Below are 288,358 nucleotides of genomic sequence, written 5' to 3' on the forward strand. Positions count from 1 at the left end.
TTTGTAGTAGAAGTGGTGTTCATTTGATGGCGTGCAGTTTTCCTGTGTTATAGCACTCATAACCCCTCAGTGTGTTCAGCGGAGACTGGCTGTCTGGCTAGCTGAGACCCAGAGGGACAAACTCCCCTTCCCCACTGCAACCCAAAAAACGCAGTAGTGGGGGTGACAAATAACCTTGTGTATCATTTGCTTAAAAAAACATGTTTTTTAATTAAAGCTGATGTTGAAATGTATTGTGTCTCTAAATTGGACTCACTTTTCCTTTGCTATAAGCACTTTTCCTTTGCTATATTGTTATAAACGTGTCACTTTATTTCTCATCATGCTTGTATGACAAACTATGACAAGCCTGCTTCAACCCAGGGATTCTCTGAGGCCTGAGCCAATGAGGCTTCGACAAGATGGACAGCGCTGCCGCACACGTACTCTTACACAGAACCTTATGAAGGAAAAGTATTTTCAGTGTCAGTTTGGACTTCCTTGTTTGGAGGATCCATTGCAAAAAATAGGTAACACTTAACTCAAGTTAACTAACTAACTACAGTGAAGTTAATATGCCCAGCTTTGTTAATGTATTTGTATATCATTATTTCAAATAAACAACTATATTAGTCAAGGCGAATTCATAATGGAATGAAAAAAACAGTGAATACACACTCACTTTATTAGGAACGCTATACGAATACTGGGTATGGCCTCTCTTTGCTCTCAAAACAGCCTTAATTCTTCATGGCATGGAATCCACAAGATGTTGAAAACATTCCTTTGAGATTCTGTTCCATGTTGACATGATTACATCATGCAATTTCTGCACATTCATGCTGTGAATCTCCTGTTCTACCACATCCAAAAGTGTTCGATTGGATTCAGCTCCAGTGACATGAAGTAGCCATTAGAACATGGGTATAATGTGGCCATGAAGGGATGCACATGGTCAGCAACACTAATCAAATAGGCTGTGGCATTCAAGCAATGACTGATTGGTATTAACAGGCCCAAAGTGTGCCAAGAAAACATTCCCCACACCGTTACACCACCACCAGCCTGGACTGTTGACGCAAGGCAGGTTGGATCCACGGATTCATGCAGTTGGCATCAGACTCTGACCCTACCAACTGTATGCATCAGCAGAAATTAATTAAGGCTACATTTTTCCAGTGTTTCAACAGTCCAGACCCAACGTGGTCTTCTTCTTTTGTAGCCTATCTGCATTCTGAGATGCTTTTCTGCTCACCACAAACCTCTATAAGGTGTTTATGTCTACACAACTGCAGCTCACTGGATGTTTTTTGTTTTTTGCACCATTCTGAGCGAATTCTAGACACTGTTATGCAAGAAAATCCTAGGAGATCAGCAGTTACAGAAATACTCAAACCAGTTCATCTGGCACCTATAATTAGGTCATGCTCGAAATCAGTGACACAGTGTCACATTTTTTTAAATCTTAGAGTAGTGCACTGTAAAAGTGTATTGGCAATTTTACATTACATTACATGACATTATATTATTGGCATTTGGCAGACGCTCTTATCCAGAGCGACGTACAGTTGATTAGACTAAGCAGGAGACAATCCTCCCCTGGAGCAATGCAGGGTTAAGGGCCTTGCTCAAGGGCCCAACAGCTGTGCGGATGTTAGTGTGGCTACACCGGGATTAGAACCACCGACCTTGTGTCTCCCAGTCATTTACCTTAACCACTACGCTACAGGCTGCCCCTGCCTATTAAAAGCAAATATATATCCCAAAGAGGCAATATACTTATTCTGCACTTTTCTAAAGCACAATTTATTTCCAACATGTCGAATTTGGGACCACATATCTTGTATCACTCCTTCAACATAGCTTGCACACAAACTGTCAGAATATAAGACAACATTTCTTAAAGTGTACAGTACTGTGCAAAAAATGCTGTAGAATAAGAATGCTTTCAAAAATAGAAATGTTAATAGTTTAACAAAATGCATGAACAGAAGAAGTGAATGAACAGAAGAAAAATCTAAATCAAATCAATATTTGGTGTGACCACCCTTTGCCTTCAAAACATCATCAGCATCAATTCTTCTAGGTATACTTGCACACAGTTTTTGAAGGAACTCGGCAGGTAGGTTGTTCCAAACATCTTGGCGAACTAACCACACATATTCTGTGGATTTATGCATCCTCAAATGCTTCTGTCTCTTCATGTATTCCCGTGGATGAGCGGAGTGGATGAGCTTTGTGAGCTTTTTTTTCTCTCATAAAATGAAATGCACTTCATACATGAATTGTGTTTTTTATAGTTGTTATGTTCTTCGCTTCTTCCTATCAGCACCCCCCACCCCCTTCATAGGCCAACTGTATTTTTCAGTTCTATTGATTCATTTTCTCAATATCATAACAGTTTTATGTCCAGCCTTCTGCCATCCCAGCTGTCCTGATACACAGAGAATCTACTATTTTTTGTGCAGCGTAGTACTCAATTGTGTTATGATGGTTTACAAGCATCTTAAAACTCAATTTTTAAAGGATTACTTATCTTTTTTTTTTTTACTTGGACCCATGTTGTCTGAACTATTCCACCATGCTGATTGGTAATGATAATCGATGTAAAAACCTTGTTTCCATGGCCCCATTACACCCACTTGCAAAGAAGAGTGGAGCAGTGATGAAAGCTTCACAAAGAAAGATGTGAAAAGTAGATGTGACAATTACAATAAAATCATTACATTACATTACAAAGCATTATAAAGTGTGGTGGCCCGATCAAGGATCAGTACACCACTGAAGGGGAGCGGGCTGTGCGACGGCGCCAGGAGCTGGGGAAAGTAATTCACGGGGAATATTTCCCGCGGATGTATTTAAGGGACCAGCACCTTGGAGAGAGCCGCGCCGGAAAGAATCAGCACCAAGGTTAGCACCACCGGAACGCGTGCGGAATGCACGCCACTAACCTTTCTAATTAACCAGGCACAGCTGCACCGAGTTGGAGGGGAGATCAACATCCTACAAAAGGGCGAACTCGGGAGCAGAGCGGGGCTCAGGGGCGAACGAGAGGAGACACGCAGAGCCAGTGCGAGTGAAAGTCACGTGAGCCCATCAATCCGGCTAGAAGCCAACTAACCTGTCCATTTAAATCCTAGACGCCTAGGCGGGGGAAGAGGACTTCCGAGGCTGGGACACCACGGAGAGTTAACGGCCCCACAGCGGACACAGACGGGTGAACCCCGCCACATGAAGTCCGCATTAGTTTGCCGTTTACCGTAGACTTATTTTCTAGTTTGCCTTTTTTTTTCCTTTTTGTGACCATATTCCCGTGTTTGAGAAGGGAATTTTTTTCGTTTGTTCTGGACACTAAGGAAGTGCCCTGAAGGCACGAGCACTGAAAAAAAACAAAAATAATTATAATAAATGAATTTTTTTTTCCACCAATTCTACTCTCTCTCTCTCTCTACCAGCGGGTTACCACAAAACAGTACGGTTCCGAGTCCCAGCGTGACCATACAGATACAGATTAGGAAAAAAGCTATATGAAATAAGAACAAATACAGTAACCTCAAAATTATTAAAGTAAATAAGGATTTCCCCTTAAACTCAGCCAAAGAAATTACACAGGCAAACAGCCCAGTTGGCCTGATTTAGAAACACCCGGCTTTATTACTGCTGGGAAAACAGTGACCCTGTGCAGTGCAGTGAGGGCCTGGGTTAGTACATGCAGGGCCTAGAGCAGGGGTCGGCAACCCTGGTCCTGGAGAGCCGCAGGGTGTGCTGGCTTTCGTCTCCACCTTAAAATAAGCAACCAATTCAGACCCAAGAAACCAGGTGAGGTGAGTTAACTGTGCAATCAACGGCTTTTATTGATCAATTAATGCCAAGTAACAACGAAAGCCAGCACACCCTGCGGCTCTCCAGGACCAGGGTTGCCGACCCCTGGCATAGAGCCTGAATGCCCTCATTAAAGCGAGCTGGGTTCCACCTCTCTGCCAAGCCACGGTCGCTGTGGTTACACGCAGGAAGGGGCAGAGAGGTGGAATTTTTCACCACACCTCCAGGGATAATTCAAGGAAAGTCTTCAGCCTTAAAATAATTTTCCGCCACAGAATGAGATTAAAGCACAAAAACGCTACTTGTCCTGGGAAACCCATCACCTCCTGAACCGAAGGTATTACAACGTGCCGTCACCCGATACAAAGATTAGCACAAAGCAGGCCAGTGTTGAGTGTATGTGCAACAAGGTACTTAATACTGCCTATTCTTCAAGGAGCCATCTTGAAACCATCACCGGACACTGACTCAGGGACTGCAGGAGGCTGTCATCTTGCCCTCTATCAGGTGACTCTGCTTTAACCCGGTGACTTGAATTGATCCTGTGCCTTGTGGTGCAAAGACCGCCATTATGACTTCAAGGCAGGCGGCTGAAGAAATAACAGGTGCCTTGTTCTTGAATGTTATGAACACCTTCACTCCAAAAAGTGTCCATTTCCTCCATCAAATGTACCCCTGAGTACTACTTAATTGAAGGCCTTCTTATGTATGCCATAACTTTGCAGAAACCTTTGGTTTTGTATAATCTATGAGTGACTGTTAAATAACTTTTCAATGGGCACTGCCTGTGTCCTCTACCAGATGATTTCTGCCACTAGCCCTCAAAACTGAACTAAGAAACTGAAAATAACATGAAAAAACAGGATAAGAGTTTACAGTAATAATTCAAAGGATTCAGGGCTTGCACCATGAGGCCAACTAGTCAAGGGAGCTGAACCAGGACATGGCAAGAACAGAAAAAGCAAACCGGGTGAAACAGGAACAGCAAAAATAAACTGGATGAAGGAACAGAAGGCTGGTGATAGCTAACCACCTGATGCCTGGCTGGCTGGTTGGCTCTTTAGGAAACAGATGGAAGCCCATATTACATTTCCAGTTGAACCAAAGTGCTAACGAAACATGAATTGTGCACCCTGGAGTCACCGGAATCTGTCTTTGTCATTGACTTACAAGTACATATGAGAAATTGTTAGGGGCTACTTTGCATTCTGTTTGGAAAACAAAATTATCAGTTCACCCAAACTATGAAATTGTGACATACATACAATTAATGTTGACAGTTGTTAAAATAGTTTAAACTTACCTTTATTACCTTTATTTGCTCATAAAATATATACAAATGTTGATGGAATCAGGGCCAAGGTTATTGATGTTACATTTTCAGAAGTTTGAAACTATCAAAAGATTTCACTCAGGCATTCTGTTGCCAGTACAGTAATTTACATATTTCCACTGAGCACAGAATGTGTGTTAGTTGATATCAGGGCCAACTTCAGTCTGGCTGATTAGGGGAGGAGATGCATATCTCACTGATTACTAACCAACAAAGTAGAATTTTTTAAAAAGGGAATGGCTGCATATTGCAGTGAATCTGGATCCCACCTCCTAGCCCTCAGCCTAACTCTAGATCCTGACCACCTAGATTCAGAAGATACAGATTTTCATGAGTCCACCCCCTCAGATAAGACAGATAAGAGAGAGCTACTGAAGCCCAGAACAACATCTGAAAAAAAATCATCATCAATAATTTACACAACCAATTTACAGAACCACAAAAAAAGACCTGTGCCATTCCAATATTTCAAAGTATGTAAATATAAAGTACATGCTAAAATCCCTGGATGTGTACTTCCATACACCCCGCTCCCAAAGATAGTCAACCTTCAAGAGGAACAAAAACCTATTTGTCATTTAGTTTTTCACAATTGTCTACACACATTTTCTGAAAGCTTCCCTCATGTTCTCAAAACTCTAAACAAAAACCAGAATGGCATTAACCATAATGGAGAAACTGCACAAATCTGACTATATAAAATATTTTTGTCAAAACCATATTACCTCTTACCAAATTACCTGAGAACCAATTGGACACTAATTTGCTCAATGAAAAACAATGGTGAATATCTTGACCTGTATCTGCATGATTTTATGCACTGCTGCCACACGATTGGCTGATTAGATAATCGCATGAATAATGTGCAGTTGTTCCTAATAAAGTGCTCAGTGAATGTATCTTTTACCTTTTTCAACGTTGCACATATAAACTATGGACAGTAGCTGATTGTTGAACATATTACTGTATATTATAAAATATGAAACAAACACCAATAAAATAGCAAAATGATTTGTATTTTTCAAAACTAATGTTTTGAAAAATGTTGAAAATCTGTCACAGTGTGGCTTTAGGAAAAGCCGAAGCAATGTGGATATAGTATTCATGGTCCGCTGACGACAAGAGAAATACCGGGAACAGCTCCAAGATCTCTTCATGGCATTCCTTGACCTGTCAAAAGCCTTTGACACAGTCCATCGAGAGCTTCTGTGGGGTTTCCTCCTGAAGCCTAAGTCTGCACCGGTGTCCGACAGGGATACTTGCCTGCACCTTTCCTTTTCAAAATGTTCCCAGCTGCTCCATAAGGAGATGGAAGGCCAGGGCGGAGTGATTGTGGACTTTAGATTAGATGAACACCTGTTTAATGTCCGAAGGCTTCATGCTGTTACTGTCCGGATCTTAGAACTGCAGTATGCCGACGAATTTGCACTTGTGGCTCACTCACCAGAAGCCCTGCAAATGGTGCTTGTAGCAGCAGTAAAGGCCTTGGACTCTCAGTCAGTATCTCCAAGACTGAGGACCTGTGCCAGTGGAGATCTTCTCCCTGTCTGCCACTCTCATCTTCACCATCGAGGACAAGCCCCCCGTAACTGTACCATCTTCCAAATACTTAGGAGGGTTCATCTCTGATGATTGCAGCATTCAAGATGAGATCCAGAACAGGATCAACCAGGCCTCCTCTTCCTTTGGCGAGCTTTTCTTTTATTGAGGGTCTTCCTCAATAGAAATCTCAGCCAGCACACCAAGGCCACAGTCTATCAGGCAATCTGTGTAGCCACTCTTCTGTATGGCTGTGAAACCTGGACCTTGTACCGTCGTTATATCCTCCCACTGGAAACCCTGCACATAAGATGAGCCCAGTGCATCCTTGGCATAACCTGGCATGACCGTCTTCCACATACTGAAATACTTGCAAAAACCAGCTGCAAGTATGGAGGCTGCAATCATGGAACAACAGTTGCGCTGGGTTGGCCGCACTATAGGGATGACTGAGAGCTGCCTGAATGCCTAGTCCTCCACGGGCAGCTCCCTCTGGGGGGCAGAAAGGAACGAGGACAACCTAGCGCTTAAGAAATGTGCAATTCCATTTTCACATTTCTTGGAACTTGGAACTTGCTGCCTTTGGCTGATCTGGCTGGTTACAGGTCGGCTTGCCATGCAGGGTTAAAACATTATGAAGAGTATAGGACTAAAGATTGCCAGAGGAGGTGGATTTGTTTGTCGTTCTTATTCACAGTCGAGAACATCCACTGTATGGATATATGCTTTTAGTTTTAAATATTCATTAGGTTTCTGGGGTCCGTTTGTCGCTCCTGATTGTGATCGGATCATGTGACTGTAATGTTACATCAGCAATGACATCACCTCATTAGTTAGACACATAATAGCTGGTCAGACCTGACCCAGCAGACAGGCCCCTATTAAACAGCCATTGGCAGCAGCTGTCAGTATCCTCATCCTTCCTGGCCTGGACTGTTTGCTAAGGGAGCACTGTATCACCAATGAAAAAACTGCTGGGGGGCTGCGAGTGTGTGCTATTGCTAGGGAGACAGTGATTTTAGCAGTTGAATGTGAAGGCTGGTGGAAACCAAGTTGGAAATATATAGCCTGGAATATGTGTAGAACAAGGCCATTCCTATCACATGCAGTCTGAACTGGGTCAGCTCATGGCCGTCCACCATCTGGAATGATCTAGGCCAGCAGCTCCTAACCTGGCAGAGAGTTACAGCCATAGGCCACGATCCAGGACACGGTGGGTTGCAAAGGCAGACCAAGAACAATACAGTACATTATCAAGTTTTTGAGTTTCCTACTGGCACAGAAACACGAACTGGCACAAGCCTATGCATCTGCAACTTTTCAGTCACCTACGTACACATTGTTTGTGTGCAAGATGACCTCAACATGCCAGTCCGGTTCTGACAAATGTTCAGTAACACAACATAATTATATTTGTAGGTACAGCCAAAATGGAGACAGACTCAAATCTGTTTTATGCAGATGCCATTTTGGGTGTAGAAAGCAGAAGGAGATGCTTATGGTTGTGTGTAAAACAACGCACTAATTGATGGGAGTCTTCAAATGTGATGGTGAGGGCAGGAGTGTCAACACTGCACTGACTGATTGGAAGCTCTCTGAGATCTTCTCTGAGACAGAGGAGGTGTAACAGTACCACAATAACATACCATGCTACAAGATACCATATTTTACAAGTTGCACCTTGTAATCCCTCTGTTCTATGTCATTGTTTATTTCATTTCAGTTATTTGCTTAAGTACTCTTTCCAGTGCAAAACCTTCATAAATCAAACTAAGCAGTCACACCTATGCCCATGCTTTATTTTAAGTTCCCAGATGTCAAAGAAGCATCAGTCAAGATGTGCCACTGTATCGGCATTTAAACTGCTCACAACAGCCCGTCTTATGTTTTTCTCATTTTCTTTGTTTTGTTTTGCTTTGGGGCAGCAGCACCGAATTTAGATCTCTATTTAGATTTGCCCCATAGACAATGCAGATGCAGCGTGCTCCTCTCACAGGGTGAAAAACGACCTGCGTGAATCACAGGGTTTAATCTCTGAGATGGTTAGGTGTACCAAGACGAAGGTGTGAAGATATTATTCAAACTTCAACTGACCACGGTCACGGGTTCTGAGATGATACAGCTTGAAGGCGTGTCGTTCTCTGACCTGCCAGATTCCAATCAGTTCCATTTATTTTTCTATAGTGCTTTTCACAGAAGACTGTCACAAAGACGCTTTACAGAATAGACACTTTACAGATCTCTCCAGGCCACCGAGGGACAGGGTCGTAGGTGGTGTATACCCAGCTAATGCGAATAACTGGAATAGATGGGTCGATCACAGCAGCAAAGGGAATTCATGTGATCCATGTATCCTAAATTATTTGTGTGTTGGAAACCAACCCATCTTTCCAAAACAGTAATCCATGGTTGATGATAAGCATGAGTGGATTTGCCCTGTGTTGTTTCTGACACAAGCAGCAGCTTTTAAAGACGATTTCATGCCCAAGAGAGGCCGATGTAGGCTATATTGTTCCCTCGCTGTTCCTACGGGAATCCCCGCACATATAATAATCTGCTCAATTAATTTCAAACCGTTTGGCTGCAATAAAGACAGGCTTTGTGAAAAGCGATATCACATTCATGCCTACACAGTGGTGGGGCTTAGAATAGCGTGTTTCTACTTGTCAGCTCTTTTCCTTCCTGCTTGTGAGTGATTGGATTTAACAATAACAAGAGATTTGATGAGAACATTCTTATCTTAACTAACCTGTAGAATCCCTACATATCTGAAACGGCCTGTTGCAGCCATTGCTCTTAAAATATCATAACCTAGTGTTCACGGTGTAACTGAAATAGAATTTCTACGGTGACCAGCATTGGTGACATGGCTCAGGCAGTAAGAGCAGTCGTCTGGCAGTCGGAGGGTTGCTGGTTCGATTCCGCGCCCGGCCTGTGTCGAAGTGTCCCTGAGCAAGACACCTAACCCCTAAATGCTCCTGACGAGCTGGTCGGTGCCTTGCATGGCAGCCAATCGCTGTTGGTGTGTGAGTGTGTGTATGAATGGGTGAATGAGAAGCATCAATTGTACAGCGCTTTGGATAAAGGCGCTATATAAATACCAACCATTTACCATTTGTAAATTGCTATTGAATTCTTTAATGTTCTTACACAACATTTTTTACAAATGCATTTGACATTGAACAGGTAATGATCTCTTACCTGATCTGACATTCTAATTAGCTCGCTTAAAAATGCAACTTGTTAGAAACTAGTTTGAATCAAGACTTAGAATCCATCTGTTGGAAACCAGTAGGCTTTGAGGTTATAAAAGTTCAATGTATAATAAAATCTATGGGTTTTGTGGACAGCAGTTATGACTGACATACTTATTCAACATTCATGACACAGTCTTAAGAGCTCTTTGAAGTGAGTGAGTAGATGAGAGCGAAAACCATTGCATTGGGGAATTTAAAAGGGGTTGATAATGTTTTTATTCATAGCTTGATTGTGCAACTGCTACAACTATCAGTGCTCTTCCCTTTGATGACCACGCAGCTCATGATTGCTGTTGTCCTTTCCATGGCTGATGCTATCATGGAGAGTATGCATTGAAACAAGGCAAAATGTTAACTTGCCGAACTGTGTTCAATTTTCCAGTACTCAGTTTATAGAACATGACAGAATATAGAATTAAATTACTTTAATTTTCCTCGGGGGAACATACAGGAAGGACGTTTTTTTCCAGAACTTCTTATTTTGAATACCTCAATGAATGCAAATCTGGGTGGTCCAATCTTGGGACATGGACCTCATCTAAAAACGTTAATTCGATATCCTTTTGCTGTTATCTTCACCAATATATTTAGAGCCACAGCCTGCTGTGCAAATGACTGCTAGAGCCCCTGGGTCTCCACAACATAACAAAATGACCTTTTTTCTGGAGGTGAAATGAGTGATCAATGGAACCCTCTGCCGAGCCCCAGGGAGTCTCCCCTGTGTCCATCAGGAGGAGGTATCTCTGACCGAAATCTGAAATTAGATTGTGGCTCCTCTTGATGCAGAGAGGGGATGGAGTGGTGTTGTCATTCCCTGCAGCCATCATATTTTCTTCACGTGCTTATTCGCTGAGGTGCATACCTCTGCTGTTGGGGTAAGTAAGTTGTGGATCTCATTTAGTCGTGTGTGCTGCTGTTTAGTCACCGTGCCGTCTCTGTAGACTAGTGCTACACAACTCCACTTCCTGCGGGCTGCAGGGTCTGCAGGTATTTGTTCCTCCCACGCACTTTGCCACCTGATTTCACTCATTATTTTGCCTGCTGGGTTCAGATAAGCTCATTCGTGAAACTGAATGCTGAAGCAAATGCCTGAGTAGCGCTGCTGTAGACTGTGGGTGTGAGAATAAACTGATGCTACAGCCTAGTGATTGATTAGCTAAATAATCTGCACAAGGCTGTACTTCGCTTTGCTGAGGGAAAGAAATACACAAATAGCTGTTAGACCGCCGACCTCCACGACTGGAGTTTGACCCCCCTGTTCAGTATTGGCTTCCACAAAGTCTTATAGCACATATATTCTGATTGCCAGTGGTTATACTTCCTATTCTCAAAAGCCATTGGCTTTTACAGCTGAGACCTGAGACGGAGCGTCGTGTTAAGACTGCCCCCTGGTGGAATTATACACACTTCATCTCTGAATATTTCTGCCAGATGGAGTTTCAGCCAGTTGTATTTATGTTGAGTGTGACTCCCATCTAGTGGATAAATTCACGTATGCATACTAAAGAAAATAAAAATGAGCCATCACCTTAGTCTTAAACAAATCCTTGGTCACAGATTTACTCACATGGTGAATTTTGTCAGATTCCACAAGGATACCTTGAACTTTTTCCAACTTTTCATACATGTAAGTCATGTATTCATACATGGGTTGAATGTATTGTGTTGGTGAAAGTGTCAGAATGTGAAAACGGGGGCTGTGAACTTTCTCAATGAAGCGAGTCTACGCTACAATTTGGAATCACACAAGAGATCAGTATGCAGAATATGACATTTTCACCTCAGATGCCTGGATTCTTGTAGGCCCAAACCAGATGCTACATTTAAGACAATTACTTATCACAAAGTTTGTGCAGGCTTTGGGGCGATGTTCATTACACTGGATATTTGATTAGCTGCTGTCATGGATTTCATTTCTGTGGAAGTTTATTTTTGTTTTAGTGTCCAAGTGTTTCTTTTCTTAAAAGATAATAATTCTTTAATAAAATGTGTGATCCTTTCTTGATGTATCTTGAAAGGGTGGGCTCAGAGACTTTTAGAGCAATCTCATGAACTAAGTCTGGCTGAAGTAAATTCAATCTAAGATCTTATAATACCAAATAATTTGTTTAAATTAATTGCATTTGTTACTCTTTTCATGGACAATACTGTGCAAAACTCTTAGGCACCCTATCTTTTTATCTTTTATCTTTTTATATAAATTTGCTCTTCGATTTTTTTTATCTTCTGCATTAGTGTGTCAGTAGAAAACAGCAAATTTGAGATTTCCAAACATTCTTTTAACAAAAAATCACATATTACAGCAAAATTGTTGCATTTTCTTAAATAAAGTAACATATTAATAATCCACTTTTTATTATAAAATACAAAATATTTGTATCAAATAAAAACAATTGATCACACAAAACAAAACTGTGCTTTCGTATCTGCAGGACAGTGTACTCAAGGGAATTGATGCAGTTTTAAAGCTGGAGGGTGGCCACAGCACATATTGATTTTCATTCACTGTTCACTGCTCTCTGTAGTAAATGTTTTGATATTTACAACTAAAACGTTTCTCTGTACTGTATATCCTTTTTGTTTTTGTTTTATATGGTGCTGCCATTGTTCATCTGACAATCCATCCAAAACCTTTCCCGTAAGAAGGAAATCCATTCCATGTTCACCACTGTCCTCTGTACCACTGGTCATCGTTTACTATATTACAGCGGAGAAAACCCTGTGCTATTTTGCTTGCATATTATCCTGTGAAAAGTTACATGGTGGGGTAATCATTTACAGTACTTGTACCATGGAGATTAAAACAAAGCGTATTAACTAGGCTACTTAAGTGATTCAAAGTTCACTTGAAGTTATATGCAATGACACATGTGCAATTCCAGGCCAGAATATTATGTGATATCCGTCAATGCAAACAATGTTTTGAGATTTTAATGAATATAAAGTAAACTCAAGCTACCATGCAGATCCTGAGAAACAGGATTTCTGCCCAACCCACAGGGAATCATGATAGCAAGGTACAGTAAGACACTAAATATATAATATGGCTAGAAATATATACTCGGCAATATATACGGAGCTGTCAGCAATTGTGTGGCAGCAGTGCAATGCATACAATCATGTAGATACGGGTCAGAATGGGGAATAAATCAGTGTGGCTTATAAGCCTGTCTGTGTCATTGTTCTGGGCTAGTTTGTTTTGTTTTCTCACCTGATTGCTTGTTCTCTGTGAGTACTAGCCTCTCTTTCCCAGTCCTCATTACTCACCTGTTCCTGTGCCCTTTTGTTTTTCTGTTTCCCGTCCTGCCTGCCAGCTCTGTGTTCAACTCCCTTTGTGTCCATGACTTTGTTTTTTAGTTTTTTTTGTCATTTTTGGATTGCCAGTTATGGAACTGTGCTTGGACATTGGAATTTTGTCTCTTGGATTACGTTCAGTACTCACTGCCTGCCTGTGCTTGGACTTTGCTTGTTGTTCCGACTCCGGACTTGTTTATCCCAGCTGTACCTGTTTGCCAGTTAACTTCATTTAGTCTGTTAGTCTTCTGCCATGACACCTTCCTGTCAGCTTCGACCAGTCTGGCCCTTCTCCTCTGACCTCATCAACAACACATTTTTCCCTGCATATGTTTTTAGTTTTTTGCACCATTATCAGCAAATTCTAGAGCCTTGTGTTCATGAATCACAGGAAATCAGCAGTTTCTGATCAAACCAACCTGTCTGGCACCAACAATCATTCCGTGGTCAAAGTCACTGCTCCACACTCATTACATTACATTACATCACAGGCATTTAGCCTACCATGAAGTGCAAATCAAACCCACTCCAGTCCAGTTGGTGGCGGTAATGCACCAATAAGCTGATTGCCAACTATTAAATCTCCCCTGATGCAGTGCAGAGTGGCACATTTTATTTAAAAGGTTAAATCGCTTTTACCGTATTTTATAATGATGTCCTGTGGCCGAGCCTACAACATTGTAATCATTACTGTCCGAATAGGTCCAAGTGTCTAGTAGCCGATAACCGGTCATAGTTTCTTTCTGTCAGGCCACAGTCTTGGGTTGCTGGAGGCACTGGTTCCTACTGGTGTGTAAGGGCACTGATTTTATTTATTGCTTTGTGTGTGTCGATACGGCTTGCAGTGTACAGTTGCACATTCACTCATTCATTTATGTAGTGACATAAGAGTCAGTGCATGTAGGTGGCGGTTCGGTGCACTCTCCCTCTCTTTGCTGCACTGCTTCTGAGTCTGGTCCCTGCTCCCTCTTCCCCTTCAGCTCTCTTCCCCTTCTCTCTGCCTTTCATCTGCCCAGGCCCGGTTGCCAGGTGCAACAAGGGGCAAGTTTTCAAAAACATTTTGCTGCAGTTTCTGTGTTGAACGATATGTTTCCTCAGGCTTTGAGGTATGTTTGGTCCTGTTTGGTATGATATGGATATGGTATGATATGTAATTGTGTGTTTGTAGAACGATTTAACCCCTTTAAGTATCATCCCTTTTCTTAACACAAGCTTGAAAATGACATACCCAAAATAAAATGGTTAATATCCTTGAACTCTTTTGACTATAGGTATAATTCTGGTGTCTTCTGAAAGGTAATCAGAACAAATCCCCTTTCAAATCTGATGACAATATCACCAAAAATTTGCATTCTCCATTGTTTTTTCTGAGCTATGTCTTGGCAGTTTCCAAAATGGACATTTGGAGACTCCAAAAGGACACATGGAAACTAAATAATATTATGATGTGTAAAATTGCTCATTAAAGTATACAACACTATTTTTCCTGAAGAACCTCTCCTCATGCTCTTCTCAGATAGCAACAGGTCGCGAAGATTGTAAAAAAAAATAGGTACAATAATCACAATAATAACATCTTGTATACTACTACTTCTATACTGTATTTTTTTGCTCACAGATGGGGATCACGCCTTTACTGTGCAACTGGATTACCGATACTGGTCAGAAAAGCTCATATGTAGGCTCTTTGTGTTCCAGAAAGCCTATAACAAAACATAGATAATAGCATTTGTGTGTAAAAAGATATGCAACGGCAAAACAATGATAATTGCTCCAGAGAAATTCTAAGTAAACAATAGACATTTTATTGATGAATTATCACGTTTCCCGAATTGCATTTATGCATTTGGTTCGCAGGACCCGTGCAATGAAAAGGACACTGAGTTGATCTAATTTTGTGTAGCATATGGATTTCCCGCATGCTTGTTTTGTCGCCCACAAGTTACAAAATAAGGAACTGTTGTTGCGAAAGCATCTTAAAATAGGTTCATTTGGATAGAGGCACAAGTTTTAACACTTTCAAGTGGTATATCCTTTTACCATAGTGATTGAAAATTGCACCATGAATAAAAAAAAAATTAAAAAAATGTACAAACCGGCCCAGCTCAGTGTGACTTAATGCTTGAGGGTTAATGCTTCGTTTGCTTATATGAAGTTGTCCCTTCTGCCATCTTTGATGAAATGCGCTAGCATAGCTTTTAGCAGTATACCAGAAATTCAATTAAACCTCTTTACCTCCCCATGCCCCTCCCCAGATTTGGGAAGGGGTGACACAATGTTCCACGGTAAATACAGCCCTGTGCCTTTAAGAAAACCGTATTTCGGTTTTGGTAGGCGGGTCAGGAAGACGACTAAAACTAGCGTTCATTATTTATGTGTCCTATTATTTAGAGGCCGGAGGTAACCGGCTGCTACTTTGTGATTCATTGACGTGTCGGATAACTTTTATTGCCTTATCTTTCTTTGTGTTTCAAACATTATGAACAGGACACAATTGAAAAGGTCGAAAATTCTCAGGATGGCCCTTGTCGGGTCTGACTCGGACGGGAAAACGGATACATTTCTACTGGAAGCCATAAAAATAACCTTGGTTGTGGCTCTGTATTGGTTTGTTTCAATTACCATGGTTTTCTTAAATAACCATTTGCTAGACAGCAATGATCTCGACGCTCCTTTATTTGTCACCGCCTTCCAGTGCCTTATCACTGTACTGCTTTGCTGGGGTATGAGCGTTTTGTCTAGGTCGTGTCCAGGTGCCATCGACTTTCCATCGGTAAAATTCGACCACAAGATCTCGAGAGAGGTATTGCCTCTGTCCGTAGTGTTCATCGGAATGATTGCCTTCAACAACCTGTGCTTGAAAAATTTGGGAGTCGCGTTCTACACTGTTGGGAGATCCCTCACCACAGTCTTCAACGTCATACTTTCCTATGTGATACTCAAGCAAACCACGTCATTTTACGCACTTTTGTGTTGTGGAGTCATTATTGGTGGGTTTCATCATTCCTATAATTTATAATGAATTGAAAGTGCTTTTAAAGTCTGACGGGATCCATTTGTGTAGGCTAGCCTACTGGTCGCTTAGGTAACCTTTTTAATAGTCAATAGCCAAGATTAAGGGCATAATTAACCTATTCAGTGTGTATTTGCAGTGGCTTTATGGACATGCTTTTTTAAATACAACGTGCATTTATAGAGAGAACATTGATATTTATGACATACTCAGTGTTGTCTTATGTGAGTGTATGTGAGCACTGCCGTTGTGATTTGAATGAGAAAAAGTAGTGTCAGACATTTTAAAGAAATTACGAAGTATACGTAAACCAGAAGATACAGTATTATCCAGTTTTGTGCAATGTTCATTTTAGATGGACGTGGTGTCACTTTTAAAATATAATGCGTCGCGATCTTACTGCTTTGGCAAAACAATTAACTTGGTGCGTGCGTGTATGATAGAAAATCAGTTTAAGTAGATAAAAGATGAGGTCCTCACTCACACAGACATTGGCTACTTTACGGTAGTCCACTTTCTTGTCATTGTCAAGAAAACGCACAGATGTTTTGGCTGCCCGCCTTCAGTCCACACACCGTGTTTAACTTTTGTTGTCAATGATTTACTGCATACTATCCGGTAGGTCTATCTGTTTATAGTATGGACCTGCCCTTTTTTGTGGGTATCACTTTTCACCAGTGTAAATGCAACTTTCAGAGTGTGGTGTCAACCAGGTAATCATTAAAATGAATCCGTGCTTCCACCTAAATCGAGTACTTGTTGTACTAAATTTGCCATTGTTAGTATCAGCAAGTACTAAAGGGTACTTGCTGATACTAACAATGGCAATATGATCACTCTGCCCAACCCAAAATCCTTACTTTCTGAAAATTACTGCAAAATTATTCAGGCAAAGACCCTGTGTACAGCTTTTGATTTTTAGAAAGGAGAGCTACACAAAGCAAAGTTGCTTGTCAATAACTTGAACTCTTGCTGTGTAACATTTGTAATCTCTGAATCTGGGATTATGGCATATGCATCCCATCTGAATCTGGCACAGTGACATGCTCTTATTTACCCTTCCAGTAGACCATAAAATAGATGTCCTCAATGATATCTGGATTCTCCAAGCTTATTTTTTCCTCTGTGACTGGGTTCAGACGGGACAGAATTATATACAGTGCCCTCCCTAATGTTTGGGACAAAGATGGTTTATTTCTTTGCCTCTGTACTCCACAATTTGAAATTTGTAACAAGTATTTTGATAAAGGGCATTTTTTTAATCCATTTTGGTTTCACTATGTATAAGTGACAGCAGTGTTTATACATATGCCCCCCATTTCAGGGCACCATAATGTTTGGGACACATCAATGTTATGTAAATCAAATTATGTAGTCATGCTTAGTATTTTGTTGCATATCCTTTGCGTTCCATGACTTTCTGATATCTGTGAGAAGGGCCAGACTGGTTGAAGCTGACAGTAACACAAATAACCATGAATTACTACAGTGGTATGCAGAAGAGCATCTCTGAACACACAGCATGCCAAACCTGTAAGTGGATAGGCTACAGCAGCAGAAGGCATTATGAGACTGCAAAACCAGAGTAAAACTGTTAGTGACATCGGCCGAAACTTAGGCTTACCAAAATCAACTATGAATCGACCTAGTTAAGAAGAAAGAGCACTGGTGAGCTTCCTAATCAGAAAAGGACTGGCAGGCCAAGGAAGACCTCCACAGCTGATGACTGAAGAATTCTCTCCAGAATAAAGAAAAATTCCCAAACACCTGTACGACAGATCATAAACGCTCTTCAGGAGTCAGGTGTGGATTTGTCAATGACCACTGTCTGCAGAAGACTTCATGAACAGAAATACAGAGGCTACACTGCAAGATGCAAACCACTGGTTAGCTGCAAAAACAGATTACACTTTGTAAGACATACTTCAAAGAGCAACCACAGTTCTGGAAAAAGGTCTTGTTGACAGATGAGATGAAGATACACTCATTGAGCACTTTATTAGGTATTTATTAGGTACTTGTTTTTTGGATTTATTGGTCTTCTGCTGCTGTAGCCTAGCCACTTAAATGTGACACTTTGTGTGTTCAGAAATGCTCTTCTGCATATCACTGCTATAATGTGTGGTTATTTGCATTACTATCAGCTTTGACCAGTCTGGCCCTTCTCCTCTGATCTCTCTCATTAACAAGTTTTTCCCCACAGAACTGCTGCTCACTGGATGTTCTTCTGTTTTCCACACCATTCTCTGCAAACTCTAGAGACAGTTGTGCATGAAAATCCCAGGAGATCAGTAGTTTCTGAGATACTCAACACACCCTGTCTGGCACCAACAATCATTCCAGTGTTGGTTTGGCAGTAAGGGGCACTCTGCCCTCTAGATCAAACGATAATCCAGTGCCCCGTCACTGTACTGGGGCACTGGATTATCGTTACTGTAAAAGAGCCCTCCTTCAGATGAGACATTATGCAAGGTCCTGACTCACTGTGGTCATCAATGATGATTACTTCTGGAAAGATCCCACTGCCTAGGCAAAACCTCCCCAAAAATCTCTATCACCTATCTGATTGCCTACATAATCCTTTGATTTCCATTGATTCTCCAGTCTTCATTGCAAACGATAATTTAGTTCTGTTTTGACAAACCTCATGAAATAAAGGTTAAAATAAGTTATTTGAGTAAAATGCACCAAAAGTCACCACTCTGTTTGAAGCATGTTTATGAGAGTTTAATGGTAGACTCAGACAGTCAAAGTCTAACTTCTTCAGAAAGAATGTTCCAAGGCTTGTAAACATGATCTAGTCACTGATTGTTCACATTATGCAACTTAAAGCCTTGTACATTCAGATATCCCAGTTTCTTTTCATGTCCTCATTAGAAAATGAAATGCGTTCTGTTTTTATCCAAACCCTATATCACTGCTTCTTATGTTCCACTGACGAATCTAACAATTCCTTCATTGCAAAACAAACTGGGTCAATAAAAAATGTACTGCAATACTGAAATTGACAAGAACTATCACTTTAAAAACTATTTCTGTTTATCTGCTTGTTTTTGCAGGGGGCTTCTGGCTGGGCGTAGACCAGGAAGGGGCAGGGGGGTCTCTTTCCTGGTCTGGAATTATGTACGGGGTACTGGCCAGCGTGTTTGTGTCTCTCAATGCCATCTACACTCAGAAGGTGCTGCCGGCAGTGAACCACAGCATATGGAAGCTATCCTACTACAACAACCTCAATGCCTGCTTCCTCTTCATCCCCCCGATCCTCGTATTCGGCGAAGTGCCCAAACTGTGGCATTTCAGCAGACTGTATGATCTCAGTTTCTGGGGCATGATGACAGCGGGCGGCGTGTTCGGCTTCGCCATCGGCTACGTCACGGGCCTCCAGATCAAATTCACCAGCCCGCTGACTCACAATGTCTCCGGCACGGCCAAAGCCTGCGCGCAGACCGTCCTGGCGGTCGTGTACAACGCCAGCGCCAAGAGTGGCCTGTGGTGGACGAGCAACACCATGGTGCTGGCCGGCTCTTTCGCCTACACCTGGGTCAAAGGGAGGGAAATGAACCTAGCTCCGGCGGAAACGCAGCCGAAAATGAAAAATGAGAAAAATGACTCCGGTGTGTAGAGCTGTCCTCTACGGAGCCCCCCGAGGCACCCGCGGTGTGAAAAAATAATGTCAATGAGGAAATCTGCAGTCTCGGTTTTACAACCTGTGTGCTCCGTTTCCTACTCTTTGCCCGTTGTGTGCACTGCTTTCGAGCGAGGTCGCTCAGGTTTATAAATCCGTTTGTAAATAAGGGGTTCGTTGCAGGAAAATCAGACGTGGCTGATTTTCTACATTTCTAATTTAGCTACAATTCACACTGGAGTTCACCGGGTAAACATTAAAATGATATGGTAGGATACAAGAACCCGTGGTAGCCTATATCATCATGACTATTGCCATGGCTAAGGAGCCATGTTAGGCATGAAGCAGAGAACCAACCAAACCACCTAGCCATGCCATGATATATGGCGCGTTCCATTTACCTCGGAAGTCGGAAGTCGGAGCTGGGAATGACGTCACACCCGAGTTGACCGCATTCCAGTAAACAACTCGGATAACCAAGATGGACGCCTCCAGTGCTATTGTTGCTATCGTTGTAGCCATTGTTAGCAATACCAGTTGAAAACACCACATTACATGGTATTCTATACATACAAACACCGTAGTAACATGTCCACAGATAGACGTTGGACAGTACTACGTATACCACTTATTTAATTACACAAAAACAAAACAGAAGTGCTAAATAATACATTACGAGAGATTTTATTAACCGTTGACGCACGGAGCAGCCATCTTGGATTTCTAACTCGGGGTTACTCGGTCCTTCCGACTTTCCCAGTCGGAAATCCCACCTCAGGGGGCGTTCCAGTTGAAATGTCCGACTGGGAACTCGGAAATTCCGACTTCCCAGTACAAATGGAACGCACCAATAGCCCAACCACGGGCTCAGGTGCCATATCACTTTTATGAAACGGTGTCTATATTCACTTAGTTGGCACTTGATTAGGTTGACCTGTACACCAGCTTATTGATGCATGTATCTAATCAGCCAATCATGTGGCAGCAATTCAATGCATAAAAACATGCAGACATGGTCAAAAGGTTCACTTCTTGTTCAGACCAATAGGGATCTAAGTGACTTTGACCATGGGATTTTTGGTGCCAGAGGGGGTGATTTGAGTATGTCAGAAACTGCTGATCTGGTATTTTCACACACAACAGTCTCTAGAGTTTACAGAGAATGGTCAGAATAACTAAAAACATCCAGTTTTGGCAGTTCTGGGGCGAAAATGGCTTGTTAATGAGAAAGATCAGTAGAGAATGGCCAGACTGGTTCAAGCTGACAGGAAGGCAACAGTAGCTCAAATAGCCACATGTTACAACCATGGTATGCAGAAGAGTATCTCTGAACACACAACATGTTGTGCCTTCAAGTGGATGGGCTGTAGATGTATATCTTATAATTACAATGAAAGACGACACACCAATTCCGTTTTAATAGATTGTACGTTGTGTCCTTCCACTGAATTCATTGCATTTAATTTCTTGTTTGGGCTTAACATTACTTTAACTACAAACTACAGTGTGTGAGCTGTTTAATTCAATGCTGGCTAGCTCCTATTACAAAACCATACACACAGATTACAAAACCAAACGTGCTGATTACAAAACCGAATATACAAATTTCCATGTTAGGATATTTTTTGCCACCTAGGGTGCCTGGTGGAGCTCCGTAGTCTTTCAATCAAACTGTTTTATTTTTTCAATACAATATGTGTGTAGAATAAGTGTGAGTGAATAGGCTCTTTACATTTGTTCCAACTAATCTCATATTTTTATGAATTCATGTGGACCAACCACAGACCAAGAGGCAAAGGAATGGTATGGACATTCTCAAATTAATAAAAACTGATTAAAATATAATTCAACATGTAGCTATTGCTAACTAGCTGTCTCTTGGCTATTTGGCTAACCCAGTGAGCATTCACTTGTTCTAGCCGGATTAGCTTGATGCCACTGTGTGTCACCAGTCAGTCTGTGGTTGTTCAGCATGTTCTCTCGTGCCAGACACATAACACAACAGAGTTAGCGTACTTTCTTAGAACTGAAAACTACCCCGGCTAGTTTTAAATAGACTAACTTGCCGTGCGGTAGTTCAGTGCGTTCTCTAAACTGCATTTGGAAAAATTAGTTTTGGAGGATTTCTGCAACCGAGTGTTGCAAATTCCTGACTGCTATACGGCTGTGCTAATTGGTGTGCTTGATGCTTCACTGAAGAGAAGCAGTTCTGTGAATTTGGATGTAAGCTACAAGTGGAAGATGGACATGACAGATGTCCAGCTTGTCTTGGTGTATTACACCTGAGAGACTGCCCTTAAAGTGAGAGAAACCGCAGGTGTGGCAGGCACATCTCCCGCTAAAGAGAGAAAGAGATTTTCCACAAGTTGCCTTGTGAACAGCTGAGGGCATACTTGCATTCCTTTGCTCCAGTATAGCCCTCTGCCCCCTCTCCCAACCCCTCCAGTGGGGCTCTCTGCCCCCTCTCCCAACCCCTCCAGTGGGGCTCTCTGCCCCCTCTCCCAACCCCTCCAGTGCAGCCCTCTGCCCCTCTCCCAACCCCTCCAGTACAGCTCTCTGCCCCCTGCCCCTCTCCCAACCCCTCCAGTGTGGTTGAGGAGGGGGATCCCTACAGCCATGACATGGACATGCTCTCCACCCACGCATCCACTCAGGATTTTTTTGTCACGCTGGAAACCACCCCTGGGAGAATTCCTGCGTCTGCAAGTGGTGGAAATTAGTTTGCAACGGTTTAGAACAGTTCTCAGCACAAACAGTCCAGACAAACCGCCCACTAGGAATACATTCCCTGGCCCACCCATGGCCAGACAGCCTTCTGTATGCGTTCTCACCAACTCCGTTGATCATAGCACACCTGCCTGATGGCCCAGTCACCACAGGGTCCTCCTGGTGTTCCCCAGATGGCCAGCAAAACTATGGTTTCCATCGGTCTCCTGGAAGGGGAGCCCTGGCAGCAGGATATCCCAGGACTGTTGCAGCTTTGGGTGTGGCCTCTGAGGGGCCCGATCCCTTGTTAAATAAATTTGCCCCAGCAGTCATTGAAATGTTAGGAACTGCTCGCGCCCCATCAATACGCCTGTCGTTAGAAGTTATTCACAGGCTGGTGCTCTGACAGGGCAGAAGGTCTGATATCTTGCCCTGTTGCTGTTCTATTAGACTTTCTCCAGTCCCTACTGGATTCGGGATGCTCAGCTTCTACCCTTAAGGTGTATGCACTTAGCATGTGCACATTGATGGCCAGACAATAGGGTCTCACCATCTTATATCCCAGCGTGGGGTCCGACGGTTATGTCCCCCAAGAATTGCTTGGACACCCTCCTGGGATCTGTCCTTGTTTCTGGAGGCTTTGTGTAAGCCCCCATGTGAACCTATAGGTGAAACATTAAATAGTTGTCGAAAGCAGAATTTCTCTTGGCAATATCCACGGCGAAGTGTGTGAGGGGCCTACATGCTCTCTCTGTTTTGTGTTTTGATTTATTTACCAAAAGCTCTGTCTCCTTTTTATATCAACCAGCCTGTAGTTTCCTGCATTCTGCCCTCAGAGTGCAGAGGAAGAGTGAGCAAATTGCAGAGAATCTGATCTGCCACCAGAGGTGTTGTTACTACATCTTGGGCAGTGTGGAGAGGCAATCCTCTGCATAACATTTGTGCAGCAGCAACTTGGTCATTGCTGTGCATTTTCCCTGGGTTTTATCAGGTCAGTGTTGCATCCCGCCACATGATAGGGTCTGCAGTTGTCCCATTGGCTGCTAATTACGAATGTAACCATGGTTCTGTGAGTATCTTGAAGACTGTCGCTACATCCCGTCACTCAGAATCTTTGGGCGAGAAGATTCCAAGAGGCTGAGCTTAACCTGACAGATGGTTTCATTCCGTGTGGGCACACCAGCCTGCGTGGTCATGTCACTGACGTGACTTTGTTGGTATCATTACTCAACCTGCACAGAGCAGAGTCCACAGAGTACGGATGATGTCCATACTTTTAGCCATACTGATGCTCTTCCAGGCGGCATGGATGGTGCAGTGGGTAGCACTGCCGCCTCACAGCAAGGAGGTCCTGGGTTCAAATCCCCGTCGGCCGGGGCCTCTCTGTGTGGAATTTGCATGTTCTCCCCGTGTCTGCGTGGGTTTCCTCCGGGTGCTCTGGTTTCCTCCCACAGTCCAAAGACAAGCAGGTTAGGCTGATTGGAGAGTCTAAATTGGCCATAGGTATGAGTGTGTGAGTGAATGGTGTGTGTGCCCTGCGATGGACTGGCGACCTGTCCAGGGTGTATTCCTGCCTTTCGCTCAATGTATGCTGGGATCGGCTCCAGCCCCCCTGCGACCCTGTATAGGATAAGCGGCTTAAGATAATGGATGGATGATGCTCTTCCAGGTACTCATTGAATCATAGTTACATTCTTAACTTCCGTTTTCGACAGTATTTTCTTATGCCTAATATACACAAAGGACAGTATAGTAAAAGACAACTCATTTGAAAGCTTTAATAGTGAGTGAAAACCACAGGTGAATACTTTTTGAATGGCATTGCAAACCAAATAATTGTCATTTAATCTATGTGTGTGTGTGTGAAAAGCGAATTACATACTGATAATTAATTTCATATATTTTGATATGTGAAAGGTTTTTTTAGTTTTAGAAATTGAAAATAAATCACTTTCTCCTACAAATGGTTAGTGGTCTCTGCTTTTAATTGGTCACAACACGGAATTCCTAATTGCCATGTAGGAAATGTATTTGAATCGTTGGATTACAAGTGGTCGGCGGCACGGATGTGCAGTGGGTAGCACTGCCGCCTCACAGCAAGGAGGTCCTGGGTTCGAATCCCCATCGGCCGGGGCCTCTCTGTGCGGAGTTTGCATGTTCTCCCCGTGTCTGCGTGGGTTTCCTCCGGGTACTCCGGTTTCCTCCCACAGTCCAAAGACATGCATGCTAGGCTGATTGGAGAGTCTAAATTTCCCGTAGGTATGAGTGTGTGAGTGAATGGTGTGTGTGCCCTGCGATGGACTGGCGACCCGTCCAGGGTGTCTTCCTGCCTTTCGCCCAATGTATGCTGGGATAGGCTCCAGCCCCCCTGCGACCCTGTTCAGGATAAGCGGGTTCAGATAATGGATGGATGGATGGATGGATTACAAGTTTCATCTGTCTTCGTGAAATAGGACAAAGTAAGATCCGTTATTTTAAATGCTGGTACAATATCTTGCCCTCCGCCAGTCTCAAGTCTTAAATTAACATTTAAAAACCTACGGGACCGAAACATTAATGTCATGGTCTCTGGTCCTTGCCTCGATTGAGACATAGTGAATATACAGTGGACTATTATTGCTGAATAGTTGGCTGAAGGAATGGTGTCATACAAAATGGTAGGCTAATAGTGATGATCCGCAAAGCAGCTGACATATGAAGTTACATAACTGCTTCTAACCCAGCTTGTACAGTGAGTATTGCATTAGTGACAGTTATTTTACTGGCTAATTCCATCACACCAACAGCATAACCTAAAACAAAATGCACGTATGCGCTTTTCCAGCTGATGCTGCATTGGTATGATGTCGCTATCGTCGTTTTTTGTAAGAATACCGTCTTCTTCGATGATGAGACAATTTGGCCATGTCCCATATGCTGAAAAGTATAGGAGATCGCTAATGTCAGTTTTAACAGTTTTGTTTGGTGTAGTCGAAAAATATTTTTCTCAGTATCATAGTGTTATTTGAAATTTGCAAACTGACCTGAGTCCAAAGGAGACTCAACAGTCTCAAATTGAGTTTGACAATCCCGATAATGCTCCAAAAAGGGACAGAGAACCCTCAGTACTTAAGTGACTTTGTGTCTCATGTTGAATGTAATGACCAGATACTAGCAAACATTGACTACTGTTGCAGAGTGTATAATGTACCACAATCTTTCAAGTTGGCTATGGATTCGACTCAATCGCAGATCTGGGTAAATGCTATGAATGCTATGTTCTGCCATTGTTCCTAGCTCAGGAATATTCTTTGACCCCCTTGCATATAGGCATGTGTGAGATCCCTCCTCATTCTCATCCTCTGTATCCAGCGATCCTACAGTCCCTACCGAGTCCGTTTATCATGAATAAACAGTAAAAATTAAAAGCAAGCAATCTTGCTGTAAAATTTGCAGAAAGGTCTCATGTTTAACTCACATGTGTAACATTCACAGTTCTGGTTTGCTTCTGTTCACCAAGATTCATTGTAAAAGGCTTTTTGACCAGGGGAGCCCAAATTGTTTCATACGACTGCATATTATTCTCTGGTTATTGTACCCTAAAAATGGCAGCAGCAACAATAGGCCTCCAACAGCTGTCGCTGACACCCTTGGCAGCTTAGCTCATTTACTTTCGTAAATTGAAATTAGTATCCTGGGACATTTTAACTTACATTGGTTAAGTGATATTTCTGACGAATGTAAGGAAATTTGTTCAGATCTTAATTTGACGTAGATAATCACTGAACCAGCTAGACCTAATGTGAAAGATTATTCTAAATCAACTCTTATTCACCTAATCCTATGTAACAAACCAGAATAAAATTGTGCGTGTGGTAGGTTTTAGTGATCACTGTCCCATCGCATGTGTCAGAAGCACTAAAAGGAGAAAACCCGTCCAAGTCTTTATGCACGATCTTTACCATAAAAAAAGATATGCTTTTGAAACTCCTGGTAATATGTTACTAGACAAGTCAAATGTCCGAAGGGAGTAGAGACGCATACCAGCAAAATAGCACGAGGTGCAGATTCAAAAGGAGTACCATGGAAGCAGCGTAGGAGGTGCAGTTTCAAAGTAGCAGTTATTCAGACGGTAGTCACATTTTCTTCTGGAGAATGGTTTTGGCTAACAAAGGAGAAAATGTTCATGGTTATTTTTAACATTTCTATCAAAATATTTAAAAAAGGACAGCTTGTGCACATTTTCTCAACTACAAATAGTAAAAAGAAATAAATGAAATAATAATAATAATAATAATAATAATAATAATAATAATAATAATAATGTCTTTTTAAAAGGTAACAAAAATATATGTAATTTTCTGGAACGCTTTAAAGTATTTATACACATTACGCCTACCCGTGGATGCGTGTAACGAGCACACCATTTCCGGCAACTGTACCGGCTGTAATTACTCGAAAGTAACGAAATTTGCTTTTTCTCTGCTTTTTTACCAATAGGCATAATCGACCTGGTCTGCCAAATAAATAAATAAATAAATAAATAAATAAATAAATAAATAAATAAACAAACAAACAAACAAACAGGTTGGAAGGTTTTAGAGGGCATTTCACCAGTCAGCGAAGCATATAAACGTCCGAAATGCATAAATGTACCTTTAGATGGCGCCAGGGCGCATTTTACTGATTATGCTGATGGTACGCCTACAAAGAAGGGACACTGTACACGCAGATATATTAGACAACATTTTACAAGACATTTTACGCTTTACATCATCTGTGTCTTATGATATGAAGAGTAACCATGAAGAGTAAACTAACTTCCATAAAACAATGATGGAGGGCCTCGGCTTATATTAGGGAGGGCAAAGTGCAGCTTCTTTTTTTTGCGCTGTGTGTGCACGTGAGTTCGCCAATACATTTCTCACAGAAAACGTCATTTGTCCACTTTGTCAGGTGATCAAACTTACAAAAACTAAGTGCTAGCGTGTTCTAAGCCTTTACTGGTTCCTGTACGAGGTTAGCATGATGTAGCTAGCATACGCGAAAAGCACAGCCATACAATTTGCTTTTTAACTGCACTTGGTCATTCGAACGATATAAATAAAAGCATTCGATTACGTTCAACGGCACCGAAAATTTCTGAATCGTCATTAATTTATCTTTAATTACAGTTCAGTTGCTATGTAAATTACGTTAGAAGGATACAACACGGTTATTTGCTACTTAAACGTAGACGCACGCTCGAGAGCGTTAACATGATCGGAGGCTTACTTGTCTATTGTCAAAATCCATTGAAACTATTCAAAAGTAACCAGGGACTTTGGACTTTAAGGCTGGACATACGGAGTATCCAGCGAAAATATTGACCTGGCTACAGTCACACTTTTGACAGTTCGAACTGCCACCAACTGCCATGTATGAGCACGTGAAGTAAACCAGTAAAAGCTATTGTTGCGTCACCATTTTCGAGCTCCATAAATGTAAACAATGGAATGGTCAGTTTACTGGCTGTTTTTCGGTGCCGTCGGGGTCCAGCATTTAACATTGATGGAATGCTGGTAAAATTAGCCCTTAAAAGCCACAAAAACAGTCATTTCATCACATTAAAATTCCACCTAAGCAGAATTATTGTCCACAACACGTTAATTTAAGGTTAAACTGAGATTTTAATCATAATATTCATGTTGATTTCCGGAAATACATTTTTCGGTTGTCCTCCCTACTTATATAAAACATTATGGCGCGAAGCACGAACAAACAGGAGCTATTCAACCCCATGACGTCATATTTTAATAACTTAGGCCTAGTAACCTTTTTTCCAATCAGACATGATTGGAAAAAAGTCAGACATGAATAAGCCTACATTAGCCTACGATAAATATGCTATTCTTGAAATGCATATTTAATACTCACTGAAGAAAACAATATTCTTATAAACCTTTTCCATTGGTAACGTATTAATACTCTGTGTGGTTTTAACAACTCTGATAAAAAAATTACACGTAATATATGAAAATTAGTTCCACAAAGATCGTGTATGCAACATTGGTGATTATGCGATTCCCTCAGTTGCGATTTCCCCGTGTCCTGTCCGTGAGTTTCCCTCGACAACAACACGCCACAGAAACGTGACGGGGCTTGGCCTACACGTGCTGAGTAACCAATAGTTACAGAGCTGGGCGTGTTTCTCATTATCTTTACGCGCGTCAATCCGCAGCCAATGGCTGCTGCGCTGGAGAGAGCGATTATGTCCTGTGGAGCGAGTTGATCACGGCAGTAAGGCAGAAACGGCGAGTGTTGAATGTGTGATTTCTCGCTGAAAAACATGGGAACATTTTCGACATAATTATTTAGACATATCGGTTTTCTAAGGCGCAAATAAAATCATGGTCGTGAATTCAATACATTGGTTTCGGAAAGGACTGAGGCTCCATGATAATCCGGCTTTACAAGAAGCGTTGAATGGAGCGGATACAGTGCGTTGTGTTTATATTTTAGATCCGTGGTTTGCTGGATCGGCCAACGTTGGAGTCAACAGATGGAGGTTTGTTATATATGTTAGGCCTACAGCTATACTACTGTACGTTTTACGAAGAGCCATCGGCGTTGTTACATAGTGGTATATTTAGCTAATGTCTAATGTTCACTACATCGAACTAACCAAACTAGCCAGCTAGCCTAGCGTTAGTTTTTTTTATGACTCGTTACTGACAACGTGACTGCAATGGTGTGGCTCTACTCAATTTTGCCTTCCCTTTAGTTGGTTAGGTCTGATTTTGGTGTCTCTTTCCTAAATTGATGCAAGAATGAAATATTTTCTCAAGCTAATCATACAGGCCGTTAATGGGTAACATATGTTAAGTTAGTTAGCCATGTCATCTTTTTCAGAACGACATCTAGCCAAGTTTACTGCAATCGGTCAGCACATTCGTCAAAATGTAGCTAGCTACAGTTGCTTTTCGTTTAGCTAGCATACGTTACTTCAATCGCCAGTATTTATTCATTAATCTCCAGTAATATATTTTAATTCGGTGCATTAGTTGGCAGCTAGTTGTAACTTTAAACGTGAATTCTATTTGACATTGTGCTCTTTTGTGTAGCTAAGCGAACTTTATATGACAACCTTAGCCAACTAGCGTAAGATTGCTAAATACAGCATAGCATGCGACTAGCTTGCAAGCTAACGAGCACACGCCCACCCAATAACTTCATATGCACCAAGCTGTACGTTAATGCTAGCTAGGCTATGTCCGGTACACTATTTTCCAGATTAACACGTCAATTTATTTCTAGTTGGTTAATTTCGCTTGTATGATCGACACGATTGTTTTTACTTTTGCAATACATGACTATGTTACTGATATACTTCTACCGACCGCTAATTTAGCCAGCTAGCTTGTATAAAGAGCAAAAACAAGTCACACGTGACATGGGACAACTTTATATAGCCAAGTTGGCTAGGCTAACGTTATTGTGGAAAATAATAAGAAAATAAGGTTAAACAGTTCTGACTGCAAACGGAGCGAGAGTAACGTTACATGATGGTAAATGTTTTAGCATATAAACCGTTAAAAGCAGCTATCGCACGTAACTGCGTCATGCTGATATGGACGGTCTCTAAGAGCAGTAACGTTATACAAGCTAATGTTGAACCTTGCATCATGCACTCACGTGCTGTCAAACGCTCATCTGTACGATCTGTAACTTGAACAAAGGCATTTGCTTGTCACGTTTGGGCACATTAAAATGTTTTTGAGCCCTAATTCCACTATTATAGACTATTGACATAACTGGAGCTAATATTCTTCATGTGGTCAGCATATTTGTCTTGCACTGTAAATTATAGTAACCAAAAGCCACCTGAAAGAGCCAACATTGCATGTGCCATCTTGCCTTTACTCCCAGTATGTGCATTATTAAAAGGTTTTCCAAAAGGAGAATTGTTACTGTGGCTGTATGTCGAAGTTGTATTACTAAGCATCATCTGTACTCTTTAGATTTCTATTGGAGTCCCTGGAAGACCTGGACACAAGCCTCAGGAAACTAAATTCAAGGCTTTTTGTCATACGGGGTCAACCGGCCGATGTGTTTCCTCGTCTGTTTAAGGTCAGTATCTGTGTAATATACTAAATAAACTGTCTTTCATGGCGTCTTGAGGCAGCAGTGTTTACAATGCAGTGTTTTCTACCATAGCCAGTTATGTGGTCTGCTGTTCTGTACATGCATGTGCTGTGAAATGCCTTCTAATGTGTTCAGAAGTGATGTCACTGCACTGTAGTCATCATTTTGGCATTTAAATGGTACGTATATTAGCTGAACACCTGTTCATGTATTAAAATTATTCTTGTGTGAAATGTTCTGCTGTGATTTGATGATGATTAACTCTGTGTGGCAAGTTGTTCTGTTCTCTTGGTTCTTTGCATCACTAATGCCTTGTATTAGGCTGTAGGGCATGAAATCGTTCCCAGAATGGTTGAAATTAATGTCTGTGAATGTATCGCTACGACGGCACATTGATAATTTGGAATGAAGGTGAAGGAGAGCAGTTCTCCTAGTGGGTACCTTGCGATTCTGCTGCTCTTAGCCTACCACTTTTCTGGAATTGCCTGATGCACTACGTACAAGCATAAGATCTGTGCTATGTTCCATATCCAAAGCTCATCATGAACTCCAATAAATTTGTCAAGCGACTATGCTACAAATGACCCGACATTCTACAGGCAGGCTAGAGCCAATCAAATGCCTGAATGAGATGATGAGCAGCTAGTTCATCATCATTAAATCCAGCCCAGGTTTTCTTTTCTGCCAGGTAATTAGCTGAATAATTAGTGCTACTGATTGGCCAGATTGTCTTCACACCTGGCTGGCAGGTAAAGAGAGGGTGGAACTTGAGGACTGATTTGATGACCCCTGAGCTAGAGGTTGCACATGCAACAGTATCAGCTGTTTGTGCTGCACGTAGATAATGTGATTAGTTCAATGGCGTTTCAGAGGAACCCGTTTGTGATACCAGCACATTCCTTCACTCATTCTTGCCGACTCCGTGTCACAGGCAATATCTGGCACAGAGGCAAGCTTGCGTGAAGATCTCTGATCTCCTTCATCACTAGAGCCCCCTTTCTGCAGTACAAGACTGCATTTATATCGCACATTTATCCCAACCGCTTTACAATTGATGCCTCTCATTCACATAGTCTTGCTCAGGACACTTTGACACACACGACCACGATTACCTCCTCAGCTGGTGTTGCCTCTATATTTCTGGATAAAAGATTCCTGTCATCACAGAAAATTCTGGAGCCAAAATGGCTGCTGAGAAGGTGGGGTAGGTTCCGGCTTGCACTGGGCTTGTCGCGGTGTTCTGCTTAACTGGTGGCAGACAGTGAACTGGCCTGTGCTGGTCTAGTTCTCCCCACACCATTGGTACTGTTATTTTGTAATTACATATAAACTGTTTGCGGAACTTCAACATTGACATTCATATTTTTATATTTGCATTTCATTGTGTGACGCTCTGGATAAAAATGCCTTTTAATGTAATGTAATGTAACATTACACATTATGTTTTATTCTCATAATACTCATTATATTATTAGTTCAAGAAGATGAGTAAAATGGTGTGCATTTCGCCAATTAACATGCGTTATTACGCAGAAGAAGTGAGTAATTTGTGAAATGGGCAGGTGTGGTGACAGGCTGGGACGGGAGGCTGCACGCTGTCGCACAGGCCGTCGCACGGGCCGTCGCACGGGCCGCGCTGAGCCGCGCTGAGCTGCTTCATATTAACGCCGTCTGCAAACACACTTGCAAAGTGGTGTCACGTGCTTCTCCCCCGGAGTCGCCTTGCGTCCGTCCGCCTTTGCGTCCGTCCGGTTTGAGACGCTCGCCTTCGTTTCATTGGTCGCACCCGGGATCAGGTGATTGATATCGGAGTTTGCCGCTGTCGTGCCGTGGCGCAAATGCTCTTCCAGTCCCCCTTGATTGTCGACATGATGTGAAAGTGTGATGCCTCTGATGGTCCATCCGGCTGTAAAGTTGTCAGTTTAGTAAGCTTTCATTTTGCTGGTGACCTTTAACCTGGACCGTTAATGAGATCTGTGGAATAAAATGAGTGGAAATCGAGGTGCTGGGAGCAGCTGATTTCCCTGTGATGTTGGAGAAAAGGCACACTGCAGCGTGTGAAAAGCCTCTTCTTGCTCACCTCTAATGTCTCTGTTTGCAAGTCTTTGAACATTTAAAGCAAGTCCTGATGAGCAAGCCCCTTCCTTTGCATGGTGTTGCTATACTCTCTACCCACGTGCATAATGGGCCATAGCCCCACCCAAGTCAATGATTTTGCATTGTCTTGCTATATGTCCACACTCCACACGTAACGTGAACCAATTTGGGTCATAAGATGCTGACCTGTTTCTAAACCTGGTTTGTTGGTGGACTGTCTTTCTGACAGTCATCTGTTCTTTCTGTTAATTGCAGTATAACAATAAAAATGTATCGATTAGACTGAGGCTCAAATCATTTTGGGCCTCACCCTGTGTGCTGTAGCTATTGGTCGGTTTATAGCTGGCATGCATTCTCGTTATTTTGGCAGTCAGTTTCGCGCGTTTCTCATTAGGAATGCCTAGATCCGGGGCTTGTGCTAGTTTTCAGTGTTGTAAACGCTTGTTTGAGCTGGCTTGTTTGAGCTTAGGAGCTTGTGCCTGCAGGATTGCTTTGATAAGTCAGTTAGTGGTGGTGCAGTTTGTCAGTCTAAAGCAGGGGTCGGCAACCCTGGTCCTGGAGAGCCGCAGGGTGTGCTGGCTTTTGTTGTTACTTGGCATTAATTGATCAATGAAAGCCGTTGATTGCAGTTAACTCACCTCACCTGATTTCTTGGGTCTGAATCGGTTGCTTATTTTAAGGTGGAGACGAAAGCCAGCACACCCTGCGGCTCTCCAGGACCAGGGTTGCCGACCCCTGGTCTAAAGTATGAGAATGAATTAAAATGCAATGATCTTAACTATTTCCTTACCCTTTTTACTGCTGTGCGACACAAACCCCAACACAGTGTAGCGTGCAGTCACTTAACATTCACCTGTTAAGTAACCACACGCCACTTGTAGTTATGGATTTATCTGCATTTGCCTCTAGTTCTTTGACCCCGGAATCTACTCCATATTCTCAGTAGCCATTTTGGCTCCAGAATTTTGAATTGATCTATGATGACCAGAATCTTTTATTTTGAAATGTGGAGGCAACATTAGCTCAGGGGCTAATCGTGTGTGTGGAAGTGTCCCTGAGCAAGACACCTAAAGGCCCGGACACACCAAACCGACGGTCGGGCGTCGGACGTCGGTGGCGCCCCGTCGGCCGAGTTTTTCCGGAGTGTCGGCGTGTTTTGGAGGGGGCTCCGACGCCGATTCAACATGTTGAATCGGCGTCGGAGCCCCTGGAGCCGTCGTTAACGACGCGTATCGACGCGAGACGATCTTTGTCGGCGCTCCGCGGCCGACCGTCGGTTTGGTGTGTCCGGGCCTTAACCCCCACATGCTCCTGACGAGCTGGTCGGTGCCTTGCATGGCAGCCAATCGTCGTTGGTGTGTGAGTGTGTGTGTATGAATGCAGGCATTTACCATTTATAATTTTTTACATTTAATTAATCCTGCGGTTTCTTTCATGCTCAACTTGTTTTCATTGCAGCACTCCAACTGTGGTTAGAATGTCACCCGTTTCCATGATAACAACGGTAGCCAATGGTGGAAGCGGGTTTGTGTAGAATGCTAATTGCTATAGAAACACTTCTGTGCCAAAATGTAATGGGCAAACTAACATTTTGCCCTTGGTTAAAGGCCATCAGTACCCTGTTCTTTCATCTTTAAATTGTGTTTTGGTTGGGCCAGTTTTTCTTGGAAAACTAATATTTTTTTGTGTGTTCAATTGGCCATTTGAATGGATTTGAATAGAAGTATTAATTTAAAGGGAAACTAAAGGCACTTCCTATCTGTTCCATTTTTCCTGTGACTTCCTGTACCCGGAAGGCATCTGACTCCGCTGTGTTTTTCCATCACATTGAGAGTGGGCATGGCCTCCCCAGCGATATAAAATGTCACAAACATTTTTTTTTTTTTTTTTTTTTTACTTCCCCCAATGCAGTTGACAGGTGTCAAAGTGAGATTCAAAGAGACTGCGCTTAATTTCAACGAGAAGTAAAAAAACAAAAAAAAACAAACAAGATGTCACAGCCTCCGTAGCTTTTGCACCAAATGTATTTCATTTTGTTTTCTATACGCGTCGTCTTGAATTGTAGCCAACTGAAACTTTTTTTTTTCTGGAACATCAAAAAAGTTTCTGTGCTCGGCAAAGAAAGTTCAGTGCGGTAAGGTTGTCTTCTGTAAAAAGTGTTTCGAATTACCTCCACTACAACAAGCTGTCGGTGGAAGTTACATTTCTCATGCCAACTGTGACAATGTTGCTATAATGTGGTCACTAAAGGTGTGGTTTTTCATCGTTGGCCTTTTAAAGATTCATTTGTATCATTGGTTATGTTGTGCCTGGGAGAGGGCGTGCTGTACATTTATGATGTTATCATTGTGGCCTTGTTATGGCACATGAAAAATGGGTTAGTCCATCTGTGTCTCTTGACGGCATATCAAAATGTGTGAATCGATATGTGTGAGACTTTGTGGAGAGCTTAGCCATGGGGCGTGGGTCAGCTGATGAACCTTTCACAGAAATTTGCTAAGGCACATCCATTTTGTGGCTGTGGGCTACTTTGTGCAGGAGATGCTGGAGAACTAGTTTCTGGCCAATGAACGAAAATAGTGCTGATTGGCTACATGGTTTTAGTCGCAAACTAAAATGCTTAAAGTGTGATTTGAATTTAAACAGGCGTATCTCATGCCAGATTGTAGATGGTCATGGACATGCTTGTCATTTTTGAAATTTTTTCTCAGTATCATACCAGATCAAATTTTATTTTTGGCATTTTAGCATTTCCTCTATAAAGCCTTTTTTTTTCTCTGTTTGCAGGAGTGGAACATCACCCGCCTGACCTTCGAGTACGACTCCGAGCCGTACGGCAAGGAGCGGGATGGCGCCATCATCAAAATGGCGCAGGAGTTTGGAGTGGAGACGCGGGTGAAGAACTCGCACACGCTCTACAGCCTGGACAGGTCAGGAACGCGCTTGCTCTTCTGCAGGATTGCTCTGCATTGCATGATGCACAACCACAATGAACATAGGGGCAGCCTGTAGCCTAGTGGCTAAAATACATGACTGGTACCAGCAAGGTTGCCGGTTCAATCCCCGGTGTAACCATAAGATCCGCACAGCTGTTGGGCCCTTGAGCACCATATTGCTCCAGCGGTGTTTGTCCCCTGTTTAGTGTAATTAACTGTAAGTTAATCAGCTGAATAACTTTTAGGGCCAAACTTAGCAATTTGTCCTGAAAGAGAACATTTTCAGCCAAGGAGAGAATATCAAAAACAAAATTAACTACCAAGAGCTTTGCCAAACTGCTCCAGAAATATCCTCCTCTCCTGACGTTTGGTTCCGTCTCAGTCCAGTCAGTTGTGACTCATGCATTCCATGCAGAGACCCATCAATGGTATTGAGGAAGGTGTCCAAAGACCAGCAAGCTGTTGTCATGATGTGTGTTTCTGCAAGCTTATCAAGGTCATCCACTCCGCTCCTGTCGGAGTAGTCGGACGTAACTGTGTCTTTCATCCATTCCTGCGTCTCACTGGGTCTGTGCTGTCTTCAGGAACAACAGGCCTCCGAAAGGAGCCGGTTGTTTGTCCAGCTGGGAATTAATTCCCTGGAATGTCCACCCACTCAGTACCCACATCCTTCATATGATCCAGTTTATCTTTTTCACATTGAAAAGCTCTGCAGTTCCAGCACTGCAGATGGTCATGAACTTGACCTGCGTATTGTTCTTGAACACTGCATTTTCAATTGCCATTCTATGCTTCCGGGTCATTACATTACGTTATTGGCATTTGGCAGACGCTCTTATCCAGAGCAACGTACAGTTGATTAGACTAAGCAGGAGACATGTGCTTGTGCGACCATGTTGAAAGATTTAGGACAGGGGTGCACAGCAAGGGCCGGTCCGCTTCAGCATTTCCTGCCAACTTCTGCTCTTAATTATTTCATTAGCCAAACAACGTCTTGATCAGACATGTCTTATATGCACCGGCTACAGCTGCAGACTGCAAATGTGTCCTGAAGGTTTTACTGTGCTCAAGTACAGGAGTGAACCAGCATCATTTACAGAGCTGTCAGAAAAATAAATTAAGGCAATTGGTTGGAACAAAAACCAGCTTGCAGACCCCTCCAGAACCGGAGTTGTGCACCCCTGATTTAGGACTACACTAATACATCGCAATTAGCTCCTAAATAATCTTTCCTGTAAGCATCTGTTTTCAGGGCCGAATACCTAATTACACACCGTTACACTCATCCAGAGTCCACTCCGTAAGTCTCCTGCCTTTGGGGCTGGGAGCCCCCTCTCCCCCTCTCCCCCTCTCTGTCCCTCAGACCTGTTAAAGTAGCGGTCCCCTCTGCTGCCTCTCCAGCCGGCCCTGCCCTCGACCGGGTGCTGCCACCTGGTGGTGGCTGGGAGGCAGTGCGGGCAGTCGGTCACACTGCAGAACATGTGCCGCTGGTGAGAGGCGGAATAGCTATGCAGATCAGTCACCATGGAGAACATGTGCTGAGCTGGATCACTGCCTGACACAGTCCAGCCCGCAGGAAACCAGCCGAAACTGGAGGAGTCGGGCTGGCAGGCATCGATATGGAGCCCCTTGTGGAATCCGCAGGGTTAGAGTCTTGTGGCTGCTGTGAATTCAAAAGCCTGACCCTGGTCGGTTTCTACTGTGTTATGGTTTGCTTCAGCACACAATTATTATGTGAAACGGCTTCTCCGTTGCAATGTGTGTGTGTTCTCCCTGCTGGGTTCTCATGTTCACACCGCTGTCAGGAACGCGTTAAGACCGCGACTGACCGTTTGTTAACATCTAGATATGACTGCAGAATGGACAGCTACATTACATAAAGTGGTCCTGCTTTTTGACTGCCATAACACGGTGGTAAAAATTGACATTTGTTTTGCGGAAAGCTGAAATAAAAGTCATAGGAAAAGTCATACCTGTGTAGGATTTGAGAAGAGCGCTTAAAGACCAGTTTTTACGGGTCTGGTTTAATTTTATTTTACTGATCTTATTTATTTCATTAGCTGGTGTATGAACCTTTTTAAATAAAGGTTGATTGATAGAGTAGGGTTTTTCTGTTGGCTCTCTCCCTTAAAAGGAAAGTTATTCGTCCAGGGTAGGAATATGTCGAATGCTGCAGGGCCACAGCTAGAGCGTACGGTCTGGTCCGTGTGCTACAGCTAGAGCGTACGGTCTGGTCCGTGTGCTACAGCTAGAGCGGACGGTCTGGTCCGTGTGCTACAGCTAGAGCGGACGGTCTGGTCCGTGTGCTACAGCTAGAGGGGACGGTCTGGTCCGTGTACTACAGCTAGAGCGGACGGTCTGGTCCGTGTGCTACAGCTAGAGCGGACGGTCTGGTCCGTGTGCTACAGCTAGAGCGGACGGTCTGGTCCGTGTGCTACAGCTAGAGCGTACGGTCTGGTCCGTGTGCTACAGCTAGAGCGGACGGTCTGGTCCGTGTGCTACAGCTAGAGCGGACGGTCTGGTCCGTGTGCTACAGCTAGAGGGGACGGTCTGGTCCGTGTGCTACAGCTAGAGGGGACGGTCTGGTCCGTGTGCTACAGCTAGAGGGGACGGTCTGGTCCGTGTGCTACAGCTAGAGCGGACGGTCTGGTCCGTGTGCTACAGCTAGAGGGGACGGTCTGGTCCGTGTGCTACAGCTAGAGGGGACGGTCTGGTCCGTGTGCTACAGCTAGAGCGGACGGTCTGGTCCGTGTGCTACAGCTAGAGGGGACGGTCTGGTCCGTGTGCTACAGCTAGAGCGTACGGTCTGGTCCGTGTGCTACAGCTAGAGCGGACGGTCTGGTCCGTGTGCTACAGCTAGAGCGGACGGTCTGGTCCGTGTGCTACAGCTAGAGCGGACGGTCTGGTCCGTGTGCTACAGCTAGAGCGGACGGTCTGGTCCGTGTGCTACAGCTAGAGCGGACGGTCTGGTCCGTGTGCTACAGCTAGAGCGGACGGTCTGGTCCGTGTGCTACAGCTAGAGCGGACGGTCTGGTCCGTGTGCTACAGCTAGAGCGGACGGTCTGGTCCGTGTGCTACAGCTAGAGGGGACGGTCTGGTCCGTGTGCTACAGCTAGAGCGGACGGTCTGGTCTCTGTATTTTTCCACACTGCACTCAATTTGAGAACCCAGAGAAGGGCAGTGGAGCGATGGGATCGCGGTGAGGAAGCGAGTCTTGGCCTGAACTGGACCCCCGGCCGCAGGGGGTATCTGATTCGGATTTGCGCCCGGTATGGGTTTGAGTAGGATGTTCTACGGGCTGCTCCACAGTCTCACCCAAACAGGCCCTTTTAAAAGACGGATGCTTGGCCTGGTAGATGGCAAGGTCTTGGGCCCTGTTTTTCACTCCGGGAGCAATGAGCTGTTTCTGCTGCCCGGCTGGTAATAACGTGGCTGTCCTTCCGGCGCCTTCTCTCCTGCGCAGGATAATCGAGCTGAACAACAACAGCCCCCCGCTGACCTTCAAGAGGTTCCAGGCCATCGTTAACCGCCTGGAGCTGCCCCGGAAGCCCCTGCCCGCGGTCACGCGCCAGCAGATGGACAGCTGCCCCGCCGACATCTCCCCCAACCACGACGAGCGCTACGGCGTGCCGTCCCTCCAGGAGCTGGGTGAGCGTCCGTCCCTCCCTCCCTCCGTCCTGCTATCTGTCCTGCCGTCCATCCCTCCGTCTGTGTGGGAAGGGCGGCGCGTGTTTTAAGAAGGTGTCTACACTGAATGAATATCTACAACTCTACATTAAACTAATGTTAAGAACTGCATCAGATTGCATGGCACAGAATGCTTCCGTATTGAAATGCATCGCCCCTGAATCATATCGCAGCCCATGTATCTAGATGTGTATCGGATCGTCTTATAAGGGAGAGATGCACACCCGTAGTTTTGAGCATTTTTAAACAGTAACTGACCGGCAGAATGAAGTGGTTGCACAAGCGCGCCGAGCGGTCATAAACGGGGTCGTAGCGCAGGTGAAAGGGGTCGTAGCGCAGGTGAAAGGGGTCGTAGCGCAGGTGAAAGGGGTCGTAGCGCAGGTGAAAGGGGTCGTAGCGCAGGTGAAAGGGGTCGTAGCGCAGGTCAAACGGGGTCGCAGGAACTGTAGCACTGCAGCAAACTGGAGTGCCTCCAACTCGGGCTGCGCGGTATGAGGAAAATATGCAATAACGTTGTTGAATATTTGTTGAATATTGAATATTTGATTCGACGATTCAATGATATGACTTGCGATAAACAAATATTGAGGTGTGCACAGTTCTAATGTCTATCTGTGAAGCCTGTTCACTGCTGTAGCGCATGACTTCGTAAATGTTAAGGCAAATAAATGATTGGGCCCCGTAATGAATTAAGAATCGAAGCATGAAGCGTGTATTCTCACTTCATATGGAGGGAAATACTGGCAGTGACTGTCAGTGCGTTTACATCCATACGAAGTGAACAGTGTTTTAAACATTCCCTTTAAAAAGTGCCACTGTCCAAATACTTACGGACCTTACTGCGCACACAGTGCATGTCATGGGGTTTTAGTATGATGGTCAGGGCGTGATGTTTTGTTGATGCAATATCTGCTTTGTCTCTGTATGTTATATCTGTGTCCCAGAACAAGCACAAAGTGCTTTTGGCACGGTCTGTAGCCATCTAGTCCCGTTAATAGGCTTAGACCAAAGCACCCCGTGTTTCCGAAGCCTTTTACATGTGCCGTTCACACCTGCCTAAGCCTGTTTCTCCGTGGCCTGGAGCTGGTTCTCTAATCTGGAATGCCCATTGCTCTTTGTGTACGCATAAATACCTCATCCGCACCTTTCCTGTTCCACAGGTTTTAAGACGCATGGGCTGAGCCCAGCCGTGTGGAAGGGGGGTGAGAGCGAGGCCCTGGGGAGGCTGAACAAGCACCTGGACCGCAAGGTGAGCGGTCCCTCTCTCTCTCTCTCTCTCTCTCTCTCTCTCTCTCTCTCTCTCTCTCTCTCTCTCTCTCTCTCTCTCTCTCTCTCTCTCTCTCTCTCTCTCTCTCTCTCTCTCTCTCTCTCTCTCTCTCTCTCTCTCTCTCTCTCTCTCTCTCTCTCTCTCTCTCTCCCCCCCCCCCCCCCCCACACACATATACATACACAAATACACACACGCGCACGCACACACAAATACACTCACGCACACACATATACATACACAAATACACACACGCACACCCACACACATATACATACACAAATACGCACACACGCACCCACACACACACACATATACACACACACACACGTCACTGATGCACCCAAACAAATGCCAGAGCTGTAAAGGCTCTTGCCTGTTAGATCTGAAACTCCCAACAGAGTCAATACTGTCTGACATGTAAAACCTGAATGAGTCAATTAGGTAGGCACAAAATCCTGGAACGGATCGGCCCTTGCTGTGCACCCCTTGGGTTCAGAATGTTTTTGTTTCCCTCTTTTCGTGCGACTGCAGACGTGGGTGGCTAATTTCGAGCGGCCTCGGATAAGCATGTCCTCCCTGATGGCCAGTCCCACCGGCCTGAGTCCCTACCTGCGTTTCGGCTGCCTGTCCTGTCGGGTCTTTTACTACAAGCTGCGTGAGCTCTACCACCAGGTACGCTCTCCTGTGTTATTACTGCGTAAGTCTAAAACATCATGTGCAAGGCTGTATCTGCCTGTGTTTTCAGCTATCATTCATGCGTGTTGCCAAAATAATTGATTTTGGTTTGAAAGTGGCATTGGAATTCAGTGGGCCCAGTGCCAATTAAGAGAGAAATATGTGTGGATGAAAACGGCAGCCTAAATCACAGACCTTAACAGACAGTTTTGTGAAACTCCTATTAATTTTTCCCATGGAGAAATAGTACTTTGATCTGGAAAAATCCATAGGCAAAGGTATCCAGGAGTGCCCTGCTGTTTTTCTGCCTGGAACTGACCTGATTATTTGACCAGTAAAAGCAGCTGGGTACAACCTCAGAAAAGACTTCCCAGGGCTAGGTTTGAGGACCTCCAGGTCACATTTTTCGGCATTTGCTGGAGCGGTCCCACCTCTTCAAATCCGTGAAGTCATTAAATTCCCATTGAGAAATACTCAACTGGGCACCACAATCCATTTGCGAAATCTTGCTTCCCCCTCCATTTTCAGTCCTGTGATGAATCTTACTGTAATTGGAAACGAGTCATCATGGTGGCATTAACGATGGCCTCTAACTGGTTCGCTCTCATATATCTGTAGCTTGGCACGGGAAGACCTATTAGGACCCTTCAGGACTTGCAGTCTTGGTTCGTTACGTCAGCACTTGGCCGAAAACTAAAACGAAGCGCATGTCTTGTGCTCCCCCCCTCCCCCCTAGGTCCGGAGGCACTGCACCCCCCCGCTCTCCCTGTTCGGACAGCTGCTCTGGCGGGAGTTCTTCTACACGGCCGCCACCAACAACCCCAACTTCGACCGCATGGAGGGCAACCCCATCTGCGTGCAGATCCCCTGGGACCGTAACCCCGAGGCGCTGGCCAAGTGGGCCGAGGGCCAGACCGGCTTCCCCTGGATCGACGCCATCATGACCCAGCTGCGGCAGGAGGGCTGGATCCACCACCTGGCCCGGCACGCCGTGGCCTGCTTCCTCACCCGCGGGGACCTGTGGCTCAGCTGGGAGAGCGGCATGAAGGTGGGGCGTCGGGCTGGGCGGGCTGGCCCAAAGTTTATATCACCAAAACAAAACTAGTCAAATACAGTATTTAGAATCTTTGGACAAAATACACTCAGTGAGCACTTGATTAGGTATTTATTAGACTTATTCTTTAGACTGAAGTCTTCTGCTGCTGTAGCCTATCCATTTAGAGGTTTGATGTGTTGTGTTCAGAGATGTTCTTCTGCATACCACTGTTGTAATGTGTGGTGATTTGATTACAGTCACTTTCCTTTGACCAGTCTGGCCCTTCTCCTCTGACCTCTCTCATTAACAACGCATTTCTGCTCGCAGAACTGCTGCTCACTGGATGTTTTTGTTTTCCGCACCGTTCTCTGCAAACTCTAGAGACTGTTGTGCGTGAGAATGTGAGGAGCAGTTTCTGAGATACTCAAACCGCCCTTTCTGCTACCAACAATCATTCTATGGCCAAAGGCACTTAGATCACATTTCTTCCAAATTCTCACATTTGGTCTGAAAAACAGCTGAACCACTTGACCACGTCTGCATGCTTTTATGCATTTAGTTGCTGCTACATGACTGGCTGATTAAATATTTGTATTAACGAGACGGTGTACAGGTCTACCTAATTAAGTGCTCACTGGGTGTACATCACGGTATATGCTTTTCTTATTTTTGCTCGATTAACTGTAAGATCAAAACGCAGCAATTCTCTAATCGCGGACGTTCCATAAAACCTGCTCTTCAAAGGGTTAAAAGATGCAGGACATTGCGTCAGTGGCCCGTCCCCATGGGAACGCTGCCAGCGTACCATGTGAGCGGGGTTCTGTTACTAGGGCAGGAGGTGGATTCTGCCGCTTTTAGGAACCCGCTGTAATCTCCCTACGCACACCGTGTGTTGTGCTGCTTGCTAATGTCTTATAGAAATGTGGTTCAGTCATTTTACGTTTTTATCATGTACTGTTTTTATTGCACTATTGTTGCTACTACTACTACTGCCAACATGGCTAATATGAATTATTTGTAGTGATAGTAATATTTCATTATTAAAAATGCATGCCGAGGATTATTTAATTTTTAAAGTATTTAGAAAGCTGCCGTCTGCTCTTTGCCATTGTTACTTGGCACTTGGCACTGATATATAAAAAAAAAAATATATATATATATGTATATATATATTAAATGATCTTGGAGTTGCCTGAAATGGAATCGGCTTGCAGCCGTATTTATTTATATTTTTGCACCTCTCTTTGACGTCAGACGAATGTTCCCCCATAGCTGCTGCTGTTTGTTTACACACAGTCTGATCCCCATTAGCAGCCTCTGCAGTGAACAAAGACGATGCAGGGTATAATTTAGTGGCCCCTGGGGCGTGATATTATGTTTTTTTAGCACCAGAAACGTGAACTTTTTTTTAAATTAAAGGGTGCATATGAGGTTATAAGTGCAGATTATTTAATGTAATTTGAGGATATTTACCTTCATACCAGGTGAGCCGTGTACGAATTGCACCCCCGTGTTTACTGTGGGCGGCCTGTAGCGTAGTGGCTAAGGTACATGACTATAGCGTAGTGGTTAAGGTACATGCCTGTAGTATAGCGGTTAAGGTACATGCCTGTAGCGTAGTGGTTAAGGTACATGACTGGAATCCGCGAGGTCGATGGTTCGATCCCCGGTGTAGCCACAACCCCAAATTGCTTATTTGAAAATGAAATGATAAAGTACAGACTGCCTTCTGTAATTTGAGTGATATTTTCATCCATATCGGGCGAACCATGTAGGAATTGCAGCCCTTTTTATTAATGTACCGTAAGTGCAGTCCGTAAGTATTTGGACAGGGAGACATTTGTTGAGCTGTGCTCCAGCTCATTGAATTAGAGATATGAAGTGCAGAGCTTTAGCTTTGATTTGAGGCAAACGGTGTATAAAGGCCAATAATTCCTACGCTGTATACCCAATATGGATGAAAACCCTCAAAGCTGAAAGTCTGAACTTTAGTACCGCACCAAGTCTTCACTTCAAAGCCAAATAGTGATTGTTTTATTCAAGCTTATTATTTATTTATTTATTTATTTATTTATTTATTTATTGCTAGAGTTCAGAGTGAAAATGAATACTTCTGGAATGTACTGCAGTTCCCCCATTTTGTGATGAACCTGCACCCATATCCCTGCCTCCATTTTGTGATGAACCTGCACCCATATCCCTGCCTCCATGTTGTGCTGAGCAGTGTCCCTGCCTCCATGTTGTGCTGAGCCCGTGTCCCTGCCTCCCCCAGGTGTTCGAGGAGCTGCTGCTGGACGCAGACTACAGCGTGAACGCGGGCAGCTGGATGTGGCTCTCCTGCAGCGCCTTCTTCCAGCAGTTCTTCCACTGCTACTGCCCCGTGGGCTTCGGCCGCCGCACCGACCCCAGCGGAGACTACATCAGGTGGGGAAGCGTGGCCCACGGCCCGCCCACGTTCAGGATGCGCCGACGTGCGCTCAGTTAGCCATTTATTAGGTCGGCGTGTACGTCTGATTCACGTCCAATGTTCTACTGACCCCAACAGGCCTGAAAATACTGAAATTACGGAAGTGAAGAAGGTCTTTTTGACCGGTTATTCCCCCTTAGGATACTTTTGATGCACTTACTCTATGCTGACTTATTCCCTCTATGGAAGGTGCTCTGAAAATGGATGTTTGTTATTAATATTATATTCACTCAGTAGACACTTTATTAGGTAGACCTTTGTTTGTTAACGCAAATATTTAATCAGCCAATTATGTGGCAGCAACTGAATGCATAAAAGCATGTAGACGTGGTCAAGAGGTTCAGCTGTGGTTCAGACCGATTGTCTGAATGGGGGAGGAATGTGATCTAAGTGACTTTGACCGTGGATTGATTGTTGGTGGCAGACAGGTTTGTTTGAGTATCTCAGAAACTGCTGTCTCCTGGGATCTCCTGGGATTTTCATGCACAACAGTCTCTAGAGTTTGCAGAGAATTGTGTGAAAAACTAAACAACATCCAGTGAGCAGCAGTACTGCAAGCAGAAGCATTGTTAATGAGAGACGTCAGAGGAGAAGGGCCAGACTGGTCAAAGCTGACAGGAAGGTGCCCGTAGCGTAAATAACCACACATTACAACAGTGGTATGCAGAAGGGCAGCTCTGAACAGTGGATAGGCTACAGCAGCACAAAACCAATATGTCAAAGAAAATTAAATGCCTAATAAAGTGCTCACTGAGTGTATATCGCAGCATCTGACGCCGGCAATCATTTGTTCATTTACCCACATTATGTATACAAGTGTCTGAATATTTTCTTGTGCCAACAAAACCTTGGTTGTTTCCCACCTGCAGGAGGTACATCCCAAAGCTGAAGGACTATCCCAACCGGTACATCTACGAGCCCTGGAACGCCCCGGAGATGGTGCAGAAGGCAGCCAATTGCGTGGTGGGCGTGGACTACCCCAAACCCATGATGAACCACGCCGAGGTCAGCCGGCTCAACATCGAGAGGATGAAACAGGTCTACCAGCAGCTCTCGCACTACAAGGGACTGAGTGAGTGTCGCCCGAGTCCCCAAAAACACACACTCGGGAGGGGCTGAGTGAGTGTCGCCCGCGTCCCCAAAAACACACACTCGGGAGGGGCTGAGTGAGTGTCGCCCGCATCCCCAAAAACACACACTCGGGGCCTTATGAGCAGGTCTTTGATTAATGCGGTTTGTTCAGTTCAGTCAGTACTCTCCTCACCCATTCTGACCCCTGTGTCTCAAGTGTTTTACATCTGAGTTTTGGACTCGATTGTGTACAGCTCACAAATGACCCAGTTAGCAAAACAGATATAGCCTGGCTACATCCCGGGTATACACCGCTTATGGCTGCATCCCTTGGCGGCCCAGATGGATCGAGCAATCCTGAAAACGACACGGAGATTCTGAGGCACCCGGGGCGTTATTGTGCTCAGCGATTCTACTGACGCCTGCCGAGTCCATCCCTCAGAGCGGGCAAGCCAATTATGCCACTCCACGTGAGCCGGCCAAACTCTGCTTTTGCAGGACCGGGAATTGAACCCCGGTCCTCGGTGTGCAACTGTAAGGAACTGATGCCATCAGGGTCCGTTACTTTAGCCGTGTGCCACCACAGCTCTCTCCTGACTTTTTACCACAAAAATGTTCACAGGGCGGGAACAGAAGTTGCCGACAGTTTTGTGATGGAGACAAAAGGCAAAGATGTTTGAGCGTTGCTTCAAGTAAAACCGGGTTTTCATAAGGTACAGTGGGTCATTTCGGACTCGTCACGGTCAAGAGAGAAATTGCAGCAACAAACACCCTCAAACCACAACACTGTTTATCCCTCCCCGTTCTCTGTGAACACACTGACGTTGAAACACTATTGGCTGTGGCAATGAGAACCATTTGAGCTTGAATTATTGTACAGCTATACTATGTTTTGGTCCAGTGTCGGTGTGTCAACTGTATATTTTTAAACCCGAATTTAAGGACTGTAAACACAGACGGAGGGTATGTCAACATGTCAGTGAGCCTTTTTTCAATGATAGGAAAGGGTTTACAGTGGTCTTGTAACAATGTTTTAACACAAACATCTGACCTGTTGTACCTTTAACATGGACCTCTACAATGACTTTCCTTTCCTTGCTTATATTGAATATTGTGACATTTTGTGACCTGTTTATTATACCTGTTGCCCAACCAAAACCATATAAAGCCTATTTGTGCCTTTGTGCTTGCTGAAGGGAGACTACCTGTGGTGTCCAAAGGCTTCATGTCAAATATTGAGATGGAGTCCTACTGTGTATATGTACACTGACCGCCATTTTGTTTGTGTTGCTTGGTCTTTAATCACATTGCTTTGATCCTCTTTAGGCATAGTTTGAGGAAAGTCTAGCTTTAGAGTCCTTATACCATAACATAATTAATTATTAATGTACACTGTAGTTACTGGATAACGTGGCTTGTAATAAGCTGTAGGCATGCAACGTAACATTTCAGAACATCGCTGGACAAAAAATTGTTGCAAAAGTTTGTTTTGATTGCAAACCTTTATTTTGCTTTATTTTACAGGTCATTTCTGGTATTGTGGTGGTGAAGTAATTAGGCATTCATGCTTAACAGATGGTTAGCCAGTTTCTCACCTGGCATGTCATTAGTCAGTCCTGGGTTATCTAATGTGGAGAGAACCGTTCCCTGTATTGAATGTTCAAAGTTTAAACGGTGCAGCATTCATGCTACAAAGGCCTTCATCAGGTATAGTTAGTGTACATATGAGTGTTATACTACAAAGAACTGTGCAGTTAAAATGCTTAATGGTGAGAATGATGTATGTTCTATTAAACCTGTTTGGGGGCATTGATTACATTGCAGGCTTTTCATAGTGGGTACACACAACATTGTTTGCCAAGCAACTGTTGGTTGTCTGAAAGAGACTTAAAGAGATTATTGTCATTGTCTTCTACGGCAATCTCGGCATTTAACCCAACCTGGTTACTTAGGAGCAGTGGGCAGCCATAGTACGTTGCCCGGGGACCAACTCCAGTCCTCGGCCAGTGCCCTGGTTAAGGGCGACAGCAGGGGCACACCGAGGGGCAGTTTGGATATGGTAAAGCAGGACATGCACCAAAGGCTGTTTGTTTACATTTATGTAAATCAGCGTTGTAATTGTCCGTGGTTAGCGGGATATGTAAGGCAACGCATCGCGATCAGCGTAGCTAATCCATGGAGTCTGAAGTACGTTTTGTCCCTTTTGTGAGTGTTCTGCTCAAGCCAGGGTGTTGTTGATGAGTTTTTATATTATGAAATGCGAAACGCGATCCACTTTTCCTCTCTGTGATGCTGCTTTCTGTGCAGTCGTAACGGCATCATTTCGTCTTCAAAGGCCAAACTGGAATAAGCCTGGGCTCTGAGTAGGCCTGTCGTGTCCCTGTCGTGTCCCTGTCGTGTCCCTGTCGTGTCCCTGTCGTGTCCCTGTCGTGTCCCTGTCGTGTCCCTGTCGTGTCCCTGTCGTGAGGATATTGGCCAGCTGGTTCTTCTCCCGTTTCAATGTCGCTACAGGGGAGGAGAAGATGAACCCCCCCGTGTATCCACCACGCCTCCGTAGCATGATCAGAAACACACCCACAGTCCCCGCTTCATCATTATTATTATTTTTTTCTTTTCCCTTCCTGCTCTCATGTCTATTTAATTCCCTTTGTAGCTGCAGAGGTCTCGGGTGTGTGAATACATCGCCATGACGACTCTCCCCTCCCCTCTGCCCCCCTCTCCTAGGTCTGCTGGCCTCGGTCCCCACCATTCAGGAGGAGGCGGAGCCACCGATGACGGACAGCTCCCACGGCCACAGCAGCGCCAGCGGTGAGAGTCCGCCCCCTGGCTGCAAGTTTTTTTAATATTTTTAAGGAAAATGAAAAAACGTATGCTGTAAATATCAAACTTGCCCAGTTAAATTCTGATGGGATGCCATTTTGGTGACTTCTGCATGTTTCATGAGGGAGTCTGGACTGCAGTGGTCCTGGAGGGCCTAGAACTGCTGGTTTTCCACTCTCCCACCAGTTGTTCAGTTAATTATTCTGGAGAAAATAATTAGAGTTCCAATCTGAGGCACGGATGATCACTGCTGTAGAGTCGTTCCACACCAAGTGAACCACCTTAAGGTTCCCACCTTACGTTCTCAGATTTAGCTAACTAACTAAACTAACACATTGTTTTGAAAACAGTGAAAAGATAGAATTTTTTTTTTCTTTCCTTGAATTTAATTTAATTATCCTACCTAAGTAGAATTCACAGAACAAATGTAGCAGTCTTTCATAATTCATAAAAAGTAACAAATACAGACAAATACAGTGCATCCGGAAAGTGTTCACAGCGCTTCACTTTTCCCACATTTTGTTATGTTACAGCCTTATTCCAAAATGGAATAAATTCTTTTTTTTTTCCTCAAAATTCTACACACAACACCCCATAATGACAACATGAAAGAAGTTTTTTTAAATTTTTTTCAAATTTATTAAAAATAAAAAACTTAAATCACATGTACATAAGTATTCACAGCCTTTGCTCAATACTTTGTTGATGCACCTTTGGCAGCAATTACAGCCTCAATTCTTTTTGAAGATGATGCCACAAGCTTGGCACACCTATCTTTGGGCAGTTTCGCCCATTCCTCTATGCAGCACCTCTCAAGCTCCATCAGGTTGGATGGGGAGCGTCAGTGCACAGCCATTTTCAGATCTCTCCAGAGATGTTCAATCAGATTCAAGTCTGGGCTCTGGCTGGGCCACTCAAGGACATTCACAGAGCTGTCCTGAAGCCACTCCTTTGATATCTTGGCTGTGTGCTTAGGGTCATTGTCCTGCTGAAAGATGAACCGTCGCCCCAGTCTGAGGTCAAGAGCGCTCTGGAGGTTTTCATCCAGGATGTCTCTACATTGCTGCATTCATCTTTCCCTCAATCCTGACTAGTCTCCCAGTTCCTGCCGCTGAAAAACATCCCCACAGCATGATGCTGCCACCACTATGCTTCACTGTAGGGATGGTATTGGCCAGGTGATGAGTGGTGCCTGGTTTCCTCCAAACATGACGCCTGGCATTCACGCCAAAGAGTTCAATCTTTGTCTCATCAGACCAGAGAATTTAGTTTCTCATGGTCTGAGAGTCCTTCAGGTGCCTTTTGGCAAACTCCAGGCGGGCTGCCATGTGCCTTTTACTAAGGAGTGGCTTCCGTCTGGCCACTCTACCATACAAGCCTGATTGGTGGATTGCTGCAGAGATGATTGTCCTTCTGGAAGGTTATCCTCTCTCCACAGAGGAACGCTGGAGCTCTGACAGAGTGACCATCGGGTTCTTGGTCACCTCCCTGACTAAGGCCTTTCAACCCCGATTGCTCAGTTTAGACGGGCGGCCAGCTCTGGGAAGAGTCCTGGTGGTTCCGAACTTCTTCCATTTATGGATGATGGAGGCCACTGTGCTCATTGGGACCTTCAAAGCAGCAGAAATTTTTCTGTACCCTTCCCCAGATTTGTGCCTCGAGACAATCCTGTCTCGGAGGTCTACAGACAATTCCTTTGACTTCATGCTTGGTTTGTGCTCCGACATGCACTGTCAACTGTGGGACCTTATATAGACAGGTGTGTGCCTTTCCAAATCATGTCCAATCAACTGAATTTACCACAGGTGGGCTCCAATTAAGCTGTAGAAACATCTCAAGGTTGATCAGTGGAAACAGGATGCACCTGAGCTCAATTTTGAGCTTCATGGCAAAGGCTGTGAATACTTATGTACATGTGATTTCTTAGTTTTTTATTTTTAATAAATTTGCAAAAATCTCAAAACTTTTTCACGTTGTCATTATGGGGTGTTGTGTGTAGAATTTTGAGGGAAAAAATGAATTTATTCCATTTTGGAATAAGGCCGTAACATAACAAAATGAGGGAAAAGTGAAGCGCTGTGAATACTTTCCGGATGCACTGTATATCTAGAATATCTGAGAATGAGGTGGGAGTTTTTTCTAAAATTGGCTCTTCTCGCATGGAATCATGTTGGCTTGCGTAGATGGGGTGTGGTGGATGATTGACTCCTGCCTCTGTAATCGGTGCCGTATTCCCTGGTGCTATGGGAGGACACCGGTTTTAAAATGGAATTTGGTGTCAAGGGATTATCAAATCTGGCCCCCGAGGGTCAGTAGTACCGCTGGTTTTCTCTTACGTGTGATAGGCCAATGGTGTCCAACAGTGTCGCCTGATTGGCCAGTGGTCACACTCACCTGATGCGTCGGGTTTAAATCAGTCGCTGATTGGAGGAATGACAACCAGCTGCACTACTGGCCACTTGGGCCAGACGTGTGTTCCTGGGCTATGCAGACCTTGGGCAGATCTCCACTTGTAAAAGATATTCTGTATCCCAGTGGGACCTAGTGGCGAAATAAAGTTCTAATAACAGTTGGAAAGTTGATGTACTCTTCAAGTTGTGTCCGTGTGATCGCTCTAGGACAAGGGTAGCTTGTCCCTCTGTTCGATCTGCACTTCATTGTACGGCGCTCTGGATTAAAGCGTTGGTTAAATGCCTTGAATGCAGTGTAATGTGTTTGTGATTCCTGTTCCAGGTTCGAGTTGGGAATGCCAGCGGAGGGAGGCCTCTCTGAGGAAGAGGGGGATGGCGCCTGAGCCACACGGTGCGGAGAAATGCAAGGGCTCTAAAATCCCCCGCACCGGTCCCATCCCGGCGACGGCCGGCAGTAATGCAGGTGCGCCCCCTCGCCGGCGTTCACACGCCAGTGCTTAATCCAGCATCGCCGGCGTTCTCACGCCAGTGCTTAATCCAGCATCGCCGGCGGTCACACGCCAGTGCTTAATCCAGCATCGCCGGCGTTCACACGCCAGTGCTTAATCCAGCATCGCCGGCGTTCACACGCCAGTGCTTAATCCAGCATCGCCGGCGTTCACACGCCAGTGTTTAATCCAGCATCGCCGGCGTTCACACGCCAGTGTTTAATCCAGCATCGCTGGCGTTCACACGCCAGTGCTTAATCCAGCATCGCCGGCGTTCTCACGCCAGTGCTTAATCCAGCATCGCTGGCGTTCACACGCCAGTGCTTAATCCAGCATCGCCGGCGTTCACACGCCAGTGCTTAATCCAGCATCGCCGGCGTTCACACGCCAGTGTTTAATCCAGCATCGCCGGCGTTCATACGCCAGTGCTTAATCCAGCATTGCTCACCAACCCACCCAGTCTGGCTCCATGTGCCCAGACTTTCCATTGTCATTTTATGTTAAATGGATGTTTCCGTGTTATTTTCTAACACTGGAAGGAAAAGAAACGTGCACTTATGGCTGTTTTCACTGGGAAGTACATAAAAGAACGTAAAAGGAACGGTTGTGTCTTGTGTTTGCGCAGTACTGTATTATGTCGTGTAAGAACTGGACTTGCACTGAGAGATTACATATTGACATTACAGATGGAGCACTGCAATTTTGCCCTCGTGCAAGGCGTTTGAGCCTAGATGCTTCAGTTCATACCCAGTTATAAACTGATTGCTTATCAAAGCATTGTTAATATCAAGCCTTGTTGCTCTTGATACGGGCATGCAAAATAATATTGTGTAGTGGTAATATCATGTCAGGTTTGGATTTGGTTTGTAGTTTTTTTGGATGTGGCTCTACCTTGTGTTTGGAAAACAAAAAATGTTCTCACTAGTTACACTGCTCTGCAGGGTAAAATGCGCTCATACGATAGACATTTTTATTGAAGACACCCTATAAATGCGTCTATAGAAGCTATCGGGAGTGGCCTTTGGAATACTTTACCACTGCTGACACATGACCCTGTTTTGGGCAGATGTGCAATAGGGCTGTTACATTTTAATTAAAACTTCATATGATATTACACTAATTGCCATGTTTGAACGTGAAAGAGAACATTTTTTTATTCCTTCTGCCACAAACAAGTCAATAGGATTGGGTAGATGTTTAGTAGGCAAAAAAAAGACTTCACCGTGAAATTAAACCTAATCAGTAGTCTACAGTCTGTGTGTGCACTCACCACCATTCCTCGTATCAATAACTATCAAGTTTACGATGCCGTCTCCATCGCTTTAGCATATTATATTCAGCAACGTTACACCGATAACAATAGCTATGCAGCGAAGCAATTCCTTTCGCTGTCATTAAATTAAAGAGGTTGTTTAAAACGCAAGTTGTGGATTGTGCAAATGGATTTTCTGTCCTTGGGTGCACTGTCAGACTAGCGCACTAGACTACTAGATGTGTTCCTTTTTGTTTTTAACGTGTCTATCTTATTTTTTCCTTTCCTTTTTCTTCTAGATGGTGATCAGTGAGGATGAGCTAAGAAACGGGTAACAGAAAAAAGAAAGAAGAGGAAACAGTCGAAGGCACCTGGCATAACCCTTCCCTCCGTACATCTGCAAGACAAGTGGAAAGGAAATACCATAGCAACCGTTTCGTTTTAAAAATGCAAAACTAAACAAACCAATCGACACGACGGCAAAAAAACGAAAGGCTAAACACCGGAAATAAACTGTTGAACACAGTGCTGTAGTAGGCTAAAATAGGCTTTGGCTTCAGTATTTGTTAACCTACAGTTTTTCTGGTTATTTGACGAATTTCCCCATTTCCTTGACACATTATTCGTCACATATTTTGTCGACTGCATGGAATTATCCATTTGGATGCCAGCATTCGGTGGCTTTCCAGATAGCTGCAACATAGGCTGGTGTAACATTTTGGAAACACGTAAGATTTTATTAATGAAATACACAGTGGGCAATGAAGTATTCTGTTTTTATCAAAAAGGTCAAATTTACCATTATACACGTGACCATACAATACACTCGTGCTGTGTGGAGCAAACGATATATAATTTGCGACTTATTTGTTCGACGTGTATTCTGTAGCACAGCTTTATGTACGCGTATGTAAAACCAAAAAAAAAAAAATGTAATTTTAATTTTTGGCTGTGCACTTTTGTTTTAAAGAAGATAACTTTAATTTGAGGTTTTAAAAGAAATGGGCCTATAGGGTGTTTTTTAATGGATTTTATTTAAATGAGGAAATTAGCAAAAATGTAGTTTTCAGAATAAAGGCAACCCAGGGGCAGTCGGGTGGAAAACTATGTGATTGTGCTAATTTGGCCTTCATAATGTGCAGCCAGTCACCAATCCTCGAGCTAAAACCACTATAAATGGCTTCTTTGAGGGGGAAGTCCAATCTGTAGAGTGGGAAACTAGAGCAGAATTTTCTGATGATTCTGACTGGCATTTAGGAGCTTATCATTGCTATTTCTCTTTCGGGGTAGCTCTAAAGAGATGGCGTCACCAAAACCTAAAAGATATTCCTGTTCCTCCTCTTAGTTTAAGGCTTAAGATAAGTTTGTGTTGAAAAATTGGGAATTCTCACATTTCCCAAATGAGCATTTGTGTCATACCTTTTCTGAAATATTTCTGATTTCTTGTTAATTCGGATGAAACTGGGTGATGAAATCTGCCTCAATTCGTTTTTCAATTTTCTGGCAAGTTGGTTGGTTATACCATGTTGCACACAAAAGCACATTCAAATGGTAAATTTCTTTGTGACCACAATGTCAACCATGTGCTGTGGAAGGAGGACATATTCAAGTGCTGGAGGGAGATTGAGAGCCGGTGCATCTGATCTGCTCATGCTTGTGAAAACCAGATTGGGGTAGATTCCATGAAAATTTCAGGAAATTAACTGAAAGTTCCCATGGATTTTTCCATTAACAAAGCACGTTTCATTTCATTTCTTGAATGGTTGTTGAATCGACTTCAAACTAGCGCAAATATCAAACTAGCGCAAATAATCGGCTATTTTGTGAAAGAACAGTGGTGTAGAAATGCAAACGGGAATATACTGTGGAAGAGAAAAGTGCAGAATTTGGCAGAGGTTTACTTTTGCTAATTGGTTTGCTTGTGGGTGGGCCAAACCTGTTCAGAACATACCACTGCGATCCACAAACTTGTCTTCCACGTTTAGTTTTATGTACGAAAAAGAAAAACCTTTAACCCTGTATGTGTGGGCAGTGTTGCAGTATATGAAGTCAGTTCAGTACCGCGAACTGCAAAATTTAATACAAACGTCTCTTTCAACACTACTTTTGTAGGAGCCGTATGAATGAGTGATGTGCTTTCTTTTCCTATTGGTATTTTGGTGTTTAGTGTTTGAGTGGATCGCTACAATGGCCGCAATCTCAATCCCTGAACTGACAATATTAAATTTGCGTCCCAAAAATGGCTAGCCTACGATGGTCCACACAGGAAAGTAATAGATCACCATTGCTTAAATAGATTATTTTTAAATGCATTGTTTATTATCCTGTGTAATGCTTAATATATCGGTTTTGCTCTATAGGAACTACAGTAGGACCTCAGAACTGAACGCGTCAGGAATGAACATCATTTAAAACACTGACATTTTCAGAACTCTGAAAGTGATGTCGAAATGCACAAATTTGAGGAAATTAAATATTTCCGTTGCATTCAACTTGTAAAATGGCCTAATCCGTACAGTGACATTGGCAAAGCAACAGGCTTTTGCACTCTTGTGGACTCCTGCGTTGGCTGTAGCCATCTGTGCAAAGTTCTTAAAAGATTTAAAATGATCCGGCTGCTTCTCGGTCCTTGCTGGCTGTGCTTTAGCAACAGCCATTCTGTTCACTCCCTCGTCTACTTTTGATATGACTTCAATTAATTATGTTCATAATTATGCGTTTTGCAGTTGTCATTTTGTATTGGTGTTCTACCTATCCCATGCCCTGTTCAGTTGACCAGACTTTTAGCTTTTTTGAGTTCATATCTCTTGAGGTTCTACTGTAACAAAAGTGCACAGCCAAAAAAAACAAAAACAAATAAAAAACAACTGTTCATAGCTTCCATATTCAATTAAAAGCAAGGCTTATTTTTTTTGTTGACAATGCACATTCCAAGCAAAAAAACTAAAACAAACAAACAAAAAAAACTTTCACTATAATTTAAGTGTTCTTAAGCTATGTTGAATAGTTATTTATTTTTTGTATTGTACAAAAGAGATTATTTTCATTATGACTCTAATGGTGTTGTGAGCTGCTCTTTTCAAAAGCCAAAAGTACATGAGGCTAGCTGTAACTTGAAGATTAAGGCGAACAGGTCATATAGAAGGCATATAGAGTACACACAACGGCTTGTGTGAGACTTTGGCCGAGATACGTTTTCTCAGTCACTACAATATCAGTAAGTAATAGTAATAACTGCTAATAGCAGGTTTTCCAGAATCTTCTAGTCTCTTCTGAAAGACTACTTTAGGCCTGAAGTGTGCATTTTCTTTTTTCTTTTTTTTGTTCAAATTTTTTTTTTTTTTCTCACGTGCTGTAGAAGGATTGGTACAGTTTGGAAAACGATCTCAATAATACTTTACACCAAGCAGGACTGGACTTGACCATGTTCTCTGGCTGTTCACTCTGAAACCTCCATATCGGCATGCAGAATTGAAAATGAAGGGCTTCATATTTTCGGTGACTGCCCATTGCTTTTCTGTCCTCTTAGACATTTTGCAATCAAAAAAACCAGAAGATCAGATGAGATTAATCTCTTCCAGTTGAATCTGTCCCTGCCCTGGATGAACAAACCTTGTCAGTTGGCCAGGTTTTAACATAAGGCCAGGTTACGTCCTATTGTAATGTTAGTTATTAACTTGCAGGCAAACGCCTGTGGTCGGATGGGTTGAACCTGGGTTGATCTCAATGGCCTCCGATTGCAGAGAATTGACAACAGCTCATTGAGTTGATATACATTTCATGTAATGTATAGTAAAATTTACATTAATATTGAGTGATAGTTTTGGTTGTTTGCCATCCATTTCTTATAGGAGCACATCACACTTTGACCTGGTGAATGCCACTTTGTAGCAGCAGGACCCACATTTAAGTATAGGTGCCTTATGAACAAGCAGCCCAACTGTATAGGTTTGTTCATCATTGAGGTCTTAGACCTTTCCAAGCAAAGCTTGGGCATATATACACGCATCTGTAATATTAAAATAGTATTGCATGAACGTCTTCAGAATTGTTTTCCGGAAACAATGCTGGCTACTATTACTGAGATTGCTCTTATTTAATACTTTAGAGTTTTATCAGTAGCTTTGGGATAGTGCGTGTGTGTGTGTGTGCGTGCGTGCATGAGTGAATGTGAGCCCATTTCGGTACGCCTGCTTCAAATTGCCATGGGGCTTTCCCGAAATGAGACGCGACAAATGAAAAGCAAATTGATTTCTAACAAAGTTTACAGCTAATTATCCAACTAAATAATTCACACTAAGGTCCCCGAAAGGATGCTTCCATGTATATCTGCTTTGTTTTCCAGACTTTGCAAGGTGTTGTACATGGCAGACATTTTGTGCACCATACTAGGAAGATGAGTGTGTTTCCCAACTTTTGCTTTTGAATTTTTTGGGAATTCAGCCTTTTTTTTGGTAATGTGGACAAAAATATAGAATTTACAGCATTGTGACCCTTTTCGATGCTGGTCTCCCGGCCTCAAGACTTCAGGTGTAGTAGTGATCATAGCATCTGGCAGTAAGTAGGAATATGGAATATGGACTGCTAAAAATATTGGACTCCAACAGTCGAGTGATTGGTATAATAAAATAATCAATTTTGTGTGAATGAATGAAGTCCCACCCAAAACTGTTTTCAATAGAAGTCGTTCAGGACTTCTGTACCAAACATTGACAGAGGCTTTGACTTTTTAAATTATTTTTTTTTCTTCTTCTCCATATTCATTTTATAAACTTGTGAAATGGATGTACTCTTGTGTTTTGTTTTTACGCAATTTGTAAAGTGTAAAATAGTGTTTTTTCCTAATTAAATGCAGCTTATGTAAGTAACCCTCATGTGGCTCTTGCGTCTGTGTTTGGAGCGTTTTGCTGTGTATTTGGGGACCACTGTAATTGGGTACATTTGTTGGGACTGCATGGTGGCTTCTGGGACGTAGATGGGGTTTTATAAGGAATGCTATTTGGAGGTTTTGAATCTCTCGTAAATGTAGTAGGTGAGATTTCCTGGTCAGTCATTGTGCCCACAAGAAGTTCTTTACCAAAAATATTAGTTTTGTATTACGATCCTCTTACATCTACTGTTGTAAAACCCTGTAGATGAAAAACAAAACCATGTACTGCCATAAGAACAAAGTCACTGATTATCGAGATGCAGAGATGTGTACGAGAACAGTGCCATCTGCTGTCGTTACATAATACTGAATTCTATCCAAGTTATTGACAATTTTGATCCAAGTTGAAAAATTCACAGCCCTGAATTTTATAAACCTAGGTATCCCTGTGTCTGCAGCCATTTAATTGGGTGATTTAATTTAAATGTGTTGCCATTTTCTTTAATGTACACTCACTGAACACTTTCAGGTAGACCTGTACACCAGCTTGTTAATGCAAATATTTAATCAGCTAATCATGTAGCCTAAATGCATTAAAGCATGCTCACATGGTCAAGAGGTTCAGTTGCTTTTCAGACCAAATGTCAGAATGGGGAAGAAATGTTATACAAGTCACTTTGACCGTGGAATGGGATTTTTGCGCACAACAGTCTCTAGAGTTTGCCGAGAATGGTGCGAAAAACAAAAAAGTCCAGTGAGCAGCAGTTCTGTGGGTAGAAAAGCTTTGTTAATGAGAGAGCGGTCAGGGGAGAAGGGCCAGACTGGTCAAAGCTGACAGGAAGGTGACCGTATCGCGAATAACCACACATTACAACAGTGGTATGCAGAAGAGTATCTCTGAACACGCGTGTCAAACCTCTTAAATGGATAGGCTACAGCAGCAGAAGACCAATGGCTAAGTCTAAAAAAAGAAGTCTAATAAATACCTAATAAAGTGTTCACTGAGTGTATAATAATAGCAAGCATTTCTACCACTAGAGGGCAACAATAATATTCACATCTCATTAAGCAGCAAAATGCACAAACAACTTTTAAGTTTAAAAAAATATAAAATAAGAATGGTTTTTCATCCATATTGAGGAATGAAATGAGATTCGCATTGAAATGTCTAATATACAGTCATAAACCAGTGGGAATGCTTTTGTTGTACTATTAGCTTTAGGTAGTTAGGTTTTTGGCTGTGTCAGGTCACTTGCCCCTTCACAATGTCCCATCCTGTTCTGGCCGTGATGAACAGCCCTTTTTGACTGTCTACTGCTTGTGCAGAACCCTGTGTATGGAGAATGCAACACTCAGGTAATCAGTTCCAGTCATCAGACCTGCGTGGGATGAACGTGCCGCGTGAGTGGGTACCATAACGGCAAGTGCTCCCTACTTCAATGCGATGCGGTGTCTTTTAATGGCCGCTATCATCGTCATCGCCGCGATCCCGTCGACGCGAGCCGTGCCAGAATGTCGAGGTCCGAATATAATCGCGCTCTGGTACGGCGTTTGTGGTAGTGATGTCACAGCGACTTTGAATTATAGTTCTTAATTTTCCTGAAGCAAACCCATCTGTGCTATGTAGTATTAGGTTGCATAATTGCGGTTAGGGCTATTCCAAGGGCCCTGACTGACAGGGGCTCAAATTGTGCTGTTTTGGTGGAGGGATCGGGTGGGCAAAATCCTGGGTGGATTTATTTTATTCATTAAATTAATGAAAATAGTTTGGGGGTGGTGGTGGTGGTGGTTGCCTGACACCTGCCCCTTTTGCTCCAAGTGCCTAATGTGCCCCTTTGATTCAATTTTAAAGTACTGTAAAGCACTGTGACAAATCATGGAAACACTATTTTGAACAGATTTTCATGATATAATAAAAAAATATTTAGCAAAAATGTCTCTGGGATAATAAATCTAGTAATATGTAGTAAATGCAATATCAACATAAAACAAAAATGAGCATTTGGGTAATATTCTATTCTCCTTCCAAAATAGCATGTTTTGGCTCATACTTGCATTGAACTGCTCAATCACGTACTGTATCTTAATATTGGAAACTTGATAAGGAGCTTAGACATTAATTTCTTTGTCCACTGTTTCTACATAAATTGACAACATTCAAGCAAAGAGAGGCTTTTTTGACTTGTGTATTTTATGCGATCATCAGTAATCAGAAATGATGTCATTGCCACTCGTGTCAAGAAGCATTTTGAATATTTATTTTTCAGTTTGAAAATGCTGTGAGAAACACCAACAGAAGAAAATGCAGCAGTAAGTTTTAAGAACAGGTAATTATTTAAGTGCATGTTGCTGTCCTTAATTTTCATTCATTTTGGAAAAATATAAGTATTTCAGACGATAGCTGGGTGTTGTCCTCTGTCTTTTGTGTTAAAATTGTATTTGTACTGTGTATCATAATTTATCTTTGCGCATTAGGAGTAGTGTGATTTAGAATCTTTGCATGTAAAATAAAGTTAAATACATTTTGCAAGGTTGCCAAAAAGAGCACACTCACCCAGCCCATTAACATGTACGTTAATATCCACAAATGTTTTCTAAAATTTGGTGACTAATGATCAAAGTCAAAATGTTGTGCACTTGTGCCAACCAGCCCCAACACGGGGTTGGTTGGCACAATGTCAAAATCCCATATCAATAGAAACCATTTTCAACATTTAATTCAAAAATACAAATACAATGGGATAATATAAATATAATATACAATATATTATATATATTATATTATATACAATATATAATGTGCAGTCCCTTCCAAAAGTATTGGGACAGCAAAGCCAATTCCTTTGTTTTTGCAATACAATGAATACACTTGGGGTTGAGATAAAAAGATGAATTTCAGCTTCCTGGTACTTACCCCTAAATGCATGAAGCCTGCAACCAATTGACATCACCAAATTGTTGCATTCTTCTTTTGTGAGGCTTTTCTAGACTTTTACTTCGGCTCAGTTGTTGTTTTTTCTCTCACATTATCAGTGTGCTAACCAGCCTGAGATTTGGGGTGCCAGCAAACCCAACTCACAATGTGTGAAAATATATTACCCAGCTAGCAACCACTCGTCACAGACTTTCAAATCTTAGCCTACATCAAATGTAGCTGATTACTTCCTCTTCTCACTAGAACAAAGGCATTACTGATGTTTCTAATACAGTTTTGTGATACGTTTACTGTCAATACGTTTTTTTATTCTACAAAACTGAAATGTTTACCTGACATGTTTAACATAATAGATTAGTACAGTTCAAGAAAGCAAACATTTCGATTTTACATTTTTGCGTCTGTGACCTTCAAAGTAACAGAAATTAGCTGTGTGCAGTTTTAAAAGCGATGTCTCTGAACGATACTAAATTATCCTGTCAACTGTAAGTCCTAAAAGCTAAATCAATAGGGGAAACCGGGGATGGTTGTCACATTTCTTACTCGCTTGTGACTCGCTCAATTTTAGCGCGTCATGTAAGAGTAATTTCAACACTAGTGCTACCCTTTAAGTCTTAAGTAATAGTATGTATACCTTTTATCATATTGCATTAATATAAGAAAAATGTAGAAACTCACAACCTGTCACTGGGGTTGGTTGTCACACGATATGGGTCTGGTTACGTGCAATTAAAAAACACTTTATAGAAATATTTAGGTCAGCGTGCTGAGTGGAATTGCGAATAGCCTACATGACGTAGCCTATGTATATTTCAACTGTATACTTTCCTGATTAAAAGCATATAGGCTATTTATCTTTTGATTTCCGCGACAAACCGTCATGCCATTTAAAATAACTCAACAGCGACTGGAAAAAAATATTTGCCGATTCGATTCGGCTACGGGGCCTGCGGTTGTCCAGAAATGACCAATGCAATACAATCTTTATTTCCCCACTGGATTTAGCTTCGTGACTGTACACGACTTTCGTTCTTAGAGCTGAGGCGCTTGTTCCTCGCCTGTCGCTATCCCCCTACGTAGGCGATTTTCTCTCTATTACTGTTTGGGTCGCATCACTGTATTACTACTTTGTCGGATGTAACGCATGGATGATTAGGGGGCAAGGAATGGCGGATAGAGATAAAGGAAAACCTCCATCAAAGACTCATTTCCTGGGCTTGCGGATTGTGTCTTCTCCCAGTTACCGGTAAGTATGTTTAGGGAATCAATGCGCGCGATGATATTTGTGTTTTCGAGGTTGCCCGGCCTGGGCGGAGTTGAAATTGAATCTGAATTGCATCTAGTAGGCTAACGCTCACTGCAGATAAGGACTGTTGCTCGTAATACCGGCTGGCTTGACTAAATCTTGACAGTCGTCCGCTTATTGAATTAATGCAAAGTTAATACATGGAGAAATTAAACTCACTGTTTGAAGACCAATGCCTTTTGTGTGTTGCTATGGTTTCACCCCGTTGGTGTGCACATTTTAGGGCGTAGTCTTACTATATCTTCAGGTGAAGAAACCTTTAGCCTACAACCCCATACAAGTATTTTGGGTGGAAGTTGCTTGGTTTTACACAAAAAATGTAGTTTTAAAAATTCAAATCCACTGTGTTCCTTCCGCTTCTATGTCGCCTTGATGTAGTCTACGGTCACCATGTCCTGTTTATTTATATATATGCTTTAGTTTAAAGTGTTTTAATTAAGCCTAGCATGCCCTAGGCTACATTGCTGGCTACACACTAACCGGTGTAATGAATATTGCCTCCTAATTACCTACTGCAAATCGATGTCTATGGTGTTATTGGAAATGTTTGTTTTTGCGCGGCGTTTTCGCACGTTTAGTTTTGAAATTGGGTTTAGTATTTCACTGTGTGTACTGTAGCCTACCACAATATTATTAATACAGAGCTGCTGTATTGCACCTTCTCAAGTAGCACCTTTAGGAAGATAGGTTGTGTGTGTGTATGTGTGTGTGTAGGCTACACAGGGCAAGCTTAAAGCTTATTATTGCAGTCTTGGAAGAATGCATGTAATGTCCTAAAAATGCGCATTCTAATTGTCCAGTGTCTGGAGCACTGCAATGTTGTAGGGACTAGGAACCATTTTGATTATTATTTAGTTATGTGTTGCAAAATTATTTATACAACAAGGTCCAGAACATAGTTTCATTCAGTAACACTGTGAGCAAGTAGCCTAATATTTATTTTAGAAGAAAAATCTTATCAGGACTTTCAAATGGACTGCAGTGTGAAAAAGGAGGTTCAGAGACTGGATTTTGGAACTTAAATAGCGCCCTTTTTCAGCCCTTGCACCAGTGCCAAGTTGAAGTGTACCCATATTTTATGGAGAAGACCAGTTCCCCTTGGGCATCCAGGCATCCATTATGCCAAGAAATGTCATTAACAAGTGTAAAATGGATGGGACTGCCTTTTTAGGAGGGGGTCAGATTGAGAATCGCAGGTCCTGTACCTCATATCTCATGAGTGCATAAAAATGGAACTTTAGCTCCAGGGGTAATAAAACAGAGATGGGCCAAATGTGATGTCATACCTCACTTATGGGCTGAAAACAAAATCCCACCAATAACATTCTTATCTTGTCGGTATCTTGCTAACAACCAATAGACCAACATTGATGGTGATTAGTGTATACTTTCTGGCTGGTACTTGATCATTTCTGTGCAGTGTATATCCTGGAAAATATCCACCAATCGCTGTTCACTTATTAACTATTGTCTTTTAAAACATATGAATTAGGTGCATAATATCACAGTATGAATTGAAATGATCTCCCTTGAAAATGGAGAAGCAAAGATGATTTCAGATGTGTCAAGCACTGTATATTAAATACTGATTAGATAAGTGCCATTCACACTCCTTTAAAGAAATCGAGTGCTGAAATGTTGGGTGGCAGGCAGCCATGATAAACATGATGGGAGTATAAACATTTATGTGTCCTTTGGGAAATTACACGGTTCATAAAACCATATCAAAATAAATAGTAATAGTAAGTAAAGTACAGAGCCGTATGGAAGTACTTTTGTCTGCTTTGTAAGAGCTAGGCCGACTTACATTGCCCACCATGACTGATTTGTAATTTGATAAGATTGTCTATGTATGGTCATCCATAACAACTGTATCACTCCTTCACAAGTGTATAAATGTTTATGTCACTAACTGCAAATAGGCCACTTGTTGTCTGACAACACTTATGCAACCAGTGACATAAATATAGATGGCAAATGACACACACCATATGGATATTTATGGTTCAATGCTGTGTTTATTAAGGTGTGATTAAGTTGTATAGCTCTCCTGAAAGAGCATTCCTAGAAATTGTTCCTGTAAATGTCTCTGTTTGGTTCTTTGAAAGGGACCTGGCTTGCCCGTGCGGAGGTGTAACTCCTGACTGGTGCACTGACTCTGAGTGAATCTTCTCCCACGTATAATCACCTCTGAGCCATTTTCCGCATTGGTGTATTTCTCTCACAAAGTCTCCTGCAGTAATGCAGAAATCTCCAGTATTTCAGACACCGGCAGTGACCTAGGCTTGGACATCTGCTGAGGTGCTTTTAAATACAAACTTTCTATCTAACTAGGGATGGGAGTTGGAAACTAGCAATGGCTATTATCTCGGTATGCAGAACATCAGCTACATGAACCTGGTGTACACTGGCAGTAATGATGCTGTGTCTCTTGGCATTGTCCCTACTCAAATAAACTTTAAATTCATTTTTCCAAGAGTCTTCATCTGACCTGTCTTGGTTAAGGATCTTTTTAAGGATTGTCCAATTCACATATTGGCTTAATTTCAGAATATTAATTTAGTTTGTATTTTTGTTTCTGATGGTCCATGGCATGCCTGCCTGAGGCACATTCATTCTGTGCAATTCTGTTTGGCTACATTAGTCCATCTGCACACATGCAGTATTTTAATTCTGCTCTTATTCCGATGCTGGTTACACCTACACATGATACCAGATACAAGCTATATATTTGCAGTCAGTTTGGCATAATAAAACACTCCATAGCTGTAAAGGTGTCTAATTATCTCCAATTAAATCAATCTGTGGGTAAACATCGAAGTAAGGTTAGCAGAATCTGACCAGCAAAGGTAGTCTACGGTTGCCTCCCAATACAGTAAAAACGTCTGGGGAATGGGAGAGGAGATGAGTGGAAGAAAGGAAGGTACATTTTTTGAAGTATTGGAAGGCACCCAGCATGAATCTGCGCCAACATCCCATCATGCCCTTCTGCCAATCCTCCGTCGCATCCTTGCTCGTTTTCGAATCTCAAGATAAATAGAGCGCAGGACAATTCTCAAGGCGATGGCACTGGGCTGTCGCTTTCCGAAAGGGAAGTAAATGCAGATGTTAGCCTACATGCAGATCAATCCCTGGGGATGGTTGGATTTCATGCACGGAGGGACCCTGCGGGGTTTATGGGCCGGCCACTGGCAGAGCCTTTGAGCCAGAGAAGGAGATGAAGAAGAAGAGGGAGGGGAAAAAGCCCTCACCTGCTTGGATCCAGCGAATCGGGTGTGGCAGGTCAGCCCTAGTTAGATTTTTTTCAAGTTCTTTGCCGATTTGAAGGAAGTCCTTGGTAAAATACAGCTATGACCAGCTTGAAATGACCAGTTTCCAGCTGTTTCAAAACATAGCTTGAGCTGAGCTGGTCAAACCATGTTGAATGATAGAACTAGCAAATGCATTTGTCTCGAGGTCTATCGCTAGGGACAATTTCAGCTAAGATGGGTTTAGTTTAGTTTATCATGTTTCACTTATAAAATCTTCAGCTGAGAGGGACTTGGTGTCTTGTTGGTGTCTTGTTTTCTTTCTGTGTTTGAAATGATGAATGATGCCAGTGACAAAAGAACAACATCTCAGTTGACGGCACTAAATGTCAAACGGACACTCTCCCCTCAGTCTTAAACCAGTAATGGTTCTTTGACCCTACAGAGCATCACAGACTCGCCAATGGCATACAGTATGTATCCTCAGCCTTACCGTAAACGAGTTAATGTCTGGAACGAACAGCTGTTCTCCCAGTTGCAAGTCGGTGGTTGCAGGGTCTGCTGGTTTGAGTTTTTCCTTAAAATCAGCAACCTATGTAGACCCGAAAAAGACCGACGAGGTGAGGTAACTGTGCAATCGACTGCATTACCTGATCGGTTAAACACCGGGCAACAACAAAAGTCCACTCTGGCTCTGCAGGACCTGGGCTGAGATGCCGTTAGAGCCTCCGGTCCAGGCTCAGAAAGGAGGCCATCCCCATGGAGCATGTTGGACTTGTATGCACTCTGTAAGAGTTACATTAACACTGGACATCTCACTGTGTGGATTTGCTAATTGGCACAATTCTTCAACCAGGAGGTTGAACTAATTGGTGAAATCTGCTGGCTGAGCTCACGGGTGGAGGAAACGCATGGCAGGAATTTTACTTTCTGACCCCTGGACTTTCCACATCTGTGTGTCACTAACACTCCCACTTGAATGAATAGAAGGTAGGGTATTTATATCTGCCATGATCTTGACTGGTCATGATCTTGCAAGGGCGTTTTTTCCATAAGCTTGCCCTTGTGTGGGTTTAGGAATGGTCTAGGGTCCTTTGTAAAACGTATAATGTCAAATGCCTGTAAAATGCAGTGCACTATACAAATACATTTGATTTGATGGCTTCATTCACAAGGAGGTACTGTGCCAAAGATGTGTGCTTAAGCATTTGTTTGTACGGTAAAAAAGAAATTGCCAGCAGTATCCTCACCACTGGTATCCGCTGACTGGCTCAGGAGGTAAGAGCGGTTGTCTGGCAATCAGAGGCTTGTTGGTTCGATCCCTCATTCTGGGGGTGTAGAAATGCCCCTGAACAACCTAACCCCAGTCACTCCCGATGAGCTGATTGGTGCCTTGCTTGGCAGCCTTTCACCTTTGGCGTGTGAGCGTGTGTATGAATGGGTGAATGAGAGGCATTAATTGTAAAGCAGTTTGGATAGAAAACACGATATAAATGCGGTCCTTTTACCATTAGTTTCTGGTCTTGATCTCACAAACAAATAAAATTACTTATATATTTTCACTGCAACTTACAAGACATTATGGCAGAAAAGACAAAAATGCTATGAATGAAATAAAATTCAGCAGTAAGGAGCTGGACGTATCAGTTCAACAATCTAAAAAAACAGTGGAGTTTGTTGCAGGTCTGTAGGACCTGTGATGTGACCTTGTTTGGATCAGCAATACAGCGATATGGGGGGCGGAGGGGGATCATGGGAACTGCAATGGATCATGGGAGGCTGTGATGTAACCCACAGTGTCAAGGCCATTGGTGACATGTAATATGCTGCCGTGCACACCAAGTGGCATTCCTAGGAGTGCTAGGACACTTTATCCTTGAACAAAGTGTGGGTCGGGAGGTGATGTCATTGGAATTTGATCAATTCTTTTCCCGGTAAGCATCCTCAGAGGACACATCTGAGAGAGCGCTGCATTGTGTTTTAACTGAAGAATATGGCTTGTGACATCTAGCACTGATGTCTAGAATCTGAATTCGCTGAACTCTTTTTAGTCAATCTATTATTGTAATTTGTGGCAAAGTTATGTTTTTCGAGATTAGCTGATTAGTCATTTTCAGTCGTTATTTTTTCATGTTCTGTCATGTAACCCAGAGAAAACAAAAAGTATAACTTTTGATGTATTATTCTCTCAGTTCATAATGTTGACTATCAATTAAATAATACAGAATAATATGCCAAAGCAGACTAGTTCTTGAGATAGGAGGCTGCAAAAAGTAACTTGATAATTGATCATTTGGTTCATCTGAGTGGGTAGAACTGCCGCCTCACAGCAAGGAGGTCCTGGGTTTGAATTCCCCGTCGGCCGGGGCCTCTCTGTGTGGAGTTTGCATGTTCTCCCCGTGTCTGCGTGGGTTTCCTCCGGGTACTCCGGTTTCCTCCCACAGTCCAAAGACATGCAGGTTAGGCTGATTGGAGAGTCTAAATTGCCCATAGGTATGAGTGTGTGAGTGAATGGTGTGTGTGCCCTGCAATGGACTGGCGACCTGTCCAGGGTGTATTCCTGCCTTTCGCCCAATGTATGCTGGGATAGGCTCCAGCTTCCCTGTGACCCTGTTCAGGATAAGCGGGTTCAGATAATGGATCGATGGTTGGATGGATAGATGGATAGATGGATGGATGGATGGATGGATGGATGGCTGACTGAATGAATGAATGAATGAATGGAGATGCTTTTGGGGGCTATGCCAGTCTGCATGGCTGCAGTAACTGCGATTGATCAGACCTTGTGGACCAGCCAGCCATGTCCTGCTACCTCTGGGTGCCTAGACCCCCTCCTCCTACCTAACCTTCCTAATTGTGTCTTCTGTCTGTTCTTGCCCCCAGTGATGGATAGCAGAAGGAGGGAGCATAAATGAAAATTGGCAAAGGGTATATTTTGCACGGACATTAGATTAGTATTATTTTTCTTATCAGGACATGTAGTGGAGGCAGACACACTGGGGGGGTTTCAAGACCAGGCTTGATTTGGTGCTAGATTCTATTTAGCTATTAGGTACACTAAGCAGTAGGTACACTTTAGTGTCTTTAGTGGAAACGGCCAGCATTGCTGGGCTGAATGGCCTGTTCACGTCGCTATGCTATGTTATGCTATACTATGCTATGCTATGCTATGTGGCTCCCCTGCCCAAGCTCTGGCAATTTCTTTTTTAATTAACATTCACATAACAAAGTATATAACAATTGTACAAGCAACAAAGGTAAGTGCCAGATCATACTTCAACAACTAAAATATATATAAAAATCACTCATTTTTTCTTATTTTTAATGTAACAAAAGGTTCCTGGTCTCTTGTAATATTTCCCCATCAGGGAAAAAAAAGACTTCTCTTTGTCCATCATATTGTCTGAAAAGTAAATGAAAAGGTCAACCTTTTTAGATTGCAGCCTGGCTCTTTGGCTCTCAGTATCAATGATCTAATACTATAAATGGGAGTCTGTCTCTTCATGATATTGCACTGCTGTGTTTCTGAGACTAACTTGCATGGTCTCCGGTTCTGAGTCGCTGTTGATAAGAGCATCTGCTGAGTGTAATCTAATCCAATCTAAATTCGCCACGGTCGTGTGTTAGAGGACAGCACACATCAAAGCAAATTGCTTACAAAATGTCTTTATTCTTCTGTAGCTGTGTTACGACCTTTGTCTTGACCGTTTACAGTTGTGCATCTTTGCTGAATGCACAAATATCTTTGTTCACTTGGCAATTTCCGCTTCCTGTTATTTTTTTAGGAAAGGCTGCCAGTTGTATTGTTCTAGGTAGACTAGCTCTGCAAACCTCACGATTAGTGACCTGGTGGATTAGCGATTGCTTAGTTGACTTGTGTATGACCGTCCTTGTGTTTGACTAGCGACTCTCACCTAGGCCCTTGTTTTGTTTGCTGAACGGATTTTGACCCTTGCTTAGTCCGTGATGACCGATTCCTGCCCAGCACTTTTGGTTTGTTTGATCCAGTGATTACTCATGCTTGAGCCTGTTCGCCCACCTTGACTTTGACATTGTGTTGTCCTTCTGCTCACCGTATAGAGCCCAGTAAGCTTTTGAAGACTAGCTGAGGTTTTTTTTATGTTCATTTATACAGACAGGTGTCACAAGGGAACCGAACGGAACCACTCGTAGATACAGAGATATAATAAACAGGCTTTAATCAGAGTACCACAGATAATGGTCAATGCACGGCAAACAGGGCAATATAGGCAAGGCAGTACGTGGTGACATGGTTTTGACTCATGCATGACCATCCTCGCCCACCTTGACTGTGCTTCACCCCTCTGCTCGCTGTGTTGTGACTCCGGTTATTTAATGTTCCATCTGGATTTGCAACCTTCCATCGGGACACCATTTGTTATTTTGTTTTGTTATTTTTACCATTTGTTATTTTTCCTTATTTTTCATTATTGGCATTTGGCAGACGCTCTTATCCAGAGCGACGTACAGTTGATTAGATTAAGCAGGAGACAATCTCCCCCTGGAGCAAAGCAGGGTTAAGGGCCTTGCTCAAGGGCCCAACAGCTGTGCCCAGACCTTGCGTGTCCCAGTCATTTACTTTAACCACTATGCTACAGGCCGCCCCTGAGATCCTGGGCGGAGATCAGATCTCCGTTGGAGAGTTGGCTACATGCCCACTTCGAGCCCGGTAAACCTTCGAAGACTAGCAAGGTTTATTGAGATTTGGGCTGGCTGACAGAACCTGAGTTACCCCTCGGCCTGCAGCCTGCAATTTACATCCCAGGCGTTATCGGCAAGGTTGCCATGGAGACTGCAGTTAAGAAGGAAGCATTCGAGTGACTGAGATTGACAGAAAAGGGGAAGATTGTGTTTTTTTATTGTGGAGAAGACTACAAATGAGAACTCGAAAGGCCTGGAGGAGGAAAAGAAATCTCCTTGGTTTCTGGTCTCGTACATCATTGTTCTAACCTTCGGTTATCATTATCTTTTATTTATTTATTTCGTTTTTGCTGTTGGTATTCCAGCTTCTCTCTGAGACGACCTTCCTCACCTCTCGTCTCCAAAAGAAATCCGCTCCCTTGGGCCGGCCGAGAAGCTTTGCGCCTGTAATTGCTTTAAACCCCAGTCCCAATTCCACTCTGCTTGTGCAATTACTGGTTGGTATTGATTTGTTAAGCTGGGAAAGTGGACTCAGGCTAGCATGCTAGCCTCATGAATATGCTTGTATCTTAAAGGTACAATAGGTAATTTTGGACTTCTAACGGTCAAGAGAGGAATTGCAGCAACAAACACGCTCAAACCACAACACTGTTTATCCCTCCCCCTTCTCTGTTAACCCGCTGATGTTGAAACGCCATTGGCTGTGGCAATTAGAACCAATTTTCAACCAATGAGCTTGAATTATTGTGCAGCTGTACAATGCTTTGGTACAGAGTACCAGCCTGTCAACTGTTTATTTTGAACACTATAAACACAGGCGGAGGGTGAGTCAACATGTCAGTGAGCCTTTTTCAATGATCGGAAGGAATGGTCTTCTAGCAGTGTTTTAACACAAACATCTTGCCTATTGTACCTTTAAGCAAGTATTGCAGGGTGTATTCCCGGCTTCTGCCCAGGTGACAGTGTTACTATGTTTTCCACCCTTTTGCCATGCATTCTTTACACAGTGGCTGTTCCTGTTCCTTGTATGCTATGGAGTTGGCTGATGTATGTACAAATGCACTCACACTACAATTCGCATTGCTCATTTTCAAAGTGCTTTCTGCAGACTCTACAGACTAAACAGATGTTCAGCTCCGGCTTTCTTCAAAGCAGCATTGTCCTTCCCCCCCGGCCCTTAATGCATATTCCTAAAATGCGTCCTATTGGAATTCTTTGGCGTCATTGATCGTTCATTGTTAAGAATACAGGGCTGAGTATCTGGTTGTTTTACAGAATCTGTGAGGTAACCTCGTGACTTTGCAGCGTATTAACACGCAGAATGCTACATCTTTCACTGCTCACTGTTTCACTGTGTGTGTGTGTGTGTGTGCGTGTGCGTGTGTGTGTGCAGAATTAGGCTTTGTAGGACACACACTGTCGGGGTCACTAGAAGAGTCTAACAATCTTATTTGCCAGTTTGCATTGGCAAATTCATCTTCATTGTTGTTAATTGGCCTCACAGCAAGGAGGTCCTGGGTTCGAATCCCCGTCGGCCGGGGCCTCTCTGTGCGGAGTTTGCATGTTCTCCCTGTGTCTGCGTGGGTTTCCTCCGGGTACTCCGGTTTCCTCCCACAGTCCAAAGACATGCATGTTAGGCTGATTGGAGAGTCTAAATTGCCCGTAGGTATGAGTGTGTGAGTGAATGGTGTGTGTGCCCTGCGATGGACTGGCGACCTGTCCAGGGTGTATTCCTGCCTTTCGCCCAATGTATGCTGGGTTAGGCTCCAGCCCCCCTGCGACCCTGTTCAGGATAAGCGGGTTCAGATAATGGATGGATGGATGGATGGATGTTGTTAATTGTCATGTCATGTATTTCATGTGTCCTTTTTAAAGGGTAGCATTGTTTGATTTGACAACATGTATTTAAGGGAACATTTGTATTATCTGACATTATGTCCTTAAGTAAGTATTGATGGTCATATGACAGTGTAAAATTGTGTTTCGTTGTTATCTCAAGGAAATGATAGCTTTTTCCTGTCCTTTGCATTCAGAAGTTTAACCCTTGAGGAGCAGGAATGCTTTTTCAAAATTGTTCAAAAACTCCTTTGCTTTCAGTTGTCTGTTACAGAACTGTAGTTATTGTTTCATCATTCAATTGTTCACTTAAAATTCTAATGGCATACGTGTGAATGCAGGATGGAGTGTCTGCTCAGAGCATATCTGTGCAGCTGGAACCCATATGAATTAGGCATTCTGCTCATGCCTCCTCTGAGTAAATGCTTTCAGGTTGGAGCCTTCCCAGAGGCTGTTAAATGACCTCACGTTCACGCATGGCAGAAAACACCAATTAGGCTTAGACTAGGGTAAAAGGTCCAAACTATCATGCTTTTAAATAGGATGGCTTTTCAGCCAAGACATAAGATATTTCGGGAGGGAGGGTGGGCGTGTGTGTGTGTGTGTGTGTGTGAGTGTGTGTGTGAGTGTGAGTGTGAGTGTGAGTGTGAGTGTGAGTGTGAGCGTGAGCGTGAGCGTGAGCGTGAGCGTGAGCGTGTGCGTGTCTGCGTGTGCGTATCTGTGAGTGTGTGTGAGTGTGTGTGTGTGTGTGTGTGTGAGTTTGTGAGTGTGAGTGTGAGTGTGAGTGTGAGTGTGTGTGTGTGTGTGTGTGTGTGTGTGTGTGGGCATTTCAAAAAGTCATTTCTTGTCGCTTTTCCTGTCTTGATCCCTGTTAATTTTTTTATTTTTTATTTCCTTGTCATGATGTCATCACTTTAAAGCAGTAGTGCAAAATTGTTGATTTGGCACTTGGCAATTTTCCTGAGTGTGATGGTCCTGTATATACAGTGGGCTCCTGGTACTAATGATAAATCTTGACAACAATTCACAAGGTGGTGGGGGTGTTATGGCCTGGGCATGTATGGCTGCAGAAGGTACTGGCTTGCTTATCTTCATTGGTGATATAACTGCTGATGATAGTAGCAAAATGAATTCTGAAGTGTATAGACACAACCTATCTGCTCAAGTTCAGGCCAATGCCTCAAAACACGGTTCATTCTACAGCAAGACAATGATCCCAAGAATACTGCTAAAGCAAGAGTTTTTTTAAAGCTAAAAAATTGCCAATTCTTCATTGGCCAAGTCAATCACCAAATCTGAAACCAATTGAGCATGCCTTTCATATGCTGAAGAGAAAACTTAAGGGGACTAGCCCCCAAAAACAAGCATAAGCATAAAAGACAGACCTAACAGAGCATCACAAAAGAGTCACCCAGCAACTGATGATGTCCATGAATCGCAGACTACAAGTGAAGGTTATGCAATAAAATACTAAACATGACTACTTTCATTTATATAACATTGCTGTGTCCCACACATTATGGAGCCCTGAAATGGGGGGGACTATGAAAAAACACTGCTGTAATTTCTACATAGTGAAACCAAAATGTATACGCAAATGCCCTTTATTAAAATCTGAATGTGCACTTTAGCCACATGTGATTTTGTTTTATTACAAATCTGAAATTGTGGAGTACAGAGGTTTTCATTAGACCCCAACCCCCCCAACCCCAAAACCAATATACATACTGGGCTAAGCCAGTTATGATGTCACACCCTGATTGGGGCAGCCTATAGCCTCGTGGCCAAAGTGCGTGACTGTGACCTGGATGGTTGGTGGCTCAAGCCACAGTAAGATCTGTGTCGCTGCTTGACCCCACATTGCTTCAGGGGGGTTGGCTTGACTCCAGCATATTCTAATACACTGTAAGTCACTTTTAGCTCAGTAACCGCCATGTAATGTAATGTAGACACCCTGTTTACAGTAGTCCCCATGACTGCAGCTGCCGTGCTAGTGTTTGGAGCCGCACTAAGCTCCGTTTCAGTAAAACACTGCAGATTCCCCTTTTTGGGATCGTTATTGGCCTCGGAAAACTATGACAACAGAGGGCAGGTTTGGCTAGCCGTCACAGAGGATCTCACAGTGTTCCTGCAAGCATCTTTCACAGATATCTGAGCCATTGTACATGGACCACGGACCTGGCAGTTTACTGAACAGCATTATATAACACTGTCCATGGCCCAGAACCCAGGGTTTGGCTTTCTAAATAGATTTAGTACATGGAAGATAATTTAAATGGTGTTACTCTCAGAGGGTAACGTGTGCTTGCCAAATGAATAAGAGATGAATATAGTGAAATTTTACATGATACACATGATCTGAATTGAAACTAAGGCGAAAGTAGAGGGCGTTACTTTAAACATTCAGCTTCACCATTGCTGTCAGCAGTTGAGAGCAACTAAACAGATTTTCTGTGTTCATTAACACACATTCTCACCTGGCGTTACTTCTCCCCACAGCAAGAATATAATTTCATCATCAAAGTTTTTCTCCGTGGTGATTTAGTTTAATGTCCTCACCAAATGGCTGATTCGCCACACTGCATATTTTCCTCATTTCAGCTTGCCTTAATTGTTCTTAAGTCCTCCTAATTCAATCCAGCAGGCTCCTGTTTCTGCCTGCCACCCCCGGCCCTTTTAATGATGTCATACGGGGCTGCGTCCGGCCGAAATGGCCATCTCCCCATCCGTTCTGCCCTCCCGCTCGACCGGGTCGTTAGGAGGGGACGCTCTGTGAACGGTCAGGCAGTTTGTGTAAGCCCTGCCTCCGCTCAGTCACCGCCCGGGAGACCCCCCGCTTCAAGAGCGACTGCGTTAAACGAGTGCTGTTCCCACCTCCGCTGACCTCTGTCAGCATCGTCCTCCCGAGGAAGCAGACCCCTTCAGCGTGACTGGCTGCCCACCGATCACAGGAACCCTACTCCACCCCCCTCCCTCGCCCTAGCCGGGGTGTTTTCTCAAAGAGGGGCGAACGGAGCCGGATCAATCCGGAACATTAATAATAGAAGAGCCTGGCTTTTTAGACGGCGAGCACCTTCCACCAGGGCTTAGCAATTAGTACTTTTTTCTGACGAGGACAGCACTTTCTCTATCCCCTGCTTGTGTAATAATCTCCATGGTCCTCAGTCAGCTTAAACAAACGCAGAAAACGAATACCAACGCACCAGGAGCGAGGGGAGGAACATTAGTCGTCTGTAATATTAATAACCGTCATATCAGTGATAATAGACCTGGTCCCATTGGGCTGCCGGCTGCCTATTTCCTGGACACAGAGACCGGTGGAGTTTGAACGGCACTTGTGATCGATCCCCCCTGGCTGGCAGATGTTGCTCAGGCTGACCATGGAGTCCACCGAAGAGGGAGAGAGCTGGGTGGAGGACCAGTGGGAGAAATGGTAAGGGCAGCCCGGTTTCACCTCTCAACAGGACCTTGTGTGACAGAACGCCGCTGTTGAGCAACCTTGTGCAAGTACGGCTCTTCGCCCTAGAGGCATACCCTTGATGGAAAGTGGATGAATTTCAACAAGAGAAAGAGAGGGGTAGAAGAGGTGTTTGGACAAAAAGCAACTGGCTTTGACTTACAGTTTTGAGGGGATTATGAATGGGAACTGAATCTAAGCCATGGAGGCTAGAGGAGTCCAGAATTGGATGATGTATTGAAAGTTGAATCTGGCCAGCAGTGAGGTAGCTCTCAGTGTGAAAACAGTGCAGCCTTGGGTAGATGGACGGATGGGTCTTTTGAGCAGCCTTCTGCACTGTGTTGATCATTATGTTGAGTAAAAAGAGCTTCGCAATATCTGATTGAGTATGCAGAGTCGTGCATGCCGTTATGCTGTTGTACAAATCTTTCAATTAGCCAGCTCATTAAGGCACAGAGTGAATGAGCATAACTGCGCTAATGATTATTAACATGCTTAATTAGCGTCTTAATTGTGCAACGTGAGCAGGCTAAAGTAGTGTAAATGCGTGAGACGAGAAAACAAGTCTTCTGATTTACTAGATTAAAGTAAATCGGAATTAAGATTTAAGTTGAGTAAGTGCATTTATGTTTGAACATGATTAGATTTGAATTGGAGCTAACATGGGACTTAACTACATGGCACTTAATTGCTGTGTTACTGTGAGTCTCTACCTGCCTGTATGCTTGTAAAATCACGTGCATGTAAAATCGGGTGGCTTGATGAAAGAAATGTGCACTTTTTTTTAGATAAAACATGATATGGACTGTTTATTAAATTACACTAAGCATTAATTCCATGTTGCCTTTGCTCTGGCCAAGAGTATACGTGCAGACATGTTGCAGAGCAGTGAATAGATTCCCTGGAAGAGTAAGCAAGGACATTCCTAGCAACCACAAAGTGTTCCTACTATGTCACTGAAATGTTTTGTCAATGTTATAACATTGGCGCAACATTGTGAGAGTGTTAGCTGTTCAAGATTAGGAGCTGCAGTCCCACAGCAAAATTCCAGAGCAGCAACAGGAGAATGGAAATCTGTTTATTTATTCATCAGTAGGATCCATTATTTGCAGATCACCTTCTTTTAGTGAAAGTCCTTTGCTTTGCCTTGGATTTTCATGTAGAGTGGTTTGGCTTGCAATGGAATAACTTTTTGATTTATGTTTAAATGTTGACTTTTTTTTGGAAGTGTTGCTCTCAGGCATAGTTGCATAATTTTGCGTGACTTGTGATGTTCTCACAACGTTTGTGTAACATTATCTTGAAGGCATTGCGACGGTGTTACTGTCCAATGCATTACGGCTTTTGTGCTGTACCATTTTTAGGGAAGAGATTTCTGTTTGCTCACACAAGTAATCCCCATCATATGCATATTCCTTAATTAGTTATACAATCAGAGAGATGCCCCTGTTGATCCTTTTTAGCTGGCATATTGATGGATCTTTGATTTGCCACACCATTCTGGACCTATCACTATTGAACTCTCTGAGTTTTACAGTGTAGCGCCAAAGTTGTCAGCAAACTCCCACATATTGTATGGGAGGAATGGCACAGTTTTGGGAAGGCACTACAATACATCGATTTCAGTCTGGAGTAAGAATATTGAACCACCTCCGAGAAGTGTAACAAAAATATCAAAATGCCCTTTGGTCTCCGGATTTGCACCTCCCATTCTTAACCCTTAAAGGGTTAAGAATAACTTTCAGTTACTAATATAATGCTAATGGCTTATAATGACAAAAATACAAAGCTATGGTAGAATTATATTGAATTATACTATATAGACAGTACTTCCCTGTTCATCTTCAGGATTTCATTGTTTTTCATTGTTTTATATATGTTTTGAAGTCCTTGCCCAACTTATCACCATGGAAACAAACTCACCACTCACTGGTCAGGCAAGATATCGAAAGAAAAGTTTGCTAAGATTTTGCCAAATGAACCATGCCTAACTAACTCAGATGTACTTGACATTGCCACATGTGCACAGGAACAGTAAGAAATGCACAGTATCATGGAGTTCAGTGGGCTAGGCAAAGTTGTTGCTCAGGTTACTAGGACACCAGTGCAAGGTCTTAAAGGTACAGTAGGTAATTTTGGACTTCTAATGGTCAAGAGAGGAATTGCAGCAACAAACACGCTCAAACCACAACACTGTTTATCCCGCCCCTTCTCTGTGAACACGCTAACGTTGAAATGCCATTGGCTGTGGCAATTAGAACCAATTTTCAACCAATGAGCTTGAATTTTTGTACAGCTGTACAATGTTGTGGTATAGAGTTAAGGGGGGTGGTTATCCGTGTGACGTACTCCTAGGAGAACACTAGAAAATAGGACAATAAATTAAAAATGCTTACTTCTCCAAAACTAAAGAACGAACATATTTAATTATTTTAATTGTGTTTCTTCAATGCCCTCTTGTGCAAATTGCATATAAAAACCTAGAAATTGTGACCAACCACCATGTTACTCCTTTAAGGCCTGAGATCACAAATATGCAATGACAACTGAATATTCTAATGTTGATGTAACTGTCACTACTGAAAAGCAATGGTGTTCTAGGACATCGGCTTAAAAAAAAACGTTCAGAAAAAACTTCACAGGATTGTTTACGTTTTTTACCCTGTGCCAAAAGGCCTGGAGATCTCCGCTCCACTGCATTTTTCTTACACACTGATGGGCATGTCCATCAAAGCAGTCACCCCGCCCCTGGCCACTTAGCTTCCCTCCCCCCTCCTAACTGCTAATTGCTTTTCCTGAGGTGATTGAGTGGCTCTGAAGACCTCTCTGGGACCAATCACCCATCACAGACAGGAAGGAGAGGACACATAGTGCTTGACCAACATATAAGTGGATGTGTAGCCATGAAGGGAGAAGCACAGTGTGGATACAGTACCATCCTGTACCGCGGTTTTACTCTGGTAGTCTCACGCCTCGGAGAGTATTGATGTGCAAGTTGGTTTGTGACTAAAGCAGCTTTTCGCTGCCCGAAAATAAACAGGGCCACCAGTCACCATTCTTAAGTGGGGGACAGAGCAGAACAGTATCATAATTATTATTATTATTTATATAACACAGAATCTTTGAAAATCATGCATTCGTTCTTTAATAACGATTCCCGTCCACATCTGGGGTCCCGTGGTTAACTGAAAACCTACATTTTGTTCTTGGAATTGCACCTGCTTTCGACCCCTAAAGAAGCACGAAGCCCTGACACAGCATTCTCATTCTCTATTTCCCACTGCACAGCATAACTGCGCTTATGTAATGCTATACAGTGGCATTATTCTGTCTGGTCTCGTGTCCTTCACTTTGCTGTGATCGGATATCGTCACGAAGGGAATGATACCAGTATGTGGAAAAATGAGACCAGAATGTGGAAAACTGATATTGCGACTGAGATACTCATATCTGATAATCCAGATTCAGTATGAAATCGGCGCTCTGGATCCGTGGTATGACATTTTTCACATGGGGGCTTTATGGTTTGCATGTTATCTTACGTTTAGATATTTGAAAGCCCACACACTGTTTTGTTCAGCCGGGTGCAAACCAGTGCACAACATACTTTCCCAAAGTGAGCAGAGAAAGAACCTATTCATCACCCCAGCTACTTGATAATTCCATAAATCTGACTGACCAGGGCCTTCACAGTTCACAGAGCCCGTTGAAAGATATTCTGGACAGAAACCCACGCGGTGATCTGTTCCATGTTAATGCAGCTCAGCAAAGTCAACAAGCACTCCTCCAAGAGGAATACATTGACTCCTTTAGAGTGAAATGTACTCTGTCAGAGTTGAAAGTTCCAGCTGGGCTCCCCTTTCCCACAGCTGTCAGGAGCTGAGGCTCAGCTAGGACTGCAGAGTGTATTTTACACATGTACTGTACACATGAAGACAAAAGGTCAACAGTGTAACAGGTCACACGGGGAAGGTGCTGATACCTTCAGTTGTCTACCTACTGCAGTTCACTTCCTCCACTGTAGAGGGCAGAGCTGTGTGTGTTTCTCACCCTGTTTTTTTCACTTCCTGTCTGCCATCTTCAGGCTGACCCAAGACATCAGTCTGGATGAGTTTGAAGATGAAGACCTGTCTGAGATCACAGAGATCGCTGATGACTGTGGGATGAGCCTCAACTGCAATGGTGTGGTCATCAAGGTAAAAACCTTCTGTCTGTGGACTGTATCTTCTCTCTCCTCATTTTGCCTTGACTAATCTGTAGCATTTTACAAGGCTGACCACCGCTTTCTGCTCTCTTGCTTTTCTGCCTTGTGGATCTGTGGACAATGCTTAACAAGGTTGCTCCCTCCCTCAAAGCATAGTCGCTCCTTCCAGGTTGCTGTCCTTGGGCCTCTCCTCTTATTTCTATACGAAATCTCTAATTCAGTCAACTCTTTCTCTTCTTCCCTCCCTCCCGCCAATACACTGGTCTCACCAAACATCTGAGTTTGCTGACATCTCAGGCTGAGTGACCAAACATCCATCCATCCATTATCTTAACCTGCTTATCCTGAACAGGGTCGCAGAGGGGCTGGAGCCTATCCCAGCATACATTGGGCGAAAGGCAGGAATACACCCTGGACAGGTCGCCAGTCCATCGCAGGGCACACACACCATTCACTCACACTCACACTCATGGGCAATTTAGACTCTCCAATCAGCCTGACCTGCATGTCTTTGGACTGTGGAGGAAACCCACGCAGACATGGGGAGAACATGCAAACTCCGCACAACGGGGATTCAAACCCAGGACCTCCTTGCTGTGAGGCGGCAGTGCTACCCACTGCACCATCCGTGCCACCACTGAATGACCAAACACTAAAATGAAATGCTGGACTTCCCAACCAGAAAATAGTCTGTTAAGGGACGTGCAGGTCGCATCCGTCTGTTAAGTCTGTAATGTCTGTTACAAGAGATGTACAAGAGGTCACATCTGCCCATAAGGGTTTAAGTTTTGGTACTTTGAACTGAGTGATGTTTGAACCTGGGCCATGAATAATTCATTTTTCTTCAATTCCACTTGGATTACTCATTGATAGATTTTTTTCAGTTAGGGTAATATGTTTAAACCAAATTAGTCTAAATTTCAAAGCCATGGATTGCCCTCATTTTTCAGCTTTCAAATTCTGTTAGTTCAGAGGTTCATTCATCATTTGGAGACCTCTCTGCTCTGTCATAGCAGCAAGGATCAAATGCTTCTGAGCATCATGGGGTAGAGGCAGTATAAATTATTCATTTTTAGTTAGTTTCTTCTCGTTTCTTAAGGCACACGGTTGCTTGACGTAACAATACACAACCACAAGGGCTCTGGTTTTCTCGATCGCTGTTTTTTTCAACTGCCAATGATGTCTTGCTGTTACTGCAGTCCAAGGAAATGAAATGTTTAAGTAATCCAAATCACTGTTTAGCACTGTGCTCATGCTGGTACGCAGGCTAGAGGTTGAGCGGGTCTGTGCAGTGTGCACATAAGCAGCAGTAACAGTCATTGGAGCCCCAGCATATGATGATGTATGATTGTGTTATTTGAATGCCATTCAGACTCAAGGACAAACCTCAGAGATGCTGAAATTACAGGAAGGCTGTTCATGTCACAGTTTGCCTGTCAGGCCTGCAACTGCAGTCAGAATGGAAAAGAACAAATTGCATGAAAAAAATTTGTCAGAATGATGAAATGGCTTATTCTTCTTCCTGCATCATTAGTAGGAGTAGCAGGATTCAAAGTCGCTGTTTTGGTAGTAGTGTACTTGCTAGTTGCTAGTATAAATTATTATGAATCATTTTAAATTCAGGGAGAATTTCTGAAATTCAGGAGGGAAAGTATGGTGCCCATGATAAGGCTGTGCTGTCTTCATCTTAACTGAGCTATAGTACCATGGGAGCTTATTATAGCGGAGATAAGCAGGAAGATTATCAGGGTCGAGTTGGTAGCCTTTGTAGATGAGATATTCCTCAGTGTTGCGGTAGAAGTTGGAGTGATGAATGCACTCCTGTCACTGTACAGTCAGAGCTGAAATACCACAGCATGTGCGGTATCTTTGCTTGAATATTCACAATATTCATCTTAATTTGCTGTGAGGAAGTACGGATAAGTGGTACATTCTTTATACCTGATCTAGAGGTTTAATTGGATATTGTGTATGTTCAGGAAAAAGCTCAAAAAGAATCCAGAGAAATTCAAAACAAGTGTTTTAGTCTTGTATTGAGACTTAAAATCTTTTATTCTCTATGAATTTATTTTAAGCTACTGTTTGCAAATGTTGAAATTTGTAAAAACTGCCTTGTCTCATTGGCAATAGTTTTGTCTTATTTAGCAAAAGTAATAGAAATCAGATTTTAAGTCTAAATAAGGCTAAAATACTCAAGTGACTTAAGTGATTTTTTTGTTATTTGTAGTGCAGTTAGGGTTCTTCTTTTAAATGCTCTTAAAATGTCTGAATTTCCACACCTTCTGCTGTGAAATAACAGTTTATGATGTGCAACACCCTGAGGCTCTAGAAATGTGATTCTATGATTTTATGTTTTTCCCACCCCTAGGAGGACCTTGCTTTTTGCAGATTGACGCTATGAACATACAAGTAGTCTATCATCTGTAACTGCACATTGGAGTACATTTGGATCGCTGGATGGTTGATTTTGGGGCAGTGTGCACTGGCGTCTCGTAAAGTTCACAATTGACAGGGATTGTATTTCTCGAAAGCAATCTTGCTGCACAGCTGGATTTGGAGGCGTTTAAAACTGCCAGATAACAGATAGCAGTTTGCGACAGTTTCATTGCAGATCATTTATTGTAATTTTGGATTGGAGCTGTGAGTCTGGTCAGTTTTCACAGAAATGTGCTCTGGCCGTCAACACATCTTTCCTCCATAATTGCCGGACCACGAAGCTGTGTGGGCAAGAGGTGAAATACAGTTGTTTATTTTGTTTCTGAAAAAAACAGAAACGCTAACCACACTATATGTCTGTTTTTTGTTTACCTCAGATATTCACAAAGCAAGTGCAAAAACAAAAGGGCCCAGGTGCAGAAAAAGAAGAAAAATCTAGGTGTGCAGCTGGCCGATAATTCATGACCTTGGAATTATAAGGAGCTATCTGCGTTCTGCGTTCTGAGACATTGAGCTTTCGCCTTCTAACACACCAAAACTGAAATGCAGTTCTTTATCGATCAGAATGTGACCTTGACACTAACTCATCATTGAATCTCAAATTCTTGACATCAGTAGGGTCCTGAGTCTTTTTAACCGGGGTTTTGTAACTTGGGCCCCCGTTGGAGGCCCTGGGAGCACCTTCTGTGGACAGGGTTGAGTTGGTGAATGCTGGGTGAGATGGAGGAGAGGTGAGGGAATGGGGCCAGGGGACTGGTGGTTGGTTCACGTGATGTCTGCTGGTGACATATCTGGGCGTCTGTAAGTTGGAAAGATGGGGGAAGTGGGCGTGGTAGAATGAGATGGTTGGATAGGGGACAGTGGGGAGGGCTGTGACGCTTCAGAAGAGCTGTGTACACTCTTTATTAGGTATTTTTTAGACTTCTACTGCTGTAGCCTGTCCACTTGGAGTTATGAAGCGTTGTGTGTTCAGAGATTCTCTTTTGCATGTCACTGTTGTAATATGTGGTTATTTGCGTTACTGTCACCTTCCTGTCAGCTTTGACCAACCAGTCTGGCCATTCTCCTCTGTCTCTGTCTCTCATTAACAATGCATTTCTGTCTGCAGAATTACTGCTCACTGGATTTCTTTGCAAACTCTAGATACCAGTGTGCGTGAATATCCCAGGAGATCAGCAGTTTCTGAGATACTCAAACCACCCTGTCTGCCACCAACAAACATTCCATTGTCAAAGTCTCTTAGATCACATTTTTTCCACATTCTGATGGTTGATGTGAACATTAACTGAAGCTCCTGACCCGTATCTACACGATTGTAGATTGTAGCACTGGTGCCAGACAATTGGATTAGATAATCGCATGAATAAGTAGGTGTAATAAAGTCAAAATGTTCCTAATAAAGTGCTCTGAGTGTGTATGAGCAGAGAGACCTGAGGCAGGGTGTATATCAGCAGAGAGACCTGAGGCAGGGTGTATATCAGCAGAGAGACCTGAGGCACATGGAGGAGAGGTAGGGTGGAGAAGTGAAGAGGAGATGAGCCGGTTTGCCTGGGTTCCATATGGACTTTTTAATTTGTATGCCGAAACCGGGGACTTCAGCGGATGTAACGCTAGAGGAGGAAGCTTGGTCAGCAAACAGGCCCGCAGAAGTGTTGGATTTCCTCTGGTTCTGTTCAGCAGCATGACGTGCTGTCCTGAGTAAGAATCCCACAGTCTTCATTTTGAAATCTGCGGTGATGTAACAAACTATGAGTCTAATGTAAGGCCTGCATTACACCAGATAGGCGTAGAAGAATGGAAACGAACACCAGAAGCATTCTTCTATTCACACACCACCAGGTCCAGGACAGCTCTGAAACTGGGGTTTTCAATCTCTTGTACATAAGTATTAATGAAACTGTCGTTAATGTCACAATTACATTTTTAAAGTCTGCATACATTGATATAATTTAAAGTAGACTATTTTACTTCAATGTTCTGTAGTTTTATCTTTTTGGATGGATGTGCTGGATTTACAACACAAGACAAAACAAGAACAGCATTACCAAACGAACGTAGCACAAAAATCGTTTTCTCGATTTTCTAATCGTGGGAAGTGGTGAGTATATGAAAAGAGGATGGAAATATAGCTGAGGATGGTCAATTGAAAACGATGAGAGTTGAGTAAGGATGTTAGAAGAAAGTGTTGCAGGTTAGTGACAATGGTGGTTGGTGGAGGAGTATGCAGAGTGAAAAAAGAGGGTGGGACAGGTGGACAGGAGGGGTTGGGGGGAATTAGGATGACTGAGTGCCACCCAGCCCACCCAGCAGGATCATGGCAGTTCCACCCTCTGAGAAGGAACTGAGGATTATCGAATCAGCCAATTGTGTGGCAGCAGTGCAATGCATACAATCATGTATGGGTCTGGAACTTCAGTTAATGTTCACATCAACCATCAGAATTTGGAAAAAATGTGTTCTAAGTGACTTTGACCGTGGAATGATTGTTGGTGGCAGGCAGGGTGGTTTGAGTATCTCAGAAACTGCTGATCTCCTGCGATTCTCATGCACACTAGTCTCTAGTTTGTAAAGAATGGTGCAAAAAACAAGCAAAAAAATCTAATGAGCAGCAGTTCTGTGGACAGAAATGCCTTGTTAATGAGAGACATCAGAGGACAATGGCCTGACTGGTCAAAGCTGACTGGAAGGTGACACTAACGCAAATAACCACACATTACAACAGTGGTATGCAGAAGAGCATCTCTGAACACACAATGCATCATAACTCTAAGTGGATAGGCTACAGCAGCAGAGGTCTAAAAAATATATACCTAATTAATACCTAATAAAGTGCTCGGTGACTGTGTTTATGTGCATGTCAAAGTACTGTCAAGATTCAGTTCCACACGAAACCCACCGCCCAATAACAGGATCGCTTGCATGTCAGCATGCTCGATTTACTTTCTGACCAATGGAAAGGTACTCCACCAGCTGTCAGGGTGTCTCATTTTGAGTGAATGCAGTCATGGTGGAGTGTGGATTTTGTTCCAAAGGGAGATTGTGTCATCTCACGAGAACTTTGACTGACGCGCGTGCGACCTGACCGAAAATGCGTGCACAAGGCAAAAACTGGTTGCTATGGCGACAGGCTTGGGGTTTCCCTCAGCCCGTGTGTTCTGATTGGTTTGATCCTCGCCGTTCCCGTTCTCTCTGCTAATGAAGCTGGACTTCCAGTGTACAAAGTCTTCTTGTGTGCTGCGTGATGGGTATACGACAGAGTGATGCGACACCCAAAAAAATGAAAAATAAAAAATACCTTTTATGAGTTCCTAGAGCACCATATTATATAAACGATTAATGTCCCAGAAAATTGCAGAGAATGTGTAATTTCCCCGAAATATCAAAAGGACGCTGCATTCAGCTCATGACCCCCCTTCAGATTCCAGTTTTCTTCTGAAGATTATGGATTATGGTCTTTCGGTCAGTCTTTCTCTAACCCTCAACGGTCTGTTTCCTAAAGGCTTGAGCATTCCTGTCAGCCACCACCCTTCTTACACAAACCTAACCGATTTAAAATGCACAATGTGCCTGCTGTGCTTTTTGCTTTTCCACACTCGCTTACCTTATTGTCCTTAAATCGAGCTCTGCCCCTACCCAATACCCCTACCAAACCACCATCTGCCCCTTCCCAACAGACAACACTCAGGTTTGGTACTTTTCGTATTCTCTCCATGTCCCAGTGAACAAACCAGGCTCTTTACATGAGTGGATCCCAAACTCGGTGCTGGAGTTACCCCTGTGTATCCAACCCCAATTGAATCATTTCAACAAGCTGTCAATAAATGTTAAAATTGATTATTTACCTGAAAGCGCGTTACCTGAAATAGCTTTTCAATGGCATAAAGAATATAATTCCTCTGTTCATATTGTGCTTATTGCAGCATATTACAAACAATTACAAAAGAAGACATAACAAATAAAAGACTGAGGTTAACGAATAGGCTCATGTGTATGTGCAGGTTTGCCTTGTTATCATTTGCTTTGCCATTAAATTGGTAAATGGTTGGCATTTATATCACGCCTTTTATCCAAAGCGCTGTACAATTGATGCTTCTCATTCACCCATTCATACATGTACTCACACACCAACAGTGATTGCCGAATTAGAAGAAGCCTACTGATTAAATTCAGTGTTTTTCATTATTTACCGATTTTTATGCAATTCGCATTTGCAAAATGGAATAATCAGCACAACATGAACATGGGAACATGCTATCTGTCAAAATGTGGTTTAGGAGGGTATGTAATCCCTCATGAAGCACCTAATTAAGGAAAATGAACAGTTTGTTGAAAATCTTGGTTTTGCAATTGTGGTTGGAACGAAAAGCAGCATACACGGGGTACTCCAGGACCAGAGTTTGGGAACCACTGCTTTTCACCACACCCTTCAGCCCCCCCCCCCCCCCCCATCCACTGTTTGCTGGAGAGGCACTGAGGGAAGCGATGAGGTCATCGTGCAGTGTGGGTAGTCACAGAAAGCGGGGAAGGCCATGTGCACCTTGTGTGACGGGATGCCGTAGCGCTGGCTTCCAGTTAAGGACTGACACCGCCCCCGGACATGGATGAGGTAGCGTCGCTATGGTCACCAGGACTCTGGAGTCCATTAGCACAGATGGATTTGCTCTACCGGCCTAAGAGGGGTAAAGTGTTCTGCTTGTCTGGTTGTAGTTGATGGTGGTGTTATGATTTTGAAATGCATTTTTACATTTTCAAAACCATTCGATAAGCAGTTCAGCAGTTTCATTGGGGAATTTATTTGTTGGGTGTGTAACAGGGATTTTGTATTCATATTTGTAGAATTTGACAGAAATGGCGTAAATATAAAAATGTGATTTTGTATATCGTAGTCGACTGGTCTAATGATTTTACTTTTATGCCAATGTTTTCAATACAATTTGGCTTATATATTTATGCAACGATAGGCTAAATTTTGCCAATGCATTTGATGGGCAATCTTTGTGGTGACAGGATGAATGTCGTCCTTTTAAAGCAGGGAATTTTCACTTTCAATATCAGATGGGTAAGTTAGGCTGCTGGTCTAAGGAATTTTCTTTTATGCCGATAATTTTACTTGATTGTAGTACTAGCTCTGCTCCTGGAAAATGCTAACTAGCTGAATGAATATAACCAGAAATGGTCTAGTAGTCCTTAAAAGGCACTCTAATTTAAATGAACCTAATGTTATTGAAATGTTTGCATTGTCTTTCCTGTAGGCCAGCAGCACAAACTGTGTGGATAGGGGAGTGGTTATCCTCATGTGACGCACTACGAGGAGAACATTCTCAACCGGTTGAAAATGAGACGATATAATAAAAAATAATAAAGAATATATATATATATACAGTACTTTGCCAAAGTTTTAGGCAGGTGTGAAAAAAATGCTGTAAAGTAAGAATGCTTTCAAAAATAGAAATGTTAATAGTTTATTTTTTATCAGTTAACAAAATGCAAAGTGAGTGAACAGAAGAAAAATCTAAATCAAATCAATATTTGGTATGACCACCCTTCAGACTAGCATCAATTCTTCTAGGTACACTTGCACAAAGTCAGGAATTTTGTACATAGTCAGGTGTGTGATTAACCAATTATACCAAAAGGGGGCTAATGATCATCAATTTAATATGTAAGTTGAAACACAATCATTAACTGAAACAGAAACAGCTGTGTAGGAGGGTTAGGAACAGCCAAACTCTGCTTCCAAGGTGAGGTTGCTGAAGACAGTTTAATGCCAGAAGTCATACACCATGACAAGACTGAGCACAGCAACAACACAGCAGCACAAGGTAGTTATACTGCATCAGCAAGGTAAATGGTAAATGGCAGGAATTTATATAGCGCCTTTATCCAAAGCGCTGTACAATTGCTTCTCCATTCACCCATTCATACACACACTCACGGCGATTGGCTGCCATGCAAGGCCCCGACCAGCTCGTCAGGAGCATTTGGGGGTTAGGTGTCTTGCTCAGGGACACTTCGACACAGCCTGGGCGGGGGATCGAACCGGCAACCCTCCGACTGCCAGACGACTGCTCTTACTGCCTGAGCCATGTCGCCCCAAGGTATCTCCCAGGCAGACATTTCAAGGCAGACAGGGGTTTCCAGATGTGCTGTCCAAGCTCTGTTGAAGAAGCACAAAGAAACGGGCAACGTTGAGAACCATAGACACAGTGGTCGGCCAAGGAAACATCAAGGGTCCAAGGTATCAGATGAGCCTCAAAACTGCTGCTACCAGATATGCTGTAGATACTAGAACAGACATTTCTCCTGACTAATTTTCCTGTTGAACTCAATGGAAAAATTGTTCTGGAGAAACAACCCTTGAAGTATCTACTGAAGTATCTAGTAGCAGCATGGTTGTTTGAGGCTGGTACCTCGAACCCTTGATGACTTAAAGCCATTTAGCCAACAAATGTGTTCCATACTGTATCAGCATAATTTACAGCCAAATGAAGTCCCACCCCCCAATTCCCATAGAGATCCATTCAAATGCAAAGAGTTTTAATATCACTTGTAGGACAACCTGAGAACAAGATATCCAGACCCTGGTGATGTTCATAGGTCACAGACATCAGGAAGTCATGCTATGCAATGGATATGCAACCAAATACAAAACATGACTATTTTATTTGACATTATGTTAAATTGTCTCAAACATTGAAATGGGGGGGGCTATGTATACAAAATGTATACAAAATTTACAAATGCAACCAAAATGTATAAAAACATGGTTCAATAAAATATGAGAATCTGCGCTTTGACCACATATGAATTGCTTGATTACAAACAGTGGAAATAAAATATTCATCAAAAAGTCCAGAAAAGGGCAACTTTTGACTGGTCATTTTCAAGCTTGTTTCAAGAAAAAGGACGATAATTAAGGGGATACAAGATTCTTTCACATTTGAAAATTGTATAAATAAAGTTATTATTATTATTATTATTATTATTATTATTATTATTATTATTATAAAATCATTAACAATAAAGGTTTTTGTGTTCAACGAAAGATTGTCAAGATTGTTATATGTGAGTGGCAGTATGGTATATTTATGTGCATGTACTTTACATTTTACCCTCCCAACATCTTTGTGTACTCTATATACTGTATATGTTATATGTTAATGGCAGTACATCTTTGTGTACTCTATATACTGTGTATGTTAATGGCAGTACATCTTTGTGTACTCTATGTACTGTATATGTTATATGTTAATGGCAGTACATCTTTGTGTGCTCTATACACTGTATATGTTATATGTTGAAGAGCATGAAGGGTTTCTGCATTGGCTTGTTTTATCTGAGTCTTGATGGCTGCTGGTTGCTTGTATGCGATTGGCCGTATTATGTACCACATTGTCTAACCTGTTGCAGCAGGTGAATAATGTAGGATTGACCTGCAATGAATGGCAGTGTGGGCCTTAGTGATGTACTTAACCTTCCAGACCTGGGTCAAGTACATAATTGTTTTGGATTAAAAAAATTTTCTGTGCTTTTTGTCTGGTGGAATTGAGGCGACCAAGAGGACCCAAGAGGGGTTGGGACACACTTTCTGTGAGTCGGTCATAGGTCCCGACACACCAGATTAAGCTGAGTATAGCTTAGGAAAGACACCAAAACAATTCTTTATTTGACCTACGTCTGCTTGCTTCAGTAAATGTTCAGCTGTGTAAGTGAACACTGTGTCCCAGCACTTGTGCTGTAGCCTAAATGTAATAGTGTTGCGTTAATACCGGCCTTCTTCTGAACTGTCCTGGCTCTGCTAGGCATGTCACCTAGCAGGCTGACCCCAGAACTGTTGGGTACAGATCACCCTGAGTGCATGTAATGGACCGAAAAAGGCCCAGGCAAGCGCCAAAAATCTTCTGCCAGCGTCTCCCTTCCCTGTCTCCGACTGGTCGCTTAGCAACAAGTCAAAAGCGCTTAAAGGGACCGTGTGTGCTTCCGGTAAATTCTTAAATCGGGGAGAGTGCTGTCGTCTGCATCCTAGAGAGCAGTATCGATTGGCATCTTTTGTTTCTGCATGTCAACTGGCCCAACTTGTATTTGATGTGAAGTGAAATATGGTCATGCCAATTTAAGATGGAGGACAGCAGTCTAATGCGTTCCAGCGGACACTCTCACAGTTTGCTGCTAAACGGAGCGGCCTGTAGCGTAGTGGTTAAGGTAAATGACTGGGACCCGCAACGTCGGAGGTTCTAATCCCTGGTGTAGCCACAATAAGATCCGAACAGCCGTTGGGTCCTTGAGCAATGCCCTTAACCCTGCATTGCTCTAGGGGAGGATTGTCTCCTGCTTAGTCTAATCAACTGTATGTTGCTCTGGATAAGAGCTGGATAAGTCTGCCAAATGCTATTGATGTAAAAAGGGTGAAAAATCTTTTATAAACTTTCTGTCCCTTGTAGGGGGGGGTCTTAATCTCAAGAACCATACAGTATGTTTTACTGTGTTGAAACCTACTCTACAAGGGACATTGAATTAACATAAAATATTAACAAAACATATTTTTTTTACATTTTCACTGCAAAATGTTTTTGTCATCTGCTTGTATTTTGTATTAAAAACAAGTTCATTATTTTACTCAGTATTTACTCGGGAGGTTAAATGAGTGGTACAGAGATGAAGTCTGGAAAATCATTGCATGAAGCGGACACTTTATTTCGGAAGATTTTAAGCCCACCCAACGGGCAGTTGGCAGAAAATCTTGGTTGGCAAAACTGGGATTCACTTTGAGCAATCACTGCAGACACAAATCGATTTACGCTATCAAAACATGGAACAGAATTAGCAGTTGTCTCATTCGCTCCTAATACATTAGCACGTCTAATCAAGGCCGAAGTCCAAATGAAACCCTGGCCATGATCCACTTTTGCTTCATGCATTTCATTCTGATTTCTCGATGATAATAGCCATTCTGCAGAAATACATAATTAACCTTCTGCCATTGTGGTTTCCTCTGTCTGTCTGTCTATCTGTATTGTTTACTTGTGTGTCTACCTGCCTGTCTGCCTGTGTGTCTCAGTCTGTGTCTGTCTCCGTCAATTCTTCCACCCACCCAATTCTGACATTTTACAGCTAGAGGTCTTGGTTGATGATCTGTTATTTTTACATTACATTACTGGCATCTGACAGACGCTCTTATCCAGAGCGACGTACAGTTAATTAGACAAAGCAGGAGACAATCCCCCCTGGAGCAATGCAGGGTTAAGGGCCTTGCTCAAGGGCCCAACGGCTGTGCGGATCTTATTGTGGCTACACCGGGGATCGAACCACCAACCTTGCGGGTCCCAGTCATTTACCTTAACCACTACACTAGAGGCCGCCCATTTAACTTTATTTAACTTAACGATGTTTGAGAGAGAATCAGGATGATATATACAGGGTCATGGATGTCAGTGAACCCTTCTCCCCGAAGGTGATGCATCATAGATTACAGTAAGAACTATATTACTCCCCACTTGGTTTGTATTGGTGAATAGTACAGTAACAACCACAGCAGTATGACCAGTAACCGTGCCTGCTTTTGAACATCGCCCGTCAAGCCATTTTCAGTGCAGCGGTTTTGACTCCTATGTGTTCACAGACCTGCTATTCTAAGCATAGCACATCCCTTGGGACGCTGAGTACTTGCTGGGATTGTGATAATGCATTTTATTGAGGAATTGGCTTATTGCTCCTGTTATCCCATTGTGAGGGGGGCTGGATGAGAACTGGAATCCGTCTTTCTGCATTAAAGGGCGCAGAGGGCTGCGTCTCTAATGGCTCAAAGTCTCTTAGTGTCTGAATGTGGAACTCGGACGCCACCGACTTGGAGCTTACACGTGTCACATTTGGGGTTGCCCCTTGAAAGTCTGGCCGTTGTCAGCAAGTTCACCAAGAGCCTCATTTATAAAACATTGTTTTGTTTTATGCAACTCTAAGGAGTGCCCATACACAAAAATGAACGGCAACATTGTTATTTATGAACCTAAACATTGTCATGACAATGTGCTAATCCCTATCCAGTTGCCAGTTAATGTCTGAAAACAATTTGGTTTTTTTAGTTAGCATGCAAAAGTCATCTCAGTCTCCTGGGAGTTGTGATATCGGAAGAGCAGAAGAAAAATGCCATTCATGCCTGTACTCTCCATGATGGGGTTGTTGACATTCAGATATAAAGCACAGTTATATTACCGTAATGCTATTCTGTATCAAATTCTATAAACAGGCAGTGGTTTCTTACTGAGCGGTTGGTGTGTCTTCCTGCTGTTGCCATGTACGCATCATAGCTGAGTCAGAGGGTGGGAGAGTAGGTCAGAGAGTAGCTTGGGGGGGGTTGTTGCTAGGGCTTCCGGGGGGGGGGAGCTTTGTGATTAAGAGGGTGTGACACTGCAGCCAAAAGCAAGAGCTTCTGAACAATATAGTATGTCTGTGAGTTGAGTCATGTTTAAAAGAAATCTCTTTTGTGCCTTGTACTGCTGGCTGAACTAATTTTGCATTACCGGTAATCGCAGCGAATGCCAAGTCTGACAGCATGCAGGAAATACTATATTCTTATTGACTGTTTAAATGTTCCTGTTTCGTGGTAATGTAACATAGTGTAATATAGTGCTCAGAAAACCGCTATGTAAACAAAATGCATTATTATTACTATTATTATTATTATTATTAGTAGTAGTAGCTATGATTATATGCGATTATACAATGATTTGTGACTAGTAATAATAATTTTATCCATGTAATTTTAATGAAAGCTGATGTTTTTGGTTGCCTGTTTCAGTTAGGCCTGTGTTTTGTGTTCAAGGATCATTGACTCATAAATAATTTTGAGGCCTTTTGAAATGAATGACCTGTTCATTGTTTGAGATGCTGGCTTCCTGTGAGAGAATTTAGGACTTTCCTTTTCTCATCCAGAATGTTAAAATGTAACATTGAGTCACATTCTCATAGTCTGAGTCTATGAGAAACAAAACTCCGGTGGATCGTACTACCGTTCTGAAATAGTACTGTTTTAATGTTGTAATGGCAATATACAGTATTATTTTAACTATGAAGTAGTCTTCATTTAACTAAAAACAGTGTACAAGTAGCTTGTGTTATTTCAGCTTCTCTATTCAGCTGTGGGTTTGTTTTGAAAAACACCACAGATGGGCGGCGATGAATGGGTTACAGGCTGATATCATTACACAGCTCTGATTGGCCGGCCCGCTGTCTCCCCCTCCCCTCCCTCCCCCGCCGCTGCAGCCAGCGCTCTCCTGACTGAAACGCTGCTGCCCAATCTTCCCAGGGTCACCTGACGCGCAGGGCCAATGGCGTGCCGGGGAAGGCGGAGGGGCGGGGCTCCGGCAGGCTGCAGGCTGAGGCGCTGCACTTGGACCTGATCGACGCTGCGGGCGAGAGCCGCGACCAGCACTCCGCACCCCCCGCCGACAAACCCGCTCCCGTCGCCATGGATACCTACCGGCCCAAGAGACCCACCACCCTTAACCTCTTCCCGCAGGTGCCTCGAACTCAGGTGAGACCCCCCCCCCCCCCCTCTTTTCCTCTCCTCTCTTCCACCGTGCGTGAAAACCGGACCGGGTCAGCGCCAGCGCGCGCCTCGACAGGGCCGGGCCGGTTTGGATTCGGGGTCTTGATAAACCAGAGTCGAAAATAAACCAGAGCGGCTTCAGACCTTCGGCCTCTTTCGGAGAATCCGGCCGTTCCGAATCCGACGCTGTTTTATAGAAGGTACACTTGTTTGTGACCAGTTGACGGGGGTTAAGCAGTTTAGAAAAAGAGCGGTTTGTGTGTGTATGCACACCTTTTCTCTCCCTGTGCGTCACCGTGCGTGCGGTTTCTCTGCCACCCCGTGATTCCGCCAGTCTCAAAATAGCCCGTCTTCCCGGCAGGCCGTGTAACGCCTCCTGCCTGAACCGATCTGGGCGCTGGGGCGGTGCTGGATACGTTCAGAAAGAAGAGGCAGGTTTTTGGGGTGTGCGTTGGTGCCGATGACGAGGTCGATATTTGGAAGTTTTGGGGGGACGAACGGGGGGTGGGGAAAGGTACCCCTCCCAAACACGTCATCCGGCACCCCCTCTCTCCTCCTCCTGCCACCATCTCTCAGGTGTCTGTCAGAGCTGGTGTGCGCTGAGCTGAATCTGTCACCAGTACTGGTTAAAAAAGGTTTTTTTTTTTTTTTTTCCTGCTTTGATAGAGCTCTAAGCTGGGAGTGCTTTCATGTTGTTTCCATGTGATCTCCTTGTACAAGCTCGTGGGCAGCGGGGAGAGAGGGGAGCTGTCATGTGAAGGGAAGAGAGAGCGAAACATTAAACTAATTGCCTGTTTAAGCTGAGCCTGGAGAAAGGCTCGCGACCCCCGAGCGAAACGTTTTCCCGCGCTGCCGCCAAACCCGACCGTATCCACGTCTCAAACCGCGTCTTTACCAGGTTTGAGATCAAAGGTGCGGGACTGTTCACCGGAGTGCACAAATCCGGTTCAGAGGGATTGAAACGCATCCAAGCCGATTGTTTTTGGAGGCAGCTGCGCAGGAACTTTGGATGGCCAGCAGGTGGCGCTGTGTGGTCTGATAAATATTTGATGAGGGACAGTTTCTGCATCTGGATGACATCATTTCTGGAATGGTACAGAGCTCGAGTTCCACTGTGTCTGTAACTCATTTTAATTAATAATAATAATAATAATAATAATAATTACAATAATAATAATAATATTCATAATAAAAGATAAGTATGTTGTCACAAGCACTGTAAGTTATGTGCAACATACAACATCAACTGAATCTGTTATTAACAAAAACAGGCTGTAGTCTCATCTGGTGAAATGGGAATATGATGATCAGTGGTCTCAGATCTAAAACCTCACAGATTCTTGGCTGGCTAGATGTGGGCCAAAAAATGCTAGCCAAGGTATCATCAAAGGGTGATATTCTGGTTAGTATACCAAAAAAGAAAAGCACAATTTTGGAGCAACATATCTTTAGCATAAAAACCTGAAAACTTTTGTCTGACTGAATGTTCTGCCTACTTTCAGATTATGAACTCTGATTTTCATAATGCTGCCCAGAAAAAAAAGCTACAGTCATTAATCCAAATCCTGGCACTTGGCAATTATTTTTCAATATTTGATGGTTTACTTACTGCAACAGCACCACTTAGTGTATGACTCCCTAACTTGTAAGACTAGTAGATATTTTGGTTAAGAAAAGCTACAAGGGAAATTAAGTCAAATAGATCATTTCCAATGCCAAAGTTGGGTCCAACCAGAAAATGACCAAAAAGTGTTGCATATTCAACCAAATAGTTGGTAACATGGAAGGTTTCTGATCAAAATGAAACTTTGTGTCCTTCAAAGGTATAATAGTCCCTCTTATGTACAAAAATTGAGTTGTCTATCTATGTCTTGGCATATGGTATCCAAACTTGAAATACTATTAAATATCTTGGTTAAGTACAGCCACCAGCAACCTGAAGTCAAAATGGATAATTTATACAAAAAATGTGCAATGCCAAAATTGGGTCTGGGCAGAAAATGACCAAAAACTGTTTGATATTCAGCCAAGTAGATTGGAGGTAGGACGTTTCCAATCAAAATGAAACTTTATTTTCTTCAATGTATAAGAGGCTTACATATATACAAAAACATGAGTTGATACTGCAGTGCCTTAGCGTGTTTTGATCAGTTCAAACAGCTCCACCATGATTAAAAACGGGACAGGCTAAGAGCCGCGGTGGTGCAACAGGCTAAGATGCAGCAGACTTGTGGTTGCAGTTTGCTGCAGTTGCACACTGGGGACTGGGGTTCGATTCTTGGTCCTGCCAAAAGCCAAGTTTGGCCGGCTCACGTGGAGCAGCAATAATTGGCTCGCTGCTCCAGAGGGAGGGACTTGGCAGGGTTAGTAGATCGCCGCACAAAACAAGCACCTCGGAATCACGGTTACAACTTGGGAGAAGAAGGCGTGTCACTCTCCTGTTGGCCGCCGAGGGACGGGGTGTGTGGGTGGTGTATCTAATACTAACTCTAATTGAATCAGACAGGGTCCAATTGGCTACCAAATTGGGAGAAAAAGGGAGTGGCCTGTAGCCTAGTGGCTAAGGTACATGACTGGGACAGCCTGTAGCCTAGTGGCTAAGGTACATGACTGGGGTGGCCTGTAGCCTAGTGGCTAAGGTACAAGTCGAGGAAGGTTGGTTCAAGCCCCGGTGTAGCCACAACAAGATCCATGCAGCCGTTGGGCCCTTGAGCAAGGCCCTTAACCACACATTGCTCCAGGGGAGGATTGTTCCCAGCTCAGTATGACCGCTGTAAGTCACTTTGGATAAAAGCATCAGCTAAATAACTATAATATTTCAATATTAGCATATTAAATATGCACAAAAAATGCTGTAAACTAAAAAAATAACAGTTATTGACTTTTATTTCCCAGTATGTGCTTTATTAACGATTTAATGGAATCAACCTTATTCAAGTCTTATATTGTTCAAATAATTACAATAAACAGGTTCCACAATTATTGGCACCCCTGGTTTAATACTTCTTGCAGAAACCCCTGGCAAAGATGGCAGCCATGAGTATTTTCCTATAATTTGTGATAAAGTTATATAACACATTTGGAGGGATTTTTGACCATTTGTCCATGCAGAACTTTTCAGAATCATTGATATACCCCTCTTCAATTCAGACTACCAGTTTTTCATGGGAGTTAAGTCTGTAGACTAAGATGGCGATTGCAGAACATGTTTTTCATTTTTCATGAACTATTTTCTGCGTTTTTGGATTTTGTTTTGGATTTTGTATATATGTTTGGAGTCATTGTCCTACTGGACAATCTACCTACAACCAAGTCTCAACTTCCTAGCAGAGGCAACCAGATTTTTTGCCAAAATTTACTGTGTTGAATTCATCGTGCAATTGATCTTAAATAATGCCCCTGGGCTCGGAAGCAAAACAGCAACGACCCAGCATCATATTTGATAGTAGGTATGAAGTCCTTCTCCATGTATGCATTACATTTTGCCACCAAATATGTTGATGTTGTGTGTCTGGCCCAAATTTTGGTCTCATGTGACCATAGCACTCAATTCCAGACATAATTCTCATGCGGTTTGGCAAACTCAACTTGCTTGATTTTGTTTATTGTGCTCAGTAAGGGCTGTCTTCGTGCCACCTTTCCAAAGAGTTTCTTGGTATGGAGGTGTCATTTTATGATTTTTTGGACTTGGTGACCCCAAAATGCAACCAATCTCTGCAATTCTTGTATTCATGGCCTCCCTCACCATCTTCCTTGCCGTCCGTGGGGATAATATGCACTTGCATCCTCTTCCTGGCAACCATTCCATATGTTTTACACCTTTTTATTATTGCCTTTACAGTGCTAAGTGGTAAGTTTAACTGTTTATGTTTTTTATTTTTGTATCCATTAACCGACTTGTGATGGTCAATTACCATCTGTGCCTTCTGAATTGATAGTTCTTTGGCTTTTCCTATGCTGATGGTTGTCAAAGAGATTTTATACTAATTTCTTATACTCTTTTAAATAGGAAGTGATGGAATGACACAATATAGTTCCTTTAGACTGAGATTAAGTAAATTAAAATTGTATTGCCGATTTCACTTTTTAAAATTTAATTTACAAAAATTGTTAGGGATGCCAATAATCTTGGCACCTGTGGTTTTAAGAATAAATGAGATTACTAAATAAAAACATGAGAGTAAATGTATTGAAATAAAAGTATATCCTTTTCCCATATGTTTGAACATATAATATAGGTCATGATCCATTTTCTCCATTTTCATTAAGGGTGCCAATAATTCTAGAGCCCACTGTACATAGGAGTGTCTGCTAAATGCCTGTAATGTAATGTACATTGTGCTGTTTGTGTGCGTGTTTGTACTTCTAGGTGTTCCTGCCTGTGTATACTGTATGTGGTGCGCCCTTGTGTTGTGACCACTGAGAAAGAGTCTATGTTCCCTTTAAATACAGGCTTCATAGCACAGAAGGGCTTTGGTTGCTCAGAATAAAAGCTTTGTTGTGTTGTTCTCCCTCCCTCCGTCCCTCCCTCTCGCTCCCTCCTAATTGAATCACAGGACACGTTGAACAACAACTCCTTCGGTAAGAAGTACAGCTGGCAGGAGAAGGTATCGTGCTCATCCTCGCCTCTGAAAACAGGTGAGATTGGGATGGTTTCCTGTTCAGACCCCCCCCCCCACGCACAGTCGGGAAACGCTGTACACATGAGTCACTGGCTCCATGAGTCACCATCTATCCCATACTGTGGAGCTGCCTTCAGCAAGTTCACCACTTCTCAGTAAAGGCTGCTGAGGCCTGGGAACTGGGAGTGCCAGAGCAACAGCCAGTGTGAGCTGAGAAGCAGTGAGCTAGCTAGCACAGCAGCACATATTTTCAAAGCCTGTTTTCAATTCATATTAACCTCCTCCTGCAAGCAAGGCTCCACAGGTGATTGGTTGCCGCTTAGTATAGTCAACTGTACGTGGCTTCGGAGAAAAACTTCAGCTTAATGACTTGTAATGTAATGGTAATCACCCACTGTCAGAGAGAAATGGCAGTAAGAAGATATCTTTATTTAAAAACACATTTGGGCTGTGTGCTCTCAGCGGGGCAGTGTTCAATTTCATTGACTCAGTATGTATGGAAGCAAAGGTGCCTCTGCACACTGGTAAGGTCACAGCCTTCAGAATCAGCCAACAAAGTAATGAGCAATGAAAGTTACAGGAATGTTACAGCGAAGCTGGAGACAAAATGCATGTAAATGGTTGCCATTTCTATACCGCCTTTATCCACAGTGCTATACAATTGATGCTTCTCATTCACCTGTTCACACACACACACCAGTGGTGATTGGCTGCCAAGCAAGGCACCGACCAGCTCGTCAGGAGCATTTAGGGGTTAGGTGTCTTGCTCAGGGACGCTTTGACACACCCAGGGCGGGATCGAACCTCCGACTGCCAGACGACTGCTCTTACAGCCTGAGCCAATGTCACATGTTCATAACTCATCTCCCTACAAGGGAGTGTTCGCCTTTCATTCAGTCGATATGCAGTTGATTCAGGTTTCATTGTTCTGAAGGGAAGCTTTTAAATGTTTTGGTGTAGCTTCAGGTGATGCGTGGGAAAGCACGTGCTGTCGACACGTGCTACCGTAAAAATAGTACTGCATACTCATTGAAGGTGTGGTACTTGCTTGTAAGAAATGGTAACGTTGTTATCGTTGGCTTTATTGTTTAGTACATTCATTATACTCATGAATAAAGTAAAAGTACATCTCCTTACAAGGGTCTGTTCACCTTTCATTCAGTCTATATGCAATTGATTCAGGTTTCATTGTTATGAAGGGAAGCTTTTCATTTGAAAGAAAGACAGCCCTGTTTTCTATCAGGTGAGATGCTGTTTTTTGGTTTTCTGTGATGTTCCAGAATTTTTCACCCCCACTGATTTTAGTTTTTATGTTGCACAGTACAGTGAATCAGAATTTCGATTTAAACGCCTGCCACACATGTTCTGTTCAGCACATTATGTGAAAGATACATTTTTCCATGTAATCCACAAATTTGGTCCGTGTGATAACCAGTTGTCCTTGTGTTTTTGTGTGTGTGTGTGTGTGTGTGTGTGTGCGTGACAGGGGAGCTCACGCCAGCCCACGTATGTTTGAGCGACGAGGACAAGGTCCAACATGGCGTGGGGGCCCAGACCAAAGACAAAGGCACCTCGGTGGACGGCCCGTGCCAGAAGGCCCCACGGGCCTCAAAGACACAGGACAGGCCCCCTCACAGCCAATCCCAGCCCCCTCAGACTCAGGCCCCGCCTCCATACACTCAAGCCCCGCCCCCGGGGGAGGGGCACCGCGAGCGTGTCCGCTACCCCACGCTCGTGCGTCTGGAGCCCGACGAGGAGATCTGCCTGACCCCCGTGCGCGGAACCCCGGACCCCCCAGAGCAGGAGAGGCCCCCGGTCTCCCGCAACGGCGAGGCCAGCCGAATGTCCGTGGGCTCGGACGCTGAGGGACCCCCACCTTACCAGCCTCTCCCCGACCGGACAAACCCCTCCATCAGCGAGGAGGACGAGGCCTACGCCCCCGCCGTCAGCGAGCCGGACACGCCCGGCGGGGGGCCCCCCGGGGCCCCGCGGACTTCCGTGGGCTCGGAGGCCAGCGGCCTCTCCTACGACTCGGTGAAGTACACGCTGGTGGTGGACGAGCACGCCCAGCTGGAGCTGGTCAGCCTGAGGCAGTGCTACCAGGGCTACAGCGACGACAGCGACTCGGCCACCGTCTACGACAACTGCGTCTCCTCGCCCTACGAGTCCGCCCTGGAGGAGGAGGAGGAGGAGGAGGAGGAGGAGGGGGGGAGGAGCCGCAGGGCGCGGAGGGGCGCCCCCCGCCTGTCGGAGGACTCCTCGGCCTCAGCCGACCTGCCGTTTTCCCGGAGGTTCCTCAACGTCTTCATGAACGCGCGGTCCCGCTCCTCCAGTAAGTTCCGTGTGCGCTGGCCGGGGTTCCGTCTTAAACCAAGCTTTACTTCAGAAACAGCATTTATTTATTTTATTGTTTATTTGGCCTAATATACTGTGTTGAATCCACAAATGTTCTTTATTTAAGTGGTTTGGAAATGTCAGTGCTTAAAATAATATTAAACAAACGTTGTCATATATCAATGCAATATACAATATAAAATTGTATGTTGTGAAATATTTTTGGGTGGATCAAAATGTTTTAATTTCATATACAGTACTGTGCAAAAGTCTTAGGCACCTGTATAACATTCTGTACAGATAAGATTCTTTCAAAAATAATTCAATGAAAGGTCCTAAATAAACATACTATACAATTTACATTACATTTTAGTCTTTTGGAATTCTCAAATGTGTTCTTTTATACTATCACACACAAAAAAATAAACAATCATATATATAATCAAGTCGAAGACTTCTGCACAGTACTGTATATTTATTGCAGGTCTGAAAAAAAGGCTGACTGGCTATAGCTTTGCAGGCAGTCAGAGCATCACAAGTTCAGAAATGAAGGATTTAGGTCTTGGACTAGGACTAATTGGATTGGACACTAATCCCCTTTTCAGTCCAAGTCTTAGTAGAGAGAGAGAGGGACTGTGTCTGCCCTGCGTCCTGCTCTGGTTGTCACTCTTCACTCTCTTCACGTGAATACTGTCTGGTGGTTATGAGATGTGTTTGTGTTTGTGTGTGTGTGTGTGTGTGTGTCTGAGAGAGAGAGAGAGAGAGAGAGAGAGAGAGAGAGAGACTGTGTAAAGCATCGCACTCACACTAGGCGGTATATATATTTTTTTATCGCTGAGATATCCCAGTCTCACTGCTCCATGGCTACTCTCTTAGGCAACAATTCCGACCACCCCGAGCTACACGATCATGTCCTCCTCAAAACAGCTGGACAGCATAGTGAAAACAAGCAGCAGCAGAAGAGACATTTAATGTCTATCTGTGCTTTCCTGAAGTGATGGTTCAGTTTGTAGCGACGAGAGTCCCTGCTAGTCAACCAGCATGTCCAAGCTGGCCATAAAGCTGGGTATGAGCTGGTCTGAACCAGCAGTTTCAAAACCTAACTTGAGCTGTTTGTTTTTTTTTCAGCAAATTCCAAATTGGCAGGTGGTGGTTGAAGGTGGTTTTCTTAGAAAGTGTGTTTAAATTAGGACACTGGCAGACAGATGTTTTCTCTGTGGTTATTTTTTAGAAGTAAACTGTGGGGCAGTAAACTTATACAAAGCAAGACATTTCCGATTCGTTTTTTTTACATTTGTTAAATGTAATTTTTGAGTGTTGGGTGATGAACTGTTTCCTGATGATATGGTAACAGCCACAACCAGTGTTAGCATGCAGGCTTTTCGTGGAATTCTTAGTGCTCTCTAATAATGGCTGTTCATAATCTGTAGTACTGTGACATTCTATGGTGCTATGAATAGAATTTTCACAAAATGTACACTCTGAGATTGCCGTTTGATTGGCTGCTTGGTCATGTCTCCTTAGAGGTGGAGAACAGATGGAACTTTCTGGTGCCTGGTGGGGCAGCTGTAAAATACTGCTGCCCATAACAAGCCCACCCACTTCCTGCCCTGTGATCCAACTAATGGAGCGTCTGTCCCTGCCAAGAAGACCTGGTATCAATCATCGCTGCCTCTGAGATCAGTCAGGAAGAAACGATAGACAGTAGCTGTCTCCAGCCGCTGGTGACACAAACCATCCATCACTGCTCTCAGCGCCCATAGAACAGTGGATGAAGGAATCGTGTTCTTTAGAGAGCAATAATTCAGGCGATTGCTGGCCGACTGATTTTGTGCTGTTATATATAGTATCAGTGTTGCCAAATCATATGCCATTGAGGGACAAGAGTTGAGGGAAAAGAGTATTAAGACTTTTCCAGCCTAGCGCCTGCTGATTCAACTAATTAAGACGCCTATTACGGAAAATAGAGAGCTAATTATATATAGTTAGAGCTGGTGGCCCATGGGCATATTTTAAGTTTAAGTTTATCTCTTAAAAGGTTGTATCAGTAATATGTGGTCGTGCTGGTGTACTGGTATTGCAAGGCATTGTTCTGAAGAACTGGTACTTCCATCTCACTGATGACTGAAAGCACCTTTCATATGAAAATACATAATTTTGTTTAGTATGAATATTTTGAGGTTCCCGAAAATTGTAATAATTTTTTCAGTGCGCTATGGAATCAGTGCGCCTTGGTCCTAACAAAGACATTGATCAAGGTCCGCCATCTTTAAGGACATACCAGCCTGTTAAATGTTCCTTCTGGGAGCCAGAAGTAGAGATTAAGAACTTCCAAACTGTCCTTTCTTTTGAGGAAACACAAGTGCATCCTTTGCGGAAGTATTTTTTTGTAAAAATTTGACGTCTAAATGATCGACCTGTGGGTCCACCTCTCCCCATCTGCCACGCATCAGGCTTCAAACTGATGTTTGAAGAAGCAAGGACATTCCATTTGCCTAATTCATGTTTGCTCGACTTCCCCCTTCTTTACCTCTATTTTAAAAAAATCTTTTCCTAGCCTCTCCCAATGGGTGGAGCTAGGGGCAAGAAAAGGAGAAAGAAGAAGAAAAAATAGGAGAATAGTGAGGGATTGGAATGAGCTCTGTGAGTAAATCTGTCTTTGAGACAGAGAGTCACCTTGGGGAACCCCCAGTGATTTCACTGCTGATTGTAACGCTGGGACTTGGGTGCTTCTATTGGCTCTGGGCGAACGATGGATCGGCCCAGGATGGGTTGTGTGGGAACGAGTGTGTGAGCGAGAGAGGGACTGAGGGAAAGAAAGGGAGGGAGGAGGGGGGGGTGTTTGCCAGAGGTCACCGGTGGCTAAATCGGCGTTGTGGAACCACTTTTCATTAATTGGCAATGAATTGGAGACGTTGTTAACACATTTAGGAAATTAATCCTGGCCTGATAGTTATAACGTCTTTATTCGGGATTTAGCGTTTTCTGGGAAGCTCGATGTTAAGCCTGTTATGTGTATTCAATTAGCACAATACCGTTAGCTAATCGGAGAAAATATTCCAGAGAAATGCCCTGATAATATTCAATTCAATTCACAACCCAGGCCTGAGACACTCTCAGAGCAAGCCAAGTGGCAAGGAAAAACTCCCTGACTAACAGGAAGAAACCTTGAGCAGAACCAAGTTCAGAGGGGGAGACTATCTCTTTCTGGCCGGCAATGGGCAAACAGTGAGTTTAACAGTAGTGTTTATATGTAATATATAAATACATTAAATTAAATTCATCAGTTAAATCATTAACTTTACAAATAATAAATTATGCAAATAATAATTAGGCAGATGACAAATATAGATGATTATCCGGGAAGGTCCGTTCTTGGCACAAGGAGGGCAGAAGTGGCAGGTTAGCAGAATAATACTAATAATACAGAATAATACTAGAAATTGGCATCTGTTGTGTCTTGCTTATGAAAGGGCTGTTAATATTTGTGAGTTTGGTTGATTGGTTAGAACTGTAATGGAACAATTGTGCCTCTTAGATCTTCTCCAAAAATCATTCTTTGTTATGTTGTCTTACCCTCAGAATGACCTGTACTTCACGTGTCTAAACGTCTAAACCAGGTCTTGAAATCTAACCTGCAAGGCCATTGGAAGCTATGATGCTATTGGGATAAAACTCTTCTGCCTCATATCATTTCAGTCAATGTACCAGTCAAAAGTTTGGACACACTGTGCCTTTTTCTAATTCATGTTTTATTTTCTCTTTTTTTAATCATACAATTCATATGTGGTCAAAGTGCAGATTCACACTTATCTGGATATCTTACTTTCAGGTTGTCACACAAGTGATACAAAAATATATTTGCATTTGAATGGATCTCTATGGGAATTGGGGGGTGGGACTAGATTCAGCTGTAAATTACGCCAAAACAGTATAGAACACATTTGTTGGCTAAATGGCTTTATGTCATCAAGGGTCCCAAATATCAGATGAGCCTCAAACGATCCTGCTGCTGCCAGATATGCTGTAGATACTACAAGAGACATTTCTCCAGACATTTCTTAATTTTCCTGTTGAACCCAATGGACAAATTATTCAGGAAAAACAACCGTTGAAGTATCTACTGTATATCTAGTCATGGCATGGCCGTTTGATTCGTACCTTGGATCCTGGATGATTTAAAGCTATTTAGCCAACAAATGTGTTCCATGCTGTATCAGCGTAATTTACAGCTGAATCTAGTCCCACCCCTGAGGTCGAATAGAGATCCATTCAAATGCAAAGAGTTTTAGTATCGCATGTAGGACAACCTGACGATGTTGATGGGTCACAGACATCAGGAAGTCATGGCATGCAAAGATTATGCAACCAAATACAAAATATGGCTTGTTTATTTTACTATATTGTTCATTTGTCTCAAACATTGAAATGGGGGCTTTGTATAAAAAGTGCAGTAATTACTACATGGTGAAACATAAATATGGTTTAATAAAAGCTGAGAATCTGCACTTTGACCACATCATTTTTTTTTACTAACAGAGGAAAAAAAAACATTCATCAGAAAAGCCAGTAAAATGTCCAAAACCTTTGACTGGTACTATAGGTGTCTAAAATCACAATATTAAATACATACCTGAAGCTTTGGGATCTCGTTTAATCTGAACTGCAGCCTCCAATACAATTTCAGAATGCGTTCTATGCAATTCGGATGAAGGGGAGCCACTCTATCCATAACTGGATCTGACATAATTGTTTAGGGTGGGATTCTGACCATTTTCTTTGCTGTGAGCTAAATTATTATACGCTACATAGTAAATTGAATGCTGTTTTCATGTTTGCAAGTTGAAATAATGTATTTTGGTTTATGACCACGTGACATTACATTGTCTCTCAGCAGGGAAAACATGTGAATCCAATCCAGTGAAGTCATTATGTCCAGATACATCCGGTTATCTATAGTCAACTTAATTTGCAATGGCTGATTTGTGCAGTATGTTCAAATATGGGAAAGTAGAGACCCAGATGACAACATTGTTTAGGGTGGGGCTCCATATCATTAAAGTATTACAGTGTGTATGACCCATGAGAGCAGTGGTCGCACTAGCTTATGGAATTTTGCGCCTTTGGAACGCAGGACATAAAAAAAATATGACAATAATGACAAAATAATTATAGCCTATGTTATTCATAATTTTTCCCACGGCACGTGTATGCTAATTTAGTAAACTCAGGTACTCACTCAGTCAGGGACGCTGTATATCACAGACCATAAACGTAAACAAAAGCAATTAGTACGTATTTGCGAGTGATATAAACATTTAGCGTCTATGTTTTTATTCTTGGTTTCGTATCAATCGATGACGTTGAAAAAAATAACACAAATCTGATTATTGAACTCATTTAAAGCCAAAAATGTCCATTGTGTGTTATTGTTTATTTATTTACAATAAATGCATGAAGAGCAGCTAGCGAGTACATAACATAACATTTCTTCACCTCGGATTGTTTTATTTTTTTGTTACACAACAGAGACTTACGACTCTTAAATACACAACGTAACATAACGGTGAGAACCGGCCTACCGCTAAGTGTACCTACTGCTTAGTTTGCCTTAAAGCTAAATGGTATCTAAGGCCACATCTACACTACAGGCCTCAGTTTTTTTTTTACCACCTGTTTCCTTTTAAAAGTGACCCATATCCGATACCTGTGTTTACACTTGCCTAAAAGTTGAAACAACCCGCATGTGTCGCTATTTGCAATGGACGCAAAAAAGACAAATTCAAGCTATTGCTTTCCGAAGCATCTTTAATGGTCACATTTTAAGGTGGAGAAGAAAGAGGAGGGCCCTTATTGCAGCCTGGGCGTATGTGCCAGTTGTGCATGTTATACGCCATTAAAATGTGGAAAAAGTATCAGATCGTCGCATTTTAAATGACGTGTGATTCGATCCGATCTGTCCGTTCAGATGACAATCGAACTGGCAGATATCCAATCAATATCAGATTTATTTCCACATATGATTGAGGCCTGAAACAGATCCAATTCCACGTGCTTTTGTCCTGTTTATACATTCGTAATACATATCCGATCTGTGCCACGTGATCGAAAAAACGGAATTGGGTAAATGCGGCCTAACACAGAGGCTGGTCTTGAAATCCCTCAGTGTTTCTGCCTCCACAACGAGCTGTTCCACGCAGTGAGCACTCTGTGTGAAATAATACTTCCTAATATCTGTGCGGAATTCATCCTTTGCCAATTTACATTTGTCCCTTCTCGTTCTGCTAATCAAAGTGACCAACAATAAACCTCACATACTACATTTTGCTATATTTTGGCAGTTTAGAAAGAGCAGTGAGAAAACGCCTCACTGGAGTGTAATTCTTCACAAATGTGTCTTCACAAATGATATCCTAAGCAAACTTTAAGCGTATTTCATTCTATTAATGAAGATGATGATTTCTATTTCCACGTAGGGGAGAACAGGCACAATTGTAACACTTCACAATTTTAGCAAACACATTTCTCATTCAACAATATAAGTACGGATGCAAAAATGTGTTCATACACGCACTGTGGTGTCCTCCAGCTAGCTTGCAAGTCTGAGATCTGTGCATTAAATATTGTGAGTTAATCAAAAAAAAAAAAAAAAGTTTGGTGTTTGTGCTCATTAAACCAAAACTCATGCCATTTCGGTAATTTATATCCTGGTTTCAAGTGCACATAGGTTTGACTTGTATTGCTTACTCGCAGAAATGAATACGCAACAAAACATGTTGCATTTGTACCTTATAGGACAAATCAGCGTGACGTCATAACAGCAAATAACTTACTTCCGGGTGGATAACGGCTCTGGATCTGCTGCCTACTGATGTTGAGGAATATGAATAGCTGGCAGTGTCATTTAACCACGTGAATATTAAAATAATTTGTGAAAACTGAAGGAAATTGTTTTATTTATATAGTTTATATGATGTGGTTTAGCTAGCCCCTTAACATTGTAGATAACGTTAGCTAGCCAACATCATTAACCTGAATACCAGTGCAAACTAGCTAGCTATCGTTATTGGTAACCCTATTACTGTAACGTTACCAACAAAACTAGTTCGCTAACTAGTTTTACAACATGCAAGGTCAGATTTAACATTTAATCGTTTCATGTTTGTAATGTTATCATCCCAGCAGCCAACCATGTTTGTGAAGGACAATACTATCAGAAGTTCTGTTCTTGTTTTTTGCTCCTGTCAAACCTGTGACCGCCCTCTAAATTGACTGTAGGATCTGGGATATGCTCCCTTTTAAGAATCAGAAAAACCCAATTCACTGATTACATTTGGCATTACAGACCCAAACACAACACGATTTCGGCATAGTTAACTAACTAACAGCGCTGGTTCAGTCGATTTTGAAGTAATGTTACTTTGTTCCACGGCAGGAGTGGCCACCTGGAAGTATCTTAGCGACCTCTGTTTACAAACATTCTTATTTGTCCTATAGGTATATTAACTATACATGTTAGTCTATGCTAGGCTACTGTAGCACATTATAGTGAATCATATTTGCTTACGTTTGGTTTTAAAACAACTGAACAACATGGACATTGATTATATTTTGTTTCTATTTATGCCAAAAAACTTATATATATAGGTTCCTAATTGTTTGCTCGTTTACACATTCATGCAGAATATCAGCTGAATATCAAGTGTTTTTTGCCCTGGAGAATAATGCTGATATTAATGATTCATGCAGTTGTTTTTAGTTGTTACAATTTTACCGCACCTTGTCGCACAGATACTTCACAATTGTGAGATGAAATGGTGGGATTAGTGGAATGAAATAAGATACAAAATACTCACCGTGTTCTGAACAGAACACAGGGACACGACTGCTTCCACCAGAATTTAACGTCCGTTCGATGGTAGTTTTACTCCTGAGGAATGTGGTTTTGATTATGGTTCTTATTGACTATCCCAGACACTAAAACACTTTGATTGATGTGAATTGGACCGATATTTACAGAGAAAACGACAAATAACTGTACAATTTCCCTGTGTTCGGAAGACCGTGTTAATTCACGATGGTCCAAACATCGCCATATAAGCCTGCCAGGTTTGTAGTCTCTCATTAGCAACAGCATCCCCACTACAATGTCACAGTGGACAACTATTACCATGTAACTGTGTACTGAAATGGATCACATAAGTTTTCATGAAAACGGAAGGAATTATACTTTACACACACACACACACACACACAAAAACCAAAGCTGATCTGCAAGTAATTTTTTAGTTATTCGTCATGAAAGTTGCACTGTTCGGAACATGATGAGCTAACTTGGTGTCCAGAACATGGTGAGTTAACAGGGTGAGCTAACTTGGTGTTCAGAACATGTTGAGTTAACATGGTGAGCTAACTTGGTGTTCAGAACATGATGAGTTGACTTTAAAGGCTTAGTGCAGAATGTGCTCTGGTTTGTGTGGACTGCGTGACATCATCAGGCCAGCCCTCTCGATTTTCCTCCCCCAGGCGCCGAGTCCTTCGGCCTCTTCTCCTGCGTTATAAACGGAGAGGAGGTGGAACAGAGTCATCGAGCTGTCTTCAGGTACGATGGCAGGGTTGTTTGTTACACTGGTTCCCAGTTCGGGTGACGCTTTATATTAGTGGTCTCCAACCCTGGTCCTGGAGAGTCCTGGGCCTGCTGGTTTTAGTTTTCATCCTGTTAAGCCTCAGGTAACCAAGTGAGGTGAGTTAACTGTGCAATCAACTTCTGTAATTTATTCATTTAAGTGCAGAGTAACAACGAAAATAAGCAGAACCAGTAACTCTCCAGGACCTGGGTTGGTGACCACTGCTTTACATGACTGGGCTTTATCAGTTTAAAATTAAAGAGTGCATAAAGTGAAGGGGACTGAATACTTCTTGAAGCCACTGAATGTACGAAAAGGGATGCACTTCATACACCTGGTATGGATGTAAATACCCTCAAATTAAATACAGTGACAGTATGAATGTTATATTGATTGTATTGTATTGTATTCATTGCATCATAATATTCATTGTTTCTTTTTTAATCCAATGTGCTGGTGGCAAGAACCAAAACAAAATAAATTGTCCCACTGCCCAAATATTTAAAGATCATGTAGTCAAGCAAGATTGTCACCTTCTGTGTTCTTTTCATGTGCTCTGCTTCCTGACTTCAGCACGTGTGGTTTGGCAAAATGAGTTTCCAGTGCTCTATTACAGTGAATATTCATGCAGTGGCATTCCCAGAGACTGTAACTTGCAGTCATGTCCCCCTCATGAATATCCACAAAATGAAAGTATTGGCTTTGAGAGGCTTACATTGAATACTGTAGGGATAGAAAAGGTGAGCAACTCTATGGTCATTAGAGCCAGTGGGTCCTGAAATGGAACATTCTAGGAATTGTCTGATTGTCACAGAGACTCTACTGATCATATCTCTTTGTAGAGTGATGAAAGAGAATAACTTGAGAGTTCCATTAAGATGTTAATCTGGTAAGTGCCTTCTGGAGATCTATCAGCTTCCGCAGTGTCTGAGATGATGCCAAGTTCAGGAAAGTGAAACGAACCCTTACTGTGCCTTAAGTTTCGACCAATCTGTTGTCGCTGTGGAGGTCTGTCTAGACTCCATGCATGATTGTGGTGTGTTTACATTTGGCTACACAGTGTGGCACTACATTTAAACCACCCTGGACTTCATTTGAGAATCATAGTTTATGATGCTGTTTGTCTTAAAAGTGGGTGGCTTGCTTTTCTTATTGCCTCTACTGTACAGTATTTGTAAGGTCACACCTCTGCTGACCGTCAGTGGCGTATACAGCTCTTTCAGAAATTAGGGAAGGCAGGGCCCACACTGGCCCTCCAGGACTGAAGCCCTGCATCACAGCTCTCAGTGATGATGGTGATGATGGCGATGATGATGATGGTGGCGATGATGATGATGATGATGGTGATGATGATGGTGATGGTGGTGGTGGTGCTTTGTGACTAATACAGCGGTGAATATCACAGCTCTCAGAATTTTGCACCAAATGTTTCTCTTGATGACATGATTATGCCCATCATATCATTAACAGGAAGTCTGGTTGTAATATTCAACTTCCTGTTTTTGCCACCAAGTGGCCGAATGACACCAAATTTGGGAGGTGTTGCTGGGAGGCACCTTCTAGAAATGTGCCAAGTTTGATAAGAACCAGCCATGGGGATTAACAGGAATGTTACAGTTGATTATGGTGGCAATGGCCAAATTCCAAATTTCATCATTACATTTACATTTAGTTAGCTTAATCACTCGACTATAGGCTGCCACCATCACTGGGTTATTCTAGTTTGAAGTCTCCATAAACAAACAGCGTTTTGATTTTTTTTAAAATCTAAATGACATGATTTGGCCCATCATATCAGGAACAGGAAGTCTGGTCGGTTGTTTTTCAGCGTGATAACGCACCGCCGGTATCAGGCCGTGATGCGGCCTGCGCTGACGATGCGTTTCCCCCGGCGACAGGTTCGTGCCGCGGCACGCCGGCGAGCTGGCGCTGGAGACCGACGACCCGCTGCTGGTGCAGGCGCAGGCGGAGGACTTCTGGTGCGAAGGCTGCAACATGCGCACTGGCGCCCACGGCATCTTCCCAGCCTACTACGCCCTGGAGGTCGTCAAGGAGCCTGACCAATACAAAGGTACTCCACCCTCCGCCTTGTAAAGCCCCCTTTACCCCCCTTCCCATCTCCCACTTAGTTTTCATATTTCCCCTCTGTTATAGAAATATTACAGTCTGCAGTAAATGGTTATGGCATTTACATAGCGCCTTTTTCCAAAGTGCTGTACACCGACCAGTTCAGTTCAGTTCAGTTCAGTTCAGTTCAGTTCAGTTCAGTTCAGTTCAATTCAATTCAATTCAATTCAATTCAATTCAATTCAATTCAATTCGCTCCGAGGGTGGGGGAAGGAGTCAGGGGCTGTTGGGTCGCTGCATACAATGGTGCCCCAATTGCACTTGAGTCATGCCCTCTGAGTCATGGTAACTTCCTGTTATTGCCATCAAATGGCCAAATGACACCAAATTGCCATGTTTGATAAGAACCAGCCATGGTTTACGGTGATTACGGTGGCTATGGCAACAACCCATTAGGCACATCATTGTTCTTATTACTCCTATCATCATCATTTCATTACAGTTATGTAGCTGACGCTTTTATCGACAGTTTGAAAGTTTGAAGGGAGCAGTGTTGGAGCTCTATAGTGCCACCATGTGTTATGATTGGGATAATTTCATGATTTTATGTCAAATGGCTTGGGAATTATAAGCACATTTGAGAAATGTCGTGTCCAGTTCATTGGCTCATCATTCAACCATATTATGATATTCTGTATACAAATTTTATGGGGGATGATGGCACTGTTCACCAAATGCCATGTAAATCCCCCCCAAAAAATTCTAATGAGTATAATTTTAAGTGTTTAAAAAATAAAAATACATCTCCCCAGGTTCACTTTTGGCAAATTGGTTTCTCATGACTACCTGTGTAACTTGTATAGCTCTAGGGCAAATTGGGTACGAGGACTGGACTTGTGAAGTGAATTTATTGGATACATATATATGTTTAGGTATGAACAGTATACGCACAATATCACTATGAATGATGACAGCCACTCACGTAACAGTTTAATTCTGTGACATCGGCATCATTCCTTGCGAATCTGGACCATATCCTGTCTCTCCCTCTTTCAGAAAAAAGCACCAAGTGGGTAGAAAAATTCCGGGTGAAATTCCTGGGCTCTGTTCACGTGCCATATCACAAAGGGAATGATGTTCTCTGCGCAGCTATGCAAAAGGTACTGCAAGGTCCTACATGCTGGCCCACATGACAGAACCACAAACCGAACAAAGAGAGACTTAGAGTAATAAGAAAGAGGGAAAGGGAAGTTATTTATTTTTATTTTATTTAACTTTTACATTTTTAATTGCAGTAACAATATGGAGAGTCAAAGTGGGTAGGGACAAAGAAAAAGGATTGTCAGTTTCTCTCTTGCTCTACCTGTACACATCTTCTGAATTCCTCAGAGTTAATGAGTGGTACAGTCTGTAACCCTACCGAGTGTGACATTCTCCGAGCAGTATTTTGACATTACAATACTATGTAACTGCTACAGCAATGTTTTAATGATGTTTTTCCCTGAGGGAGTAACTGATTCAGAGTGTTCCCTTGATGTTTATGCAAGTCCTCAGAGAATGACTGTTTAATCAACTCTGGTGAAGTGCATTTAACACTGACAGTGTACATTTTTGCCACTAGCAGTGTATTTTCTACTGTTTTGGGCATTCATATAATCTTTGTTAGCGTTCGGAATAACACTGAACATTTTACTGCGTATTTTCCGACATTTGAAGCTATCATTCTGGGAATACTGTTAATGTGACCCAGACCAAGATTCTGTAAATCTGTTTGAAGCTTGCCTGACTGGGGCCATTTTGTGTGGTATTGCTACATTTCAGATCGCCACGAGCAGAAGAATGACTGTGCAGTTCAACCCTCCAGCCTCCTGCATACTAGAAATCAACATTAAAGGCGTGAAGATAGCAGTTCAAGACGAGTACAGCTCTTTTGACAGAGTACGTCCTTTCTCAGTTCCTAAACAGAATCTGAGACTGATATCCAGCATGCCAGGTGCATTCAAAGTGTCCGTATTGAAAGTATAACTCTCATATCAGTCTCTGACTCTAATGCAAGGATGGGCAACTCCAGTCCTTGAAGGACACAGCTTTAGCCAGTAGTGTCTGTTCATCCTCGCTTACTGTTTCCAATACCAAACAATAGGACGGATACTGTGGTCCTTCACTGGCCTAGAATGACAACTCTGGGTCATGTGGTTTGTACTCAGATAATTTTGTTTCAGTATACTATGAACAAGGTATGCCTAACTTAGCATGCGGCTGAAATTTTCAACCGCATGCAAAATGGATGAAAGAGTATTTTGACCAGTGATGCCTGGCTCCCATGAGGCACATTACATAAAGCTGCGTGCTCTGAAAAGACTTACGTCACCCCCGTGAGGATGTCTGGAGCTACTGGAGGTGTTGATGTAGTTGTATAACTAACATTTCTTAACCTCAATGTTCTCTTGTGATGTCAGTGTGTCCTCTGCCACAGTGTGGCCTTTGTGAATGGAAGGGGGAGGGTGTCTGTCACTCTGATTGGCTGAGAGCCATCCTGTCCATCAATCGGACTCTTTATTCAGCCGAGCCTCCCTGTCCTGTCGCTGGGGTATGCGTGGCAGAGGCGCGATTGCGGGAAGAGCGTTTGCCTCAGACACAAGGCTGGGCGAGATTGTTCCCCGGCCTTGTTAAGCTGACTGTGAAAGCTCACGTTTCAGGACCTGCTGTCATACGCCGGACAACAAAAACTAGCAAAACGGGAAAAAGGAAATCTTAAAATTGACACTTTTGACACTAAGGTGTGGTCCTAAAGCAGGGATAATCTAATCTGTGACACTAAAGTGTGTCCTAAAGCAGGGATAATCTAATCTGTGACACTAAGGTGTGTCCTAAAGCAGGGATAATCTAATCTGGGACACTAAAGTGTGTCCTAAAGCAGGGATAATCTAATCTGTGACACTAAGGTGTGTCCTAAAGCAGGGATAATCTAATCTGTGACACTAAGGTGTGTCCTAAAGCAGGGATAATCTAATCTGTGACACTAAAGTGTGTCCTAAAGCAGGGATAATCTAATCTGTGACACTAAGGTGTGTCCTAAAGCAGGGATAATCTAATTTGTGACACTAAAGTGTGTCCTAAAGCAGGGATAATCTAATATGTGACACTAAGGTGTGTCCTAAAGCAGGGATAATCTAATCTGTGACACTAAAGTGTGTCCTAAAGCAGGGATAATCTAATCTGTGACACTAAAGTGTGTCCTAAAGCAGGGATAATCTAATCTGTGACACTAAGGTGTGTCCTAAAGCAGGGATAATCTAATCTGTGACACTAAGGTGTGTCCTAAAGCAGGGATAATCTAATCTGTGACACTAAGGTCTGGTCCTAAAGCAGGGATAATCTAATCTGACCCTTGGGAATCTAGTGCTGCTGCTTTCCTCTTCTATCTGACAATTGAATGATTGATGTCAGTCATTGGCCAGAGACTCCACTCACCTCGTGACCCGGGTCTAAACCCGTCCCTGATTGGAGGGCGATGAATGAAAACCAGCAGCACTACCACTGGCCAGGTTTGGGTGGTGAGTCAGCGGGATTGTCACATGATGAAAGCAGTGGGGAGTGACTCAGGAAACCGGAGTGACTCAGGAAGCCAGCGCTCCCTGCAGCTCCTCCTGAACCAGGTCTTCGCATCGTGCCCGCCATAATAATAACCGCTCTGTTTCAGCAGCGTGCAGGACGCCTAGCGCTCGGCTGAAAGATGATTTGTTTTTGGGCGCCTCTTGACCCAGCAGCTGGGAATGAAGCGTGGGGTTGTATACCCCCCTCAACGGGGGCACTCCAAATTTCAGCCACTGCTTAAATTGGCTCTAAGCGCTCTGAGCTTACGCTGTGCTGTGCGTTATCACCAAGATGTCTGCACAGGAGTTTGATTAACTTGAATAAACCCACAACTGCCCTTCCATTCCCTTCCATTCCATTGACACGAGTCGCAAGGTTTGTCGCACAATCGTCTTGCTATCCTGTAATGTCTGTGAAAATTGGGATAGTTATTGCCATTTTCAGTAACTGACATTCTCGTGTGTCTTCGCAGGGAAATAAATGCAGTCATTTCTTCCAGCTTAAGAATATCTCCTTCTGTGGTTATCATCCAAAGAATAACAAGTGAGTAAGGGCCAAAATCGATGTAAAACTCAAATAATTTAAAAACTTGCATCATTTATAATTAAATCTCAAGATGCCCATTGATATCAGTGAAAATGTTTTTAAACTTTATTCATCGTGTTTATAATGTTAGCTTCTAGTGTTGGCCTCGACACTCTCCAAATTCTGTAGATTCAGTTTGTCTTGGTGATAATTACTGTACATTGTACACATTGCAGGGGCCACTTCTGCTACTATTTAAGACAAGAACACAGAATGAGCGTTAAAGTCTGTTGTTTGTTTCAGGTACTTTGGGTTCATCACGAAGCACCCTGCTGACCAGAGGTTTGCTTGCCATGTCTTCGTTGCTGAGGACTCCACCAAGCCACTGGCGGAGTCTGTGGGGTAAGGCATGACAAAAGGAGGACATTACATTTTATTTAGCACACGCTTTTATCCAAAGCGACGTACAAAACCGTGCATGTCAAAGCCATACAACAAACAACCGACACGCCAGATAAGGAACAATTTATATAGGATTGGTTGTAAGACCATGAACATATGTCCAGTACACAAGTTAGCTAGGCCAAGTCTGTAACTACCATACAAAGACAACTACAATATATTTACAAAGTCCTATACATAGGAATTGTATCTTAAAGGAAAATACCAACATTTTGGGAAATATACCTTTACTCTGAGATGTTTGATTTCATTTTCATTTTTGTGCATTCCCTGGCTCAATTTCCATGTTAACAAAACGTGTTAGCTTAGCATAATGACTTGAAGCCTGTTAGTAGCCTACCTCCTTCAAAATGAAGAACTACACCTTACAGCAACTCCAAAGCTGTCTTATTTATACAAGGTATCATTTGTATTCAAAATTTTAAATGAGAGACATTGTTTTCGGTTAGACGGTTGGAACTATAACTGCTGAACACACACTCTTCCGTCTTCCACTGGTTGAGAGCACTGATCCACACACCTTTTTAAAAGGTAATTTTAAAAGGTAGAACTTCTCAGAGAACTGTCTCTCCTTTAAATTTGTTCCTTGCAGGAAAGAATAATGTAGGCTTCAACAGGCTTCAAGTCTTTATGCTAAGCTAACACTTTTGCTAACGTGGAAAATGAGCCAGTGAATGCACAAAAATGAAAATGAAATCGAACATCTCATCTAAGTCTGGGTAAGTCGGAAAAATAGTATATTTCCCAAAATATTGTTTTTTTCCTTTAAATAGAGTACATTATTTAGAAGGGTGCTGCTTAATTGGGCTGTGGTGATGGTTCACATTAGTTTCACTCCTGTATGTGACTGTTAAGACTGAAAGTGGTAATACACTAATTAAAATAATTTGGCCTGCTTTTTAACATGCCTACTTAACAACTTCCAGTGTATACTCAACAACTATACTGATTAGTAGGCGAGTGTACTGATTCGGACATGGCCCTGATCACTAAGTGACTCTGATCTTTATGGCTGCTTGATTATACTGCCCTCTATAGGTGGCTGTGATTACTGTACGTGAGGAGCACTGTTTTCACTTGCTGCTGACTGCACCTTATCTCTGTGAACAGGAGAGCTTTCAAGCTTTTCTACAAGGAGTTTGTGGAGTTCACATGCCCCACAGAAGACATCTACCTTGAGTAGCCTGTTCTGCCCGGCTTGGCGTCCTTGTACAGTATTGTGTATCACTACATGTTGCATGATGGAGAGAAGAACGAAGAACACCAATTCATTGGCGAAAGAGAGAAAGTGATCTACTTTGGGCTGCAGGATTTTCTTTTGGGAGAAAAAGAAAATGTATAATCAGGCCAAAAAACGTAAAGGGGTTTTGATAGTGTATTAATTTATCAAGGTGTGCTTCCCATTATCCCAACTCTCACCTGAAAGCACAATTTTAAAGTGCAATTTTTAGAGTGTACACTTCACTGAATGGATGCGGAAGACACTTTGGGCATATATTTTTGTGATGTCATATTTAAGAGAAATACACTATCAATTCCATGGTGCTCTGCTGTAAAATAAATAAATATGAAGGCCACACATTTTTGATGCAACGTAGGTATTTATTGGCTGTTTTATGGTGAAAGGGTGATGTGAGATTATCAGGTTATGACTGAGAGGAGGATCCTGTGTTTGCACAGGGGCAGAGACCCAAATATATCTTTGAATCGTTTCATCACCCCAAAATCCTGTATCAAACTGCAAAAAGTCTTTGTCATGAACATTTGAGGAAGAGTCCAAAAAAATATTATCCTTTGCAAAAACGTTATCTGGGGGAAATGATGATTGGATGAAAAAGGCTGGGAATTAAATAGATTAGCGTCTGTAAAGAGCACACACTGTCTTCTACAGAAATGAAAATGAATTTATAGACGACTGACACGTGTGTTGCACTGAGCAGCGGGGCCAGACCTGGCGAACAACATTCCAGGACCAGTGGGCGTATATGCAAAATCATTAACGCATTCCAGTCAAGTTCACCTCCGCCAACCGAGAACCATAATGCAATCATAGATACATACAGCTAGATTCATATTCATGCCATTGCTGATATGATATCACTGAACTAACTCTATATCCTGGTATTGACTGTGGTGTAAGTGGAGTGTGGGGGAATGGGGAGTTAAAGATAGCAAGCCATGTGAAGTTTTGCTTGATTGTTGATCATTTTTTTGCTGCTTGATAAATGTCGTGTCCTCTCCCCCAGCTGTGTATCTGCGGTGTGGATGAGTGGAGAGGAGTTATGGACGTCCCTTTTTAATTGGATATCCCCCAGTGTCGAACTCTTGAATTTAATCCGCTGCGCTCTTTTATTCTGCTGATATCGCAGCGATCTGATACTGAGAAGGCAAGCTTATTCAGGAAGCAGGCATGCACTCAGCTGCCAACAGCATATTGCAGCAAACTGAAGGGCTAGCATTGTCTGCAAATGTACTATCCCCCAGCTGAAACTAATCCGCTACGACTAACCTTTTGGGACATTTTTACCAACCCAGATATTTCACCAGATCAAAATATGTATTTGAACTGAAATGTTTAATTGAAGGGAGCTTAGAGCATAATTTTGCTTAGGAAATGCTACACCCAGAACAGGGAGGGGTGAGGTTTTCTAGGAAGCACAATTGGACTCTTGGTGTCTTTCTGAAAATAGTACCTATTTTCATGGTGATTCTGATCTGTTTTTGTTTTATTCATTGTTCAGAGTTGTGGATCTGTCAGAGTTGGCGAATGCTTTATCTTTATCTAGCGCGCCTAAATCCTTGCCTGTTAGCTAGACCCATCCTACATTAGTACCTACTGGGTCTAGAAATGCTGTTATTCTATTCTCATTGAAGTGCTCATTGAAACAGGGAATTTGCCCCAAAAATGGTTTGTGCACACTGATTGGTTAACATTTTTTTTCTTCTGCAGCAGGGCAACACCTTCACTGAAAATACATTTTTTTGTGTGTTGGCCTTTTAATTCAAGGGAGAGACATACAGTAATTAGTTAAATTCGTAAATACCAGCCCTTTCATTAAATAAGTTAAATTCGTAAATACCAGCCCTTTCATTCAATAAGTTAAATTCGTAAATACCGGCCCTTTCATTAAATAAGTTAAATTTGTAAATACCAGCCCTTTTATTAATTCTGAGACTAGTTCAAAGGACTTTGTGAGGGTCTGGGTATCAGGCAACCTAAAAAAGAAAGGGTGGTGACCAGAAATGCCAACTTTTCTTACAGGAAGTGAACTGTGCCTGTGTGCTCCTCACTACATTGCAAATCTGAATTTCAAGAGACCATACACATACGTGCAGGCGACCTCTGTGTGTCATGGAAAGATCACTGTGAGCTTTGAACCTGTCAATGATATCAAAACTTCACTGTCCACTCTTTCTGAAGGTGATATGGAAATTCAGACCAGCTGAGGGCCACTATCAGTGTTGTCCGTGTGGTTTGTTTTTGTACCAGCACAAGGGGGGTGTGCCGCTGTTTATTGGAACCCTATTCCAAGCTTATAAGAATTTCTGTAAGAACCCTATAGTGCGTCTGGTAAAGTAAAAGTAAAATCTGTGTCTTTCAAGAACTTCACTAAGATTTCAGGTCAGTACCGCAAAAGATCCAGGCCTACAGCAGGAGAAAAATGGCCCCTACGTCTTTGTAGCATACGGAGCTTAAGGGAGATCTGAACCGGCCAGGGCAGGGTGTGGACCAGGGTGGACGAGGAAAGGAGGGAGGCCAACTCATTTGACAAATGGAATCAGTCCAGGGGCGGAAATTTAGCTTCAGTACGCCCCACAGGCATTCAAAATGAGTCATTGAAAAAGATTTGTTCATTCAGTTTGGAACCGCACTAGAGTACGTTACTGGGAGGAGGCCAGACACTGGCTCTTTAGTGGCTCTGAATCCTGGTGATGCTCTTGAATGATCATGCTTTCACATGGCAGCAGTGTAGGGCAGGGACATTCAAATCTGTAGTAGTACTGCTGGTGTCCTCTTCTGCCTGAAGTATTGGTCCGTAGTACAATAATACTACCAATGTCAGTGACTGGACTGGCGAGACAGTACATGGGATTAGAGGGGAGTCGTGAAAAGCAGCAGTACTGCAGGCACTGAGGACCAGCTATGAGTATGTCTACAGAGTAGAGTTCAAGCCTGGAATAGGTTTCCCAGTTGTCCAGATGTGTAAGATGAAGGTAGGTATGTCTGCTATACAGTGTAGAGTTCAGGCCTGGAATAGGTTTCCCAGTTGTCCAGATGTGTTTCCTCTCTCCACCAGACTTTTACACTTTCTACGTTACTTTAGTCATTACTGTATGTAAACTGGGCTACCACTAAAAACCTTGATCATTTTGATGTGACCGGCAGCATAGCTCAATGGGTATAACACTTTTCTTGTTTTTTTTTTAGAGCACGATAACAGCCACTGCTCATTATCCGAGCAAAACTGAACAAAACTTAACGACTTAACAACAGAAATTCACTTTATCTTTAAAACATTAACATAAATAAAAACAGAAAAGAATAAGGAGGTGTAAAGGTATGCCATATATATTGTAATTACAATGTTACACTGTACCAGTTCAAACTGTAATATGTGAAATCTTTTTTTTTTAATGTAATTTTTTTGTTTATTTAAAAACTTTCAATCAGTATCTTGTGTCCAGTTATTTATTTAAGCATTTGGTGAATGTTTGCTGCCTCAGGGTGTGGTGGGTGTATTACTGAAGTACTGTACACTGTGAGTGTGTGCTGGATGAGGGAGTATTACTGAAGTACTGTACACTGTGAATGTGCTGAATGAGGGTGTATTACTGGAGTACTGTACACTGAATGTGCTGAATGAGGCTGTATTACTGAAGTACTGTACACTGTGAGTGTGCTGAATGAGGGTGTATTACTGGAGTACTGTACACTGTGAGTGTGCTGAATGAGGGTGTATTACTGGAGTACTGTACACTGAATGCGTGCTGAATGAGGGTGTATTACTGGAGTACTGTACACTGTGAGTGTGCTGAATGAGGCTGTATTACTGGAGTACTATACACTGTGAGTGTGCTGAATGAGGGTGTATTACTGGAGTACTGTACACTGTGAATGCGTGCTGACTGAGGCTGCATTACTGGAGTACTGTACACTGTGAGTGTGCTGAATGAGGGTGTATTACTGGAGTACTATACACTGTGAGTGTGCTGAATGAGGCTGTATTACTGGAGTACTATACACTGTGAGTGTGCTGAATGAGGCTGTATTACTGGAATACTGTACACTGTGAGTGTGCTGAATGAGGCTGTATTACTGGAATACTGTACACTGTGAGTGTGCTGAATGAGGGTGTATTACTGGAGTGCTGTACACTGTGAGTGTGCTGAATGAGGGTGTATTACTGGAGTACTATACACTGAGTGTGCTGAATGAGGGTGTATTACTGGAGTACTGTACACTGTGAGTGTGCTGAATGAGGGTGTATTACTGAAGTACTGTACACTGTGAGTGTGCTGAATGAGGGTGTATTACTGGAGTACTGTACACTGTGAATGCGTGCTGAATGAGGGTGTATTACTGGAGTACTGTACACTGTGAATGCGTGCTGAATGAGGCTGCATTACTGGAGTACTGTACACTGTGAGTGTGCTGAATGAGGGTGTATTACTGGAATACTGTACACTGTGAGTGTGCTGAATGAGGCTGTATTACTGAGGTACTGTACACTGTGAGTGTGCTGAATGAGGGTGTATTACTGGAGTACTATACACTGTGAGTGTGCTGAATGAGGCTGTATTACTGGAGTACTATACACTGTGAGTGTGCTGAATGAGGGTGAGGGGGTGTATTACCGAAGTACAGAGTGTGAGTATACACGTATTCCAAAGTGCGGTTGGGTGTAATTTTTATATATCATTATCAATCGTCATCGCAATTGCTATCATCAATAAACAAAACAAATTATGCATGTTCCCTGGATTATTATCGAAAAAGAAAACAAAGACAAACCATGGGAAATAAAAAAATTTAAAATTAAAAAAATGTTTTTGGACAAACCTAAATAAAACTAAACCTACCAAACCTGCTCTTAAAGCATTCACATTTCATATGCAGTTTTTGCATTATGTGGCATTGTTCCTTATCTTCTAAAGCATTTCTGCACATTTTTTTGGACTCGTCTAATTGTAGTTGGTAATGTACTGCACTTTGCTGTAATGTGCCAATTAGTCCTAGCCTTTAGTCTGTCAGTGTCAGGTTTAAATTGTGTGCCTAATGTCCATTGATATGTGTGTATATGAGAATTTTGTTAATGAAAAAGGGAAAGTGACATGCATTTGTGGATTTGGCCTTTATTGTCATAGAAAAGGATGCATATTGATATAGATTTATTGCATAAAACAAGACCCACATTACTGATTACTGGAATACTGTACACTGTGAGTGTGCTGAATGAGGCTATATTACTGAAGTACTGTACACTGTGAGTGTGCTGAATGAGGGTGTATTACTGGAGTACTATACACTGTGAGTGTGCTGAATGAGGCTGTATTACTGGAGTACTATACACTGTGAGTGTGCTGAATGAGGGTGTGGGGGTGTATTACCGAAGTACAGAGTGTGAGTATACACGTATTCCAAAGTGCGGTTGGGTGTAATTTTTATATATCATTATCAATCGTCATCGCAATTGCTATCATCAATAAACAAAACAAATTATGCATGTTCCCTGGATTATTATCGAAAAAGAAAACAAAGACAAACCATGGGAAATAAAAAAAATAAAAATAAAAAAAATGTTTTTGAACAAACCTAAATAAAACTAAACCTACCAAACCTGCTCTTAAAGCATTCACATTTCATATGCAGTTTTTGCATTATGTGGCATTGTTCCTTATCTTCTAAAGCATTTCTGTACATTTTTTTGGACTCATCTAATTGTAGTTGGTAATGTACTGCACTTTGCTGTAATGTGCCAATTAGTCCTAGCCTTTAGTCTGTCAGTGTCAGGTTTAAATTGTGTGCCTAATGTCCATTGATATGTGTGTATATGAGAATTTTGTTAATGAAAAAGGGAAAGTGATATGCATTTGTGGATTTGGCCTTTATTGTCATAGAAAAGGATGCATATTGATATAGATTTATTGCATAAAACAAGACCCACATTACTGATCCTTAAATATCATTATATGCAATGATGTACAGTGTATTATACTCTTATTCTTAACAAGGGAATTATTTATACAACATAATTAGAATTACACGTCTGTGGGAACCTTAACCTCCAATTCCAAAGGCACTGGATGAAAGCAAATTGTTTTACTCAATTGCTCTTTGTGCCGAATCGTGGCATTAGCAAGTTTACACTATTTGACCGAAAAAAAAAGATGATTCATGAGAAGGAGTCTTGCCTTCATCCACCCAGTGCTGGAACATGTGAATGAGATGTGATGATGATGATAATGTGAGCATTAGAGAAGGAGAGTTTGAAAAAGCATACGGACAACTCCCATAGCCACGCCCACGACCAGGAAACTGCTCTCTGGACGAGCTGGAGGAAGAAGAGGGGCAGTCAGTACACACAAACATACACCTTCACAAACACACACCTCCTTAAACACACACCTTCTCAAACGCACACCTTCACAAACACACACCTTCACAAACACACACCTTCTCAAACACACACCTTCTCAAACATACACCTTCTCAAACACACACCTTCACAAACACACCTTCACAAACACACACCTTCACAAACATACACCTTCACAAACACACACCTTCACAAACACGCACCTTCTCAAACACACACCTTCTCAAACACACATCTTCACAAACACACACCTTCTCAAACACACATCTTCACAAACACTATGCCTGTAAGACAAACACACACCTTCACAAACACACACCTTCTCAAACACACACCTTCACAAACACACACCTTCACAAACATACACCTTCACAAACACACACCTTCACAAACACACACCTTCTCAAACACACACCTTCTCAAACACACATCTTCACAAACACTATGCCTGTAAGACAAACACACATCTTCACAAACACTATGCCTGTAAGACAAACACACATCTTCACAAACACTATGCCTGTAAGACAAACACACACCTTCACAAACGCACACCTTCTCAAACACACATCTTCACAAACACACACCTTCTCAAACACACATCTTCACAAACACTATGCCTGTAAGACAAACACACACCTTCACAAACACACACCTTCTCAAACATACACCTTCTCAAACATACACCTTCACAAACACACACCTCAAACATACACCTTCACAAACACACACCTTCACAAACACACACCTTCTCAAACATACACCTTCTCAAACACACATCTCCACAAACACTATGCCTGTAAGACAAACACACACCTTCACAAACACACACCTTCTCAAACACACACCTTCACAAACACACACCTTCACAAACACACACTTTCACAAACACACACCTTCACAAACACACACCTTCTCAAACACACATCTTCACAAACACACACCTTCACAAACACTATGCCTGTAAGACAAACACACATCTTCACAAACACTATGCCTGTAAGACAAACACACACCTTCACAAACACACACCTTCTCAAACACACATCTTCACAAACACACCTTCACAAACACTATGCCTGTAAGACAAACACACACCTTCACAAACACACACCTTCTCAAACATACACCTTCTCAAACATACACCTTCACAAACACACACCTCAAACATACACCTTCACAAACACACACCTTCACAAACACACACCTTCTCAAACATACACCTTCACAAACACACACCTTCACAAACACACACTTTCACAAACACACACCTTCACAAACACACACCTTCTCAAACACACATCTCCACAAACACTATGCCTGTAAGACAAACACACACCTTCACAAACACACACCTTCTCAAACACACACCTTCACAAACACACACCTTCACAAACACACACTTTCACAAACACACACCTTCACAAACACACACCTTCTCAAACACACATCTTCACAAACACACACCTTCACAAACACTATGCCTGTAAGACAAACACACATTCACAAACACACACCTTCTCAAACATACACCTTCACAAACACACACCTCAAACATACACCTTCACAAACACACACCTTCTCAAACATACACCTTCACAAACACACACCTTCACAAACACACATCTTCACAAACACTATGCCTGTAAGACAAACACACACCTTCACAAACACACATCTTCACAAACACACACCTTCACAAACACACATCTTCACAAACACACACCTTCACAAACACTATGGCTGTAAGACAAACACACATTCACAAACACACACCTTCTCAAACGTACACCTTCACAAACACACACCTTCTCAAACACACACCATCACAAACATGCACCTTCACAAACACTATGCCTGTAAAGCAAACACACACCTTCACAAACACTATGCCTGTAAGACAGAGGTGTCCAATCTTATCCTAAAAGGGCCGTTGTGCGTGCAGGTTTTTGTTTTAACCCAGCAGTAACACACCTGATTATACTAATAAACTATTTGTGGTCTTTAATCAAGACCTTGATGAGTAGAATCAGCTGTCTTAGTCCTGTGCTAAAACAACAACCTGCACACACACCGGCCCTTTCTGGATAAGATTGGACACCCCTGCTGTAAGACAAACACATGCCACATTTTAGTTGTCATCACGCCAAGTTCTCTTAAATCCCTCGTACGAGCGATTTAAGAACAAATTAGTTTGTACGAGTGGTTCTTGCATGAGGCCTCTGGAGAGCAAACAGTTGTCCTCTACAGCAAAGTCATTATGACAGTATTCCTACTGTACACTGTGAATGTGTGCAGCAGGGTGTCGTGGGTGTATTACTGAATTAGAGTGTGATTATACACTCATATGCAGTCAGTAAACTGGCCTACATCTGCTCCACAAACACATGCCACAAACACCCACATCTGCAAACACACAATACAACTATGAGTATGTGACTCTCTTAGGCCTTGTGGTGTTTCAGTTCGGATTTGGTTCTTACAGTGTCAGTGAACGGGTCTTACCACGATTCAATAATAATAATATTGGGACGGACGTGGTGGTGGAGATGGGGATGGTTATTGCTCTGCCTTCTAGGTGGAGTGGGTCAGATGTGACAGTATACTCTTTGGTATACAAGGCAGGCTGTACCGCCTTCCTTTGAAGATTCCTGCAGAGGCTCGGACACGATTCAGAGGGCCGCAGGGCTACGCATAAAACCACCTGACACCTAACGTACATCTAGAGAGAGGGAGAGATTTGGTGAGCACATTCAGAGTGTAAGCTTATAGAGGGTTAAAGGTACAATAAAGATACGGTAAGATTTTTGTGTTAAGACATTGTTACAAGACCATTGTAAATCCCTTCCAATCATTGTTTGTGTTTATAGTCCTTAAATTCGGGTTTCAAAATATGCAGTTGACAGATCGACACTCCAAAACATTGTACAGCTGTACAATACTTCAAGCTCATTGGTGGAGAATTGGTTCCAATTGCCACAATGAGGTGTGTGTGTGTGTGTGTGTGTCTGAGAACGGGAAGGGATGAACAGTGTTGTGGTTTGAGGGTGTTTGTTGCTGCAATTCCTCTCTTGACCGTTAGAAGTGTGCCACATTCAAAGAGTAGGGTAATAGAGCAGTGCTACTGAACTCCACATCCTGCAAGCTGCCGGGTCTGCAGACATTCGCTTCAGCCGTGCGCTACACCGCCTGGTTTCACTCATTTGCCCCTTATCTGAACCAGCGGTGTAGCCCACGGTCGGAGCCATATTACTGTATGACTGCACTGTAACCAATTTGGAGATTTCTTTACACAGGCAGAGTCACTTGTTCATATACAACAATTGTAAATTTATTTATATAAATTGATTTATATAAAACATAGACTTACGATATCATGTTGAATATTCATTTTGCTTAGATCAAGCCGGAAGACCGCCACTCGGTGGCTTTCCTCGTGATCTTGCGGCAACACATCATTTTCCACGCAACTAAGAGAGGATAAAACACACAAGATGGCGATCCATGTAGGTGCAATGATGTGCAAAAATCTAAACTCACTCAAGAGGAACCTTGCCTCTGCCTACAAGCAAGCTCAGAAGATGAGCCAGCAAGTTAGTCTTGTACATCACAGTACAGCAGATCACAATGGAATAAGTGTCATACCAAATGAAAGAATGATGACTCGGGCACATGTTTTGTGATACAGCTTCATATCTTATTTCAGTTATTGACTGTTATGTAGAGGGTTTGCACTTGTGACTTGTGATGGGGCAAGTTCAGTGGGTAGGTTGTCACATTGGATTTTTCAACAAATTGCGCATTTTCTCTGCAACTACATTACAAATACCGGTCAGAAACAGTAGTACTTTGGCTCTTGCACTTGTACTTGCACGTTCGAGAGAGCTTTACCAAATGTAGATAATAGCATTTCTATGTACAAGTGATGATAATTGAAAACAATGATAATTCCACCAGATAAATTTTAAGTAAACAATGGACATTCTATGAACATTTCTCTGAGTTAGCGCATTTTTCAGAATGAGAAACTATTATGCATTTTGTCAGCTAGACACAAGGATGCTGACATTACTTTATTTCTTGTAGTATGTGGATTTTCGAAATGCAGAGAACGTGAGGTCCCCCACGTACAGAGTATTTTTTAAGTTTGAAGACTCATGTGCATTTAAAACAGGTCCGGAATAATGGCAGTTGAGCATGGAATGTTATTGAAAGAAGCTAAGGTAACAGCTGTAGTCTGCTGTAATTTAAGTTAGTGGTCACAGTCAGTTTTTCAACATCCCAGTTTGAAAACCTGGCTACCTTTTTTGCTGGTCCGTTTCCTTCAGATTTCCGCTTTTGTGTTTTAAATGTGCTTTTCTGTAGCTCACTCCCCTGCTGCAACCTTAGCCGTCTTACCTAACTAGCTGATGTCAAAATTTCACCGCTAAAACAAGCTAATTACATTACTCTGCATTATCAAAATGGATGCAACATTGGAAAAAAACGTTCCCAGTTTCCCAGTAATCATTGCAAGTCAGAAAAGACGACAATACTGATTTCAAAGACAGTACCACAGATAATTGAATGAGTAGTATTTGCAATGGGCTACATTCTCTGCACATATTTGACATGTTTATTATAGCTGGTAGACCTCTTGCAAATTAAAGCTTATCAGTAGCAATTTTAACTTTTGTGAAGTTAAGGTGGTTACAATTTGCTTTTAATATTTCTCTAATTTGGGGAAGAAGGCTGTGAACTTCCTGTGAACTGGAAGTTGACCTCACACACAATAACCATTCAATTGTTGTGGTAGTGCCTCTTGTTTTAGAGAAAGAACATTGTGACAGCTTACCCTACATGCTGTACCTTTTTTTGTCAGCATGGTTGATTAGTGTAGTGGTGGTGTATAGTTCTAGAGATGGTTGGCAGGTAAAGCTTGTGGTTATTTAGAAATCCACACAGGGCCTGTGGCACTGAGTAGGTCTTAACCATGTCATGGCTAATGTGTTACGGCTAATGCTAGCACCTGGCCAGTCTTTGCTAAAACTGTCTGTGGTATTACACACACACTCCTGATAAACTGATATCACACGCATATGCACACACACACACACACACACACACACACACAGACACACACCTAAGGGTGACAGATGGATATCACACTCTTACCTAAAAGTGCAACAGAACATATCACAACAGAAGACCAAAGCAATGGCACTGCACATCCACAGGCGTGAGAAGGTAAGACACTAACCCAGCATTAAGGAAAGACTGTGTCGCCTTAAACTCCATGGTCGGTGACTGCACGCAGCTGGACACCTGGAGCTCGGCACGAGCCACGCTGGTGTTGGAGAAGATGTACAAGTCTATCTTGTCAGTGCGCTGGACGATCGGGCTCTGTGTCACGCCGGACTCGGGCCCGAGGCCCGGTGGGAAGAATTCCAGCCAGAATTCGGGCACACCGAACACCTCCTCTTCGTTGGTGGGGGACATCTTGAAGTGCGGCCCGCCGATGCGGGCAGCCGGGAAACGGCAGGACAGCCTCAGCACCAGAGTGGGCGCCCTGATGATGGGCGAGTCGGGCAGCAGCGTCTGCAGGGTGTTGGTGTAAACCAGCTCCGAGCCCGATTGCTGGAGGAAGCGGGCGGAGAAAAGGTGAAAGCGTAATTATTTATTTATTTAATGTTTATATGAGTAGGGACAATGCCAAGAGTCATGGCATCATTACTGCCAGTGTACACCAGGTTCACGTAGCTGATGTTCTGGATACAGAGATCATAGCTAGTGCTAGTTTCCAACTCCCGTTAATTAATTAATTCATTAATGTTAATGTGAAATGCCCGCACACATCAGCTTTCTCTTCCTGGTTTTAGTACCTTAACCCTCCTATTATGTTTGGGGTAAATTTGACCCTACTCAGTGTTTGACCTTTCTTTAAAAAAAAAAAAACTAATTTTCTAATTTGGTGGGATCAAATAGTAAAAATGCAACAAACGTAATGCAATGCGAAGTCCTGTACCAGTCCTGTACCACAAACAAATGTGTTATTTTCACCCTCTAACTGTATACAATGTAAGAAAATATGCAACCATTTAAATTTTTTCTCAGATTTCGTTGTGAATTATTCTGGTGGCACTTTCCCATACAGGTGCCTCACTTTCACTTCACTGTTCCGTGGTTCCGTGGTCCTCACCGATTTTTCATATTCATGGATAAAAGGATAGTCATTCGGGAGACAATAAGAAGGCCACACACTACATGCCCACATTTTTCTATTACAATATTTTTGCGTATATTTCAACAGTTGAGCCCAATTTGACCCCAAATATAAAACATTGGTGACATTGGTTTTTTGAAAATTCCCTAACCCTGCCGACAGAGTCCAATTCCCCATCCCCTCCCCTTCCTGTGCTCAGCTCTCTGTGTCAACATTTAGTAACATCATCCGATAATGTCATGTCATGTGGGAAATAGTTTTACAAATAGCTCGGAAAAATAGCAGTTAAACTAATATTCCTACTTATTCATAATATTCATACTTCTCTCAAAATTTCCATTGTTTAACTTTTTTTCTGGATGATATCAAGACCTCAAAAAAAGAGAAAAAGCTCACAAAAAATATGCATGTGGGCACGTCATGAAAAAGTGCTGAAATTGACATACAAAAAAAATGCGTGTTGGGTGTGAAATTTTTGTGTAACAAAATATGCAATTTATGTGTCACAAAGAGAGACTTCCTTTTATTACTTTGATTGTCTTGAAAGTAATGCAAAAAGGGTTGTCCTTGACTAGACGTAGGCGTATTTAAATAATGACATTATCTGTTGTTTTTAGCAGTTTTTTGAGAGTGCAGAACCAGGACTAAATCTGGGAAATGTGTAATGTGTACAGAAAAGTGAGCACACAAATTTAGCACTAATAAACTGTGCTAAGACCAGCTCCTGAGGTTCACATAACGCACAGAAAACGCTGAGTCATCAGTCTGAGGCCACTTGAGAGGCTGAAACGAACACCCTTTGTTAGCCAGATAGCATTGACTTAATGGGGGCTGACAGCTCTTTCTACAAAGACGCTATTAATAAACCTCATGTCGACCGCACTGCTTTCAAACCGCTCGCGGAGTCAAAGACAGTGTCAAGCGGCGCAAAGCTGTGTTCCTCACCTCAAGTTTGGTGCCGCAGCCTTGCAAGGGGATGTCCCCCATCACGTGGGTGTTGTTATACGAGATGGGGCAGGACGGGTTGTTGAGCTTAAGGTCTGAGAGCACGAGGTCGGGTACGGACGAGATCGGGAAAGAAAAAGTCATCGTCCCGTCCCGACACTGTAGAACTGGGGGAGGATGGAGAGAGGAGAGAAATTCATACACCTCCCTGTCACATTACATCACGTTACAAAGCATTTAGCAGACGCTCTTATCCAGAGCGACGTACAACGAAGTGCAGATCGAACACAGGGACACAAGTGCGATGAGGACCCTAGAGGACAGGACGGTTCCTCGTGTGGCCATACAGATACAATTGGAACCCTTGAAGAATACATCAACTTATGAACTAGCATACCACGGTTGGCAGCTAGAATACCCTGTCACATGTTCAATCATTAGCCAATAGTAACACAATAGTAAAGCTATGCATAATATGGGGTGACATTGGCTCAGGCGGTAAGAGCGCTCATCTGGCGGTCGGAGGTACGATCCCCCACCCCGGGTGTGTCAAAGTGTCCTGAGCAAGACACCTAACCCCCAAATGCTCCTGATGAGCTGGTCGGTGCCTTGCATGGCAGCCAATCGCCGTTGGTGTGTGAGTGTGTGTATGAATGGTGAATATCAATGCCAACCATTTACCATTTAATGTAGGCTTTAGTAAAATAGTGCATTGATGCTTGGGTGCTAGTTTGAAGATGAAAATGTGTGCTCATTTCCCTGCAATAAAAGCATTGTGTCTGTGATTATGTTAATTTGCCTTTGAAATTAAATTGTGTGGTAAGTTCACTGTGAGCATGATTTAACTGGTCTTGTGTGCACGCGTGTGTGTGCGCGCCTGCATGTGGGTATGCTTGTGTGTGTGTGAGTGTGCATGTGTGAGCTTGTATGTGCATGTGTGGGTGTGCTTGTGTGTGTGTGTGTGTGTGTGTGTGGGTGTGAGTGTGAATGTGTGCGCTTGTGTGCGCATGTGTGGGTGTGTGTGTGTGCCTGCATGTGGGTGTGTGTGCGTGTGTGGGTGTGAGTGTGCATGTGTGCACTTTTGTGTGCATGTGTGGGTGTATGTGTGTGTGTGTGGGTGTGAGTGTGCATGTGTGCGCTTGTGTGTGTGCCTGCATGTGGGTGTGTGTGGGTGTGTGTGAGTCTGTGAACTTGTGTGCGCTTGTGTGTGTGTGTGCCTGAATGTGCTTGTGTGTGTGTGTGTGTGAGTCTGTGCACTTGTGTCAGCTTGTCTGCGTGTGTGCCTGCATGTGCTTATGTGTGTGAGTGTGTGCACTTGTTCACTTGTGTGTGTGTGTGTGTGAGTGTGTGAGCTTGTGTGTGTGTGTGTGTGATTGTGTGTGATTGTGTGTGTGTGTGTGTGGGTGTGAGTGTGTGCGCTTGTGTGTGTGTGTGTGTGTGTGGGAGTGAGTGTGCGCTTGTGTGTGTGTGTGAGTGTGTGTGTGTGTGTGATTGTGTGTGTGAGTGTGTGAGTGAGTGTGTGTGTGTGTGTGTGTGTGTGTGTGATTGTGTGTGTGTGTGTGTGTGTGTGTGTGTGTGTGTGTGTGTGTGTGTGTGTGTGATTGTGTGCGCTTGTCTGTGTATGTGTTCATTCTGATAGTTACCTGTCCCAGGGGGTGAAGAGTCAATTGTTTCTGAGAAAGAATAATAATTACATCAGAATTTCATCAAATAATCAACAGGTCACAATACTGTACATGTCCAGTATAATCACAGATTAATTATTTCACTTAACTAAATGTAAGTGATGTAATACATTTCCATTAGAATGTGGTAGTGCATCTATTCAGTTTTATACTATACCTATCAAGACATTTCTATTAATCTTTTATATGCTTTTAATATTCCTCTCTTTTTTAAATTGCGTGTGTGATTAATGCAATAGTTCTCTGATCTCTCTGAATAATATGATAATCAGTGCAGCACTCAGATGACTATATCCCTTAGATCAGGGATATTCAAATCATGGTCCTCAAGGGCTGAGAACTGCTGGTTTTCAACCCTCCCTTCGCCTGACAGTCTGGCCAATAAGTACAGAGTAGCACTAACTGTTCAGTTAATTAAGTAGAAAATAGGACTGATTTCGATTTGAGGGCCAGATTTTTATGATCACTGCCCTACATTTTGGAGTTTCAATTTCACCTTAACATTTTCTCTTTTTTTTATAAGACACAAAATGGTATGCAAAGAAACAAACAACTCTTACTTTGTTTGATCCATACACATCTGATCTCAGACTGCAAGCTGAAATAAAAGTGTTTTCATAGTTTTAAAATGTGAGTGTTGAACATGATTAAGGCTGGGTGTTTATCTTGGAAGTCACAGGTGGATTCCGTGATTTTTGCAATTTGTTTGAGCGATTTCCATGAAATCCTCAATTTTCAGCACTTTTGGAAGTGAATTAAACTTGAACATAGCCTACTATGTTACTAGTACAAGTATACACATTGTGAAACAAGCAAGCAAGGTGAAACATGAAGAAAATTGGACTATGACTTGGATCAATATTTCTGTCCTTGTCAGGACAGAAATCAGACGTATGACAGCCACTGTACACAATCTTGGTTAGAAGTAGCACTCCAAATCATCATCAAATCAAATGTATTCATTAATTAAATTTGAGCATGCACTATTCTTAAACAATGTTCTGCAAAAAACATGCTATTTCTTTCCGTGATGGCCTGAAATAAGCCATTAAATGGACCAGCCTATCAATGTATGTAGGCTATTGTTCCAAGCTGGCTACTCCATGTTGATTTTTTTAAAACTTCAATTTTTTTTTTTCGATTATTTTTTCCAGGTTTTCCATGATTTTCAACAACTGACTTCAGTCAATACTTTCAGTGACAAATACCCAGCCTTAAATATAAATATATAATGTATGGATTAAGTCTGACACAGAATCTGATAAAGAAAACATGGAGTATTATAAACGATCTGCATGATATAAAGTAAGATCCCTGTTAAAGACTATGCTTTCAATACCTCTGAGTGTTGGCGGTGAAACAGATGGACAGCAGCTGAGGAAGATCACTGGGGTTTCTCAACCACGCCAAGTTGATTGACGCAAAAGATCCTGACTCCTCTTTTCTCAATTCTGCCATTAAAAGCCCTGGAGGACCAACAACGGCTATCTCTGATATCCTAAGAGAGTCATACAGGTGAGTTATGGCAAAATAGCAATATTTAGAACAAGCTTTATAACAAAATTATTCTAAGGTCAGACATAAACTACACTTTGGTGTTAATGGTTTGCCTTCGATTAGAGTTTTACAGCTGCGTGATTGAAACCAATTTCTTTGTCAAATAAATAGTGATCAGTTTAATATGGGACTGGAAGCCTCTGTCAGACAAATGCAAATTAAGGGTTAACAGAATAATTTCAGTCTCATCTCACATTTCTGAAGGCGACTGAGTTTCAACTGTGATGTCGAGTTCCTCGTAAGGCAGGATTGTAAATTTGGTTCCTCTTTCTGGTGTCCTTCCTGTGAATGTGGGCAATGCCTGGCAGTCTGCTGATGCCCCTTCCACTGTGAATGGCATGGTTAATCAGTCAGTTCCTTTCCCCATCGCATCAGAATTTTAAAACACTCAGCTCAAACATAAATAAATATGCATTTTATAATGAGATTAATTTGTAGGTCTGTAAATTTGTTGTATGACTGGGACCTGCAAGGTCGCTGGTTCGATCTCTGGTGTAGCCGCAATAATATCCACACAACCATTGGGCCTTTGAGCAAGGCCCTTAACCCTGCTTTGATTCAGAGGAGGATTGTCTCCTGCTTAGTAAGTAATGTAATTATTATTATTAGTAGTATTAGTAATAGTAGTAATATTAGTAGTAGTAGTAATAGTAGTAGTATTAGTAGTAGTAATAGTAGTAGTACTACAGTAGATCCAAATTCAGAAAACCGAACAGTCTGGTCAACTAAACAGGGTATAGAATTATAAGTAGCCTATGACACTAATTCAACATGACTGCAAAACACAAACAAGAAACTCAAGAAATGAAAAACCTAAAATTTTGACATCTTAATGACTGTTGCTAAAAGGTATCCAACAAGGAAAGGAAAGATGTTGCATTTAAGGAGGTGAATGATTTGAATACATGCAAGTGGTGACTTTGACTTCTGCCTACGCTCACGACTACTGTCTGTTCTAGCTCCACGGTGGTGGAATGAACTCCCCGTTGAGGTCAGAACTGTAGAATCTCTTCCCACCTTCAAGCGCAAACTGAAGACGCACCTCTTCAAGCAGCACCTCTCCCCATCCCTCCCTACCTCCCTGTGAACCTTAATTGTTGTCTTTCTGTGATTTACTTTTTTGTGTATAAGTATTTTTAGTTTGGCTAGGTAAGCAGTGAGTGTTTGGCTAGTTAAGGGGTTTGGTCATACTTTTTTTTTTTTTGTTTGTTTGTTTGAAAAATTATTATTATTTTTTTTTAAACAGGCCCTGGTCCTTATCTTTGTTGTGCAGGTAGCAGTTGAAATTGTACTTCCCTCTAGCATCTTTCAGCGCACTTATCCCTGGTTATGGGTATGCACTTTGTTGTACGTCGCTCTGGATAAAAGTGCCAAATGCCATTAATGTAATGTAATGTAATGGGAGAATACCACATACCACAAGAGAAAGAAACCTTGTTGCTTTGTGAATATATAGATCCGGTAGGCAAGAAGGGACATACCCACAAAAATATCATTATTTCTCCAGGCTCAACTACTGAGGGGGAAAGTTTGAGTTTCCATACGAAATTAACTAAGCGGTTGGTTACATGTCTTTAAATGAGCACAACATGTAGTCATATATTAAAACCATATTGATTTTCTAAATATCAGAATGCTGCCGTGTGGCTGAAATGCGAAAACGAGTGGAAAGAGATTCAATCACATTTTTTGCAATGGTTTATGGGATGCGTAGTTCATTCCCTTTAAGCACCGTTAAGTACACAGTCTTGTACTGTTTTTTCCATTTCCTAATGAGTGCGCTTCATGGCTTAAAATGCTTTAGCTTGGAACTTTCTGAAATGTCTATGGAAAAAATGAATGGAAAAATCTCTTCCAGAACCATATGGGTGGGTGATAACACCTTGGTACTGTTTGTTATTTGATGCATGTTATACAGGGCATGGCTACAGGCAACTACGTCTATCCCTTCATGCTCCGAGTGGACATAGCGAGCACGCATCGGAGTGAGTCCAAACCGAAGTCTGGAATTGCTAACACTGATAAAGTATTCTCAGTGATTCTGTTTTCTGCCCTGTGTTCTTCTGGACTTCACCTTGGACTGTGTTTGGTTTGTGATTTTGGATTTGCCTTTGTGAAACTAGTTTGAACCCTCTTCCTGAGTCCCAGCCTGGTGTGCCTGACAATCTGCACCACAGGCAGAAGTCCGTCCATCCATCCATCCATCCATACATCCATACATCCATCCATTATCCTAACCCACTTATCCTGAACAGGGTCGCAGGTGGGCTGGAGCCAATCCCAGCATACTTTGGGCCAAAGGCAGGAATACACCCTGGACAGGTCGCCAGTCCATCACAGGGCACACACAAACCATTCACTCACACACTCATACCTACGGGCAATTTAGACTCTCCAATCAGCCTGTCTTGTCTTTGGACTGTGGGAGGAAACCGGAATACCCAGAGGAAACCCACGCAGACACGGGGAGAACATGCAAACTCCGCACAGAGAGGCCCCGGCCGACAGGGATTCAAACCCAGGACCTCCTTGCTGTGAGGCAGCAGTGCTACCCACTGCACCATCCGTGCCGCCACAGGCAGAAGTGATGTTTAGAAATGTGCATTATTCTGCTACAATCGTGAATTAAGTAACCGGAAAGTGCAGATATTCTGGCTACACCACTGATACTGTTATATGCCATTGGTTATTGTTGTTATTATTATTAAACTGAACTGGAATAAATGTTAGATATACTAATGTGCATTATCCTGCTGCAATTTAATGGAAAATCGCAAATTAAGTAACCATAAATTCTCTAAGGCTATTTGTCTATTATGTCACAAAGTAAACGGAACTGAAATAAATATTTAATTTCATGCATTTGGTGTATTTCAATGTCATGTCAAACACACACAAGTTCGGAAAATGTCAGTATTCCAAATGACCTTCATGTGTTTGGTTCTCTGAGGTCCTACTCTTCAAGCAGCACCTCTCCACATCCCTCCCTACCTCCCTGTGAACCTTAATTGTTGTCTTTGTGATTTACTTTGTGTATCGGTATTTTTAGTTGGCTAGGTAAGCAGTGTTTGGATAGTTAAGTTTGGTCACTTTTGCTTTGTTGTTTGTTCGTTTATTTGTTCGTTTAAAAAAAAAAAAAAGAAGAAATTTACATAGGCCCTGGTCCTTATCTTTGCTGTACAGGTAGCAGTTGTAATTGTACTTCCCTCTAGGGTCTTTCAGCGCACTTATTCCTGGTTATTGGTATGCACTTTGTTGTATGTCGCTCTGGATAAGAGCGTCTGCCAAATGCCATTAATGTAATGTAATGTACTGTAGTAGTAGCAATGGTAATTGTAGTAGTATTGGTAGTAGTAATAGTATTGGAAGTAGAAGAAGAGCAGTGGGTGGAGTTACCTGTGATTGACAGTTGCAGCGGGGTGGAGCTCAGGGCATTGCTCATCCCATTAACCTCATTTCTGAGAAAATCCTCCACCATCAGTTCCACAATGTACTGGCCTGCCTCTCCAAGACCGTCATAAACCAGCACACAATTTTCCTACAAGAGCAAGGGGAAATTGACATAGGAAAGTGTTGGAATGGTAAACTGTGCAATCGCAGGTAGTTAAGTAGGCAGGTGAGAGTCATGGCTGCATAGCTGCAGTTAAGTAGGCAGGTGAGAGTCATGGCTGCATAGCTGCAGTTAAGTAGGCAGGTGAGAGTCATGGCTGCATAGCTGCAGTTAAGTAGGCAGGTGAGAGTCATGGCCGCGTAGCTGCAGTTAAGTAGGCAGGTGAGAGTCATGGCTGCATAGCTGCAGTTAAGTAGGCAGGTGAGAGTCATGGCTGCGTAGCTGCAGTTAAGTAGGCAGGTGAAAGTCATGGCTGCATAGCTGCAGTTAAGTAGGCAGGTGAGAGTCATGGCTGCGTAGCTGCAGTTAAGTAGGCAGGTGAGAGTCATGGCTGCGTAGCTGCAGTTAAGTAGGCAGGTGAGAGTCATGGCCGAGTCATGGTGAGTGTGCGGCTCACCTCGTCCAGCTGCAGGAATTTGTGCCTGAAGCAGCTTAGACACTCCTTCCGCTCTGCGTCCCCATAGCGACAGCGAACACGATCCCCATCCAGGTCTAGCACGCTCAGGTAAAACTTCTGTAAACAGTTTACACTGACCCTGATGCACGCACACACACACGCACACAGACACACACACACATAATGTGTATATTTTGGTATACCCAAGTATTATTTGATGTATTTCCCAACAAAAGTGACAATTTATGGTATAGTTTAAGCAACATATTGTTTACTTATGTTGTTAATGGCCGCTTTGGGATACCTGAGAGGGGGCAGCAGGGCAGCAATTGGTGGTTGGTTGAGTCTCATGTTGTCAGGGCGAACTGAAAGGCCTGCCCACGATGATAAAATCACATCTGTGCCCCTAGGAATGAGTGAGACTCGAATAAGGGATTAGAGACTAGAGGACACAAGATGCTGACAATCAATAACAGCTCCTACAAATACAGGAGATTCCATAATCGGTCCTATTCAACAAATACAAGTTGTTTGTTAACTGCTCACAATTCAGCAGGACATTCACCGACCACTCCTTATTCAGCTAGCGCATAGTGAATGGCTACCTTCTGCCCGTGCTTTTGTCTTTCATGTGTATGCAATTGTTTTATACATATGCATTTTTAAAGCCATACACACATCAATGTGCTAATTAGAAACCTCCTGTACTGCTGAATATAAATCTTTGCTATCTAGAAACCTCACTCAATGCTGAATATAAATTAAGTATTTTCAGACTTTTTAAGAACTCATTCTATACCGCCCTGTTATGGTGATTCCACTGTATGACAGATGATGCTATTGCCACATAATAATCGATGGCATGTGCGGTCCTCAACTTAAGCTGACTGAGTATTTCATCTGTGATGAACACCCCAAAGTACCCGTTAGAATGAGTATAATCATTGTTATAGCAGCAGTGAGTATTATCCATGTTATAGAGTATTGTCAGTGTTACAGTAGCAGTGTATGGTTATTATCAATGTTATAACAGCAGTGAGTATTATACAGACCTGGCTCAAATACATAACTTTTTTGGATTATAATCAGTCTTATAGCAGCAGTGGATGTGTATAATCAGTGTTATTGTAGCAGTGAATGAGCATGATCAGTATTAACAGTGATCATTATCCCTGAGTGATTGACAGCACTGTCCTACATACGCCAGTGCTTGGTGAGGTGTCCTACATACCCCAGTGCTTGGTAAGATGTCCTACATACCCCAGTGCTTGGTGAGATGTCCTACATACCCTAGTGCTTGGTCAGATGTCCTACATACCCGCGTGCTTGGTGAGATGTCCTACATACCCCAGTGCTTGGTGAGGTGTCCTACATACCTCAGTGCTTGGTGAGATGTCCTACATACCCTAGTGCTTGGTGAGGTGTCCTACATACCCCAGTGCTTGGTGAGGTGTCCTACATACCCTAGTGCTTGGTCAGATGTCCTACATACCCTAGTGCTTGGTGAGATGTCCTACATACCCCAGTGCTTGGTGAGGTGTCCTACATACCCTAGTGCTTGGTGAGATGTCCTACATACCCTAGTGCTTGGTGAGGTGTCCTACATACCCTAGTGCTTGGTGAGATGTCCTATATACCCCAGTGCTTGGTGAGGTGTCCTACATACCCTAGTGCTTGGTGAGGTGTCCTACATACCCCAGTGCTTGGTGAGGTGTCCTACATACCCCAGTACTTGGCGAGGTGTCCTACATACCCCAGTGCTTGGTGAGGTGTCCTACATACCCCAGTGCTTGGTGAGATGTGTGGTTGAAGGGGACGACGCTCTGCCACTGCCGGAGGCACCAGCCGGGGGCAGGGTACTGCCCGCTGATGGGGTCAGAGGTCATATGGGTGACGCAGTTGGTCCCTTCACACACAATGTCCTGCAGGGATGGACATGGCTCCGGTGCTAGCACACTGGTATGTGCCCTTACCTACCGAGAGAGACCAACCGCATGGGGGCAAATCTATGCATTCCAGGAGAACTGCCAAAACTTTATGCCTTTTTATGATGTCATCAAAATATAGCTGACCGTATACTGTATACTACCTCCAGCAAGGAGCCTATTGAGACACACAGGCAGTCAACTTCAACAAATGACACAACATGGCATTTTAAGTGCATTGCTGGTACATAATTAGAAGGTGAAAAGAGAAGGGAAGGGAGATATTTGCATGGGGCAGAGTTTGAGGATGTGTCCAACATTTCACTTTCATGGAAGAAAGAAAAGCGGAATACTTGAATTTCCATGTCATGGCTTTAGTGGAAGTGAGTCATGGCTTTAGTGGAAGAGAGTCATGGCTTTAGTGGAAGTGAGTCATGGCTTTAGTGGAAGAGAGTCATGGCTTTAGTGGAAGAGAGTCATGGCTTTAGTGGAAGTCAGTCATGGCTTTAGTGGAAGTCAGTCATGGCTTTAGTGTACTCTGCACAGCTCCTAGGGTTCGTTCCAATCTTCATGTCCTGTCCTTCCCTCCTTAGGACGCATGGAAGAGATACACATTCCAATCCGTTAATTTTTCTCCTCTTTTTCCCTTCCTTTTCTCCTTTTCTTGCCCCCTTACTCCACCCATCAGGAGAGGCAAGAGTTAACAGGCTAAGTGGTTGCATTTGTCAGGTGTGGATATGCATGGCTGTGGTGTCCAAAAGTCCTGCATAGCTGTGCAAAAAAACTAGTTCCTCAAGTCATGATTAAGCTATTATCTGTTGAATATTTTAACGAGCATGCGTGTATTTGCATGTGACCTGATGATATACAGTAAGATTCCTGCATTGGGCAGGTTATTTGTGTGAGGGTTAAAGAATCCATATTCTGCATTTATATAGCACTGTACAATTGATGCTTCCCATTCACACACACAGACACACACACGCACACACACACCAATGGTGATTTGCTGCCATAGAGGGCACCCACCAGCCACAGGTATAATGGTGGACTTGTATGGTGTAACGCTTAGCTATCAAGCTCCAATTAGAAGTAGCTGTTGTCAAGCTGTGCCAAGGTAGTGTCCATGTCCTTTTCTCTAGAGGATTGTCTAGCTACCTGCATCTCCTCCCCACCCCACACTGATGATCCAGTTGGGTGGAGTGGAGCAGGAACAAGCCCTTCCAGCACTTAAAGCTGAAGCAGGAGTTAAGGCAGCACTAGCTTCCACGATATCAAGTTTACACAACTGAAACTGATCTTTCGAGGGACTGGGAGTGAAATGAGGATGCGTGCCACTGTGTGAAAAGGATTGGAGGGGAACGGAACATTCTGTTTTATCGACACATACCCCACCCACTGGTCCTCAATGACTTCAAATTTAATAAAATCTTGTTTTCCAGAAAGTGGATGGAAAATTTTAATTTCTAATTGGTGTGAAAATGTACAAGCATTACAATTTTACGTTATTAATTGCTTATGAAGAATTTATTAAATTGAGGAATATTTTGATTTCAGCATGTCTTTAAACTCAGGCGCACAGCCTGGGGCAGATTAGGATTCGTCATAAAATGGAATGGAATGTTGTATGTGCACAGTACGGAATGTTGCCCGTGTAGTTTGCTGAACCTTCCAAATTCTCTCAGGGAATTTTTTTTGCAGACAATAGAGTCTTAGGAATAGAATATTTTTTTACAGATTATTTTTTATTTTATTTTATTATTATTCTTATGTCTTATACCAAGACTAAAACATTTGTTAAGACAGTCACGTTTTGCAGTGCAAAAATCTCAGTAACTGAGTGTGTGTCATCAGTCATTCTCCTTGTACTGGTGCTCTGAGTGACTACCATGTCCTGGCATGAACTGTGGACAGTATCGTTGGTATGTATCCAAACATTGTTACGAAAAAAGTAACAATGGGAAATCTGAGTGACTGCCATAGAAGCATGGACTGTAACTTTATGTTTGTCCGAACACTGTAATCGAAAAAGTGGTGATACATTAGGGGGCAGCCTGTAGCCTATTGTAGCCTGTAGCTACGATAGCCTCATGGTTAAGGTACATGACTGGGACCCAGAAAGGTTGGTGGTTAAATTGTAGCCACGATAACATCTGCACAGCTGTCGGGCCCTCAAGCATGGCCCTTAGCCCCTCGTTTCTCCTGCTTAGTCTAATCAACTGTAAGTCGATTTGTGTAACAGCATCAACTGAAAAACAAATTATTTTGCAAGCTTTAAGTTTGGCGGCACGGATGGTGCAGTGGGTAGCACTGCCGCCTCACAGCAAGGAGGTCCTGGGTTCGAATCCCCGTCGGCCGGGGCCTCTCTGTGCGGAGTTTGCATGTTCTCCCCGTGTCTGCGTGGGTTTCCTCTGGGTACTCCGGTTTCCTCCCACAGTCCAAAGACATGCAGGTTAGGCTGATTGGAGAGTCTAAATTGCCCATAGGTATGAGTGTATGAGTGTATGAGTGTATGAGTGTGTGAGTGAATGGTGTGTGTGCCCTGCGATGGACTGGTGACCTGTCCAGGGTGTATTCCTGCCTTTCGCCCAATGTATGCTGGGATAGGCTCCAGCCCCCCTGTGACCCTGTTCAGGATAAGCGGGTTAAGATAATAAGGATGGATGGAAGTTGTAAGTGTACCTCCTTCCCCATGATTAAAGGTTCCAGAGTCACCACCGCTCCCAGGAGCGATGCCTCGCAGGCGGGACCCCACGAGGCGAGCCCCAGGACCACCGCTGCGGCCCAGCACCACATCCAGCCGCGCGCCAGGACACGGAGACAACTGCAAAGCCTGCTGGGACACTGGAGGGAAGGGACAGAGTGTGAGATAACACGCTCACCAGCTCATATGCAAACGGCAGGGATGGGCTGTCAGGGAGGGTTTCTGCTGCCGTCACCCTGTCACCTGACATCACTCACGTCAGCATGTGAAAAATAGACACCGTCACAATCAACAGCACATATAAATACCAACACCTTTGCCCCTAGGTGAATGCCCTACCCAGTGCCTGTGGCGGACTTGTACACCAGCTCTTGAATGCAAATGTCTATTCAGCCAATCATGCAGCAGCAGCTCAGTGCATAAAAGCATTCAGACATGGCAGTAGGTTTAATTTATGAATATCTTTGAGTAATTTCTATATTAGTTTGCAGGGTGTTCCCCAATTAGTGGTAGTAATCCGGGGCCTCTGAGTAATTCTTACTGCTGGCATACTGGTGTCATTTTATTTAATCTGGCTGCAGCCCTTTTTTGAACAATGAATTCCATATTTCTGTTCCTTACAACTACAGCAGTTACATCACACATCATTATTTTCTGTTATGGTGTTTTGATTCCTTTTCAATTGTGTCTGTATCTGTCAATAAAATGTATTAAATTAATTTTTTACTTTTTTGTGTATGTTTTACAATTCCAACCTTGTCCAAGTGTCATTAAGTCTTGTAGAGGTCATGGTCAACATTAATATTCTAACTCTCAAAGGACTCAGCTCTCCTATAAAGATAAGAAAAATTCTTGAATATTTCAGATTTATAAAAATGCGCACCTGGAAATTCTTCAGAAAAGTCTATTTAAGATGGCGGATGTTAAAGGATTCCAAAACAAATTTCATCAGGTCATCTATTTTTCATCTGTGCAAAACAAATCTAATACTGGTTAAGAGGAAATTTAACGGGGGACATTTCGTTATACTGTACATCCATTTATATTAATCACTCAAAAATGTGTTTTTGCAATCTATGCTCCAAGCATCTTCACCCCCTCTTTATTTGATAGTATTAAATTGAGACTCTTAAAATTTATTTTTTTATTTATACACTTGTACAGGTATGTCAATTTTGGAGTGTGGTTTGAACTTCTGCTGGTCGTCCTCTCATTATGTCAAAAGTCAAAACGTTTCGACAAGACTGAAATATTATTTATCTGGCACGCACATAAAATATATTTTTTTGGTTCACCCTCAAAGTCACTCATACATTGAATACATTCTCCCTTGTTATCCTCCAATGTGTCTCCCAATCCTAAATATTACCCATGCTGCTTTCAGACCATTCTCTGGTTTTAATATCCTTAGATCATACTCCAACCCCGTTCGGCTGTAAGAGATGGCGTTCTTTACTGATATTCATTCCAATATTTCTGCTTTGTCATTCCATAATTTATTTTAATTGTTTATGATTCCAAAATGAATTGTTTTGAAAAAAAAAGAGAGGAAAAGATGGTGACAGACTGACTGAAGTTCACCAGTGAACAAGATAGCACCAGCAATGTGCTGTCACGGTTTCAGCTGTGACTTCACTCGCTATAAGCATGCATAAACACCATTACAATCACCAGCACAACAAAATACCAAAGGATTAGCTGATGCAAAGAGAGAGAACATATTTGCCTTTTGGGGAATGCCCTACCCAGTTTCTTAAACAGTGTTAGTGACACGTGTTAATGACACGTGTAAAGGCAAATATCTAATCAGCCAGTTATGTGGCAGCAACTCAATTCAATGCATGCACATGCAGAGGTTCAGTTGTTATTCAGACCAAACATCAGAATGGGGAAGAAATGTGATCTAAGTGACGTTGACCGTGGAATGACGTGCTAGACGTGGTGGTTTGAGTATCTCAGAAACTGCTGATCTCCTGGGATTTTCACACACACCAGTCTCACATAGAGAATGATGTGAAAAACAAAAAAACATCCAATGAGCAGCAAAACACCTTGCTAATGAGAGTGGTCAGAGGAGAAGGGCCAGACTGGTTCAAGGCGACAGTAACTCAAATAACCACACAACAGTGGTATGCAGAAGAGCATCTCTGAACACGCAACACACTGAAGTCGATGGGCTACGGCAGAAGAAGATCAATAAGTCTAAAAAGTCTAATAAAATGTAGTGTTGTCCTAAAGTGTAGTATATCCCTGCAAGGTACTAGTATTTATGCAACATAAACCTAGTATGTAACACTGCATGGAAAGCATTTAGAAAATAAAGAAACGAAATCCCAATTAACATACTTGGGCATCGATATACAAGCGTCTTTACATGGGCTGGTTCAACTATCAGAGGATATACAGAGAGATTGAACAAAATTTGACTGTTTGGGCCAGGGTGCCTGCTTCTATGCAAGCAAGACTCGCGATTGTGAAAATGAATGTTTGACAGCGTATTCATTTTCTAAACATGATGATTCCGCTGTCCACACCGGTGAGATACTGGGGTATAATTGACAAACTTCTCTGTTAATACATATGGAATGGTAAACATCCGAGGATACGCTTTATATTTTTACAGCGCTCCAAACACAACGGGGGACCGTCACTAGCTGACTTTAAGCTTTACCACCAGTCCTTTTAGTTGTGCCCACTTAGAGCATGGACGAACCAGACATCTCTCACCTCACAGAGAGGAATCGAGGAAGACATAGTTAATCCGTCCAGATTCCAAGATGTATTATTTTCTGGCTTATCCATTCAGAAATCCATGTTACTTTTTGGGCCAATTATTACACACACAATAGCAAATTTTAAACTAGTGGAAAAACGAATTGGTGGTAATTGGAAATGGCATCTTAACACACCATTATGGCAGAATAAAAACATCACCTCAGGTAATAAGCCATTTCAGTCAGCAAATGGTCAGCAAAAGGTATTGACACTTTTAAAAACATATTTAACTCAGATGGTAGGATTGCCTTTCAACAGCTCTGTCTTTAATCTGCCAGGGTCTTCATTTTTCTTTTATTTAAGATTACGTTCAGCTCTCCGGGCCTAAGGAGCCCCTTTGTATTCTTATGTGTCTGCTAATTGCCAATAAAGTAATTGTTCACAAAAATAAAGAAATAAATAAAGGTTACTGAACAGTAATACACAGTTTATTGTATTTTTGCCTTGTGTTTAAATTATCCTTAGAGTATCCGTACCTCATTGTTTAACTCCAAAGGAAAAATATCTTGCATTATATGTACTGCATTTCCGAATCGGTATTCAGGTTCAGGTGCACCCCTACAGTACATTGTGCTGATGTAAAACTGCTGTCATTCTGCTCCACTCATCTTGATCGTATTTGACAAGGAAGTAAAAAGACTACTCCTGGGCCTATTGACAGGACCCTTTTGTAAATCTGTTCTTTGGACTCAAAGGTAATTACAGGGTGACCAGATGTCCTGCTTTCTCCAGGACAGCCCATATTTCTGTCCCTTTTCATGTGTCTGGACTTATTCTTAAAAATCCCAAGTTTCAATTGGACCATTTCTCAGTGAGTTTTCTGACTAGGTTTTCTAGGTTTTAGGTTCATAATTGGATTATGTACACAATATAATGGACAATATACACTCAGTGAGCACTTTATTATGTATTTATTAGACTTATTCGTTAGACTTCTACTGCTGTAGCATTATTACATTATTGGCAGACGCTCTTATCCAGAGCGACGTACAGACTAAGCAGGAGACAATCCTTCCCTGGAGCAATGCAGGGTTAAGGGCCTTGCTCAAGGGCCCAACGGCTGTGCGATTCTTATTGTGGCTACAGTGGGATTAGAACCACCGACCTTTGCATGTCCCAGTCATTTACCTTAACCGCTACACTGTAGCCTGTCCACTTAGAGTTATAATATGTTGTGTCTTCAGAGATGCTCTTCTGCATACCACTGTTATAATGTCTATGTGTTACTGTCACCTTCCTGTCAGCTTTGACCAGTCTGGCCATTCTCCTCTGACGTCTGTCATTAACAAGGCGTTTCTGTCCACAGAACTGCTGCTCACTGGATTAAATTTTTTTTCAAACTTTAGAGTCTAGTGTATGTAAAAATTCCAGGAGATCAGCAGTTTCTGAGATACTCAAACCACCCTGTCTGGCACCAACAATCATTCCACGGTCAAATACATTTTTTCCACATTCTGATGGTTGAACATTAGCTGAAGCTCCTGACCTGCAGCTCCTACTGTATGCATTGCAATGCTGCCACACAATTGGCTGATTAGATAATCACACAAATAAATAGGTATAATAACGTTCCTAATAATGTGCTGCTAGACACCTTTTTAGTTAAAAAGAAAAATACATGAACATCCAAATAGATCAAAATAGACTGCTGAGCAAACAAAACAAAAAAATGTACTGTAATTCAAATGGTTACAGTGCTGTGAAAAAGTATGTATTTGCCCCAACCTGATTTCCTCTATTATTGTGTATTTGCCACATGGAATGGTTTCAGATCTTTAGACAAAATATAAAATTAGACAAAGGGAACCTGATTAAACACAAAACATGTTTTTTAAATGATTATTTCATTTATTTAACCCTCCCATTATGTTAAGATTTAATTTTTTTTAGGGTCAGAATAACACTGCACGACACATTTGTATGCAAAGTTGGTACAGCATTTTGCATAGCAGTATGTTTATTGCATTTATACTCCCACCAAATTAGAAAATGTAAAAAATCATACAGTATCAATATAAAAAATGGTTAACTGATTTTTAAGAGATGTAAAACACTGAATGTGGTCAAATTGACCCCAAACATAATAATTTAAATAATTGAAAAAGTTAAACACCAATATCATGCATGTGCAAAAAATACTTGCCCCCTTAAACTTAACTGTTTGCAGAAATTTTAGCAGCGCAACTGCAATCTGAAAATTTGATATCAGCCTTTCACATCGCTGAGGGAGGATTCTGGCCCACTCTTCTTTGCAGAACTGCTTTAACTCAGACAAATTGCTTTGTGTTCCAACATTTCAGGTCACAGCATCTCTATTAAGTTAATATCAGGACTTTCACAAGGGCACTCCAAAACATATATTTTCAGCTATTTAGATATGAACTTGCATTTGCGTCTTGGATCATTGTCTTAGTGACTGCTGCATAACCCAATTATGCTTCAGTTTTAGTTCAATGACAGATGAACTAAATTCATTTTCTAGTACAGACCAAAATTCATGGTTTCTTTGATAATGGCAAGTCCAGAGGCAGCAAGACACAGCATTTCACAGTAAAAGCATCATGCCAACCACATGGTGATGGCATCCTCACACTGCCATTTGGATGGTATGATGCACTTACAGTGAAAATCTGTTTTGCCCTTATCTCTTCTAGAATTTCTTTGGAAGTGAGATGAAAGTTCAATCACAGAGAGGACGGTAATGCATTGCTCTATCAACCAATCAGCATTTGTATGTAGATCTTGCATTAGAATATGCGCAAAGGTTGCATGTTTAACTTAACCGTAACAATTACGATTCAGGTTTGCTTTCCCCCACGTACAGATTCGCTGTAACAGACATGTAAACCAGGGGTGCCCAAAATATTTACATACGAGTGTATGCAAGGATCCTAAAGTATCCTTCTACTCCAGTTAATGTGTCCACTCTGCCCTAGGCTCTAATAAATTATCCCAATTCAGTCCTTGTGGATTATCTAACTACCAGTTTTTCTCAAGGGTTTTGGGTGAATGTTCTTACCCCTATAATCAAAACCTCCAGTCAGCACTAGCTGACCATGACATAGTTAAAGGTCTAATACAAAAATAAATAAATAAATAAATAAATAAAGGCTATACGATGTTCCTTCGTCCTAAACCAGGGGTGCACAGCACGGGCTTATCTGCTTCAGGATTGTATGTCAACTTCTGCTCTTAACTATTTAATTAGCAAAATAATGTCTTGATCAGATAAGTGTATCCTAAAGATACAAAGTTACTGTGCTCAAGTACAGGAGTGAACCAACATCATTTCTAGAGCTGTTGAAAAAAGAAATAATGGTAATTGGTTGGAACAAAAACCAGCTCGCAGACCAGCCCTCCAGGAGTGGCGTTGTGCCCCCCTGTTCTAAAACAATGGGGGGCCCACTCGCAAATACTCGGGAAAGAAGAGACTTGTTTTTGACATGTCTTTTATAGCATGTAAATAGCACGATTCCCCTCAAACCGTTTTCATTATACTACACTACAGTCCACAACGCCATTCAGCTAAATAAACTTGCAGGTCATGGAGCCTGGCTTGCTAAAGCCAACATAACTGAAGTGATGCTTTCAAAATCAACCCCATCCATGCCTCTGAATTTTCGCTGGGGTTCTCTTTTGCAGTTAGACTCACTTTTAGATACAGGAGTGGTCCCCAAATATTTAGGCATTTGGCAGAAGCACTAATTTGCCCATTTGGCCGAGCATCAGATTTGTTCTATACCTATTAGACGATTTCCTTTTGAGTAATTTCCTGCCAACCATACAAGCCCTGTGACAGAATGTGCTAGAAGCCCACATTAGAAAATCCCCCTGTCCGACAAGACCAGCTACTTCCACTGAGTTTCTGGGTGTCGGCTGAATCCAATCAATTACATTTTGTTAATTGTTTGTTTGAATAACGAAGGGAGCAATCACTTTTCACATGGATGATATGGCTGGTTTGTATATATTTTCATGAAATAATAAAAAATAAAAAAAATGTTTTATATATACTCAAGGCTCCCTTTAAACTTTGATTACACTTTACACTTTATTACACTGCTGGGTTGAAAAACAGAACTCACCTTGGGTTGATCGGACCCAACAGCTGGGTTAGATGGTTTTAACCCAGACTGTTGGGTTGATCATTTGACCCATATATTGAGTTAAAATAACTACGTTGCTGGGTTAAATGAATGATTATTATTATTATTATTATTATTATTATTATTATTATTATTAATAATAATTATTCTTATTGTTTTTATGTTTAATTTTTTAAGTGAAGCACATATGCAAACACATACAAAAGGAGCTAAGAGCAGCATTGCTTGTGAATGCATTTTAATGAAACCGGCAGTAAAAAAAAATAAAAGAATCCCTTGACAAGCCTCATTGGCTGTTGTTCAGGACTTGAGTACTTTAGCTAACGTGAGTATACAATAATACTTTTCAGTAACGTTTAGCTAACGCACATTCACCTCATTATCCCCGCAGCTGACAGCGCTTGACGGGCAGGCACACTCTGGCACACGACAGTCCTCTGGCTACTCGAGTGAGGTTACCTCATGTAACACTCAAAACACCACAGGAGCGAGGCTGAACTGAAGTATGAGCCAAACATTTCTAAACTGTCTGTACAGTTACTTTGGTTACTTCAGGTTTCGTTTTCATTTTCAAGTAATTCGAGTAATATGTAGACTCTGACTCACTGAAATAATACATTATAAATAACGTGTTAACATTATTAGGTAAAGACTGAAATGATAGATATTCTATTAATGTACCATGAAAGCCACTTAGTCCATCTCTGGTTGTTCTGTTGTAACTTTAGAGTATTGTTTGTTGAAGCTGCCTAGCTCGAGGCACCAGGCCGGAAGAATGACCCAGCAGCTGGGTTCCGGACAACCCAGCCATAGAGTAAGGTGAATTTGTGGAAAAATCAACACAAAGTTACCCAGCGAACAAACTCAAACATCCCAGAATTATCATCCCAGAATTATAACCCAGCATGTCAACCCAGCAATATGTTTACAGAAACAACCCAGTATTTTTTAGTGTACACTTTCTATAAATATCTGAAACCATACACTGTGATAAATGCTGCAATAGAAGAAATCAGGTAGTTGGCAAATACTTTCACAGCAGTGTGGACCTGATTGTCAATGACTAAATATGAATTTATCTTATTTAACAATATAATATCAATTGACCTTTAATGATAGAAGGATATCACATTTTGTGGCAACTGATCTATTTACTGTATATGAGATTTACTGCAATGACTTAGGCTGTGCATGAACACACCAATGCTAATACATGATCACATACAACAAGACTAGGCTAACAAATGATCACACACATGACTAATACAGGATCACACACAACATGGGTAACACAAGATCACATAAAACATGACTAACACAAGATCACACACACAACATGGCTAACACAGGCTCACACAACATTGCTAATGAATGAATAGCTATAAATATACATGACTACACACAGGGAGGCTGAATCTCCCACTTAACATGACTGCTGTAAAAACATAAAAAGTATCAAGCCATTACACTGTAGAAATCAAAATGTGAGATGGTGTTGAAAAAATACAGGGAAAAAACAGGGAAGCAATATCCACACACAAATAGGGCACAAAGCAATGATGTCATACTGCAGATATAGATAAATATCACATTCTCTACCTCAGTTTTTTTCTTCAGTGACATAAAAAACCCACCTGATCTGATGATTATGGCTGTTTCTCTCCTCTTACGGTCCACCTGTTGCTCTTCACGGTATTTCTGTCTGCTCCTCGGATATGTACAGTCTACCTGTTTGAGCTTTTTTTCTCCTCTGGTTAATTTTTGCTTTCGGAAGAAAGCAGAGGGGAGGAGAGTGGAGTTCCGCCACATTTGAAGTTTCCCAGAAGGAAGAAAAACTGGTTCAACTAGTAGTAATTACTTTAGTTAGATCTGTAGGGTGGTTTACAGCATTAAGTTAATCCAGCCTCCCAGAAGAATGCTAATAATGTTCGCAGTGCCAGCCAGGAGCCAGCAGGAGGCAGTAGACAGTACAAGTGCTGTACAATTTATGCTTCTTATTCACCCATTTAAACACTCCGATTGCTGCCATGCAAGGCACCAACAAGCTCGTCAGGAGCATTTGTGGGTAAGGTGTCTTGCTCAAGGACACTTCGACACCCTGGGCAAGATCAACCAGGCAGCCCTCCGACTGCCAGATGACTGCTCGTACCTCCTGAGCCAATGTCACCTCATACTATAATGTACATATACTACTATAGGGTCACCACATACTGTACTAATTTGGGATAATGAATTGTAGTGTTGTTAAACAACTACAGTGGGGTCCAAAAGTCTGAGACCACTAGTGAAAATGTTTTTGGTAATTTTTGAAAACATTTTTCATTACAAATGATATTATCAGCATAACAATTTGAGCAAGAAGTTGAATCTTTTAAAAATGTACATGAATTTATGAATTTCCTACTATTTGGTATGTACCCCTTTTGCATTAATGGCAGTGTGTGTGCTGGCACGGACTCCACACATTTGTGCCAAACCTGATGATCCATGTTATCCCAGCATTATTCAAAAATGTTCCAAAGACCATCTTGGGATGTTCCTGAATGCTTGGCTTTGGTCAGTCTTCAAGTACCCCCATAAATGTTCAGTGGGGTTGAGGTCAACACTCTTCTTTGGTCTTCAAGTAGTTCTTGTAAATGCTTTTAAGTAATTTTAAGTGATTTAATTGTTCTAAATCCTAAAACCTTCTATTTCCACAATTACATGAAAAATAACTCCCATATTTTCAATGTGGTCTCAGACTTTTTGGACCCTGCTGTATGTTATCAGCAACATGTCAGTGACATTGTTGTTGTGGTACAGTGGGCACTTAATGGAAAAAAAAAACACAACAGGTGTAGGTATGTGGGTGTTGAAGTGGTAACAGTTGTTATTTAATTGCTGTTCTGTCGTACTTGTACCTTGCATCATGTGGTCCTGATCAACTATGGTCTTGTTATTCTTTGGTGGTTGGATTCATGCTATTTGAGGAAATTGTAATGGGTCATAAAGATTTGTTAGTGTGACCCTCGGCAACATATTTGCACTTAACGGTCTAATAAAATGAGATCATAAAATGCAGCATTGTATTGCCTATTCAGCTTAGAACTGTGCTTTGCTGTGCTGTGCTGTATTGTGTGCACTCCGATTTTCACTGGTCTTAATTTATGTATGCAGTTACAAATTGTAAGACGAAAGTTCACACACAGAGAGCTTTGAATGGACACATTCTGTGCTCACTTGCCTATCGTTTCTTTACAAACAAGATACACATTTGTATTCATTGTATGTTAATCACAGAATCACAGACATTGATTCGTATAGAGCAAGGGTACAAAGGTTTACCTCCCTGTAGGTTTTCATTTAAACTTTAATTTGGTACACCCGACTTCACTAATTAGCAGCTCAACAAGATCTCTAGCTGTCCAATGAGGTGTGGTACAGGATGGTAGATCTGCAGGAACAGGGTTGGGCAGCTCCGGTATAGAGCCACGCTATGCAAGATGAGAGGCTACAGCATAGGCCCTCGTTTGCATGCCATGGCAATCTATGCATAACTGTTAACAGAGACATGTCGGAAAGGTTAATGTCGGTCGGAGTCAGATAAAATCATTTGAATGAGATACATAAATGAGATGATAGCTACAGGTCGGTTAAAGAGATGAGGTTCGATAACATTTCCTTAATCCCATCCCTGTGTCACCCTGGCTGCACCGGGCTTCCTGCGCTCCTCAGACACGTGTGGAATTTGGAGAGCTTGAGCGGTCGGGCGTGTGCCATTACGCTTTCTAAGCGTCACCCCAGTGGAATGCAGTTCAATTTGCATGTTTGGCGTAACCTATGAGTGTACTGTTCTTTTGTTCAACTGAATTATACACATTATATAATAGGGTATTATCCCACTTATACCACGGCTAACTTGGCAAAGTCATGCAGCCATAGACACTTTACGGATGGTGCAGTGGGTAGCACTGCCGCCTCGCAGCAAGGAGGTCCCGGCCGGGGCCTCTCTGTGTGGAGTTTGCATGTTCTCCCCGTGTTTGCATGGGTTTCCTCCGGGTACTCCGGTTTCCTCCCACAGTCCAAAGACATGCAGGTTAGGCTGATTGGAGAGTCTACATTGCCCGTGGGTATGAGTGTGTGAGTGAATGGTGTGTGTGCCCTGCGATGGACTGGCGACCTGTCCAGGGTGTATTCCTGCCTTTCGCCCAATGTATGCTGGGATAGGCTCCAGCCCCCCTGCAACCCTGTTCAGGATAAGCGGGTTAGGATAATGAATGAATAAATGAATGAATGAATGAAACACAATGGTAACGGGAGAAAAAATAGTCCCAGTTGCTGAGAAACTGCCTGCTGTGACTAAAAGCTGCATCATCGCTGAAGAAAAGTGCACCATTGCCGAAAGGAAATATAACGTTAGGCTATTAAAGGTACAATAGATAAGACTTTTGTGTTAAAACAGTGTTACAAGACCATTGTACAGCCCTTCCTATTATTGAAAAAGGCTCACGGACATGTTGACTCACCCTTAAATTCGGGTTTCAAAATATACAGTTGACTGACCGACACTGGCCAAAACATTGTATAGCTGTGCAACAATTCAAGCTCATTGGTTGAAAATTGGTTCTAATTGTTTCAACTTCAGTGCGTTCACAGAGAAGGGGTGGGGTAAACAGTGTTGAGGGTGTTTATTACTGCAATTACTCTGTTGACTGTAGAACGAACATAATTTAACCAGAAAACCTTTTTTTTTTTTTTCAGTAAAACAAAAAATGTTTTTTTCAAGTCTATTTCTATCTCATTTTATGTTTGGCAATGTCCAGTCATTTTTCTCTGTCAGAAACAGTAGCCTATTGCTGCTGCAGAAAAAAAATCAATAAGCAGAATCAATAATGTGTTGAACCCGTGAATAATATGTGGTTGTTATTAACCCCTTAAGTCTCACCGGCCCAGGGCTGTACTGTTTCAGGGTGCAATTTTCAATCACATGCTTCACAGTGTAGGTATGATGTTCTTTAGGTGATAAGCTGTGTTGTCTTTGTGCCAATCATACAGTGCTGTGTGTAAGTATTTGTACAGTGGCACAATTTCTGTTGTTTTTGCTCTGTACTCCAGCACATTGGATTTGTAATTAAATAATGCATATGAGGTTAAAGTGTACACTGCCCATTTTAATTTGAGGGTATTACCTCCATATGAGATTATCTGTTTAGGAATTACAGCCCTGTCTCTACATAGTCCCCCCATTTCAGGGTGCCATAACATTTGGGACAAATGGTGTCACAGGTGTTTCTGATTATTCAGGTAGGTTCAATCACTTCCGTAGTGCAGGAATAAGAGAGTTTTCCATATCAATTTTTGATTCTGGGCTTTTGACTGCCTTTGGAAGTCAAGGCATAGAGAAAAGAAAAAACAATGAGAGAGTCCACAGTCCTTGGCCCGCTTATTTTCTCCCTTTACACAAAATGCCCTGTTATTACGGCTCATGGTTTGTCCTACCACTGCTATGCTGATGATACCCAACTCTTCTTCTCCTTCTCACCGTCTGACACACAGGTTTCAGCCCACATCTCTGCTTGCCTGAGTGACATCCAGAGCTGGATGGACAACCACCATCTAAAGCTCGACCCATGTAAGACTGGGTCGAGTCTTACATTCCTGCTCTTCATTCCTGCTCTATCCGCTCCCCTTCATCCCTGCTCTAACCTCTCCGCTTCTGGATTTCTCTATTTCCCAAGGGGATACCTCACTCACCCATTACATTACATGTCATTTGGCTGACGCTTTTATCCAAAGCAACTTACAGTTGAATAGACTAAGCAGGAGACAATCCTCCCCTGGAGCAATGCAGGTTAAGGGCCTTGCTCAAGGGCCCAACAGCTGTGCGGATCTTATTGTGGCTACACCAGGGATCGAACCTCCCAACCTTGCGGGTCCCAGTCATGTACATTAACCGCTACGCTACAGGTCGCCCGTACAAGGAACCTCGTCGTGGTGATAGACAACAGACTCTTCAAGAACATTGCGGTGGTAAGCCAGCCATGCAGATTCCTCCTATACAACATCCGGAGAATGCGCCCCTTTCTCACCCCCTACTCGACCCAGCTCGTGGTCCAAGCGATGGTATTGTCCCGCCTGGACTACTGCAGCTCTCTCCTGGCTGGCCTTCCAGCACCTTCCATTCAGCTGCCGCAGGAGGCCTGGCGCCTCCCCCTCTCCGCACTTCCACCTCCCGGTCACGACTACCTTCTGTTCTGGCTCCACGGTGGTGGAGCGACCTCCCCGTAGAGGTCAGAACAGCAGAGATTCTTACCACCGCAGACTGAAGACACACCTCTTCAAGCTGCACCTCTCCCCGCCCCTCCTTACCTCCCTGTAATCTCTTATTGATTGGTAGTTCTCAATAGTGTGTCATTACTTGTAATAACTTCTGTTCACTAGGATGTTTTGTTTGGCTATGTAAGCTGTTTATTGTTCGTACTTAAGTGTAAATCATTACATCGCGCTGTGCTGTATGAAAACGATTTTAGATTGTCATTGTCAGATTAATCAAATAGGTCCATCTTTGTTGTAGCCTCAGCACTTGAAATTGTACTTCCCTCTAGGGTCTTTCAGTTCACTTGTCCCTTGTTATGGGTATGCACTTTGTTGTACGTTGCTCTGGATAAAAGCATCTCCCAAATGCCCATAATGTAATGTAATGCCATGTAAAAAACTCTCACAGACTTTCAGAAGACTTGAGTTGTCAGCAATGAATTTATGTGGTGATTATGAGCCTGCTTATGTTATGTTCTGGCAGGCTAGAGTGGACTGAAATCCACTGGTGTTAGCAGCAGTGGCTAGCATCACCACTAACATTTAGCTAAATACAAACAAAAATAACGTGAGTTAAATAGCTAGATAAATGGCTTGTGTGGAAAACTAAAGCAGATATTTTACAAATCATATTACACCGCATTTTTGTGTGTCAACACAGGAGCGAAGCTAGCAAAGAAATCCTGCATTCTTAGCTTTCTTTTCCTTTAAATGATAACTTTTCAGGTTTTTTACCTATAGTTAATGGTTATGGAGTTATGGAGATGCCAACTGACCAATTACTTTTGGTCCCCTAAAATGACCTTTATAGCCTATATCACCTATATAGTGCTAGATGCCATCTAGCTTTTAGGTAAACTAAGATTTAGTTTAGTGGCAGAAAAAGGCGAGCATTGATGGCTGACCTGCTCTCATTCTGTTATGTTATGTACTGTATTTTTGTTACTGGATGGGGCTCAGGCAAAGTCCATGCACATTCCCTGACCAGTACAAAATGATGTAATCTGTCATCGGCCAAAAGAATCTGTTGAGGCTAATGGAGGTCATTGTCTTGACTCTGCATCACTATCAATGATTTTGTTGTATTTGCAGGTTTTAAAACTGGTGAGGTAATCGATCTCGTAATTTTGTTATGGGAGTGACAAAAGTAAATTTTATAACATTCCATGTACACTAAATATACAAAATTATAGTAACCTTGATTTCACACTTGAATAAAATAAGAGTCTATAAATAAGACACAAAATAAAAACACTCTATCCAGGTGGTATTTACCTTGATATTTACCACAAATTATGATACTTACTTTTAAATATCTTATCTTATATTCACACATCGCTACATTTTGAGATGAAGATTCATAACCCTTACAATCACAAATGATGGTAATTTAATGCAACATAACAAAACAGTATACCCATTAAGTAACACAAGGGCGGAGATAGAACATTGAGTTCCATTAATTCTGACAGTAGACATTTTATCTTGATGGAGCACATTTTGTCCATGGGAATTGGGGGGTGGGACTAGATTTGGCTGTAAATTATGTTGATACAGTATAGAACACATTTGTTGTCTAAATGGCTTTAAGTCATCAAGGGTCCGAGGTATGAGATGAGCCTCAAACCATCCTGCTGCTGCCAGATATGCTGTAGATACTACAAGAGACATTTCTCCAGACTAATTTTCCTGTTGAACTCAATGTAAGAATTGTAGATACTGTATATCTAGTAGCAGCACGGTTGTTTGAGGCTGGTTTGATACCTCGGACCCTTGATAACTTAAAGCTATTTAGCCAACAAATGTGTTCTATACTGTATCAACATAATTTACAGCCAAATCTAGTCCCACCCCCCAATTCCCATAGAGATCCATTCAAATGCAAAGAGTTTTAGTATTTAGTAGGACAACCTGAGAACAAGGTATCCAGACTCTGGTGATGTTGATAGGTCACAGACATCAGGAAGTCATGCTATGCAATGGATATACAACCAAATACAAAACATGACTATTTTATTTTACATTTTGTTAATTTGTCTCAAACATTGAAATGGGGGGCTATGTATAAAAAGTGCTGGAATTACTACATGGTGCAACCACAATGTATAAAAGCATGGTTTAATAAAATATGAGAATCTGCACCAAATATGAATTGCTTCATCACAAACAGTGGAAATAAAACATTAATCAAAAAATCCAGAAAAGGGCAAGGTGTGTCCAAACTTTGACTGGTACTGTACCAGCTCTATTAGATTTGCAATTATTAAAGGCAATTTCGTAAATTTCCACATCCTTGCAACGTACAGGACCTGTCCTGGGTATTCTTCTGCTTGATTTTCATTGAGCCACTAGATGGCACTGTTGTAACACCATCCACAGATCAAAGATGTTTTTCTTTGATTATATGTCACTTTTTTTGTTAAATCCCAACATTTTTGGCAGACAGCCGTTACACTGTGGGAATGCAAGAGGGGAGGCACTGCCTTCAGAGGTTTATTTAGAGAGAGAAAGAGAGAGGGAGGGAGGGAGGGAGGGAGAGCGAGGGAGAGAGGGAAAGAGTACTAAACGCGAGAAAGTTAACAGACGCTGTAAACAGAGGAACTGCTCTCTTAAGTTTTCTGAGGGAGAGAGGAACAACAAGGAGACGCACAGACAGGGATCCAAAGAGTGAGAGAGAGGTAAGGCTCTTTAAACATAGCTGATCCACAAACATGGCTAGCATACAGTCTCACAGTGATGTACAAAATCTCCCTACCGTTTCTCTCTCTCTCCTTCTCTCTCTCTCTCTCTCTCTCTCTCCCAATGTCTCTGTCTCTCTTCCCCCCCACCCCGACAGACATACACAAATGCACTTACTGCCATACAGTTGCGCATAGTGACATACATATGTCAAATGTGAAACTACACCAAGCTGAATGAAACTGAAGCAAAACTATTCAGAGAGAGAGAGAGAGAGAGAGAGAGAGAGAGAGAGAGAGAGAGAGAGAGAGTGAAGGAGAGAGTGTATACAGCAGCATATACAACAGTATACAACACTTGACAGATTTGTGACTGGGAGGATGTGAAAATGAAGAGGGTTTAATACTTTGACATGTTTGATGTGCAGGAAAGAGTTCCTTGGCCAGATTGCTGGAACATTCTGTGTCTGAGTTAAGGATTCTGTCAGAGGCCCACAAACACAGCAGCCTTAGCTGATTTACTAGTTGTACAGTGTTAATGTACGGTTTGCAAAATGGAGGCCTTGGGGGGCAGTAGGGCTGTACATTAAGTAAAGCTGGGGCCTTGGGGAGTGCAGGCATGTACAGTTCTTCACTGCGGCAGCGGTGAAGAGGGGAAAATATCTTGCTAGTTAGTCAGCTGGCTAAAATAGCTTAATGTAAGGCAGAGGTTCTTTGCACACATAGATCCACACAGATCTGGAGAAGAGGCGATGGTGGGATTGTAGAGTTTGTAATTGCGGACCCCGTAATGGACCCCCATATGGTACCCCTTGCTGAAACCCGGGCTATCAACAACTGCATGACAGCACATGGTTTTAGCTGTTTAGAGTGCAAACTATTGTGACGTTGCCTGTGTTCAATTCCCTAAAAGTATAATTCCAGACGGGAAGAAACAAATGATTATAAACAAAGAAAAATGAATAATTAGACAACAATAGCAGTGAGAATGCAAACATATCGATAAATCAACGACAAGGACAAGAGTTTTGTGCAGATTCCTAATGGGCCAGCCGTAATAAAATGTGATAACAAATAGCCTAACTTAACATTAATGGCTGATGTTTCCATTGTACTTCGCAGTCGCTGTCATGATGCTATTGATTATTGAGGGAGGTTATGGTAGTTGCTAGCATTATACTATAGTTTATAGAGAATACACTTGAGTGCTGAGGTTGCAGCTGTCTGGCTGTAGTATAGCCTGATATTATTGATTATTGAATACCGTACCTGCATTTACATGCATAATGCTATTGATTGTTGAGGAAGGTTTTGTTGTATCGTGACGCTATTAATTGATAAGGACGGTTTTAGCGGGTTTCAACCTAATGCTATTGATTATCACAGAAGGTAACAGCAGTTGTTATTCATTGATAAGGAAGGTTTTAGCAGGTTACAGCTTCACGATATTGATTATTGAGGAACGTTATAGCATTTGTTAGCATGATGCTATCTGTGGTCATGTAGAATTCTCTGTGCAGTGGATGGCCTTCATCGAGTAATATGTTTTCCAGTGGAATTTGATGCGTCTTCCCCAAATTTCCAAAGAAGGAGATCAGACGAAGTGTCAGACAAATTAAGGAATCACATTTCTGTTTAACCTCTACTGTGAAGCCTCCTGTCTGTGAGGATATCTGCAACCATTCCCAGCTCTACCTCCTGTATTCACCTTCAATAAATTTGGATGGGGGGTTATTTATTTATTTATTATTATTTTTTTTTTATTATTATTATTTTTTTTTATTTATTTATTAAACAATGTGTCCTTGGTTTTCTTTGTATTATTAAGCTCACGGTGATTTAGCTGCTCTCTGCTGTGTCCCCAGAGACACAGCCAAGGTTATTTTCATTGTAAATCGCAAGGCTGGCCAGTGCTGTGTCCACCTATGTTTCTGCAAGGTGTGATTTTATAATGGCGGTCGGCTGGAAAAAAGGCTGTAAATAAGACTGGGATGTAAATATAAAAGCTCGTCTGAGAAAAAAAGGCTTTAAACTCTCTCAGGTTCCAGGAGAAGGCTGGTATTACGGGGTTAGGAACCTCGTTAGATGAACTATGAGCACAGTGGGTTTGCAGGGCTTCATTATTTCACAATTTAATGTAGGTCTACAGAATGCTATTGCTTAAGAGCCATCAAAAAAGGAGGTCACGACGTAAGGCCTCTTGTTATATTTAGTAAGAAACCAGTTGGAGTCCAGATAGAAACTTTCTGTGAAATGTATGAAACCAGGTGCACCACCTGACTAGGAATAATGAGCAATAACTAATTTTAAAAAATTACTTTATTTAATTACTTCAAAACAGTTTCAGGGTCAACTGGGAATAAAATAATGTAAGAAGGACTGTAGCACAAAAAATGCTATGTTTACCTGGTCATTTCAGTTAGTACTGTATGTCCAGGGCTGTGCTTAAAGAGAATTGGTGACCCATGGTCAGGGGTCATCCATTTTAGGCTGGCTGCCAAAGTGTTAGGCTTAGTCAACTGACAGAACGTCCTGCTGCATTTCAAACATTCCATCTACAGAGCAGAAAGTTCACTCCGTACCACATTTCACTCTGTTCCTTTGGAGTTTTGTGGCCGTGGTGTGGTGGGGGGCAGAAGCATTTGTCCCACTCTGTTTTCGGTGGGGTAATGCGTTGCAGTTAAAGTATGTAATTGGGCCACAGTGTGAAAGCCATTGCTAGTTTCATTCTATGTTCATTTGAGTCCCATTTCCATTCTGTAAAATGTTCACAGAGTTTAGGACGCTTTAATTTCTACTCCACATTCCTCCTGGCATCTAAGCCTCAGGGAATACCGTATATAAAATAACTATTTAGCATGAATTAAGAATGAGAGCCTCATGTCTTTCTGAATGCTGCATGCAAATAATTATGATAGTATGATAGTACATGCAGTGCAGTTAGCCTTGGAACACAAAACGTACAGCATAATGTGAAGTTGCTATGATTTCACCGCAGTCTCCTAACGGTGCCGATTTGAATCAGCCATTATCCCGAGCACCCGCCCCTGCTCCTAAACAGAAACGCTCCTTCTGGGGCTCGGAAGGCCGGCCGGGAGCCGAGCAGGAGAGGGAGAGAAAGGGAGTCTTTGTTGACCACCGGGAAGAAAGAACTCCCAGGAGAGAATGAGAGCGAGACTTTCTCCCAGGCTGAGAAAGCTCCTCTTTAAAGGGAATAACATACTAGCATTCCTTTAAAATATTCCCTCCCTGGCGTTAAGGAAAAAACTAAATCCCCTGAAAGCAATAATTTCACAAGGAACAAGAGCAGGCCCCACTGCCTCCCAGTGAATAACAGTTAGAAGTACTCAAGAGGGCAATGTGTGTTCTGCAAATCTTTCCTGTTGGGATTCATATTATGTCATGATATTGACATTCAACATGGGGCCAAGCTATGTAAAATGCCATTGCTCATTATAATAGTATTATTCCTTCTACTCACTCTATCACAGAGTAGCAGTTTTACTGACTGTATCACATGTGTACTAAAATACCAAGCTTCATGGTCTACTCTCACTTGACATATTCAAGTGCACTTTTGAACTTTGCTTAGTTAACCCCCAAATTTACTCAAAGCACCAACATGTGCCTTGAGTCAGGAGTATTCTTTTTAAAAAGCCTTAGGCACGACAGAAAATAGTTCTCTGTTTAAATTAGATTAAAAATATACACAAAATGAGCTATACAGCGAATGGTGTTAGGAAGGGCAGTGTGCTGTTTCCTCCTTGTGGTTAACATAGAGCTTTGTTTATGGTGGGTGTGGCTGAGCTGCTGACAATTATCATAAACACTGGCCATGTCAGCCTGCCCCTTTAGAAACAGGATAAAAGGGATACAGAGGACAAGCAACATAAAGAAATAGAAAGGGTTTACACTAAAAACTAAAACATAAATATGAGACTGTATTTAGACTGTGTACATACTGTCAGGGTAAACTGTTTTAAAGGTGTTATTTGGTTAAGGGTTTGGAGCATATCAAACTTCCAGAAAGCTCTACATGCTGCCCAAAAACCATTACATCAAAATAAAACTGTTTTATACTTCAGCCCAACGAGTGAACAAATTGTATCACATGCCAGATAATACAGTAACTGAGCTCACCGTTCACACTGACTCGAGCAAAAATAAAAACAGAAGTGACCATTGTTTTATTGGCAGACATTTTACATCAGAGTATTTAGCCAGGCCTATAGTATGTGGGGTCATGAAATATCCTGGCAAAAATGCCATCCTGCTCCTATCTCATGCGGGCTGGCATATGTATTTCAGGAGAATAAATCTATATTTATTCTATTGCTTCTCTATTGTGGCATGTAGCACAGCTACAGCTTCAACTACATGTACATTACATTTGGCAGACGCTCCACAGCGACATACAGTTGATTAGACTAAGCAGGAGACAATCCTCCCCTGGAGCAATACAGGGTTAAGGGCCTTGCTCAAGGGCCCTATTGTAGCATATTACATAGCTAGATTTTTTTTCAGGCGGCACGGATGGTGCAGTGGGTAGCACTGCCGCCTCACAGCAAGGAGGTCCTGGGTTCGAATCCCCCTCGGCTTGGGCCTCTATGTGCAGAGTTTGCATGTTCTCCCCGTGTCTGCGTGGGTTTCCTCCGGGTACTCCGGTTTCCTCCCACAGTCCAAAGACATGCAGGTTAGACTGATTTGAGAGTCTAAATTGCCGATAGGTATGAATGTGTGAGTGAATGGTGTGTGTGCCCTGTGATGGACTGGCGACCTGTCCAGGGTGTATTCCTGCCTTTCACCCAATGTATGCTGGGATAGGCTCCAGCCCCCCCTGCGACCCTGTTCAGGATAAGCAGGTTAAGATAATGGATGGATGGATGGATTTTTTCAATCTTGAAATCAGAAGAGAAGCATCGTGTAGGCTCCCCCATATGACATTTCGTTTTTTTTCCTTGAATAATTCTAACTTATTTATAGATTTCAGGACTGAAAATGTGTTATATTCTCTGCTGCCTGCAGTTTCTTGGATCAATATGCATGGTATGACACTGCCATTCTTCCAGCCATACACTGTATCACCATCTTTGTGACCCCAAATATCTCAGAAACCCAGAAGAGGTTTTCAAGTTGTGTTCACAGAGCCACAGAGCGAATAAAAAAACACATCTAATGCTCTTTAAAGGAGAACATCACCGTTGCTATTGTATTTCATTGATCCTCCCACGAACGGAACGGTAAAAAAAAATATTTTGTTGCTTAGATACTTGGATTACTGTCATACAATATTAAGGTTTTGACTTTTTTATGAGCAGTTCCACCATCAAGGTGTATATGTAATTGTACTCCTAATATTCAGAAATTCAAGTTTGAACGGGGTTTGTCATTACTGATGGGGACATAGTGGAAAAGTAACATTCCAGTATAATGAAGAAGGCATTAGATTTCAGATCAGAATGCATAAGCCCTAGATAAACCTAATTGGCGTTCATGATAAAATTGCAAGCTGGCTAATATCTAAGAGTCAATGGAGAACTTGAATAAATATTCATCGCTCATGAATATGCAGATCATGATTTGTCTTCCATGCATACAAATGTAATGGCTATATCTCCCGGGAGTTTCCGAGCCGCTGTGCTTTTAGGATGTACTCAGAGGTGTTTTCTCACTCTCTGAACTTGGCTACCGAATCCCTGAATTACGGCGAGCACTGACGACGGTTCTGGAACGATATTTAAAAAAACCTTCCAGAAAATCTGACTCCCTCAAGACCAGAACGGCGTTGTGGCTGTGCAGAGGGTGGAAGAGAACAAGTGAACTATCCTCACCTTATAGACACAGGCCAGGGCAATAAGAAGAAAAGTGCTTGCAGAACTATTGTTCCCTGTTCACAAAGACTTTGTCCTGCTGTTGTACTTTATTGAGATGCAATTTAGAGAGGCAGCACACGGCTGTATTATTGTACATTTTATGTGAGCGCATTGTTGCTCCTTTCAATTAGTGCTACTGAATGCAGTAAAAAATCGACCAGAATAACAAAACCTTTCCTTTTCAATTTGAGTACAACAGTAAAACAATTTGTTCATACTGCTCACAGATAAATCCACTGCGGCCATGACACCTCTGCCCCTCTTTGTCTCTGACTCTAATATCCTCTCTTCCCCTCTGCCCCATTTCTCCAGGCATAATATACAGACCTTACACTGAAGATGCACCCTTTCACAAGATATATTTCCTTGCTTCTTTCATCAAGTCATTCTAATTATAGTCCCCAATTATCTCTCTGTCTTTTGCTTATTATCATCCCTTGTTAGTGGAAGTGCTCCCAACACTGTAATTACTGCCACAAGCATTAATAACATCGTCCTCTCAGCCTCAGGAACATTTGTCCCACATTTGCCACCCTTATTAGTCTCTGTCAATACCCTCACCCCCTTATTAGTCTCTGTCAATACCCTCACCCCCTTATTAGTCTCTGTCAATACCCCCACCCCCTTATTAGTCTCTGTCAATACCCCCACCCCCGTATTAGTCTCTGTCAATACCCTCACCCCCTTATTAGTCTCTGTCAATACCCCCACCCCCTTATTAGTCTCTGTCAATACCCCCACCCCCTTATTAGTCTCTGTCAATACCCCCACCCCCTTATTAGTCTCTGTCAATACCCCCACCCCCGTATTAGTCTCTGTCAATACCCTCACCCCCTTATTAGTCTCTGTCAATACCCCCACCCCCTTATTAGTCTCTGTCAATACCCCCACCCCCTTATTAGTCTCTGTCAATACCCTCACCCCCCTATTAGTCTCTGTCAATACCCCCACCCCCTTATTAGTCTCTGTTAATACCCTCACCCCCTTATTAGTCTCTGTCAATACCCTCACCCCCTTATTAGTCTCTGTCAATACCCTCACCCCCTTATTAGTCTGTTATTACCCTCACCCCCTTATTAGTCTGTCAATACCCCCACCCCCTTATTAGTCTGTCAATACCCCCACCCCCTTATTAGTCTCTGTCAATACCCTAACCCCTTTATTAGTCTCTGTCAATACCCTAACCCCCTTATTAGTCTGTCAATACCCCCACCCCCTTATTAGTCTCTGTCAATACCCTAACCCCCTTATTAGTCTGTCAATACCCCCACCCCCTTATTAGTCTCTGTCAATACCCTAACCCCCTTATTAGTCTGTTATTACCCTCACCCCCTTATTAGTCTGTCAATACCCCCACCCCCTTATTAGTCTCTGTCAATACCCTAACCCCCTTATTTGTCTCTGTCAATACCCCCACCCCCTTATTAGTCTCTGTCAATACCCCCATCCCCTTATTAATCTCTGTCAATACCCCCACCCCCTTATTAGTCTCTGTCAATACCCCCACCCCCTTATTAGTCTCTGTCAATACCCTCACCCCCTTATTAGTCTCTGTCAATACCCTCACCCCCTTATTAGTCTGTTATTACCCTCACCCCCTTATTAGTCTCTGTCAATACCCTCACCCCCCTATTAGTCTCTGTCAATACCCCCACCCCCTTATTAGTCTCTGTTAATACCCTCACCCCCTTATTAGTCTCTGTCAATACCCTCACCCCCTTATTAGTCTGTCAATACCCCCACCCCCTTATTAGTCTCTGTCAATACCCTCACCCCCTTATTCATTACTAAATCATTTCACGTCCTTTAGTCATCTTAAGAATCAATAAAGTCTTGTAATCATTTCTCATCTTGTTATTGTCAGGAATTTATGTGCACAATGTATCAAATTGAAACAGCATCAGAAGATATATAGTGGGATCCAGAATGATTGGCACCCTTCGTAAAAATTGAGAAAAAAGGCTGCATATCATTAGAGGAACTACATGGATAATTTTGTGTACTTTATGTTCGAACATATGGGAACACAATACATTTATACTCACGTTTCAATCATTTTTATTCATTAATCTCAGGTGCCAAAATTATTGTCACCCCTAACAGTTATTGTAAATAAAATAAAAAAACATGTAATTGCCAATACAATTTTACTAAATTTACTTAATCTCAGTCTAAAGGAACGATACTGTGTCAATCCATCACTTCCTGTTTCACTAGAGTGTAAGAATGAGGTAGCAAGCATGCAAAATGCCTTTGTCATCCATCAGCATGGGAAAAAGATGTTTTGCTGCCAGTGGTCCAGGGGCACTCTTTAAGATCATTGGCACAAGGAATTCAACAAAGTACCAGGAAATCTTTGCAGAAAATCTGGTTGCCTCTGCTAGGAAGCTGAGACTTGGTCGTAGGTAAATCATCCAGCAGGACAATGACTCCAAACCAACGGCGGCTGGTCAATAGGGGCGCACTTTTGGATTTCGACCCTCGGTTTTTGTTCCACCTGCATTTGTTTCGGAATCGGCAGACATTTTGATAGATTTGTTTTGTTGTTTGCACTGAAAGAAGCACAGAGAGCCTTTGCTAGAGCGAAGACTGCCATTCGTTGGTTTACAGAGGGTGTTCTAATGCTAGAAGTAGCCATTTGTCTCCATCACAGATTTAGTAAGTACGGATAAATGTAAGTCATTTATCCAAAGACTTCATCTGTCTTCATCGTTAGCTCATATAGCATAATGTTTGTAGCTACAGCAATTTAACTAGCTAATTGGTTAATAAAAGCAAGCTAGCGGCTACTGTGCGCTGCCAAGTTTCAACCAGTTCATTTATGAATTAGCTAACGTATCCGTTCCCAAATTATAATTAGATTGCTTGCTAGCTCTGTGAGCTCTATTGTATTGTGTTTTTGAGGGATTTATGAGGGAGATGAAGAAACCCTTGCTCCCAAGACTGAAACTTATGTTTCACGAGGAGATAACGACGACATATGAAGTTTAAGTAATTTGTAATAACAGAGGTTGGGGGTGAGTGCTGGTGTCGGCGTGCCTGCGTGTGTCCGTGCGCACACGTATGGTGCCCACCCAGGTAAAGGGCCACCAGCCGTCACTGCTCCAGACATACGTCAGAATCCACACAGAAATTATTGTAAAAACAACAACCATGTCCTGTAATGGCCGTCTCCAAACTTAAATCCCATGAAAAGCCTGTGGTCTGAACTGAAGAACTTGTTCTCCAACCATATCCCCAAAAATAGGAATTATAGGCCTGTTTGTCACATTGTTTTCTTTTCTTTTTTTAATAATGTAAGACTTTGGTTGATTCCATTCAATCATTAATAAAGCACACATGCACTGTTCGAAAATAAATATCGTTAATTGTGTTTGCAACATTTTTTTTGCATATTTATCAAGGGTGCCAATAATTCTGGAGCCCACCATATCTGCCTACAACATCTGTGGTAAAAAAAAATTAAATTAAAAAATTATTATTTTGTTCATTATCAGTTTCATGTTTAACATACCTCATGACGACGTTCCCCAGAGGACAATTATTTTTATCATATGGGTTTTCATTAAATGAAGCTTAAATTGTGGTTGGTATTTCTTGAAAGTTGAGAAATTGATCATTGCTGACAAAAACAAGCAAAGTCACCAAAATACTACTTCTTTGATGCGTGACATCACAGAGGCAATATAAACAGTTCTGCTGTAATATCCATCCATCCATCCATTATCTGAACCCGCTTATCCTGAACAGGGTCGCAGGGGGGCTGGAGCCTATCCCAGCATACATTGGGCGAAAGGCAGGAATACACCCTGGACAGGTCGCCAGTCCATCGCAGGGCACACACACCATTCACTCACACACTCATACCTACGGGCAATTTAGACTCTCCAATCAGCCTAACATGCATGTCTTTGGACTGTGGGAGGAAACCGGAGTACCCGGAGGAAACCCACGCAGACACGGGGAGAACATGCAAACTCCACACAGAGAGGCCCTGGTCGACGGGGATTCGAACCCAGGACCTCCTTGCTGTGAGGCGGCAGTGCTACCCACTGCGCCATCCGTGCCGCCCTCTGCTGTAATATAATATTAATATATTAGTATTAACCTTTGGGTTGAAAATATGATATGAAATGGACAGCAGCAGTACAGAGGTTCCGGGTTGAGTCATGGGGTACCGGAGTTCTTACTAAAGCCAACATCCAGAGCCCAATTTAAAAGACCAATCCGACTCCTGGGAAATTAGATTTTTAGCTATGAGTCATACAAGAAGGTTAATCCCTCCCCTGTGCATCCAGAGCACAGATATTCTCAGGGCTCCATGTTAATTTGACTGTGTTAAATCAGCGTTAATGGCTAGTGCTATAGCTACATTTGGAACTTTATTGATAAATGGCAACACAGCAGATGGGTAAATGGTTGATATGTCTGCAGGTAGCTGCCTCTCAAACATCTAAGATCTAATGTTTCTGTTTTTATTTTTACTTGTCATAAACCCGCATGATGCATTGCGTAATTTACTCTAGCAAACTAAACCCATCATTAATTCTATAAACATGCTAAATCGGAGAAACATTGATAGAATGTCAATTGTTTACTTCTTTAGTATTTCTTCAGAGGAATTATCATTGTTGTACTTGCACTAAAAAGTACTTTTACACAGGAATGCTAATATATATTTTTGCATGGGGTCTCAGGAACAAGCTTCTCTGTGCAGTACTGGCCAAGCAGCCTCTTAGTATAGGCAATGCCCCCCGCCATGTGCAATCAACTAGAAGTTATGTTCTTCTATTTCGCCAGCATAAACAAACCATAGCCTTATCAGTACGAACGCTAAGAAAGTTATGCACTGAAAAAACACGTTCCTGAGACTTTATTTCATGACATATCAACCAATCGATCAAAAAATTAATAAACTAGATGTAATTATTGTGCTCATTGTGCTCATCTTCCAGACCTCCTGCTGCATGGAGGAGGGGGAAGCGAGAACAGTTTATCTCAGGAGCATTCAGCAAACTAAAGGAGCATTTAGTACACTATATGTAGTATTTTACACCTTATAAAACCAATGATATCTTTTGGTTACAAAGTGTCCTTTTCTGGTCTCCAAATGGCCTTTTTGGAAACCCGCCTAGACACGGCTTAGGATCATGCTCATCGAGGCATAGCCACAAGCATCTGTTTCCAATCGGTGAGAGAAAACCTTCCACTGTGTTTGAGCGTATGGTACTGTTTCAGGAATATTTCGGGTAAATCTCATTCTTGGAAAACCAAGGATTGCCTTTGAGAAGAGACCAGGATTATGCAAAAGTGTTCAAGAGTAGTAACCATTTTATTTTTGGTATGTCATTTTCAGGTTTGTGTTATAAAAGGGGCACTACAGAAGGGGTTAAGCAAAATGTTAAGAGATGCTATAATGTTGTCGAATAAATTAAATTAACAGTAATACGGTGCTGTCCATAAGCAGTAGAAATGTAGGAATTGTAGCTGTTTTTTTGCATAGTCCCCCAAATTTTAGAGGAGCAAAAGTAATGACCCAGTCACAGGTTTACGGCCTGCTTTATGGGCACTGACACTTCTTTCTTCCTCATGTTGAGAGACAACAACAGACTCCAAATGCAGATGGCACTCCTAGAATCAACTCAAGACCTTTTGCTAGCTCTTTTATGCATGTACTAATAATGAAACTTAACACACCTGTCCAAGATACATTTGAGTAGCCAATTGTCCAATTACTTTTGGTCCCCTAAAACTGAGGAGACAATATAAAAATGTAATTGAAATTAAAGCTAAAAGTTTGTCCTGTAACTTTATAGTATTGCTTTGTTTCAAGTTGAAATTGTACTTCCCTCTAGGGTCTTTCAGCACACTTATCCCTGGTTATGGGTACGCACTTTGCACTTTGTTGTACATCACCCTGGATAAGAGCGTCTGCCAAATGCCATTAACGTAATGTAATGTAAAAGTCCAATGTGCTGGAGTACAGAGCTAAAACAACAAAAATGTGTCACTCTACAAATACTTACGGACTGCAATTTCTTCCCACTCATGTTATGTGATTTCCTCCTATACAGTTCTCGTGCTCTGCCTAACATTGTTAATAGAACATAGACACTTGGCCTCTTCCAAGAAGATGACAGTTTTTCATGAGTGGACAGTCAATGCTTACTGAGGAGGAACTGAGTAGGTCTGTCTCTCAGAAATAAAGTTTCTGAGCTGTACGAATTTAAAAAAATGTTTAGGTGGAATTTCTCACAATTGTCTCAGTCCATTAACAATGCGTCATCCTGTCTCATTATCTTAAAGCTCCGTGATTTAAAACTCCTTTATTCGCGCATGATTTAAAAACCCTGGGTCATTCGTTCCAGATTTTAAATGAAAATTACGTCTAAGGGGTGAAAAGAGGCAAGGCTGTGAGGATATGATTTTGTGGTTCTTGTCATGCTTTGAGTATTCTTTCAAGTTTGTTGTTGTTTGCAGAGAAGTGATAGATTTAGAGGTAATTTTAATGGCAGCCCAGTGCAGGTAACTGAAGCCCCTCTCTCATAAAGTAAGTACAATAGGGTCAAGTGAAACCTGTTTCATCTATTTGTTCCATGCAAAATTGATAAATAACCTTCTCAATCTCAATCTGGCGATGAGTCTACAGGCCTTAAGGATACAGACTAGACATTTTGTGCAAATGTGCAATTTGTGCAATTTGATTATGTCACTTTGTCCAATCAATGAAATTGGTGGAGCAGTCCATCTATTAATCAAATAGTTTTGAACCAATTAATTAAGTACAGTTAGATGGAATAGTGCGCTCTTTGAGTGTGTTCCAGATCCATCAGAAATTACACAATATTGTCAGCATGCAATATTTCTTGTTGTGGTGAGACATGGTATCCCTGGTGTCTGCCACTTGACTTGTCGAAAATCGGGGGAGGGATTCTGCTGTCCTGACAGTGGTAGGCAAGTCATTGCACCACTGAGGAACCAGAACGGAAAACAGGCGTGAACGTGCAGCTCGACCGCCAGGTGCTCGTAGAGAGGGAACCATAAGGCGACCAGAGCTGGCAGACCGGAGTGGTCTAGCTGGGGAGTAGGGAGTGATTAAGGATTGTATGTAAGGTGGGGCAGTCCCCTTCGCAGCCTGAAATGCCAACACTAGGGCCTTGAATCGGATGCATGCGGTAATAGGAAGCCAGTGGAGGCCAATGAGGAGCGGGGTGACATGAGCCAACCTGGGCTGACTGATGATCAGGCGGGCTGCAGCATTCTGTACCAGCTGGAGGGGCTTGATGGCACAAGCTGAGAGACCGGCTAAGAGAGGGTTGCAGTAATCCAGGCGGGAAATGACAAGTGCCTGACATAGTATCTTGTTTCGATACCATCCTGTTTGTTACCACCTCTGCCATCGGCCTGCTGTATAAAATGGAAATCATCTGCAAAAATATTTGCTAAGCCGTTCAAAAAGGTACTGCTTGCATGTCAAATAAAGACAACTCTTCTAAAATTGACTGTTAAAAATGCTTTCTGAGATCAATGCAGTCTTTAAAGACACACTATGCAGTATTTATTTTCTTGTTCAGTCCCGTGTTTACATACCTACATCCCCAAGATGATCCTGGCCATTGCAGACTGTATGATAGCGATCAGCTAAGAAAACCACGGATTTGTAAAATATCTGCTTTACTAGACCCTTTCCACACAAGGCCTTTAGCTAGCTAAAAATGTGAAAGAAATGTGTTTGAAACAATGGCTGGCAGAAATCTCAAAGTGAGTGGACTGATTAAATAGGGTACTCTTTCTGTACCTCACATTTTATCATAAATAAATAATATGTACTACTTTTCCCTTTGAGACACATTTCTACATGTCCGTAGTACATAGAATTCACGTAAAGTATCCAACAATTTCATACAGCGTTTCATACAGTATACAGTATACCAAGAGAGAGAGAGAGAGAGAGAGAGAGAGAGAGAGAGAGAACTTGCTTTACAGTTGTGAAATATTAAAATATTAACTTTTTATAGACATAACTATAAAACCCTATGTGTCAGCTATTCACATTCAAAGCTGCACAATAGCACTGCTGGAAGACTTTGTGAAAGGAGTGATACACCCTCTTTTTAGAGACCAGACATATTTGTTTGCACAGGAGGATGAGTTCATGCCATTACCCAGAGCCAAACATTTCATTTTGCTAGATACAATACTATTGATGGGACCAAACAATAGTTGTGCTCTAGCCTGCACAAACGTTAACATCACTTAAATGTCGCATTCAGAGAATCTTTAGTTTTTTTACTTGCTGCCACAGACATCCTGATTGACAAAACTGATTTCAGCGAGATTCAGAGGGCGTTTCAAGGAGAGATCTGTCATGGACGTACCAAACCAACTGGGGACTGCTGCAGCCATCACTGCAATCTCAATTAAACAAAAACTGCTCCAATATGTTCATTATCTTTTATTATTACTAGCATAACCCTATTTACCAAGGCTCTTGAAAATGTCATAAGACAAAATACACGTGGCAGCTGAATTCTGCACACCCTTGCTGCTTGACCCTTACAGTGGCACTGGAAGTTTCAGAATCATGAGTAATAGGCCTATATCCTTCCTATGTTGAGCATCTATGTTACTAAAATGTCAGTCACATTTTGTTGTCTGTGCACTTTGAGCAACGTTTCCCCTGTATGCTAATGCTAAGACTTTGATTTACTTGCTTTCTAATAATGTCAGCCCAATGAAACATTAAATTATATAATTTATCATGGCGGCGGCATTACATTACATCAATGGCATTTGGCAGACACTCTTATCCAGAGCGACGTACAACAAAGTACAAAGTGCATACTCATAACCAAGGATAAGTCATATGAATAAAATCATAAATTCATAACCAAGAACTACAACTTATTGGACAAGTGGTTAACCTCGCAGGACATTTGGGAAAACTATGGAAACATTTATTTGTGTTTATGCACTTTACACTGCATGTATGTATGAAATGAGTGGACAGATATTGGAGTTTATTATATTTTCAGCATCACCTAGAGCATTATGCCTGCTTGAGAGCGAAATACAGTATCTGCAGGGTTTGCTTCATTTTGCAATGTGCAGTTTGCAAATGACTTCCTCCATGTCTGTGTCTGTATTTTCAGCTCACCAGTCCATTGTAAAATGAATCAATACACAAACAAACACAAAAAGGTTTTTAGCTATGGTTGTATATTCTTTGCCACTGCGGTGGTAACTTTGAAGAATAGTATTTTTAGCGGCCGTTACATATAGCATTACCTATGACATTTGATAGCTAGCACTGGTGTGATGCTTATCTCTATACATTTTACAGTCGTTCATCCTTCCCTGCTGGGCGATTGAAAAGTTTGTGTTATTGTACACAATGCAGTGTGCAAGGGTCGGCTTGGTTTAACTGGTTTCAAACATGGAGTATATTTTGGAGTACCCAATATTTTCACTTACACTAACCTGTTGGTTTGTCCATTGCCATGAACGTACTGTGTTCGGGGCGTGTATTTCAAAACCTACCCTTATCATGATCTGATTGGTCTTTGATGATGATTGGTTTTTGGATTGATTAATGGGGAGCCATCAAAACACGGTACGAAAAGCCAACTGGAGCCTGCATGTAACAGAGTACAAGTAGAACTTATAGCCTACAGTAGGCAGCTTGTATTTCAATTCAGGGAGAGAATAAATAGCTAAACGGTGCGATGATCACTCCTCTCTGGGAGTACTTATTTCCGGGAGACTCCTGGAAGTTCCCGGAAGCTCCAGTTGTCTCATGCCAAATATGTGCTTGACTAGGCACTAGGTCTAGGCATGAGCTCTCTGCCCTGGAGAGGAAATCAGCCGGTAGAATCACCTGAAAATATGAGCGGTGGCTTTTAGTTTTGTTAGCTGATAACGGCAGCTACTTCCTGTAAGGCTACCTACCGCTAGTCAGCCACTTGCTTGGTTAGCCACCAAGAGCAAACTCTCACAAATCCAGCTCACCACTGTAGTAGTCAATCCATACATGTATCCTCTTGCCCTCTTCGTCTTCTTTATGTTAGGTCGTAGAGTATATGAGTTCAGTGTGTTGGACACATGCTTTTCAGATACAGTAGAGGCGTAAAAATGGCCTATGCCCAGAAACAGCCTGAGGAGTTTTTAGAATAAGAAATACAAGTAGACAAGTAGGGGTTTTTGGCAGAAGTAATGACTCAGCCTTTTGTTTTATAATATTTCCAAGGTAAAAATATGCCTTTAACCTTTGTCAGTCTTTCTGTGAATGCACTGACATTTACCATTCACTTCTTTTGAGAGAGTGCCTCACAGAATTGGAGCTTTCAGTGAGTGAATGGTAGTTGGTATACGATCCCATCCATCAGCATTTGGCTTTCAGTTTTATTTTGGTAGCATCACACCGCTGAAAAAACCGTTCAAGCTAGGTTTTGAAACAGGTGGTAGCTGGTTGACCAATTCAGACCAGCTCCCAGCTTGACATGTCTTGTCAAGCTATATTTTTGAGTAGTTACCAGCTCAGATAAGCTACCAGCACTATGTGGTCGACCAGCTTCATGAGCAGCTTGTCCATGCTGGTTGACCAGCTCATACCCAGCTAGACCAGCTTCATGACCAGCTTGTCCATGCTGGTTGACCAGCTCATACCCAGCTAGACCAGCTTATGCCATAGCTGGATTTTACAGCATGGCATCATCACTCTGGATAGTTAGCCTCAGCCTCCGAGTCTCCATTTTGTGCTAGCTCTTTGTTGACATCGGCATTAGCACCTGCCAAAACATCTTGTCTTTTTGATTTGGTTTTTGGTGCTTTCAGTGCCATTATCAGTATAGAATAGGCTCAATAGGATTCAGTAATATGTTTGGTGTATTTTAAGACAGGATGGAATGGTGAAATAATATAAAATGATCAGAGCTCTGTGTCATACCCAGAAGCTGATCTGTGCATACAGGAAATTCCTTAAAGTAAAAGTAGTTAAAGAAAACTAAATACTCTTTAGTGGTAGGAAAAGGTGAGCAATGCTGGGCTGAATGGCCTGTTCTCGCCATTATGTAATGTTATGTGATGTTATGTTAAAATATGCCATTTCTGGAAACTATTTGATTGAAGTAAAAAAATTACGGGACACTGTTCCCATATAGCACTTGCCTCCCTCAACCCAACACCCAACTTTCTTAATTTTCAATTGACATAATTTCTTTGCCTCTGTCAATGAAACCATTATTACTATTGTGATGAGGACATTGTGCTTTTTTATTGTGATGGTGCAGTGCGGTTGTGTTCTATTTGGATGTACATCGCATACTGTGGGTGTGTGTGTTTGCAGAAGGAAGATTATTCTCCTCAATTAAAATCTCCTGCACTCAGGGGTTTCTCCTCCCTCTAATCCTGTATAATTCCTCAGCAGACAATGACTCTGGGATTACATCAGCGTTCACACACGCATCTCTCAATCTTGTGTGTGTGGCTCTGTCAGGTCCGTCGCCTCTCCTTAGCTTCCTCGTTCCCCTTTTTCAAAATCTGCATTCCATAAAACCCGTCTCGAGATCTTTCTCATCAAAACTGTCCTCTCTCTCTCTCAGACCCAAACCTCTGATCACCTGACCTCATTCTCTCATTATGTCTTTCACGCTAGTGAAATACAATGAGCAATGATGTGGTTCTCCGTGTCTCTCCGGGCTGCTGTTTCATTACAGCTGTTACATTATATGCCTAGCTTGTCCAGGTTAGAGAAGCCGGCTCCCTGGTGCAGAGGTTCACTCTCCATCAAACCAAAGGAAAATCTCAGATTAGAGTGATTTAAATGTTCCTGAAAAAAAGCTTGTGAACCGAGAGAAAGAATCGACCAATGTACTACAATGGCATACATTGTTATATCGTTGTAAGGGACTAAGTGCAATATGTAGGATTTAAAAATGGAAAATCCTTGGTAACATTTCCATATTAAACGTTGGCCAGGTCAGCCATACTGTCAGTCAGGAGGCTTCTGCCCACCTCATCCTGCAGTCGTGATGCCTTAGGCCAATAAGCTGCCCACAGTCTATCTGTACAGACTCTCTGTGTATCTGTGTAAGACTACCCTATCTGCACAGACTGTCTGCGCATCTGCATAAGACTACCCTATCTGCACAGACTGTCTGCGCATCTGCGTAAGACTACCCTATCTGCATAGACTGTCTGCGCAGCTGTGTAAGACTACCCTATCTGCACAGACTGTGTGCAGCTGTGTAAGACTACCCTAGGTGCGCAGACTGTGTGCAGCTGTGTAAGACTACCCTAGGTGCGCAGACTGTCTGCGCAGCTGTATAAGACTACCCTATCTGCACAGACTGTCTGCGCAGTTGTGTAAGACTACCCTATCTGCACAGACTGTCTGCGAAGCTGCGTAAGACTACCCTAGGTGCGCAGACTATCTGCGCAGCTGTGTAAGACTACCCTATCTGCATAGACTGTCTGCGCAGGTGTGTAAGACTACCCTATCAGCACAGACTGTCTGCGCAGGTGTGTAAGACTACCCTAGGTGCATAGACTGTCTGCGCAGTTGCGTAAGACTACCCTATCTGCACAGACTGTCTGCGCAGCTGTGTAAGACTGCCCTATCTGCACAGACTGTCTGCACAGCTGTGTAAGACTGCCCTATCTGCACAGACTGTCTGCGCAGCTGTGTAAGACTACCCTATCTGCACAGACTGTCTGCGCAGCTGTGTAAGACTACCCTATCTGCACAGACTGTCTGCGCAGCTGTGTCAGACTGCCCTATCTGCACAGACTGTCTGCGCAGCTGTGTAAGACTACCCTAGGTGCGCAGACTGTCTGCGCATCTGCGTAAGACTACCCTAGGTGCGCAGACTGTCTGCGCAGTTGCGTAAGACTACCCTATCTGCACAGACTGTCTGCGCAGCTGTGTAAGACTGCCCTATCTGCACAGACTGTCTGCACAGCTGTGTAAGACTGCCCTAGGTGCGCAGACTGTCTGCGCAGTTGCGTAAGACTACCCTATCTGCACAGACTGTCTGCGCAGCTGTGTAAGACTGCCCTATCTGCACAGACTGTCTGCGCAGCTGCGTAAGACTACCCTATCTGCACAGACTGTCTGCACAGCTGTGTAAGACTGCCCTATCTGCACAGACTGTCTGCACAGCTGCGTAAGACTACCCTATCTGCACAGACTGTCTGCACAGCTGTGTAAGACTGCCCTATCTGCACAGACTGTCTGCACAGCTGTGTAAGACTACCCTATCTGCACAGACTGTCTGCGCAGCTGTGTAAGACTACCCTATCTGCACAGACTGTCTGCGCAGCTGTGTAAGACTACCCTAGCTGCACAGACTGTCTGCGCAGGTGTGTAAGACTACCCTATCTGCATAGACTGTCTGCGCAGGTGTGTAAGACTACCCTATCAGCACAGACTGTCTGCGCAGGTGTGTAAGACTACCCTAGGTGCATAGACTGTCTGCGCAGTTGCGTAAGACTACCCTATCTGCACAGACTGTCTGCGCAGCTGCGTAAGACTACCCTAGGTGCGCAGACTGTCTGCGCAGTTGCGTAAGACTACCCTATCTGCACAGACTGTCTGCGCAGCTGTGTAAGACTGCCCTATCTGCACAGACTGTCTGCGCAGCTGTGTAAGACTACCCTATCTGCACAGACTGTCTGCGCAGCTGCGTAAGACTACCCTATCTGCACAGACTGTCTGCGCAGTTGTGTAAGACTGCCCTATCTGCACAGACTGTCTGCGCAGCTGTGTAAGACAACTCTATCTGCACAGACTGTCTGCACAGCTGTGTAAGACTACCCTATCTGCACAGACTGTCTGCACAGCTGTGTAAGACTACCCTATCTGCACAGACTGTCTGCGCAGCTGTGTAAGACTACCCTAGCTGCACAGACTGTCTGCGCAGGTGTGTAAGACTACCCTATCTGCACAGAATATCTGCACAGCTGCTTCAGTTGTTCCCAGCTGTGCACAGTGTTACTTCTTTTTTTTTCCCTTCACAAATAGTTTGGAAAGATAATTTTGTAGATTGCTGAACATGTCAAACAGCACTTGTGAAGAACATCAACAAAAAATCAAAGTTAATGATATGTGTTAACAGGATCCAGGCGTTGATCAGAACAGAAAAACTGAACAGTTGACCCAGGTGGGGATGTTTCCAGGGGGAGGGAGGATCAGGTTGGGGCGGGAGAAGGCGTGTTAGTGCAGCTGACCTACGAGACGGCGTGAAAGTGGGTTATTAGTGCGCCTGCCCTGCAGTAGAGTTTCAGCTGAGGAAACTGGAGTTAGTTCAACAGCCCTTCAGATTGGGGAAAAGAGACAGATATTTCAAAACAGAGGGCCTTCTAACAGACCCTTGGTGGCTTCAAGGGCGACGGTCAAGCCATTGGCGGTTATTCCCTTCCAGAGATCCAGCTACAGTCAGTGGGCGGCACGATGGCACAGCGGGTAGCACTGCTGTCTCATAACAAGAAGGTTCGAGCCCCGCCCGGGCCTTTCTGTGTGGAGTTTGCATGTTCTCCCTGTGTCCGTGTGGGTTTCCTCCGGGTACTCCGGTTTCCCCCCACAGTCCAAAGACATGCAGGTTAGGGACTAACTCTAACTCTGGCGCATTTGCATTGATTTGGAAACTGAAAATGTTGATTAATGTGCACTGTCCCTAATAAATAAAATAAAATAAGGCCATAGCTCTACTGGTCTCCCCTGCAGTCCACAATCTCTACCAGAAAACAAAATAAGTTGGAGAAAAAGATTTTATAATAGCATGTACTCTCAAGTCTAATTATAATCCCAGTCACACAAGCCCCCCATCTCACAGTGAGGCAGGAGATCAGTGTGGACTAGTGTGGATCAGCGTGGATCAACGTGAATATTAATAGAAAAGTCAAAGTATTGAAGAAGGCTGACTTAATAATCAGGCACAGAAATAACTTTAAGTGGTGATTTCTATATTTAATCTGCCAGTGTGTGGATAATACTTACAGTGATACGTAGCTGCACTTTCTTGCTGCACATATGCATGATATGACAAATACATCATCTATTATACAATAGCGTATATCAATCTGGCCACCAGATCATGAACATTTTTATTGATAATTGATAAGTTATTTGTGTAGAGACAAAAGCAAAAGCAAGACCAAAAGCTAACAATAAAATAATGTTTTGGGGCAATAGGTTACCCAAACTAGGTTTATACATATGCATAATTAAAAGATTGTATTTGGCACTTATTTTGCTGCTGTAATTTCTTCTGGAAGGTTGTTCTGCGGCCTCCTTTGAGTTTTATCTAGCACTTTGAATTTATCGATAGATCTGAGAGTCTGAGAGGTTGTTCTGTTTTCTAAGCGATTAGAAGCTCAGTAATATATTACCCTTGGTCTTATTACGGAATTAATAGAATCTTTAAATCAATTCGTAAAGGTGCTGCAAGCCAGCACAGGGATACAAGGTTTGTGGGAATAAAGTGTTAGCTTGTATTTCAGAAGGCTCACGCTGATCTTCAGCCAATTTAAGATGAGAAAGGGCTTGCTAGGTTGCACAGGTACATATACAGTGGATTACAGTAATCAAACTAAGATGAAAGAAAAACATGAATCACCAAAAAACCTGATAAAAAGCTAATGTGAGATATGTTTATCAATCTATAGTGCAATTCATAAATATTTGGACAATGACACACTTTTTGTTGTTTTGGCTATGTACTCCAACACTTGGATTGGATTTGAAATAAAAAAATCGATATGAAGTCCAGAATGTGACTTTGGTGTTTTGGAGTTTACATCTATATCAGGTGATCTGAGTACAGCCCTTTTTTTGACATAGTTCCTTCATTTTAGGGGACCAAAAATAATTTACGTAATCTTAAACTTCATATGTTGTACTTGGTTGTAATTCCTTTGCATTCAATGACTGCCTGTAGTTGTAGACAACAGATGCTGGATATCTTCATCCTGTTACAGTCATATCATCACAAAGACACAAGCTAGTTCCAGTGCAGCTATACCTGCCCAAGAAACACTACCGTCATGTTTCACAGATGCGGTATGCTTTGGAGAATGAACAATTCCTTTCTTTCTCCACACTTTCCTCTTTTCATCACTTTGGTACAGGTTCTTCTTCTTCTTCTTTCATGTAACATCAGAGGTCCAACTCGATGTCGTGCAGCCATGCCCTTGTCTCTGGTCCTACGTCAAAGAGGCTGGCTTCCGAGGGTGGTCTGTATAGGGGGCAGGTGGTAATTATGTGTTCGGCAGTCTGCTCAGGCTCGCCGCACTCGCAAGCAGCGCTGTCTGCCAGGCCCCACTTCTTCATAGATGATTTAAAGCGACCGACCCCAGTTCATAGACGGTTCAATAAGGTCCATTGCCGGCGTGGTAGGTCATCTCCTCCTATGGCACCACCTCCCGGGTCCCAGATGTAGCCGTGGATGCGGGTGGGCCTGGCCATCTCCCACTCCTGCTTCCAAGCTGCCACCAGCCATGCATTTCTGGACAGGTCCTGAGGGACAGAGTGAAGCATCTCTTGTGCCGCCTTGTTGTAGGGGTGGCGGGACTTGAGTCTACTTGGAGGCGCTGCTGTCGTTGTGGTGTTATGCAGGATGTGCCAGTCGTGTTTCTGTGCCTTTCTTGCCAGTGCGAGGGTGGCAGCCTCCCGCCGGAGACCGGCCGGAGCGATTCCCGCAAGGACTGGCAAGAGGAAGACAGGGGTAGGTTTCAGGCATCCAGTTATGATCCGGAGGGCGTTGTTAATAGCCACATCCACCTTTCTCGCATGCGGGCTCCTGCTCCAAGCTGGGGCGCAGTATTCCGCTGCAGAAAAGACCAGGGCCTGGGTAGGTATACGTAGCGTCTTAGCGGAGGCTCCCCAGGTCGTGCTGGCGAGGCGACGGATCAGCGAGACCCTTGAAGTTACCTTGGCCTTAACTTCTTCAAGATGTTGTTTGAAGGACAGTGTCCGATCCAGACGCACGCCGAGGTACTTCGGGGCTTGCTGAAACTCCCGGCGTTTGTTGTCGATGCGCACCTCCAGTTCCCTCTTAGCTTCCCTGTTGCTGAGATGGTATGCTGCTGTTACTGTCTTACCGATGCTGAGCTGTAGACGCCACCTCCGAAGGTAGGCTACCAGGGTACCCATGTCTTGGTTAGGCCATCCTCAGGTACAGGTTACTCACAGGTTACTCATATTGTGGCTTCTCTTTATCATAGTCTTTGACACATGAGTGTTCTCGATCTGTTTTACCGTTGAAAAGAGTTTTTTCTTCAAAACTGAAAGTATTCTTTGGTCATCCACTACAGTGTCTCCATTCCGTTTCTGATAGGAGAATTTCCACTCGTTAACGGCTACACAATCATATAAGCTGCTTTTGGGGCTGCAAACTATTCAGTCTCATCTGATATTCCCGGAGAAATGTCTGGGCTTTCATAATCTGTGTGTCTTCATTTCACATTCAGTGTGTAATGAACACACGGGGCATTTGGGGGAACACGATTCAGTGAGGGAAAGAATTTGACACAATGCCCAAACAGCTGTTTTACTCCAGTCTATATTCCAGTTTTGCAGTGGTTCTGGGATTTGCTCTGTGAATCTATTGAATTATTGTAAAATTGGTCAAATATATTTGTAGATATATTTACGTGTCAGTATATAAAACACATTTGTGATATGTCTCTTGTTTGTGGATCATGTTACAAGCATTTTTGAATAATATGGAATAATATAATCTCTCTGCGTAGTACCCATACATATTGACTTATTGTCTTTTGCTGCTGTAGCCTATGCATTTAGTTTTGATGCATTGTGTGTTCAGAGATGCTCTTCTGTTACTGTCACCTTCCTGTCAGCTTTGACCAGTCTGGCCATTCTCCTCTGACCTCTCTCATTAACAAGACGTTTCTGCCTGGAGAACTGCCGCTCACTGCAAGTTTTTTGTTTCCGCACCATTCTCTGCAAACTCTAGAGATTGTCGTGCATGAAAATCCCAAGAAAGCAGCCGTTTCTGAGATAATCAAACAACCCTGTCTGGCACCAACAATGATTCCACGGTCAAAGTAATTTAGATCAGTCTTCCTCATTCTGACATTTGGTCTGAAAAACAGCTGAACATCTTGACCATGTCTGCATGCCTTTATGCATTTAGTTGCTGTCACATGATTGGTTGATTAAATATTTGCATTAACAAGCAAGGTACAGGTCTACCAAATAAAATGCTCAGGTACTTGGTCAGTCTAAAGATAAAAATAAAAGCTTTCAATTACAGTCAACGGTGAAAAATTTCTGTTGCACCATCCATGAACAGCAGAAGTCCCACTATAGAATCGATTTAAATCTTTAAACTTTATGTACAAGATGGCAGTGCTAATGAGGTTAAGTGCTCCAGTGGAAGATACCTGATACCCTTACATATACCACCTGGTGTTGTTTGTGTGAAAAGCAAACTGTAAACCACTAGGGGTGGTTGCTACAAATGGCTTCTTCGTCTTACAGGGGGAAATGCAACGTGACTGCCCCTACTGTTGGAACCTCGCCATTATTTTCCCAGCAGGCAAAATTCTTACCGCAGAAGCAAACCGCCTACTGAAACACAGTTTTTCCTATGTTTTATTGTGTTGATTTCCTGTTCGGGAAATCATGGCTGTACCCCACTTTCATATGTATATCCTTAAGAAATGTTATAATGGAGGCTGTTACATTCTACCTTAGTCCGGCTGTCATCGGTGCTATAAGTAGCAGCATATTGTTAATGTTAGGCTAATGGCGGCATAAAACAAACACCCCATTACGTTTAACCTGCCTGGGGTGTCTCTGCACTTTGCCTGGCTAGCAAAACTGTGCAATATCTTACTAAGACTGTTTATGATGACATAATTTAAATTCCTTGGATTACACACAGAAGGCAGTAAAACCAAAAAAACGAACGGAAACCGTAAAAAAATGAACGTGCAGGTAGCCAAAAGAGGCTCTCCCGTCATTCACTGGACACAATGAGAGGGTAATTCTGCATGTTTAAGCTGAAATACGTTTCTCAAGCTCAAACATGACCACCTGAAAAGTCAGGGTTACATTTTGCCCTGTGTTAGATTTGGCCCCACTCTCCACTACACCCCTGAGGTCTGATGTGATTATAAACAGAAAGTGAAGTGCACCAGACTGGGGTCACCATCGGTTCTGAGGACCATGACTCACATTTAAAATGAAATTACAGATCCTTATGGGGTCCTTGGCATTAGATTAGCAAAAATCAACTGACTATTCATACAATTGTTGGTTAATTGTGATCAGCACAAAGGAAAAACATTTACCTAACGAATGAACAAATGAAGAGAAGGAAACTAAACATAGAATATCAAACCCAAAAATCTTTCAGTGGCTGAATGCGCCAGTATCCACCAGGATTCATTGTATTCTGTTTGAAAATTACACACACACACAACACAATATATCATAATTTACAAAACAAAAAAACATTTTTTTAAATTGTTCAAAAACAAATTGTTGCTTGAATTGTAAGGGGGAATAATTAGAGCAGAGCAGAGCACATTTCTGGGTGATGGACAGATATTAAAATACATAAAACCTGGATAACCCCAAATTACATTTTTTCTCGATAAGCATGCCGTCAGTGGTGAGGCAATGGTGAGGCAATCCCCTCAGCTTGGGCAGAAACATCCCATACAGAAATATAATATATGCATTCATGATCATGTCTATCTTTACAGACGCTCCAGGACCTGTGGAATTGTTGCATCCATCAAATCCTACGTCAGTTTCACCTTTCTTCCCTCCATTGGAATTACATGGCACTGCATGTGGTGAAACTTATGTAGGAACAAAACCCATGGATTCGTTTTGTTTTTTTAATATGAAATATTCTGCAGGTCCTGCAGCACCTGCTAAGATAGACGGGATCATGAACACCAGTATGCACCAAGATATTTAAATAACAAATAAATGCACCCCCCCATGAGTTTTTTTTCATTTAAAAATTAAACTTTTGAATGCAATTCACTTATGATTATCTAAATACACGTATCACATAATGAAATGTTGTGTTTATAGACAATTTTATCCAGTTTAAAGCATTTTGGTTTGAGCAGGTGGTTTTAGTGTTGTGGCTGATCGGTGTATAGAAATTAAATAAAACAATGCAAATGGTTTCGATGGTCATTATTCGAAAAATGCCAGTGGGAATATGCCTCAAATATGGTATTTTCTCAACTGAAAAACTTTAAACTTTAAACATACAATAATACAAAAATTGCCTCAGCAGACACAGCAAAATAAAAACAATCAATGTGCAGTGAATGTCTAAACATTCAAAGTTTCAAAGATATTAGAACCCTAATGTATTCCAAAAGAAAGTGTGTTTCTTTCAAGCCGTGAATATATTTCTTGAGGCTGTTAGTGTTTTTGACACGAAGCAAGACTACACACTGAACATGAGAGAACTCCCTCTTGACTTCATTCCAGGATTTGAAAATAACTCTTTTTCCAAACTTGTCAATTTCAGAATAACTGCACAACCGCTCTACAATATCACTGAGGTAGTCCTGGGACAAGGCCAGAACTTCTTTCCAAATATTTCACAGAAACCAACAGTTGCTGTTCAATGATGTCTCTACATGGACAATTGTACATCCAGCATTGTCAACTCGTGAGGGCAGACATTAAATTAAAACTGCAATGTAATTGTGATATCATACTGCTTGAAATGTTTGCCTTTTTTCGGTTGATACGTATTGAGCTGTCTTGAGTTAAGCCATGAAGATGAACATGTTGACATTGAAACAAGACTGATGCTTCTGTATTGTAGTGGGAAAATTATTTGAGTGTATATGTAATCACCAAAATTATTAGCATAATGTCTTCCTTGGTGTCTGCACATCTGTCATAATACTATGTTCAGATGCGACACAGAAAAATGTGTTAACAAAGAAAAACTTGTCATTTGACCTTTTTGTTTGTAAAAACCCATCTCTGATGCCTTATTAAAATACTCTGAATAAGAATGACTGGCCAAAAGCTTAATTTTAGTGCGCCAAAATGTTTTCTTTGTCACAATACAGATTTTGTCACTACTAAAGCATCCATTCTAAATATATTTCCCAAAAACTACCACTGCTAAATGTCATACTCAAAAAGTGCTGGTAATCGGAACGTCTAAACTCACAGATCAGATACATAGGGATGCAGTAGCTCTCACATACTATGTTATGGAAATAAAATTTGTTACATTTTTCCTTCATAGATTGATGTCTCTCTATCTGTCTGTCCATCTGTCCAACCGGCTGGGGGCAATTGGCGGTGGGGCAGATGTAGCCTTCGCAAAGGCCACCAGCTCTTTTGCTTTTTTCTTCTTAAACACTGCAGCCCAAGGTCTCAAGGCAGGGGCATTTGGTGCTTGGCGAGGTGAAAATGGAAGAATCGAAGGGACACTAACTAATTCACTGTGTCAACTTCAATATTACAAAGACAGAGCTTTGGGGTGCTAGGCTAACAATGTATTTCCAAGCTTCGAGAAGGGATTATTTGGTGTTAATAAATCTGATTGCTATCTCACTAACGTTCCACTTTTCCTTGATTTAGTTGTGGTAATGTTTTTTATTGTGAAGGCGCATTCATCATGTGTTGTCTCTGTGTTGGGGGCGGCCTGTAGCGTAGTGGTTAAGGTAAATGACTGGCACACACAAGGTCAGGCACACACAAGGTCAGTGGTTCTAATCCCGGTGTAGCCACAATAAGATCCGCACAGCCGTTGGGCCCTTGAGCAAGGCCCTTAACCCTGCATTGCTCCAGGGGAGGATTGTCTCCTGCTTTCTAATCAAATGTACGTCGCTCTGGATAAGTGCGTCTGCCAAATGCGAATAATGTAATGTAATGTAATGTCTCTTCATCATGTGTTGTTCTTTTTTATGAATCTTTTAAAAGAATGGTCCATAGCCATGGCACATTTTGTTTATGGGTAAGCATGGACTTGTAAATATTTTATGTAGAATGGTCAGGGGATTTTTAATGAATGTTGAGGTATGTAGTATTATTTTTTTATGTGTTTGTTTTTTATTTTACTCTGAATTGATAATTGCTTCTTTTATAAGAATGAGCAGTTCTGAAAGTTGTTCAATACACAAAATGTATTTGAATATTTGGACCCCATTGCCATATGTGTTTGGCATATATGCCAGAGAAAGATTTGAAGAGCCTAGGCTGTTTCAATGGCTTCTCGCTGCGGGACAAAAGTGAAGTGAGCTAAGGCACTGTGCCCTTGCTATGTAGGGGAGTCAGATGCTGTGTGATATCGCTCCACCGCAGACCACACAGAGAGGCTTGGCATATCTCTAGGTGTACCTCTAATGGCAGCATAAATCACAGAGTGCCGTATGTCTCCGATGGTTTGAGAAGTGCAAATAGGACGTGGGGCAATTACAGAAATATCAATCACTGTTTTAATGGCAGTCTACCTGCTGGATGATTTTAATTGAAATGTTTAACATTAGTGCAAGGAATTCCATATGCGGTTGTACTGTAACCAGGTAGACAGACCAGGACTGCGTGTGTGTGAGTGTGTGTGTGTGCGTGTGTGTATGTGTGTGTGTGTGTGTGTGTGTAGCATGCATGCGTGTGTGTGTGTGTGTGCGTGCATGCGTGTATATGCGTGCTTGTGTGTGTGTGTGTGTGTATGTGTGTGTGTGTGTGTGTAGCATGCATGCGTGTGTGTGTGTGTGTGCGTGCATGCGTGTATGTGCGTGTGTGTGTGTGTGCTTATGTGCGTGTGCATGCGTGTGTCTGGGGGCACTGCAGCGAGAGTATCATGAGGTGATACGGTGGAGATTGGATTAGAGATCTGGGCTGTTTGTTGATGTTTAGAATGTGGAATGAGAGCGAGAGAGGGGGGGGCGGTGTGGGTAAGACAAGGGGAGAGGGAAATTGAGAAACAGTAGGGAAAAGCAAGGGAGAAAAGAGCAGGGGGAGGTATGAAATGGAGAGAGAAAGAAATGGATGAAAAAGAGGTTGTGCAAAAGAGGCAGAGGGAGAGATGGATGGGCAGAGAGGGAAAACAGAGAGAGAGAGAGAGAGAGAGAGAGAGAGAGAGAGAGCCATGCTGCACATTGCTGATCTATAAACCAAAGCCTTGGTTCCTCTGCATGCTTGAGGGGTGGGGGTTAAAGCTGATTGGTTGAGCTGAGAGGGGAGGTGTGTCAGGTCTGTGAATGAGAACCCCTACCCCCCTCCATGTTAGGATTCTGAGACCGTTATCTCGAGAGAGACAGAGAGAGAGAGAGAGAGAGAGAGAGAGGAGGAAAGGAGGACTTATGTGTGGGTCTGTGAGCATGCGTGCGTGCGTGTGAGTGTGTGTGTGTGTGAGAGAGAGAGAGACAAGGAAAGAGGGAGGGAGGGAGAGAGAGGAATATAGAAGGGAGAGCTCCAGGCTTTCACATAGGACTACTACAGTATTGCAGTCTTCCTCCCCCCCCTTTGAAGAAGCTGCTCTGCTTTCCAGCTCTCCTTGTCTTCTTGTTTGGACAGTGCTGCTGCCTGGCACCTATCTTTCCTCACCTGTCTAGCGAGGAGGAGGATAAGGAGGAGGATAATTGTCTGGAGAGGAGGACAGGCAGAGGGAAGAGAACAGCAGGACCGGGGCTGCAGTGGCGTGGAGCTCCATTGATTGGGACTGGCTGTACCTGGATTGGGAGATCGAAATAGCCAGAGAGAGGAGGAGAAGGAGGAGGAACGGGGAGGGAGGACAGGAGGAAGGCAGAGGTAGAGTGCCACGCAAGGAGTCGGTGTGGGAAGGCAAAACAAAGACCGTGACCGGGAGAATGTGAGGCAAGGCAGCAAAAGGATTGGAAAACAGAAAAGAAGGGATTGAGAAGACAAGAAAATGTGTTTATAAGAGAGAGGGAGAGGGAGAGCTCTTGGATGAGAACCAGTGCAATACAATTGTTTCTGTTTGGATGCTCTTTTTTTCTTTTCACCCTTTCATCTCTCTTTTTATCTTGTCCTTGTTTTCGCATGCACTGCTGTTTACCCTGCTATATCTCCACTACCATCCTCCCAGTCAGGGGTCCTCATAACTTTCTCTCCATCTGGGGATGTTTGTAACTTAGGGAATTCTTTCCATATACCCAGCTAATACATTCACAGTTCCATATGCTGAGCTAACACATCTATTATTTAACATGCTTCATCTGTAAAGAAAACATTCATCGACTGCAGCTCGACTCTGCTGTGCCCGGCACCCTCCTTGGTGTTGGGGAGCGTTTGAGCTTCGCAACACCAGCATTCGTTTAGAAGTCATTGTTGTGTGTCTGTGTCATGAACTGAAATTTAGTCAAATAGATCAATGTCCTGGGGTCCACTGGGATAGGCATTAAAGGAGAACTGGGTGATAATTTGACCGTACTGGTTGAATGTCGACAAGCTAAACCAGTGATCCGTTTGAGCCAGAAGTAAACCCAGCAATCAGCTCTAGACTCAAGTCAGCGATCAGTCTGATGCTAAGCCAGAGATAAGTCTTAGTTTGAATTTTAGCCAGTGATCAAGTTTAAGTGTTTGTGCTCGAGCTTAGCTTAGCCTCTGTTTGAGCAGAGGGTTACTTTGCCCCCGAGTGGGGATAGAGTTTGGAGCCCCAGCGTTGTGGGGATAGACTGGCCCCTGGCCTAAGTGGTGTGTGATAATTTGGCCCCTGTGGCCCCTGGTCCTGGCAGCCGATGCGTCGCTCCAGCACGGCCGAGTCGCCCTACCGCCGCAGCCCGTCCCTGGACAGCAACAGCAAGCCGGGCTCCCCGCCCCTGCACTCCACATTCCGCCGCTACAGCAGTGACTATGAGTACAGCAGCACGCCGTTTGGCTTCGGCATCCACACGGCCCCCAAACCCGGGGCCCAGGCCACCAAGGGCCGCTACGCCAACGCCCAGGGGAAAAAGTATGTGGTGTTTTACCTGGACCTGTCCTTCATCTTCCTCCTAGAGCTCCGCCACTGCAGGATGGCCAAGGGCTGCCTCACCGGCCTGCGCTATGGCATGGTCTTCTTCAACCTTCTCTTCTGGGTGAGTGTTCATGGTCTTATGTAAAATACTGTACTCTACTGGCTGAATCTTTATGGTCTTCTGTAAAATACTGTACTCTACTGGCTGAATCTTTATGGTCTTCTGTAAAATACTGTACTCTACTGGCTGAATCTTTATGGTCTTCTGTAAAATACTGTACTCTACTGGCTGAATCTTTATGGTCTTCTGTAAAATACTGTATTCTACTGGCTGAATCTTTTTGGTCTTCTGTAAAATACTGTATTCTACTGGCTGGATCATCACAGTCTTCTGTAAAATACTGTATTCTACTGGCTGAATCTTCACAGTCTTCTGTAAAATACTGTATTCTACTGGCTGAATCTTCACAGTCTTCTGTGACCTGCACTACTGGGTGAGTATTTGTGGCCCTCCATGATCTATTTTATTGGGTGAGTTTCCATGGATTTATACAAGGTTCTGTGAGATTTTGTGGCATTCTCCAACCTGCTGTACATGATCTTCTGCAACCTGCTCTAATAGATCATTCATTGCTTTCTGCAACATTGTCTTTTGGTTGACTCTTTGGGTCTTCTTAAATGTGTTCTTCTCGATGGGTCCTGATGGCTTTCTTCAGTGCAGCTGCATGTAGCCATTGGCTACTGGCCACTTTGTTATTTGTTCTGGTCCGATAGTGAGGGTGTCCGTACCTAGTGTTAACTAGCATTTTTTTCTGTTTTACACCACAGTTACACAGTTACACTGTGTATTTGTAGATATTCCCCTATACTAATCGATCACATCCTAGAACACAAAAAGCAAATAGAAAAAAAATACTCTTGTGGCTTTTAAAATACAACAGAATCACTAGTTATAGGTTGTTCTATTAGCCATAATCACAGACCCATGTACTCCACCGAATGTACCAATGCTAGATGTCAGAAGGGGACCAAGCCACAATGCAAATGTCTAAAATCATTGTCACATAAGCACTGCCTCATAATATTAACAAGCCATTCAGCAAAATGATTGCATTTAGTTATTTGCGTGTGGCTTACTCCTATCATTAACATACTGAAAAATGTATAGACACCTTAGGATATATTGGCATCATATTGTCGTAGTTCATATTTGGTCTGTGTGGCGAAAATATTGCTTCACACAAATCTTGTTTACAAGTTACACCTAAGGCATACTTAAAATTGACTTCCACTGATGAATGCCTTAGTTTTTTCAAGGGTAAATTGGATCAAGCCTCCCTAATGTTACGGTTTATGGTGAAAACATCTCCAGTTAGCTTACTTTAAAAATCCCATTTTATTGCAACAGCGAGATGGTGGTATTGGATGGATCTTTTTTCTCAGACTTTCATGCTTCAATTTAGAAACCAATTTTCTCCCAGTTTTTACTCTCTTCTGAAATAAACCCAGTACATTTCCAGATTTCTTCTCAGAAAACTAAAAACAAAAGTGGTGGGACATTGATGAAATGTTTTCATTTTTTTTGAAGGTCTGGACATCTTCTCTCGAAAAAGTGGAAGATCATTAATACCTGACGTGGATGTATTTTGATATTTTTCCAATTTTGTTTTCTTCTTTTGACAAAGTGCGCACGCGTAAGCTTGTGTTGTTATTCGCTGGGGGCTCCTCGTCACACCATCCGACTTCAAATTTACCTTAAATGCCACTTTTAATAACTTGGCCTCAGACATGTCTCTGTCTAACCAAACATACATCAAGAGGCTCTAAAAATCTGTGACTGCGATTCTCTCTCTTCCCATCTCAGTTTGCCTTTTCCTTGTCACGCTGATCTGTGCGGCTGGTTTCTCGACACTGATTCGGCTCAGTCTCTCAGACGGGCTTCTCTTTGTGACAGCAGATTAAACGTGCCTCTTCCTCCGGCGCTCGTGTCAGTACCTCAGCATTTCAGTCTTGTCTTCACCTCCCTTTCATCAGTTCCGATTGCCTGGCTCTCCGTTCGCCTTTCCGTCTGCTTAGAAGTGCATTTTATTTAATATCTGCTTTGCGAGTGGGTTTCTCGCCAAAATTAATAAAAGCCCTCTGACCTGCGCTAAATCCAGTTTCAGCCCTGCTGGGAGTGGCAAATTCCCTGTGGGAAAAGCGTGTCCCTGTGACAGGTGCGTAAGCTGCAATCAGCAGCGTGATTGACAGTGTCACTTTATTGATTGACCCCTGAAATAGGGGTCATAGGACAAATGTTCTTGCAGTGCCCACAACAGCACATAAAATGCCCCCAATCCTGAAACAAACTGTCCCATTGAGGTTGAAGTAAAATAACACCAAAAACACCAACAACAACATTTGACCTCTGGACTGGTGTTGTTGTCTCTGTCCAGTAGCATAGGCAATTCAGGGTGTTGTTTGATTTCATGAACTGAAAAGAACACAATTAATCAATATATAAATGTCAACAGGCCTATTTTCTTCATAAAACAAACCCAGTGTTGCAGATGTTTGATTCCTCAACATGACATCACATCTCTATCTGTAACCATATCTGTTGACTCATATTGAAGTCAACACGTCTGCTTTCCTTTCTTTAAAAAAGAAAATAAATTGTGAACGTGTTATCCCAGCATCACAAGAAAATGCAGACACATTACATGGATAAATTATTCTTAAACAATTTGAAGGAGATTAATTAAGCATAGAATCACTACAGTAGATTTTATGTAAATGATGAGGTTTCTGGCATCCCCAAATTGTTTATACTTTATAAAAATGAAGGCTGTATTTAATAAACAACAAGGGCAATGAGTTTTGCCCTATTCTTAAACATTTGAAAATATTTTATTTGAATATCATTGTTGAGAGAAAAACATTATGTTCACTGCCAATAATTATTTTAAATACAGATTGTAATGAATAAACGTATTGCCATGCTACTACAAATGCCCATCTCAGTCTTAGAGAACTGTAGTATAGTTTCCCATCCCTCACCAAGGGGACAGATGGTAAAGAAGGAAGGTATCTTCTAGTCAGAAGATTAATACAAACCTTAAAACAAGGTACTACTACTGTATGTCAGTAAAGAACACGTTTAAAAACAATGGAACAATAACCAACCTGCCTGGTAAAGGTTGCAAGTGCATCATTTCTATACACACAGTTGATGTCTAAAGGATCCTTTCCCCTTTGTAGTAGAAACATCATGTCTGCAGTGGTGCTGGCTCTTTAATGTTATGAGCCATGTATGGAGTCATGAAAACCAGTGCACATGACCAAGACATTTTGGCAAAAAAACAAAAAACAGGCTTCATCTGCTAGGAAGCTCACACTTGTCTCCAAACGGAGCTTTCAGCGTGACAGTTATCCAAAGCATACCTCAAAATCAACCACAAAATGGCTGACGACAGAATTATTGTTTTGCAATGAGTCTCCAGGCCTGAATCTGATTGGAAATGAGTGGTTTGAATTGAGAAGGGCAGCCTACAAAAACACGGAAGGATCTTGAAAGATTTAGTATTGAGGAGTAGTCAACACTTGTAATCCCTCCCAATATGCTCACCAATTTTATGAAAGACTTTAAAAGCGGTCATTTCCTCCTGTGCAGGGAGTGCCCAAAATCCTGAAAACAGGGTCTTCATATTTGTGGCACTCATTCCCAGATAGTGAGCAACTCTGGACCAGATCTGCATCTATTTTTTTGTTGATCAACTTTTTTTTTATTGAGAGAAATTGTCATACAGGATATGTAAAAACTTTGTAAATATCTATTTTTTCATGGTCAGCTGCATTCATCTGAGCAATTGATGTTTCCATGTAAATAATTTGGAGAAAGCTATTTAGCCAATGAGACAAGGACAGGAAGTTCTGTAGCGCTCACCTTTGTACAACAATATTTTTAGCTGCAATGAGGCCAGCCAACCTTGAGCTTAAGAAAATTGAAAAGAGTAGAAGATTTTGATTGTATATTTGGAAGTATATGATTTCCATGTACTTGAATTAACATTTAGCTCAGTGCATACATTCATTATTTTATAAAATATTTCTGTTAATATTTTTCAAGGGTGTGAATAATCTTGAACGGTACTGTACATGATAGTCACAAAAAAACAAACAGACATACACAAGTTACACATTTCCTGCATATGTAATGGGGAAGTGGGCCATGTAAGGTTTTCATTTGGAGTGGACAAAAAGTCATATTTGTACCCTGACTGAAATCATTTCCATAATGCAAGCACATAATGAAATGGGCTTAGGGTGGCAATTGGATCAGGCATTGTGCCAAATAAACAAAATGTCCAAATCACAATCGCCATTGGCATACTGTAATACTCACATCTGTTGAATGAGATTATCACACTAATAGAAAACCATAATAAGGAATCACGTAAGGACTGTACCATCAGGCACACTGTATTTACAGATAAAGAAATTGAAAATAATTTTAATTGAAGTTCATGTGCATCGTGATAACAGAAAACTATTTTCTTATTTCACTGAACTACATATTTCAAATAAAATCCAGCTTTGCAGACAGTGCCCAGTTGATAATGCTGCAGAAATGGCGATTATAAGAAAGAGAAGTCAGTGCACAATTTTGCTTCGCTTTTATTTTCCTCATACAATTCAGATTTTTCTTGAGCTGTTTCCAAAAACTAAATCTAAAAATAAGACATTACTTACTTGAGTAATATCCATATCTTAATTTATGTAAATTACTCAAATAGTTGAATTGTTATTTCATAATTAAATACCGAATACAAAAATAACACATCATGTTGCTATTCCGGTCCTCCACCAGCAGGGGGTCAATAGAGTCTCTATTTCAAGCAAAGAGAAAAAATAACTCTGGCAGAGGTAACTGAAAGAAAATGTTGGTGAGCTCACTCAGCCATTTAAATAATACTGCCTCAGTCACTGGCTCAACACATCACATAGTTGTGGGAATTGATGCCAAGCAACAAGCATACTGCGCAGAGTTCTTGCTCATTTATTCAAATCAATATTTTTATGGATTAATCAGAGCGGTTAACAGAGCTAAAAGGTTAAGTGCTATTTTAATATCTGTCCTGAGACATAGAGTTGCAAAACAAATCCAGTCCTTTGGTGTGCAATTAGGATTCACACTTATCAACATCAGCATCATTGTATTGTTTTGCACTCTTAATTAATTGTCTTAACACCTTTAAATTATTCCATAATTGTATAATCAGTCACATGTCTATGCTTATTTTCTGAATGACTGCTGAATCTAAGAGCCTGTGGGGACAGTAGTAGTACTGCTGATATTGTATACTGTACATATGCAGCCCAAAGCCCTCACTCAACGCTACAGTACATGTTTTCTTTAGTGTGAATGAACGGTTGATAAACTTTCTGGTTTATAGAAGTGATGAAATACCTTTCAAAAAAGTGCAATAATAGTAATAATGCGCAGACATGCACAATTGTCCATTACTCCAATGTAGATAAAACATAATATAACAAAGTATGATTCTAACTGATGTCCACTGATTAACTAGTTGACAGCTAATTTATGTGATGGATGCATATCATTCTTATCAGCGCACTACAAGGGTCTGTTGTCATGGATAACTGTGACGACTGAAATCCAGGCCAGATCATTTTGTGCATTGTTATTCAACATGAACTGGTGTTCAAACAGGATAAAATTGTGCCAGTGGAGGGCTAGGTCTTTGGGTTGATAAAAATTAAAGTTCTGTGGAACTTCATTGCATGTCATTAACATGTTCTAGAAGTTTGGAAATTCATTATTATTTCTTGGACTATAATATTTCCTGCTGATTTCCTTTAAATGCTGGTTTAATTATGTAACACTTTTTATAAAAACTGAATATTTTCTATCACGGAATAGCTATTTTTCTGATGCAGGAACAAGCTGCGTGGGATTCATTTGGTGAAGACAGGCAGTTGGAAAGAGATGAGATTCAATTCCCGGGGCAAAGACAGATAAACAGGAATAAAAAATGAAAGCGTTTACGGTAGCATGACCATAACAACAGTAGCTAAGAATAAATAGAACACATTTTACTACTGCAACGGTGTGCAGTGCTGTATATTTCAGCACTCAACAGCTTGACTGCCTTGAAGGTCCAATAAGACACAATTATCGTCCTTCAGTAATTAATCTAATTAGTGCGGGCTTGGCATTTTCACACTGGGAGACCAGTGGGAGAGTGACTAAAGACCTCCCGTCTGAAGTTCTGTTTATTTGCTTTGAAAAGTGGGTCATAGAGAACAACTGTCAACTAGAACATATGGAGTATTGACAGACCGGGCAAGTGGCCTTCACAGTTTTAATTACACTTTCTGTTCAATTAAGTTTCAGATCCTTTGCCTGATAATATATATTGAATTCAAGCTTTATTTCATGAAATAGTCAGAGTTCAGAGTTAAGTTGAATGGGAATTTCAGTTCAGCTAAATTGGATAACTATGATTAGAGGCTTAATACCTATTTAACTAAATGTGATGAGGCATGTGAATCAATCATAGCTTTTTTTGGACTCCGAATGTGAAATGAGTTTTTGCCTATATTAACAACTGTTCTGACTCCTGATGAAATCACGTTCTATTTTGGATTGAATTAATAATTGATAAAAAATATGCTCAGGATAGAGCAACTGCATTTGTGTGGCGAGTTACGGTCTGATATCAGTCAAGGGGAGAAAAGAAAATCCGACAGAATATTGTTAGGAATCTGTTCACGGTGATAACAGTGCTGAGAGCCCACTGGCAGAAAGGTGTAAATAGGATGCACAGATCCATCGGGTTAGGCAGGCCACAGACTGACAGATACCCAGAGTCATTATGTAAAAAAATAAGGAATAACCCAATGGTAAATTTCAGCATTTATGTAGCGCCTTTATCCAAAGCACTGTACAATTGATGCTTCTCATTCACCCATTCATACACACACTCTCACACACCAGTGGCGAGTGGCTGCCATACAAGGCACAGACCAGCTCGTCAGGAGAAACTGGGGGTTAGGTGTCTCGCTCAGGGAAAGCTCGACACACCCAGGGCGGGATCGAACCTGCAACCCTTCGAATGCCAGGCGACTGCGCTTACCTCCTGATCCAATGTAGCCCCAAAAACCTATACTCAACTTTGAAGCTTTTACTGCTACCCTTACTTATCTAAAAAACATGAAAACACATTAAATGGTCCAGGTGTATGTTAATCCAGCATAGATCCAGCCTCAGAAGCCAAGGATTCTCCCACATTGGCCTGTCCTCAAAGATTCTGCCATCATGGCGTCCAACTACAGATGACGAACCATAGCAGATTTACTAATCTAATGGGGAATAATAGATATCCAATTGTGTTGAAATATTTATAATGAGATTACAGAAATACTCTGCAGAATGAGGAATCATATGCATGGCTATTTCTCAAGAAATTTGAATCAATTTCATTATCTTCCATTAGTGTAATTTTAGTGACATAGTAATAGAGCCTAATTCTCACCCAATCTAAAGAAATTTTCATCTAGAAATTCCCAGATTGTAAGCAAGGTTCTTGTCGACAAACGAGCCATCTTTTTAAGAAGAGCATTTAGAAGGGAACATGTTTTTTCAGGCTGTTTAATGTTAGCGCCTCCGATTTAGTCGTGAGGGAATGATTTACCTCCAGCAATGAACAGAAGTGCAGCTCACAAAGCTGAGCGAACCCTGCAGATACTGGACTCTCACACAGGTACATTTAAAGTTCTCCTAGCGAGGCTGAAAACATAAGAATTAACTTCATATATAAATTCAACGTTGGCTACAGTGCATAATGACAAACAAATAAATATTTCCATAGTGTTCTCAAATGCCCTGTGAGGTTAACCACTTGTCCATCACAAAGTACAATGGTTACGAATGTACAATTTTATTTATAAGTATACTTTGATGTACTTACTTGTCACCACACTGAAACATTGAATTATATTACTTCCCAGTACATTATATAATTATATTAAAAAAATTATATCATTGTGCCGGCATTATTAGAGAGCAAGTAAATCCAAGTATTATTACAAATTTAATTTATCTGCAAATACCTGCTAGTTTATCTTTCATTTTGGCCAATCATGCTATGTTTGATTTGCGAGTAAAAGACAACATGAGTTTGAAATACATTTCTTCGTATTGAGCCCCCAAAATCTTCATCATCATCGTTATTTTTAAAGTAATTTATTTTATTTTTTTTGTGGGCCTACTTTTGTCAATTTATACGTTGGCACAGTGACACAGTTTTATACATTTCACATTTAAAAAAAATAAAACCATAGACCAAAAAACAATTGTGAAATATACACCCATAAAATGAAGTGTTCAAATGTGCGTGAAATGGGAACTCATTGTGTTGTCAAAACTGACAGAAATCACTGTTTTAGCCTAAAGGGCTGGTTTTTCAGGAATTGATGTCTGTCAGCTGACCACCAGAGGGATTTTCTTGCATCTTGGTTCAGTAGTCTTGGATGTGTTGCTTGATAGTTAGAGAGAACATTCTGGGTTGGTATGGAGTCCATCAGTATTAATTAGGCCAAGTCTCATGCCAAAAGAAACCTTGTTACCCCTGGAACTAATTTTTATCTGCTTTGTACCATTCGATTCTGACTAGCAGCTGAAAGACAGGATGGTTATGCTTGCCAATGATGCCTTCTGTTGACTATAAAGGGACAATTATTTACAGGGATATATACACTCAGTGAGCACTGTATTAGGTATTTATTAGACTTATTGGTCTTCTGCCGCTGTAGCCCATCCACTTAGAGGTTTGATGCATTGCGTGTTCAGAGATGCTTGTCTGCATACCACTGTCTGGTGTAATGCGTGCAGAACTGCTGTTATTTTTTTTCTTCGCACCATTCTCTGCAAACTCTCGAGACAGCATGAAAATTCCAGGGGCAGATAACTTTCTGAGATACTCAAACCACCCTGTCTGGCCCCAACAATCATTGCACGGTCAAAGTCAAAGTCACGGTTTTGGTCTGAAAAACAGCTGAACCTCTTGACCACATCTGCATGCTTTTATGCATTTATTTGCTGCCACATGATTGGTTGTGGCCTGTAGCGTAGTGGTTAAGGTAAGGTTAAGGTTAAGGTAAATGACTGGGATATGCAAGGTCAGTGGTTCTAATCCCAGTGTAGCCACAATAAGATCCGCACAGCCGTTGGGCCCTTGAGCAAGGCCCTTAACCCTGCATTGCTCCAGGGGAGGATTGTCTCCTGCTTAGTCTAATCAACTGTACGTCGCTCTGGATAAGAGCATCTGCCAAATGCCAATAATGTAATGTAATGTTGATTAAATATTAACAAGCTGGTGCACAGGTATACCTAATAAAGTAAATTGGTGTACCAATATAACATCACATTTGTGTAGTTTCTTTTATTTAAAATAGATCAATCTTGTTTATTTTACAATATTCTATAAATTTTATATCATGAATATCTACCATCATTCAAATATTTACAGCTTGTAATATTTCTAACAATAGGACTCACCTATTAACCCTATCCGTCTTGCCCCCCTGGAGGGCAATTTCCATCTATTTTGTACTAGTCCTATAAAATGTAAATATCTCAAAAAAGATTTACTGCACACACATGGTTAAAGACTTAAATTGAAGAAGAGGCTTGTACCATTCAAATATTTCAGACAGAACAAATTTACATGCACAGTACATGTCTGAGGTATCAATTCAGCTTCAACCCACTGTGCAGTTGTCAGGTATGCAACTACAATAATGATTTCTGTTGAATATTTTTTCCATTGAATTCACAGTGTCAGGAGAAATAATTCCTGTTGTATGTACTACATATCTGGTAGCAGCATGAAGGTTTGAGGCTCATTTGATACCTTGGACCATTGATGACTTAAAGCCATTTTAGTGCCTGGCCCATTCTGCATGCGAAAGCAAATTCCATTGCAAATTTGTTGCGGCTATTGTTGTATAGCTTTATTTAGAATACTTTTATTGATATTTTGGCATTGTATTTAATAATCTAAAACAAAACACTAACCAAACTGCTGATGGGAGATTGTAGGCAAAATATTAGTTCCGTACAGAGCAAACCTTGTAATATCCGAAAGGGCTTTCCTGCAGAATCCATCATCTTGCTCAGTCCCTGACTGTTCCCCGCAGATATTCTACACATTCTACACAAGATTTCTGCAATTAAGGTGTTTTATGTGAGGGTTAAGGGCATGACAGCACCCTCTGACACGATCTGTAAATAAGAAATATGATGTCCGCAGTCTCTCTGTTGCTCACATATGGTGCGTTTCTTTGACATCTGCTATTCAAAATTGGTTCTCAGAACATTTGGAAAGCTAGGAAAACTAGAATGAACATTTGTCCAGTTCCCTTACAGGGCCTTGAATGACATTAAATTCACTTGTGAGCACTACATGTATGGCCTAGAATATTGCTCAGTTTTCTTGTTAAAAGTAGAAATGTTTTATTTTATATCACTATTGAATTTGAATTGTGGATGGTTGTTAATTTTACTTCTGTCAAGAATGTTAGCAATGCTAAGCATTTCTGTCACTGACTTCTATTATGAGGATTCTAAAAAAAGTATTGAGCAAATGACGCACAATGTTTTTCATAAATTCCAAATATGAACCAGCAGGGGATGTTGTTCCTGAAGTTGGTATAAAATATGCCTGGAATGCTTTTCTGTGACTGATGGAACTTGTTAGGAACAAAAAAAGCCCAAGAACTGCTTGGGAAGATTATGTTTGTAACATTATCTCAAAAACCAATGGGACCTTAACTAGAATCTTTCCCAATGTTGTGGAAATGTTTTGTGTCGGGTTTTAAAGATCGATGCACCAGACTCAACACAACAGAAGCTTGGGCCAGCAGAGTAACTGGCAAATTAACTGACAGTCCAATGTGATTTACCTCAACAACAGAAAGATGGTGTTTTGTCTAAAGGGGGTTTTGTAATTGCACTTAGAAATGGGTTTTGTGCTGCAGTGTGGGGACAATCTAAAATTAGCCTTTTAAAAGGTGCTACAGCTATGACATACTTGACACACTGTTCTTTTGATCTGTCATTTGGAGTTGAAGTCACCATGCAGGAGAAAGAGTTGGGAAACGTTAACATACAGTGCAGTCCATAAACATATCACATGATCACATAGAAGCTGTACTATCTTGCTGCTGATTGGCTCCCTGATCAGTACCCAATAGATCCAATCAGTGATGACCTTTGCAACACAATGTAAAATTAACCCATTTTTACCAGGTAATTTTCAATCTCTATGGTCGCAGGATATACTATTTGAAAGCATTAAAACTCACGGTGCTATCTGTATAAGCTATTTTAAATTGCCATTGCTTTGGCGACAACAGTTCTTTATTTTGTAACATGTGGATGGCGAAACAATCATGGGGGGGACCTCAACCTCTCTGTATTTGCAAATCCACAGACTGCACACATCAAATGTCAGTGTCATTTTCACAGCAAGGGTCCAGCAAACCAAAGAGTTTTTTTTTCTCCCAATTTGGTACCCTTTCTATTCCAGTTATTCATGTTAGCTGGGGATACACTGCTTACGACCTCGTCCCTTGGCGGCCCAGATGGATCTAGTGATCCTGAACACGACACGCCTTCTTCAAGCGGTATTGTCTCGCCGTTGCCCATGAGGCGACCGGGTCGCTGTTGTGCGCAGCGGTCCTTCTGACCCCGGCCGAGTCCTACTGACCCCGGCCGAGTCCCTCCCTCAGAGCAACGAGCCAATTTAGCCTCTCCACGTGAGCCACCCAAACTGGGAATTGAACCCCAGTCCTTGGTGTGCAACTGTAACAAACTGATGCCTGCATCAAGGTCTGTTACTCTAGCTGTGCGGTCACCTTTAATTTGAGGGTAGTTATGTCTGTATTGGGTGATCCGTGTAGGAACTGCCTTCCTTTTCATATATAATCCCTTCATTTTAGGGGACAAAAAGTAATGGGACAGTTAAGTTCTCAAATGTTTTTGATTAGTCCGGTATATTAAATCGCTTCCTTAGTGCAGGTATAAGAAAACCTTCAGTAGCCACTGTTGAGTCTAGGCTTTTGATTGCCTTTTGAGTCTTGTTGGAGTCTGTGAGCTGTTAGAGGCAGGCCAAACAATAGACTTACTGAAATAAAATGTTTGGAAGATCATTAAGACTGGTGAGTAATTTCAAAAGCAGCTGGCAGGCTAAGCAAGACCTCTACAGTTGATGACAGAAGAATTCTCTGCATAATGACACCTGTCCAGCAGATCAGAAACACTCTTCACAAAGCAGGTGTGGATGTGTCAGTGACTACTCTCCACAGGTGAAACCACAAACAGATCTGCAGAGGCTATACTGGACAATGAAAAACTACTACAGTAGTTAGCTGCAAAAAAGGATGGCCAGGTTACAGTTTGCTAATTAGTACATAAAATAGCCTGCAGAGTTTTGGAAAAAGGTTTTGTGGACTGATGAGACTGAGATTGACTTGTATTAGAGTGACAACAAGAGCAAAGTGTGGAGAACCGAAACACCCTCCCTCGTCTGTGAAACGCGGTGGTGGGGGTGTTATAGTTTGGGCATATGGCTCTCACAGGAGCTGGCTCACTTGCCTTCATTGCTGGTGTAACTGCTGATAGCTGCAGAATTAATTCTGAAGTGTACGGAAGCATCTGTTCCATGAAATATCTCTCAACTGTGCTTCATCCCACCGCATTTGATTCCAAATATACATCAGCGCTCTCACTCCTCTGAATGGTGTCGCAAACAGTTTGTTTTGAGAAGCCTATTGTTCATCCTATGCCTCTGATTTTTTATTTTTTATTTCCCATAATGGCTTCATTGAGTTTCATTGGCACAACTCTGGTCCTCATGTTGGCACAAATAACACTCCAAAGGTGGGCCAACTGTCCAATTACTTTTGGTCTCCTAAAATCGGATCACCCAATATGGACGTAAATACCTTCAGATTAAAGGTGACAGTGTGCAATTTAACCTAATTTGGTTTCATCTCAGTTCCAATGAGCTGCAGTACAGAGCCAAAATAACAGAAGTGGTATACTTATGAACTGCATTGTATACTCTGACCTAGGCTATACTTTATTCCTCAGCCAGTGGTGGATACTCATCTGACCTCATGGTTTAAGAATAACATGGGGCATTTAGCTGATCGTTTTCTTTCTTTCGATGCGTAGGGGAAAAACCAAACGTCAGAGGTCATGTGGAATATTTCCAGGAAGCAACATCCCTGATATCTACTGGGTACTGTTAAAGAGCTAATCAGCAGCAGGACAGTACAGCTTCTATGTGATCATGTGATGTGTTTTTTTCAATCTCAAGGTTCTGCTACTTCTGCATCAGGTATAATTACGGAGAAAAAACAGAAGATATGCATATGCGGGTTATCATAATGCTTAAAAAAAACCCCAATATTCAATATACAGTGGTGTGAAAAAGTGTTTGCCCCCTTCCTGATTTCTTGCATGTTTGTCACACTTAAATGTTTCAGATCATCAAACAAATTTAAATATTAGTCAAAGACAACACAAGTAAACATAAAATGCAGTTTTTAAATGAAGGTTTTTATTATTAAGGGAGAAAAAAAATCCAAACCTACATGGCCCTGTGTGAAAAAGTGATTGCCCCCCCTGTTAAAACATAACTTAACTGTGGTTTATCAAACCTGAGTTCAATTTCTCTAGCCACACCCAGGCCTGATTACTGCCACACCTGTTCTCAATCAAGAAATCACTTAAATAGGACCTGCCTGACAAAGTGAAGTAGACCAAATGATCCTCAAAAGCTAGACATCATGCCGAGATCTAAAGAAATTCAGGAACAAACGAGAAAGAAAGAAAGTAATTGAGATCTATCAGTCTGGAAAAGGTTATAAAGCCATTTCTAAAGCTTTGGGACTCCAGCGAACCACAGTGAGAGCCATTATCCACAAATGGCAAAAACATGGAACAGTGGTGAACCTTCCCAGGATTGGCCGGCCGACCAAAATTACCCCAAGAGCGCAGCGACGACTCATCCAAGAGGTCACAAAAGACCCCACAACAACATCCAAAGAACTGCAGGCCTCACTTGCCTCAGTTAAGGTCAGTGTTCATGACTCCACCATAAGAAAGAGAATGGTCAAAAATGGCCTGCATGGCAGAGTTCCAAGACGAAAACCACTGCTGAGAAAAAAGAACATTAAGGCTCGTCTCAATTTTGCCAGAAAACATCTTGATGATCCCCAAGACTTTTGGGAAAATACTCTGTGGTCTGACGAGACAAAAGTTGAGCTTTTTGGAAGGTGTGTGTCCCATTACATCTGGCGTAAAAGTAACACCGCATTTCAGAAAAAGAACATCATACCAACAGTAAAATATGGTGGTGGTAGTGTGATGGTCTGGGGCTGTTTTGCTGCTTCAGGACTTGCTGTGATAAATGGAACCATGAATTCTGCTGTCTACCAAAAAATCCTGAAGGAGAATGTCCGGCCATCTGTTCGTGACCTCAAGCTGAAACGAACTTGGGTTCTGCAGCAGGACAATGATCCAAAACACACCAGCATGTCCACCTCTGAATGGCTGAAGAAAAACAAAATGAAGACTTTGGAGTGGCCTAGTCAAAGTCCTGACCTGAATCCTTTTGAGATGCTGTGGCATGACCTTAAAAAGGCGGTTCATGCTCGAAAACCCTCCAATGTGGCTGAATTACAACAATTCTGCAAAGTTGAGTGGGCCAAAATTCCTCCACAGCGCTGTAAGAGACTCATTGCAAGTTATCGCAAATGCTTGATTGCAGTTGTTGCTGCTAAGGGTGGCCCAACCAGTTATTAGGTTTAGGGGGCAATCACTTTTTCACACAGGGCCATGTAGGTTTGGATTTCTTTTCTCCCTTAATAATAAAAACCTTCATTTAAAAACTGCATTTTGTGTTTACTTGTGTTGTCTTTGAATAATATTTAAATTTGTTTGATCTGAAACATTTAAGTGTGACAAACATGGAAAAAAATAAGAAATCAGGAAGGGGGCAAACACTTTTTCACACCACTGTATTCTGCTGCCCAAGTGGAAAAAAATTATTAAGTCAAATGGTATGTTTGGATTAGAAAGATATGAACCACTCTTTTCAATTATGAGTTAAGAACACTATGCTTTATATATAAAGTGTTTTTTCAGGTTTAAATAGAGACAGGCTGCCACTCTTGCCTTCTGTCTAATGCCAGACCACTTTCAACACAGGTCTGGCCTTCCAAACTACTTCCCACTCACCATCAGATGAGACAAGTTTGTGAACCACAGCAGTTTCTTTCTTATAAGCACTTGAGGTTGTTTCAAACCAAGCAGAAGTGGCTGTAATAAGTACACTGCAAGAACGTACAGCTGTGAACCTGCGGTGGAGGTCCTGCTATTACGGCTAATGCCAGACTGGGGCTAGGTGGGAGGTCAGGTGACCAGTGAAATGGCTACAGTGTGGACGATGCAGATGCCACTCGAGGCATTTCATAATAACGGACAGGTTAAGTCTGGCTGGACCCGCTGCACAGACCCTGCCAACCAGACGAGGAGGAGACAGAACAGGGTCAGAAGGCTGATGAGGGTGAATGGGCAGAAAATAAAGTGGATGACAGAAAGAGGCAAGTTAAGGGGAAGGAATAAGAAAGACGTGTTGGATTTGGGCCACCTGTCCCAAGAAATATGGCAAGAGTATCTTTGGTGCATTCAAATGGGTTTTTCATGGAAGGACCAGAGACAGCTAATCCAGCATTTCCCCCACAGGGAATGGAGCCAGGCCATACTGACAGCCAGTCTGTGGGGTGCCTGAGCAACAACTGTGTGTAGAAGGACAACCACTACATTACATTACATTACATTACATTAATGGCATTTGGCAGACGCTCTTATCCAGAGCGACATACAACAAAGTGCATACCCATAACCAGGGATAAGTGCGCTGAAAGACCCTAGAGGGAAGTACAATTTAAACTGCTACCTGTACAACAAAGATAAGGACCAGGGCCTATTAGATTTTTTTTTTTTTTTTTTTTTTTTTTTTTACGAACAAATAAACAAACAAACAACAAAACAAAAGTGACCAAACTTAACTATCCAAACACTGCTTACCTAGCCAACTAAAAATACCGATACACAAAGTAAATCACAAAGACAACAATTAAGGTTCACACGGAGGTAGGGAGGGACGGGGAGAGGTGCTGCTTGAAGAGGTGCGTCTTCAGTTTGCTCTTGAAGGTGGGGAGAGATTCTACAGTTCTGACCTCAACAGGGAGTTTGTTCGTTCCACCACCGTGGAGCCAGAACAGACAGTAACAGACAACCAAGCACAATTACTTTCCAATCACTTTTTTTGTAGAAATGTGTTCTCCTGGTTTCGTTGAGTCTCAGACGATTATTTAAGACATTTTTTGAGAGAAGGAAATGTAGCAAAAAGTTGTGGTTGAGGGGCACTTAAAACATAAATGTAATGATTCCATAGTCTTCAAATGGAGTGACTTTCACCAGGCTTCAAACACGAATTCAGTGTCAGCAGGCAGTGGGACTTTAGACTAATGCAATTCAAAAGTTACATATGACCTGCAAGCATTTCTTTAACAAGACTTAGTGTTGGCACTCTGGTGGCAGGGAAGTACAATATATCTGATATATAACTGACATTTGACGTAAGCCTGGAAAGATTTCTGGGGTAAGACACAGATTTGGTACTTAAGTCTGAGCTACATAACCCCATGGTTTTTTCCTTTGTATATTTCACAATACACAAGTTTGTTTTTGGGGTAGATTGAAGTACTGCTCTAGCTTGGTGAGATAAAGCTACATTCCACTGAGTGTTGTGTGCGATAAATTGCTTGTCATAGACAACACCTCTCTTACATTTGTAATGCACATCCTCTATAGTGCATGTCACTGCAATTTATCACTTTTTTCTGGCTTCATTTTTAGGTTTGCAAAGAGCCAAAATTTTTATTTTCAGAGCGTTATCACACCGATATAGACATGCCATTACAGGTAGAGCTGTTGACTTGCAGCCAATCTTCTATTTGACTTGCAGCCAATCAGCAGAGCAGTCAGTTTTTATAATGCTACAGACATAGTTTGATCTTCCTGTTAGTAGGCTATATGCCAATAAATCCAGATAATTGAATATTTCAATCTTTTCTCACAAGATAACTTGTAGATATTTTTTAAAATTCCAGTCGAAGTCTAGCAGTCATATTTTCCGGCCGGTATCTGGTGTGTTGCGAGTGGGTGTGCAGACCATTTAATCATTTCTGTACCATCCAGACTCCTCTGGTAATTTCGGGACTCGCCCGCTGAAGTGAGAGGAGAGCTTCTTCTTTATAATTTTAATTCCTGTATTTATTTCTGTTTTTAATTGTTTGTGGCTATTCTCATTATAGACTGTGATCCCTCAGGTACAGTATTTAGTTATTTTTCTTACACCCGTCTGTAATGAGAAGAATAATATGTGGTAATAGGCCAACTGTTCAATTACTTTTGGTCCCCTAAAATTGGATCAACTTGAACAATCTTTTCATTTGAATTATGTGACAGTAGTAAAAATGATAGCTCTGTTGAATGATTAATGCAAAATATAGCAACTTTATTATTATTATTATGCCAATAATAATAATAATATCATAGTTCTGGGCTTGCTCTGGTTATTTCCGGGTGTTGGGGCTGTGAGAGGGCGCTCCTGTCATGTTCACATCCCCCTCGTGCAACGAGCAGGCACGATTGTTCTGTAATCACCTACAGGTGCATCCACTCTATTTAAGCTCCGTCTTCTCTTGGCTTGGGGCTTTTGTGTCACAATCTGTCACGTCCGCAATGCCGGTTAGACGTAGCCGGAGGACTGCTTTCCTTTTGATAATGAAAAGAAACGCAGGAACCTCCTTTAGTTTATGGCAGAGCTGGGGTATTGTGTTCTTTCGGCTTCTCTCTCCCCTTTGCTGTGTTCCTGTCTCTGAGGCGGGCTGCCTTGTACTCAGGCAGCCGCTTTGGTCTCCCTGTTTCGCTCTCTCGCCTCTTCCTGAAGCCCTCCTGTGATTTGAGGAGCTAGAAGCTGACTGTTTCTGTGTTGTGTCCTCCGGCTGTCGGAGTCCGGCGCGCTGCCCCTAATTTCATCAGCCGCTCAGGTTTTCTTATTTCCCTCTCGCCTCTTCCTGGGTGCTCCTGTGAGTTTAGGAGCAAGGGGTTGAGTGTGTCTTTGTTCTGTTCTTCAATTTGTCGGAAGCTCTCGCTCAAGTCTGTGTAGACTGTTTCTTCTCCTGGGTCGTTTTTCGTTGGCATAGTTAGCTGGGGAGTGTTCTCCCTTTTTGTGTTCTCCCTACCAGGGAGCCAGGGAACCCAAACACAACATCAAGTCTTCCACCACAACATCTTGGGTCAGGAGGTGGCTATAAAATGAACCTGCCTCCGTCAGGGGAATGAGTCTGTAGCAGGGTTCTCCATCGCCTTCCGGGCTCTGGCGGGTGAGACAGGGTGGACAGAGGCACCAGTGAGGTCGCTTTTTCTCAATGGCGTTCTCGGAGCCGGTTAAAGACACGCTAGCACCTCTCAAACTGCCGGCCACGTTTGACGCCTCGGTGACCACAGCTATCCATGCTGACAGTCGGCTCAGGTAACGGGAGAGATAGAGGGTAGGAACCCTCCAGTCAATGACTGGTCTGATGAGGAGTTTGCCGAGTTGGAGGTCTTTGAGGATTCCACGCCTCGAGTCCCTGCTGGGCTGGGGAGGAGAGCGTGACGGGAGCACTCACCTTCCCTTTGTCGGCGAATTTTCCTCCTGAATATGCAGATCTTGTGGAGGTTTTCAACAAGCAGCATGCCATCACTCTCCCTCCACATCGGACAACTGTGCCATTGAGCTTCATGCAGGCACAGTTCCCTCTAGAGCGTCACTGTGCTCGCCCGAGGCCCCCAAAAGCACTACCATGAGGGTATATGTAGAGGAAGCCTTGGCATGCGGGTTTATCAGACCCTCCACTTCACCTGCTGGTTTATTTTTTGTTAAGAAAAAGGATGGAGGGCTGAGACCTTGCATTGACTATAGGGGCATAAACAACATCACGATCAAGAGCCGGTACCCTCTAGCCCTCATGACTCTGCTTTTGAGTGCCTCTCAAAGCTTCAGTGTCCCGGCACAACGTGGGGAGCCAGATCCGGGTGGCGTTCCCGCTGGGCGCCTGTTTGTCCCAGCTGAGGCACTTGCTCAGGTGTTACGTGCTCTTCCTGGATGACAAGTTCCTGGGCAGGCAGCTTAGGTGCTCTGGGATGGAGAGGGACGTGCAGGAGTTTGTCTCGGTCTACACGGTGTGTGCCGGCAACAAGGGGTCTCAGCACCCACCCTCTGGCCTTCTCAGACCTTGGAGCCATATCGCCATGGACTTTGTGACCATGACCATGTGCTGAGTGGGGCAATGGGTGTGGTTGTGCACCAGAGCCCTACCGCTATAGGCTGAGTCCTGTAAGCCCTTTTAAGAAGAAGCCCGGAGGATCAACCTGGGCACTGTTGGCCTGCAGCTACCACACACTCCATGAGCGGTGCTGGGTTCTGTCCAGGAACATCTCAGACCCGAGTCTCATAGCCGACTTCCACAGGTGTAGGTCAAAAGGACCGTCTGGAGTCGCTCCTTAGAGGGGGGGGGGTCCTGTCGTAGTTCTGGGCTTGCTCTGGTTATTTCCGGGTGTTGCCTCTTGGGGCTGTGAGAGGGCGCTCCTGTCATGTTCACATCTCCCTCGTGCAATGAGCAGGCACGATTGCTTCATGATCACCTAATCACCTCAGGCAGCCGCTTTGGTCTCCCTGTTTCTCTCTCGCCTCTTCCTGAAGCCCTCCTGTGATTTGAGGAGCTAGAGGCTCAGTGTTTCTGTGTTGTCACCTCCGGCTGTCGAGGTCCGGCGTGCTGCCCCTAATTTTGTCAGCCGCTCAGGTTTTCTTATTTTCCTCTCGCCTCTTCCTGGGTGCTCCTGTGAGTTTAGGAGCGAGGGGTTGAGTGTGTCTTTGTTCTGTTCTTCAATTTGTCGGACGCCATCGCTCAAGTCTGCATAGACTTTTTGGACACTTTTCCTGGGTTGTTTTTCATTGGCACAGTTAGCCGGGGAGTGTTCTCCCTTTTTGTGTTCTCCTGACCTTATCAATGGTTATTCCACAGTCAGTGGGTAACTTTCAATACCCCTCACGGTCACTCCTGGCCCTCTGCCCCCCGCTCCCCTGACAAATAAGTCATATGTAATAAATGTAATATCAATGTATATGTGCATATACAAGCTGCATTTACTGCTTTAGTTCTCTCCTAGCATATCTTCCTCGCTCATATCATCTGAGACCAATAAACAACATGATGTGTTGTTATTAGTTTTTTGTCTGAAGGGCCCACTAAGTACATAGGTAGCCTAAAAATAAAGTTAAAATATTTGGGTCATGCAAATAACAAAGCATAATCTCGCATTAGCAGCATGTGTGAACCCCAAATGCTCGTTTTCCAGAAAATCGCTTGGTTTAGTAAGCGATATCATTAATGTGAATTAATGATTTAATCATGTTATAATTGTTTTCTTTTGTCTGGAAAATATGGCGCTAGAACTCATCTAGCTGAACCATCATTGATACAGAAACTTTGAGATGGAAAATGATCTTTATTCCTTTATTGTTTGAAATGATACCTGAAACATGTTTGCAGCTGACATAGTGTAGGTCTGGAGATATAAGCAATTACATGAAGATACATGATTGGGAAATGAGTACGAAAAAAAGAATACACTTCTTAGCCCAGAGTAATGAGAATTATACTTATTCATTCATTGCTTATCTTCAGGTACCCAAACCAGTGTACAGATGTTTAAAAATTCAGAATACAATTTTTACAAAGCAGGTATAGACTCAATAACAATGATAATAACTTTGAAAATTTATTTTACATTTACAACATTACATTTACATTTAAAAACGAATTAGCTGGTATAATCTCTTCAAAAAGGCTGTTCTGGAACCTTAACTGATAATGTATTGTCTTCTTTGTATTTCAGCTAGGACTCTGGATTATCTATAAATAGATAGATAGATAGATATTTTCTGTTTTTATAGGGTTCACGATATACTCAAGTGCAGCCTCATATCTTTTCCTAAAATAATTGCTACAAAAAATAATAATGCTAATATTAAGCTTAGCACCTTTCATACATAAAATGTAGCTCAAAGTGATTACATTCAGCACAAAATGAAATAAATAATAAATAATTAAATACCAAAAAATACAGAAATAAAAAAATTAAAAATGTGATTGTAGGACAAACATTTTGGGCCCCTTCCGCTGTGCCTCCCTAGAGTGAGATGACTCTGAAACAACTCGAAAACTTCCAGCCAGTAGAGAGATGCAAAGATTGGGCTTGTGTTCAAATGTGTTCTCTTGCTTTTATTAGCAGCCTCACTGCACATTTTGAGTTTAGGCCTTGCAAGAATGAATTAGAAGAATAAAGCTGAGATGAGATGAAAGCATGAATGACTTTCTTATTATTCTCTTATTATTATTGAATAACAATCAGGGTCCTGTAGGGCAGGAATGGTTTCACACTTTAAGTGAAGAGCCCATGTTTTTTATTGATTTTTATCAGTTATCTGCTTGAGACCAAGAATTAAAACATATGACCTTTCCCTTGAAAATTCTGGGCTGTATTCAGAAATTCATTATAGACAGGCATGGAGAACAGCTAATCTATTAAATTCATGACATTAATTCCACAGGCCAAGTTGAGATGCTGAGTTTCCGTAAATGAGACAAAATGTGAACGTTGATAATGTTGTATATGATATAGTTAAAATGTAATATATCTGCTCTAATCAACTCTTAAATAAATTATAACACAAATTGGAACACAACAGCATGTGTCATAAGACTACTGTCATAAGACTACTACTGGCCAGTAGCCTGTAGAGCACATTCACATGCTTATTTGCAAGCTGTGACGTCAGCGGTTTGAATCCGGCTGCCTGACATTTGTCGCATGTCTTTCCCTCACTCTTGCTCCCATTCTTCCTGCCTCTCTACACTGTACTGTCCAATAAACCTGAAAAAGCATGAAAAAGCATCTTTAAAAAAAAAAAATGCATGAATGCCTTTTAGCACTGAGGCTCAGTGTGTGTTTTACTACAGACAACTGACCTCAGTTTTAGGACATCAATTTTATCCAAATGCAACATATTCAGTCTCTGAAACAACGCTTTTTCTTTCATGCATTATTTAAATCATATAAGGTTCATGACTGTTGAGAGAGCTGTCATGTTAAAAGCTTTTCACATGATATGCCCAAGCCAAAGCATACAAATGGAATACAAAATCGTCCCAAAAACTGATCCTTGAGGAACCCCACAGTTAATTGATTCAGAGGAAGACACCAAACTGAGACTGAAAACTGTCTGCCTATGACATAAGACAAAAAACAGCATTGGAGATCCACAAGTTTAAGAAACCCAAATGGGATAAAGCACTCATTTGCATCTGCATATGTAAGATAGTCACTGGTCACTTTGTTGTCAGTTTATGTTCTATATACAGAATAAAATCCAGAATGGAAATGTGTTTTTCTTCATAAAGGATAACAGCTATTCTGTAGAAAAGCCAAAATATATTATTTAAATAAATGAAAAAAAATTTGTTTTCAGCTGAGACTTTAATTAGATGTAATGTAGATGTGTCCATGCTTTCATCTGAAGAAGCTGAACTGTTGCCTATAGGAAGGAACTGACAATGCAGCTTAATAATTGAGACAATGTCCTGCCATAATTTCCAGAACCTCCATCCAGGTGGAATAACCTCTGTGGTATGAATGGATGATTTCATATGAGCTATTTGGGGGCCAATAATGATAAACTAACACAGGACAGAACACAGGAACATAACAAAAGGCTTAAAGGAACTTTCCTTTACTGGTCAGCTCATGCAACATGCAAAAATATTAATTGATGTTATGTATGTATATGGTCATTTTGTCACGCATGTATCTAGCTAGCACATATGTGTTTAAAGGGAATGGCATCTGCTCCATTATGTACTGTAAGTACTGTTTGATGTACAGTAGAAAATGAACTTATTTTCATTTAAATTGATATGCCATTAAATATCCTGATCCCAAGGCTGCAGTATTTCTGCATAAGACTGCTGGCAAGATGTGGTCTAGCAGAGCAATGAAAGTGCAACTAATAAAAAGAACTGTGTTTTGTACTATTTCAGAAATATATTAACGTGAAAGGCAGTGTAATGTAATTTTCTTTTTACTTTTTTGTAAGTAAATGATTCCTGAGTCATTCCAGAGACCTGCAGTCAGTTTAATAGGGTGTATTATTTTAGTCTTTGAACCATGCAATTATTACATGTCAGCACTGGTGAGGTCATCCCTCAGGAATGGGTTTATTTATATATGGGGTAGGAAATTGTTGCTCTTTTTGTATACAATCACCTGCACTTGTGCATTCATATTTCCATTCTCTTATCTGAATTGCTTGCTGGCTAATGGTAAATGGTAAATTATTTTTGCCCTCCAGGAATTTTCAGCCCCCTGATGCATGTGTTGCGAGATTGCCCTGCAGAGACCATTAACAAGCCTTAGTGTGCTTCACATTAAAAGCTTGTGCAATAGGGGAGACCGGGGCATTTTTACACTCTTTTATATATCTTGGGATCAATACATCATATTGTTAAAAATGTCATACCAAATGAAAGAACAAAGTCTCAGGCATATATTTTGTATTCATTTCATTTTCATATCTTGTTTCAGTGCAGACTTATAGGCATTTAAATAGTGAGCGTGAACACGTGACATGTTGCCCCATGAGCAGGTAAGTTGTCCCAAACTGCCATGTTTGCTAATGTTAGCAATATCTTAAAAGTTTGAAGCAGGACACTAGCTAAAGTATAACAAGACACACTATTCTCTCCTCTAACAAGTGCAAATGTATAATTGTTAAGATGTTTAACTAGAAGAAGATTATTACAAAACATATCAAGTTGATATTTTTTACTTTTCAATGTGAAAAATGGGAAATATGTGCTCCCCTCACTTTACAGTGTGCTCTGGTTTTCCCAGACAGGATATGACATCAGACCATATAGAGGCACAAAACTAGTATTCCACTTTTAAGTAGCGCCCTCTGGTTGTGAAAATATTAACAGTGTGACAACTTACCCATGTGACAACAAGCCCCGGTCTCCCCTACATGGTTATTTGCCATTTATCTTGTATTACATAATACGTAAATTTTCATTATTTAAATTGTCTGAAAAGAGTTGAAAAAAGAAAGCTCGTGCATTTAAAGAGAATGACCTAACCTTGTTTACAGAATGTTAAGAAAATGCTCATGCATTTTTATCAAGTAAAACCAATACAAAATTAGGTTGGGAACAATTATTAGACTACATTAAAGATAATATTTATTCACTGGTTTTGAGGAAGGAAAAGGACATGGCTTTGTGGAGTTAGCAACAGCACCGGCAGAACTGATTGAATGCATTTCTTATTTAAAGCGTCTTCCCATTTATACTCCAAGACCACTCTATAAAGACCTCATTTGTCTGCAAGTTAGTTTAAAATGACTGCCTTATCACTTTTCAGGGCAATTTGATCGGCCAAAATTCCAGGCAAGCAACCAGAGAGACACACTCACATTTGGATTCCGATTGTTAGACCTACCTGAATGCGCAGTCATAAAATAAAATATATATATATATAATGCCAGCGCTCTTTTCTTCAGAGAACGCACATAGCATTATGTCAATGGCTATAAGCGTAGATCAGATTAAACTGGGAGACACAGGATTTCAAATAGCCTTAGATGCTGAATTAGATAGAAACTAGGGAGGAAACGGGTCCCGCGGAGAGAAAATTTCAAGAAGTATTTCATATCGTTCACTTCTGGCCACATACTCAGAAAAAGGCACGCAAACACGATGAGACAGAACAAGGGGAATTAAATTAAGATCGAAAGAAAGTGAGCTGAAACAAATAATTGTGTTTTTCCAAAACTGATTGAATGAAGTGCCATTATAGCAGACAGCCCTTGGGGATTTCTCGACCACACTGCAAACTGTGAACAAATTTCACTTGAAAACATTTAACTGTCTAGCAGAAACCTGAGGTGAATATTTTACAAGCTTCAAAAGTTTACAAAAAATATATCTCAGGCTTGTCTGCTCCCGAGGTTTATTATTGAATAGTAAAAACATTCCTAATAAACATAAAGTATAATCATGGTTCTCATCCTGACTGCACCTCATCCAGGCTTTGATTGGCTAACTCACCATCGTTCATGAATAAATTAATTCAGCCAGGAGCAAAGCTGCAGTTGTGCTTATGGTAAAATATGCAAATATATAAAAGACAGCGGTGAAGGTATGGTCATTTGAATTACATGTGTTCTGTGTTGGGGTCAGTGCTGGATTGCAATCTGCGTGATTGAGCTAGCCTTTCATGAATTGTCTTTGATGCTACAGCATCATTGTCCAAATGACAGTAATTTCTAACACTAGTTGAAAGCTATAACGTCCATGGATTTTTACATTACAGTTAGCGTCAGAGTTACTTGGTCATGATTATCGAATCATGAGATTTATCTTCCTGTTTTAGTACCACACATTATCAAACATCAACACCAACATTCACAGAAGAAACATTTCATGGCAACAGCAACAACAACAACAACAATTCATAGCTGTGACATATGTATGTACGTCCCTGCATCATGTGCAGAGCATACAACATTGCACATGGTATGAAAGAGTGCAAGTGCAAACTGGGATTATACATGAAATGCAATTATACCATATATAAAAATGGCATTTTAATTAGCATGCTTAATTCATGTATTAATTAAAATTAATTTATTCAGCATTGATATTAGGAATTGTTTTACAAATTGTCAAATCTGTTTTTACTCACATCTCTCTTTCTCTCTCTCACTCCCCCTCTCCCCTCTCTCTCTCTCTCTCTTCCTCTCTCTCTCCCTCCCCTCTCCCCCTCTCTCCCTCCCCTCTCTCTCTCTCTCCACCCCCCCCCCCTCTCTCACACAGTTGGGAGGCTGTGGGATCCTGGGGGTGGGGGTCTGGCTGTCAGTGACACAGGGAAACTTCGCCACCCTCTCCTCCTCTCTCCCCTCCCTCTCCGCTGCCAATCTCCTCATAACTGTGGGGGCCATCGTCATGGTGATCGGTTGCCTGGGCTGCATGGGCGCCGTCAAAGAGAGTCGCCCCCTGCTGTTGAGTGTGAGTGTTTGCAAACAGGCTCGACACAGGCACACATCCACTGCCTCACTAAACATCAGCAAAGTGTCAAAATCATAATAAACTTTATTCACACAGTCTTTCATTCGTCAGCTCAAAGTGATGTGAAATAAGGAAATAAGGCAATAAAATTAAAGTAGTGTTTTTATTGAACAAATTTAAGCAATTCAAAATGGGTTTTATGGACACACAGTATGAGCCTTTGTGAATAATGAAACAATGAACATGACAATATAATCTCAGAAAAGCAATAAAAGCCAATTATGTGTGTACTCCAGCAAAAACAGGGATAACGTACTACATTCTGAGGGTTAAAATGTAATTAAAGCTAAAATATGTGTAATTAAAAAGTCGATTCAAAGAAATACGTTTCAAAAAGGGTTTAACCCTTTAAAGGTCTGCTGAAGTTGGTGGTATCTTTTTTCTAAACTTCTCTAACTTCTTCCCTTTGTATCTCCGTTAAATTGTCTGGGAGCTTTCACAGAAAAATCATGGCTTCTGGCTTTACAGTTGGACAGGTCTTGGGAATAGACAAAAGTTCTCTGCAGAAAACCTGGAGCAGTCTGTTATATTAGAAGATAACTTGAGAGTGGAGAGAAACATTGAGATGAGTTTGAAGCTGGATTTCATGCCTTATGTTTTATAGTCAAACAGTCATGTTTACTGGTTTTAAAGTGCCATACATATGAAATTAATTTTTAAAATATTTCTGATCAGCCACTTCGGTGTATTTGGAAATAAAGTTGTATTTACCATCTGCCCAACACTAACATACTGCCCTATGTTGAAAACAACAGATACGTTGTTACATTATTAAAATCAGGAGACTATATATTTAATCAAGCCAAATTATTGCATTAAAGTAATATTTTATTCCTGAATGGCAGTGTTTTTATTGTGAAATTTACTTACATTACATTTCATTTTGCAATACAATAGTTGGGGGTTGGCTGACAGACGGCAACAGTTTTTCTCATCCTAACGATGCAAGTGACAGGAAAAAAATGTAATACAATTCAAAGCACAGTTTAAGCCACAATAACTGTTGTTCGAAGTATGTTACCTTCATATTATAATTTTTTGCATTGCGCAAACCCTTAAGGCCTTACCACTAACTGTGGAAACATTAATGGACTACATTAATAGGGAGATGCAGAGTCGTCTCAGTGTTTTTCAGACATAATCACCGGAGGGGAAGATCATCATGGAAACAATCGGCTAATACCACCTATTGTGTGTTGATTTCTTTTTTTACTAAGCTGCTAAAAACATCTCTCCATCTGCATGAGAGTTTACACTATTTACAGTATACACTATAACACATTGCTGAACTGAGACCGACCCAGCCAATTAAGATCTGATAGGAATCTAAATATAGTTGTGCCTTCACACTTAATGATGGTAGAGGATTCATCTTATTTACCCCATTTCCACACAAATTACATTACGTAAGGTTACACATGACAATCTGCATCATAACCACTTATTCATTGTTTCATTTGATATCCAGTGTGCCAGAGTTCAGATAAAAAATTTTGTTACTGGTGACACAATTGTGTACACTATACTGTATACATAATTGTGTAATAGCGTATAGATTGTACAAACAGGAATATGTTTTTTTTAATATTCTTTTTGTAATTTATTTGTAGTTTGACCAAATGGTACTGTTACATTTTTTTGTTAAGTTTCTTAAAAGCAATTGACAAGCCTGTTTTATGCAGAAATACAATCTTCATTTTAATAGGATGGAAAAAAGAATGGGAATTGCCAATAAATGTGTTAAAATTCATCGGGCATTTCAGAGATTATGAGCATAAACGGAACAAATCTTTATGAGGTGTGCAATCATGCACCTCTCATTTAACCAGCTACGCAGGTGCTTATCTCAGTCCAGAATGAGTGAAACTCAAATGCGCTTAAAGTGAAATGCACACAATGAGACACAATGTCTCCAAATCAAAAAATCTCCTGGCGTCTGGGTCTCAAAAATAAATGTTCCAAAGCCTGAACAAGGTTGTTATTAAATTATCTCCGACAGAACTATTGGTTATTCAACAAATGGTCTCTTAAAGGTACAATAGGTACGATTTCTGTATTAAAACATTGTTACAAGACTATCCCTTCCAATCATTGAAAAAAGCTCACTGACATGTTAACTCACTCTCTGCCTGTGTTTATAGTCCTTAAATTTGGGTTTCAAAATATACAGTTGACGGACCAACACTAAACACCAAAACATTGTATAGCTGTACAAAGATTCAAGCCCATTGGTTGAAAATTGGTTCTAATTGCCACAGCCAATGGGGGTGGGGGGTTCCAATGTCAGCAAGTTCACAGATGAGGGGGAGGGATAATCAGTGTTGTGGTTTGAGCATGTTTGTTGCTGCAATTACTCTCTTGGCAGTTAAAAGTCCAAAAAGACCTTTAACTGTGCTCCCTCCCTCTTTCCTTCCCTCTAGTTCTTCATTCTGCTTCTTCTGATCTTCCTCCTAGAGATTCTGATGATCATCCTCTTCTACGCCTATCAGGAGAAGGTAGGACCATAATCCACATTTCCAGTATTACCACTATTAATAATTCCAATTATATAGTGCTCTTTCCAATCTCAAGGAGTTTCACTGTGAAGAGGGGAAGTGTGTCTCGCCAGAGCACTCACCAGCTGAAGTGGGAGAGAAATATTGAGCCAAAATGGAGGATAATTAGGGGGTAGGTTGACAAACTCAGGTTGGGAATCTGCCCAGGACATCAATGGGCATTGCACACGTTGTACCAACTACCAGGGGAACTTTAACAAACACAAGTGGCCATTTTCTGGAGTGACTGAGATATTGTTATTTTCCCCATCTCAGCCATTTACCTCTGTAGTTGTTTTGAATTCAGGGGTAAGTCAGGACCTTTGTTTTACATTTCATCACAAAGACAACATGTCCTACAGCACAAAGTCCCTCCCTGTCAGTGAGGGTATATTTGGTACAGAAGGTCCGCTCTACTGACCCACCAACACCACCTCCAGCAGCAAATTAGGGCCTTGGGCCTTCCACCCAGAGAACAAAATGTATGTTTTTCATATTGCCCCCAAGTCTAGGGTTCAAAACTACATGTTTTAAATAAGCCTGCATTAACTTTCCGTTCATATTTTTATTGGCCATATTGTGGCTTTAGATGTTGTTCTCTTTTTTTTTTTCTTTAAAGATATTTTAGCTTTATTGGACAGTATAGTATAGAGAGACATTACATTACATTACGTGGCATTTAGCAGACGCTCTTATCCAAAGCGACGTACAACAAAGTGCAAATCAATCACAAGAACAAGTGCAAAAGTAGACCTGAGAGAACAGTACAGTTCCGAGTCCTAGTGTAAACATACAGAAATTCAGAACCCTTGAAGAGTACAATCAGCTTTCAAACTAGCATACCACTGTTGGCAGCTAGAATACAACAACAGCCAATAAAAACAACAATAACTATACAAGTAACGATATCTATACATAAGTGCCATTACGGTCTAAGGCTAATCACAGTGATTGTGAGTTGGGGAGGGAAAGGTGTAGCCTGAAGAGATGGGTCTTCAGTCTGCGCTTGAAGGAGGTCAGAGACTCTGCCATTCTGACATTCACCAGGAGGTCATTCCACCACCGTGGGACCAGGACAGACAGTAGTCATGAGCGTGAAGTGCAGGTGTGGCGAGGGGGAGGTGCCAGACGGCACGAAGTGGCAGAACGGAGGGGTCTTGTTGGTGTATAGGTCTTGATAAGGGATTGAATATACACAGGGGCTGATCCTTTAACTGCCTGGTATGCAAGCACCAAAGTTTTAAATTTGATGTGAGCCATAACAGGCAGCCAGTGGAGGTTGCTGAGCAGGGGGGTGACATGTGAATGTCTGGGAACATTGAATACCAGACGGGCTGCATTCTGGATGAGTTGTAGGGGTCTGATAGCAGATGCTGGAAGGCCAGCCAGCAGAGAATTGCAATAGTCCAGGCGGGACAGGACCATTGCTTGAACAAGGAGCTGAGTGGAGTAGGTGGTGAGAAAGGGTCGGATTCTCCGGATGTTGTACAGGAAGAACCTGAACGCCCGGGTCACCGTAGCGATGTTCTTGGAGAAGGATAGCCTGTTGTCCATCACCACTCCAAGGTTTCTTGCACTAGGGAAGAGACAGGAAGAATGGGAGCGAGAGAGGGAAAGACATGAGACAAATGTCTGAAGGTCGGATTCGAACCGCCGAAGTCGCGCTCGCAATGAGCATGCAGTCAGTGCTCTACAGCCTTGCCACCGAGACACCCCTGATGATGTTGTTCTTTTTGAATCAACTGTCAGTTCTAGTTTTATTTGAAAGTAATAATGCAGTAACTATTAAAAACTGTACTCTGGACAAGCCAGGGTTTGTTGTTCTGTAACACACCCAATATCAAAGGTGTGGAGCTTTAGTTCCTCCCCAAACTTGAGAAGGTGTCTGAATTGCCACCATTGTACGCAGCAATGTCAAATATAGCTTGCATTTGGAAAATGAATTAAATATGTATTATAGATCTTTCCAGCCCTACAGCCGATAGATTCATCCCACAGTAGTTCTTCATGTCACCTACGGAAGCCAACCCATCTGAAATTCTTGTGTTTACTGCCCCCTCCTGTCTACCAACCCCCAGCTCTCTGACATGATAAAATGTAAACACATTTTAAAAAATACCTCTTTATATGACCAGGGGAATAAAACCAATAAAGGAAAATGGCTATGAAGAAATAAAGGAATAAAATTAAGGAATTGACTCAGAACCACACAAATCTAATGTTAGCAGACATTAAATAAATATGTGTTGTTACATCTAACAATACCAATGTTTGTCAGCGAGAGATTCTATTTGTTAGAAATAAAATGCTTAACTTTGACAATTCTTACTGAAAGTCTTGTGAAACTATTATTTCATTAGTTCTCTGCCTTTTGCCACAGAAATGTTCCAGTTACCTATGAAGTTTCAAATGTAAAAAAAATGTAACTGTTGAAAAATTGGCAATTGACTCATGAATTGATGAAATATTTGTGGAACCATTTGATTATTCTGTCTATACGTTTATCTATACAACTATTACAATCTATTAATGTTTTATTTAGATATATAATCACTGCAGTTTGCAATAAAAAACTTTTATTTTAAGTTTTGCACCATCATCATTTACACAAGGTTTTCCCACCCTCATAACATCGTCAGTGTCACCCCAATTTATTGGCAACTTAGCTCTTGGTTTTATGTGGGGTTTTATATTGGTGGTATAATGTGGGGACCTGGTTAACTATTAGTGGACAAGTTAATTTATCATCATACATTTGTTTTAGAGTGTCATTCTCAAGTATGATTTCTCAGGATTGGTGGGTCTTAGTGGTTTTTGCATGCTAGTGTTATTGTCCTCTTCACTAGAAGGCAGAATGACTCTGAGTACAGTCCCACAGTCGCATGAGTGTGATTCAGCTCCAGTTTTTGGCATACAGTGAGCTTCACATTTCATTACTGAAATTAGAAACCATCTGTTTTTTTCCCCTCAGTCTATAATTAGAAGTTAATTGAAAGTCACCCACACGCATGAGTATCTCGCTGAGCATGATCGAGTCAATTACTGGTAAACCTGCCCAGCGCTGGGCTTACAATTCAAATTAGAAGTTCTGTTTTTGGCTACAAAACGTTAATGCTTTTTTTTTTTTCAGGCTCCATACAGATTTTGAGGTGTTTTTTTAATCCTAAAAATATTACTTTTGTATTTATGTCCTGGGCATCATTTGTGACTGACAAAGACTTTGTTGGACATTTTCCCCTTCTGAGCTGTTTAAATTGTGTTACAATGTAACCTTGGACTCATAATGTTTTTTTATTTTTTATTTCTTGATAAATACTTTTTTAAAGAACCATTTTTGATAAATACTTTATTTCTGACTATAAATGTAACCTATTTAAGTAAAGAAATCTAGGCATTTACATTTATAATGAAATCCATAAAAATGCTATCAAAGGCTTTTTCAAAGTGTGCCAAGATCTTTGAGACTAATGTTCTTCAAATTGTAATTATTGATATCATGAACTCAATACATCATCAAAAACCAAAAAATAAATAAAAGACTGATCATGGTGGATAATGTAAAACTTTTCTGATATCGTGGGCTATGCATATGCATACCAGTTTTGTACCACACCACTGAAGTGTAAGAAGCCACCAGTTTTTAGTTAATTGGATCTTTGTTAGCTACTTGCTTCAAAGGGATAGCTCACTTTCTGTATATATTGAGGTTGATATTATTTTTATTAGCCTAGACAGGTTTTTTGGTCAGTGAAGTATATTTGAAGTTTTTTACTAAATTACCAGCCAGCTTCAAAATGGTTTTGTGTTTTAAAGCTAGAAGAAAGGAAAGGATATGTGTATGTGAGTGTGTGTGTACCTGTGCGCATGCACATGTGCGTGTGTGTATGTGATTGCATGTGAGTGTGTGTGTATCTGTGTGTGTGCTCATGTGCATGTGTGTGTGTGCGCATGTGTGTGTGTGTGTATCTGTGTGTGTGCGCATGTGCGTGTGTGTATGTGAGTGTATGTGAGTGTGTGTGTATCTGTGTGTGTGCTCATGTGCGTGTGTGTGTGTGTGTGTGTGAGAGTGAAGAAAACACCTTTTTGAACTGTCAAGCAGATCAACACTCTCCAGGATGTAGGCATCGATGTGTCAAAGACTAAAATAAAGTGAAGAGTACACCAGTATAACCTCGAGATGCAAACCACTGATAGGCCTCAAGAACAGAATGGCATTCTGGAAGAAAGTCTTACGGTCAGATGAGATGAGTATGAACCTGTAGAAATGTGATAGGAGGAGGAAACTGTGGCATAAGAAAGGAACTTCTCATGATCCGAAGCATCCCCCCTCGCTTCTGAAACATGGTGGCAGTCGTATTATGGTTTGGGCATATGCACTGTATGGCTACCACTGGAACTGGCTCCCTTGTTTCTATTGACGTGACTGCTGATGGCAGCATGAATTCTGAAGTGTACAGAGATCTAAAAAAAAAAAAAAACCTTGAATGGCACTTCACCTTGCAGCAGGACAATGAATCCAAACATACCCCTGAACTATGGGTCACACACAGGCTTCTTGCACCCAGCACCTGGTGATATCTATGGGTCACATAGATAGAAAACAATTTGTACAATGATGTTATGACCCAGAGGCTATGCATGTGAGCAAACAAATTTTATAGCATTTATTAGCAATAACATAAACATTAAAATAACCATTAAAATCGAATTTTATATCTTGCTGGCAGTTTCTCCCTTCTCAGTTCAAAAGCAGCAGAAACTCCTTACTCCCACAGCCAGAGACATGTGTGTTCGATGCAGCTGGCCTGATGCAATTGTGTCATATTTTCTCCCTCACAGGTTTGAATTGCATAGTTACAGGCATGGGTTTACAGTCCTGTTGATTTGTTTTTGCTTTGAGGTTTTTTCTCTCTCAGGCAGTAATTTACCTCTCTCCATATGTAATGCTGTTGACACTTTCTTTGAGCACAGTGGTCTCATGTGTTATAGGAACTACTTGTAATCTAAAATAAGATTGAACATAAATTTTGGAAAAAATAATCAGGTAATATACTCACTCACTTACAACCTCTAGAGACATACAGTAACATTGATGTACAAGTTGCTTTGGAGCGACTTGAAATGTAGTCAGGTCTGGGCTGGTGAAGGGTTTTTTTTCACGGTGCAATTTTCAATCTCTCTGGTAACAGGATATGGCGCTTGAAAGCGTTAAAACTCACTGTTCTGTCTGAATAACCTATTTTCAGATCAACAACAGTTCCTTATTTTGTAACATGTGGGTGGCAAAACAAGCATGTGGGGACCCTGCATTTTGGAAATCCACATACTTCAAGAAATTAGGTAATTTCAGTGTCTTTTTAACAGCAACAGTCCAGTAAATCAAATTCATAATAGTTTCTAATTCAAAAAAATAAAAACTCAGAGAAACGTCGATAGAATGTCCATTGTTTACTTAAAATTTCTCTGGAGGAAGGATCATTGTTGTATGTTTTGCCGTTGCATAATTCTATAAATGTACGTAGTATAGAAATGCCATTATCTACGTTTAGTATAGGTGCTCTGGAATATGATGAGGCTATGTCAAGCTTCTCTGACCAGTATCGCTAATGCAGTTGCAAAGAAAATGTCTTATCCCCATCCTTGTGTAAGAAAATACAGTATAACCTCTACTCAACAAAGAACCGACTACAGTGATTATTGCAATGATGACTGAAAAGCATTTTAGGTAAGGACATCAGTGTATCGTTTGTTAGGCTTGCAGAAAACAACACAGCAATTTTTTGCCTACGTAATGAAACCGTAGCATTTTCAATAAACACACTGAGACTGTTGCACTTCAGAAAAAACAGTTCATTATTATTAATTATTTTGGGCGGCACGGATGGTGCAGTGGGTAGCACTGCCGCCTCACAGCAAGGAGGTCCTGGGTTCGAATCCCCGTCGGCCGGGGCCTCTCTGTGCGGAGTTTGCATGTTCTCCCCGTGTCTGCGTGGGTTTCCTCCGGGTACTCCGGTTTCCTCCCACAGTCCAAAGACATGCACGTTAGGCTGATTGGAGAGTCTAAATTGCCCATAGGTATGAGTGTGTGAGTGAATGGTGTGTGTGCCCTGCGATAGACTGGCGACCTGTCCAGGGTGTATTCCTGCCTTTCGCCCAATGTATGCTGGGATAGGCTCCAGCCCCCCTGCGACCCTGATCAGGATAAGCGGGTTCAGATAATGGATGGATGGATGGATTAATTATTTTAAATAGAAGACTTTCTTTGGAGGACTTCCAAGGAATATCTCGTCTGAGTGAATATTTCTCAGGAAGACAGTGAAAACACCCTTGACTCCACAATAGACGGCATTTTCAGTGACATGACCACATTTATATCTAAATTAATTTTCAAGATATTTTATTATTATTCAATATGCTTATTAATAAGGAGCCTGCTTTTAAGTGATAAATAGCATGTGAAAATTGTTGATGGGGGTTTGGTATTTGACACAAACTTCAATCAATGGACCTAAATGTATATATTAGTCTACAAGATGTTATTGTTGTGATTATTGCACTTCTTTTTTACAAATCTTCATGACGTGTTGCTGTCTGAGAGCACAAGGAAAGGGAGGTTGAAACTGACAGGTAGGGGAGGGTGACAGGCAGGGAGCAGTGCTAACACTTATTTTCAGGATAAAAAGTGTTGTTTAGTTTAATAAGCAAAATGCAGTATTTTACAGCTCATAAGACCCATGATACCATTTAGACATACATTTTTTTGGAAAACTGCCTAGGCATAGCTTAGAAAAGAACAGAATGCTATTGGAATTGAAAATAAAGGGGGATTTGTCCATTGTTGTGGCTGTGGCTCCATTGTGTTTCACGCTTGTGTCAAGAAAAGGGGTTAAACCACAAACCTTTGATTGCCCCATAGCAGCCATTGTTATGTTGGCACTTTGTAACTTCTGTAAATAGCTAAAATATCTTGCCAATCTAAAACTTGAATAATATCAAAAGAACAAGAAAGTGATTTGTCACTTTAATAAACTCAAATCATTGAGTTTGAAATAGCATACCTTTGACATATTAACAATTAAAACATAAGTAATGGACCCATTATTTCTAGTCTTTTCTAATATAATGTATTTAATAACAGAGCTATATATAAGTAATGAAAGACTTATTTTGTTGTCGCTTTTTTGTTTTGACTTAAATTGTTTCATTTTAATGAAGAGCTTTGTAATGAGAGGTCTCAAAAGGCTTATTTGAATGTATCAAACACAATTATAGGATCTGATAATCCTACGTTATGAGAGAATAAATCCGTAATTAATTATTTTGTTTTGGTTCTAAATGTCTTATCCATTAATCCATTTTGATTAAATTTCCAATATCCTCTGCCTCAAGGGAAGTTTGGTAAGTATTAACAAAAGACCTACAGTATGAGAAGGTTATGAGATCTCAATTTACAGTATCCTCAATTAACACCTGGTAGACTTTTGGTACCAAGATAAAGGAAATAAGAAAGTAGTTGATGCAATTCGCTCTGATTTTCTCTATGGATAAATGTGGATTTTTTTCAAGTCTCCACATATCCAAAAGGTCCACTGCGTCCATAATACTTGAGATCTCATTAAAGAGCGGGGGAGGTCATTTGTGGAGTAATTTCCTTCACAATCAATTGCAGGGCTTAAAATGGTGCTCTAGTCCCTTACCATGATGAAGGAGTCATTTGTGGTTTGTAAGACATTACATTACATTATAATCACTTAGCAGATGCTCTTATCCTGAGCAATGGAAGTGGAGAACACCAGTGCTTGGCTCAGAATGCAAAAGTGCAATAACACCAAGAAGGCACAAAAGGGCCATTTAAAATCAATTGAAAATCAACTATATGAAAGAGCATGCTCAAAACTTTCTAAAAAAGTTTCTAAATTTCTAAGCTTTGATGTCAAGTTACTAAACTAAAAACCAACAACATTTTAAACTCTAGGTATAGGTGTTTCACACGGTATCAGGGTATCCCACAAGCTGAGACCACTATACTTGCAGTGGTATGTCTATAAAATGTTTACTGGTTCAGTTCTTAGTACTGACACATTAGCAAAAGAAACACATGTCCCTCCCAGTGCACTAAACGCAAACATTGACTTTGTTAAGATGTCACATAATGGCTTGGTAATAGCTAAATGTTTAGCTGGGTGTGTAAATGCCATGTCTGTAGAATTTTGAGTTTGTTGTCTGTTCCTTTGCAAAAACATATGTACAGAATATTCTCATCCTTTACATTACATTACATTACATTACATTACATTACATTACATTACATGGCATTTAGCAGACGCTCTTATCCAGAGCGACGTACAACAAAGTGCAAATCAAACACAGTGTGTGTTACCCAGAAAAGACAGACTTCCTTACTTGTAAATGGACTATTAACCTAAAAAGACTTCTGGCAACGCTACTGTTGCATGGGCTATCAGCTGTGCCAGTGATGGGAGTTTCAATAGAGACAGCCTCTAGCCTTCAATATCAAAAGCATGAAGGCTAAGCTGAACTTTCTGACAAGTCAGCACATTGAAATCAGACACTGGACTAAGGACTGAACGTGGGAGTGAGGAAGAACGGGTGGAGTTTGACAGAGTGAAAGCGGGTATGCCTCCATAAGTCTGCAAATGTGAAATCTCTCAGGAACAAACTTGATAAAATCTGACATGCTTAATTGAGACATGACAGGATGACACTATCGAAGAATCTGTGCTGTAGTTAAGACACTGTAGGGCTCCTTGCAGGCTATGTTGACGTAACACCAAGGCAAACACCACAGGGGAGGATTTTGCACCTACATTAACAAGGCCTGGTGTGAAACCTGCCAGCCACATGCATCACCAGGTCTAAAATTACTTTCACTGGTATTCAGACCGAAATATCTGCCCCTTGAGTTTGGGCAAAGTTGCTGACGTAATCACAGTCTGCTTTAAGCAGAAACTCCCGGACTCCCATGTCTTCATTATGGGAGATTTATACAGCTGGAAGATGAACAGTTCTGTTCTCATATCAGCAGTGCATAACCTGTTCTACCAGTGGTACAAAAACTATTGATCTCTGCTGTGGCGAGATTCCCTAAGGACACGGTAAATAGTAAATGGAATGCATTTATATAGCACTTTTTCCTGCAACTACAGCTACACAAAGCACGTTAACAATTAATTCAACCATTCACACACACACACACACACACACACACACACACACACATACTCGCACACCAACGGTGAAAGGCAGCCATGCTGGACACCTCATCCAAAGCAATAAGGGGGGAAACTCCATCATGCTCAGCTGACCATAGAGCTAAATATCTCATACCATTATACCAATTATTATGTCAAAGCAAAGGGAAAAATAGCACAGGACTACAAAGGAAACATTCCAGGAGTCCTCTGATTGGTCCGGGTTCTTTTCCAACTCCTTCCTTCAATGAAGCTGTTGAGGTGGTGACAGATTACATCGTGTTCTGTGAGAAGGTGATAATTCCCTCAAACGATTTAGAAGTGTTGTCTCACAACAAGAATAGTTGATGATAAGGTCAAGTAAAAAAAAACAATTCAAAAGAAGCTTAACAAGAAAAGGAGGGAGGCAATGAGAGTGCAGAAAAAAGGTTGAACGTCTGTTTGCTGGCAGAAAGATGAGGGATTCCTGGATGGATCTAAAAACCTTCCCTGGCATTGCAGCCAATCAGACTGTGCCCTGCACAAGAGGATTGCATTCCATTTCAAGAGGAACCAAACCATTTCCCCTGTGTACTTGATGGATTAGATCTAAACACATGATGGAGATGACAAATGAGATACCGCAGATAACCGCATGGACAGCGGAGGTTGGGAAAGGTGTTCAGGAAGGCCAAGGTTTTTAAGGCCTTGGGCCCAGATAGCATCAGTATTCATCTCCTGAAAATCTGCTGGCATCTATCTTCTGTGCCCTGTTGAATTAGTCTATAGGAGAATTCACACTCCCCCTACTCTGGAAGTCCTCGATCATCTTCTCTGTGCCGAAGACAGCTCAGTCCACCGTCGACAATGATTACCGCCCTGTGGCTCTCAACTCAGTGCTGATGAAGTGCTCTGAGCGCCTTGTCCTCCGGAGTCTGACAGACCCACACCAACTCAGAGCAAAAGCAATGATGCAATTTTGGTTCTGATGCACCGATGCACTGATGTTCACTCTCGCCTGAAGAAGCCAGAGCCATTCGCTATGCTGGGTTTGCGGACTCGCCAGTGTGTTCAGAACCATTCGGCCCTATATGATGGGTAGAAAGCTCCTTAACACGGAATTCATCCACACTTAATTCTGAAGATTATCTCCTCTACCTCAATGTGTCAGATTCAAATTGATGCTACATAATAAACACAAATAACTTGATACTGGATACTCTAGAGACTGTTGTGTGTGAAAATCTCAGGAGATCAGCAGTTTCTGAGATACTCAAACCACCCTGTCTGGCACCAACAATCATTCCATGGTCAAAGTCACTTAGACCACATTTCTTCCCCATTCTGACATTTGGTCTGAAAAACATGCATGCTTTTATGCAATTAGTTTCTGCCACATAATTGGCAGATTCAATATTTGCATTAACAAGCTGGTGTACACATCTACCTAATAAAGTGATCACTGAGTTCATATTCTCTTCACATGATACACAAATCACTATATGACAGTGTTACTCAACTCCAAGCCCTGTGGGCAGCAGTGTCTGCAGGTATTTGCTCCTAATGTGCGCTACACCACCTGATTTCAGAAATTATTTCACCTGCTTGGTTCAGCTAATAAGCTCATTAGTGAAATCAGGTGGTGTAGCGCACAGTTGACACATCGGCCCACAGGACATGGAGCTGAGTAGCGTTCCTATAGGAGTACCAGCCAAGACATTTTCTTCCTTAAATTGACAAAGTCAATACTCAGTCTTTCCCAGAAAGGGCCGGTGTGGGTGTAGGCTATTATTCCAGCCAAGCAGATCACATCTGATTCTAGTTATCAAGATCCTTAGCAAAGACTGTAATTGTTGATTACTAGAATCAGGCGTGTCACTGCCGACCCTTTCTGGGAAAGATTGAGTCTCCCTGCTCTAGTCCACCGGTGTAAGTTGGTCTCATGTCTGGTGCAAAGACTGCTTTCTGGACTTAAACATCCAGAAAACAAAAGAAAAGACACCTTTGAAGAGAGCTGTAACACTACCATCTTAAAAAAGGCAGGTGAGACTAGTTTTGTGTTTCATTTGACATATTGCCTCTGCAGTAAAAATGTCACCGGCCAGGAAAAAATACTTGCGAGTTTCCAATAGTAGGGGGCAGCCGTGTTGCATTTCAGCCTGTAACAGGTGGAGAAATCATTTGTAGGGTTTGTTTTCTGCACAACCACCACAAGGTGGCAAATGTCAGCACACTAAACCACAGCTGTCATGAACCCACCCTTGCCGGCGTGATGGACTTCAATGGTAGTCACTACATTAAAAATGTCCTTGTCACAGTGAATCACTTATTTTCTTCCATAAAATCCTGCTAGCCTCCTGCTATATGCAGAAGACAGCTACACAGCTTGACAGTTGGCTTCAATTTCACTCCCACTTTCTCAATTCTCGGAGTACGTCCCTGTGGCTCACGTCATTGGTCTAAATTTACCATGATCCTTCATGATTAGGTACCCAGTGTGCATGCTCTGGTGCCAAAAGCCCCATAGTCCAACATGACTGCCTCAATGGCTTCTCACGCCATTGAGCAGCTCCCATAGGAATCCATGGGACCGGAAAGTGGACGCTGTCTCCAGTTCTCATATAGTATGATGGTCAGAACCTGCAAGTATTTCAGATTGCTATGGATTACAGCGCTCACATTTGCCACCTAGCGGTGCCGAACAACAAGCAGTTACTGTGGAAAAAACAAAGAATATATGCAAATTTCCCACTGCCTGGCAGATCTCCCTGAGCGCACCCATCCCCTCAGCAGTCAATATGCCATTTTATCATCTAGATGCTGTCTAGGCAGTCTCTGGTTCATCTCTGTAAAATGAATACATAATCTTCAGATATGAAACCCCAAATGTGGCTGGACTGATTAACTATGTTTTTACCTTGCATTTTTGGAGTGAAACCTACAATGCACCTAGTAGCCAAAAGAAAACGCATCCCAGAAACAAGAAAGACCTATTCTTTCAACAGTGTCAGGAATCAATTTCAGATTCTTTATCACAGAGTCACAAACCCCAGATTCAGTGTTTTCTCAGTTATATTCAGGGACACCTGAGAAAAAAAAGTTTTTCTCTGAAGAACGGGTTTGTACATTCGTTTGTAAATGTTATTTCTCACTTCATAACAGCAGGATTTGGTTGTAAAGAGGTAACATTACTTTTCATTTCCTGTACTTCTTTTCACAGGGCCAAAATGATTGCAGCAGAGAATTCTAAGCTCTTTTTATCTCACTCGTACCCTCCCTTTGGGAGATCGAGAGATCAGTTTTGTGTTGACTTTCAAAAGTAATGTATGATTCACTTCAACGGGAGTCTCTTCTCCTTCCTCCCCCTGGAGTGCCAGGTTTTACGACTTCTCTGGCAGTTTCCCTCCATCATGTTTCTCAGGTGTATCCATGTTGCTGTTCACAAAATATCTTGTTTATATAATAATATGAATTGTATGCAGTCCTAAAAACATATGCTATTAAGTCTGCAGATCTGTGCCAGGTATTAAAAGAATATTATATTTGAGCCAAAATCTGACTTTTCTATCAGCATAAAATAGTGCAGACTTCCTCCATTTCTAACTTCAAATTGAGCCAAACAGCACATTGAGATGGCTTCTGACTTCTACCTTGGCACCCTACCATCTTGGATGGCTAATTTCTTTGTGTAGTGACTCATCGTGCTTTCCAGTTTCTATTTCTCAACAAAAAAGTTATTTTTTTGTTAAAAAGACAAATTACCTCTGGAGCATATACACTCAGTGAGCACTTTATTAGGTATTTATAAGACATTTATTACTTATTGGACCCATCCACCTTTTTTGAGGTGTTGTGTGTTGAAAGATGCTCTTCTGCACACCACTGTTGTAATGTGTGGTTTGTGTGACTGTTACCTTCCTGTCAGCTTTGACAAGTTTGGCCCTTCCCCACTGACCTCTCTCAATAACAACACATTGTTGCCCACAGAACTGTTGCTCACTAGATTTCTTTTTGTTTTTCGCACCATTGTCTGCAAACTCTAGAGACTGTTGTATGTAAAAATACCAGGAGATCAGCAGTTTCTGAGATACTCAATCCACCCTGTCATTCCATGGTTATGGTCACATTTCTTCCCCATTCTGTCATTTGGTCTGAAAAACAGCTGAACCTCTTGACCATGTCTGCATGCTTGTATGCATTTAGTTGCTGCCACATGATTGGCTGATTAAAAATTTGCATTTGCAAGCTGGTGTACCTAGTAAAGTATACTATTTGGGCCTATATATTATAGATTAGTTAATCGTTAAAAAATACATTAAGAAATGGGAAGTTAATATGAGGCTTAATTAATGCATTTGTAAAGCAATTAATTAATGTTAACAACATGACACCTTATTATAAAGTGCAAAAAAGAAAAAGGAAAAAGAAATAAACAGAATATCCAAAAGGTCTGGGCAGTATTGTATGGCTGTGGGAAGTTGTATCTGAAAGCTGTGTGTTCATAACTCATTGTGTAGAAATCTCAATTCATTGCTGGCAAGGATTGAGAGTATCACTAATGCCTTAATTTTGTAAGGATATTTTTTATATCCATCCATAAAATAGGTTGTGTGTTATTTATTATTGTTATAGTTTTGTATGTATTCTTGTGTTATGTACATTATGAGCATGAATCTCAGGTATGTTTACAAATTAATGAAAAGCACTCAAGCACCAGGTAGCAAAAACCAAGAAAGCATAACTTATTTTCACAGAGCCAAGAATTATTTCATTATTTTGCATATGCATACAGTACAGGCCAAAAATAGTAGGCCTGCTGTGGTCAAAAAAACAAAAACTGTTTGGTTTCTCCATGGAATAACATTCTTGCGGCAATGTGTTTACTTGGCCTCACACATCTAAACCTAACTCCTTCTTCTTTCTTGCAGCTGTTGTGCCTATCTTACTTACATTACAGGCCAAAGGCATTCGGCTACCTGTAGTTTTAAAGAAAGCATAAAGCAGATACGATTTTTGTTAATTACCCCTCCACATTCCTCCCACCCTTCCACCTCCCACATTGCAAAATAATTGGACAGATTTCCCGTAATTGGTTTAATTGTTATTAAAGCCAAATTAGGTTATTTTTAAGAAAGTTCTAAGATTATTTTTGAAGTAAAACAAATCTTTTTTTGTTGTTATTGTGGGTGGAAATTGAATGAATATGTTTGTGTTTTGGGCTGCTATTCAATAAATGCACTTAAATTAACTGAATTTTTCTCGACCTAAAGTCGTTTTATTTTAAACCCCTGGTGGCTGAATACTTTTGGCCTGTACTATATGTCTTTTCTGTCTTCCATTAACTGTGTTTATGTTTCTTTAGATAGACCGCTATGCCCAGTCTGATCTGAAGAAGGGCCTTCAGCTGTTTGGGACTGAAGGCAACGTGGGCCTGACCAACGCTTGGAGTATTGTACAAACTGACGTGAGTCCCCCCAGGAAACCTGGTGCAGTCCCTTAAACTGGGCCACCCCATGGGAAGCGCAAGCCTGCTATTATCAAAAGCCAATCTCACCGGCCAGACACGCAAAATACAATCGGAGATAATAGGAAGGAAATGGAAATCTATATCATCTAACAAAGAGTTTACCAAACACAGCCTGTGTATGCATGCAAATACAACCCTGGAATATAAATAGATCTTCAAATTAAACAGGATGATTTATGCAAATTATAACACACTGAAATCCAAGAAGAATTGAGCCTGCTTCTGCTAAAAAAAATTACTTTGATATTTTAAAATTATTACTTTGCCTATCACCAAAGCTTTCAGAGACATACCCAGAACAAGGGAAATGGCACACGAGGGGGTTTGCTGCTGCCCTCCCTTATCCATGAATGCTTGCATCATGTTGTGTTGGTGGGCGGGAGGGCTTCCAGAGCACAGCCCTTCCAGCAACTTGTTTTGCCTTTTAAGGTTGTTATGTTGCCATGCGATTACAAATTATTCCCAGTCGTTATCAGAACATTTCTATGAGAAAAAGTATTTTTTTTAAATCTATCAAAAATGAAAGTCAATCGAAAAATGTTTCTCTCAAGTCAATAGTTAGTAGTTAGTCAGATCAGTGATCAGGGCCGTTCCTTACTGGGTTTTTTCTGTTCTTTACTGGGTTATTTCTGCTTTTTACTGGGTTATTTCTGCTCCTTACTGGGTTTTTTCTGTTCTTTACTGGGGTTTTTTTCAGTTCCTTACTGGGTTTTTTCTGTTCCTGGCAGTTTCGCTGCTGTGGAGTGACCAATCACACAGACTGGTTTGAAGTGTATAATGCCACCCGTGTGCCGGACTCCTGTTGCCTGGAGTACAGTGATAACTGCGGCCTGGAGAACCCCGGGACCTGGTGGACTGCTGTGAGAAAACCCCACTCAGCTCAGCGGCTTAGAATCCCCACATGTACATCCCCACTTGTACATCACCACATTCAACCACAGACATTTATATATCACCACATCTACATCACCACATCTACATCCCCACATGTACATCACCACATTCAACCACAGACATCTATATATCACCACATCTACATCACCACATCTACATCACCACATGTACATCCCCACATGTACATCACCACATTCAACCACAGACATCTATATATCACCACATGTACATCCCCACATGTACATCCCCACATGTACATCACCACATTCAACCACAGACATCTATATATCACCACATCTACATCACCACATGTACATCACCACATTCAACCACAGACATCTATATATCACCACATCTACATCACCACATGTACATCACCACATTCAACCACAGACATCTATATATCACCACATGTACATCCCCACATCTACATCACCACATGTACATCACCACATGTACATCCCCACATTCAACCACAGACATCTATATATCACCACACTCAACCAAGCCCCAATCAAGGGCATGTATATCACCACACTCAACCAAGGGCATGTATATCACCACACTCAACCAAGCACATGTACATCACCACACTCAACCAAGCGCATGTACATCACCACACTCAACCAAGGGCATGTACATCACCACATGTACATCACCACACTCAACCACGCGCATGTACATCACCACATGTACATCACCACACTCAACCACGCGCATGTACATCACCACACTCAACCAAGCGCATGTACATCACCACACTCAACCAAGCGCATGTACATCACCACACTCAACCAAGGGCATGTACATCACCACATGTACATCACCACACTCAACCACGCGCATGTACATCACCACACTCAACCAAGGGCATGTACATCACCACACTCAACCACGGGCATGTATATCACTGCACTCAACCAAGCGCATGTAAATTCCCACACTCGATTAAGGCCACTTGCATTAACACACTTAATGAAGGGCATTTGCATTACTACACTCAATTAAGAGCACTTACATTGCAACACTGAATTAAGGCTACTTACATTTCTGCCCTCAACCAAGGGAATTTACATTACCACATTAATCAAGGGCACTTACATTACCACACTAAGGAAGGGTAACTTGAGAATGAGTTATGAGGAATCTGTAGCAGCCAAAATAAACTCACATAACCTAAAATGTGAACACCACATCATGCATCTGCCTTAAACAAATGACCAATTGCTATACAAGTGCAGTTAATCTGTTTTTGCACACAGCCAAGCCATGTTGTAGAGTTACCTTAAATAAAAAGATTTTTTCATGGAGCTTAAATCCACTGTGATGAAAAGAAAAAGGCCACATATAATTAGATATTTCAGTTATGGAATACAATTTAATATGATTGATACACTTTCAGTGCTTTAAGAAGTGCTTATTGCTCCAGATAAAATATATTTTGACTCGCTTTGCTGTACCAACTGTGATTTTTCTGAGGTGGAAGAGTAGGCCAGCAAGAGCATCTTGTTTGAAAGAAGCTTTGACAACCTCATGCTGACAATTTCTATGTGTGTGTGTGTGTGTGTATCTGGGTGCATGTTTGCGTGTGCATGTGTGTGTGTGTGTGTTTTCCATAGCCCTGCTATGAGCGGGTGAAGGGATGGCTGCAGGAGAACCTGGTGGCTCTGTGGATCTTCGCCCTGTGTACTGGGCTCACCCAGGTACACACTCTAGCTCACAGTATATATATTACACACAAAGGTATATACTAACCCATATAGAATAATCCCAGAGGCAGGTATGTATACCATTACATGTAGGTAAAGTAGGCTCCAGGATTATTGGAATTGGCAAAAATATTCACAAAAAGTGCTGTAAACAAAAGAATAATAAAGTTATTGACATAAGCTTTATTTTCCAACATCTGTAAGGTAGTGCAATTTATTAATGATTCAATGGAATCAACCTAAGTCTTAGATTTTTCAATGTATCACACATAAAAGACAAATGGCTGTCATCTTTGCCAGGAGTTTGCACAAAGTATATAACAATAATTGTTCAACCTGTTTTTTTGGGGAAATATATTTTTAGTCTTTGCTTGATTCCTTTGAATCATTAATGAAGCAATACTTCACATGTGGGAAGATAAAGCTCTGTAATAACTGTACTATTTTTTGGTTTACATTAATTTTTGTGAATATTTATCAAGGGTGCCAATAATTCTGGAGACAAATGTATAATACTCTCACTCAGGAACCTAGTGTATAAGCATATTCACGCAGTATGCTCACTTACAGTAAAAATGACACTCACTCAGCTACATACTAATACAGTATACAGTATATGACACAATGCTTATTTGAATGTATTTGTGGTATGTGTATTGGTTGTGTATTGGTACTGATTAAAATGTATTTTTGCTGTGTTTAGCAATATTTATTTGAATATATTTGTCTGTGTAGCAAACTTGATTTGAATGTATTTCTGGTATGTTTCAGGATATGGAGTTGAATGTATGTGTGTAGGGATATTGATTTGAATGTATTTCTATGTGTGGGGATATTGATTTGAATGTATTTCTATGTGTAGGGATATTGATTTGAATGCACTGTACAGGCAGTGTAGGGATATTCTTTTGAACGTGATTGTTGCGTGTAGGGATATTCTTTTGAATGTGATTGTTGTGTGTAGGGATATTCTTTTGAACGTGATTGTTGCGTGTAGGGATATTCTTTTGAACGTGATTGTTGCGTGTAGGGATATTCTTTTGAATGTGATTGTTGCGTGTAGGGATATTCTTTTGAACGTGATTGTTGCGCGTAGGCATATTCTTTTGAACGTGATTGTTGCGTGTAGGGATATTCTTTTGAATGTGATTGTTGCGTGTAGGGCTATTCTTTTGAATATGATTGTTGTGTGTAGGGCTATTCTTTTGAACGTGATTGTTGCGTGTAGGGATATTCTTTTGAATGTGATTGTTGTGTGTAGGGATATTCTTTTGAACGTGATTGTTGCGTGTAGGGATATTCTTTTGAACGTGATTGTTGCGTGTAGGGATATTCTTTTGAACGTGATTGTTGCGTGTAGGGATATTCTTTTGAACGTGATTGTTGCGCGTAGGGATATTCTTTTGAACGTGATTGTTGCGTGTAGGGATATTCTTTTGAATGTGATTGTTGTGTGTAGGGCTATTCTTTTGAATATGATTGTTGTGTGTAGGGCTATTCTTTTGAATGTTATTGTTGTGGGTAGGGCTATTCTTTTGAATATGATTGTTGTGTGTAGGGCTATTCTTTTGAATGTGATTGTTGCGTGTCGGGCTATTCTTTTGAATGTGATTGTTGTGTGTAGGGCAATTCTTTTGAATATGATTGTTGTGTGTGTAGATTCTGGGGCTGGTCTTCTCCATGACGATGTTCTGCCAGCCTGTCAAACCCGAAACCTTCTACGCCTAGATCATCCTGACACCACTGCTTCAGCACCAGAGGGAAGAACTCCGAGGGGTTTTATCAGGAACACTTCCTGGAGGCTCGCTTTTCCTTTTCATCACCCGTTGCTCTTTTCCTCTGTTGTCCATCTCGGATCTTTCCGGAGAGCCTCTGTAACATGTTCACACACCACCCTGCGGCCTATGTGTGATGCCATAGCAGCCACTCAATGGTCTGCACCCCCAGTCCAAGACAGCTGCAGCCAGGGTCTGCCGGGCCTTGTTTTCACCTGAAATCAGCAACCGATTCAGACCCAAGAAAAGTGGTGAAATCGGTAAACCGTGTAACAAACTGTGTTAACATTAGCTGCTGAGAACCTGTACCCCCCCCCCCACCCCCCCCCCTAGGACCACAGTTGCAGACCCACACAGCATAACAATTAGCTTTTAACATTTCCATGATGTCAGTGTAATGCAACATAAAAACATGAACTCCGAGCTCTTCTGGAGTGAAATTAATATTAACAGGGAGCAAGGTTTGTATAGAAACAATACAGGAATGTAATATTAACTAAGGTATTTTGACATTTCACATATTTTTCATCTGATTTCCTATTAGAGCTGTTTCTTCCGCAGCAGTGCTTTTAATAAAACACATTTCAAATGATGACATTAAACACAGACTAGCACTACATCTACCTTTGAAAAAAGTGTGAATATCAAAATAAATAATATCGGACATGCAAATATGTTTAATAAGTGCAATATGAGATTGTTGACCCATGCCCCTGGAGAGCAGTCTCATCCGTTTGATATGTATAGACACTCTGAGGCCAAACAGGGCATCTTTGGTGGAAGGGTAATGAAATATGTACATCTGCATTGATTAAACTTTCTGCATTGATTACTTTCATGAATGGACCATGAATCACAGATGTTTAATAACAAATTACAGAACAGAGCCTGTTTGGTGCATTTTACTATACATACTGAGTAAAGCAAATGGTAATATAAAACTATAAAAAGAAAAAAAGAAAAAAGATTATAAAAACTCCCATAAGTGAGTGTTTTGTGTATAACCATGAATTCATTTTTGTTGCATCTTCTCTTTATTCGTGAATCCAAGGGAATATTCATATAATATATAAATCAATGGCATTTATTTTTGTTATAAGAGGTCTATACATGTTATTTCTTTCTGCCATCAAGCCATTTTATAGATTTTTTATTCTTGAGGGAGTGTTGCTAAGGCTTCATTTAAGATACCACTGTGAATTTACCTAGCAGATCCAGCATTTCTACAAACTCAATGACTTTTTTGTGCGTGTACTGCACTTCTATTTGGCCACGCAACAAAAATTGACATTAAAGGGAAATGTCAGCATAAATTAATCTGTGATGGCAAATTTACGTGTCCACAGATAATAAGGTAAAAGGGTACATCAGTGCAACACTTCTTCAACAGACCTACGTCACATCCTGCAGAGAAATGTTCTGCATCACCAGGATGGCCACACCTACTCTCAATATAGTAGCGATGCATAGCTGACCAAAGTGAGAAAATAGTATACTGAGCATACATGATATAAAATTATGCTTCAAAAATTCTTAAGTATGAAATAGTATAATTCAGGTATACTTTTTATCACATCTGGAGTCAGGTTTCAGATGCCAAAAGTAGTATATCTAGACTATAATATAGGATGGGGGGGGGGGGGGGAATACACTCATATTGAAGCTCTTTTAAAATAAATAAATAAAATGTGGGTAACTAGGCACAATGCATTTCCTCTGTAATGTCCAGGGCCTATAATGTTTGAGTTAACATCAGCTGAAATCCTTTTTACTTTGACAGTTTTGTTAACATGAGAATAAGACCACTGTATCAGCCATACAGGTATTTGTGTTCTCCCTTTATAATGCTATCTGCAGCTGGTGGTGTCAATGTTACATTACAGGCGTCTGTTATCGTTGAGGTCATGTCACGTTGTTTTGAACAGTCCATCCATTCAGTGATGTCGCATATCCCTGTTTCAGTGGACACTGATTCCAAGGAAAGTTACAACAAATTCAAGAATGAATATGGCTACTGTACGAAAAAAAATAGTATGTGGTGGCACAAACGTGTACGTGTTGGCCACACACTTAAATCCCCACTGACATTTCTCTTTTAACCCTACAAACGAAGATGACCACAATCAAAGAATAGGAATAGGATCCCAGCTGTTCTGTCCTGCATATGGTAGACACAGCTTGGACCTGAAGCTTGGTCAAATATGGATTTCCATGGTTCGACATATATTACCTTGTAAAATTGTTAAAAAATGGGCCTGTGTAAAACCTTGCATATTAATAATGGAAGTTAAATACACATAAGCAGTATTGGCTGAACAGTGACCATGGAAGTCCTCGTTTGAACATGGTCACTGATTTTGTGCTGTAGTAGCTTCAATGCCAGCTCTATACATTATTCACACTGTAAACTGAATATTAAGAAATGTTCACATGGAAACAAATATATATAGAAGTACATATAAATTAAGAAATAAAATGCCTTTTGAAATAAAATGACTGTGCAGTAATGTCACTGTGTGGTTGCGTAGTGATTAATCTGTACCATATGCAATGCTATGCTTTGTTCTGACTTTGACATTGTGTTGGTCTTCATACAATTGTTGAATGCATTACAGTCACAGCAGACATAAATTATTGTAGTTTAATACCAAATTTGTTTATATAACGCCACTGAATTTGTATTGGGATAGCTACAGTACAATTTTCTTATGTCTTTGCCTCATAATGGCTTTCTTGATATCCATTGGCAAAATGCTGGCCCTCATATTGACAAGCAACAATAACAGACTCCAAATGCAATGACAAGCTTAGAATCAAGACCAGATACTGAAAGATTTCTTGTAGCGTTACTAAGGAAGCGACTGCATACACTTGACTAATCAGAAAGGCCTGAGAGGCCAACTTACCAATTACTTTTATGTGTAAAACGGGATGTAATTCCTACACGATCAGTCTGACCCTCTGGGGTACAGAGCCAGAAGAGCAGAAACAGGACCACTCGGGACTGGACGGGACACATTTGGCATTACAGTTTGTTAAAAATAAATCATATTATTGTGAATTCTTGTGATTAAATGTTTTGTTTTTTAAGAAATTGAATGCAAAATACAATTTTAGAAACAAATTTCCCCTATTCCCAGTCCCCTCTCGATCCCATCCACCACATTATCTGTAAATACAGAATTTGAGAGAATAATTTAAAAAAAAGATACAATAAAATATTGTTCATGTAACAGTTCACATAACATCTCTACTGCCTCACACCATTCCTCTACTGTTCCTCCCCTGGGACCATGGATCCAGGCTGTAGAATCCATTCTAATTATATCTATATAGGTGAGGATTTGCTGGCACCAGGAGAGGGAATACACAGGTTGCCAAAGCAATGGCAGAAATTTATTTGGCAGAAAAGTGAAAACAACATCCCCAGACTAAATCCCAAGGATATCAATGATTCCGCATGGAGAAATGGTCCAAAATTCCTCCAAATGTGTTCTGTAACCTTATCAGAAATGATAGGAAAATACTCAAGGCTGTCATCTTGGCTGTGGATGTTTGCACAAAGTATTAAACCAGGGGTGCAGTTTTTTGGAAGACTTTGGTTGATTCTAATGAATGATTAATAAAGCACCTAATATCTGTACCGAATTTATCCTTTGCCAATTTACATTTATGACCCCTAGTTCTGCAAACCGAACTCACCCTGAGGAATCGGTTGTAGTTCAATTTGTTAATCTCTTTAATTAATTTGGAAGCCTAATTTTACTAAGGTCAAAGAGATTAAGCATCTTAAATATTTCTGAATAACTGTTATCCATTATATATGGAATCAATCTGGTTGCCCTTCTTTGAATCTTTTCCAGTGCCTCCATATCTTTCTTGTAGTGCAGTCCCCAGAACTGCACATAGTACTCAAAGTGTGGTCTGACAAAGGTATTGTAGAAGGTGAGTATAACTTCCTTAGATTTATACTCAATACTCTTGGCTATGTATCCTTGCTTCCTGTTGACCTTATTTACTGCTGCAACACATTGACTTGAATCCGAAAGGCTTTGGTCAACTATGTCTTTTTCAATTTGGGCACATTCCAATTTTGTACCGCCCATAAAGTAATCGTGCCTTGTTTTTATTTCCTACATGAATAACTTTACATTTAGATATATTTAATTTCATTTGCCAGGCTTCCACCCACTTCTGGCTTCTGTTTAAAGATTCCTGGATTACTTTAGTAGATTCCACTACTTCTGAATCCATTCTGAAGTGGCTCCTGCAATTCCTACAGTCCTAATTTTGATAATGGGTTTATCATGCAGTACCTTATCAAATGCTTTTTAGAAATTTAAGTATATAATATCACATAAGCCCTACAAACATCAAACCCCTTGGTAGCTTCCTCAAAGAGTGGAAAAAGGTTTGTCAGACATGACATACCCTTACGAAAACCATGTTGGCTGTCTTTTAGAGTGTTATCATTTTCAAGAAATAATTCCAGTTCTCTAATTCTCTAATGATAGTATAATTCTCTAGTATTTTACAAGTCAAACTGACAGACCTGTAGTTTCCTGGATCAGGGTCCCTTTTCTTATATATTGGTATTATATTAGCTTGTTTCTAGACATCTGGTATTTCTCCAGTTTCAAAAGGCTGTCTAAAAATAGGTTTAAAATGATACTTAACTCTGAGTACCATAGGGAATATGCCATAATGGCCTGCTGCCTTATTTCTGTTAAGGTTTATGTCATTGATCTAGTACTTCTTTATCCCCTATCTCAATATTGGTTAAGACATTTTGAGAATTGAATATGCCTTCTGGTAACCTCCCTGGTAAAACTCTCAACAAAGTAGCCATTTAAGGCATTGGCAACATCATTATTCTTAATGGACTTAACCTCCTCTTTAACTTTGCTTTTCCTACTACAGTACTGAAAGAAACGCTTAGGATTACATTTAGCATGTTCTGCAGTTTGCCTTTCAAGTAGCCTTTTGGCTAACCTTAGCACCCATATTATAATATTCAGCATTATTACTCATAGTACTGCCCTTTTTATAAATCTTATAGTTTTTTATTTCTTTCCCAACTCTTTTATTTATTTATGTATAGCTTTATTAATCCACGGTGGAGACTGCCTTTTCAACATACTTTTCCACAACTTTGGAATTAATATACACTGCGCATCAAGTATAACCCTTTTGAACCTGCCACACTTTTCATTCAGTTCCTGCAATCCAGAACTTTCCTCCAGTCGAAATTACTTAAATTTGATTGTCTCCTTTTAAAAATCCTAACATTGTAAATCCTGTACATAATTTGCCAAAATACATACATTTGGTATTTGTTGTACGCAGTAATCATGTTCAATGGACATTAAGAAAAATAATGCGATGTTTCTCAGACTCAGAATCAATATTAAATCATTCTTTCTGCATGTGACTGGAAATTGATTTTAGTCTACCATGAACTCAAGCAACTCAGACTTAATGTTTATATTTCAGATTTCTTGTGCCTGCTTTCTGAAGTTGACCTTTGGTCATAGGTGGATTTTCCAGCAGGAAAATGACTTGTATCAAAATCCACACAGAAATTGATAAATGAAACACCCATGTTCTGCAATGCCTATCTCAGTCTCCAGACTGAGCTCAGTCAAAGCTGTGGTCTGAACTGAAGAAAAACCAAGGGGTGCCAATAATTGAAACCAGTTTTTTTATTTTTTTATCTTTAATAAAGTACTTTACACATTTTGGAAAATAAATGTTGTGTCAATAACCTTTTAGTTTAGACTGCTTTAGTTTTTCTGCATATTTATCAAGGGAGCCAATAATTCTGGACCTGACTGTACATCTACCTGCCTTTGATCGAGTGTGATAGTCTGATGTCTCTGGACTGCAGAAACTCAGAAAAGTCCTTTAGCTCGGTGAGAGTATCATCCATCATGAGGAAGGCCCAAGTTTTTAATAAAAGCAACTGAGCTCAATTTTGCTGCTCGACCTTCATACATACAGTGCATCTCTCAGTGGGAATTTCTGGTCACATCTTTACTTGAAGCAGTGAGGTGATTGCATAGTACACTGTATACTGTCCAAAAGTCATTTACCTTTCTATAGGATGAAGCTACCCAATTTATGGCAAACACTCATCCAATCTGTCTCAGGCGGACACCCACTTCTGAGGCTGATTGTAAGGCGATATAACGTATAAAAAGTGGTTGGTCTCTGGGTAGCACTTCATTGCACCCCCAACAGAAAGCTCCAACCATGTCTGCAGTTAAGGTAATGCCACCCTATATATGCGAATGCAACCAGAAAGTATGTTTACCAAAGGCATCATCAAGGCCGTATCTGAACAGGCAGTCCAGCCACGATTCCCTCTGCTGTAGTATTATCGAGCTCAATAAGATCAAAGAGAAAAGATAAATGGTTCTGATCCTATAACGGATGAGGGAGTAAATAAGATTCTTTACTGAGAGGGGTGCATTCATCCACTATAATAGCAAGCATGGGAATAGCAGTGTGAATACCTGTCAGTACTGCGTGTCCCTTTTCTATGGATATGAAATGGACAATTTCAGGGGTGACTCAGTCCTAGAGATTATGGAACTATTATTCAACAGCTCCTAGAGGAGGTGCAGTCATGTTTAAAAAAGGGGAATAGCGAAAGGGAACACATTGAAATGTGGAAGCACTAAAGACATGGAAATATGGCTGACCTCAGATTGAAAGGGTCTAAATCCAGGGGCTTTGTACTGGGAAAAATAGGGTAACTGAGTGGGGAGATGGCTAGACAGTTAGAGTAACTTTCTTCATCTTCCCTTTCAAAAACGATTTACAGTTTTGTTCTCACCCTGCCCCATCTCCATCGTTTACAATTTGTGATTTGAAAAATGAGGAAAAATAATTTTCTACATTTCCTGAGTGGGAGCAATATATTAAGAAATTATGCAAGATGCATTAGCTATCGTAACATTGATAGCAGGATAGTTTTTGCCAATTCAGTCACAAGGTCTGGCCTAACAAAATACCCCTGCGGAATAATTCAGCAAGTTTTGACAACTTGCTATACCTCCCAACTTAATTTATTTTAGACTAAAGTGGCTGTCTGAAGTAACAAGCTTAGGTTTCCATGATTTAAAATGAACCTCTCGCAGATAATGAATTGCTTATTTGTAGTGCAATAAATCAAACTTTTCAATTTTGAGAGAATACATTGTTTAAATTAGAACATCAGACAAACTCTGTGCCATTTTCACGTTCTCGTTTTAGGAATATCAGACAAATTCTCACAGGCCTCTGTCCCATGCCTGCAAGCAGCATGCTACACCAAGCGTTGACTTGACCCCGCGAAAGTGATTTTAAGCTTGGGGAAAAAAAGTTAAAATGAATCATGACTTACTTGAGGAGTCAGCATGTAATAGATGCAGTCTTTTAAAATAAAGAAGGCGGGGGGGGGGGGGGGGGCACTCATGATTTCATGAAGTTTGAGGGCCCCAGACAGCCCCGGCCCAGATTGATCCCGGCAAGTACCGGGCTGACATCTCAAGTTGGGCCCCATTTATCATTAGCACAGTGCCCTTCAAAGTTCAGTCACATGACTATCACAACAGCAGGCTCTGAAATTGCAATAGCAATTAGCTCCCCCATGTAGAAATTACAGCACTTTTCATACAGGTGTTTCAGATTAGTCAGGTGTGTTCAATTGCTTCCTTAGTGCAGGTACAAAAGAGCTTTCAGCATCGAGTCTTGACTCCAGGCTTTTGACTTGCCGTTGGAGTGCATTTCAACATGGTGAAAGCAAAATGTAATAAAAAATAAAAGCTGAAAATCTGCTTGTAACCACATTTGTTTGATTACAAATGTAAAATTGTGTGCGTTGCGTAGGAAGCCAAATGAAGAAACATCTTTGTCCAAAGACGTATGAATATTGTTTGTTTTCAATCTTCAATGTTACTTTTGTAAAATTATCAAGCCATCATGCGAAATGGCCGATTCACGCACGATTTTATTATTCTTCTAAATTTTATTCTTCTAGATTTAATTTCTCAGTTTTGGAGGGCATTAGGTGACCAGTTCTCCTTTTATCACCACCTTGTTACTAGGCAGCTATGGGGTCGACACCGCAAATACACACAGCAAAAGAAACTTGCCATCGGGGAATTATCTGCAGCTCTGGCACAGACTAGTGGTGGAGTGCAGTGATAACCATCTTGAGCAAACCAGAGTTTACTTGGGCCATGACCAAAACAGCTCACTTGCTTACTATACAAGTTTGTATCCACTGGTAGGCAAGTCAGTCAGAGAGTCCAGGCTTAGACCACGGTATTGCCCGAAGACCATATGCCAAGACCAAGACAGAGACAAAGATTGAGCCAAAGATCAAGTTTATGAAAGGTCTCAAGACCATGACGAAGAAGATTAACACTCCATCACTGCCAACTAAGCATTAGTGCAACCCAAAAACAGTAACACTACCTAGCCATTTCAGAGACTTAATCACAATATTAAAAAAATTAATTTCGCTCAATCCTACAAATGATTCTCGAGCCCTGCCACAATCAGTCACGACTGGCCTGGCGGTATTCGTCATGCTTCAATCTTTCCTTGAAATGTGCGACACGACTGAAGGACCTTACAAAGGTGATTTTGGTGGTTAAACCTCCATTAATGAGGTGAAGAAAAACACTTTTTTGTGAAGCTACCACTGGCCCATGAGATTTCCGTGAATACACCCATCCCATGCAAACACATATGTGCTCATTTCAGTTGGGAAACATGTCATTGACAGAATGTGCCGGAACACACGATCAATACAGTACTGTGGAAAAGTCTTAGGCACATGGAGAATAAATAAATAAAATCAGTAAAGCAAAGATCAAGTTTCACTTAAAAATGTACTATAAATAGCAGTGAGCAGCTGAAATCAGAATCAAATCAGTATTTGTTGTGATCATCCTTCAACTTTAAAACTGCATCAGTTCTCTTAGGTACAGTCCTGCAGTTTTATAGGAAAGTCAGCTGGTAGGTTGTACCCAATATGCTTGCTGTAAATATATCAATTTTATATTTTAAAAAAACAATGTTTTTGTCGGACTGTATGTCAGCATTGCTTTGTGTTGGTTAAAAAATAGCACCCTAAAAGATGAAGATAAAAAACAAGAATTCAATAATGTCAAACTTTGGCAAAAAAAAGCCCTTTATGTTACAAGTCATGGAGTGAATGCAGCGAACAGCTACCAAACTTTATTAAAAGAAACAAATTGAAATTTCTCACAAACACAAAAACACAAGGAATCCATCCCCCACACAGTCCACCTCCTCCCAGAGTTGACTGCTAAGCTTTGGGGCTTCTCGTTCCCGGGGGTAACTGAACTGGGGCGTGAGACTCAACCGCCATGCGGACCTCGCTTCCCAGTTCATCCCAACCAGCGCAGAAACTCTAGTACTCAAATTCTAAGATGGAGGCCTGGTGAGTTTGGTGGTAAATAACAGGTTCTATCGCCTCTACGAGTCGCTGTAGCTGCTCTTTAAGATCGGTCCGGGCTGGGGGTGTGGGGTGGGGGTGTGGGGGCGCAACACGTTGCCTGTGTGAGTATAGGAGGGGCTAGGACGGGGGTGTACAGTAGATTCCTGTCATATTGTTTATTTATAGTTATTTACAGAACATCTCCGCCCGGCCCCGTCCCTCCAGTGCGTCTGCGGCCACAGTGGAGGGCTGCTGCTAGTGGATCCGTGTCAGCTCCTCCACGATCTTGATCACCTCATCCACCGTGGCCTCCCTCTTCATTCCGCTGCCGTCGTCGATCTGAAACGGCCGTTTCAAACGAGAGTTAAGAGCTCGCCCTTCCGTTTTCGTCTCCGATCGGCCGTGTCAGTGCGCGGGGCCCCCCCGCTCACCTGCAGGCTGCTGACCACCTCCTGCATCTTGGCCCGTCCCAGGTCCAGGAAGCTCTCGATCAGGTCCCCGTCGATGAAGCCTGTCGCCTGCTCACTCTTGCGCTCTGTGTGGAAGGACCTCCAGGTAGCGCGGGGGGTCAAGGAAGCAACTGCCCGTCGAGCCGTGCGGCGCAGACTAGGGCAGGGCGATTTAGCCACCACCATATACAAGCGCAGTAACAACCATCCCCGGTGTAGCACACCCTCCAATTCTCTGAGCCAAATTGAAATGCTTCCGGGGGGGAAAAAAACGTCACTCGTATCTTTTCAATGTTGATACGACAGCAGCAGGGCTGTGCTGTTTCCACGTGGTAGATAAAAACACGACTACAAGGATAAAGAGCGAAAACATAAGTGATGTGTTTTTCAAAGCTAGTAGGTAGGTTAACCGACATTGAATAGATACACATGATGTTTTTTCCCACCAGGAAACATTTCATCGAAGTATAGAGATATGTTACCGTATCGGGTGTGATTAAAGATGAAAAGAAGGAACTAAACCTACTGCCACCTGCCAGAGATAGTTCTAATTGCGCAAAAAAATATATAGAATCGTGATAGCTATAAGAAGTGTAGACCACAACCACATTCCTTAAGTAAACACCAAAGGCTACTTACTAGCAAAAATCTGCACCCCCAAATCATTCCCAAACAGCCCAGTAATTAAAACACCGACGCACCAAACAAACTAATGCAGGGAACGCACAAAGCACTGACCGACAGACCGCACTGCGACACAGGGAAGGATATAAGCTGTGCTCGATCTTGCCCACGCTCTTGATGACTTTGTTGAGTCTGTTCTGCAGGTCCATTAGCAGGCTGTACCAGCCCTCTGACAGGGAGGTCACCAGACCTGGGGGGGAAAAAAATGTGTTACTGTGAAACACCGCAGCCATCTCTGTGAGGTCAAGCCATGATGTGCGTATGGGGGGCGACATCAGCTCAGGAGGTAAGAGCAGCCATCTGCCAGTCGGAAGGTTGCCGGTTTGATCCCCCGCCCTGGGCGAAACACCTAGCACCCGATTGCTCCCAACGAGCTGATTGGTGCCTTGCTGGTGTGTGTATGTGTGAGGCATTAATTGTAAAGCGCTTTGGATAAAATATATTACCATTTACCACATGGAGATAAACCTGCCCTAACAAACCATCGTGCAACGCCACGTGACAGTTAATCACAGATACGCCAAAAATCCATCAGTCCTGCATACCTTCTCATCTTTTTACAATTAAAATATTTCAATTTATGAATGAGTGCGCGTTTCACAATTTGACTGAATGAATAAGCAGGTCCGTTGATAATCATCTTATAAATAGACATGTTTCTCATGTTTCATAAATAAGCAAATCCATATTTAATAACCCATTTATAATTACGCAACTCCTCTATAATTTATAATTACAAGGATTTGCTCATTATAAGCAAACCCTTTATGTTTCATAATCCATTTTATGAATTAGCATGTGTTATAATTGTGTGATAAATGGATAGAGTGAACGTCTATTCCAGGGATCATCAAATTCTGCCATTGAATACAAATCCGACCCTGATTTTCTTTTCTCCCTGGAAATTACCTGAACAATTTCCGGGAACAAATTATACTAAAGTAATTCTTTAGAATATTGGCTTGAGACCCTGAAGTCTGGTGGTTCAAGCCCCAGTGTGGCCACAATAACATTAGTGCAGCCAGAGGGGCCCTGCTTATTCTGATCAACTGTAAGTCGCGTTGTAATGTAAACGAAAAGGGAACAACCAGCAGTTCCCAGTCCTCGACAACCACGATTTGAGGAACAGGGCCCCATCCGCTCAACGATCCCCTCACCTGGAGCTACAAATTCATCCCCCTACCCTCTGAACTCCAGACAGGAAGGGCCGGCCCTATAGCCGGGTTCCTGCCAAGATTTTTCTCGCCACTGTCTGAGGGGTTCCCCCCCTTAAGGAGTCGTTTACCACATACGCTATCGGGGGCTGAGGGCTGATATGTTTAATTCTCTTCTGTGTTACTCTGTAAAGCGTCCTTGTGACAGTCTTCTGTAAAAAGCGGCATACAGAAATACATTTAATTGAATCGATCATAATCGTGTGTTAAATGAGCGGATTCTTGTCAAGAGCTGTCCAAGCGAACCTCTCTTCTAGGGATCCTCAAATCCAGCCAACGAATCCCTTTTTTTTTTTTTTTTATTGAGCGCTATTACTATGACTATGGTTCTTGTTTATGATTGTGTGTGTGTTTTGCCATTTATGGATTTGATGCTTTTCGCTTGTTGAGTAAATTATGTGCTTGAAATTATGCGGATTGAAAGGGTCTGCTGAGCCACAGCCAAGCCGAATTTGGCCAGTTCTCGTGGAGCGGCATAATTAGCTCGCCAATGGCCATTGTCGGTGTATCCTCAGCTAACAGCAATAATTTGAATAGATAGGGTACAACTGGCTACTAAATTTGGAGAAATTGAAAAAATGTGGGGGAAAAAAGCTAAATGCTAAACTAAATGACTGAGATGTGTGTAAAATGTCCCCTCACCGATCATGCCGTTGACTGTGCCGAACAGCACAGAGCCCTGGGTGGGGGTGGAACTCTCGCCGAGGTTCTGCAGCACCAGGGACCCATGGGAGAACACGTTCACAAACTCCCCCAGGTGGAACGCCCCCACCTCCTGCAGGTGCTGCCGCTCCTCGTCCGTGGTCGCAGCGCTGTGGGGGGCAGACAGGGTTCAGGCAAGCGACTCGCTGACCGGACTTCACAACCTACGATGTCCGTCGAAGTCCGAGTCTGTCAAACAGACCCCGGGTGAAACGTGCCATCGTTTCAGATTAATTTACTTTTCCGTGCTCAATTTCATCTTGCCCGGCGCAACTGAACCAAATGGACGTGAAAGGCAGGGTTTGCGCTTCTTCAGAGAATTTCATAGGTTCCAATACATAAACCGGTCTTTCTGGCACACAAACAGGTTGTGCTGCCGATAGATGTGGGGGGGCGGTACGAACCTGTCTTTCTGGCACACAAACAGGTTGAAAGCATTCTCCGCGCCCAGGAAATTGTCGTCGTCCAGTATCTCCACAGCGCTCATCCAGTTGGGGTTAAAGTCTCGGGCGATCTGAGAGGGCAACGGACCATTAGAGCCACAAGGTTATACAGGACAAGGTTATAGCCGATAGACGTTCATGGACACAGATCACTGCTGACGCGTCACCACTCACACTGGTCCCACTACTGACACATCACCCAAATGAACAATCTGAGACCAGTGGAATTCCTTAGGAAGCCAAAATAGCACGATCAATCTCATTAAAATGATGACGATGCGTTGAATAGACATCGATTTTCTCACAGGAATTACTGACAAGCGACTACACAATTACTGACATCGATGACTCCTGAAAGGTTATTACTGACACCTATATCCCTTCCAAGTAGTCAGTACTCACAGATAATTACTGACAATGACCATTACTCGGACACTACCATTACTGACCCGAATCGTTACGGACTTGTTATTGAATTGAACCAATCATTCCCCACAGGCAATTTCTCCTACAGGTATTTAGGAACAAGTTGTGATCCAGATAACTAAACGGATGATAAAGCAGGAATATTCTGCCGGCTGGCACCATCATCTTCAAAGGGCTTCATTTTAGCTAATCAGTGGATGAAGGACTGCACGATACATCACAAGGTTTTTTTTAAGCGTAATAATTATAAACGCCGCCATGGGGATTTATTTCTGTTTTGTTTTTAATCATACCTGATGTGGTAATAAACAACCAAACATGAGAGGCCATGAAAAAAGCATTTCTAATGACAGCGAATCAGGAGCAAGGTTGGACAGCTTCTATGGACCGTGTGATGTGTTCTTTCAATCACAGGGAAACCGCAAGGCCTGGCAGCTAATTGGCCGTCTTATCAACATTCAATCGATACCAGTGGTGATTCATTTTCTCCGGAAGCGTTTCGTGTCGCCTCTGAAGTTTGGGTGTTTACTCTTGCTTCCGCTAAGCGGACGCATCAATACTCAACAGCAATCGATAGCTTTCATTCTGTGCATCACTCTCCTTAACTCGGCGAAACCCAAACCGGGGGCTCCCTCTTTCCCCTCTTTATGCACTCACCTCCTCAAAGTTTCCCTCCATGGGCTTGTAGGCCAGAAGTAGCACGGACCTCATCAGGTCTCCCACCAGGATGAAATCACCCTTCGTCTTCAGATAAAGCGCCATGATGTTGTTGTAGTGGTTACACTCCGTCCTCAGCTCTTTCTCAGCTGTCCACTCATACAGGCGCACCTGGAAAACACACAGTAAACAATACACACTAATGCACTCATAGAGGAGCACCAAACAATACACTGCACTCATACAGGCACACCTGGAAAACACACAGTAAACAATACACACTACTGCACTTACACACTACTGCACAGGTACAGGAGTACCTCAAACAGACACACACTGCACTCATACAGGAGTACCTCAAACAAACACACTGCACTCATACAGGAGTACCTCAAACAACACACACTGCACTCATACAGGAGTACCTCAAACACACTGCACTCATACAGGAGTACCTCAAACAACACTGCACTCATACAGGAGTATCCCAAACACACACTACACTCATACAGGAGTACCTCAAACAACACACACTGCACTCATACAGGAGTACCTCAAACAGACACACACTGCATTCATACAGGAGTACCTCAAACAACACACACTGCACTCATACAGGAGTACCCCAAACAACACACACTACTGCACTCATACAGGAGTACCCCAAACACACACTACACTCATACAGGAGTATCCCAAACACACTGCACTCATACAGAAGTACCCCAAACACACACTGCACTCATACAGGAGTATCCCAAACACACACTGCACTCATATAGGCGTACCCCAAACACACACTGCACTCATACAGGAGTACCCCAAACAACTGCACTCATACAGGAGTACCCCAAAAACACACTGCACTCATACAGGAGTACCCCAAAAACACACTGCACTCATACAGGAGTACCCCGAACACACACTGCACTCATACAGGAGTACCCCAAACACACTGCACTCATACAGGAGTACCCCAAAAACACACTGCACTCATACAGGAGTACCTCAAACAACACACACTGCACTCATACAGGAGTACCTCAAACAACACACACTGCACTCATACAGGAGTACCCCAAACAACACACACTACTGCACTCATACAGGAGTACCTCAAACACACACTGCACTCATAGAGGAGTACCTCAAACACACTGCACTCATACAGGAGTACCCCAAAAACACACTGCACTCATACAGGAGTACCTCAAACACACTGCACTCATACAGGAGTACCTCAAACACACTGCACTCATACAGGAGTACCTCAAACACACTGCACTCATACAGGAATACCTCAAACACACACTGAACTCATACAGGAGTACCTCAAACAACACTGCACTCACACAGGAGTACCTGACACAATACACACTACTGCAGTCATACAGGAGTACCTGAAACAATATACACTACTGCAGTCGTACAGGCGTGACTATATGCACGGACGCACAGAAAAAACAAAGTGCCTGTAAAACACACAAAAGAGCACACCGGTTGATACTCACAGTGCTGTTGATACTCGCCAGCAGCTTGCCGTTGAACTCCACCATGGAATACACCGCTCCCTTTACCTCCTTCTCTGCCACAGTCTGTAGCTTTCCTGTTCAGAATGACATTTCACAGACAGACAGACAGACAGTCAAGTCAGTCAGTATCTAACAATAACCCAATACCAGAGCCCAGCAATCATATCTCAGAAAACACGAAATAAGAACTCAACAATCGTATGTCAGAATCCAACGGCCAACAAACACTAAGTAGTAATCCCTTATTAGAATCACACACAGTTATAGTTTAGCAGACACTCAGAGCTGCTTGCAGTGCAAACACAAGTGCAAGGCGTTCCCCAGGTGGGGAAGCATGATCCCAGAGAGACATAACCCGACGTGCACACAGGCAGCCGGACTCTCACCGTCGGTGTAGTGAAAGACGATGATGCGACCCTGCTTGGGCTCCGCCTCCTCGGGATACACCATCGCCGTGCCAACGATGAAGTACACAGACGGGTCCCTGCCCAGCCGACAGGACACCATGCTGAGAGCGTACTCGCTCTGCAGGAACTGGTGAGCGTGGAGCACTGAGGAAGGGAGGGAGAGAGAGAGAGAGAGAGAGAGAGAGAGAGAGAGAGAGAGAGAGAGACAGACAGAGACAGACAGACAGAGAGACAGACAGAGAGAGAGAGACAGAGAGAGAGACAGAGAGAGAGAGACAGACAGACAGACAGACAGACAGAGAGCATACAGTGCAATAAAATAAAAAACTCACTTGATACAGGTAATGCATATTTTAGCACCCCACATTTGAATTAATTTTTTTTCATTTTACACACACTCATGTGACACGTTCATCACAACACGATACGCAATACGTTTCATCTCTAGACCGTTATTATCACCGATATAAAAAGGCAGCCGTCACACTTTCCACTTAAAAAGATTCCAGCAGCACAATTGAGGAGCAAGTCTTCTCACGTCTCAAAAAGCATACAACGTGAGAACGACAAGGGAGAAAAGAACAATAAACGAGAGCACACAGAGGAAGAGAGATATCCGACACTCTTCTAAGAAGCTTTAGAGTGGTTTTGGGCGTCGGCGGTTTAACCGGGCCGTTACCTTCAAAGGTGTGCTGGTCCACCACCAGCAGGCTGTGGACCTCCACCTCCTCCCCAAAGGAGGTCTCATGGAGGGAGGTGCTGCTGGGGAAGAGCTTGCTGGAGCTGACGCTGCTGGAAAGAGCCTGGAGAACAAGAACATAAAACGGTCATTTTAACGCCATTTTAACGCCCCACGCAGGCCATATCCAGAACCCAAATCTAGACAAACGACCAGTTTAGCAGGACAACTTATCAAGGTCATTACAGCGCAGCAAAGTTAGTTATTCATCACTTGTTTGCCTTCTGATAAAGAGTTGTTGGCTAATCTAGTTATGGGCTGGTTTTTATAGCATATGAATCCCTGTAAGCATGATAAATGGGAACTGTCCAATTTTGATACGGGTTATTAAAGAAATATAAATATTAAAACTGGCTCATTAACATTTTAATCTCTGCGTCATTGCTCTACTTATTCAGGCAGAATTTTTGTGCTCAGTCAATGGACATTGGCATCGGGGCATGTAGCCAAAAATATCTACATCGCAGAAGTGCTGAGAGAGCATACACAAGGCGCATACGAGATGACTCGAACGTCCAGCAGAAATATATAAAAACAAATGAAATCCAAAATTACTGAGAGTATAAATGAAAGGTACAAAGTAGAGGTGAAATGAAGTTGTCATTAATAGATTAGTTAATATCACTAGAGAAGATACTTCTATAAAGCATTTTGGGTTTCTTACCTCTCCTGCACAATCCCATTTATGTACTGTCTGTTTTATTTTATTAAACTTTGGGTGCAAAAAAACCCTCTAAATCTAATCTAATCTAATTTTAAATATAAGAGAGCTAGCCAGAGCTAGGGCAAGCATTTCAGCTTCATCTGTGCTCAGTCAACCTATTCAGGTACCATAAATATTAGGAGGGGGGGTTCAATCTGCAGATACCAGAATCCATATTGTTTGATCTTTACTGTGGATACTTCCACAGATCTTCCCTAAATAGAAGACCGTTTCTTACCAATTGAAGATTGAAGCATCAGTTCACTGATGTGTGAACTCAAAGTAAATCTTTGCCTCTCAGCCTGACTGTAGAGATTCAGCCCCTCAGACTGACTGTAGAGATTCAGCCCCTCAGCCTGTCTACAGATATTCAGCCTCTCAGCCTGACTGTAGAGATTCAGCCCCTCAGCCTGACTGTAGAGATTCAGCCCCTCAGCCTGACTGTAGAGATTCAGCCCCTCAGCCTGACTGTAGAGATTCAGCCCCTCAGCCTGACTGTAGAGATTCAGCCCCTCAGCCTGACTGTAGAGATTCAGCCCCTCGGCCTGACTGTAGAGATTCAGCCCCTCAGCCAGATTTGAGAGATTCAGCCCCTCAGCCAGATTTGAGAGATTCAGCCCCTCGGCCTGACTGTAGAGATTCAGCCCCTCAGCCTGACTGTAGAGACTCAGCCCCTCAGCCTGACTTTAGAGATTCAGCCCCTCAGCCTGTCTGTAGAGAGAGAGAGACAGACAGACAGAGACAGGGAGACAGATAGAGAGACAGACAGACAGATAGATAGATAGAGAGACAGAGACACAGAGAGAGAGACAGAGACAGACAGAGAGAGAGACAGAGACAGACAGATAGATAGAGACAGAGACAGGCTACCAAAAGAACAGAGGATATGTGGTCACTGTATGACAGGTGAGGTTGAAACGGAGGTGCACTTCCTTTAAAAAACATATCCCCAACTTTCTCCATCTAGAAGAGAGCAACCAACTGCCGATTGTCTTGTTCATTATTATCCTGTTTAAAAAAAAATATATATAGATATTTTTTAATATATAATCATATTACTGTGTTATTTTAACCTGTTTTAACATGTTCCTTGCCATGCTTTGGCAATACAAATGAAAATTTTGTCATGCCAATAAAGTAATTTGAATTTGAAATTTGACAGACAGAGACAGAGAGAGAGAGAGAGAGAGAGAGAGAGAGAGAGAGAGAGAGAGAGAGAGAAAGAGAGAGAAAGAGAGAGACAGAGACAGACGGAGACAGAGACAGACAGAGACAGAGACAGAGAGGGACAGAGAGACAGAGAGGGACAGAGAGACAGAGAGGGACAGAGAGAGACAGAGAGAGAGACAGACAGACAGAGAGACAGACAGAGAGACAGAGACAGACAGAGAGACAGACAGACAGAGACAGACAGACGGACAGACAGACAGACAGACATACAGAGAGACAGACAGACAGACAGACAGAGAGACAGAGAGAGAGACAGACAGACAGACAGACAGAGAGAGAGACAGACAGACGTACCTGTGTGCTCGCACTGGGCCGAACAGCAGCTGTTGCCCCGCTGGCGTCCTGCATCTCCACCCGGCTGGACAGCACCCCGAAACACTGAGACATCTCCTGATAGCAGATTCTCCTAAGCCAGGGCAGTACAGCACTGTCAGTCAAACCCATGATAAATACAATTCATCTGAATTTTAAAAAACAATATATTGCACATACACTTGTATGTGAATGCACATTACAGAATAATGTATCTTCCAGAATAAAGAACTCTAAAAATTAGCAAAGAAAAAAAAAAATATATAAAAAAAGAACAGACAATGGCCAAGTCAAGTGTTCTTGAGATAAAGGGCAAGAACAAAGAACAAACAGCAGTTCTTGCCATCCAGTGGTGAGGTTTTAATGGTGGTTGATTTGTTGGAACCAAAGTGACCTGCGCCACATTAATCACGAGTATTGATGTAAATCAAGTAACTGCACAACCACTCCCAAACAGTTCCCACACACAGTTCACAATTACACCCCCCCACCCCCCCTCACTGAGCACTTAATTAGGAACATTTTTACTTTATTACACCTACTTATTCATGCGATTGTGTTGTGTGGCAGCAGTGCAATCATGTAGATACGGGTCAGGAGCTTCAGTTAATGTTCACATCAACCATCAGAATGGGGGAAAAATGCGATCTAAGTGACTTTGACCATGGAATGATTGTTGGTGGCAGACAGGATGGTTCGAGTATCTCAGAAACTGCTGATCTCCTGGGATTTTCATGCACACTAGTCTCTAGAGTTCGCAAAGAATGGTGCAAAAAATCAAAACAAATCCAGTGAGCAGCAGTTCTACAGACAGAAATGCCTCGTTAATGAGAGACGTCAGAGGAGAACGGCCAGACTGGTCAAAGCTGACAGGAAGGTGACAGTAACGCAAATAACCGCATATTACAACAGTGGTATGCAGAAGAGCATCTCTGAACACACAACGCATCATAACTCTAAGTGGATAGGCTACAGCAGCAAAAGTCTAATAAATACTTAAAGTGCTAGGTGAGTGTTTCCATCATCTCGCCCTGCATTTGTTTACATCTGAGGCTGCAGCTCATCAGCTGTCCGTGTACAATTATCTTAGATCTCATCTCAAAAATTCAGAAATAAAGCAAAAGCCTTGTTTTTCCACCCCCAACTCTTCTTGCAGTTGAGCAAGCACCGATTCAATCATATTAATTGAAAACTTGCCTGTCATTTTACAAAGGATTCTCTTTAATAATGTGCCCACCAAAGAATGGAGCGGGAATAATAATGATTAAAAAAGGAAGCACTGGGCCACAGACAAGATTGGATAAATGACCAGCTACAAAGACTTAAATATTTCCTGGAACCTTCATAGAATCGGACAGTTTCAAATGAATGACTTTTATGAACATGACTATTAGAGTTCTAGAAATATTTGCCTCTCTACAAAATCCAATTTATATTCCAGCAGAAAACAAATTACAGGGGGCAGATTCAATGTCATCTTTGCCATTGAGCAAATCTAGTATGCGTGTAATGACAAGAAACAAAAGAGAATGTCTTCCTTTTGCCACTGTAACAGCTGCCATGTTCATTGACACATTTACACAATAGGCCGTCACGAATTTCCCAAGGTCCACTGCGACAGTTTGAGACCGTTTAAAGGCTACAAATGGACTGCAAACCATTTGTGGATTCCGCCATGTTTTTTTGTTTCCAGACAGAAGTTCTCTTTAGGCGGTTGGACTCACCTGGGGGACTCGTACAATGGGACAGTGCGAATGTGTAATTTCTGGATCTCATCGATGGTTCCAATGGTCAGCGTGCTGTTGTTGGCCAGAGCGAGACTACAAAGGGCGACACCAGAGGTAAATACACACACACGCACGCATGTACGCACACAGACAAAAACATGAACCCAAAAAACCACAAAATGGCATTTTTTATCTTGAAGTTTTTTGTCTTCTTTCAAGTAGAAAATAATCCTGTTTTAAAGTTAGTTTGCTTGACAAGTGAAATTCTCACCCCATTGGCAAATCTAGAAATGCAGCAAACTCTCTCACCTCTTTGGCAGTTTTTTGGTCTCATTTAGCAAAAAAGTAAAATCAATAAAATAATTTTAAGTCTAAATATAAGACTAAGATGCTTGTTAAGACTGACTTAATTTTGTTTTATTTGCAGTGTATGGCAGATCATTAAATGATGCATTGAGTGCCTTGTTCATTAACCCCTCTGGGGTCTGAGGGCAAAATGAGGAAAACTGGAGATGTGTGATTTTAATCAACTTCATATACAGTGTCATACGTTGGTTGTAAATAGCTCGAGAATCACACATATTGTAAATAGTAGTTTTGAACAAATACATGACTGATTTAAAAACACATGCTAATCTATTGTAACAAAATTTCTGGATCACTGAAATGTATTAATCTAGGTCTTGGGTAAACAAAAGACGACAAAATATGGTAGCAAATCCAATTAGAAATCTAAAATAAATTACAAAAACCTAGGGTTGTTGCTACTACGAGTTGACAATGGGAGGGCTAATGGCCTTTCTTCAATGAATATTTATGTTGTATGCGGTCCTGCCAGGTAAGTAGGGTTTTCACACCCCTCCCTACCTCTAAGACAAAGCACTACTAGCCATTTAGAAGACAGAAACAAATACATTTTTTGATTCAGGAACTTATTGAAATCACCACACAAACTACATACAATGAAGATGCCATTCGCAAACACCTCAAGGTTTTGTGTGCCATTTTTCAAAACAGTTCCTGTTTAGCTGCAAATACAGGGGGACATCACACTCTTTGCACTTCCACAGTGTTCCCAATGTCCATCCTGCAGAGCAGGCACGTCTTGCAAAAATGCAGATGTATTATTTTGAGATGTAATGGTTAGAATCGTTCATAAATTCAGAACAGTGGTAACTTACAAATGCCCCTTACTGAATATTCAGACGAACACAGAGAGAAGTTGCAATACAGCACATGTATTTACCAATATGATCATAAGAAATACACTAGCTCTTGGAGTTGGTCTGTTTAGCTAAGTTATTTCTGCTTTTTCGTCGAATGTAGATACAATATGCTAATATCGATTGTGCAAGGACACCCAGTTTTAGAATCTTGGCTATGCCACAACGTATCGCGTATATATTATTTTGAGATGCACTGGTTAGAGTGTGGGGATTCACAAAGGTGCATATTTCTGAATATTGAAACTAAGATGGAGAAGTTGCAGTACACACAAATTAAATGCACTTACTCATGACGTCCAGTTTTCCGTAATGAAATGTGTTCCGTGATGAAAATTGTTTATCTCAAAAGAAGTGAACATCCTATGCTTTTGTATGTCATTTTATCGTGGTTTACAGTTGGTGTTCTCGCACATGGCATCGCCCCTACCCTGCCAGAGAATATTTACCACCTCGGGCCGGAATTCGCATTCAGCGAAACTCACATATTAATGAGTAAAGATTAAGAAATGACAGTGGTCTTACTCATCTAATTTTAAATGTTTTTAAACTAGTAATATTATGTGACAATAGGTGCATTGCGAAAGTAAGATTCTAAGGTTTCTGTCAATAGGTTTGTTGCATCTGTATGGTAAAATCTCACAAAGTGAATCATCCAAATGGAAGGGAAAGTTGATCTGATCTTGCCGGTGTCGCCAGTGCCCGACCCTCAGAGGGCTAAGCCCGGTGTCGCCGGTGCCCGACCCCAGAGGGCTAAGCTTGCATTCACATTCTGGCACACACTCACCTGTCGGGGTAGCCCTCGGAGTTGAGGGGGCACATGTAGTTGACCTCTTTGAGGTTGACGTTGGAGAAGACCAGCTTGTGGTTGCTGGAGTATATGACGGTGGGCCGGTCGGAGCAGGCGAAGACGTTGGAGGTGGAGAGGGAGCGGAAGGTGCGGAGGACTGTGGGCTGGGTCCCCAGGGTGACCTTCTTCCGCTCGCTCAGGACACCTGACGTCATACCGCATGGGATTATTACAATGCGCTGATCACGGATAACTATAATTATATTATTATATTATTATTATATTATTACCCTGGGTTAACTTACACAACACCCTGTGACCACCGTGAGTTACCTGACCAATGCATTATAGTACATTAAGTAGATGCTGTTATCCAGAGTGACTTTCAAGAGGAGTTATGCAAGGAACAGGGATCTGAACGAGGCTCAATCGCTGAGCTGTCTGGAGCTCCCCTCACTGAGCTGTCTGGAGCTCCCCTCACTGAGCTGTCTGGAGCTCCCCTCACTGAGCTGTCTGGAGCTCCCCTCACTGAGCTGTCTGGAGCCCCCCTCACTGAGCTGTCTGGAGCCCCCCTCACTGAGCTGTCTGGAGCTCCCCTCACTGAGCTGTCTGAAGCTCCGTCACTGAGCTGTCTGAAGCTCCGCCACTGACCTGTCTGAAGGTCTGTCACTGAGCTGTCTGAAGGTCTGTCACTGAGCTGTCTGAAGCTCCGTCACTGACCTGTCTGAAGGTCCAGGCCAAAGTAGAAGAGAGCTCCATCTCCCAGGGCGCAGAGCAGGTAATGGCTGCCCTCAAACGTGGTCATCAGGATGGAGCGAGGGATGATCTCTGCAGCACAGGAGAACAGGAAGGAAACATTTCTCTGCTTCTTTCAGTCATTTTCAACTACACAAGACCCTTTAGACAGCACCATTTAAAGTGGCCATTAACCCAAAAATGAAACTAAGCTTTGTTTCAACTTACCCAGAGTACCATCGATCCACCCATATAGATTGAGGTTAGATATCCACTGCAACATACCCTGATTCAAGGGACCTCAAAGGGTTGTGTGGCCTCAAAAACATCGAGTTTTAAAACAACGTCGGCACAGCGACACAGAATACTACACAGAATTGCATTTTGTACATTTTCTTTGGAATTCAATCTGGCGCAATTGTTTCCTTCTCCCCTTATCCTAGATGACATTTACCTACTTGAGAAAATGCGCGGTTTAATGAAACAGAGTTACGCTCATTCGTTTCTCGGCACGAGCAAGTCTCGCCTAATTTGGCAAAAACTAAACAAAAGGAGCACTGGTGGGGCAAATTGTAGGCTAAATGCCCAATTTATTTCAATAAAAGGGTTGCACTGCCTGAGACTTTGATGCCAGTCTTGTGCTCGTGATTGAGTATTAATTATCATTCAAGCCTATTCAACAAGTTGCAGTCTGCAGCCCAGCCTTTCCATTTAAAATTTGCCGATGTGACCTGCACATTACATCTCCCTTACATCTCCCTTAACAGACGGATGTGACCTGCACATTACATCTCCCTTCACAGACGGATGTGACCTGCATGTTACAACTCCCTTAACAGACGGATGTGACCTGCATGTTACATCTCCCTTAACAGACGGATGTGACACCATGCGACAACAACGCTGGTGTCGCATTGTGATTCCGTGGCCTTTCTATGGGTTTTCTATAGGTCGTCTTAGTCCATAATGGGCGAAATAAAGGTAAAATAAATACTTAATGAATGGTAAATGGTTGGCATTTATATAGCGCCTTATCCAAAGCACTGTACATATGACGCTTCTCATTCACCCATTCATACACACACTCGCCAACAGCGATTGGCACCAACCAGCTTGTCAGGAGCATTTAGGGGTTAGGAGTCTTGCTCAGGAACACTGACACACCCAGGGCGGAATCAAACTGGCAACCCTCCCAGTGCCAGACGACCGCTCTACCCGCCTCAGTCAGTAGCCCCAATAAACAACTGAATAAAAATGAAAGAGGCGCTCACCTCCGCCCAGCATCTCCTTGTGCAGGGCGCTGAAGGAGGGGAGTTTGAGGATGCGGGCGGAGATGTCCGTCCAGAGGCCCACGGCGCACAGGGGGGACTCCCCGCCCTCCCCGAGGGGCGTGATGTCCAGGCAGGCCACCTCGTGCTCCATCTCCGTGGAGCTGAAACAGCGGAGAGAAACGCAGCAGTCATGCCTCGCCCGCAGACCAATCGGGCCTCTAGCGCACAACGCGCCGTCCAATCGCGCTTCTCCTGTCCGGAGATTGGACGCAGGAGGACACACAGGAGAGCTCTGTTTGTGTGTTAACTGATCTCTTTCAGCTCTCCTGTGTGTTAGCTCTGTGAGTACCTGATCTGCTTCAGCTCTCCTGTGTGTTAGCTCTGTGAGTACCTGATCTGCTTCAGCTCTCCTGTGTGTTAGCTCTGTGAGTACCTGATCTGCTTCAGCTCTCCTGTGTGTTAGCTCTGTGAGTACCTGATCTGCTTCAGCTCTCCTGTGTGTTAGCTCTGTGAGTACCTGATCTGCTTCAGCTCTCCTGTGTGTTAGGTCTGCGAGTACCTGATCTGCTTCAGCTCGAGTACCTGATCTGCTTCAGCTCTCCTGTGTGTTAGCTCTGCGAGTACCTGATCTGCTTCAGCTCTCCTGTGTGTTAGCTCTGTGAGTACCTGATCTGCTTCAGCTCTCCTGTGTGTTAGCTCTGTGAGTACCTGATCTGCTTCAGCTCTCCTGTGTGTTAGCTCTGTGAGTACCTGATCTGCTTCAGCTCTCCTGTGTGTTAGCTCTGTGAGTACCTGATCTGCTTCAGCTCTCCTGTGTGTTAGCTCTGTGAGTACCTGATCTGCTTCAGCTCTCCTGTGTGTTAGCTCTGTGAGTACCTGATCTGCTCCAGCACTCCTGTGTGTTAGCTCTGTGAGTACCTGATCTGCTTCAGCTCTCCTGTGTGTTAGCTCTGTGAGTACCTGATCTGCTTCAGCTCTCCTGTGTGTTAGCTCTGTGAGTACCTGATCTGCTTCAGCTCTCCTTTGTGTTAGCTCTGTGAGTACCTGATCTGCTTCAGCTCTCCTGTGTGTTAGCTCTGTGAGTACCTGATCTGCTTCAGCTCTCCTGTGTGTTAGCTCTGTGAGTACCTGATCTGCTTCAGCTCTCCTGTGTGTTAGCTCTGTGAGTACCTGATCTGCTTCAGCTCTCCTCGGTGGATCTCCAGGTAGTACAGCACTCGGCCCACAGCCAGGACCACCTGTGTGGAGTTGCAGGCGGCGACGCTGATGTTCCTGCCCTGGGGCTCCTTCCACTCGCTCACCAGGGCTTTGGTCTCCTGCATCACCAACCGCACCGAGCCGGAGGTAATCTGCCCAGAAACAGAACCAGCCCGTTAACCACCACCAACCCGGATAGTACCAACCACACCTTTAGCACCACTTACCACATCTCTAACAGCACTTACCGCCCCTCTAACACCACTTAATGCCCCTCTAACACCACTTACCGCCCCTCTAACACCACTTACCGCCCCTCTAACACCACTTACCACTCCTTTAACCAGGACAGCCCTTTAACAGAACTTACTGCTATTTTAACAACAAGCATGACCTGCTTCCTTAAAGATTGCTGAAATAAAAATTCACATTTTCCTCAATTTGGTAAATTCTTAAAAAAATAATAATAATATTTAATGTAATACGAAAACATTTTACACCCACTTCCTGGAAAACAATCTCACTTGTAATCTGATGTCATCATGTATCAGGGGAGCATAATAAAAAATCTGAATCAATAGTGTCAATTAAATATGACTGTCCATTATCCGTTCCCCTCCAATCAACATCCATTCCTATCCATTTTTTAAAACAATCACTCCCCGCCCTTCAAACATTTCCCGAAAGATTAGTTTCACTCACACATACGTCAAATAGCGGAAGCTGGTGCTGCTCCAACCTCCGTCTTAGCTCGTCTTTGATCATAATTGCCCCTTTGACACCAATTACTGCTTCTTCAGCACCGCCTAAAGCCCCATTTAACACCACTGACCGCCCGTTTAACACTTTAAACACTGCGTCTAATCAGAATCACCCCGTTAACTCTCTTTATCACTTACAGCTATTTTAACGCCACTTACTGCTTCCTTCACACATTTCACCGCCCCTTTACCACCACCGACTGCTCCTACGATCAGGGCCATCTGTGCAAGCCACACCTTTAACCAGCGACACTGTCTGCACACAGAGTCTGAGAAAGACACTGCCTCAATCTCCATCGCAATCCAATACAGTACTGCAATCATAGTGCAGGAAAACATCCTTCTCCCAAATGTCAGTTAAGCATTTTACTTCGTATACTGGCTGACGCTTTTAACCAAAGCGACTTACAGTTGATTTTTAGACTAAGCAAGAGACAATCCTCCCCTGGAGCAATGCAGGGTTAAGGGCCTTGCTCAGGGGCCCCACAGCTGTGCAGATCTTATTGTGGTTAGACCGGAGAACAAACTTCTGACCTGGCATGTCCCAATCATTTACCTTAACCACTACGCTACAGGTGTACCACACACAGCTTTTCAAACAAGTCTCATCAACTGGAATGCTCAACTAAACTGCTGGTATTTCTCTTGGATTGGAAAGAGAGCCTTGGAGCTTATAAGCATGTTCTCTGTAGCTAAGGTTTTCTTATTTTGCAAAGCTTATTCAAGGAAATAAAAACAATCCCTGATTTCTGTTCAAAAAGGTTGCAGAACTAACTAATACCGTAATCATGCAGCACCAATCCTCAACTGCCAGCTTCTTGCAGCAGTAATGATTTCTTGAATTTCTTTGATAAGATAATTGAAATTAGAGACAAGATATCGGTCTCTACACCAGTCGGTGGTAGCTTTATTGATGACATCGGACCGCCTCGTCATCAATGAATACAGATATACATCAATCCCTTACTCCCATATCTGAGCGCACTTGTCAAATAAGTTTCTTCTTCTAAATCATCCATGTCGCCTAGACCCTATACCCACAGTTATTAAAGGAGCCCCTGCCTGTTCCTTGTAAACCAATTCTTCACGTATTTAATTATTCACTGTCATCAGGTTATGTCCCCATATCTTTTATGATGGCAGAAACCAAACCATTACGCAAGAAACAAAATCTGGATCCCACTGACCTAGCCAATTATAGACCTATTTCAAACCTCCTAAGATCCAAAGATCCTTGAGAAATGTGTAGGTTTGGATTTTGTTTCTCCCTTAATAATAAAAACCTTCATTTAAAAACTGCATTTTGTGTTTACTTGTGTTGTCTTTGACTAATATTTAAATTTGTTTGATGATCTGAAACCTTTAAGTGTGACAAACAGGCTAAAAAATAAGAAATCAGGAAGGGGGCAAACACTTTTTCACACCACTGTATATCCAAAATTACAATGGAAGAGCCTTCTCCTAGAGCTCCTATTATATGGAATAATCTCACCAGGCATATTTGGGCTTCAGACACTCTCTATCTTTAAATGCAGCCTCAAAAGTAATATTTTTTCATCAATCCTACAGCTAAACAGTGTATAGTTCTCTGGAGATGGTTGGTAGAGGCAATAGTGCATATTTAAAAATCCACACATGACCGGTGGCACTGAACATGCATTAACGGTGCCAGTAGTCACAACATTAGGGTGGTTTGTGTGGTACTGGCATTTTGGGCATGATTGGCAGGTCAGGCTACTAGTTCTGTACATGAGAACAATTTACTCAGTCCGGATACATTTTCTTGTACATAACATCCTTCTTTGTTTCTTTTTCCTGGGTCAATTCCCCCCGAGTTTTGTTGTTTAGCAACTACAGCAAACTGAGGCATTCATTTAAAAGTGTAAACATCTGATTAATACAGCTCTACACTCAACACCACTTGGCGTTTGACTAGGAAGGCTGGCAATTCATTTCATCAACACGTCAAAAGAATCAAAATCTGAACAGAGAAAACGTCCCCAAGCAGTTCCCCGCAGGTACATGGTTGCTCTCGTGTTTTGACTGAGTGCATGGTGCTGCGTACCTGAATGAGCTGCTGATGTGTCACATTGCCGCAGTAAAAGGTCTGCTGGTTGTCCACAAACCCGGGGAGCTCAGTCTCCTCTACCTCTTCCCCGCTCAGCATCAGCACCCTGAAAACAAGCAGACGCGTGACAAAATGGAGGCACGTTCTGAAAGCAGACTTATGACAAAATGGAGGCACGTTCTGAAACCCAGCTCAGGTGCAAACCTGAACAGTTCACCCCAATTACGCCCCGACACTAAGACCCAGTTTAGAACAGACACCAAGAACCAGTTTACACAGGACACCACAAACCAGTTTAAAACAAGAACCAGTCGACAGCGTTTACCAAGAACGGTTCGCCCCAATTCGAGAATCCAGTTTAGTACTATGACCTGGTTCACACCACTTCAGGACTCAGTTTAAAACCAACTCCAAGAAGCAACCTACAGCTGTTACTAAGACCAGTTCACCCTTGATTCTAAGATCCAGTTCACACCTAACACCAAGAGCCTGTTTAGAACTGACAATAAGAACCAGGTTACACATGACAATAAGACCCAATTTAGTCCAAGACAAAGTTTAGTTGAGTCCAAGACAAAGTCTACAGCTGTTACCAAGACCGGTTCACCCCTGATTCTAAGAACCTTTAGAATTTGTTTAAGCACTGTCAGACAAACGCAGTTGTTTTTCAGATCAACCTTAAAATCTTCAAAACACTTCTCGATCTGCAAAGAATTACTCATTCGGCACAGTACAGAACAGTGTTTCAACAGTGTTTCGTAGCAGTTGTGATGGATTTCCTGGCACAATCGTAAGAAGTTAAACATAACCACATCCCGTCTGCCCATTCCCCCGTGACCACAGCCAGTGGTTTTCATCTGCTCTTTATTTCTTTATTTTCTGCAGAGCAGCACACTTTGGCGCTTACGCGCTGTGGAAGCCGTCAAACCCGTAGAACTGCCCTGAAGTTTATTACGTGCTTGATTAAAAATGCATGTGATGCCTGATATTTGCACCCGAGAACACATTTGCTAAATTTTGAATGACATCTATTGGCTGCTTGAGGCTGCCTTCACAGTTTATTAATCGCCGATCCACTAATAACCTTTGGGCAATCAATAGGGGCAACATGTAGCTTAGTGGTTAAGATACATGACTGGGACCCAAAAGGTCGGTGGTTCAATCCACGGAGTAGCCATGGTAAGATCTGCACAGCTGTTGGGCCCTTGAGCAAAGCCCTTAAGCCCACATTTGTGCAGGGAGGATTGTCTCGTGCTTAGTCTAATCAGTGTGTTACTTGGGATAAAAGTGTCAGACAAATAACATATAATATTCTGCAAATATTTATTTTAATTGATAAACTGAAAGTTCTTTCTCCAGAACATCGGACATTGTTGCAGGGGGTTCTCTGAAAGATGTGCTTTCTGTAGAGCGCGTGACTGACGTTTGATCAATGTTTGCTTCCCTTCCTTTCACTCACCCCGAGCTCGAGTTAAAAAGCCGATGACTGCACCAATCACAGGCCGTGTCATTCGCTAGAAGGTCCTGCATATCCTGAAGACCTTTGTGATTCGTAATAGCTTCGAATCACTTTACTAAGCTTGTCTGGTGTATTGAAACCTATGAAATACTCTCAAAAAGTGCAAGCCCTGCCTTCTGGTACTCTGGGTTGGCTAAACCGCACCAGGCAAGATCAAAGTACTTGAATCCAAAGCAATTACGTGTTGGACTCAAGTCCGGCATCGTTAACTGAAGGTTTTTTTTCTAAACCTCACAATCGGCCACTAGACTGCAGGGTTTATAGCAAGAAAAATTTGTGAGCCTGAAAAGTAGTCCAGGAGGAAATGCGTACAATGTACCGAATTAAGTATTATATGAATTTAAAACTGCTCTATGCCTGAAATCAGGCATGGTGCCTGAGAACGGCAATCCCTGAAACTGTATCATTAGTTACTTGACTGCCATTCCACTGCCTCCAGGGCCACCTTGGACAACAGTTGAAAAGGGAGGTACAAATTCAGGGTGACCCTGACCCACGAGCCCCTACCTGGTCTGGCCGACGAAGGAAAGCACCAGCATGTCATCGGTCTCCCGCCCGGCCTCAGAGCGCAAGGGCCACAGTCCTGCCAGAGAGAAACGGACAGCGATTCAAACGCTGGGCGTCTAGAATTCATATCACATACCCACTGATATGTGTTGTAATAAATTATGAAGAAAAGCAGGGAGTGTCTTGGGGATGGTGCAAGTTTTGTGTACAATGTAAATGTTTGTTTACTAACATGAACAAAATTGTGAGTTTCAGGATTGGGCGGGTGGGTCCCTGTATTCTTATGGCCTGTGAAATCTTGGGAGTTTGGATGGACTGACCGCTGTGATTCTGACTGGGAGGTAGATGGTTCCTGAGGGGAGGGGGCAGTGGGGATATTAAGTGTGAGTCTGTGTGCATGTCTATTTTTGCGATTGTCTTTTGTTTCTAAAAAAAAAGACAAAAATAAAAAATAAAATTTTATGTTCTTTTTATGTTCCACATCACCAGGTAAAGGCCTTTTCCGCATTATCCACATTGAACATGCAGAAGAGTTTGAACGGAAGGCACCGATATACCAGGGCGACTTCAAACCCCTTGTTCATAAGGTCATGTCAAACGAGCCCAATCGTTTACGCTTGCATGTTCTGTAAGCTTTAACAATCGACTTTGTAGGCCAAATTGCGCCATTATGGCTTTTAAATGTATGCATTTTCTTGCTGCCAGCTTTGTCAGGTCCCCTTCAGAATATAATTTTACACTACCATTATGTTGATTGAACTTTGTCTAATAAAAAAAATTTTGTTCACGAAAAGAAAACTTGAATTTTTTCTCAAGTCTCAAAAAAGTCCTGGTTAAGAAAATAAAAATGGCAACAGCATGGACTGAGGCACAGTGGCTGTAGAGAGAGGATGGTGTTTCCACATCACAGTGGTTGTTTTATGTTCCTGCAGATACAAACTGTAGTCAAACAGATATGCAACCTTAGCTCTCAACTCCTGGCTCTTAATGGCTTGCTGGCGCGTGTTATGACCCAGCCTGACGCTGACCTTTGATCCCCGGCAGGTCGATGCTGGCGTGCTCGTGGATTCCGATGCCGTTGCGGATGATTCTCAGAGATCCCTCCTTGAATGCCCCAGAGCAGGTGACCAGCTGCAGGAGAGGGACGAGACAGAAGAATGATTCACCCTGCTGTAGCTAGAGAGCTAGGTGAGGGCTTGTTTTAGCACTGCGCGAGCAGAGGGCTTCTATTAGAATTGTGCCAGCAGAGGGCTTCCATTAGCATTACCACTCATCACTGTGCTATCAGGGGGCTTCTATTAGGCTAGCGTTATCACTGTGCTATCAGAGGGCTTGTGCTTGTGCGAGCACGGGGCTTGTGTTATCACCGTGCTAGCAGAGGGCGTGTGTTATCACCGTGCTAGCAGAGGGCTTGTGTTATCACCGTGCTATCAGAGGGGAGTGTGTTATCACTGTGCTAGCAGAGGGCTTGTGTTATCACTGTGCTAGCAGAGGGCGTGTGTTATCACTGTACAAGCAGAGGGCGTGTGTTATCACTGTACGAGCAGAGGGCTTGTGTTATCACAGCGAGCAGAAGGCTTGCATGAGCACAGCGCTAAGTGAGAGCTTGTGTTTGCACTGTGCTATCAGAGGGATTGTGTTATCACTGTGCGAGCAGAGGGCTTGTGTTATCACTGTGTGAGCAGAGGGCTTGTGTTATCACTGTGCAAGCAGAGGGCTTGTGTTATCACTGTGCGAGCAGAGGGCTTGTGTTATCACTGTGCGAACAGAGGGCGTGTGTTATCACTGTGCGAGCAGAGGGCTTGCTTTCACTGTGCGAGCAGAGGGCGTGTGTTATCACTGTGCGAGCAGAGGGCTTGCTTTCACTGTGCGAGCAGAGGGCGTGTGTTATTACTGTGCGAGTAGGGGGCGCATGTTTTCACTGTATGAGCAGAGGCCTTGCATGAGCACAGCGCAAGGTGAGGACTTCTGTCTGCACTTAGCGAACACCAAATTCTAAGCCTGTGTTACCTGTCCTTGGCCCTGTCTCTCCAGGTCCACTACGCACATGTCCACAATGGGTCCCAGGTTTGTGAAGGTCTCCATCACAGCAACATACGAGCCCTGGTCATTGCTGTCCACATTCAGCTGCAAAACACAAACAATTTGAATACCGATCCTGATTAAACCGTTTCTTCACTGACGCAATTAATTAAATACAACAATTGGCAAAAGGTTTGTTCATATCATTGTAGTCAATAATAAGCTTCTGGAATGCTGTACCTAGTTCAGTTTAGACTAGCACAGAATCCTAAATCCAATTTCAAGTGGATTGTGACAAAGAGGTCTTTTATTTTTTGCCTCGTATGTGCGCATTGTGCTGAAACAAGATGAACCAGCTTGAACCAGCTTGAACCAGCTTGAACCAGTTTCAACCAGTTTCAAGCAGCTTGAACCAGTTTCAACCAGTTTCAACCAGTTTAACCTCGCATGGCAGCTCTGTTGCAGCAGTTAAACTGCTCTGTTACTCAGACTGACCTTGACCAGCTGGGAGTCTCCGAGCCGGGAGCCCACGAAGACCACGCCGTTGTCCAGGTACGTGAGGCACTCGGCGATGGACGTCTAAGGGAGAGAGAGCGCACCATGAAGTCTACATCCCACAGCTGCCAGTGTCACAGCATTTCACCTGGCACTCCTCAGCTTCCAGACTCATTAGCGCAACAGGGCTTCATCCCACAATAGCAACAGTGGCTCACCCATCCTAACCACCCCCTCTCCTGCTCTCCTCCTCCATTAGCCCCACCCTCCCTGTTCATCTCCTCCATTAGCCCTACCCTCCCTGTTCATTTCCTCCATTAGCCCCACCCTCCCTGTTCATCTCCTGCCCCATTAGCCCCACCCACCCTGTTCAACTCAACTCAATTCTATTCTATAGGGCTTTTTACAAGATTGTCACAAAGCAACTTTACGAAGAACCCAAGCCTGAGAACAACTGTAATAATGAGTCGCCATACTTAGGTGTAAATATAGAACGATATGATTTTGTCAACTTGAATGGTTGCCAAGTTGGTCACAGAAGCCATTCTGATACAACATGAACACAGCATTACCCCCACCAGGAGCTCTGCCCACCTCCTGCTTTAGCCCAACCCTCCCTGTTACCTCCTGCTTTAGCCCAACCCTCCCTGTTACCTCCTGCTTTAGCCCAACCCTCCCTGTTACCTCCTGCTTTAGCCCAACCCTCCGTTACCTCCTGCTTTAGCCAAACCCTCCCTGTTACCTCCTGCTTTAGCCCAACCCTCTGTTACCTCCTGCTTTAGCCCAACCCTCCCTGTTACCTCCTGCTTCAGCCCAAGCCTCCCTGTTACCTCCTGCTTTAGCCCAACCCTCCCAGTTACCTCCTGCTTTAGTCCAACCCTCCCTGTTACCTCCTGCTTTAGCCCAACCCTCCCAGTTACCGCCTGCTTTAGCCCAACCCTCCCTGTTACCTCCTGCTTTAGCCCAACCCTCCCTGTTACCTCCTGCTTTAGCCCAATCCTCCCTGTTACCTCATGCTTTAGCCAAACCCTCCCTGTTACCTCCTGCTTTAGCCCTACCCTCCCTGTTACCGCCTGCTTTAGCCCAACCCTCCCTGTTACCGCCTGCTTTAGCCCAACCCTCCCTGTTACCTCCTGCTTTAGCCCAACCCTCCGTTACCTCCTGCTTTAGCCAAACCCTCCCTGTTACCTCCTGCTTTAGCCCAACCCTCTGTTACCTCCTGCTTTAGCCCAACCCTCCCTGTTACCTCCTGCTTCAGCCCAAGCCTCCCTGTTACCTCCTGCTTTAGCCCAACCCTCCCAGTTACCTCCTGCTTTAGTCCAACCCTCCCTGTTACCTCCTGCTTTAGCCCAACCCTCCCAGTTACCTCCTGCTTTAGCCCAACCCTCCCTGTTACCTCCTGCTTTAGCCCAACCCTCCCTGTTACCTCCTGCTTTAGCCCAATCCTCCCTGTTACCTCATGCTTTAGCCAAACCCTCCCTGTTACCTCCTGCTTTAGCCCTACCCTCCCTGTTACCGCCTGCTTTAGCCCAACCCTCCCTGTTACCGCCTGCTTTAGTCCAACCCTCCCTGTTACCTCCTGCTTTAGCCCAACCCTCCCTGTTACCGCCTGCTTTAGCCCAACCCTCCCTGTTACCTCCTGCTTTAGCCAAACCCTCCCTGTTACCGCCTGCTTTAGCCCAACCCTCCCAGTTACCTCCTGCTTTAGTCCAACCCTCCCTGTTACCTCCTGCTTTAGCCCAACCCTCCCAGTTACCTCCTGCTTTAGCCCAACCCTCCCTGTTACCTCCTGCTTTAGCCCAACCCTCCCTGTTACCTCCTGCTTTAGCCCAATCCTCCCTGTTACCTCATGCTTTAGCCAAACCCTCCCTGTTACCTCCTGCTTTAGCCCTACCCTCCCTGTTACCGCCTGCTTTAGCCCAACCCTCCCTGTTACCGCCTGCTTTAGTCCAACCCTCCCTGTTACCGCCTGCTTTAGTCCAACCCTCCCTGTTACCTCCTGCTTTAGCCCAATCCTCCCTGTTACCTCCTGCTTTAGCCCTACCCTCCCTGTTACCGCCTGCTTTAGCCCAACCCTCCCTGTTACCGCCTGCTTTAGCCCAACCCTCCCTGTTACCGCCTGCTTTAGCCCAACCCTCCCTGTTACCGCCTGCTTTAGTCCAACCCTCCCTGTTACCTCCTGCTTTAGCCCAACCCTCCCTGTTACCGCCTGCTTTAGCCCAACCCTCCCTGTTACCGCCTGCTTTAGTCCAACCCTCCCTGTTACCGCCTGCTTTAGTCCAACCCTCCCTGTTACCTCCTGCTTTAGCCCAACCCTCCCTGTTACCGCCTGCTTTAGCCCAACCCTCCCTGTTACCTCCTGCTTTAGCCAAACCCTCCCTGTTACCTCTCCCAGGAGCTCCACCCGCAGGTCCTTCAGCACCACGGCTCCATCCATCAGCTCCTCCTTCTCCAGCAGCAGCATGAAGAGGCGGCCCTCCATGTCCCCCAGCAGGTAGCGGGAGCCGTTGGGGTCCACGCGGTTATGGCACACGATGGTGCTTTGCTGTGAGGATGTACTCCGTTACCGAAACTCACCCACGAGTCACCCATCACTTCAGCATCACCGAGCACTTCACATAATCACGCAGGTAATATAACACAGATATTACAATAATACTACAAACAAATACACATAATATCACAAAATCACATATTACCCCAGTGAATAAGCAGCATTAATATTGGTGATCTTAATATTACATAACGTTCCTTAACTGTCCTATGTCCCTTAAATATTTCATAATGCTGAAACATATGACGGATCCTCACAGCACTTAATTACTCAATACCATATTAAACTATGTCATACCACTGATAAAATGCCAAAGTTCGCTTCGTGACGGAAATAAATTAAATTGAGGAGAGAGACGAGAGGAGCATTTGGACAGGAATGAAGCGATTTGACCCAATCTGCTCCTGTCATTACCTTGATGGTAGGGGGCGCTATGGCCAAATATTTGTCTCCGTTGTGGTAGGTGATTGACTCTTGCCCGATGATTATAGCACCCCCAAAAGGCTCTGGGACTAGAACAAATAGACACGGATCTGAATATAACATGCAGTACTATATCAAGGATACCCATCTAACATAGCAATACTGTATCTAACTTAAAGGTACAATAGGTAATTTCGGACTTCTAACGGTAAAGAGAGGAATAGCAGCAACAAACACCTTCAAACCACAACACTGTTTATACCTCCCCCTTCTCGGTAAACGCGCTGACATTAAAACGCCATTGGCTGCGGCAACTAGAACCACGTTTCCACCAATGACCTTGAAACATTGTACATTTATACAATGTTTTGGTACAGAGTGTCAGGCCGTCAAACAATATATTTTGAAACCCGAATTTAAGGACTATAAACACAGAGTCAACAAGTCAGAGAGCCTTTTTCAATGATCTGAAGGGATTTACTATATTAATACAAAAATCCTACCAATTGTACCTTTAAAGCCAGTTTATAGTTAGGCGATTTATGATCATTGCCACCGCCGATTATCACATTTGATGGTCAATCGCAACGACTTCTATACTACAGCGACGGAAGTTCTGATGTTGCTGTGCCCATCGCCGACACTTTTGTTGTCTTTTGTATTAAAGTGGTATTGAACTATGACCCAATCGCTGGCTCATTTGTCGTTGAACAAAGTCTGGAATCCAGACTAGACATCAACAGCTCTCTTCTGCGTTCACTAAGGACATAAATGAATACACCCGTCTGACGAAACGTCTGAGAAGCCAATTCAAAAATGACTTGGTCTCTGAAAATGGGGAGACCGTGTACAAAAGATGCTTTCAAGGTCATTTCAAACAGTTGATCTGATATGGATGAAAACACCTTCAGATTAAAGCTGACACTTCAACCTCATTCAGATTATATCCTTTCAAACTCAAATGGTAGAGTACAGAACCAAAATAACAAAAAACTTTTTGCCACTGTCCAATGAATTATGTGCTCACTGTACATCCCCTCACTACAAACTGGCTTAAAGGGAATACTGTAACAAGGACAGCTATCAATGTAGGCAGTAATGTATGTAGAGAAACAGCACGGTGAACCGGTGCCCGGTTCTCACCTGGGATGACCATCGACGCCTCAGCCTCCACATTCTCCTGCTTCCAGGGGCCCTTGTTGAACTCTTTTTCACGCAGTGACACTTCATACGTCTTCACATGTCTACCCTGGGGGTCCTGCAATCAAATACAGTGATGCTCCAAAATGCACGCTCAAACAGAGACACGGCCAGCAGTGTTATATTTGCCATGTACTTACACAGTCACACACTGAAACACACCTGACACTATGTACTTACTGATACACACCTGACACTATGTACTTACAGTCACACACTGAAACACACCTGACACTATGTACTTACAGTCACACACTGAAACGCACCTGACACTATGTACTTAGTCAAACACTGAAACACACCTGACACTATGCACTTAGTCACACACTGAAACGCACCGGACACTATGTACTTACAGTCACACACTGAAACGCATCCTGAAATGAAGATTAGCCAGCTATCATTTATTTCTATATTATAGGTAGCAGACTAACAACAAAATGTTGTCACAAAATGCAGGTGAACAAGCAGGTGGAAGTGTTGCTAATATTCAAAAGACAACCAATTCATTAATGGTAAATTGACTGCATTTTTTTATAGCAATACAATTGATGCCTCACTCACAGTCACTCACTGACTGACTTAAGTGAAGCGCACGCACACAAATATTCACTGTTAAGTGAAGCGCATGCACACACACACTGGTAAATGAAGAACACACGCGCACGCACGCACGCACGCACACACACACACACACACGCACACACACACACAGGTAAGTGAAGTTCACACACACACACACACACACACACACACACACACACACTGGTAAATGAAGAACACACGCGCACGCACACATACAGGTAAGTGAACCGCACGCACGCGACCACACACACACACACACACACACACACACACACACACACACACAGACACACACGTGTGCACACACAGGTAAGTGAAGCGCACATGCTCCCAGTACCTGGTAAATGAAGCAGACTGTGGGGACCTGGCAGCCGTACAGGAAGTGGACGTCGATAACCTGAAGCTCCTCCAGGCGGATATTGAAGGCCTTGAGTTCGCGGTTCTCTCGGTCGAGGGGGATGACCTTAAAAAGACCGTCGTACAGCCGGAGGCCGATCATGCGGCACTCTGGGTCCACGATGCCAATGATCCCCGTCTCAGAGGGCCGGCCAATCCGATCCTGCCACACAGACACAGCAACAACACACATGACAAACCACACAACGGGCAGATAGCAATAACACATGACAAACCACACAACGGGCAGACAGCAATAACACACATGACAATCCACACAATGGGCAGACAGCAATAACACACATCACAAACCACACAATGGGCAGACAGCAATAACACACAACAAACCACACAATGGGCAGACAGCAATAACACATGACAATCCACACAATGGGCAGACAGCAATAATACACATGACAAACCACACAATGGACAGACAGCAATAACACACATGACAAACCACACAATGGGCAGACAGCAATAACACACGACAAACCACACAACGGGCAGACACAGAAACAACACACATGACAATCCACACAATGGGCAGACACAGAAACAACACACAAACCACACAATGGGCAGACAGCAATACCACGCATGACAAACCACACAACGGGCAGACACAGCAATAACACACGACAAACCACAGTCACACTGCTGACTAGCTCAAACTCGCTGTTGATGTCAGAGCGGAGAATGCCACCCAAAATTAGATTAAGTAGAGAAAAGTTTTCCCTGCCCTGTCTGAGTGTTTTCACCAATTACACACCCTCCATAAAAAATGAATGGTGTGCTTTCCCATTTTCCCTGTTCTCATGCAATCTTCACTTTGCCTTTTTAGAGCTCCATCATGCCCAAAGGAAAAATAAAAGCCCAAGAAAGCACTGGGCAGGAGACGATGACTGGCTTTGTTAAAAAACAAGAAAAAAAGAAAAATTAATTTACTGCTGAAATTGTGCTGTTCACATTCTCAGTCACTCACGTATAACCTTCTAAGCTTGATCTCAAGCAATGTTAGACCCATCTGCATAATGCTGTCTTTATCCATCCTTATATATATTGGAAGGGTGAGTAGAGAAAATGCAGTGAGACAGTTATGTGAATAAATAATAAATTAATTGTCTGTTATTTTATAGAGTGAGGATCACTTTGGTCATCCAGTTCCACAGTCAGCAATATGTCAGTCAGTCCCTGACCTGCAGCAACTTCCATCCCCAGAGGCAGCGTCTACCTCACAGACACAGGCAGCACAGCCAGTAAAATCATAGCTTCAGCTGAAGAGCTTCATTGAATTAAACTTGATTAAACTTACTAAGCACCTTACACTGTACAGGAATTTTGTCCTTTGTCAAGTAAACTTGTAGCCAAAACTCAGGTCAATAACAATTTATTAATACAGCAGAAATAGTGTTAATTACATTATAAAGCATACCGGGTAAAAGAAAGGCAGGGCAATTACAAAGTAGTGTTGTGGGCAAAAAACTTTATACCCCACAATGCAGTTTGAGTGACAGGCAGACAAACAGACATTGTTACACATGTATGTATGTGAAGTGGAAGAAAACCAAATGGTCATTGTCACCAAAGCATATCAATAAGCTCCCGTGTCACAAATATTCACCAGCCTGTTGTTATTCTCATTATAAGCCTGTTTCTCATAAGTTTGTTCTTATTTTCAATGAACTGCACCTTCCCATTAACAACATACCTTAAAAGGTGCACGGCAACGATTCTACTGTGCGAATGCAGCCATTTCTGGCTACTGTTATTGTAAAGAGTCCTAGTGAGGGGTCTTAAATATGTGGCATGAGGATTTTTCTAGAAAAAATCATATTTTTCTCACAAATAGGACTCAATTTCCACAACACTCTCACTCACTTAAGTCAGAAGCTTTACAAATATAACCACAGAGCAACAGGCCTGAGAGCCATTTCAGTCTCACAATTTCTTAGATTGACTTTCATTATTATGTACATTGAATCAGTAGTGCACCCGGCCTCGAAGTGTGATAAAAACAATTGTGTGGAGATAAAGAAACCCATTTTCCTGCAACAGCCACGCTCTTCAAATCCTCCGCGGAGCTCATTTATTGATGGTTGCATTGGGGAAGAGATTAGGACTTCATTATTATGACAATGATTAACTGCCTTGTCCCTGCTCTCGAAGACAGGTTTATATACAATGAACAATGTGTTGGACCCATAACAAGTGGAGGGGGGTGTGTCACACTTTAAACAAAGTGCTGCTTATAAAGGCTTTATAAAGCATATGTAAAGCCTTCATAAACACAATACGCATGTCATAGGCAATTGTCATACTTCATGAAGGGAGACACAAGCAACATGTTATACCAATTTTGACAACCAAGAATGTCGCCTGGCTAAAGGCTAAATGTTATAAAAGGGTGACATAAAACATAACGCAATGTGACGTGAGTTTGATGTAGTGAAACTATCTAAATCAGCCCTATTGACCCTTCTTGACTCATACTATCATGGTGATAAAGAGCTCTCATATTTAAAATGTGCAATTAAACTCTGATAGCTGAGAGAAATGACATATCCCATGCTTTACAAAGCCTTTATGAACAACGCTATTTAAAGTGGGACCCAAGTGGGTACACAGTACGGGCTGGAGTATTATGCAATTGTGTAAAATACAGATTTAAAATATGTACCTGCACGTTGCCATGAGCGCGGGTGATGATGTCGATATTGTCCCCGTTCTGCTTGTACTCCAGGATGCAGGCGTTGTACTTGGCTGTCAGGATGAACAGCAGGTCTTTGTTCTCGCCCTGAAAACAAAGAATCAAATAGAATATCGGATGTAAATTTAAATAAAATAAAATAAAAATAATAAAATGAGGCTCCTCAAGAGACATATGAGACCATGGGGAGAAAAATTAGGCCAGATGCAAACTCCCGTGCCCAGTGTGCCAATCGCCCGATATTGTATCATGGCAGAATGTCACAGCTTTGCAGTCACAAAACCAGAACCAATTGTCTTGGCGTTGGCGCCTTTATTCACAGTCTTTCACCAGGCCTTTCCCATTCTTTTCTGGACAAAATGTAGTACCTAAATCTTATTACAGAAAAAAAAAAGTGTTATAAAATGAAATTACTGTAGTTGTTTGATCAGCTCTGATACCCGTACCCACCCTTAGTCCATGAACAACATTCAAACGCAGTTCCACCAATAGCAAAATTTTGGAGGCAAGGTACAACAGCAAAATGTCCTTAATTTTGTCAAAGCAAGCATGAGACAACAAACTATGTTTGACTGGTCAAATTTTGGATGGATACCAGTCTCAGAATTTCCATATTGCATTTCGTAGATGCTTTGGTTATACCCATTCTTAACATACTGCGATGTGTTCGACCAAAAGGTTGAGTGATGCAAAAAGAAAAATGAAATTATTTTATTATTAATACATCAAATTGACTATGTTGGTTGTTGCATGTGACCAGTGAGGACAATGAAACAGAAACTCATGCTTGCTGTCTTTTTTTGCATTGCTCAGCCTTTTGGTGGGACGCATTGCGGCCTGTTACATTTTTCAGAGGCAACAAAACCATCTGAAAAACTCAATAGGGGGAATCCTGAGGCTGATGTCAAAACCAAAAACTGACCAGTCGTGAAGCCCATATAATGCGTCTCCCTGTTTTACTTTACTGCACAAACTGCAGCAAAGTTCCCACATTCACAGACGAAAAAAAAGCATGATAAAATCTCTCAACTTGCTTACTAGATTATTAAACAGAACACATGAGGCGCAGGGCGAGCTAGCTTTTGTAGCTGCTCGGCACTAGATCAACGAAAGCAGTTCAATCGCCTAACCTCGTTTCTTGGGTCAGAAAGGGTCGCTGATTTTAAGGTGTAAACTTTTATTTTATTTATTTCACCTTATTTATACAAGGAAAGTTGACTGAGCACGCATGTTCTATTGCAGCAACGCCCTGTTAATGCCTCTCCAGGTAGCATAACCCGCCTTTGTACTGTGGAAGGAAACCGGAGTAACCCACACAGACACGGGGAGGACATGCAAACTCCACACAGGAAGGCCTGGGCTGGGATTCGAACCCACAACCTTCTCAACAGCGCTATCCAAAAACAAGAGCCGGCACGCCCTGCGGTTCTCCGGGACCCGGGCTTCTGACCCCTGCCCCGATAGGACCCCGCCTTCTGGCTCCTGGGCCATGGCCAGCAGCCTCACCTTGGGCCTGAAGAGCTCCATGACAGCGATCTTGCCGTACATCCCCACCTCCTTCACCGGCCGCAGTCCCTCGGCTGTCACCACGTAGATCTCCAGCCTGGTGTTCTTGGCGATGAGGAGGTTAAGGTCCTCCGCGGAGGTGAAGTGGCCTGCGGCAAAGGGGAAAGCCCACATTAGCGACATTGTGCTAACGCTAACGGCTACGACACAGTCAGACAGAGCTAATGCTAACGGCTATGACATAGTCAGACAGAGCACCGAATCAAAGCCGTGCTAACGGCTACGACACAGTCAGACAGAGCTAATGCTAACAGCTATGACATAGTCAGACAGAGCACCGAATCAAAGCCGTGCTAATGCTAACGGCTACGACACAATCAGACAGAGCACCGAATCAAAGCCGTGCTAACGCTAACGGCTTCTACGCAGTCAGACAGAGCACCGAATCAAAGACATACTAATGCTAACGGCTACAACGCAGTCAGACAGAGCACTGAATCAAAGCCGTGCTAATGCTAACGGCTACAGCGCAGTCAGACAGAGCACCGTCTCAAAACCACACTCTGCTGCAACTGTGGCCTCTGCAAATAAAGAGTAGACCATAAGAATTACACAAGAAACATTTCCACGCACAGAAAGACAAAACTAACTGCACAAATGCAACTTTGAAGCTTGCCATTAGACAACTTGTTATTCAATCTTCATATTAGCCATGATACTCACAGTGAACATTAAGGTTATTTTAACACCATAGAAAACTGAAAAGTATTGGTATTACCGGGTATTATCGTGTTCACTAGCTAACGTGAATACACTACGGAGGAGAACAGCAGCAATGTTAGTCTAATGGGAAGGTGGGCCTTGCCATGGTGAGGAGCTGAGGCATTAGCGGGAGCAGGGGTGTCAAAATTCCTTACAATCAGCTGTCAATTAAAAACAAGGTGTGTGGAGTCTTTAGCCAATCAATAGCTTAAAGGAGTAACGTGGTTGTTGGTCACACTTTCTAGGTTTGTATATGCAATTTGCACAAAAGGGCATTGTTGACACACGATGAAAGTATTAAAAATCTCTGTTCTTTAGTTTTGGAAAAGTATGCATTTAAAATGTATCATCCTGTTTTCAACCAGTTGAGAATGTTCTCTTCGGAGTATGTCACACGAGAATAACCACCCCCCTTATCTGTCCCCTATAAACTCGTGACCCACAGTTTGCACCACTGGCCTACAGGAAAGTTGGGGCACGTCATAGCTAATTGATAGTTCGGGTGAACTTTCATAGTGAGCAAATTTAGGCTAAGGAAAAAAAGTTTTAAAATGCATTTAAATGACTGAATAATACAAAAAATTATGCACATTTGTTTTATTGTTGCCTAGAGAAAACAGGCAAGTGTCACATGCAAACGCTGTGTAAATTTTCCATCGAAACAGCTGTGATTAATTTAGTTAATCTCTCTGATTAATGTTAATGACTCTGAATAAAGCTGAGACTTAATCATTGGTAGATTGTCCAGCAGGACAAGGACTCCAAACATATATCAAAATCCAGAAATGGTTAAGAGAAAACAACATCCATGTTCTGCAATGCTATATACATACACACACTGACTGAGCACTTTATTAGGAACAGTACTAATACAGGGTAGGGCCTCCCTTTGCCCTCAAAAAAGCCTCAATTCTTTGTGCGATCAATTCCACAAGATGTTGAAAACATTCCTTTGAGATTCTGTTCCATGTTGACAACACATTCATGCTGTGAATCTCCCGTTCTACCCCATCACACAGGTGTTCTATTGGATTCAGATCCGGTGACTGGGAAGGCCATTGAAGAACAACATTGTCATGTTCATGAAACCAGTTTGAGATTACTTTTGCTTTGTGACATGGTGCATTATCATGCTGGAAGTAGCCATTAGAAGATGGGTACATTGTGGCCATGAAGAGATGTGCATGGTCAGCAACAATAATCAAATAGGCTGTGGCATTCAAGCAATGACTGATTGGCATTAACGGGTGTGCCAAGAAAACATTCCCCACACCATCAGACCACCAGCCTGGACTGTTGACACAAGGCTGGTAAGGTCCATGGATTCATGCTGTTGGCGCCCAATTCTGTATGCCTCAGCAGAAATCGACCTGGCTATGTTTTTCCATCTTCACCTGTCGGTTTTGGTGAGCCTGTGCCCAACGCAGCCTCAGCTTTCTGAGGCATACTAGGTGCTCAGTGAGTGTGAGAATGTGTATATTAGTTGGCATTTATTAAATTGAAATGGCTTTATTGGCATGAGAAACACAACTCATGTTACACTGCTATCTAACGTTTCATCGAGGAACAAGGGTCCTCTCGCCGTGGGTCCGAGAGGGGTCTGACGGCAAACGGAAGACACGTCCAACTCCTCCCTGTCACCTCCAACACCCCCCCACAACCGTGCATCAGTAACATTAGTTTCCCACGTCTTCCAACTACTCCTTTTATCACGTCAGAGCTAATGTTGCGAATTAGGTTGCCAATATGCATTGTGCTAGAATGAATAAACATTGGGCGCTAAACTCCTGTTGACTTTCATATAACAATGAATGTAACTTAGGCTACGAAAAGCAGCTGAAGCAGTGAAAGGGTCGAATAATGAAGTCGAGCGCAGCATTGAGCTCTGACATTTAGCAACGTCATCACAGTACGATCTTGTTGACATCAACTTCCATTCATTTTGCTGGAACCTTGCCCTATTTCTCTCTTCTAGGCTCTTTGCTACGAGTGTCCAGTACACGTCCACGCGGCTAGCAAGTCAGGAGTACTCCTGTTGCTTAGACGTGACCATTGACTCTTGGTGGGTCCTCTGGCTGTGGGTCTCCCGCTGCGGCTCCAAGGCTGCAGATACGCTGTGTTGCCAGGTTAGAGTTTGACCCAGGTGGGCGGGGGCTGGACTAATAACAGCAACCAAGTGGCCACCCTGGACATTTTGAAAGCCAGTGTGGGTACTCGTGCGACCAAGCGAGTCACAAGAGGAAACAATACTTTGTTAGAAGAATAAAATAAAATAATCCTGCGCCGGGTCTGCAGGTGCTCCACTTGAATATGAAACTACGACTGCTGACGCAAGTCAAGCGGTGATATTTCAAGGAGTAATTTTGGACTGCCACACAAATACGCACAGCACATTGTCTGTCCACAAATCATCAATTAATGATTTCACAAAGCGGTGCAGTGTTTAATCTAAGCTGTATTGGTTGGAAGTGTTTTGCCTTCTCCAAACACACATTCACTCACAAGGTAGCTAGGTCAGGTCCGCAATAAAATAACTAAACTGGCTCATTACCAATTACGTTACTCCTAAGATTGCTAGGCAGTTTGTTCTGATGTGTGAATATTGTTCTAGCTGCAATTATAACGTTGCATGAAAAGTCATATTGATTCACATTCATTAAAAATAAATCACTTCGTTCGCCAAGTGTAACATTAGCTACCTAAGTTAGTTCGTGCGCAGTAGTCAGTTGGCAAGCTAACAAACTTGCTAGCAGAGGTTAACCACATTTTGTGTAATCACCTAATTGCATTCGAACCAAGACAGATAGCTAGTTACACAAGGCAACAACATAAATACGATCAAGCTAATTATCTGCTTAGCACATAACAGGAGCCATCTGACGTTTTCTAGCAAACGACTACGATTATGGCAATGCATAGCCTACTGCCAGCTAGTTTACTAGCTGCTAACTAATCATGCACCACACACAAATTAACACTCCGTGACATGTATCAATTGACCCAACCATAAATTAGTGTGTATAGACTGTCAGTAAAGAGTTACAGCTGACTAAAGACATCCGTAAGCAAAAAAGACGCAAAACGGAGCGACAATACAAAACACCAGGCCTCCGTCTGAACCTGACGTTGGCTTCAGCTACGCGCGCTGGTGCATAGCCAGCTAGCTCGATGTCGCTAGCTAGGCTAGTCAAAACACATCCCTGCCAGCACCTCGCTGTAAAAAATAATACAATATTTGAGGTGAGCTACCGGTAATGCAGGCATTGACGGCCGTCGGCTTCTGTGCGGTGACCACGTAATTATAAGACATGGCGTTCAGCAAGAAAACACGAACACCTGCGAACAAAATAATATTCCGCCTTGAGTATGGTGAACCATAGACATACAAACGACTGAAAATCTACAGTCTACCGTATTGATTTACTGCCACCTACCGGGTGGAGGCCACATTGCTCTTCCGGGAAATAATGAGTGCAGAGGCCAGGGTGTTTACCATCCTGCAAGGTTTTAGCAAAGAACTAAGAACAAGGGGCCATTAGTTCTTAGCTATTAGTTTGACCATTTGATATGAGGTCGCCCCATTGAACTGTAATATAACTTGAAGGGAAACGGCCTCAGAAATGTTTTTCCTCTGATTGGCTAACGTGGGTAACATGTCATTAACGCATTTGCAGGCTACCCATTGTTGGTAGTACACAAACAGGACCAAGGCCAATAGTCTAAATCAGCGGTGTCAAACTCCAGTCCTGGAGGGCCACAGTATCTGCAGGTATTTGTGGATAGCTAGCTAGCAAGGCTATCAAACTGCTAGCTGAGAAGTAGCCAGCAAGCTAGTTAGCCAATTCTCTGCAAACGCAAGAGATTGTTGTGTGTGAAAATCCCAGGAGATCAGCAGTTTCTGAGATATTCTAACCACCTAATTCAAACCACCAAAGTCAAAGTGATTAGACCTCTTCACCGTGCTATGAATTGTTTCATTACTCAATTTCACTGAATGTTATGAACATTACTTGTATATGCAGAAAATGCAATTTCGTCTTGAATATTAACAATCATAAATGTACCCAATCCAAGTAAAATGTGCTATATCTTTGTTTGTTGTGCAGATGGATCTGTTCTGCAGGCGTGTTTGTATAGGGTAGCAGTGTAGTATAATGTTTGATGGGTTAGATGGGTTAGGGGATCTCACTCACTGAGCTCATGCACCACCCCAACCTGGTTCCTCGCCCTAAGTTTGTGGGATCACTGCAGCCCTGTCCCTTCCCTGGCTCATGCCCAAACCGTGACATAGTCTGGAGCCCCAGAGACATCACCTTGCCCCTCTAAACTGCACATTTCAATTCAACTTTTTCCAGCTAGCTTACCACTTCAATTGGTTAACGCCTTGCATGGCAGCCAGTTGCCGTTGGTGTGAGTGAGTGTATCAATGGGCGAAGGAGAAGCATCAATTGTACAGTGCTTTGGATAAAGGCGCTATGTAAATGCCAACCATTTACCATTTAACCTGCTGAACCTCTTTTTAATTTGTTGAGAATGGTCCCTTATTTTCTCGTATGAACCAGTGATGGATGGGCTCCCCCTCCATAGTTGGTTTCGACCCAAGATTTCTTCTCATTTGGGAGTTTTCCCCCTCATGTGCTAGCTATTTTGGGGGATTAAGCTAGGTTTTTTGCTGTTTATTTATTTTTCTGCTACTCTGTAAAACCTCTTTCTGTCAGTATTCGGTGAAAAGCGGAAAAGCTTCAGTAACTATTCACTTTTGCCCCCTCTCCCTGATGTCCTCTATTTATTGCATGTTTGTCACAATGAATGGTTTCAGATTTTTACACAATTTTACATTGATGTTCTGATGTTAATTTCCCTGTGCTTATAATTAAGTACATAAAGGCCCAGCTCAGAACTAGCATGGTTCCTACTAACCAAATAACCAGGCAACAAACAACAATATTATCCATCCATCCATCCATTATCTTAACCTGCTTATCCTGAACAGGGTCGCAGGGGGGCTGGAGCCTATCCCAGCATACATTGGGTGAAAGGCAAGAATACACCCTGGACAGGTCACCAGTCCATCGCAGGGCACACACACCATTCACTCACACACTCATACCCACAGGCAATTTAGACTCTCCAATCCACCTAATCTGCACGTCTTTGGACTGTGGGAGGAAACTGGAGTACCCGGAGAAAACCCACACGACACTGGGAGAACATGCAAACTCCACACAGAGAGGCCCCGGCCAAACGGGATTCGAACCCAGGACCTCCTTGCTGTGAGGCACCTTCCTTCACAGGTGTTTCATTGAGCCCACGACACCTCCAGAAGGCAGTGAAGTCCAGCATCAGACCCACCACCCTCTATACCCCCATCAGTACTCTTCACTTACCACCAGTGTACCCTATGCACACAACAACAGCACCACACAGACCTCCCCGGTCACTAAGCTTGTGATAACCCCACTGTTACTGCGAGTACATGCTTGGTGCCAATGATCCCATATGGATCTCCATATAATCACTAGCCTTACCTGCTAGCCATCAACACCCAACTAGCCTGCCCTCTCTTAATCTACAACCACTGACTTGTTCTTTCAGCTGCTTTGGATAGCTCTTTAACTGCTTTCCTGAAGACCAATTGCAAACATCAAATTCCAAAAGGAGCGATGTCGCTGACTTAGCCACAAACCCTCTAGCGCCTACTTCTACAGGTCTCACATACGCTAGCGCCTACTTCTACAGGTCTCGCATATGCTAGCGCCTACTTCTACAGGTCTCGCATACGCTAGCGCCTACTTCTACAGGTCTCACATACGCTTGCCACCCGCACTCCCTCGCCTCAGCAACCAAATCAGAGTACTTCTTCCATGCTGCCATGACATTGTATAGCCACCTGTACTAAAACAAAATGGGATATCACCACACGAAGATCCCTTTCCTCTTTCTTGCCTGCCTGAATTTGGTGCCAAATCATACTAGTGTACTTTCTGCTGGCAGTACCACTTCCTCAGCCCTTTTGCTATCTGTATGGACTCTATGGAGCTCTTGCATTTCTACAATTTCTGCATTTCTTGCTAAAATAAAGTTTTGTGAATTTAAATGTGTCCTTAAAAATGCTGCCCAGATTTGTAACTTCTTATTCCTCCCTTTCCTGAAGACCTCTGCACTCTTCAACCTACTCCTCACTCAGCCTGCAGCACGTTAATACCCTCATCTCTTCATCGCCTGCTTGCCTCCAGCATTTTTTAAGCTGCCTCCTCTCCCGAATAAGCCTTTCTATTTCTGCCTCTCCTCCTCCGACTTTACATTACATTACATTACATTAATGGCATTTGGCAGACACTCTTATCCAGAGCGACGTACAACAAAGTGCAAAGTGCATACCCATAACCAGGGATAAGTGCGCTGAAAGACCCTAGAGGGAAGTACAATTTCAACTTTACTGGACTCTGCTTTCCTTTATTCTTTACCTCTAGAACTCCAAATCTCTCCCTCCCATAATTATAAATATATAAATAATATTGAGTAATATACACTTTATTAGGTATTTATGACTTATTTTTTAGACTACTGTAGCCTATCCACTTTAGAGTTATGATGTGTTGCATGTTCTGCATACCACTGTTGTAATGTGTGTTTATTTGCATTACTGTCAGCTTTGACCAGTCTGGCCATTCTTCTCTGACGTCTCTCATTAACAAGGCATTTCTGTCTGCAGAACTGAAGCTCACTGGATTGTCTTTTGTTCGTTGCACCATTCTTTGCGAACTCTAGAGACTAGCGTGCATGAAAATCCTTGGAGATCAGCAGTTTCTCAGATACTCAAACCACCCTGTCTGCCACCAACAATCATTCCACAGTCACTTAGATCACATATTTTCCCCATTCTGATGGTTGATGTAAACATTAACTGAAGCTCTTGAATCGTATCTACAAGATTGTATGCATTGCACTGCTGCCACACAATTGGCTGATTAGATAATTGCATGAATAAGTAGGTGTAATAAAGTAAAAATGTTCCTAATAAAGTGCTCGTGAGTCTATATCTAGCTATACAGTGCATCCGGAAAGTATTCACAGCGCTTCACTTTTTCCACATTTTGTTATGTTACAGCCTTATTCCAAAATAGATGAAATTCATTTTTTTCCTCCAAATTCTACACACAGTATAATGTATAATAACAACATGAAAAAGGTTTTTTTGAGATTTTTGCAAATTTATTAAAAATAAAAAACCAAGAAATCACATGTACATAAGTATTCACAGCCTTTGCCATGAAGCTCAAAATTGAGCTCAGGTGCATCCTGTTTCCACTGATCAACCTTGAGATGTTTCTACAGCTTAATTGGAGTCCACCTGGACAAACATTTGGAGAAGAGTGGGAATCATGCTAGGTTGCTCTTTGTTGATTTCTCCTCAGCATTTAATACCATCCAACCCCACCTGCTAACTGAGAAATTACTGAGCAACTTTAGCTTTGATCTAAGCCTGACTGGTTGGCTACTTGACTTCCTTACGCAGAGAGTTCAGAGGGTGAGGGTGAGGGTGAATAATGTGCTGTCCAGTGCCCTAACATCGTCCACCAGCTCACCTCAGGGGTGTGTCCTCTCCCCCCTATTGTACATCCTGTACACCAATGACTGCTTTAGCCAACATGACAACAGGTACATTATAAAATTTGCAGATGACTCTGTAATTGTCAGTCTCTTGAATACTCATGAGAATGAGCATGGCCCTGTCATTGATGACTTTGTATCCTGGTGTGAAGATGCCTTTTTGCATCTTAACATCAGTAAAACTAAGGACATGTCTATAGACTTCAGATGCCTCCCCCCTGCTCAAGTGCATAGTGTAATCAAGGGGCAGGATGTTGATACGGTATCATGTTATAAGTATCTAGGCACCTTGATTGATGACCGGCTTAAGTTCGACTTGAACACCACTTCTGTGTGCAAGAGAGGACAACAAAGACTCTCTGCTCTCAGGAAACTTGCTAAGTTTCAGGTGGATAAAACATTGATGACACTGTTCTATAGAGCTTTTATTGAGTCTG

At 42.3% G+C, this 288,358-nt stretch overlaps 6 protein-coding genes across 8 annotated transcripts; 4 read left to right on the forward strand and 2 right to left on the reverse strand.

The window, feature by feature from the left end:
• The first annotated feature begins 15,628 nt into the window (after positions 1-15,628).
• Positions 15,629-20,706, forward strand: LOC133111957 (GDP-fucose transporter 1-like). Its single transcript, XM_061222606.1, has 2 exons — positions 15,629-16,214; positions 19,297-20,706. The coding sequence occupies exons 1-2, from the start codon at positions 15,704-15,706 to the stop codon at positions 19,857-19,859; spliced, it is 1,074 nt and encodes a 357-aa protein (XP_061078590.1). The 5' UTR covers positions 15,629-15,703; the 3' UTR covers positions 19,860-20,706.
• An 8,091-nt stretch (positions 20,707-28,797) lies between these two features.
• On the forward strand, positions 28,798-57,749 carry LOC133111053 (cryptochrome-2-like). The gene is made up of 12 exons (XM_061221209.1): positions 28,798-29,094; positions 30,548-30,656; positions 35,556-35,698; positions 39,168-39,352; positions 40,552-40,640; positions 41,193-41,333; positions 42,073-42,384; positions 44,645-44,796; positions 45,709-45,911; positions 48,635-48,718; positions 51,464-51,604; positions 53,181-57,749. Exons 1-12 carry the CDS (start codon positions 28,937-28,939, stop codon positions 53,192-53,194), a joined length of 1,731 nt encoding a protein of 576 aa, XP_061077193.1. The 5' UTR covers positions 28,798-28,936; the 3' UTR covers positions 53,195-57,749.
• A 4,049-nt stretch (positions 57,750-61,798) lies between these two features.
• Positions 61,799-120,288, forward strand: LOC133111833 (C-Jun-amino-terminal kinase-interacting protein 1-like). 2 transcript variants are annotated; one of them, XM_061222447.1, is made up of 12 exons: positions 61,799-61,932; positions 79,280-79,391; positions 93,138-93,365; positions 97,937-98,018; positions 99,489-100,334; positions 108,863-108,938; positions 110,862-111,034; positions 112,087-112,190; positions 112,852-112,968; positions 115,100-115,170; positions 115,456-115,554; positions 116,725-120,288. In XM_061222447.1, the coding sequence occupies exons 1-12, from the start codon at positions 61,835-61,837 to the stop codon at positions 116,795-116,797; spliced, it is 2,079 nt and encodes a 692-aa protein (XP_061078431.1). In that variant the 5' UTR covers positions 61,799-61,834; the 3' UTR covers positions 116,798-120,288. The 2 variants fall into 2 exon arrangements, with proteins under 2 accessions (XP_061078431.1, XP_061078432.1); XM_061222448.1 differs by having other exon boundaries at positions 99,504-100,334.
• A 2,413-nt stretch (positions 120,289-122,701) lies between these two features.
• LOC133111749 (uncharacterized) lies at positions 122,702-150,889 on the reverse strand. Its single transcript, XM_061222319.1, has 15 exons — positions 150,753-150,889; positions 142,216-142,377; positions 139,391-139,581; positions 137,913-138,014; positions 137,609-137,747; positions 136,998-137,139; positions 133,796-133,928; positions 133,384-133,542; positions 132,605-132,642; positions 132,003-132,032; positions 130,360-130,526; positions 128,452-128,828; positions 126,583-126,682; positions 125,718-125,934; positions 122,702-123,167 (listed from the first exon to the last, which is right to left on the reverse strand). Exons 2-15 carry the CDS (start codon positions 142,327-142,329, stop codon positions 123,088-123,090), a joined length of 1,989 nt encoding a protein of 662 aa, XP_061078303.1. The 5' UTR covers positions 142,330-142,377; positions 150,753-150,889; the 3' UTR covers positions 122,702-123,087.
• Positions 150,890-157,950: 7,061 nt separating this feature from the next.
• On the forward strand, positions 157,951-237,746 carry tspan4a (tetraspanin 4a). Of its 2 annotated transcripts, XM_061221838.1 has the most exons (8): positions 157,951-158,090; positions 188,943-189,022; positions 215,023-215,214; positions 217,695-217,769; positions 232,362-232,463; positions 233,255-233,386; positions 235,040-235,123; positions 236,789-237,746. In XM_061221838.1, exons 2-8 carry the CDS (start codon positions 188,960-188,962, stop codon positions 236,855-236,857), a joined length of 717 nt encoding a protein of 238 aa, XP_061077822.1. In that variant the 5' UTR covers positions 157,951-158,090; positions 188,943-188,959; the 3' UTR covers positions 236,858-237,746. The 2 variants fall into 2 exon arrangements, with proteins under 2 accessions (XP_061077822.1, XP_061077821.1); XM_061221837.1 differs by lacking the exon at positions 157,951-158,090 and having other exon boundaries at positions 187,376-189,022.
• An 8,358-nt stretch (positions 237,747-246,104) lies between these two features.
• On the reverse strand, positions 246,105-283,694 carry ddb1 (damage-specific DNA binding protein 1). The gene is made up of 27 exons (XM_061221885.1): positions 283,557-283,694; positions 279,546-279,694; positions 278,010-278,126; positions 275,271-275,492; positions 274,292-274,406; positions 273,140-273,237; positions 272,558-272,716; positions 270,172-270,255; positions 269,665-269,781; positions 268,683-268,785; positions 267,655-267,730; positions 265,626-265,734; positions 262,773-262,951; positions 261,603-261,763; positions 260,317-260,424; positions 259,594-259,801; positions 257,581-257,676; positions 255,839-255,950; positions 253,552-253,675; positions 252,852-253,016; positions 252,445-252,539; positions 250,934-251,104; positions 249,812-249,921; positions 249,348-249,517; positions 247,579-247,681; positions 246,790-246,913; positions 246,105-246,697 (listed from the first exon to the last, which is right to left on the reverse strand). The coding sequence occupies exons 1-27, from the start codon at positions 283,615-283,617 to the stop codon at positions 246,614-246,616; spliced, it is 3,420 nt and encodes a 1,139-aa protein (XP_061077869.1). The 5' UTR covers positions 283,618-283,694; the 3' UTR covers positions 246,105-246,613.
• Between the last annotated feature and the right edge of the window lie 4,664 nt (positions 283,695-288,358).

This window comes from Conger conger, chromosome 15, assembly GCF_963514075.1.
Source record: "Conger conger chromosome 15, fConCon1.1, whole genome shotgun sequence".
In the NCBI taxonomy this organism is placed as follows: Eukaryota; Metazoa; Chordata; class Actinopteri; order Anguilliformes; family Congridae; genus Conger; species Conger conger.

Coding starts and splice junctions, on each gene's coding strand:
- LOC133111957 (XM_061222606.1), top strand. CDS start 15,704: ATGAACAGGACACAATTGAAAAGGTCGAAAATTCTCAGGATGGCCCTT. Junction 16,215..19,296: donor GTGTTGTGGAGTCATTATTG/GTGGGTTTCATC, acceptor TTGTTTTTGCAG/GGGGCTTCTGGCTGGGCGTA.
- tspan4a (XM_061221837.1), top strand. CDS start 188,684: ATGCGTCGCTCCAGCACGGCCGAGTCGCCCTACCGCCGCAGCCCGTCC. Junction 233,387..235,039: donor CCGGGACCTGGTGGACTGCT/GTGAGAAAACCC, acceptor TGTTTTCCATAG/CCCTGCTATGAGCGGGTGAA. Junction 235,124..236,788: donor TGTGTACTGGGCTCACCCAG/GTACACACTCTA, acceptor TTGTGTGTGTAG/ATTCTGGGGCTGGTCTTCTC.
- ddb1 (XM_061221885.1), bottom strand. CDS start 283,617: ATGTCTTATAATTACGTGGTCACCGCACAGAAGCCGACGGCCGTCAAT. Junction 279,695..283,556: donor CGTCAATGCCTGCATTACCG/GTAGCTCACCTC, acceptor CCTTTGCCGCAG/GCCACTTCACCTCCGCGGAG. Junction 274,407..275,270: donor CAGTCTGCTTCATTTACCAG/GTACTGGGAGCA, acceptor ATTTGATTGCAG/GACCCCCAGGGTAGACATGT.
- LOC133111749 (XM_061222319.1), bottom strand. CDS start 142,329: ATGTGGTGCTGGGCCGCAGCGGTGGTCCTGGGGCTCGCCTCGTGGGGT. Junction 137,140..137,608: donor AATTCCTGCAGCTGGACGAG/GTGAGCCGCACA, acceptor TTGCTCTTGTAG/GAAAATTGTGTGCTGGTTTA. Junction 128,829..130,359: donor GCTGCGGCACCAAACTTGAG/GTGAGGAACACA, acceptor CGCTTCCTCCAG/CAATCGGGCTCGGAGCTGGT.
- LOC133111833 (XM_061222447.1), top strand. CDS start 61,835: ATGATTAGGGGGCAAGGAATGGCGGATAGAGATAAAGGAAAACCTCCA. Junction 79,392..93,137: donor GCAATGGTGTGGTCATCAAG/GTAAAAACCTTC, acceptor CAATCTTCCCAG/GGTCACCTGACGCGCAGGGC. Junction 111,035..112,086: donor GGAGCCTGACCAATACAAAG/GTACTCCACCCT, acceptor TCCCTCTTTCAG/AAAAAAGCACCAAGTGGGTA.
- LOC133111053 (XM_061221209.1), top strand. CDS start 28,937: ATGGTCGTGAATTCAATACATTGGTTTCGGAAAGGACTGAGGCTCCAT. Junction 30,657..35,555: donor TGTTTCCTCGTCTGTTTAAG/GTCAGTATCTGT, acceptor CTCTGTTTGCAG/GAGTGGAACATCACCCGCCT. Junction 35,699..39,167: donor ACGCTCTACAGCCTGGACAG/GTCAGGAACGCG, acceptor TCTCCTGCGCAG/GATAATCGAGCTGAACAACA.